Consider the following 239,721-nt stretch of genomic DNA (forward strand, 5'->3'; position numbering starts at 1 on the left):
CAGTTCAATAAGCAGCATGTAGAACCAAGCAGAAATAAAGGAAGCCTGCTTTAACATCTATGGCACTATCACAGAGGTCTAAAAAACCCCTTTTCTCTAGAAAGATCTTGGCAGTAAAAACATCAAAAGGAATCAGTAAAAAAAAAATCCCTTCTGTTAAAAAACTCTTATCAATTTGAGATGATCATAAAGGACAAAATTCACAGCAGAGTGCAAAAAGTTACCTAAAAGGATGAAAGCTTTTTCAGGATGATTCTGTAGAAAGCACAGTATGTACTCCATTCCCACTGCTGCTGTCTGATAGAACATAATACCATGCAAGTCTCAGACAGAAAGCAATACGAATATATAGTACAGCATGAAGAAGATAAACAGAAAGAACACCACAAAACCTGAGATCAGATCTCAACTTGTACAAATCAGCATTGTTCAATTTGTTTTAATCAGACAATAGTAATTTACAACAGCCCACAGTTCTTAGGTTTAACAGGAAAGTGTTCTTTCACATTACTATAAACAGTTTTCCTACTGAAAGAGTAAAGAGAACATTATTTCATTACCAGACAGCTGATATTTGGGATTAATGGTTATTTGTGACTTATGCCACCTTCTTTTGCATACAAAAAGAGATGGCAAAAAAGGTAAAAGTATCACTGAATTATTCTGCTTTCTCATGTTAATTATACTTTGTATTTCTCTATACAAATTCAGACAAACAGGTGCTATGGAACTGCTGTGTTTGATACTTTTTTCACTGTTATTAAACCAATCAGGAGTAAACTCACTGTAGTTCATGAGCTTACACCAAGGCTTAGAGGTATTACTACTCTACTCCACAGCATAATTTGTAACTTTTGCTACTGTAAATAATATTACTTGTTCAGCATACCATGTTACTTCTGTTCATTAAGAAATAGAACAATTCTCATATATTAGAAGAACATTACTTAACACCATAATAGACTGTTGTACAATAAACTCTAACCAAAATACATGTGTTTTTTATTGGTCTTCATTCTAGAATTCTGTCCACATAAACCCCCTTAAAGATGGAAATAGATTTTTGTCTGAGAAGCAAATTTCTTAAGGGTTTTTTCCCCCCAAAATAATGCTCTTGAAACATATAATAACCCCCCACTTATTTACAGCTACAATTTTAATTTCATAATAAGGAAATAGATTGTGAGTGTGTGCCGTAAAATGTATATAACTTTATCTCCACACTAGCACAGTCTGATTCCTGTAACTTCAAGTAGTAAGTCTATTATTGATTTAATATAATTTAAAATATTCAAAATAAATTATTAAGTAGGCCATCTGATTATACATAATCTTACAAGGAATACAGACAAGAAGATTACCCTATTCAGCTTTATCTAGTTTCAGAGTTTTGCTGTTGCTGAAGGCCTTAGTTTCTGTTCTACCCTTGCTTAGGGACAGCACTATAATTTAGAAAATGGTCAGGAAATATGAAATGAAGCTTATCGTACAAAGATCAGCCCAAACCATAGCATGCTTTCCCCTATCCTAGTGACAAGTTATCTTTGTCAGAATGGCACATTGTCACCTCTGATCTTTCATCTCCAACTTCCTTTCTACATTCCAAAGGATCAACAGACTTAGGGTAACCAAACTAGTTTCTTTTTATAAGGATTTGACTGCTGGAGTCACCTTCCAATGAGTGACTTTAAGGTCCAGAGGTTAACTGAAAATCTTAAGCATACTTGGAGATTGAAAGGCTATGTTTTAATGGCAGAGTTGTACTTAATTAAGCACAAGTAGATTTATTAGAAAGACTGTTCTTCTTGTCCATATTATCTTAGGATAAAAATAGAAAGAAAAGTTTAATTAGTTGAGGAAGAAATTTGAGCTAGGTCTCAAAGCAAACATTTGATCCATGAAACAGTAACCTAAGTAGTGGTTATTGTCACCTTTTGAATCCTTTATAAGACAGAGTGGCAACCCAGAGCCAACATTACTATTTTGCCTGGAATCTCCTCAGCTATTTTTCCTTTACCTAGCTGAGAAAACTATAAAGGTGAGCAGCTGTGCAGAGCTTAGAACACCATTGTTCTAAGATTCTTATTTTAATTGCTGGTATTATATACGGATGGATCTTACATAGATAAGTATCAGTTTTCTTTTTATTCTTCAGAGCTGTTGGGGGAGAAAACAGAAGCAAACCTTCCTGACTTTCTTTTTCCTACTGCATATACTGTTATTTGTATTGCCAGATGCTATGCCTTCCAGCTAAACTAGTTATTAGATTAACAATTACATTAACGAGTTTTAAAATGTGCTGTACTTAAATAGGATGCAGGTAAATGATAAAAAATTGATCATGGACTCACAATATCATTTACATAATCCATGTAATTAAAAAGTATTATTTCAGCACTGCTGTTTTTAAGGAGGTAATGTACTAGATCTTCTAATTTGTTTAGGAATAGCAGCGATGTTGGTTTGATCAATTAGATTCCTCTACCTTTAGAAGTCTTGTTATCCATATAGTATTCTTTGAAACACATTTGCATTTCACAAATCTGTTTGCAATATACTATTTTGCACAGGTTTAAAATGAGCCTTACAGACTATCTAAGCCCTTCTGATATTGCTGCTGCTCTGCGGGACTGCCAAGGTGAGAAAACAATTAAAACTCTAAGAATCTATAAACATGGCAAGTTTAATTCAGTCCCAAAGGAATACTGAACAAGTGCATACTGTAAACAGATTTCTGTAGTCTCTCTGTTTAGCTGTCACAGTATATTTGTTCATGATCAGTTTATATTGTCAGCTTGTAATTTATGCCCAGGTAATTTTATTTTTTTTTAATGTTTAGGAGGGTATGATGCAGTGTGGCAAAATTCATTCTCTGACAGCCTTTATCTATCGTTCATGTTTAGAACAATTAAAATGTAACAAAGCAGTATCCTCAGACCATTTAGGAACAGTGAATGCAATGGTCTGGGGTTAATTTATTTATTAATTTATTTTCAGCTCCAGATTCCTTTAGTCCCAAAAAATTCTTTCAGATCAGTGGGATGTCTAAAAAGAGTAGCAGCCAAATAAAGGAGATCTTCCGGATTCTCGACAATGATCAAAGTGGCTTTATTGAGGAAGATGAACTCAAGTAAGGATTTTGTTAACTATTTAGAGGCTATGCAAAATCAGCACTTTTTTCTTTCTGTAACTGTTCTGTAAATGAGAGCACAAGTTATGCTAAAAGTTGATAAAACCTTCAGCAGATTGTGAAAGGTGTATTTAAGTAGACAATCCTGAGAGAAAAACAAATTAATAACACCTCCATTTAATGCTCCGCATATAAAAAAATAATGCCCAGGGCTGGATTTTGTTAGTAGGCAGAATCAATTGTATCAGGGCTAGGTTTAAAAAGCAGAAAAGTTTATGGCTAAGATTTATCTTAAATTATTTATTTATAGATAGCTATCAGTTTTATTATACAGACAGCATAAAAGAATAATATTCTGTGAAAATCGTAATCAAAGTTGTTTTCTTCCTAGGTATTTCCTTCAGAGGTTTGAGTGTGGAGCCAGAGTGTTAACCACCTCAGAAACCAAGACCTTCTTGGCAGCTGCAGATCATGATGGGGATGGTAAAATTGGGGCTGAAGGTATTAACTTATTTATAGATAGAATAAGGCTTCTCAGGATGTGTTGTAATGATTCATGATTCTCTTTTATGTCAATGATACGTACATTAGTGCACCTCCAGCAATTTTTCTGAAACCCTTGCAGTAGCAACCTGTTTAAGGGCAGAATCAGTCCCCAATCTTACAGGTTCATCTCTGCAACTCTTTTGCATAAGCAAGTCAAAAAAAACCATCTAAGCTGCTCTAAGGAACTTTCCCATTGCCATTCATAGATTTCCAATTGTTTTGAAAGGGACTGCCCCTTATTTCTCCTCCCACTTGCTCTGATTTAAGGCAGCACTAGCATGACTTGTAATACACAAATGTAAAATCAAAGACAAAAGAACCAGCTCTGCACAGGAGAATCAACAGCATATACGTTGGGTCATTTACAGCAGTTATTTCCCAACAGAAATTCCACTAGTCAGTGAAATAATTCACAATATGCAAGAGCTAGCAGCATGTAGCTCGGTATCTGTTTTGCATAATAAGGAGAACAGAATGATCAAGTGTCACTACCCCGACAGAAGATCCCACAACAGGCTCTCCACATGGGGATGGATGCTATTTATCTTCAGTGGCAGGTTAAGGACCAGATAGGAAGAAGCAGCTGTTTTAGGAAGCAGCATATTGCACTCACCCTGTGGAAATACCGGTGTGATTTAATGGCTGCTCGGTGCAGAAACCTCCTGATCTCGTAATTCCATATTTCTGTGTCCCATTTTGAACAGGAAGCACACACTCAGACAAAAGCATTGCAGCCAATGGCAATTCACCCCATGAGAGAAGCAAGCTGCCTAGACAAGCATGAAAGGGGCTTAGGGAATAGCATGCAGGGAATGTGCTGGTGTGCAGATTCCCTAGCTCACTGCACTTAGGAAGACAGAACTCTTCTGTTTCTTTCTTCGAAAGGAATTAAATCCAGTTCCTTAGGAAATGTGCCAGAATAAACAGACATGATTTATGAAGCAATCTATATACTGACACAGTCATTCAGGGACGGGACTGATCAGATACTCTAACTCACAGAAGCCAAATATTTAAAAGCTCTTCCAAACAATGTCTTCTTGTACAACACAATACTTCACTATCATACACATAGAACTGCACAATGTTTATGGCTTCAGACTGAGCTCTAAATAAACACTTCTCAACTGCTGAAGCATTACCAACAGCTAATAAGACACATGGACTCATTTCTAATTCTTTTACTTCAGCTCCTAACTACTTCTTACTCAAATTCTGTATTAGCCATTCCATTATTTTTGCCTAAGATCATTATTATGCAGAAAAAAGGCTAAAACTACCCTGAATATTTTATTATTCCTCATAAATATCAGCAAACCACTGCCTTTCCATCTGTTGTTTAGAAGAGGAAGCCTAGGCAATCTCTCTTCCATACATGTTTCTTGCCCTATAGTCATCTATCAGGTAACTGTTTTCTGTTCACTCCTATTCTAAATGCCTTGACAAACCACTAATCTTTAACTCCTAATCCTTTCATTTTAATATTTCTTTTGTAAATATTCTCCTATCTTCCACAGAATTCCAGGAAATGGTGCAGTCTTAGAGGTTCAAAAGGACCAAACAATATAGAATTGAGATGAATCTGCATGAGACACTCCAAAACCTTGAAAATCAGGAGCCCCTTATTTATCTTGACAGTATCTGTTCATTGCCTTAGCAACATAACGAAACACTGACTGATTTTTTTCATTGTGTGGACCATTTACCATGTTCTAAACTCTACTTTAGCAGACAATTCCCTTAAAAATATCCAATAAAAATTAATTATATAATGTAGCTTGTGTCTGGTTTTCTGACTGCTACACTGAAACATGAATTTTTCAACTAAAAGTGTTAATCCTTCCATGATCTTGATCTTATCAGATCTTCATATATGGAACATCTTTTGAAATCAGTGGGAGTTCTGTTTACAATAGGCCTTCTGGATTAAGCTTGAAGTTCTCAAAACACTCAGGTCTTTGTCAAAGACTAGGAGCTCAGATACAGTTGTGAGGTAAGTGAGGATAAAACTTCTCACTAACTTCCAAGTGAAAAGCAGTCATATGTTTTTGCTTAATAAGTGGTATCTGCATGAGATTGTTGCATCTTCACACTGCTTATTTTACAGTAGCCAACTAAGAGAACACGAAAGTAAAAAACACATGCTTTCCTGCAGAAAGGATTAAAAGGGAAGTCTATGTGAACTTACGTTTCAGATAACTGTGAGGCTTTAAAAAGCAGAGGGGAAGCTAAAGATACTTTCTTGGTGGTATTTTCTAGTTTTCTCAATACAGAGGACTAAAAATGTGGAGGAAGAATTTGAGGAAATGCATGCCGAGAAAGCTCCGGTGTACTCTACCCAGTATTTCTGGGCTATGTCTGCCATATTAAAAATGTCCTTCACAAAGGCATCCATCTGTGGGGATGCTGAAGAAACGTCTTCTTATGAACAAACAATTCAGTCATTAGAAAAGAAATACGTTCAGATCCTCTGAAGGAATATTTATATATTCACTCGATTTCAACATTAACAAGTGCTATATATTGTAGTTCATACACACACAGCTTGTAGGAGTCAGTAGAACACAACAGAAGCCTGTTAAGCAAAGTGAATGGTTTTAGTTACCGCAGTTTCAATGGATTTCTTCCTTTGCTGCAAATGACTACATTCAAATTTAACTGCATTTTTTTCTTTTCAAAAGTCTCTGTAAATACTGGTAATTGTGCAGAAAAAAACCAACCAACCCAAAACCAGAGATGCACTGCTTATGAGATAACCAGCTATTTCTGGGGAAAAGATTAAAGAATCTGAATGCACTTGCAAGAAGGGCTATATTATCTTTCAGAGCAACAAAGACAGAGTCCACGTAGCTAATGCTCAGATATGCTAGGCCCTTTTCTCTCTCCCAACCTGTATTTTGCAAACCTAACAAAACAGTAATTGAAAAATTCCTGTTGGCTTCAAGCATGTTCATCACTGAAGCAAAAGCAGTTAAATAAATTAAAATTCTCCTTTACTCAGTGTGGAGAAAAGTTCATGGAGTGCCATCCTCCAAGACACTCTAGACAGCTGCAAAATCTATAATGATTCATCCCTGAGTACTCACCTCTACAACTTCTCTGCAGCCATCTACACTTCTGGGAGCCAAGTACTGGAAAGCCAGCCAAGGAACATCTACTGCTTTTAAAAATAACATATATATATAACATATATATATATATATATATATATAAATCCACAATTCTTAACAGTTGATGATTGAAAACAGAATTTTTGTCCCATTTCAAAATGTTTTCTAGTAGCTTAATTTGGCGTACAAGTTGTTTCTAGCTGGTATACTCAGTGCACATGAGAATTTAATATGGTCATCACATTTTTCCTTTTATTGTGCAAAAATAATACAAACTGACTGAATTTTAACAATATTTCTTAGAATTATGAAATATGCTCACGTGGCATAAATCACTAGAGTATCAGCAACTTAAACAGAGTTACTCAGATGTACACAAGCTGAGGATCAGACCCGTGGAGATTCTCAAAGCATAATATGAATGTCACAGGACATTCACAAAAAATGAAATGTGTTCTTGGCTAGTAACAACACTAGGCATTCCTGCTAAACACATTAAACAAATCAAAGCATTTAAATGTCTCAAGTTTTGCATGAAAGTCCGGTTTTATTGCTCTTCAGTAACTTTGCATCCTTAATCATAAACAGAGCTAGTGTAAAGTTGCTACCTTCTTTTATGAAATCTCTGATCCTGCAAAGCAAATACATCCATTACTAACCCATCTCTACTCACCACGATACACAGACAGTTGCTCATATTCCTTGACATCATACTAAGAAGAAATTCGGGGGAGATGAATGATACTCTTAACAGGACCCCTGCATCTAGCTGCAGTGTTGTATTTTCACATAGAGCTACAAAGGCCTGTTACAGTATTAACAAAGCGTGCAGGCCAGGGATACACAAGCATTGTACTTTTTGCTGGATCACAGCGCTATTTTGTAATTTATTTGCTAAACTAATCCCAAACTGCTGAGTCTACACATTTGTTAACACATTTAGACCACATACTGTCAATGGAACAGCTATTTGAGCTGTCAGCTGTATTTATTTAGAGCTGCCAGCTCTAACACCCAGAATGATTTATACTATACTTTTTTGTTAAGTCTGCCACTATAAGCTGACGGAAATGCTCAAAATAGTACCTAGAAATAGGCTCAACAAACCAAAATGTATGACCACACGATACCATTTCTTACTCCTATGTAATTTTTTTTAATAAATTGGAAAGCACTCATAAAGTTGTTAATCATTTGTCTCTTGAAGCAAGGGTTGTCCTGTTAAATTCCCAACGTACTTATGCAGCAGTTTAATTTTACGTAATCATGGGCTAGGAATCACATTTCAAACTCAGGGGTGATCTGATGCCACTTTGCAAATGTCAAGGTGTGGTGTTACTGCACATACAATTAAGAGGATGGGATGAAATTGGAACCACAAATGAAGTTTCTTCCTGCCCTGTACACTAGAAATGTAATAATTTAATTGAATCTGTTATCACATATTCTTTGTAGATTCTCATAAATACCTCCACAAAAAAAGGATGTCAAGCTACAGATGAAGTTGCATTGAGCAGAATTATATTTTAGCAATCACTACATATACATTAATTCCCTTCCTAGGGAAAATCTGACACAGGCACACCTTCCTTAGCAATCACCAATTACAGTTAAGTGTTTACTGTCCAACCATACATGCCACCACAATATATCCCTTGCACAGTATTTGTATTACAGCAGTAAATAGGCATCCTAGTCACAGAGCAGGATGTCCGTGTTCTGAACAAACACATACCTAAAGGTTTAACCCAACACAAACCAAATCCAGTCACTGCAGTTTTATAATTCCTTAGGTAAGAAATTAATTAATTTGACCATAAATACCACCAGTTTTAAGAATTTCTATGTTTTGCTTTAAGTGAGTAGTATAAAGAAATTAAACTTCCCCTCTGGCCTGCAGTCCTGATCACCCCCCACCCTCATAGTATAGCACAAGCAAGAAGAGGGACTTTGCCATTTTTATTTGATACATTCAATCCTCACCAGATGTTTCCAGAAATTGTTTCATCTGGGTTGCAGCCTTCAAAGGGACAGACTTTTAACTCTAAAGGGCCGATCTGTGCACACTGATGAATTTTAACTCAGCTGTTGCATAGGAAGCAAGAATTACTGTATTTGGATGCCTCATCCCGACACATTTGGCCTGATAGTTACTCAGCCTCTGCTCAGGAAAACTCCATGGAGCTAAGCACTGCAGGGGCTTGCCCCATCCTGCTTTCTTGTCCTGGCAAGAGGCAGGAGTCACCTTCCGCTGTGACCTCTCTGAAAACACCTACATTAAATTATAAATCAGATTCTCTCTGCAGTTTTGGAAATATTTCCTACAGCTGTTTGAGACCTGGCTGGCACTGACTAGAAATGCTCTGTCTGCTGCTGTGGTACAGCCTGCTGTGTTGCTTCTACCTGTGCAGTCCACACATGAGGAGCTGTGCAGCTCTTCAGAGGTTTGGGTTCAACACCATGCGTTCAGGCAGGAAAGATCACACCCAAATATGGTGACGAGCTCTGCACAAACATTCCACATTCACATGAATTCACATATTCAAACTCCAAACTGCCAGACAGGGTTTCAACATGGCTGCCCACATGGCTCACCAGACTTCACAGCCAGCCAGAACCTCCATTTTGTGCCCCACAAGCATTACCTCCCTCCAGTTTGTGCCTCCCCTCCCTCACAACAAGCAGCTCCCTCCAGTTTGTGCCTCCCCACCCTCACAGAAGGCCATCACCACCATTTTGTGCCTCCCCTCCCACACAGGAGGCAGCCTCCTACCACACAGAAGGCTGCCCTCCCCCATTTTGTGCTTCCTCTCCCTCCCAGGCTGCCATCTTCACCATTTTGTGCCTCCCCTCCCACACAGGAGGCTACTCCCTCCATTTTGTGCCTCTGCTCCCTCACAGGAGGCCATCCCCACTATTTTGTGCCTCACCTCCCTCAAAAGAAGCAGCCCTTGCCATTTGGTGCCTCCCCTCCCTCATAGGAGGCCGTTGCCACCTTTTTATTTCCCCCCCCCGTTACAGGCAGCTATGTCCACCATTTTGTACCTCACCTCCTTCCCAAAAGGTGGCTCCCTCAATTTTGTGTCTCTGCCTCACAAGAAGCAGCCCCTGCCATTTTGTGCCTCCCCTCACTCAGAAGAAGCAGCCCCCACCATTTTGTGACTCCTCTCCCTCACAGGAGGCTGCTCCCCCCATTTTGTGCCTCCTCTCCTCATAGGAGGCCATTTCTACCATTTTGTGCCTCCCTTCCCTTGCAGCCAAACATTCCACCATTTTAAGCTTTCCCTTCCTCACAAGAAGCAGTGCCTGCCATTTTGTGCCTCCCCTCCCACACAAGAATCAGTCTCCTCCATTTTGTGCCTCCCGTGCCTCATAGGAGGCCATTTCCGCCATTTTGTGCCTCCCCTCCCACACAAGAATCAGTCTCCTCCATTTTGTGCCTCCCATGCCTCATAGGAGGCCATTTCCACCATTTTGTGCCTCCCCTCCCTCAGAAGAAGCAGCCCCCACCATTTTGTGCCTCCCCTCCCTGACAAGAAGCAGCCCCCCCATTTTGTGCCTCCCCTCTCTCACAGGAGGCCACCGCTTCTCCCTCACAGGGGGCTGCCCTCTGCATTTTGTGCCTCCCCACCCTCATAGCAGCCCATCTCCAGCATTTTGTGTCTCCTCTCCCTCACAGGAAGCAGTCCCCACCATTTTGTGCCTCCCCTGCTTCATAGGTGGCCGTTGCCACCATTTTGTGCCTCCTCTTTCTCACAAGAAGCATCCTTCCCCATTTTGTGCCTCAGCTCCCTCATAGGAGGCCATCTCCACCATTTTGTGCCTCCCCTCCCTCAGAAGAGCCAGTCCCTGCCATTTTGTGCCTCCCCTGCCTTATAGGAGGCCATTTCCACCATTTTGTGCCTACTCCCTCTCACAAAAAGCAGCCCCCTCCATTCTGTGCCTGCCATCTCTCACAAGAAGGAGCCCCCTCCATTTTGTGCCTCCTCTCTTTCATGGGAGGCTGCTTCCGCCATTTTGTGCCTCCCTTCCTTCATAGGAGGCTATCGTCACCATTTTGTGCCTCAACTCCCTGACACGAAGCAGTCTTCTCCATGTTGTGCCTCACTTCCAACATAGCAGGTCATCTCCACTATATTGTGCCTTCTCTCCCTGATCGGAGGCTGCCCCCTCCATTTTGCGCCTCCCCTCTCTCACTGAAGGCAGTCCATCGGGCCAGGTACCCAGAGGGTTTGCAGCCATGGCATGGCCGCAGGGACTGACAGAGCTGCACACTGACTCAACCAGCCTAGGGGGAAATAGTAGTCGTCTCTCTCTTGCTTACACCATTCACTTTTCGAGTACAGATATAAAATATTAAATTACTGCAATCTTACTGCATCTTTATTCCACACAGTGCTCCTGCAGTACTGAATTGGCTCCTGAAGTAAGCCATCAACTGCTGAGGCTGGTGAGGACTATCCAGAATGACACTACTAGCACTGAAAGTAAATATACACTGAGTGATTATAGGAACCAAAGCAATAACAAAAGTGAAAAAATCCTCAAGAAATACTCTTTCAGCTTACCGGTACATTTTTCTAAATGACCTGCTGGAATGAGATGTTCAATTGTATTTTTTATACCTTACCTCGGTGTTTATTTAAGCAATTCTGTAATGTAGTTGAGTCAGATTCCTAAAGTTCATACTCCTATAGAGAAGCAAAGTGATACATTTTTTTTGCCACGTAGCTGTTTTTACTTACCATTTAGTTCACACTGTGTTTTGGCTAAAATGAGAACTGGAAAGTAACAGAGAAGCTTCTTATATATTTTATTAGTTAAATGAAACTGTCAGATGTGGCAGACAAAAAAGCCAAAAAATAATCAGAATAAACGTAATGTATCTGTTTATGCAGAAAGGATTACCTGCACTATGTGATGCTGGCTGACTCTTCCTTCAACACATTTAAACTCGTACATCTCCTCTTTCAAATCTCGGGGTTTACCTCTAAAAATAAAGCATTTCTACTGAATAGTGAATGCTGTACCACTTATCTAAAGGATGACGCACCAATGTTTAGTTAAAGTCGGGAGATGTCCAAGGACACTTACTGCCACATGATGGATGCACAGACTGCTAAGTCCTTGGGTTGGTTATCTTTAGAAGGGACGTTTGGTCTTAGATTCCTGTTGTACATGCAGCGTGGTGAAGATGGAGACTTTAAACATGACCACTAAGGAACAGAGTCTGCATAGAGACAACTCCTCAAGGACATTGTCCAGGCACAAGATATGTTAATGTTGTTAACTTGAAGATATACTGGGTCCTTGAACGGAATGTGCTAATTGTCCAGGTGTGAGATATGTTAATGAGTTCCCGGAAAGTTAATGAATAGACATGAGTGACTTGTATAAAGAGTGGGCTGAAAGGTTCTCTCGGTGTGCATGATTTTGGTGGAGCGATCCCCCATGCACCCAGCGCTGCCCAATAAAGATAACCTCCGCTCACTCGAATATTGGTAACTGATTCTTCAAGTCACTACGCTGTTCAGCTGCCAGGCAGCTCTGAACGAATCGGAAATGAAATTAACTGCGCTGTGTTTGCCCTGTAGAAAAGGGGCGTTTTGGCCATGGAACGATCGGGCCCTGCAGCACCCGGCGGTACGGCCAGCAGTCCCCTGCCGCCGCACTCCCTCTTGCTGAGGAAAGGCCAGGCCCGCCGCGGTCCCCCGCCTCCGGCGAGCTCCTGTCCTCAGCTGGTGCCGGCGCCAGCCCGGGCCGCCCCGCGCTCGGGCCGCCACCTGGCGCTCTTCGCCCCGCCCGCGGGAACGCTGCCCAGCGCCGGGCGCGCTTCCTGCCCCGCGCCGTGCTCTTCCGGGGCGGGGGGAAGGCGGAAGTGCTGCGGGGCCGGGGCCGGCGCAGGGCCCCGGGCTGCTCCCCGATGGTGTGTGGCGGCTGCCGGCCCCAGGCGCGCTCGCTCCAGGCTCGGTATGGCGGCGGCGGCGGGAGCCGGCCAGGAGAAGCAGCTCGCTCCGACCCTGCTCAGTTTCTTCATCTACAACCCCAAGCTGGGGCCCAAAGAGGGAGAGGTACCGAGGGGGGCGTTGCGTCCCGGGGCTGCGGGGAGCGGAGGGCACCCCCGGCCCGGCCTTGGTTGCTGCAGGGGGCTGCGGGGCGGCTGGCAGTGCTGTGCTGACCCTCTCCGTGGCCGGGCCCCCGCGGGATTAGCGCTTCCCCCTGCGGAGCATCCCCGGACAAAGGCGGCCTCCGGGCGCAGAGCCACCGAGGGCCTGTGTGCTGGCAGCCTCGGTGGGGCCGGGGACAGGGCCACCTGCATCCGCAGCCGGCTCTACTTCGGACGAAAAAGGAACAGTAACCGAGGGCGGTTTAACACTTGCATGTAAAATACTGTACGTGGGGAGTTGGTCTGTTAGTAACTATGTTTTACTGATGCAGTAAATATTTCTAAAAATAATTTTCTCCAGGTAGATAGAACGCAGCAGAAAGCTTAGTGTTTAACTTTGTTAAATTCAACTTATTGCTAGTATTTTCTTGCCGTTGTGATCTTTAATAAGTAAACTTAAGCTATAGTCTGTTTTTAGAGAGAAGCACCTTGTATGGTTCATGTGATAATCTTCGGTTTTAATCGGTTTTGAACAGGGCAGTGTACTTAAGTATGTGTTAATGACCAGGGTGATGAGACTGCACGTGTCCTCAAGTCTGTGGGCAACTCCAAACTGGGGAAGCTGCTGATACACTGGAAGGCAGGGCTGCTGTTCAGAGGGACCCTCAGCGAGCTGGGGAAACAGGCTAGCAGAAACCTCATGGAGCTCGATGAAGGCAAATGCAAAGTCCTGCGTGTGGGATGAAATGATCTCGTGCACCATGTTAGGGCAGGGGCTGACTGGTTAGAAAGCAGATTTGCAAAACAGGGCCAGGGAGTCCTAGTGAACAACAGGTCCTACATGAATCAGCAGTGTGCCCTTGTGGCAGTGAAAACATCGTACAGGCTGGGTTAGTGAGTGTGGTCACTAGTCAAGTCAAGTGATTGCTTCCCCTGTGCTCTGGGTTTGTGAGGCTGCTGGTGGGCACTGTGTTCTTCTGGGGCTGCCTGGAGTAGGAAAAATACCGACAAACTGAAGCAAACACAGTGGAGGGCCCCTGAGTCGGTCAGGGGGCCATGGTCAGTGATGTACTAGACAGCCTTAGAAATCTGGAGTTGTGCAGCCTGAAGAAGAGACGGTGCAGAAGAGGGTCTGATGGCTATCTTCACCTGCCTAAAGGGTGGTTATAGAGGATGGAGTCAGGCTCTTGAAATGAAAGGATGAGGTAATGGAAGAAGTTCCAGCAAGGGAAATTCTGATGACATAGAAGAAAAAATTCTTCGTAGTGAAATGGTCAAACAGCAGAGCAGGGCCTGGAAAGGTTGTGGAATCTCTGTCTTTGGAGATACTCAAAACTTGACTGGACAAGGCTGCGAGCAATCTGACCTACCTTTAAAGCTAGCCATGCTTTGATCTGGCTTTGAAGCTACGCTTGCTTTGAACTAGCTGTGAAGAGACTAGGGCCTATGATTTCAATAGCCTTCAATTTATAAAGCATTTCAACATATCTTGGGATGACTGACTGCTTAAGTGTGCTTAAATATGCCTTTTATCCATTATTACAGAAGCCCATTTAGGTACAAGATAAAATTCTGCCTAGGAAATTAAGGGATTAAAGTTAAAAACCAAACAAGCCATGAACTTGGTATTCTTTAACGTTAATTCTGTTAAATACATTCGCTTTGATTCTTTTTTCAAATTTTAGGAAGAAAAGAAGATTCTCTTCTATCACCCAAATGAAGTGGAAAAGAATGAAAAAATTAGAAATGTGGGACTGTGCGAAGCTATAGTACAATTCACAAGGTACGAAGTCTGATTGCAAGGTTCATTGTATTAGCACAAGCAATGTATTTTAAATTTCCCAATCATATGTTGTCTTTTTGTGCACGTGTATAAATATCTGTGTTTTCTTTCCAGGACCTTTAGTCCAACAAAACCTGCTAAATCCCTACATACGCAGAAGAATAGACAGTTTTTCCATGAACCTGAAGAAAACTTCTGGATGGTCATGGTACTTATGCATGTGATATGCATATTTCTAAAACATCATATCGCAATGTTCTCAATGCATTCTGCATTGTCTAATACCAGCCTGTTCCACTTCCTAGGTTGTACGGAATCCCATAATAGAAAAACACAAAGATGGAAAGCCAGTCTATGAATATCAGGAAGAAGAATTACTGGTAATGCTGAACTTTTTTCTTTTCTTTTCCTTTTTTTTTTTTTTTTTTTTTTTTTATGGGGTTATATTGCATTTCAAGAGTACCTCCAGAAATGTCTTGGTTTGTTTCTTGAACTGCTGCCAAATTGATTTTTTAATATATATATATATATCTCCATAGATACTGAAAAGTACTTTGCACTTTTTCCAAAGTTTAAAGAAGAAAGCAAGAAGCAGTTCAAGATCACCCAATAAACATCAATGAACTATACAGCTGTGAGACTTTTAGCTTGGAATAGGTGAATAGTTCTTAGGATCTGTCTGTTTAATAAAGTTCTTACAAGATTTTAAATCCATGTATTTTTATTAGGTTTAAGTGTATGTGTTACTACTTTCTTAAGACTGCTAGTAATCCTTACTAATAATCTGGAAAAACAAACAGCTCATAACTGTCATGGGATTTCTTGTCCAAACTGCAGCATCATTAGGTCAGTTTAATTGTATGCAGAAAGGGTATTTGGCTGGGTAGGATATTTTAAAAGCTGGTTGCTTATGCTGCCTCCTTTCATTACGGTGTGTACTACTTCTTTTCCTTGCTGTGTTCTAAGAAAAGGGCTGGTGTCATAGGCACTCTGTTTTGCCAGACAAACAATAAAAGTCTTTTTTCTTTTTTTTCTTTTTTTAATCTGGGTTAAGGTCCTAGCCCAATAAAAACCTGCTATGATGTCCCACCTCCTTTAGCCTTTGACCTGGATGAAAAGAAAACTTGTCAGAAATAAGTTCATTTTCACTGACCACTGGCCTTAGGGTAGGGCACTATTTGTAACTGCTCTCTTGTGCGTGAGTTGTTAAGATGCTTTTAATATTAAATGTAAGGGACAAAGGGACTCCCTTTACTGAAACAGTACTTTGTAAGTACAAAGAAATGTCTAGATGCTGACTGGAAATGTTCTTTTAACTTTTCAGAGATTGATTTCTCTAATTTGTGTTTGCTGGCTCTCTGATAAGATGTTATGTGTAGCTCAGCCAAAATATTTGAAATTCTGCCTCTGCTTATATTAATGTCCTCCTCTCTTTTCTGCAGGATAAGGTTTATAGTTCGGTCCTACAGCAGTGCTACAGCATGTACAAGGTAGAGTTAATACTAGAGGCTCCTCTTCTGGGCAGAGGAAGAGATGCTCGTGGTACCATTTGGATGTGCAAGCTCATCATTGCTTGTGATATTGCCTCATTACTATTGTCTGCTCTCTTCCTGAAGCTCTAATAATGTTGATGGAAGAGAAAAATAAAGCTTTTGCAGTTATCTGTGCTGGTTCATTAGCTTATTACACAAATAAAAGCCTTCTAATTTCTATGAAGTTCAAATTTCTTCTTTCAAGTGCAGTTACACCATGAAGCATTTGATTTTGTCATATATTATCTGTTGGAGAAACAATACTGGATAAAGGCCATCAATCTGGCTTATGAAAAACAAGAGTATAAGATACTTAAATGACACAGGTTAATAATTTCTCTACCATTAAATAATTTAGCTTCCTTTTCTAATTCTGCTTCTGCTGCCATATATACCTGGACCCTGCAAATCTGAGAGATGTTTTTTCAATAAAGAAGGGGTACATTTGGATCTACTTGGAGTCCAAATACTGAGAAACAGAAGCTTTATTGTATACTAGCTATATCCATGGCAGAGTTGTAAGAAAGTACTGTAAATGATTACTCAACTGACTGATTTTTTTTTTTTTTTAACTGTTAGCTTTTCAATGGCACATTCCTGAAAGCCATGGAAGATGGAGGTGTAAAAGTTCTAAAGGAGAGACTAGAGAAGTTCTTCCATCGGGTAAGACCTTATTTTTCAGGCACATAAAGTGTGATTCTGCATTGGAAATAAAATGCAAAAATCTTAAGTGGCTGCCATGTGACTAAAATATAGGCAGTGGAAAGGTGTAGTGGCAACACAAAAAATCGGATTACTCATTTCTTCAAATACTTCTTAATAAGGTGGTAGGTTCTTTAGGTGGAGTTGAACCACAAGCAGGGTTATGGCTTGATGGACCAGCTTAGCTGTTGGAGATTTTTTCTGATGGAATCACGTTTCTTCTCTGGAAATTCTGTGTTAACATTTGAATTGGTTAGTGCGCTAACAATCCATGCAGGCCTATTTGAGTAACTGTTGCAAGAATCATATAGGTTGGGAGGAATGTGGAGACGTCATCCAGTTCAGCCTCCTACTCAAAGTAGGGTAACACTGAATTCAAACTAGACTGCATAGGGCTTTGGCTGGTTGAGTCTTGAAAATACCCAGGGATGGAGATTCCACAACCTGCATGCACCAGCTTCAAGCCCCATAGTACTGTGAAGTAATGGAGAGTTGTAACTTTTAACTTCCCCCCCCCCCCCCCCCCCCCCCCCCCCCCGCCACCTCCACTGCCCATGTGGAATTAATCATGCCTGATAAGGTTTCAGGAAGTAACATCTTCGTTAAAAGTAGTATTCATAATTTGATTTCAGTCTTCAAAAGCTAATGTTTTAGTGAAAGTATGGAAAGCAAAACCTATTTCTGAGCAAGAAATCACTCAAATATTATTCAGATATTTCTTGCATAAAGGAACTGACTTTGTAGTTATGTCTGGCAGAATTTTGAGTTCCTACAGAAAAGTTTAATCAAGGTAGTTTTAAAAGATGGCAACCAAGTGTCTGTCTGCCCCCATTTTTCTCATCTGCGTGGAAGCAAACAGAAGACTGCTGTCAACGGTTAATTCACTTGGGGTAGAGATGTGAACACTGACATCTCTGATAATGATGGAGTGTAGACACTGTATACTGGTGTTTAAAATTTTGTTCTCAACAGTTCTTTAAAATAACACAATACTGTGACAGTGTAAACAGAAATACAGGCTTTGCTTGTGGGTTTGGGGGGTTTTTTGCTGGTCTTTTGTAAGACTTGTAGAGTCTAGAATAAACACTGGCATAAGCACTATGTTTGATTAGCTGCTGTATACTTCTATCTAGACTGAAAAATAGAGCATGGCAAAAACCAAAGTAATAGATTTTTATCTTTAAAACATTGTTTTTCTTTGAAGTTCCTATTGAAGATAAAACAGTATTCGCTATAGATCTATATAATTGAGAAATCCAAGGAAAAGTTGTTTTGCTGGGGAACTGGAAATGCTTAAAAAGTTTGGTCATGCAAGTTGTTCTGTTATCACCCTATTGAACAAATTTGCTATGTGTTGCTGGCAGGCTTGAACTGCACTGAAACTCTGAAAGGAAATGAGACTTTGATTATAAAACGTAACAGAGATCTGTCATAGTATTTGTATGTATTTTACTTCTTGAGGTTTTTTTGGTAATATGAAATGACTGTAGAGGGAGCCATTGGATAACTCGTCTTTCACCAAGCAGAGCATTTAATAGTGCATTTGATATCTCTTGGTAAAGGTTACAGTCTATCAAGAAAGCGAATAATATAAATTATCTTTTACTTTACACATTGAAAGCTAATGGATTTATCTGCTAATATTTCTAGTTTTGAAATTAGAATACTAGTAAGATAGGCTGTTCGTTCTTATACATTCAGAAGGTCTTGAGCTAGCCTTAAGAGCTGTTGTCACTACGATTAAAGAATAGCAGGCTGACACCTGGAATCACATTTACACACTCCTACATAGAATCATAGAACAGTTTGGGTTGGAAGGGACCTGTAAAAGCCATCTAGTCCAACCACCCTGCAATAAGCACAGACATCTTCAACTACATCAGGTTCTTCAAAGCCCCATCCCACCTGATCTTGAATGTTTCCAGGGATGGGGCATCTACCACCTCTTTGGACAACCTGTTCCACTGTTTCACCACCCTCACAGTAACAAAATCTCTTCCTTACATCTACTCTGAATCTACTTTCTTTTTGTGTAAAACCATTAGCCCCTGTCCTACTGTTGCAGGCCCTACTAAAAAAAAGTCTGTTCCCACATGAAGGAATATGACATAAAAGCAGAACTGGAAGGGGTTTGGTTTGGGTTTGGTTTTTTTGATCGTTAGTCTAGATAGCTGGGGATTAGACTCAAATTTGTCATTTCAATCTACACACTGGAAGTTTTTTGAATTCTAAAAAACCAACTGTCATTATTCTCTTAGTACTTGCAGACACTGCATTTACAGTCTTGTGATCTGCTGGATGTGTTTTGTGGAATCAGCTTCTTTCCACTGGATAAAATGACTTACTTGAAAATTCAGTCGTTTATTAACAGGATGGAAGAAAGCCTCAACATAGTCAAATATACTGCATTTCTCTACAATGATCAGCTTATCTGGTAGGTACTTCAATAATTCTTTTGCGTGTCTTCGGTTTCTCATCCTATAAATTAATGCCATAATAGCAAAGCTTCTGAATCAGTGAAACAGTTGCATGAAAATGAGAGAACTGAGAAATGCATTGGTCTTTGGCTTTAAAATCTCTAACCTGTACCAAATGATTACTTCCAAGTTGGCCTGGGGAGCAGCTAGTGCAAGTGTCTTTGTCATTTCTATTGCAAGAGCCTCTGCGCTTGTATGCAGGTTCCTCTGTAGGACTTCAGCAGAGAAGGCTTATCAAAGGATTGGGTTTTATATGGTTCTGAACCAGGAAGTTGCAATGCTTGTGAAGAGTTCTACTTAAAAACTGACTTGAGAATAGCAAACTTGATATTTTTTTGTTTCAATATTGTTAATATTTCTAGTTTACAGCTAATTTAGATGTCTTTTGTATTTAGCAAATAAACTAACATTTTATTAAAAATTAATGTTCTGGGATTGATTCTACTGAGACCCTGAAATGTTGCTACCCTAGTTCAGTATGTGCTTTGCCTGAGTTTTGGAAAACGTGATCTGAACTGCAGCACAAACCACTTACGTTTTGTTTTCTCCCTGATGTTCTAGGAGTGGACTGGAACAAGATGACATGAGAATTTTGTACAAATACCTCACGACATCTCTGTTTCCAAGGCACATGGAGCCTGAGGTATGGTGGGTGGTGGGTGTTACTTGGTTTTGTGTTTGCGGGGTGTTTTTCTTCTTTTCTTTCTGTTTGTCTGGTACTGCTAATGGGTGAAATACCAAAGAAGAGTCTCTCTCACTTCCACACTCCACCCCTTAAATGTTAGTTTAGGAATTCTGAGATGTATTGCTTTTGGGGCACTTTAGTAAACTCAGTAGTATTTGCACCTAACACTTATAATATGAATTGTGCTGATAATTTGAATATGAGAAGGTGATAGGGAGCTAGTTTACTGAATGTTGATACCTGATGACTGCTCAGTACTGCAAATGAATCACTTCAGCTTAATGGCTAAATGCTGCATGGAGTGCCAGAAGACTGCATGGAGTTAATTATTCTTCCCCCATCAAAAACCTCAATAGTTTTAAAATTAATAAATGCAAAATCAGAACGCCCTGTTCTATAAGCATCTCTTGCACTTTAGCTTTATATACTCTTTGTATAACATGAAGGAGATATCTTCATGAGTGGTAATTTCTGCAAATGGTTTGCTTTGTTTTGACAGTCCACAAAATGTAACAGAAGATACCTCTAAGCTGTTTTTTTCTTTTGTGTGTTCTTTTTTGCTTCAGTTAGCAGGAAGAGATTCTCCAATACGTGCTGAAATGCCAGGAAATCTACAACACTATGGAAGGTAGCTCTTGTTTACTGTCACCTTATTCCCTCAAGGACAGAATGTTTGGGAAGATACACATTCCACACACAGTTCATTCCAGAGGGTTGCACAGTAGTTGGTGCAATGTAAAACTTGACCTCTGGAAAAAAACAGAAAAGGCTTCATTAACATTACTGCATATTTTTCTTTCCCACTGTTCTTAATGCACTGCATGGAAAATTTTGGAGCTGCTCGTTATTTCTTTTTGGTTGGGCACTTCAGACAAAGGTTTAGATTTAATCTAGGGATATATCTATTTATTTTTCCTCTGTACTCATCATGTCAGAGTGGGGAATTCTGTACTTAAGACTGGGCAACATTATTTTGAATAATTGTGGGACTGGACATCTTTATCACAGTAATTCCTCTTGCCTGATTTATTGTATTCTTTTGGGATCAAGGCACTGGCACTCAGTCCCTGTTCTGCGCCCCCCCCAAGTTTAGGTGCTTCTAATACACCGCTGTTCTACATAAAACTAATTTTAATGTCCTGTCGGAAAGCAAAGGAAGAGTGTTTTCCCAACAGCAACAAAAAAAAGGGTTTATAAAGATAAGTCACAACTTGAATGTGGAAAGCGTTTTGGTGTTCCTTTGATAATCTGCACAATTTATTTCCTTAGCATTATTATGGCTTTCTGGTCCTGTTTCTGTAACTCTTTGGAGCATATATGCAAATAATACTTTGTAAACTGTAATAAGTGTTGAGATAAAATGTAAAGGGCTCTACGCCTATCTGAATAGCTGAAAACTCATTTATTTAAATATATTCATACATTCAAGTAATTGCTAGTTTAAATAGGAGAAACTAAAATACAAGAATTCATCGCAACTGACCTGTTGAATTATTTTCTAGGTTTCTTACTGGACCTTTAAATCTTAATGATCCAGAAGCAAAATGCCGTTTCCCCAAAATATTTGTTAATACTGATGACACTTACGAAGAGCTTCATTTAATTGTTTATAAGGTATTAAGATTTCCTCTGCAATTACTCCACAGAGGTAGGAATCTATATGCAATGAAGACGACAACGATGTGAAGTACTTATGCATTGTATAGAAGGAAGCATTGATATGACCAGGTTAAAGCAAAGAGACAGAAAACTCCTTGTCATGGTTCTGGCAACAAGCTTGAAAGCCTGAATCCTCTTTCTGTACCTTCCCCAAAACAGACAGTTGTTTTAGTAAAACAAAATACCAGCCTTCAGATACTTTAAGTAGTTTCATACCTGGATTTATGTAGCATTAATCAGTAAAACATAAAAACTAATGTTTTTCTAATTAAATGGATGTTTCTTGTAGACATATATCCTTGCATAAAATGCATTTTTAGCAAATTTTACCTTTCCCCTAGAATGTAAAAAATGTTAACTGGGCTGAATTTTAAAATCATAACTGTCCTGTGTTGTCAGGTCTGCAAAGAGGTTATCCTATTGAAGTGTTACCTTTACAGTAACTTGGGGTTTTTTGGTTTGTTTTTTTTAGTTTTGTTTTGTTTTGGTTTTTTTTTAATTTAACTGGTTTACCTGTGTGTGGCTTCAGTGAAGTATCTGTCATTTATTTGAGGTAGTTGAGGTAACCTGTTGTAAATGGTTTTTTTTGCTCTAACTTTTTTGTTCTAGGCCATGAGTGCAGCTGTCTGCTTTATGATTGATGGTAAGTACATCACTCACTTGGCAAGACAGTACAGAAAGCTATTATATGCAACTTGCTTTACTCTTGAACAATACTCAGTTAATTTGTTACTTGAGCCTCTTTGTGAGTGCTTCTATCAGTCTTGGCTTTTGTTCCAGTGGTGTAAGTAACTCAAATTACACAATAAAATTACTAAATATCACTTCCATTAGCCATGCACTTTCAAAATCATCCATAAGATTATAATTAAGAGTGAAAATTTCCCCAGGACTCTCACTGATGTTTAAAGAAAACTACTACAAAAACTGTACCTTCAACTGTGGGAAGAGAACCTCATCTCTCCCTTTTCTTTACCCACCACCTAGCTTCAATTCCACCTACGCTGGAGTTTTGCCGTAAACTGGACAGCATTGTTGGGCCTCAACTCACTGTGTTAGCATCAGACATATGTGAACAATACAACATCAACAAGAGAATATCAGGGTTTGTACCATGTTTCTGTTCCTGTTGCAGTCCCTCATTAGTTGGCTAAAAAATGGGTTTAATGAACTGCTTAAATAATGGTAACATGAGCCCAAATGTTGAAAGCATTAACAGTGTACTTTAAATGATGTTTGTCTACATTTCTGCATCTTAAGCTTATATAGTGCCTGTTGTTGCATATTGAGATTTCCCTGAAGTAACAACATATATGTTGTTAATTTAGGAATGAATGTTTATTAGTGGCTGAAACCTTTTTCCTCTCTGCATAATTGTTGCAGGAAAAATCACGTAAATATAGAAGATGAATCTCAGTGTATCAATCGAGATTCTGCCTCCTCATCCCCTAGCAGATTATTCAGACACAAGAAGTGAAACTCCTGAGTTTTGCTGCTTCATGTATGAAACTAGCTGACCCGTGGGGATGATGAGTTCTAAGATCACTGTGCTGGCAGAAGTATATACAAGATGGCAGAAATGCCAGCGTAAGTGGTAGTCTTCTCTCACTGTCCCCCATGCTGAAGCAGAGAAGCAGCAGTTAATCTTAACTTCAGTTTATACTTTCTACCTTTGCTCGAGGAAAACAATCTCATAATGTTCACAGACAGCCCTTGGGCTAGTAGAACATTTGAGTTTTTTAAAAAATTTAAAATTGTCACTATCTTTGGCCATGTCTTTTGTGCTGATTTCCTTTGACTTCTGCTTTCCTAGGCTGCTGGTTTGTGTAATGCTAAAAGAACTGTATTTTTCATATCAAGTGGACACTGACACCACTAAGCTCTGAGTATTACCTTAGACACAAGGACTTACAGGCTGGACAGACTGTATGTAACTCTTAATTCTGTTACAATTGGAAAAGGAAAATGAAGGTCTACGTACCAGAACAACTTCTGTTTAAGAGTTTGAAATGGGGACTTTAGTGAGTGGATTATTTGGTTATGATGCAAGCTTTACAGCCGAGTACTTCTTGCCAGAATTACTGCTCCTTGGAAGTGTTGCTGTGTATGCTAGGTAAAGAAAAAAGTCTCTTATTTTTGGTTTTGCAGGACAAAGTAACTGCTTGAGGGGTAAAAAAAAGTCAAATAAAAAGGGATGTTAATGCTTTGGAAAATCTACTTTGCTTAAAATTACAGCTGACTTTCCATAAAATTGTATTTATTTTTAGATAGATTTCTTAGGGAAGGAAGAATAGCATCGCGTATGGTGGAAAAAAAAAAGGAATTAAACCAAACATAGGTGTGTGACTGAACTTGTTTAGTGGTAGCATGCCAAATCAGCAAAATCGCAGGGTATAGAATAGGATGTGCTTGAAACTGAGCCAATCTACTAAATCATTAAACTTGGGGGTTTTTAATGCCATCTGGGTCTGGCTTTGGCAGCTTTAACTCTTTAAAAGTTTAATGCTATGTTGTCCTGAAAACATGATATGGTTTCTTGACACTAATGCATCTAGGTGACAAGAGAGCAAGGGTATCTAGTTGTTTGCTAAGGTGAGTGGTGTCATCACAGTATCTCTTTGATTCTAAATAATACATAGCCCGAAGTAGCAACCGCTATAGCTAGTCTGAATTTGCTGGTGACTGCTACCAAAACTGCAACTCTAAGTGACAGATTTTGTTAACTCAATAAAAGAGGAAATGGAGGAAGACTGCCAAGGCAAGAATTTGAAAATAGTCTCTTGCTTGGCCCACACAAATGATGGAGGGAGATCTAATCACCTGGATCAAGGAAGAGTTCTCTGAGTGTAACAAAGATGTGAGTGGAAGATTACTTATTGATCAAATTAAAAACCCTGCATCCATTCAAACCAGGCTGGACTGGCACAGGGAAGAGCAGCAAGGAAGTAAAATGGGGACAGAGAAAAAACAACTCAGAAAAATGCAAACAAACTAGCACTGTGAAGTGGGACAAGGCCTTTAGACTCCCCTGTGTCTATTTACTAGCAGCCTAAGCAGCAGAAGGGGAAAAACTGGTTGGTGTTGCAGGCTGGCATTTTGGGTGGTTTTGTTTTTTTAAAGTGTGGCGTGATCACACTTCATTTTAACATGAGTCTTAACCTACTTGGGTCTTTTCAATGTGAAGATAACTTCAGGATGTCTGAGTAAGTCTTGCACTGGCTAGTTACCTGTTCTGTGTGAAGCCTGTGCTTATAGAACATGACAGTATTCACAAGTACTTTTTTTTTTTTTTTTTTTTAAAAAAAAAACTTCCTAGGGCTGAGAAGGAGCCTCAGTTCAAGTTTATCTATTTCAATCACATGAACTTGGCAGAGAAAAGTACCATTCACATGAGGAAAACACCCAGTGTATCACTTGCATCTGTTCACCCTGACCTCATGAAGATTCTCGGTGACATCAACAGCGACTTCTCCAGGTAATGCTTAACTATTAAATAGTCTGTAACTCCTTGTATCAAGATTTTTTCAAATGAGAGAAGATTTCATGTCTTTTTGTTCATGGATGGCTATTCATAGCTCTGTGACATAAATGGTGCAACATGGATCATATTTGGTATTTTGTGTTGGTTTAGAAGTAGTCTGTCTTAAACAAAACTTCTGTTGTCCTTTAATAACAAAATAATTTAAAGAAGAGTGAGGGGGTCTATCCAAGAAAATATCTGTAATCTATTTGAAGCTTCAGAGTAGTCGTAACAAATCTGAAGGGGATGTAAAGCCTAGCGCTTTTCCACTTAAGTCTGTCTTATCTCTGGATAAGTAGTGCAAAGGACAGGGAAACCTGCTTCTGCCTGTATTATACCTCCTCTGAAAGAGCTGGCTGCTTTTAGGGATTAGACAACAGATGAAATGCCAACCTTGCAGTTACTGCATTACTGCTGATAAAGATGACTGACTTCTTGTCAAAGGGTATTGTGCTAGAAGTTGGGAGAGACCCTTATTAATTCAAATTAATAAAGAACATGAAAATGCTGAATTAATGTCATGTCTATAACTAATCGGCAACTAGCAATTTTCCCACTCTGCTTAAGGATGAGGCATTCATTTTTCTGTAAATGCAAAAAAGAATGTTTCAGTATATTCTGGAAGTACTGGTTGAGTGGCAGCTTTATATAATTTCTCTAGTCGTTGAGCATAGTTCAGTTCTAGGTTTAACAATGAGATATGTGAAAGCTTATCACCATACCCTCTCCAGCTTCCATTTTTTTGGTCACTGTGTAGCAAATTCTATGCAGTGTGTCCTTAACAGTATGGAGCATACGTGTTTTCTTTGGAGCACCGGAGTGTTTGGCTGATGGACAAGTTAATTACATCCCCAGATAAGTAAATCATTGTCGTAAGCAGCCATTTATGAAGCCTTCACCCTGGATTATGTCTAAGTTAGTATTGGTAGTCTCTTAGATACTGCACAACCACAAAAATTTATGACAGTAAACTGTCCCACTCATTACAATAAAGTTGTTGAAGATTAAACTTGTTGCCACATTTTTTACATTCTAAAATTTCTTTCAGAGTTGATGAAGATGAGGAAATTATTGTGAAGGCAATGAGTGATTACTGGGTAGTTGGGAAAAAATCTGACCAGCGAGAACTGTATGTTATTTTGAATCAAAAAAATGCAAATCTGATTGAAGTTAATGGTAAGTAAGGATTAGTTTTTATTACCTTTTAAATACAGTTACTACTAAAATGTATGTCCCTGAAGAAGTAATAAAACCCATCTTGCAAGAAGTCTACAGAGGGATTGATCTATGATAAACCAGGTAAGTTTGCATAAGGCTTTAAGTCTGCCTTCCACCAGCTGTGAAAGAACAGCATAAATATTCAGCAGACTTTCTTAATTATTAATCAGTCATTCTTCTTCTTCCTTCAAATAATACAGGAGAGCTCTGTGAGCTTAGTTTAGGAGTAATTAATGAAGTTATTTTATATACAGTTGAGAGATGAACATACTTACATCTGAATTAGGTTTTATTTGTCAATGATCCATAGGTAGATTACTTAGACATTGTCTGTCCTGTCAGTGATCCTCATTCCATTGTTAATTTGTTTTTAATGCTGTTTGAGAATTATTTACCATGACTAAGAGTGCAAATTAGCAATAAGATGCAAAAAGCTTTTAAATGAGTTTCTCTTAAAAGTCTGTCAAGAGTCTTATTTACAGCAATTTTAGGGCACCCTCTTTTAATAGGAGGAAACGTGCTCACTTGGACAAGGGGGGAAAATCAATACTTTTCCAAGACCAAAGCCTAGCAACCTAACTTTTGAAAAGACAAATGAGTTACATGACTTCTCATGATTTCTAATTGTCTTTCAGGATCAAACCTGCCATACAGAAATAGTAAATGAGTGTTTCTGTGCCTGATAAGTGTAGGAAGTGATGTACCTCAGGCAGCCCAAAGCAAAAGCCTTGCTGACTTGATTTACTGTAACAAACTAATCCCTCCTTGCCCTGAAAAGGGGTTTCAGTATACTTCCTTGTGTTGAAGCTAAAGCTTCTGCTGTTGGCAGTGTAGAAATTTGACAAGATGAATGGCCCAGCGACAGACTCGAACCATCGTTTACACTTTAACCACTTAAAATACAACTCATCTTTCAGTGTGAAACATCAGACTTGACTCAACTTTCTCTTAATGTTATGCTGTCCAGTAGTCTACATTAGAAACTCCTAGGGGGTTTTCTGTTTGAATTCTGTTATATTCTCCAATATGCGGGATTTTTCTTGCAGAGGTTCCTGTAAGGCATCATACTGAATTTCATTTATTTATTTATTTATTTACAGAAGAAGTAAAGAAACTTTGTGCAACACAGTTTAATAATATTTTCTTCTTGGATTGATCTGAAAGGGCTGATTTATTGAAGATGTCAATGTCAGACACTTGTTCAACATGAAGAGTTATTAGTCATATTATTGACTGGAATAATGACAATTAGTAAAGCAATACTTGCTTTGTAAGAATCAAAATTTCTACTAAAGTCTGTAAACTGATCATAAAATTTTTAGATTTTAAAAAGGTTTATGTGCAAACTAATTAAAAACCAGGCTGAATTCACCTGTACCATTCCATTCCGATATTGTTATGTGAATATTTTACTGGAAAATAAAACTAATTGTTACACTTTTAAGGGCATCTTTTTGTTTTCCTGTGTTCATTTCCATTTCTGTGTCACTTTCTGCAAATTTTTTACAATACCAAACTAGATTGGTTACAAGAGACACCTGGACAAAGCACTTTCTAGGTGACCTGTTCTTTGCAGCTCCTGCTTCAGCCTGATTTACATTCTTCGTCAAATTGTTACGTACTTGCTTATGCAGTATTTCAGTCAAATAAACTAGGTTTTAAGCAGAAACATTTAATTAGGACATACAATGATGATAAGATATCAGTTGTACCTAAAAATTCCCTTGGTATTGATACAAGTCAAATACTGACTTCTGGAATAGTTTTGTTTAAAGGGTTTACACTCATGACTAGATGCTTTTTCCCAAGACCTTTGGTGTAAGAGCAGAGTTTCCTTCTGGAACCAGCAAGTCTTGGATTTTTTCTTATTCAAAGAGTACTTACCTAGAGCTTCAGTAGTTCTCATCAGAAGATTTCTTTCTTCTTTTTCTTTTTGCCAGCAGGCACCTTCGTAACACCTGGGCGTGCTACAATGGGTGCCTCTTCCTTCAGAGGGAGTACTAACTGTGTGACAGGCTCCTCTAACTCCTTAAAATCCGCACTCTTGGAGTCAAATGTTTTTTCTGCTGCAGCTGCTGCTTGTCTTATTGCCTTTTCTGCTTTTCTTCCAGCAATAAGTCTGAGTGAACAAAGTTTAAATGTAATGTACAGCAAGAAAGGAGACACAATGGCTACGCAACTACAGCTATATTCACAGTATATACAATATAAACTGTCATATTGTAGAGAAGCAGAAAACCTGTCTAGTTACTACTTAAGTCTAATTTACAGCATGATTTTTTTTTAAAAAAAAAAAAGTCTTAACTGCCTTTACAGAGAGCAGGACTCAAGTGCCAGGAAATAATAGAGCGCAAAGAATTCTGTAACCTGAAAGCAGCCTGTATTTGTTATTCCCAACAGTAACAGAAGTCAGGAGTTACATTCTGTATATTACTTATTATACCTGGATGAGTTTGTTTTCCAGTTACAGTATGCTATACAACTTTATGAAAGCACACTTCTCATTTTCAATAATTTTGTTAGTAGGAGATAACAGTATTAAAGGTAAGACACAACACTTACTTTGCCAGTTCCTCATCCTTGATCTTTCTCAGCTCAGCTAATTCAGCATCCTGTGTCCGATTTTCTTTTATTTTTTCCCTTAGCACTTTTTCATGCTGGTAAGCAGGAAAGAACTTAGTTGTAAAAAAGATCTGCACCTGACACATCCACAGGCTAAATTCCTCATCTTGTTCAGGTTTGGCTTTTTTTGGTTCATCTGCAACAGGTAAATTAAACATCGGTTTAGCAGGGCACTTCTATTTCAAACATGGTTTGGACTACAATATTTCAGATATGATACTGCAAGGGGAAGGTCTGGCTTCTGCATGGTATGGAAGATGACAACTGTGTAAAACTTGTAACCGATGCATGGGAAAGGGGTGACCCTTTTGTGGGTCTTCAGAGTGACATATCGCTGGGAATGGCATCAAAAGAATATGAACTTCCCCTTAAATCATACAATAAATGTCTCCTGCCGTAATCTGATGACAGTTCAGTATCCATGACTCCTGTGCACAGATAAGCAGAGGAACAAACGTGACTACCTGAAAGAATCACATGCAAGTATCCAATTATCATGACTGTCAAAAAAATACTCTAGAGCCCATCTATCTGCTGGTTGTTTGACAAACAACATTTTTTTCAGATCTGTAAGTCAGCAGTCATCAGATTTCACTGAAAGAGCTGATGACTACACGAAGATCCTTGCCTAGCTGCGTTCTTGGATTTGGGTTCTCTACCTGGAGAAAACATTTAACAAGCACAAAAGACAACCCTGGTAAGATATCTCCATTCTGTCCTAATCAGCCAGAATGGAGATAGTATAAAAAAAACGTTACTAGCCTCAACATATGAAAATGCTTTTACCAATTTCTCTTCTGCATGAATGTTGGCCTGTCATAACATAAACACCTTATCCCAGCTAATGGTGCCACACCATTAATAGTAATTCTTTTATTACGTAAAAGAAGCAAGACATAGTAGTATCTTTTATTTATCCAAGATGTTAAAAAAAAAATAGGCAAGCTTGCAAATTGAACTTCTCAAGAGTAAATACAAATTACAGCTTGTAGGTGCCCTACAAATAAAATGTGGCATTTTAAAATTAGGGAACCTATTAAATTGGTACTTGAATGTCTCAAATTTCATTTTCTTTAAAACATTTTTTTAGAAAATTTTTTTACAAATCTTCCTCCAGAATTAATGTTCACTTACTGCCCTCTTGTGACAAGCTGAAATCTGCATATACAATTAAAAATCTTGCAGTTCAAGAGCTAGGAGGGATTTTGTTTGTTAGTCTTAAAACAACAGGACTGCTTTACCTGTCAATTCTGTTGCTGGACAGAAATCTTGTCCTCTTTCTGCATCCCAGTTGAACAATGATGGAACATCTTTGGTATCTCCTGGAGTTGTGTGAAATAAGAGGACAGTATAATTCTGTGCATTAAATATCAGGTTCGATCCTTCAGCACAAACAAATATAAACTGTCATCTGACCCTACAGCTAGACCTGTGGTTGAAATACTTCTGTACTGATGAAAAGTTCATTTATAATGAAGGTACAGCGCAGAATTCATTCTCCCGTTTCCATGCTCAAATGAGTGGGACAGAACAGGAAGAATTTAGTTTTTGAAAGGCTTTATGTTATTTTTAAGGAAAATGTGATAGCTTGTAACTAAAAAGCACAAGAGTTCAGAGATTCGAACATGCCCAGCTGTCTGTCCATAGCAGGTGTAGAATGCTAAATGTAAACCTTGTCATAACTGCCAAAGCGAATGCAGCTACCCTCTGTAATTGCATTACAGCCAGCTGTTTCAATCACTAATCAGCTACCATTTTAGTAATTTTTCAAGCTGTGAAAAGAGCAAAACTCTTCTAGCACCACTGCTTACAGATGCTTATGGTAACTACAGTACTCACCCAGTAGAAATCCTTGAAGAGGATGCCCTCTGTCTTCACAAGGTCTCAGTGGCTGGCAAGAAGTTTTAAATTCAGTTATTAAATGCCAGGACTTGTGTTCAAATTAACAAGTGAAATCACGTGTCTGAGTCATGCAAATTCCTATCTCCAAAGCATTCTGACAACCGAATGCATTCTGCCGTTATGCTTATTTCAAAACATTTAAATTGCAATAGTGTTTCACGCTTTCAAGTATGCAAATCGGTCATAACACTTTACCTTTGATAGCAGCCAGGGAACTGGCATTATCCTATTTCAGAGCTAGGGAAAGACATCAGCACAGAGAACAAAAGCTCCTGTTCTTAGACATGTCTTCTGTTCTTACGTGCTTCTCTACTACTATTATTCATCTGCTCCTGAGGAAACAATAATTAATTTCTATTCCTCACTATAGGAATATACTCCAGAATTACACTGAGTGAAAAGGAGAGAACAACACTCAAGAGTGCATTTGAGAATGATGCTTTAAAATCTTTCCAGCTGTCATCCCAAGCTCCTTCTGCAGCATGATGATGTCACTCCTTCCAGACAAGTGACAGTAAATCTCACAAAAACTCAGCTCAAACACAATTCTGTTTTTAAGCTGGTGTATTTTCTAAAAGTCAGGGAGTTTCCAAATTCTCTGTCTGATTTCCGCAATTCCAGTACAAAACAGTAATCCTTACTACCTTACCCTAAAATCATAGAGATCAAACAAAATATATTTGTTCTTGGAATATCAAAAATCTCATTATAGTCATACACTGGGTACAAAACTGTAAAGGCAGTGAAGGTGAAAAGTTTGCTGGAATAATTCTGAAAAGTGTTTTAGGAGTTACCTTCCCCAGTGCTTCTAAATCTCAACACACTTCTCAGACTCTCACTCTCCCCCTTGCAAATAAAGATAAAACTGTAGCTTTCTTTACCGCTTCAGTTCATTGGAAGACACCACCCAATATTCTATATAACAATAGCTGATTGTATGTGTGGGAGAAAATGCTTTTATTAGCAATGGAAACGCACCACTTCTAGGCTCATACACACATCCAGACATGGGAACACACTATATTTAATATTAGATGAAATTCTAGTCTCTTTCAAAGCCTAATTGGCTACTCTGTCACTCATGAATTGCAAACCCTTTGCTCCATCTTTTAGAGTGAGCTTTTTACATATCTCATGCTTCTTTATTTTGTCTTGTGATATGACACTTTCGCTTGAACACAACCATGAGCAAGCATAAAGCTCAGATGCCTCAGAAATGTCATCATTTTTTGTAAAATTATACTTCTGCTGTACATGCATTAATAAAAAACACAAGAAGAATTTTACATACGGTACATTTTAAAATAAGATTTTCTTTTGCTCTTGGAAAATCTGTTTTAACTGGACTGTTTCACTGTGCAACTGCATTAATCTTTGCAGTAATGCAAGGGAATGGGTTTCATATGATGTAATAACTGGCCAGAGAATGGAAAGTGGTGGTGTTCAGTGGCACTACCAGCTTACAAAGGCTGTGAAATTAGGTGTTTGTGAATACTCTTTGAATAAATAGAATACTTTAATCTTGTGCATAATTCCAAATAATTTCCAATTCATGCCTTCAACTATCCACGCGGTGTATTGCACTGCAGTGTCACAGGCAGCGTCTTACAACCTATAAAATCCTTATTCAAAAGTATAGCAAAAAGAAAAGAGCCTAACTTATCTATTGGGGAACAGCAAGTCTTACTACATACAACAACTGCAATGCCATTTTTACAGGGCAATAGACATTTGACTTAAAGCAGGAGAGGCGTATCTTCTACCAGTCAACCAATCTGTCAATTCTCTTTCAAACACCAGAAGGACTTAAAAGTACTTTATGGGTATTTGTAGTTATTTAGGATAACATGCAAATGTGTTAAAACTGTCTATATTGGTGTTACAATCTAAGGTAGCAACAAACAGAAAAAGCAGGAGGACCCAATCAAATGACTGTTTATGCAAAAAGAGGAAATTAGTTTTCCTGTGTTCAGGAAGCACAGTACATTTGCAGGGCCTGACTTCACCCTCATATAATAATATTTAACAGGTCTGCATCAACTTTACCTGGGACAGAGAATATTCTGGGTATGGAGACACATTTGTGGTTCCCTCTGACAGACTCTCAATTCTAAAGCTACTTCTTTTCTCATTATCACGAGCTACTTGCTCCTTAATCATGTTGCTGGTAACATACACTGATGCACAATCAAGAAGAGCTTCAACAAATTCAAGAAAAACCAACTAGAGTAAAACAAACACAGTGATTAATTAATATTTGCAAAATCCCTTCATTAACAGGCATATGTACCCAAGCAAGCGAAGAACTCGGAAGTGATTGTGAAGCCTTGCTGGCCTCATTTACCTAGTCAAACATCCCTTCTTCTGAAGAAAAACTGAAAACAGCCAAAGCTCAAAAAATTCAGCCAGTGAAATACTGTGTTATGCATTATACAAGTCATATTGAAATAAAACACTACATAGATTTTTGCTGTATCTGGAGCTACAGGAAATTTCTCTATTAAATAACACAACTATTGCCATTACCTAAAACACTTAATTGCACACAGCGCTTCCAGAAACCGAAAGAATGGGCATATAATTAATCTCAGTAAGACTTGCGCTGTGTGTTCAGTTTATCAAATACCGTTTAAAACAGTAAACTCAATTATGTCATTTAAAATAAGACCATTGCTGAGTAAGAGCTAATTCTTTAAAGGTGAAGGACCCTCAATAGCAGGCCAGCCATCAGGTAGCACAAGAGTCTTCTACAGTCACTACTCTATCTCACTGAGGAGGCAATGCTTCCTTCACACATCACTGATCAGGCTTCTTGGATCACCAGATTTTCAGGATCAGTGGGTTCACTTCTTAATTATTGACCCATCTTAACATTTCCAGTGCATGCCTTGGTAGCTGAATGTGCTGAGATTCATCCCTGCATAATCACTATATATATATATAAACTGCCCGACAGACATAGCTATTACTAGCAGCAGGCTCCTAAAATGGTATTTGACCCTCTGGGTTATGGCTCTCTTTGGCAGTTATCTGTATGGTCAGGTATGCTGACACTGTACTAAGAAGAATAAGATAATAACATAGAAGTACATGAGCTAAATTAGAAGATACAGGCAGAACAAAGGAAGACAAAAATAGGGGTTTTGTTTGTACCCTCTTTTTTTTTTAAATAAATTACTTAATTTTCCTGCTGTTCTAGGAGATAGGCAGCATTTGCAGCATTTTTGGAAAGTAATTGTAATTGTTCCTACAGCAACGAACTCTGGTTTTTTGCCCATACACACCTCTGGCTCCAGATTGGTACTGTTGCTATCGTGTAGAGAGGGACCGTCTTTGACAAGTATTTCCACAAGTTTTGAAGCAGTTAATTGTTTGCTGAGAAGTTTAAAATCCTGGGTAAAGAGTATATGTTACATGTTAACAGCACTTAAGGCATTCCCACATGGACCTAATCTAACTCCCTTTGAAGTCTGTGTCAGAATTTCTAGTGGTTTCAAACAATACTTCCACACACATAATTAACAACAGAGTGAAATTCTGGCCAGACTAAAGTCAATGGCGATTTTTCCTAGACTGCAAAAACACTAAGAACTTGTGAAAGCTCAGAAAAAAAAATATTTTTAAATTACAATTTTTCCATCTGATATTTTTTTTTCATTTAAAAAGGCTTGAATTTAAACAGTGACCCAAAACACAGGCATATCAAAGGAACTGTTCCTTGCCTTCAGATCTGTCCCTGAATTACTGAATTCTAGTAAAGAATCTGATGTTCATCTTGCATTATATTAATACATTATTAAAATAATAAATATTTTATAATATTTGTTATTTAATTACATAAACATCTATTAAAATACATGTTATTGATTATTTAAATTTTATTTCAATGTATTACTGTATTATTTCAAAAGCTGCCAGTCTTTTACTTCTACCAATAAGACATTTTGGAAGCCAGCAAAAATATTTATATTCCCTTAGAACCCATCTGTCTAAAATTTGGTTATTTGGAATGACCAACTACAGAATCAGAATTCAATCCTGCAAAAGTGCATTAATAATGTCTGTAGAACAACTGTCCCTTTAATGTTTGTTGGACAGTTTGTACAAATAACATTGCTCCTACTTTTTCAAGTGTGCAGAGTATTTTAATATGCTCATATAAACTGAACAAAAAGCATATCCAATCACACAAAATTAAAAAAATAAAATATCATTACATTCAACATCCAAAGGAAGTGCCTCATTTTCATTGTGGGTTCAAATGGAGGTTTGGTACTCGGTCTGCAAAAAGCTCTGTATATTTCCCAGCATTTGTCAATGTAGCTCAAGGCAAAAACTGTACATCGCTCTTCAGAAAATAAGGTACCTTTAAAAATTGATAGGGAAAAAATAACCATTACAATAAAACTGTGATGTATGTGGTACTAATTAATGAATTCTGTACAGCAGAGAAGAAATACCATTACTTACCCTGGATATGACAGGCAGCGGGAATAACATTCCTGGACATCATTTCTAAGAAACACTTATGCAGACAAGAACCTTTCTCTCTACAGTTGAAACAAAAATAACTCTTGTCTAGGAAGACTCAAACTGAGTATACTGAAATATATTTTGCTAAAAGATGTAACTTACCTGTGTTCTTCATGATAGATATGAAATGCTAGGCGAATAACGTAAGATAAAAATGTTCTGAACAGTAAACTCCCATGTGGGCAATGTATCTCCTCAAGTGGTGTTTTATCACCTAAAAATTTTGAAAAAAATAAACCTGTATTCTATCACATACATAATGCTTATAGGCATACTGATTCGTCAGCCTTTTTTATCCTCTCCATCTCTACCTATCACAGTTAAACAAGTCCTGGAAGAATCCACCTAGACACAGCATCACTTTCAAACAAGCAGGTCAAGGGAGAACCATCCACCTATCTTATTGTATCTTATCAAATTCTCTCCTACTAGATATACATCCACTTAGATACACAGCATATAAGAATGTAAGGGGAAGTAAAAATGGAGTTAAACCCTTTGCATACCAGGGATACTGCAGGTCTAAATGGAACTGATTGATTAGCTGGCTCTATGGAAGAAAAAAACCCACCAAAACATATTACATGCAAACCAAAGCTAAGAGCACTGGGAAGAAAAAAAAAAAAAAAAGAAAAGAAAAGTATTTGTTTCTTCTGCTTCTCTTTCTCAGACCTCTTTAGAACTACATGTAACAGTAATGGCAAGACCAGGGATGAATACAATTTTTGAACAGATGGCTCTTTAGAACGGTTTTTTTAGTGGTATTTTAATTTTGCGTTTTCTCGCCGAAGCACCTGAAGTGCCTGGAGCAGTGTTAATGCATCCATTGTTAACTCACAGGCACAGAGGTACTCTGTAGATAGGGGCCACCTATCTACCACGGTTGAGCTATGAGTAAATTTGCCACTCAAACTCTCTGCAGCTTACTATTCCTAGGTTCTAGACACCGATTGACAGAAATACAAACCACTCAATAGCCGATCCATTTCAGCAAGAGTTAGGGTGGAGTGATGGAACTGGCAGTCCTTCAGAAATCTCCAAAACTGAAGCTTAGTCATGAGGAAGGCGTTGTCAAGAGAATGATCGCAGCCTAAGCCACTGTAGAAGTTGTAAACTCTTCTCAGTTCTGTAATTTGCCTCAACACTGCAAATTCTACCTAAATAAAGCAGGGTATGTTTTCAGCATCATCTCACAGAGAGCAGAGAGCAGCATTGATCCTGTAATGGGGCATATAATGCTTTTCATCTTGTAACTTTGAAAAGCACATCCCTGGTTGTGTTCATGACAGCATTACTCAAATGTAGTTATAATAAATAAGTGTTTTTTGGCGATTGATAAAAGTAAATTAGTCTCTGTCAGAAGACAAACCTCACAATAGCTAAAGGTAGTTGCTGAATGCGCTTCCAAGTATGTTAACATTTCTAGTGGAAGCTCAGGAAGAGGCAATACTGTCTATTCATTCTTATCACTTTTCTGTTTTCATGGCCTTCAGGTTTTCAAATCATTCTTTAATAGAAAGAGTCACTTCATGGCAAATAAACCAGAAATACAGTAATATGAAACACACCGCAGGGGAAAGCTGAAAATACCAAACACTAGACTCTTACTTGTTTCAGCTCTTCATGTCTCTCTTCCCTTGGCAACAAGTCAAGCACTGAAGATATGTCCAACTCAATATCTGATCCCAGAATAGAAGTATTTTCTGAGCCATTGATGACTGTGATATTTTTTACCATGCAAATAAAATAAATCAGAACAAATTAAATGAAGTTAAAAAGACACATATATACACACACATGGAAAATAAAACATTTATTATTCCTTCTTATCTTCCCGACTTCAACCTGAGAATAACAGACTCCTTTACAGTGAGTAGAGATTTCATAGTAACAGCGTAACATCTGAAGAGTACTTTTGTCAAATTCAACCCCTAGCCAAAAGGAAATGCAGAAATTACACAAGTTATGAATCTTTCAGTAAACAGTGTTCCAAAAGCATTACAAGACATAGTGTGGATGAGTCAAAGTGTCAGGCACAGGAAACAAGAAGCATGGGAGCAAAACTCATTAATTATTAAGATAACTCCCATATTTATCAAAGTTCTTTGGAGAAATAGCTCTGGCTCTTGAGTAAGTATGAACAGCTTCACACTATAGTAAAAAGGAACAACAAAATGTGAACTGAGCAGAATTTCCTTTCTTAAGCTGCTTACCAGTGCCAAAATTACCTCCCGTGCAAATGGCATTCAGCTCTTTTGTATTCATTGCATCCACTCGAAAATTAGGATATTGTGCTATACGATCATCTATGAACTCTCCTTCATAAACATGACCATTCTTGAAGACAAACTTGCCCTATAAACAGATTAACGTGATTAATTTCAATATAAATAAAAATCAAAGATAATAAAAAACCACTAATGCTCTTAATCAAATTTCCTTTTAGGAATCTTGCTTAAAATGGAATATATGAGATAAAATAAAGCAAAACAAATTTTTCCTACCCGCTTTCATAAAATACTTTGTCATCTGTTAATTAAAGTACACTGCTTGGCTTAAAAACTGCCCATGTGGCTGTTTGATTTTGAAAAGTATTTTCAGGAAATAACATTTCCCCCCATATAGAAAGACTTGTTTACAATCCATACATGTGGCACTCCACTCACAGGTTTTTTTAAGTCTGTTAATATGAGAACATCTCTGTGCAAGGATAGCTTGATACCCATTAGCTCACAGTGTAAGAGTGAAATACTGACCAACCACTGCAAAAACCAAGATAAATCTATTGCACTTAAAATCTCTACAGTTCAACTTCTTTCTTTATATGCACAACACACATCTAATCACAAAGTCAAATCTGTGCCTCGGCAAGGTCCTTGGAAGGACTCCTGCTTCTTGCAGTGGACTCTGCCCTTCATGTTGGGACTCCATCCACAATGCAAATCAAATGTAGTTTTCTATACAGAAAACTAGAGATACACCATACAGAGCAGAGCAGTCTCCTCTGGTGTTGTCTGTAGTTTTGTCTCCCTACTTATCAATACTCACCTTGCCTTGCTTCTTATTACAAACCCATTCACCATCATACACTGCTCCACTGGCATATATGAACTTCCCACGTCCATGTCGTTCCCCATTTACAAAATCACCTATGTATTCATTCCTTAAAGGATACTGAGACGCTGGCATTCTCTTCAAAAACCATATGTGGGTGCCACATCCATGCTGAAAAAGATGTGTGATTAGAAAAAAACATCTCCAGAAGAGCTGCTGTTGCTATAGGTCAAGACTTTCAAAAAGGAGCACCACCTAGGCATCTTTAAGAGTCACGGTTGGCAAATGTCTCAAATAAAAGCACCTAGCTGCAGTACTTAAAACCACCCACAGAACTATATTCTACAAAGGTCTGAGGGAGAAGCACTCAAAAGAATACACCAAATCAATACCTACTTGAGCAAGCTCTACCAGCAGGACTCCTAAAGACATCCTGCCTGCCTGAATCCTTTTGACTGTAATGCTGAAGAGCGAGGCGAGGAACACCAGGCCAAACAGAAAATCATGATGTTCCAGAAGCTGGATTTCTCCATAATTTTATACAGAGTGAAAAGACAGTCACTCACATTCTTTTCCCAACAGAATAATAAATGGAAGGAACAGAAAATGCCAGAAATCTTCTCCTTCCTTCATAAAATTTGTACAAGAGGGAACAGTGTGGTCTAATATTTCACAGGTGACACAGAAGTAAATTGCAATGTATACTCACTGCCGAAGTCCTACCTCAAGCTTAGTCACAAACATGTAACTTTTTAAACTTTTTTTTTTATGGAAAAGGTTTATATTTTTCATTAGAGAATTATATTATGACTTTTTAAGACCAAGTCAAAAGCCTTTTAACAATTCGGATGTTGCTAACATGAGAATCAACTTAAAATAAACAGCGTATTTCCACTATCTCAACCGGCAAAAATCATACAAAGCTCCTTTGATATTGCACAAAACTGCCTACCTAGTTTTACTAGAGTAACAGACAAAATGCTGAATTAAAGAGGTTGATGGGGAAGAATTTAATACCTGTACGCCATACACCCACTGTCCCATATACTCTTGATTAGCTGTCAACCATCTCATTCTTCCTTTTCCATGACGTACATTTTTCTCCCACTGACCTTCATAGATATTTCCAGACTTATAGCTACAAGAAAACAATAAAAGTTAATGACTCATTCATACTGAATTCTAAGTGGATCCTACAAAAGCATTTTATTTTATATATTTATATATATATTTATATTTTACTAGCAACCTCATTGCCTCATTGCTAATAAATTTAGCATTTATTAATGCTGAATATATGCATTAATTTGAAAGGTGGCTCACACTGACATGGATACAGAGGTTTGATTGTACCCACTGTTTACCTATTTTTAACTTAAAGGTCACTGAGAAATTAAGAAATTAACCAGTTCTTTTTTTCTGAAGAGTCTTCACCACAGCTAACCAAAATATTCTTTCATATGAAGTTCCACAAATAAATCATTTATGCATGAAAGCAGCTCCATCTGTTCAAATTAAATTGAGTTTATTTGTTTTAAATGTCAATGTGTGATTTACCAAAGCTGATTTTGGATTTTGTCTTTAGACATTATTTTGTGGAATGATTGGTAGAAATATACTAATATTAAAAATGAAAGTTATAGAGAAGGTCTATTTCATTATTACAAAGCACTTTGTACAATTATTTATTCTACTGCAGAAAGTGCATGTGACCATGAAATAGCAGCATTTGTATCCATTTTACACAACAGGAGAAACTGAATGATAAAACATGAAATAAAAAATATGAAGAAGTGTTAACACGTTTACCATCTCATTCCCCATCCTTCTTTGATGTTATTTACCCAGTTGCCTGAATACCAAGAAGTATGTTCCTGATCATAATAAACAATACCCTGAAACAAACAGTAGAGTCAATTTAAATACCTCGATATTCATCTACATTAATAAAATATCACATAAATTATGACAAACATAATCACACTATTACTTATAGTCACTTTGAAACACTGTACTGAAAGCAACTGACATGATAAAGTTAAATAATAAAGAACCTCTTTGATGAATATTAGTGAAGACCTTAAAAAAGGCCAAGTTTTAAAAAAAAAACATCTTACATTGAAGTCTACATTTTTCAAACCACTTGGAAATGCTTTCAGAGTTAATCACAGTAGTCACTCTGAGGTACATCAATTTTCTAACTCATTCAGAATTCAACTTCCAACAGTAGGTCTACAGTTACTTGTTCTGTCTTTATCTGATGGCTTCCTCTCAGAACAAACTGGACAGACCACTGCATGGGTGACCATCCACAGCAACCTGTGTGATTTTAGTATCTCATTAGTGACACAGGAAAAAATAACCCATATGATTTGAATGGATTTTCCTCACATGCGGAGCATCAATCTTCAAATGTCAGGCCCAGAAAGAGCATCTCAATCTGGATGCATAAAACCAGACAAAAAAACCCACTACTTGCCTTTAAAAAGTTGGAATTACATTTCACTTACACGAGGTAAGTCAGTCTTAATTGTAATTATCATATTTGGTCAGCTAAAAACATTTGGGAGGTAGGATTGCTTTATCACTACTGGAACCTAATTGTTCTCTCATTATTATGTGGTTACTGATGCTGTTGTCAGTTTTGACTTTGTTATCATCTACTTGGAGCAGCATAAAGAACCAACCAAAATTGCTTTTCTAGGATACTGTTCATCCTTTCTACCACAAACAAATCCTACCCTAATTGTTTTAATTAGCATTCAGAACTTTGGGGAAGATCTTTAGGAAAAACAAATCTCTACATAGTATAAGACCATGCAACAGCACTTAACATTTTGCAAAACTACAAAAACGCTTGCTGTTTTAGAAGGCAGTCACCCAAGACCAGGGTCTCATTTGGTGTTCTTACCTTGCCATGTCTTTTGCCTTTACACCAATAGCCAATGTAAGAAACGGGACAAGTACCACTCCTGAAAAATCCAAATCCATGTCTAACTCCATTCTTGATAGATCCTTCATAAATGCTGCCATCATTCCATGTATAACGGCCACTAAACATCTGCACATTCTTAACAAATGTTCCCTAAAAGAAGTAAATTGCAACAATTCAGGTTTACTGTTCCGCAGCTATCTGGGACAAGTCAGGCTTGTGACTGACATCACTGCCATAGTTCTGCAGCTGCTATCTGTACTGTACCAATTACTGCAACTTATCAACTTTCCTTGAATTTGCACACCTAATTGGCTGTAATTGTGTTCAGTTGTAAATTAAATTGCACTTTACCTCGTACTTCACACCATCAGCCCACGTGTAAGTCCCTTGTCCATGCATAAGCCCTTCAGAAAACATGCCCTTCAAATGAAGAGAACAGCATTGTTTTTAAATTTATTCTTACCACAACTGAAGTCTATGGTGACTGTAAGATTTCAAAAGAACGACATATTAATTCCCCTCCGAATACTAGTTTCAAAAGAAGAGTTTTAATGCCAGAAACCAACAGAGCTTTCAGCGCTTACATATTCTGAGTGCTTAACCTCCACCTACATTGAAAGAAATAGCCTGCCTGTTCTAGAGAAAGAACTTGATCCACTACTTTTTTTTTTCTAATTTATACACTCACCTTGTATGTATTTCCCCCCTCAAAATATGCAAATCCTTCACCCTCATACAATCCATGGACTTTTTCACCTTCATAGCTACAAAGAAAACAAACTAAAGATGAAGATTTCAAGCCACTGCCAGTAGACCTAAATCACAACAGACATACAATAAATGACTTTTGATTTACCACAGTCTACATACACACTGGTTGCGTCTTGTGTACGGAAAGGAGCTATGACAAAATTTCCAATTCTTTGCTCCTTCCTTGTAACATTTTATGTAATTGTGTGTTGCTTCAGACCCGTATTTCTTTCAATTAAGAAAACAAATCACATTGGTACCATTTACTAGCTTACAACCAGGGAATCTGGTCAGTATGGGAAACATTACATTTAGTTCCCTTGAACTACCAAAGGATTTGCTTAACACTGCCATTCACCTGCTTCCTCAGTTTAGGATATTCTTACAAGGTATGAGCAGCTCAACACTAAGGGACTAGCTACATTTTTTTCATCAACAGTCTGTACACTTAAACAAAACTTCACCATAGGTGAATAAACTAAAAGAATGAGGCTTTTTGGCAGGCAGAACCAACACCACTAGAATGCAAGAAGGCAGAACTCCACATGTATCATTGTAAGGTATCATTGCTACTGGGTCTGAATAACCCAATTCACTGCCTCGAATCAAGAGTCAAATTCGTGTTTGTATGACAAATAAGAATTCTTGACTTCATTGATGTATTTGTAACAAGCATACCTTTTTACAACCACTTGAGTAAGAACAGCCTCCTCATAGTATTGAGGAACATCTTGGATCGGAGGTTCCTTTACCCCCTCTGACTCTTTATCTGCTATCACTGGAATTGCCTGCGTCTCTTCCACTCCTTTCACCACGGTTTGCAATTCTGTCGGCTTTGTTGCCCTACTCTCAGCTGCAGTATCTTGTGCAGGAATAGGAGGACGCACAGGTTTTTCTGCCTTCTTGCCATCTTTCTTCTTATCCTTTGCCATAACCACTGAATTGTCGCAACACCTATTTTCCGTCTGTGTGTCTACACGTCAAGATTTTCCCCCTATAATCCAATCAATTAAAAAAATGAAAGATCAAAACCCAGCTAACTACATGAAAAACTAGCAATCTTTCCTTAATTATTACACATGCATGGATTTTAAAGTTATTCCTGTAATAACAGTTCAAGGCAGTGGTTTTAGCTTGTGGTAGGCGGACCACACGGCTAATGGGAAGCAACACTTGTGACTCACCTCCCAGTACATATCAAACCACTGCTCATAGACCTATTTTTTCTACACGGAGGTCTCCAGCTTTACTAGTTTTTAGGTGTCTAGATTTAACCACGGGGAAATGCTGAAAAGCATTTTTCACAAGTGAGTTTGGCAGGTTTCTTCAGACTTAGGGCTTTACTGTTACTCAACTTGCTTTCAAAGTTATGAGTTGCAGACTGAACTACAACATAGAATAACCACTATAGCTTATAAAGGTAAAAACTACTTGAAGATTACAGGGCTGCTTGAACCGCTGCAATCACAATTCCCTCTCACTTCAGCCGGACCATCACCCTCTGTTACACAGAACCAAACCCCGTGCCGCAGTGGCGCGGGCCGGCAGCGAAGGGCTGTGGCAGCCGCCATGTTCTCACCACCGCTCGCTTCCAGCCCGCGCCTCCTTCCTCTCCGGCAATTAACAGATGAACCAAGGGCCCGAGCGGCACGGCGAGTGCAGCGCGGACGCTGGAAGCCCTCCCCGCCCGCAGCAGCCGCCCGCACCCTCGCTCCGCCGCCCCTCGCCTCACAGCCGCGGGCCCCGCGCCGCACATCCGCAGTGCGGCGCCGGCTGCCGTCACCCCGCCCGGGCACGCCCCACGCTGCCGCCAGGGGGAGCGGCCTCCCCGCGGCCCCTGAGGGGAGCCCGGCCCCAGCCCTTGAGGGAGGCCAGCCCCTGGCCTTGCTCCAGGGCCGGAGATTCATTCAGCGTTGCACGGAAGCGGACGGCTACTGCCTTATCTGGGTGCATTTTCATCCAGAGAAATGGTGGATGGAGAAGAGGGCGCAGCAGCTGCCACGCAGGTTCCACACAGCACCGTTTATCCATGGCGCTTGGCCCACTTGTGCTCCTTGGTGCGAGTTACAGATGAGGCGCATCCAGCCTCTGCCCCCGCCTGCTCTGGCAGCAGCACATGGAGGTGCCAAGGAAATGGCATCAATAAAAAGATTTCTTACATCAAATCTTGGTCCTACAGAAGTGGAAGAGTGCAATAGATTCCTGATTCAAAAAGACAGTTTTCTAATTATTTTGATTCCGAGATAGAATTTGGACTGACCTGTGGGCAGTGCCTCATGACACACCTTTTTTCCCCATTCATTCTTAGAAAAGGAATCCGGGTCCTTGAAAAATAAAAATTGTTTGGAATACAGATGGGAACAATGCTAATTAAAAGTAAATACACCAGATAAATTATTCTATTCAAGCCTTAAACCGATACCAATGCCATATTAACAGTTGAAGTGATTAGATAATAAACCCCAGTTTTAGTATAAAATATATATGTGGTAAAAGAAAGAAGTATTTTCACTTGTGCATCATTTATGTTTTCTTCAAAATTTTCATATACAGGATGTATAAAACCAGAAAGGTAATGTCTGTTTTATGGCGTCGCTAGAGACAAATTCACATTCCACTTATTTTTAAGAATCAGTGTATTTGCTGTAAGTGACATTCATCTACTCTTTATATATAAACATTTTGTATTTATTTTTTAAAAGGCTTGATTGCAAAAATAAGTAATACACACAGTAAACTGCAATAAAAGAAACGTTATTTACATACAAATTCAATCCAGCACGTTGATACTGTTGACTTGATAGGAGTAATGATGAAACCCTGCTGAACACCTTGAAGTGTTACTGTCTTCTTGAACACTGGCTAAAATTTTCTTTACTCAAAAGAGTCAGGATAAAAGCTCAAAATACTGCCAAGAATTAAAATCGAAAATGATAATAAACAAACTGACTTATTCTGGTGAAATCAAGTCTAAACTGACTATGTGTCTCATAGTAGGCCTTCCATGGGGGCAGTTCCAGGGATGCTCAATCTCACCCATATGGTTGATCAGTTTTCTCATTTCCTGCACATTCAGTGCAGTTCCAATCATCACCTGCAAGTCAAAGCAAAAAACCCAATTGTTTTCTTTCTGCTTATTGACAACTGACACAGATAAGAACAGTACTTCAGCTACTAAAGCATATAAATACTGTGCAAGGCATTAAAAGCAGAAAGACCTACAAGATGATCAGAAGACAAAATACAGCTAAGTATGATCGTAAGTGTACTACTTTGAAACAAAATATAAAACTACCAGAAAATTTTCCCAAGTTACACTACACAAAAACACAAGGAACAAAAGCAAGGATATTAGCTGTTGACACTCAACAGTAAATGAACTTTCCCTGCAACATATATAGAAATACAGCCACCTAAAATACAACAGAAAATCCGGTATTTATTTGAAAACAAACATCAAGTGCAGTACTTACAGACTTCCTGCAAGCTCGAGAAGCAAACATCTGTCTGACCCTGGAGGGCCTACACATGACTCCAGGGCAGTCACTCAACATGAAGATCAGCTCGTCTATGTCTTGTGGACCAAAAGTCCAGTTTTTGCTTGTTGGCAATGATATTAATTTAATTCTTTGTGTTACAGGAGCTGAAAGATTTGCAATAATTAATAAACAGAACACTACAGGAAATTACTTCTTGAGAGGAAAATTGAGAAACTACTTTGATACATTAATATGATGTGATCTGCATATATGCTAAGGTTTAAATTTAGTCTTTTAATGGATGTTACTAACCAGAGTGGTAACTATGACAAATGCCCTTTTAACATTAACAAAAAAAATTTGCTTGCAAACTTAAAAAGCAGATGGATCCAGTTTCTGACAAACCCTTCAATTTCAAAGACAAATGGTTTAATGAAGCTATTTTGAGGTTATGTGACTAAAAAATAATTAAGGATTTTTTGTTGGTAAGAGATTGATAATTAATAACATTTTAGACAAAAAAAAAGGAGATTCTGGAAGGAAGGATGTGGAAAAAACCTGTAGTGACTTCCCAAACACCAAAATGGTTAATACATGGCACTTGCATTACTCTTGCTGTATAAGGAAAAGAATAAGGAGCTTGTACTTCTGAGCAAACTGCATAACCGCAAAGACAACCAAAGAACATACTTTACCAATGTATCTATTAATTTAAAATTACTAGATTTATCATTTGCCTGCATGTAACCCTGCTGGGACCAGCAACTGTACTAATAAAAAACCAAAAGGATGTAACACATCCTGAAAATACACATCCAGTTATATAATCAAATAGTGAGTCCAAAGAGTATTCAGAAACTTCTCTAAAAAGCTGGTGAAATAAATACTCTACAATGTTCTGTTAAATAGCGCAGAGACCACAAACTCCCAAGTCTTAAAAACCAAACCAACCATATACTACAATGCATATTATTTCCAAGTTTCTAATAACTATCAACAGGGATTTTGGCATAATAGATGATATGAAACAGTTGAACTAATCGCAGCAATTCTGGCCGAAACTCACCATTTTCATTTATGACAAAATCAAACCCATTTTTTCTGAATATTTCCAGGTTTTCAATCAATACAGTTTCATTTACAGCTGTTAAATTGAGATTTTGAGGCCTGAAAGAGGAAAACACAGTATTGCATAGATACATAGTACAAACTACTTAAGATAGAGAGCTTTATATTAGTATCTCTAGATTGCTTCTGAACCCGCTTAAAACATCTAACTTAGCTTTGTTAAAAATCTCACTCCTGAGCAGATCACTTCCAAGTGTTACTCAGCAGAATGAACTTGGTTGGGCAGCACTCCTTGTTGCAATCACAGTGTCCTGCATCCTCACTATATGACCACGCTTACCAAACTGTGGGCTGCCATGTAAGCCCACTGTGAGATCTGTGTGACCACTGACTTGCTGCATACCTACAAGACTATCTGGAATTTATTTTTCACACCAAGATTGACTCTTTGAAACACAGAGCATAAAAACAACTTTTGTCTTAAATATTTTGAATGTGTGAAATACTACATATAGATATCCCTCTGAAACACTGAATTAAACTTAATTATTGTTAAAACACTGAAAATACTTACACTATCAGCTTCTGACCTTGAAGAACAGTGTGTTGCTGTAACATCTCAAAGTTGTATTTCTCATCAGTAGCATGCTGGTCAATTATGAAAAGGTCAGAATTCAACTTTGCTATTATAAACCCTAAATTGAACTGGCCAATGATTTCCATTTTTGCAAACATTTCTTTACTGCATATAGAAAATATAAACAGATTATGAGTTACACCTCATCAGTTACCATGTTAGACTGTAAAACTCGAAAAGATCTTTTTCTCCCCTGCAGAACACACTTTAAAGAAAAAAGAAAAAATAATCTCATTTAAGCAGAATATGAAAGTGAAGTACAGTTATCTGAAATCTACCATTGACTAATGAAGCCATTTCTGGCAGAACACAATCCATCACTACGACAGGATTCATTCGGGATTCTCCATTTTAAATACAGCCACTAGTCATAATAAAATTAGAAACGGGCAGTATGATGATAGTCCAAGTGAGTAACACTGGAGGCAGCATTATGGTTTTGAATTAAGGCAGCTGATGTATTTGCCTTCTTTTTGCAATTAGAAGTCTTTTGTAACACTTTTTTTTTTAAATCCAAAATCATAGACTTTTACTGTCCAGTGACCACCTGAATGTAACTTATTTTCACAGCCATGTCTCACCAAATTTCAAATTTGCACTAGAGAGAAATATAATTTATGCAGTCTTTTCGGAGTGTTTTCATCCATCATGACATTTGGTGTTTCTCTGACCGCACTGCAAATTACAAGTCTGAACTAAGCCAAATTATGGTGCCTGTGGTCTTTTTGGTGTCTTTTTCCACATTCTGTTTGTACTTAGTTCAAACAGCTGGTCCGTCAGGTAAAGTAACTTGTTAAATGGACATTATAATGGCGTATGTTAAATGAAAGATATGTTCAAAACTAACAGGTGGATGTAAGCCTCTGCCCACCCCCAAGACAGGTCTTACACTTTTCCTTAAGTACTTTTATTAATTGATGAACAGAATATGTTAAGAAGGTGAAAATACCTGATCTCTTTTCTCAATTCATCTTCTGCTACTTTATTTTCTCCAGGACTAATTTTTGCTTTAAATCTTCTGTAATTTTGTGTTTCTGTACTTTTCTGTTTTTGCCTTATTACCTTTTTTACCTTTTCTATTAAAACCTTCATAGAGAATTCAAGTGGCACAGTTTTCTTTTTAACTTCTACCAGTACATCAACAGTTGGCATATCGTTCATGGTATTCTTCGCTTCAGGACATTTACCTGCCTTGAAGTCACATGCTTCACTTTTAAAGCTTCTGCTTTTCAAACATCTTACTCTTGGGAAAGAGCTACTGGCTTCTTGAGATAACTGATTTTGATTAGTCCAGTCATTCACTTGATTTAACTTATGTTCAGCACCCAAGACCTGAACATCACATTCCAATGACTGCTCACTACATCCAACAGTTTTAAGACGTTCATTTTGAAGTTGTTCTTCCGAGCTACAGAATTCTTCTTCAGAAGAATTAATTACACTTTCAATATTGGTGCAACTCCCAGCTTCTGGTGTACTACATCTGGCATCTGACTCAGAAATGCTACAGAATCCAGAATCTGCATTATCTTCTGATTTTCTCAAGTATCTGCTGGGAATTGACATCTTTGAGTTCATCTCATGACAACTCTCAGGCTCCTTAGTCAAGGCAGACTTTTGAGTCTTTACAGTACTCAAAGTGGTATCAAGTGACATTTGTCTACGGGAGCTCTGCTGCTGTTTTACCTTTTTAGGGCTCCGAAAATTACCCTCTGTCATTTGATGGAGAGAGAATGACTCCCTTAATCTGGCAAGACTCATTATTCTTTTTCCTTCACCACTTGGATTTTCAGTCTCAGAGTCAGGCAGCATTTCTGCCTGAGGCTTTTCTCTCTCTTCAGGAAGTGTCTTCGTCAGGTTGCCTAATAAAACCAGAATAAAGAATATTTCAAGATTCTAAGTTAGCTGGAAACATGAATTAAGTTATGTGCTTTAGTAGAGGGAATGCAAAAGAGGTATAAAAATAGTAAACTCCTCAATGGAGCCCTTAAGCTTCAGACAATAACTGAGTATGGGGCTGAAATGCATTAATATCCAACAGACAGGCAGTTACATCTTTAATGAACTTAATAGTACTTGTATGAATGAATTTGTAATCTTTTTAAACTGGAACTGCAATAAGGCCAATCAGCACGCTTATTTATATTATCAGGAGTTTAACAACCGAATGACAATGAAGAGTCAACAGCTCTTACACTTTAATGGTCGCTACAAAAATCCATTGCTTAAGGAGCTGGCATAATAGACATTTGTTCTATATGTGACTTGTAGAGGACTTGAATGAGAGGACTTCACCCTCACAAATGTCAGGCTGACATGTATTTTACTAAAGATTAATTTAAAATAACAGTAAGAATCAGGCTTCAACTGATTCTATACATCAGTAAAAAAGAAAATTAGAAGGGGTCCTGTTGAAAGAAGTGAGGAAGATGTGGTGGTGTTAACAGTGAAAACAAATTTTGAAACATTATTAGTCACAAGAGTTAGCAACAATTTCTGTAGTTATCGTAAAGAATCAAATTTCAAAATCCAATAAACTCATATTCAAATCTTAGATTTTATTTATGAGACCTTAACCATTCTTTCTCAAGGACATTTAAATAAAGGAAACACAGATTTCTTCCAATATCTTGGGAGAAATCTTTTTCAAGCATTATCAATTAATTTAGTATTAATGTTTTCCCCATAAAGTTGACTGTAAATCATGTGCTGGCATGCATAATTCCCGTAACGATCACTTAACAGCTTAGGGTCCTTCTTTATTATTTGATGTCAACAACAATCTTTCAATTTAAGCTACTACATGAAAAAATCTGCCCTGAAAGGTCTATCAATTAACAGCCAGACATATTTTTCATTTCTTCTTTAGATTTTTGCAAACACATTTTTCCATTTTCAATTCTCTACCATATGTCATACACAAAACTTTCACATTTTGCGTCCTACCTGCAATGTCAAGAAGTGTCTGATTGACATTCAGTTTGTTAATATCACTACCAAACATCTCCATCAGAGACGTTTTTAAAATTGCTAATAAAAGCTTTTCCTCCTGAAGTAAAATTTGTCTTTTGTCTGGAGTTACATTGATGTCAACACACTCTAAAAAAACAGAAAGAAAAACAATCACATTATAAATTAAAAAAAAAAAAATTCCTCTCTTAGATCAGTTGTCTGCCCTTTTACCCTCCATTTTTACTTCACAGGATTAAAACCAAAGCCACAGTTAACATTCACAGTATGTCCCCAAAGGAAATTTTGAACTTTCTCAGCATTCCAGCAAACAAAACAGAAGCCAGTTCTGTACAGTAACATGATACAAGTTTTCCTGTATTTAAGCTAACCACAAGACTGCCTTTTTCTCATTACCCGAGATAAGAAATTACTTCTGAGTATACAAAAAGTGGAGGGGGAAAAAAGGTGGAACCACAGCTATACCATCTCTCGCCCTCACCAACTGTAGATCAAAAAATTGTCACAGTACAGGAAGTCATACAGATAAAAGTCACAATATTCTCTAAATAAATATAATTTATTCTTCAATGAAGTTATGGCCTTTACTGAAGTTACTGAAAATTATTCATAACTTACCAGAATCTACACAAATATTAAGGACAACAAATGGATACTGGTGTTTATTGTATAAGTGATAAACTTCATTCACAAGCTTGACAACCTGCAGAGATGGTGAAAAAACAATAGATATCTATACTATTATCTTCTATTTCCCACCAGAGCGTGTTATTTAACCCTCTCCAAAACAATTAATGAATTAAATCATACCTTGTATGATCCAGCTTTTGTTCACACAAATAGACACAATGAAGACAAAAACCTGAGACACAGGAACTTGCAGGATCAAGCCAAAAATACACATATCTGCTACTAATCCAGAGGTTTTCAGAGAACATCAAACAAGTCAGTGCTGGTGATGTTAGAAAAGCAAAAACCTCACCCTTGCTGGATCACATGGACGTTGGTTGATAAAGAAAAACTGTCTGTCTGTTGCACTCCTTCCAACACCATGATCACAGCGAGAAATGAAGCCTGTAATACTGTTGAATAATAATAACATAACAGTAAGGTAAAATGGAGGAGCAAAGCAAAATAAATGTTTCTGACTCTGAGCATATTCAATGGAAGAGTATTTTATAAGGGGCTAGAACACTATTAGTTTCAGTAAATATGTATACATATTTCCTCTCCCAATTCCTTATTCGACAAAGGCTAGACATTCAGCTCCTAAAAGGCATCAGACAACTGAGAAAGTTGCTCACTCTGATTTCAAAAGAAATGGCATTTGTAATTCTCCTGCTCTGAAAGCAGGAGAGGTGAGTTATGAACTGTCATTCGGCAGATATTGATACATCCATTTGCTGATCTCATGTACAGCGAGAACAAAAAGTACTCGCTAAGTAAAGGGTAATTTACTTACACAAACTGATTTACATTCATCTTGCACCATTTCACAGTAACACTAATGAAGAAATACAGTATATACATATAAAAACAACTGATACAATTTATCCATCCAGTTACTCAAGAAACTGACAAAAGTGACATTCAGCAGAAGACTACGGTGATATTTAACTAACTAGGACACAAGGAGTAGTCATTTTGATCTTCCCACTCATCTGACTAGCAAAATCTTAGTCCTGAATTAACTTTATGAATCAAGTCATGCTCTTTCCCAAACTGTACACTAATATCTACTATGCTATTCTTAGTTATTTTTAATACTGTTAACCACCAGACCATTTATTTTTTTTTTTTTCATTTTGGGTTATGGTAAGATTGCGCTGCCAACAGAGGTTTGTACTTTTCTGATTACCTGTAAAGATGTTGTGGCATGTCAGTGGTGTTGAGTCCATATTCTTCACAAACAGCGTCATTAGGAGGTAGCTGAACAAAAGGAATGAGGCTCTGCAACTAAAAAAAAAAAAGGAAGTGGAACATTAAAAATTAATAGATTTTTTTCTTCTATTTTATTATTTATTAGCCTTAAAATCTATTTGAGAAAATCGTGGGTTTTTTCAAGTGTGCTGAAAGGCAAATACTCAAAATATCCAAACCTACTAGAAGACAGTAGCACTGCTTACTGAGAAACAGAAACAACGCCTTAATGAATGGCTGTGCTCATCCTCAGATATCACTCCAGACCCTTAATTTAAAATATATGTAGACAGAACAACAACATGATTGACACAGTTTGGACTCTCCAGCTATATACGTTGACCTAATCAAGTTCTATGCAAAAACAAAAGGCAAAAAGAGTAACAGAAATTTCTTTTGAAAGAGCAACAAAACTATTAGAAAAGATATTATTTGAATCACAAGCTGCCTAAGTACAGATCTGTTTACCACAAATATTTTTCTAGTCATGCCACTATTATTTTTCTGTCATTAGAGAATTATGTACTGGTTTTACATTTAAGTATTTGATAATATCTAAGCAGGCTATAAGCTAAACATTCTATTCAGGTAACACTGAATTTTCAGCTATGCTTGTTGCTATGGGGCAAGACAGAGTTACATCTTTCATCTCTTCTTTCAACCACAGCATGAATGGGCTTTGAAATCTCTACATTCCCACTGCAAAGGGAGAAAGTGCTTATCAACAACCAGCAACTACTAACCACTCAATACTCCTTGTAAAATACAGTTGTAGGAAGGATGTTTTCATGCTTTTTTTCATCTTTACTTTCCTCCTAGAGGATAACAATTATTTTTATAACTATTACGTAGAAAGTGTCACAGTCTATACCTCTACAGGGGCTGACGCAATCCCATTTAAAGGTTAACCAGAACACTAATGAAACTTAAGCTTCATAGGAAGAGGCTGCAAAAGCTAGAAACACCTCAGTTTTCTGTTTCCCAATTAAGACTTTCGCATCACACCATTTTTAGGGTATTTTAAAATTGCTTCTTCTAGTGACTTACAGACCTTGGTGCCCATACTGTTTTTCAAAAGCACAAACGTTCAGACGCTTGCTGGCACAACAGCTCATAAAACTGGCTTCTAAATGATATTACGCAATAACCCTGTTTCTTAAATAATTTCTCTTCCATCAAAACATCTCTAAGCAGATTTAGAAACATCAAGGAAATCTGTGGAGGCTGCGCTGTTCCTCCTTTTTCAACCTGTAGGGCGTGCTAGAAGTCAACACATGCTCCATCCTACAGTTTAAAGGTTTTCTACAGCCCCTCTATTTATTAGGTATTAAAAATCTCTCTATAAAGCTCTATTATCTCCCTTTTCAGTAATAAAAGTAATACCTGTTTTTGCCCAAATACTGCTCCAATGTTTTCCTTCAAACTAGAACTTCCAGCAGTGGATACCACAGGGCTTTTTTTTCCTTGGCCAACTTGATTAGTGCAGTTAATCCGCACTCCTTTTGAAACAATACAGTATGCCTGCAATAGCTGGACCATTTTTGCATATTCCTATTAAAGAAAAAAGAAAGTTCACATTTATGTGAAATGTCTCTTTTTGAAACAAAAATGTATAAACAAAATATACAATATTTGCAGGTAACACAAAAAGTGGATTGGAGAGTGAATAATATTTTTAAGAATCTTTATAAACTCAATAAAATATGTACACACATATGAAAAATAGTGCTTTAGAAAAATAGTGCTTTAAAAACAAACAGCATGTTTACGCCATCGATATTTAGCCATAAAACAGCAGTCCCTAGTTTTAAAATACACAAAAGTGATCATGATATTGATTCTTTTCAAAAGTCTGAAAATTTGAGAACGTACTTCTAAAACCAATCACTACAAAACAGAAGAGGAAAGTACACAGGAAGACTGTTTTCTTATTTAATTAATATATATGACAGGCATGGAATAGTTTGACACAATTAATGTCTTCTACATAGAACCATATATCATCCATCTGTGAATAAATCCCAGGGTATGACACTCATTTGAATTAATAAGTTCTGATCTAACCTACCTTTTTAATGTTTCTTTGAAATTCCTTATGCCGCACTGGCAAAGTATAAAACAACTGCTGTATGTTAACTGTTGTTCCTTGTTGTCGTGGAAAAGGAGTTTTCTGAGTAATTTTACCATTGTGATCAAATACCAAACGAGTCCCAACCTTTGCTGACTTATGACAGGTAAAAATGGTGACATCACTAATGGAAAGAAAGAGGCAACAAAATTATTTACTGAGCACTGTATTTTCTTATCCATTCCTCATGACCTAATCAGTCATAGAAACTACACCAATACTATTCCTTTAATTACAACTAGTTCTTCACCACAAACAACTAAAAACATACCTGAGGAGTACTGTAACATTTTCATAGCTACGACGCAAACATTTTTAATTCATACCCCTTTCATTGTTCTCCCATAAAATGCAACGTTAAAGTCTGGTTTTGTTAGACACTCTGTTCCTTATACTAACACGTAACAGCAGGATATTCCTGATGCACAGAGCTGAGTACAAAAGCTGTGTTATTTCTAATGTATAGTTTGTCTGGGAGAAATTTAATTACAGTTTTTATGAGTTATAGCCTAGCAAACAGCACTTAGAAATTACAGTGCATAAGTGTCTGATCCTCAGATGTAAAGCAAGTATACAGTTCCATCCTGTAAAAATTTGGATACTTAAAAGCAACACTAAATTTTGTACATAAAAGGACCAATCAGGTGCTTAGAATCATAGAGTAATATTGGTTGGAAAGGGCTCAGGATGTATTGCAATCTACCACTCAAAACTAACCTAACATTAAGGAATTGGAAGTTTCCAAAGCCTCCTTTTATCAATAATGGTAAACCGAAAAGCTGACTTCAGTTATTTTTGTGCATACTAACTTTCTACTAATAAGAAGGTTAATATTAATACCTTAATGCACACAGTGAACTCAGCGCTTCACCTCGAAACCCAAATGTTTCAACATGTATTAGATCAGAAAAATCTTGCATCTTTGATGTATAATGTTTCAGAGCTGGAAAAAGATATTTAGAATATATATTTCACTTCAAAGTGACACTGGTCTATGCAAGAAGATTTTGCATACATATCAAGAAGCAAAAAAACCTTCTGTATTGTTCATTGCATTTTACATAATTATTAGAGACCAAATAAATAATTCAATGTTCCCTTTTCCTATAAGCAAGAACTCTTTAAAATCCTCAGATATACCTGTTACTCCATACTTACACCCAAAATTCATACAGCACAATGGGTATTTACATTCCAAGATGCCTCGGAGCAGTACACAGTACCTGCCCCTGCTACCGATACACCTTTCACAGATTTTGCCCTGCAAGAAGGCAGCTGCAGTGCTGTGCACAGCACATAGCAGAGACGCATAACCCTTTTCCGCCACAACCACCACTGACGAGGCCTCAACCTACATGATCAGTGCAGCCTAGTCACCAGGTAACAAACTGTTAGCAGCAGCAACCCTGAGCTTTCCCTGTCCTGGAACAGTAGCGGAGTGTGTTTCTGATGTACCAAATACATACCATGAACGCACAAAGTCACTAATAGCTTATAGTGAAAGTGATCCCTAGTCATTATATGAAAAAAAGAAAAAGCTTTCTGTTGCAATGGCTTGTTACATTTATCATATAGTATTGTTTCTGCTCCCATTTTGTGCAACTTGCAACTAGCAACTGGAAAATCTGAGAGCCAGGCAGTTCACTTTCAGCAAATATTCAAGGCTAAAATTCACCTCTCAAAAGCAGTCACTTTCACAAAGCTTTACTCCTTCAGTAATGACTGATGGCTCAACATGAATGAATCTAAATTAACATTTATAGGACTTTGTCTTCTATTTGCATTATTTGTTCCACTTAAATAAGCAATCAAATCAAAGTCTGCTTCTCACCTACAAGAACTATAACCATGATAGCATTACAGAAGTCCAGTCTAGTTTTGCCCAAGTCTTGCAGGTCATGTGTGCATTATGTAAAAGCTGAGTATCCATTAAACTTAGGACATTTGTTTAAGAAAAAAAAAGCAGCTTTCTCACTGAAAATATTCTTTCAAAATGTCCAAATATAAATTATGAAAAAGGTTCAACTTACTCAAGCCTTCAAAGTTCTCCTCTTCCACTCCACCTCCATTATCTGAAACCTCTATCAGTTCTGCTCCATGATCTTTAAGTTTTATATCTACAAAATTGAGTAACAAATATTTTATTCTGTATGCTTTATTCTTTTAATTCTGTATGCTCACATGCAGTATTCAGTAATAGCTTTGTACTTAGAAATAACTTTACCAGATAATGGTTTTTCCATGTCAAGTTTGAACAACAGCAGCAAAAAATCCCCGTAGCTGTCAAGTCAGGACAATCCAGTGCAACCAACCTGTGCTTGCAGACAGCTCAGATTCATTGCACTTCTGTCTGAACAGTTTTCCCACCTATGCCAGCTATCACCCTGGCACCTCTGGGAACCTCTGGAAACTGCAGCCCTGCCTTAACTGCTTTCGTGAGGCCACCGGCTAGTAAAGCCCAGTCACCACTCCTGTACAGGCCACACACCTTATTTAACATCAAAACTGGCTACAAATAAAATAACAAAGACAAAATCATATGCTTCTAAGTGCCCAGCTGGAGATTCAAAATGCTTTATCTGCCTGAAGTGTAGAACCACCACAAACATGCGTGGCCCAGATGGTATTTGCACAGATTTATTACTATGGGCTCTGTTTAGAGGAAGAACAAGTACTTCAGAAGTCTACGAAGCTTTACGAAGTTACGATGAGATGAGGTTACCGATGTTGGTGGCTCCAGCATCCAGGCTGTTTTCCACTAGCTCTTTCACGGCAGTGCCGAGACTCAGCACCACCTGCCCCGAACAGATCCGATGGACGGACTTGCGGTCGATGGGCTTGATGGCTCCGGCCGGCTGCAGGCTTGGAAGAGAGAAGTGGCGGGGGGAGACACGGCAGCGTGACGGGGTGTCAGAGCCTGGCCTCGCCCAGCCACCCCTCGCTTGGCCCCGGCACCCAGGGGCGAGGCGGGGCTCCAACACCGACCCCCACCCCGGGTGGCCGCATCCAGTGCAGAACTGCCGGGAAGGCCCACGGGCTGCCCCGAGCAAGTCGGGGGGCAGGGCGGGAAGCGAAAAGCCAGCCGGGCCCAGGAGGCCGCAGCGGCGCCGGTGGCCAGAGCACGGCCCACCGCGGGGGAGCGGGGCCCCGAGCCTCCCGTGGGGAGAGGCAGCCCGAGCAGGGGAGGGGAGGGGAGGGGAGGGAGCGCGGCGAGGGGCAGCCCGCACCCACCGCCGCTAGAGAGGCCGGGGCTCACCAGGGCGCAGCCGCATCCATCGGGACCCAGCGGGCCGCGCCGCGCTCCCCTCAGCATCACCTTCCCGCAGGCTCCGCCCCCGCGCGCTCATTGGCCGCTGGAAAAAACAGCCCGCCAGTCCTGAACAAATTAGCACCTCCCTTGACATCAATTGGCCAGTAAGGCTACCTAGTCAGCACCGACAGCTGCGCCTTTCGCCCTATCGCTTAACGAATCCGTGACTCACGCTGGCCAGTAGCAAGAAGACAAGGAGACGGTGCGGCATCCCCCAGCGCTGATTGGATCGCGGGTGAGTCAGTAAGCCGAGTGCTCCCCGTTTGGCCCAATGGGCGCCGCGGGCGGGCGGGACCGGCGGCGGGCCGGGCGCGGGTGCGCGGTCCGTGCGACAGGCGCCATGCCCATGTACCGGCTGAGGCCCTTCCACAGGGTGGGCGGGGAGGTGTTGGCGGAGCAGCTGCCCACCTGCATGTACCGCCTGCCCAGCCTGCACCGCCGCCCCTCACCCGCAGCCTCGCCGCCGCCGCAGGTAGGAGCCGTGGGGCGGCGGGAGGGCCGGGCCCGGGCGGGGGGAGGCCGGTACAGGCCGCGGTCCGCACTTCCAGCCTGGGCACTGCCGCAGCGCGCCGCCCGCTTCAATGAGCTTAGCTGCGCCGGGAGTTTCTCTGGATATATTTCAAGCCGTCGGTAATGCTCAGCGCGGTGTCAGGGGCTCTGCCGCCCTGGGCGCGGCGGGCTGAGCGGGGCCGAGCCAGCCCGGGGCCGGTGCGGGGCTCGCAGGCCTCGGCCCTGCCTGCTGCGGCGCGCTGCCGGCTGCGGGCTCTCGGCCCTGTGGCGCTTGGGACGGAGCCAGCCAGCCACACAGCCGCTGCTTTTCGGCTCCCTTACGTGTTTTCAATAAGAGAAAAACTCAGAATACTACGTTACATACATGGAGTTGACGCCAGCCTCTCTCCAGTGTCAGCAATGGAATTCTTCCAGGGTGCTCGTGGCCATTTTTAGCTTGATGCCTCCTATCTTCCCTGTGAGTGCTTGCCGTGCCAGGCTGCTGGGGGAGGCACTGGGTAGGAGCAGACTTGGGGCAGGACTTCACAGGAATGCTTACTGAGATGCCCTCCCATTGCAACAGCAAAGTATTAAGTACTGGTGTCCTCTGAGAGTGGTTTTTATTTCAGAGGTGTGTACTAGCCAAATAATGGTCACTTCAGAGGTGTTTTTCTGTCTTGTCTTTGCGACTGTTGTATAAGTGGGTATCAAGATTTCACTTGGTACCTTGCTCGTATCTCTTTAGCCATTAGGCTGAAAGAAGGAAGCTTGGTTGATAGCTTGGGTTTTGTTAATCCTTATTCAGGATGCTTAGAAATGGATTATCTCTGTAAAGATTTTTCTTTAACATTATTGTATGTTTGTAGACTTAAAACCTCCCACAGGATTTTCCTCTTTTAAAAGGGATAGCGTAAGGTAACTGAAATAACAGAAACATGCACTGGGATTAACATGTAGCAAAGTCTATGGTCCTTTTTTCTATATATTCTCTGAAACAAGAATGACTACCAAGAATGATTTCGTATGATACACCATCCATCTAAACCTGCAGGGTTTTTTTACTTTTATTAACTACCTGAATTGTCAAAAAGTTTACTTGTTCAGCAGCCTCAACATATACTTCTACCAGTCTGTTCTTCTGGGCCAAAGAGAATCGTGACAAGCTTTGTTTTTTCAGGTTTTAATTTAGCATTTCACTGCCAACTTTTAAGTTTCTGTGTTTGTGATCTGATTTTTACTACATTGCGGAGTTTTCTGTAGCTAGTAGTTCAAAAAAGATGTTAAGCAGGAAGATTCCAGAGATTTGATTAGATAACCCATTTCTCACGACATTTGTACAGACAAGAGAGGGAACTAGTAAGACATTAAGACCATGACACTCCACGGTGTTCTCATGATTTGAAAGTGTTTGAAGTCTTTCAGAACTTACTGTCAAGTGAGCCATAGGCTTTTTTGACACTGAGCTGAGCAAATGTTTATGTGACGTTGGTTTTTCCTCTCCTGTAGGAAGAAGTTGACCCATCACTTCAAGCACTTGAATCCCGCCAGGAAGAAATTCTAAAACGCTTGTATGAACTGAAGAGTGCTGTCGATGGTCTCTCAAAGATGATCCAAACCCCAGATGCTGATTTTGATGTAACTAATATCATTCAAACCGATGAAGGTTCCCCTTTGACAGCAAATGGAGCAGACTTAGATTTGATGCTTGGGAAGGTAAGTTTAGTTGAACATACACACTGAGAGATACTTTCTTTGCTCTCAGATTTTCAGGATTGGAAGGGTGGCATTAAAACCTGGGATACTCAGAACTCAGTATACAAGTCTTATAGCCGTAAAATAACCTACAACCACCATTTCATTGTGGGCATCCAGATTATAGATCCAGACATTGATTAAATACTAAATCCTACATATTCCTATTTGGATATAATTCCAAGCTAGAACGGTTAATTTTGAAATTATGACAGTTTTTCTCGTTTGTTACAAACTGGAAATTTTAACTGTGGCTTCAGATTGGACTAGTCTTTACCTCAGTCATGTTCTTGAATTATTTGTTGAGGAAGATGATTAAATGTTTAAGCAAGTTTTAAACGCCCAACCTTGATTTAATTCATTTATGTAAATATCATTAGAATTTCACCTACGCATGCAGGGGTATGTACGTTTTGGTGTCAAATGAAACCACCGCTACTTCAGAGTCTGATCTGGAACGTGTCTCACCTGCTGAATGTTTTCCTTTCTGTTCAGGATTATGGTGCCCTGAAAGATGTTGTAATCAACGCCAACCCTTCTCTACCTCCACTATCATTACTAGTACTGCACAGTCTGCTTTGTGAACGCTTTAAAATACTATCAGCAGTTCACACGCATTCATCTGTGAAAAGTGTGCCAGAAAACCTCATGAAATGCTTTGGAGAGCAGACTACGAAGCAGCCACGTCATGAGTATCAGTTGGGCTTTACTCTTATTTGGAAGGATGGTAAGAATGAAGTTAATTTGTAGACCAATATTTTACAGTAGGTGAAAAAAACACAACTTGGGCTATAAAACCTTGACAACAGATGCTTTGTTGTCTTTGTGCTGACACATAAAGGATACATACAGCAGAAAAAGCATTTCTGCTCTCTTTTTATAGCTGTCAGCAATGATGGGGAGAGAGGATGAAGAAGACTCTTTTTTGTGGTTCCTGCTATTAAAATACATGTGGCATTTACACAGTTGGTTGTACCCACAGGATTTTTTTTATAGAAGTGTTTTTCAGTTTCTACAAATAAGTTAGGTAGAAGTTAAGTGGGACATTTGAGTGAAGTTTATGAAAACCAGTATCCCAGGTTCCTGCCTTAGTCTAAGTAATTAGACTAAGAAAACTGAAAATTGTCTATCAGATTAATGATGTTAACAGTGTCGCTGGCATCACAAATAAAATATATCACAGAATTACCATTAGACTTAACTTCTCTACCATGTGGTATTCAGTTTTTTCTTTTCTTAATTTCAGTTCCAAAACCCCAGATGAAGTTTAGCGTTCAAACAATGTGCCCTATTGAAGGAGAAGGGAACATCGCTAGATTTCTCTTTTCCCTGTTTGGCCAGAAGTACAACGCAGTTACTTCAACTTTGATTGACAGCTGGGTCGATACCGCCATCTTCCAGCTAAAAGAAGGTAGCAGTAAGGAAAAAGGAGCAGTCTTGCGCTCTATGAATGCTGCTCTGGGCAAGACAGCGTGGCTGGTGGGAAATGAACTCACCGTAGCAGACATTGTTGCGTGGTGTGCGCTTCAGCAGACAGGTAGTGCAAATGCTGCCCCAGCCAATGTGCAAAAATGGATGAAGTCGTGTGAGAACTTGGCACCTTTTGGCTCTGTTATGAAGCTACTGAAGTAAGCCTGTACTCTTCATAATGGTGTAATTTTAACCTTACTCCACCTCCTGCCTGCTGTAGTGGTGTGAGTCATTTTGGAGATGTATTCAAGTACTACAGTTGGACAGAATTCTAAAGTCAATAAAAATGTTACAGCTACCTTTTGGGTGTGACATTCCTCTTCTGTAACTGATGCACAACATGCATATTTGCTTTATGATTATAAAGCATCTAAAATAGTCCTAGGTAAATACAAACTGCAGTTTCAGTTTTTCTGTATATTCTTTCCTGTAACCCAAATGGTAATTTACACAAGTTAAATTGTGCTGAGGCTAAGCGTAATGTGAATCCTTTCTGTTGACCGGCAACATCCAAACTAAGACAAAAAGATTAACACCTTTAAAGAATAGACAGGAGAATCAAAATGCATTGCAATATTTTTATGTAAAAAAAGAAACATTTTTATATAACTTATCATGCAATAGAGGTTAGTTCTTCCTGTACTTAAACAGGAGAACCGAGTTGCGTATGTTCATCTCTTTCTTCAGAAAGCAGTCGTATTGTCTCTCTCAGTTTCTCTATTTCTTCCTCTTGTTCTCTCACCTTCTGTTGTAGGTTAGAAATAACCTGATAATGACAGTCAGTTTACTTCATTTATAGACAAGCAAAGATAAAGCCTTATTAACCTATTTGAGTGGTTTGCAATCCACACACATTCTGCAGCGCCACAGCAATTCTGGGTATTTGATGCCAGAACTTAATCCATCAACAAAGAATTGTGGTGAGGAGAGGGAAAATGATAAAAAGATTCTGCAGAGCTGACTAAAAGCTTCAGAAGCTTTTCTGACCTATAAAAATACCTCCAGCTGTACGTAAATCAACTGTCCAGTCTTCTTAAAGTTACCTATACTTAATGACCATTTATCTCATTGCAAAGACACCAGAAACATTAATAGAGCATGTTGAATACTGTAATCGGGATTACAAAAAAAAGTCTCAATCACACAATCCTCTAAAGTTAAAAATAAAAAAATCCCATAATACAGGCAGGGAAACAAATGGAATTTTCCTTTTATATTTCTTTATCCTGTAAAGGTTGAAGTTACTGGCATAACTTACATGTTCTGTGGTATGAAACAGTTCGCTTTCACGAAGCTGAGCAGCAGTCGGTCTTTCTGTAGATCTCTGACTGGTGAGGAGTTTAATGTACTTGGCTTGAATAGGCCATTTTTTGTAGAAAGCGTGAGGAATTTGGCCATTCCTTAACTGTGTAAGAACTTCTGTTCTTTCCATTTCTGTTCCAAATGGTTGGAAGAGTTCTAGCAGGATAACACCCATGCTGTACATGTCTGACTGGTAACAGGGTGAAGAAAAAGTTCTGGGATAACTGCTATTTTTAATTACTTAATAGATTCCTTTTCCTTGCAAAAATCATGGTATGAAAGAGTTTCACAACACTGAAGGTGCATGATGATATGAGAAGTATATGACACCACTAAAGAAACACAAATTTAAATCTATATACATTCCTCAAGATGATCTTAGAAACAAGTAATTTTCACATTAGTAGCAAACTAGAAGACAAAGTTGAAATCCAAAAAGAGTAACAGCAGGAGGAATGTTTGTGTATTTACCAAATATTATGTATTTACCTACTGAAAGGCTTGTTTTATTCGTATTATCTATCATCATGTGTTAATAGAAAAAAAACAACTCCCTACCTTGACATCATAGTGAGAGCCCTGCAATTGTTCTGGTGAGGCGTAGAGGCAAGTTCCCACTCCTGAAGTATGTGTCAGTCCTTTAAAAAGGCAATTTCGAGGTACTCACCTTATGTTACATTGTTACCATTTCACTTAAGAATTTAAGGTTTTTATAGCATAGAAACTTAAAGACACTAAAACCTATTAGGCTTTTTTCTCTTACCTTTTATACTTTCTGTCTTAAACCACTGGTCTGCATCATCCCAAAGAAGGTCTTTGCAGGCTAATCCAAAGTCTCCTATTTTTACATGATGATCTGATCCATGTAGAAAGATATTTCTGGGCTACAAAACAAGACCGTATAAAACGTAAATACAAAACTGAAATTTCAGCTGTTTCAAAATCTATAAAATCCAGTGCTTCACAGGTATAATAATTACTTTAAACTTTCATCAGTAAGAGAAAAAAAAGTCATAGCTGATACTAAATCATGTGTTAGCTATTGCATTTGGGCAGAAAGACCACATAGTAAAGATCTTTAAAAAAATGAAGAAAAGCAAAACAGGAAAGAAAACGGTTTAGTGGAAAGATAGTTTTTTTTTCTTTTCTTTTCCCCCAACCAAAAGTGGGAAATTTCCAGAACAGTAATGTTAACAGGAATAGGCAAGAGCAGACAGGAAATTAGACCAACTGATGTAGCAGGAAGGAGGAATAAATTATCATCTTTGGGCTAGACATCATGTAAAACAAAATACACTTTTCTAAATGATAAGCACAGCTGCAACATGCTACTTGGTTCTGGGAAGCTGCTATGAAAACCCCCCAAATTACGAGAGACTTGACTAGAGAGCACTGACTGGAAAAACTGAAATAGTTGTATCCATATATTCTGGGTTTAGGACCACTAAGGAGGAGAAATGCTAGCATTGTGTCTCTAAAAAAAAAAAATAAATAAAAAGACACACTTGGGTTGTGGTTTAATCCCAGCCGGTAACCAGACAGCCACTCACTCACCCCCCAACCCCGCAGAGGGATGGGGAGGAGAATCAGGAAGGAATGTAAAACTTGAGGGTTGAGGTAAGAACAATTTAATATTTGAAATAAAATAAAAACATTAACAACCATTATAATGAAAAGGAGGAAGAAGGGGAGAGGAACAAAATCCAAAGGGAATGGAGAAAAGAAAACAAGTGATGCACAGCACAACTGCTTCACCACCTGCTGACCGATGCCCAGCCAACCCTTGAGCAGCCATCGGCAGGCCTCGGCCAACTCCCCCTGCTTTATATACGGAGCATGGTATGAGTATGTATGAGTATGGTATGAGTTCTGTGGTATGGAACACCCCTTTGGCTAGTTCGGGTCAGCTGTCCTGGCTGTGTCCCCTCCCAGTTTCCTGTGCCCCTCCAGGCCTCTTGCTGTGGGGCCTGAGAAACTGAATATTCCTTGACTTAGTATAAACGTTAGCTAGCAACAACTAAACCCATCGGTGTTGTAACATTGATCTCACAGCAAATCCAAAGCACATCAGTGCACCAACTACTAAGAAGAAAATCACCTCTATCCCAGCTGAAACCAGGACAACTTGCCAGATAAAAGAAAACAGAATATGAAATTACTGGTTTTACTTAGCCTGTATCACCAGGTTTCTGAGCTTAGGTACATTTGGATAAGAAGTGAAAGCACTATTGCTTAGTACAGGGTTTTATTTTCTACTAAACAACTACTAGCAAGAAAGCAAAGGCAACTTGAGCCTTTTTTCACATTCTTAAGCTTTTTCTGGTTTTATAGTATTCTTAATGCTACACTGAATAATGCCGTTACTTCAAAGCTATTCTGGAACCAAACGTCTTGTAACGTCCCAAAGAATGGCACTGTTCAAATGCCAGATTCCAAATCCTGAAATTCAAATGCCAGAAATTCCATTTCTGATTATGGATTTTCATTACAAAAATTAAAATTCCCTGGTCTAGAAGGAATATAACCAAAGGAGCCAGCAGGCCTGCCACTATGTTTTCCTGTGGGTAAAGGAAATAAAATCCAGGCCACAAACAGCTGTATGAAGCAATAATGGAAGATGACAGTAGCACTGTTGAAGCTTTACTAGCTGATCACACCCTACAACTCACAGCCCTGCTCGCCCTCCAGGTAACTATTTGATCAAGATTATAATTTGTGATTACAAATGCTTTTAGATTAAGAAATGTTACGCTTTTTTAAAAAAAAAGAGGGAAAGAGGGAAGGTCCCCACATAGGTAACTAATTTAACAAGACAGAAAAGAAAGGATAGGGATAAATGGTCAGCATTTCCCCATGAAGGGAACTATGCTGAACAACGTGTTTGTAAATGGTTAGAAAACGGAGGGTGAACAGAGAGATGAGAGAGTTTTCTGGCAGTATGGTGTTGTTCAGAGGAATCAGAATGAGGTCTGAACGCGAAGAACTCTGGAAGGATATTGCAGGAAGTATAATGACAAAAGGAATTCTGTAAAAGTAAACATGAAAATGTAAATGAAAACAATCCCAATTTTAAATATGTAACAACTGTCTGTAAATTGACTACTACAGCTTTAAGCATGGCAACAGGCTGCTCTGAAAATGCTCAATAGCAGTCCATAAACCAAACTGTACATTATTGGTGGGGAGAGGAAGGTAAAGAAGAAAACATTGTGACACCAGGTGAATTCATACACTGCCACCTTCACTACCACCTGCAGTTCTGAGTCTCCCATCTCAAAAAGCACATAAGAGAACTGAAAAATTTTGTATAAACAGGTGAAACGAGTGCGAAAACTTGGAATGGCTTCTGTTCAAGGAATCACTAAATACAAAACACAAGACAAACTGTCAAGTTTAAAACAGAAATTAAATCACACAGAGAATGGGAGAAGTGAGTGTGAAACACTATTCAGCATTTCTTCCAATAAATGAAATAGGCAATATCAAATTAAATCATTGGTGGTAACTCAAAACTAGGGCTATTCATTCACACTCACAGCACAGTTGAACTCTGTAGAGACACTGCTGTAGCATGGCTAATTAACACTCACACGAGTTTTAAAAAGAAAAATTCTAGAAATATCTATAAATAGCTATTTTAAGTTAGGTGCTACATATAGTTCAAGCAATCATATAAATTCGTTTCCCCAAATGACTGTACACCTGACCTAATACAACATATGGCAGAATCACATCTATTGATAATTTTGAATGTGAATTTTGTTTTACTCAATACAAAAAGAAACCATAACCAGAAGTACTATCTCTTGACTTGGACACACAACACTAATCATTGTTGAACGTACTTCCTAAGCTGCAAACAGCCCTGCAGAGGAGGACTTGGGGGTCCTGATGGATGAAAAATCGGGTATGAGCTGGCAACGTGTGCTTGCAGCCCAGAAAGCAAATCATGTTTTGGGCTGCATCAAAAGCAGCGTGGCCAGCAGGTTGAGAGAGGTGATGCTCCCCCTCTACCCTGCTCTTGTGGAGACCCCACCTGGAGTTCTGCATCCAGCCTTGGGGTCCTCAGCACAAGACACACATGGACCTGTTAGAGCAGGTCCAGAGGACGGTCACAAAAATAGTCTGAGGGCTGGAACACCTCTCCTGTGAAGCAAGGCTGAAAGAGTTGGGGTTGTTCAGCCTGGAAAAAAGAAGGCTCCAGGGAAACTATACTGTGTCTTTCAATATATAGTAGGGGCTTATAAAAAAAAAGAAACAACAAAAACCAAAAAACCTAAGACAGACACTTTTTACTAGGGCCAGTAGTGACAGAACAAGTGGCAAGAGTTTTAAATCAAAAGAAGGTACATTTAGACTGGATAGAACGATGACATTTTTTACTGTGAGGGTGGTGAGACGCTGGCCCAGGCTGCCCAGAGCAGCTGTGGGTGCCCCATCCCTGGCAGTGCTCAAGGCCAGGCTGGATGGGGCTGGGAGCACCCTGGGCTGGTGGGAGGTGTCCCTGCCCGTGGCAAGGAGGGTTGTAATGATTGTCTTTAAAGGCTCCTTCCAACCCAACCCATGCTATGATTTTACAATCGAGGGCCAAGCACTGCCAGACTCTGTATGTACAGATGAGATGGAACTTCTGCTTGCTTACACTTCTGTGAGCTTCACCAGCCTGAAGCTGAACTATGGCTCATTTCTCATGCTCTAAAACTAGGAAATAGAGGAACTGAAGGCATTAACACCATCCTATGCATTCCTGACAGGCACAAAAAAGCTGTGGTTAACAAATATTTAATGATCAAGCTTCTGTTACATCATGGCAACTCATAAAGTTTGTTCTGACAACTAAAGTTTTAGGACCTGTTACTATGTTACACCCTACCAGTCCAGAACTTTTAGTCTAAGTAATTTTATCTTAAAAAGTGACTTTATCTACAAAAAGAGATTAACTTAAAACAAGGTTTTATGCTACAGGAAAAACAAGAGGCTACACAGCACTTCAAATTCTCCTACGAAATTTGTCTAGTATTTACAGCAAACTGAAAAACTGCTGACCCTGAAACAGTTGGCATTTTTTTTAAATTAATCCAGAACAAAGATTTGTGTGCTTTCAACTAGTTCCAAGTTTCCACATGTGGAGTTTTAATAATTAAGATGATTTTTACACTGATTTCCTCATATAGCTACCATATTAGATGTAGAGAATCTCTGTAGAAAGTAGAGTAGGAAAATACACATCCAATTCCATGCTATTCAAGTCTTATCAGTTTAAGGGTGGGGCGCAGGCAGGAAGCAAAGAGATACCTACCTATGACTCACATCCAAGCCAGCCACTAAGTCAAAACTATTCTTATGATTAGAATAGAAAAAAAAAAACCACAGGAACATATAAAGGGCATCCTATTCTAATAATTCAAAGTGTTATTTTTGTAAGTCTTCTCTTCATTACTTTTAACAGAAAGTAAACAAAAAATTTCAATTCACTCAGTAACATCACCTATAATTAATTTAAGTCCCTTTGAGGAGATAGCAACCATTTTGAAATACAGCAATTATGTGCAACTGAAGGATTTATATTTTTTTTTATATCAAGTAACTATAACTTGAACGTATTTTGAAAAGCTAACTGGTATGCAGTTAGCAAACTGAGATGCAGTGAAGGAGCTTTGCTTGTTGATATAATTATCTAAAAGAAATTTTTTTAAGGTAATTAGGTAATTTAGGTCCTACCCTTGTTAAGGAAAGACCAAGACAAAACAAAACCAATCTTACCATCCCCATTTAGGACAAGAAAATGGCTTCACAAAGGAGAAAACATTTCCAGAGCTTAATCGTAATTCACTTCTAAGTCAATGTAATTGAGTACTATGCTTATAGTAAAGAAAGCATGATACTGGTATAGAGGAGACAATGTATTTTTTTGTATATAACATAGCTAAATTCTTAAGAGCCTAGGTCATCTCAAATTTAACTACGAAGTTGCTTCCATTCTCCCATAATGGAAATTATCTTTGTTTTCTACAACCTCAAGTAATAATTCCATGAACTTACTTTAATGTCTCGATGCATCACTCCCACGCTGTGAATATAGCATACTCCTTCTAATAACTCTTGAAAAATTTTCATTGTCCAGCTGACATCCACAAGATGATATGGACCTTAATAAAATTTTAAATCTAAATTATTTCAGCTAATTTTACTGAGTTATTTAAGTTTATGGTGATATATCTTGTTGAATTCTGTTTGTTTATGATGTGGAAGAAATTTTTAACAGAATGAGCACAGTTTAAAAATGGAATTTCCCATGCTTCTCCTAAGATAGTATTTTTGAAATAGCAAAGTTACTAATCTCAAAATCCCCAAAAGAAAAGTTCAGGGGACATGAACATATGTCTGCCTGAAAAGATTCCTCCAATCCCTATCAGATAGCTATTTGATTATGAATTTAGCAAACTCCTTACTTCCATATAAGTGCTGGATTCAAATGAAAAATACAGTTCCAGATAAAAGCTTACTAACTTATGTAATTACATGTTTTCTGTATTGATTTGCACCCTTCCTTTTTGGATCCTAATCCTTCTGCTGTTGTGCTACCCTCTGAAATTACCCCATTCTCCTCTGGCTGCAGCTGTCCTAAGTAAATTTACCATCTCTCTGTTTTTACCATTTCCCACATTATTATTTTATTGAACTGCATTGTCTTTCTCCTCTAATGACCCAGGTCTAACATGTCTGTTGCCACTTCAAACACCATTTACTCTGACTTGGATTTATGTTTCTTAATGTCTAACCTATGATTGAATTCACCTTTCCTCTCCTGTTGCCTGTGAAAATGTCTGTGAACGGTGTTTTGCAAGGTCAAATGCTCTAGTGATTCTCTCACTTCCTGATGAGGAATGTCATTATGAAATTAGCTTATGAAAGGTAAAAGCCAATGCTTACAGGAGAGATTAGTGGAAGTCAGCTGATAGTTAGCTGGTAAACCTGACTCCATGACTAAAGAGAACAACAGATTTATCTTCATAGTGATTAAAACTAAGATTAAACATTAATCATACAGTTTATGTCTTACAATCTGTTAAGCATATGCTTTTTTTATACCCCAGAGAAAGGACCGTGTCTGTAATGCTTTAAGAGCATTAGACTTGTTCTTCCCAATGTCAACAATTATTGAAGACAGTTTGGTATCAGGGCATGAGAACTCTGGCCACTGAAGTAAAATAAATGTTAAGATTCTTTAGAACAATGACAAATTAGGCTGCATAGAAGTTTTGATTCTTATAAACAAACTTAAAAGCTTTCAAGTATGTTGTAACCTGTCTGAAGCAAAAGACGTATTTATATTTTGCACAACTGATAAATTAGCCTGTGAAGAGCTCTATTTTGTAGCAGCAAGACTATTACCAAAGCAAAAGTTCAATTATTTAAACAGCTTACTGAGAAAAAGCAGATTCTCTCAATAAAAAAAACTCTGCTCCAAATAAGTAGTACTGGCCAGGCTCAGATCTCTTCAAGTAACAGCTATGCCTCAGGCGTACATTCCCTCTTTTTTGAAGAGCTGTCTGAAACTCACGAACTTAAAATACCTTTTCCCAACATTCATCACACAAATATTCAATACTAGCTGCCATCTGATTAAGTGAATAAAAAAATCTAATGAAGATGATCCATATTATAAGCTGCTCAAGTAAAACATAAAATCAGGCAAGTGGACTTCCAATTAGGAAAACATAAGTATTTGCTTAATAATGAATAAGTAAATTTTTAAGATAGTGATGAATCTTACTGGAATTCTCCTCTGTTCTCTCATCGCATCTTTTATTACGGTCAACAATCCAATCCCACAAGGATATTTCACACAGTTGCATTTGTATATGAAGCATCAAACGATACTCCACCTAACAGAAAAATAATGGTCCATGATTGCGCCACTATATTATAAACAGTATTTCCTCTAGTTATTTTATTTATAGTGAGTAAACCAAAAATTTTTTTATTAAATTAGAAAGAGTTAGATACCAAAATGACATTGAATACACTATTATTAACCTACTGCATTCAAAAAGCAGATACCACAATGCTATCTAGTTTTGTTGGGGGTTTTTTTGCTTGTTCTTCAAATTTTAACCATTGCTATATGATAAAAGCTAACAGAACAGCCAGCTACTTAACTTAATATTCAAATTAACATTTAAAAGCTTCTAGACATACTGAACAGAAGTTCATTCTGGCTTAAGAAAATAGTGTAAACTAATATAAAATAGCAAAAAAAAATCCACCTCTTGATATGGAATTTTATGATTTATTAACAGTAACATGTAATTTCATCCTCGGTTTCTGATAATGTACTAGTCCATTTGATAACCTGGACAACTCAAGCTAACACCTTTAAAATCTTGGATTTCTTGCAAGAAGGAACTCCAAATGATAGCAAAAGCTTGAAGCATTCCAGAGCTGGCTGTGTTATACAAAACATTTCAGTGGTACGAATACAAGCAAAGTTTTAGAAGCATAGGTAGAGTGGTGATTCCCTGCCCAAATCTGATTATCTCTTTTTCACATGTAATCCTACACTGTATAGGCACCACATTACATACCTAGACACTTTCATCAATAATATCTGAATTAGCCACCATTACTGAATGCTGAAGATTTTCCAGTTTGATTTATTTTTTTTTTTTTAATGCAAGAGTAGCAGTTTTTATTCATGTAGGTACTTTGAAAGGACCCAAGATGACTAACACATGGAAACTTTCTTGTATGCTGAGTTTTGCCAGCTCCTCTGGTCAGCTTCCTTGTAATGGTGTTACCCACTGAAGAAAAAATTGTCTGTATTTTTGGCTGTAATAGCAGTCATTTCATATTTTTTAATTTATCATTATAAATCATTCCTCTGCCTACCAAATGCTACTTTACAAACATCATTAAATTAGACAGCAGTTAAGTATACTTAAAGACAACTGTATTTACCTCAAAGTCTCCACAGAGTGCTACATCATTACTGGAGCATTCTTCAGTGTAGGACTTACTGCCAGTGCTAGCATCTTGATCCAGACTAGAATGAGATCCCCGTGATGAATGATTTTTTACATCGCTTGACCTACTGCTAACACTATTTACAGAGTCGTCTTGTAATCCTATGGATAATTCACATTTATTTGGTTTCATACACTGTTTACTATTGCTGTTTGTAGTATCATTCCTTACATCCATATTCTGCACTGATTCATTACCCAGACTTCTGAGACCAGTAATGTCACAGGACTTCTTTTCTTGTGAAGTAAGGTCAGCAAAGATAATTGAACTATCACTTCCCACACTCCGGATGTGACAGTGATCACTGAAAATAATCAAGTAAGGGAGAGAAATCAAAATATGTACAGTTTTATACCGTCTATTTGTGACACACTGTTCTGAAGACTTTTTCCTTTTTTTTTTTCCAATTGCAATCTGCATTGCAGAGTAAGAGTTCAGCTGCTTCCCCACGTAAAAATTTACATAACAGGCAGTGCAGGCTCCAGCCTTTTTAATACCTTCCCCCAGGAGGGATTTCTGACAGCTGACCCAGACAGCCCATAGATACAGACGGTCCTAGGACACAGCGTTACTGGACAGAACTATGATGTATCTCCATTCCTTTAAACTTAGGAAGTTACGCTGTCCTTCTCACAGGACACTCCATCTCTTTATTGAAAGGGCTAATCAACACTTCTGAGAAACAGAAGGCCCCATCACTCTAGTAAGACCCCACAGTGCTAATCAGTGTTGCTGACTGGCACAGAACATTTGAAGTAAACCTGAAGCCCAGTACTACATTCAGGCACTCAGAAACTGAGAGATCCAAAGAAGGTAGATGTATCCAGTAGTATTTTCCAGCTTACGCAACAAGAAGGGAATCAGTGACACGGATAATTAACTTTTTTGGGTTATAATTTGGAAGCAAAAAGCACAAAGCACTTGTTCAATATATGCCAAATTCTGCACTCATTCAACTTTAAAAAAAACCCTTTTGTTAAAGCCAAATAAATGTTATCATTGAGATTTATAATACTTACTTGCTACTCTCTTGCTCCAAAGATAATGGCTGCAACTCCATTATTGTTTTATCTATTGGAAGAGAAGATAAATATGGTATTTTACAAATCAAAGCATGCAAATATTTACCTTAAATTAACATTTAAGCTACAGCATCTTACTGAATTTAACTTCATTACCTGTAAATATCTTTTTCTCTATTTCTGCTGCTGCAAAAGGTGCTTGTTAGCCTACTAAGAAGCAACCCTATCATGCTTCTCATTTTTCTCTAAATGAAAAGAAATCACATGTTGTACGAGATCATGGAAAGGGTTGTACAGGGCTGTCTTAGATGTTCCTCTAGATTTCACCTTTAAGAAGTTAGCCTGTTCAGAATCAGGGCTTATAACGTATATGATAATGCACAGTTAAAGAAACTATTCCACAAGGCACAATCCTTTGTGTCACCCTGCTGCTGTTTTGAAGGTACTTTATAATTTGGAAATAATTTTCATTAAAATTGTGTATTTATGTGAAAAAAGCAGTTTTGTTTTTGCACACAGAAGCAAATACAAAACACCAATCTTGTAAGCCAAAGAAAACTGTTAAGTACCACAGGACCTACCTAAAGATCTAGTTACATTATCACCATTAAATACATGTGAGGTACTCCTAGCACTAAAAAGTTGCATCCTTCAAGATTCTCAGTATCATTGGTTAAAAAGTCTTGTTTGTTTTGCTAGACTGTCAACTTCCTATGCATTTTCTTTTGTGCTTATAGCTGACTGGGCATCGAGTCACTGACTTGGAAAGCAATAAAGTCATATAGAGCATAAGCAAACCTCCCACTAAGAGAGGATCAAAAGATTTAATTGCTAAAGTCATTCCGGAAAAGGACAAGAAAGGAAAGGGACCAATAAATTAGGGTTACAAAGGGACCAAAGGACAAACTGTGGGAAGAGCTGAGAACAGAGAAACTAAAGAGAAAAAAACAGGGGGCATGGGAAGGTGTAAAATGAACATAGAAGTAGATAAATTCTCAACAGTGACAGACAGTAGCTGATACACAAAAAACCAGATTGCTTTGTCACTGGAGAACTGTAACAGGCAATTCATCAATTTTAAACACTCTCCTATGCCAAATAAAATAATAAGGTTTGTGGGGGGGTTTCCCCATTAAAGTCTTTATTTCCAGGTTCTTTCAGTTCTTCTAAACTCTTTTCCAAATAGGAAGAGAAGCATAGTGGGTGACATTTCTAGTTTTGCTACAACTCTGGGATTTCAAAACACAGTAGCAAATTTGTGGGCTTTTTTCTCCTATTTATCACTTTTCCCCTAATATCTAAAGTGGCTCATTCCCCAGTAATCATTCTTCTTCTCCTTTTCAACTCACTCCTTTTTGCATTAAAAGATCTTCATTGCATTCCACTGAACTTCACACAACTTTAAAACCTTATATATTACCAGAAGTGAAGCTAATACTTCCATAGTTCCAAATTCATCATTAAGTTAACAGGTAAGTTACTAGGCAAGAGACTGAAGAGCACAGAGGGACACGAAGACCTGGTGGTCACCTGTAGCTTGCTTTTTTTTGGTTGTTTTAGGGAGGGGAAAATAGTTACTTTATCAGAGAAGTAATACTCTTCTGCAAATAACAGTACAGAGGTTATAAGCAGGATGCATGCAGGAATTCCAAATATGCTGTACTTTCCTTTTGGGCGTATGCTTTGAACTTGCTCCATCCAAGCAGTGTGGTAGCCTACAATATTAGGATGCTGCAGCCCAGCCAGCACTTTAACTTCTCGTAGCACCTAGAAAGACCAAAAAGAAACAGGATGACTGTCCTTTATACCGAGTGCTTAGAAAACCCAAAAGATATTGAAAATAACAGTTTCTGACAGAGAAAGAACAGATAAAATTATTACAGTAATAGAGAAAAAATTGGAAGCTTTAAAACAAATTAATATTTTCATAGTTGCAGAGAAGATCAAATTCAAGTTAAAAATATGTTTCTTTCAATGGGCTTAAATATTTCTCATTCACTTTTTTCTACTAGGTATTGATAGGGTCAAATCTTTAGAAACTTGGAATGCATAAAAAGCATTATTAACATTTTTGATGTTTTGGGAAACATTAACTGCATTACTAAATCAAATCAGAATCAGCTAGCAGAGACAGGGAGTTAAAACAGATGAAACACAGGAAAAAATACCTTCATGCAATCTCTTCTTGTAGCCTTCTTAATGCCAATTTTTTTAATAGCGTAGAACTGACCATCTAACTTGTTTCTGACCTGAAAATAATTACAATAGGATGAAATTAGATGTTAATGTGTTCAGATTAATGAATTATTAAATCCTTTAGAACTAACTATTTTCTAAAAATGAATTTCGGCACTCCATTCACATAACTCTCCCAGTATCACAGAATGAAACCGGGATTAGGCCGCAACTGCCTTCTTTCAGGACTACAAACATCTAATTCAGTCTCTGTGAAATACTTACCTTTACAGCCATCTTTTCATCAATAAAAAAAATGCTGCTAGGTCCTCATAAAGGACCAGGTTCTCAATAAATTTGTGAGACCACAACTGTCATCTGCACGCAGCACATACCACGTGGGGAAGCTTAGGCTGGCTATACGCTACAAATATTTAATACAAATCAACACTAGGTTGGACAGTTTCCATTCCCATTAAGGCTGCTTTTTTTCAAGCAATCACAACTGGAACATTGGGGCGTGCAGACTAATCAGTTCCTGTGGCTGTTTTAAGTCAATGTATCACGGTGTTTCACATGAGAAATAAGGAGTTTTCCTTTGCTTTAAAAGGGTCAAAAGACGCAAAGTAAAACATCTGATATATCTCGCCTTCACATGTGCTGGTTTGCACCTGTTCCATTGGGAAATGAGGATTTTTGGTTTTCTGTTAGAAAAATAAACAAAGCAACCAAAACAGTAACTCTAAATTTCAAAGACAAACTAGATATAAAACAATTAGTTATAAACAGAAGGTGAAGAATACCTTGTATACTTTACCATATCCTCCTTTTCCTAGCCTTGCAACCTCATCAAATTCATGCAAGTATCGTGAAGTCTGTGTTTCAAAGAGAACTTCTTTTTCCCTGATTAAAAAAAAAGGTTAGGCTGCATTAAACTAAATTACAACTTATAAGTAAGGTATTATATAGGCTACAGGTGTACACAATCTAGAAATAGTATTTATATTATGAAAATCTGAAGAAAATACTTTGACATTACCATGCGGTACCATTCACTGTTTCAGTGAATACTGAAAACCAGCAGACTGCAACAGCATGCACACATGCTTAAAATCCACACTTTGTGTGTTAACAGAACTACTAAGATGATTTCTCTAAGTTTACGTCTGATAAATCTTTTTTTCCTCAATGGTGGCACTAACCATAACAGTTGTACTGAAGAAGGAATTTTCACTAGATCGTTTCGACAGTTTGGAGAAATTTCTACTTTTTTTCTACATTTCAGACCCAAAATAAGAAATGCAGTATTAATTAAATTCAGAGTGGAACACAGAACTTTTAGGGAGGGAGTCAAGTTTAGTATTTCTAAATGCTTTGAATACATACCCAATTGCATGAGAATCTCCATTATCAAGTTCCTACAAAACAACAAAATCCAACATAAAAACAGGCCAAAACATGCCAAACAGAATAACAGGTCTACCACACCATCAGCACAGACAGCTTAATCAAAACACAAACTACAACTACATTCTTAGAAGAAAATGAGGTTACTGATAGTCATTCACGTTCTGCAAAGAGCTTCACCACACTGAAGTATTACTAGCTCACCGGTAATCTGCTAACATCCCTCTGCCAGAAAGATTACTGCCCTTTTAGAGTTCTGCTGGCAAACAGGATAAAATGAGACCTCTAAAATGCGCTTAAAGACAAAATTAACTAGCTTACTTCAAGCAGCAAGATAAGCAAACTGCTCTGAAGCCTGAAGCACATTACACAGTATACAAATTATGCCCTCCACTAATATAATCATGAGCGTGTTAACATAATCAGCTGAAACAGTTAAAAGCTGAAAATGAATGCCTGTCCATTGTCGAAAAAAGCCGCAGCAATACTTAAAACACCTTGCCTGTGTTTACGAAGATTTTCTTAAATCTTTCTTTTACTATATTAATAAGGAACAAAATATTGATGGCTTCAGAAGCTTCGGTTTGCACCTACAGAACCAGAACATGCCATCCCAAACAGCTAAGGCAGAATGGGAGTACCATTTCATATAATTATTAAAAAGACCCAATCCAATATTAAAAGAACCCCCAAACAAAAGCTTTTTTGGATGCAATGACGTGTTCAACTCCTTAATGCAGAGGCTGCCAAAGAAATTTAACAAAGCTTACCCCATTAAGTATTTGTCGACTAGCTGCTTTCATTAGTTCAGTAATGGCGCTATTATGCTGCAGTCTTACAGTACTAAATTCGTCACAGAAGGCAAAAGGGGAGAGCAACCCTGTTCTTGTGAAAGCCTGACGAAGTACTGTACAAAGGAACAGAGACAGGTCACGTTAAATAAACCCTGCCAATAAGACCATGTAAACAGCTGTTTTTAAATGAGAAACTTTATTGGAAAGATAGTGCATCTAAAAAACTGAACAGTCACTCTTACTCTAATGCCATTTCCCATAGACTTAGCAAAAAACCCTAATTAAATCCTAACTAGAGCTGCTCTGCGGAAATCCCTTTGCATAATACAGTTATTTGCTGTGCCCTTCATGGTCACAACTGCATCTCCTCCTCTTCCTTATCCCAGCGGATGAATTATACAGCCACCCATTCACTTACTTGTTACCCTTGGACTAATTTTGATCAGCAAAAAAAGAAATTCAAGGCATGTTCATAATTACGAGCAGGCATTAATAATAAGAAGTGGTAATGTCAAGATTTTTCTAATTCACATATAAACTCACCCATTAGTGCATGTACTCATAGTAAAGAATGAAGTCACTCCCTTCCACCACCCCCCACCCCCCCCACCCCCCCCCAAGCACCGCATCTTTCTCAACTGAAGTAAAAAAGGCTGTGGCAGCCAAAAACCTAACAAAACCTGAAGATTCTAGAAAAACGTACTTAAAAGTTTTAGGAATTCCAAGATCTTAAAACACACCTCCTTATAAGAGTTTTTTTTTTTTTAAATATGTTTCTTTGGTAGCAGTATTTAAAAAATCAACCTATTACTTTTGTCTTTTAAAGGAGGTACAAATTTATTCCAAGTGAACATGTAAGAAACCAGGAATTTTGCTATATGAGCCTTATGGACAGTGATTCATATCAGAAAAGTGGGAAAACCCCACCCCTGCCAACATGAATGTAGCAGCCAAAACTGCAAAAAGATATGATTACTGCCGTATGGTTTTCTTTTACTCATTAGTTTTATTCCCCTTGGGAAACTGATCTAAACTGTATCGGTGGAAGAACGTCTTTTTCCACAGAACCACACTGGGAAGCTGAGCAGCCACATGCTTTGGAAGATGCCCAAGTTGGAGTTTTTTTTCTTCCTCTCCCAAAAGGGGGAAATTTGGTTGGGTTTTTTTCGCTGCTATTTTCGGGTTCGATAGAGCTAATAGTAAGACCCAGGGCCAAATATCTACATCAGACATCAAGAACAAAAAAATGACAGTTGTCTGCGCTGTTGTTACTGGATGCTATAAATGCCTTCAATTTTAAGTAGAAGCAACATACTATGTTTTAGTCCCTGCAATCACGCATAGCAAGAGACAAAAACCTTGGAGATTGTTTCTCAAATGCATTAAGAATGTGCCTAAATGAACAAAACTCCTAAGGTAAGTCACATACCAAAAGGATTTCAAAAGAAACACCTCACACCTAAAAACGCAACCTCCCTGAATTATATCAAAAGACTTTACGGGAAAATATAGGACTTATCAAGGTATTCACTCTGATTTTCACAAACTATAATTTTGAAAGTTTTAGTCAAGACTATGCTACAGCAATTTTTTGATAAATATTTTTATTAAATTCCTCTTCTGTGTTTTTAGATCAGGTTTAACAGTTAGATAACATACCCTGCTACCCTTCTCATGATGCATGAGATTTAGCTGGAACACAACTGCTCTTTGCATCGACAACAAAATTTTGCTGCTGTTCTGAAAAATAAGGCAGGTCCTCATTCCCAGTTAGGTTAATTCAGGGTGTTCATTTTCTTCTCAGAACTACTCTTGTCCCAGTGGGATGGGACCTATAGCTCTGTATTGATATTACACTGTAAATCTGCGTGGAAGACTCTTGTATGCATTGCAGAAAGGCAGTTTAAGAGACAGGAAAGAACTATTCTTACTAACTTCGGAACAAACACTTCGAATGAATGGGGTTGTGTGTGTACATGTGGCAGAGATGCTCCAGCAGTGACACAAGCAGCAGCTGGTTTTGGATGGTGGAAGTAAAATTCACAAACTTTTGCGACCCGTTTGCAACTCGGAGCTCTGCCGGCACATCGGATTCTGGAAAAAAACGAATGGATTTAGGTCTCGGTATATGCCCGTTGACCAAAAATACCAACCACGTTACCAAGCCACACGGCTCCCACACCACCCTGGCTCACAAAAAGGCACCACGCGGAGCTGCCACTGAGCGAGAAGCTTAAGACGCTAATTAGGAACCAAATTAATTTTTGTAAGTGCATAGGGAAAGGAGCTGAGCAGAGAGGCCGAGGCGCTGCCCGGGGCAGGGGTAGCTGCCGCTGCGGCCCCGGGGCCTGCCCGCTCTTGCATCATCCCTCGCGGCTGCCGCCTCCTCAGGGCGGCGGGGAAGGGAGGGAGGGATGAAGGGAACCGCCGCCTTCCTGCTTCCCGCCCGCCGGCCGGGGGGAGCCGGGGCCCCGCCGACAGCCCGGGAAGGGGGGACGGGACTTCCCTGCGCCCCCGCCCCTCCCACCGAGGACAGGGCTGCCCCCGGGCCCCACTTACCGTCAAAGCGCGGCTCCGGGCTCTCCTCTGGAAACTCGATGGCGGGCGGCGGCGCGGCGGGGCCCCCGGCCCTCAGCGGGAGCCCGCCCCGCCACATGCCGGGCGCTGGGGTCCCGGCCTCGGGCGCCGCCGGCCGGGCCTGCCCGCCTCCCTGTGGGCGGCTCCGGGGGGGCCGGGCCAGAGCTTACGGGCGCTCTTTGAGCGCAGGGCGATAAAACATTAAGGGGAGGGAGTGAAATCGGGGAGGGGTGAACGCGGCCCGGAGGGCAGAAGCGGGCGGGAACGCTACGGCTGAGGCAGGGGCTCGTCCCCGGGCGTCGCGGCGGGCAGCTGAGGTGCCCCCCTGGACAGCGGGGCTGGCGGAGCGCCCTCAGCCCCGCGTGGAGCCGTGGCTCCCCGCACCGCCCGCCCAGCGCCCGGCGGGGCTCCCTCAGCCCCGCGGGGGACCCTCTCGCTGCCGCGCCCCCGGCCCCTCGCCCTGACCGGGGGTCGCCGAGCCCCCTCTAGCGGCTCCCGGCAGCGGCACAGGGGCGGTGCTGGTCCCCGTGTGACCCGGAGGAGCTCGCTTCTCCCCCCCGCCGCCGCCGCCGCCGCCTCCTTTCCTCCCCCCGCCCGCCTGCCCGGCCGGCGCCGGGCCCCGGATGCAAGAGGCCGGCGGAGGGACGTCATTGTTCCCCGACGGGCTGTAACAGTAGGCGGAGCGGGCCGGGCTGAGGCGGGGGCTGCGGCGAGGGGGACCCGGCAGCGCCGAGTCAAGCGGGGCCGAGCCAGGTAATGGAGCCGCGGGGGGAGAGCCGGGCCTGGCGGCGGCCTGGCAGACCCCGGTAGCGCGGCGTGCGCTTCCCTGCCTGGAAATCAATGGGCCGGGGGGAGGGGCCGGCCCGGGAAAGGGAAGGGAAAGCGACCGGCGGGAGCAGCCGGCTCAGCCCAGCCCAGCCCACCCCGCCGGGGCGCCGGCCGGGCACTCGGCCGCTGCCCTCCTGGCTGGCGGGCAGCCGGAGGGGGTGGGACCCCCGGGCGGGGCGGGGCGCCGTCCCCAGCACGCGGCGGAGGGACCCAGCCCCGGCGCCACCGCCACCCCCTGGGCCGGCGGGACCGGCCCCCTCCCGGCGCGGCGCGGGGCGGCGGTGCCCGGCGCGATGCCTCGGCTCCGCGCCCGCCTCCTCCGTTAGGCGCCGGGGTCCCGCCGGCGCCCGCCCGCCGCCTGCCTCTCCCTCCTCCTCCTGCCGGCGCGGGGGCTCGGCGTTGCTTTCCCACGTCCCGGTGCCGGCGGGGGGAGGGAGCGGCCGGGATGCCCTTGCCCCGGGTCCCGCGGCGTCGTTCCCCGATCGGCGAGGCGGCGGCTCCCCGCGGGGCCTGCCGCCTCGCGCTCGGAGGGTCGGGGTTCGATTCGTCTCCCCTTCCTGCCCCCCGCTCCGCCCCCCCCCGGCGCGTTGCCATGGGTACGGAGTCGCCGTTCGGCGATGCCAGTAGCGGTCCTGCCTCCGGGCCGGCAGCGGTGCGCGGGTCGGGGCTCCGAAAGATAACGCGGGTCAAGGCTCCGAAAGGTAACGCGGGGCGGGGAGGGCGAGCAGGGCGGGCGCTGAGGCGGCGCGGGCCTCCCCCAGCCGGGCCGGCGGCCGAGGGGCCGCCCGGTGAGGCGGAGGGAGGAGGACGAGGCCGGGCGAAGCGGAGCGGCGGCTCCCCCAGCGCCGCTTCCCGGCCCCCCTCGCCTGCCTGTCGGTTTGGGTTTGTGTCGTTGGGCTCCTGCCGCTCACCAGCGCGGACATGGGTGCAGGAGCGCTGTGCCCGGCCTTGGGGCGCAGCCCCCGGCCTCGGGTGCCGCAGCGTTGCCGGGACCCTGCGGAAAGGCCGGGCGGGGGGTGTCCGGGTCGGTGCTGTAGCGCCGGGACCGGGCGGCCGTTGGAGCTGGATTGTTTCGTTACAAAGGAGGGGGCCGTGGTGACCCAGGGCAGGCGGGGCGTTGGGAACCAGGCAGCGGGGGGCGAGCAGAGTGCGGCCAGGAGGTTCCCTGCCTTTCCCTCTCCAACTGGCTCCCAGTTAAAGGTAAAGTGAGGATTAATGCCGCCGTTCCTGCCTTGGTGGCTGGGTTATTTTTTTAATGAAAGTCAAACTGGCGCGGCGGGGCTGCGCTTGGGGTTTTCTCCATCTTTTTATCATTTTCCTTGCAGTAGTGTTGCCGTGTGGCAGTGTAGTTTGTAATCCAGAGGCGTAAACGTCCTGGTCTTCATATATATGCCATAGTAGTTTCTTATTACTCCTTATTTCCACCTAGCTTTTCTTTTTTTTTTTTTTTTTTCCCCTGTGTGTATTATTATTTTACAATCGCTGCTGAAAATGTTTGTTTTGTAATGAGATAAGCGTGTAATCGCTGCTCCCTGCCTAAACGCGTTTTTGTGAATGGGATCTTGTATGAAATCTTCCGGAGCTGTGATTTACTGCATGCAAAGCCGAGACCAAACATAAATATTTAGATCCGTGTCGTAACTGATGTGTTTTGTGATGAGGTAGCTGAAAAAAACTAAACGATGCTGCTACAGAACTCCACATGGGAGGAAAGTAACTGTTCTGTTTGCTTTACTTTTCCATATCATACCGGGAAAAGTCTCTTTTGGCCATTGACATGGGGAAATGAATGCTCCGTACACATGACAGTGTACATTTATACTCAGCAGTGGTATAGGAACAGCATCTCTATGTATGTTCAACAACGAGAGGGGGAAAAAATATCGGTGTGTGTAGTTCTTGTACTTCTTTGTCAAAGAGGTGTTACATCGGGATTAAGAATGATGTTGGCATATTTTGAAAAAGTGGTGGCTCTGAGTTATTCTTACTAGCGCTGGTATTTGTTGTTGTACAGTGCCTGATAACCTGGTAATGTATCAGTCAGTTGTCAAAAATAAATTTAAGAATACATAAGGCTTACCACATTGGTTTATATACCGCTCTGACTTTTTTGTGGCGACATTCATGTTTGCCTTTCACTGCAAGCTTGCTTCTGGTTTTTGTCTCGCAAATATGTTTTAAATATGTTGCTGAAACACTTTCCCTTTCAATCGGAGGTGCCACTGGCAATTTGAGGACTGGATTTTACCTGAAAATCACTGGGCCCAAGAACTGTCATCTTAGTCTTCCAAATAGACAAAGATGTTCATTTCCCAGTAAAAAGAAAGGGAATTTTCCACTTCTGTGTATTAACTTCTCAGAAATGGAAAATGTTTATAGAGTGCATTTTAACTTGAAAATTTAAAGGGAAGAAGATATAATTAAAGGCTTCACAGATAATTTGTCTTTTGTGGGACTGTAAGTTCTCTAATTTACTGTATTTTGTTTCATCTACCTTAAGTTTTATCAGTAGCAATCAAGTTGGGCCATAAAGCAGAAACTGCTTTATGCTTTGTTCTCAGTTATTCCAGTATAACAAAGCAGCCTATGCTTTAAGCCCTCAGTTAAGTTTATAGTTTCCCTAAACTTAAAAAGGCCCTATGTACTATATAAGGTAGTAGCAAAAATGTGCATATAGAAATTGGTAATTGATCATGCAATTATTCAGTGTCTTACTATGTACATGCAATTACAGGTATTTGAAGTGGTATCATCTTGACACCTAATCAGTATTTTAAAAAGGATTTAATATTAGTTACTGCCTTTGTCCTTGAGGGCTGAGGGCTTGTTTTAATTTCTTTTACATTCAGCATTCCCTTTTTAAGGCTTGCATTCACCTGTCATTTTGCCAGGGGAAAAATGTACAGCTTCACATAAGTAGAACTGAAAAAGATGCTTTTTGGTTCAACTTTTTGGTTGATAGTAAGAGTTGTAAACATGATAGATGCAAAATAACCACAAGTACTGCTACCAAAACTGTATCCAAACAAGTATTTCTTGGAGGGTCAGAGGAAACCTAGGCAGAAATAAATTTACAAGTGTTTTCTTGCTCTCCTTTCCCAGGATTTCTCAGAGCTATATCCCATCCTCTGTGTCTTAGTGGTGTGTGGTTCCCAGGAGTGGAAACAACTCCTCCTGGATCTCAACAGGCCAGCACTGCTCACAGCTCCTTTAAAAATAATAATAAAAAAAAGGTCTTCATAACTGTGATGGATTTAAATCCCATGAAAGTGTAAGCGGTGTCATCAGTCCCCAGCTCTGCAGAAGTTAAAAGTAACATTGGTACTGTTTTGATGGAAAATTCTGCTTTGTGCGTTTAGCTTTGGCTTGGTGTTGGGTTTGGGGTTTTTTGTTTGTTTGATTGGTTTCTTCAATTCTTATTAGTTATTTAGTTCTTCAAGTTATTTCTTTGAGACTAAGTGATAGGATTTATCCTGTTGTTTTCTTTTTGGAATGCTTTTTGACGTTCATATGTCAACCAGCACTTTCGCCTCTGTTACAGATGAACAATGACCATAGTTAACAAGCCAAAATCTTCAAAACCTAAAAAACCCTCATCAGGGCAATCTGATAAACCTAAGAAGCCCCGTATTAGAATCATGTCATCACGCACTGCAAATCTGGGCCGGGTACCACCTGGAGAAGATCCAAACAAAGTATCTGCGGACAAAGGACGTGGAGGTGCTATTTATTGTAGATCATCTCAAAAATCTAAGCATTTTGCCCAAAGAGATCTAGGTAAGTGTGTCTTTGGTCCTCCCCCCTTTTTCTTAAAACAGAAGTAGAAAATGCAGTTCTTATTTGTTACATTGCTATAAAATGGGACTATGACAAATAAAGACTTCAGTTTTGTGAATCCCCTAAGGCAACTGAAAGGACTGGTGTTGCAAAACTTAGTTTTATCTAGTTACAATCTATTTGTAACTTAGTTTTGGTCTAGTTACCATCAATTATGGGGAGCTTTTTATAATACACAGATTTACCTAGGTCTTCTCTGTTAGGCAGAGAAAGGTACATTTTACTATTGCACTTCATGGCTTCCATTATTTGCAAGTCTTTGAATGGTAACACTGCATAGGAAGAGATCTGGTATCTATAGGGTTACCTTCTGTTCTAGTTACTTGCTCATTTTTCTGTCTTGGTTCTTATTACTGTATAATTAGAAGTGTAAGTTTGTGGCTTAAGTTACAATAAGGAAAAGAACAATAATTGAATTAATAATCAGATTAAGGACTAGAGAGGGAAAGAAACCTGGCAACAGTTACTGAAGTCAGAGTGGTACTTTGTCATGCATTACAAGAATTAAAACAGATGAATAAACCATTGTCCAAAACAGTGTGTTGACAAGCAAATTCAAGTGGTGGTGCTAAAACTGTGCATCATATGTTTTTGTGTTTTGGAGTATAGCTGGTTGCTCTGGGTGCTTCTGCAGAATGCTGCTTTTTAAATAGCCTTTTTAAAACAAAAGCAATACATCTCTTTTAAAATACGATTTTCCTGCAGTTGTTAACGATGGAATTGCCCCGCCACAGAGGATTCTTTTTCCACCTGAGAAAATATGCATGGATTGGCAACAAAAACAAAGTGTTGGAGTTGGGCTGCTGAATCTCGGCAACACGTGTTTTCTTAATTCTACTCTACAGTGTTTGACTTACACGCCTCCTCTCGCCAATTACATGCTTTCTCTTGAACACACCCAGTCATGTGAGTACTTTCGAACATCATTATAAATCTGTTGGACAGCTCTAAAGAAGAAAGAACAACGGTGATTCTGGGAAGAAAACTCTTAGTTGTCCTATTTTATCTGTAGAAGGTGGCTTTGAACATGATCTTAAAGGTCATATCTAACCTAAATGAGCCTATGATTATATTAACAGGGGTCTCAGAAGAGCATATTAAGTGATTTGTTCATTTATTGCACTATGGTAAAACTTGAAACAAGAAATTATATATATATATATATATATATATATATATATATATATTGTTTTTAATGTGATCAATGAAGTGCATTGTAAAGTAATGCTTTTGATGAACATTTGGCATTTGGGTTTCCTGCTAGTAGAAAGGCGATAAAATTTAGGATGTTGGCATCGTAGAGTCTTAGTTGTCAGAGCCTGGATACAGTAATGCATTAATACTGTGATAAAGCATATGTTTGCTGTTGACCCATTAAAAAAATAACACCCTAGAAAGCACTACAAGCTTATCTCTTATGAACTCAAGTAGAAACTTGTGTGAGACTGTATTAAAATTTAGACTGATTATAGTCTAAATAAGTTTGTGGGTGTTAAATCCTTGAAATTGTGTTCTTTGAATTTCATTTTTATCAAATTTACTTGAATTTAATCCTAGGAGCCTCTTCTCATGTTCATATGTTTGCGTCTTTACAAAGGCACCTGTATGGTTTCTAGTCTGGTATATTAGTATTTATTCTTAGAAATGTAACTGTGTTTTCTTACCATATATAAAAATCATTTTGGTTAAGAATTCTGTTGAAAAAAGGAGGGCAGAAATACTAACACATACTTTAATCTTTCCTTTCTCCCAGAGGATTCTTAGCTCTGTCATGTAACTCACCTGACAGCAGTGTGCTGAAAATAACACATTTTCTCTTAGTGCTGTATCATCAATGTCAATATTGTTTCCTCATATAATCTGCAGTCGTGGAGTTCACATTCCTGTCAGCCTGCAAAAAAATAATGACATTGCAATAGTTACTTATACAGACTTTACTAACATTTTTGTCTTATACAGTTCTGAGTAATAAAATGTCACAAACCTGTTGGGGTTTTAACAGCTTGGGAGAAGGGAATGTAGGATGGAGAGTGGACATTGTACCTATAATTTAAAGATTTTTTTTTTCTTTGTTTTAGTTTGGTGGTGTTTTGTTGTGCTGTTTTTGTTTGGGTATTTTTTGTAGCAATGTGTATTTGACTAGACTGGAATGCTTTTTTCTGTTACTCTTCAGGTCATGAAGAAGGCTTCTGTATGATGTGCACGATGGAAACTCACATTAACCAGGTCCTGTGTTGCTCTAATAATGCCATCAAACCTACATCTGTTATTAATGGCCTTAAAAGTAAGTAATTTTAGATGGTTTTATCTTTTGATTTTTTAAAATAAAATTCAAAGAATTGTTTGATGCATATAAACTTATTTTGATACTTTAAAGAGAGATTTTAGAAATGTGAGTTTTCTTTAGTTTTATATGAGATAAGTATAACCACCTTCTCATTTATTAGGAATAGGAAAACATTTCCATTTTGGCAGTCAAGAGGATGCACATGAATTCTTGTGCTTCACTGTTGATGCTTTGCAGAAAGCTTGCTTGAATGGAAGCACCAAGTAAGCATAAACTAATTTTAAACGTTCTCTAGCCCCTCTTACTCCTTTATTTACTATCATAAATTAAAATCTGTCCTTTGTTTTCATGAAAAGAAAAACTGTTTGAAGAGTTAACTTTGTGCCTTAAATCTTCTGAGGTCTGATTTTTTTTTATTTTTATTTTTTTCCAGATTGGATAGATCTTCTCAAGCCACCACACTTATTTATCAAATATTTGGAGGATATCTTAGATCCCGAGGTACTTCCTAAAAATCTTAGTGTCCTTCAAACTGGTCTGTGTCTTTTTGTCTGTCTGTAGTAAAGGAGTTTGTAGTTTAAATGTGCAAATTTAAATTATTAATGCATATTACTTTAGTCAGTCTCCTTTGCATATTGTTAAGCATTTGTGTTTTCATTCCAGTAAAGTGCTTGAACTGCAAAGCAGTTTCAGATACGTACGAGCCATTCCTTGATATTACTTTGGATATAAAGGTAAGATGTTATGTGAATATGTGTTGAGATGTGTAAAGACTTTAGAGCTTTCTAAAAAAAAAAAGTCATGTTACTTAAAAACTTACACTGTTAAAACAAAAGAGTTTGGTGGTGGTTGGGAGTGGATAGGATTTGTACTTTGGTAGGAGCCATGTAAATGGTCTCAACGTTTGCTGTTGGATTTAAGCTGAAAAAACAGTAGTTATATGTACATAAACAATGATACTATCATACTTCTCAATTATTCTACTTTAGTATACATCTGTTGTTAGACTGTTGGGTTTGATTGTTCTCTTTATTGATGCTAAAGCATACCATACAGATGCCGTCTGTGGCACCACAAAATTTATTTCAAAGTAGTCATTTTCAAATGAGGTAAATGCTCAGTGTATTCTGTTGTTGCCTACTTCATAGTGTTTGCTGGTTCACAGTAGGTCACTTAAGTATGAATTAGCAAGGTTCTCTTGTAACCTACTAGTAAGTGTTTGAAATTTTGCATTTCCAGTGACTTAGTGCTCTACTTTCTTACTCATCCAGGCAGTTACATCTGTCACCAAAGCTCTAGAACAATTTGTGAAACCAGAACAACTGGACGGTGAAAATAGCTATAAATGTAGCAAGTAAGATTATTACTAATTACATCTTAATACAAGATACAGATTTAACATATTGCATGACTTAAAGCGTAAGGTTTTTTTTTTTACTTTGTTTAGAAATAACAAGACACAGCTCTCTGTTCTTTCATTTAGTTTTGTTTCTACAACTAATACTTTGAAATCATTCAAAGCTTGGGAAATAATATATTGGGTTCTAATTGAGTAATTTTTGTGTTTCTGTTTGAATATTTGGAAATATAAGAATTGTGGCTGTTAGCTCATATTAGACTCTTATTCCTAGTATTGTCTACACTGGGGCTTGTCAGCCTTCCTAAGTGTGAAGGTGCATGCTGAAGTATTTATACAGCCAGAAGTTAAAAGGGCATGTCTGATAAGTAGTGGTGAGCTGAAGCATGGAGCTATGGACAATTTGGTGTGGAAGGCAACATCGGCTTCCTGAAGGCCTTAGTTAGGTGTCAGTGAATGTGAACAGACTGCTGTTGTCTAAAATGAGCCACTCTAAATGTAACCTATGCTTCGTGAAAGCATATGGAGTGAAGATATCCTATATGCTGATCAATATGTAAAATGTTTCTACATATGTAACAGCATTGGATGTTTGCATAAGATATTTTGGCAAAACTAGTTGTTATTCAAACTCAGAAAAGCAGACTGCCAGGCTCAGTTCTGTAACATTTCTTGTTCAATCCTTCTAAATGATAAACTGCTCTTTGTTGTTGGAAAACCATAAGTTAATTAGTATATTTGAATGTAGATATTGAATAAAGAGCATCCAATAGGCTATTGCAACAGTTTGATCCCAGGTTCATTTTAGTTTGTGGATCCTAGCAAGCAACATGTAATGTAGGAAGAATTCTCATAGTTTACAGATTATGGCTGAGGAAGAGTAATGTGGCTGTGGTGAGCACTTCACATCTGAATCGTATGATCCTTCACTGATGTGGGTGTGATCAGTTTAGTCACACACAAAACCAGAAGTTTCAGTCCTTTAGTGAATTTAAAAATTAATCTTTCTAATGAAGATTACTGCCTCAAAACTTTGTATCTAATTACAAGTTTCATAGAATTTTATAGAACTTTTGTTTTCTTAGTCTGGGTGGGTCTCTTCTTTGTTCATAGGCATTCTCCATCAGTTTGGAATTCTCTTTCTTGTATTTTGACATCAGAATTTGAAAAAAATAATTCTGTTTGTTAACTGTCAACAGCATTTTCCTGGATGATGTAAGCTGGCATGTTTCAGTCATTGGCTGTGCTTAGTGGTTGAATTTCATTACTCTGTACCTCTGCCCTTTGAGTGCACAATGCAACAAACTTAGAATTAACAATTTTGTTTCAAAGGACATGAAGACTTATTACTGTCCAGTGCCTCCATCCTACAGAATGACTGTTTCCTTCCAGTAATTTTTTTTTACATTGATACTGATGCTTTGGGGAATTATTTGCAGTGTCTAGTTCTGAGGACTGAGACTGTCTTGTTCCACTTTTAATATTGGCATTCCTGCAGAAAGTTGAAAGAATGTGCCCAGGACAATGCTCGAAATAGCCACTTTGGTATAACAAGAGATGGTATCTTGCCTTACATTTCGGTGATGTGAGAGATTCCTAGTCCTCCTTCATTCTGAGTTATTGGGAAGCCTTGCTTTTTTGGCATAATAAAAATACATGTTCAGACACTTGTTTGGCTATTAAAATATAATGCTCTAAATCCTTTATTCTTTGTTCTGTAGAGCTGTCCTCTTATATCCTGCTATCTTCTCTCTATTAACAAACCTGAAATGCAGTGTATGGATTTATGAAAAGAAAAAATATTATGCAAGTAAATATCATTCAAATAGCATAAGCATGTGTGAGAGATGAAAACTTGTTTGACTTTGGGGAGGGCAAAAAGAATATGCTGTTAAAACATTTGTCTGTGCTTGTTTTTAAGGTGTAAAAAGATGGTTCCTGCATCAAAGAGATACACGATACATCGTTCTTCCAATGTTCTTACAATATCGCTGAAAAGATTTGCAAATTTCACAGGTGGAAAGATCAACAAGGTATATTTACAGCTGTAATGTAACTTCATCTTCTTGGAATGGGAGATTTCCCAAAGACGGTTACTCATTTAAAAGTTGTTAACGTTTGCAGCCAATAACTATAGAATAATAACTGTAGTCTAAGAAAAGTTGATATAATAACTATGGCGACTCCTTTCTTTTTTAAAAAAATGAAGTTCCTATGTGACTATAAGCATCTGCCTTACTCTTGAAGAGCCAATTCTGTAGAAGACAGTTCTCTGCAACTTAATTATTTAAGTGTTGTTTATAAGTATTTTAAAATTAATAAATTAAAAGAATCCTATAATATTAGTCTGCAGTCTTAGTAGTGTTTTTCTCCGGCTACTCGATGAAGTATATCAGGATAATTTTTTAATCTTCTTGGTCTGTGTTTAGGAGGTAAAATACCCTGAATATTTGGATCTTCGAGCATATATGTCCCAGTCGATTGGAGAACCACTCTTCTATGCTTTATATGCAGTTCTCGTACATAGTGGTTTCAACTGTAATGCAGGACACTATCTCTGCTTCATAAAGGTAGGCATCAGCTTGATTTCTAACAGAGTAAAATCTGTGCTGACAAAGAAATTAAAATGTTACTGGTAACCACTGGTTTTAGGGGAAAAGGTTGCATTGTATGTCTTGATTTGTTTTGTTCTGTAGTGTTCTATCTGTAATGTCATTTGGAAAACATACAATTCATCTGAAGATATCATTGTCTTTATTTGCAGGCCGGTAATGGACTTTGGTATCGAATGAACGATGCCTCAGTTGAGCTTTCTGATATCAAAACAGTCCTCAATCAGCAAGCTTATGTACTTTTTTATATCAGGTAATAACAAATACTGAATGTGTTCAGAATATATTTACTTTCCTGTTATTGATATTTTTCCTCTTTTCAAGTGTTTTTCTTTCTGTCCTGGAAGAAGATTACTATTTGTATAATTCAGTTCCGTCTAACCTGAAATTCCCCATGTCATTTATTATCTTTTGTTGCTTGGCCTTAAACTGCTGCACTTGTGTACGTTGCTACATATCTGCTCTCGGTAGCTGGCTGGCTAATTTAGAAAAGAGGAGAAATTAAGGCCATAGATGGTTTATTGCTCTGAAAAGGGTAGTCATTGTAGGCAGACAATTTGCAGTTTGTAGTCTGGGTAAAGTCATCTGTATATGTCTTCTGTGTCATATAAACTGTTCCTATAAAATTATAGGATGGGGCTCTATATAATCCAAGAATAGGCTGAAAGAAAAACTCTACTAACATCACTGCTCTTTTCCCAAGGCGCTATGATTTGACACTTGGAGAGCGTACTTTTTACTTACCAGCACCGTCTTATCCCCGTTCATTCCTTGGTCAGCGAGGGTCTAATAGTAAGCAGGCTGGATATATGGGACCACGACTTCCTCCTCATATGATTAAGGTAATTTGAAGGGGGCAGATAATGGCACCAAATTGATAGTGGGGTTTGGTGTGGGATTTTTTTGTTGCTACTCCATTACTTTATGCTTTCAACTCGGCTTTCTAAAGCACTAAAAGCTACGCTCTTGAGACAATTAAAGTAGTCTAGTAATGCTTAAAGAATAATAATATAAAAGTTAAGATACTCCCCACCCCGTCACTTGAGCAGAGACAGTGAAGACAAATTGTCTTGTACCTGAGTACCACAACAATTATTCCAGTGTTTTCAGGGAGTGTTTAAAGGGGAAAATAAATAATTTGGGAGTAGATTTAGTCAATGTTAAATTGTTTGGGTGGGTTTCAAAAGTAATGCTCATTTGATACTGATATGCAGTGAACCGAAAGCAGTAATTAAACACACTTGTTGGACTTAAGAAGAAACAACACCCCCCTTCCAATACAAACTTACGTGTTGAGGCTATATGTTGAAATACTCAGTAGGAGAATCTCATCTTTTAAAACTTTTAAAGGCTGTGTGTCTGCACATACCCATCTTACAATGTCATCTTTTTAAATACAGAATTCAAGTCGTTTAAATGGAAATGGACCCCTAAAAGAGGATACTGTTAATATCACCCTAAAGAGACCATCTTCAGCTCCACCAACAGCTTGTATTCAAAACTGGTCAATTAACAGGCCTTCAATTACAGAGCCATCAAAAAACCAGAAGATCACTATCAGTATTCATAACAAATTGCCTGTGTGTCAGAGTGTGTCACACTCTGACACTAGTACCAGTTCTTTGGAAAATGAGGATCTAAGCAAGCCTGTTCCTTCATCCACAATTACAAATTCTTCTGCAGCAGAGTCTACCTCAAATGCATCTACAATGTCAGTTGTCACTAACATGTCCAAACAGGAAGCTCCTAATGAAATTTTTGTTGAGCCAGCAATGAATGGAAATCCTAAACTCAGCTCTGAGAACGCAGTCCCTTACAGTGCAGAATCTTCAGGAAAGTCTGAGGAGCTGAAGGGCTTGTTTAAAAGGAATTGCAACATAGTATCTTCTAATGGAATTTTGACTGGAAAGATGGTCTGTGCGTTGCAGAATTCCCATTCTTCCTCTCAAAGCGCTGAAGAAGAAAGATCCCAGCGTGAGCTGCCAAAAAATGATTCACTAAATGGTGCTATTAGTTTAGATAATGAATCTAAAGCAAATGGACTGAAACTTGATGATTCCCTTTGCCAAGTCCAACCTGTTCAACCTTCTGAGATTTTCTTCTCTAACACAAATGGATTTTTCGAAACAGTGAGTTATGTTTTTTTCCATCTAGAATTTCTTGCCTATGGTGTATTATAACATCCCTAATTTGTGTGAAATACCGAAAAAACACACAGTGCAGTTTTCATTGTAATGCTTTATGCTGTTACGCCATAAGAATTTGCAGAGCTGAGCTGACATATGATTGTGTGTCAACTTAAAGAGTTCAGCTGAGATAATACTTCGTAAGTTTCAGAAATATATTTGGGGGTGTGAGTGGGTGACATGTAAAAGGGGGCTAACACCTATAACTTAGAACTGATCTTGATTCCTATCTAATGTAGCAATTCTGCAAACAAAAAAAAAGTAGAAAATTAGTTTTCTGCTAAAGATAGTATTTTTTTTCCTGCCTGTTACCTCCTGTGTTTTAATTGTAGATACCTGTAGCTTTGTCACCGATTCCTCAAGAAGTGATCTTAGAATCTATCGCATACAGCCAGCTGCACAGCTTATCAGAGCAAATAAGGTAAAATGAGTACACTGACTAATACAAGATTTCATACAAGTTTGTTTTACCTGTCTATTAATACTATTTAATAGGAAGATTTAAATCGGCACAAAGAATTCCACACTGTACCTCTAGTGTTGCAGACATGAGTATTGAGCATATATTACTCTGTTATTAAATACAGGCAGATGCCTCTTTGAAAATGTTCATTTCTTCATAAAATGTTTTTTGATGTATTTTTTTTTTTCAGTTGCCTGGGTTACTTTTTCTATTCCTCTTTCCCTCTTTTCCATTCTAGGATGTGTGAATGTAAATTCCCACCGTCTGCTCTCCCATTTTGGGGAGAGAGCGGAATCCACGTTTACTTTTTCCTAGCTAGGGGAAGAGCAAATATAGTGGGTTTGGCTATTGCTGTGTTTCAGAGCAGCAAGTAGAGGGAGACAGATATGTTGGGTGTGGGTTCTTTTTAATGCAATACTTGTAGAATCAAGAGAAGAAAAACACCTTTTCTGGGAGCTGATGAAAGTGTGAGAAATAGGTTTCTAAAGAGAATGTCTGTCAGAGTTTTCCAGTAGCCACCAATTCTTAAGGGGATTTTACTCTTAATATTCATCCTTTAAGTGGACTTTTTCAAGTGAAAGACATGTTTTTATTTTGTGCAGTGTCCCTGGACCTCAGAAACCTTCTGAGAATGATGCTCTTATGGAAAGTGTAGTGATGGAAGCACTGTTTGCCTATGAAGAATCCAGGAAGATTTCTTCCAATTTTAGCTGTGATGTTGAGAAACTTTTTACTCAATCAGATTCTGAAACCTTTTCTACCAAAGAAGAAGTTGCTGAAAGTATTATAACAAAAGTTGATAATGCGCATCCCAATATCAATGGTCAGCACAAGGTCAGGAAAAAATCTTTGGATGCTGAAGATGAATTCCTTGGGCAGTGTGAATCTGAAGACAGTAGAGACAAAGACAAACCAACAAGAGCAAAAGAACCTGAACTCATTTCAAAAGAAAATCCTTCATACATCAAAGAGTCTCCTGAGAGCGAAGAGAAATTAGGCCAAATGTCCTCTATAAAGTCTGACATCGAATGTAGTTCTCAAAAACCTGTTGCATCTCTGGATATTGCAGATAAATGCCAAGATACAAAGGACATTTCTAATAACTATGTAGAGGTACCACCTGTTAATGACTCTTCTATTACAAAGCTGGATAAAGTTTTGGAGAGTCAATTTTCTAGAGAAAATGAGGGACTGAGTAATAAAAACTGTGAAGATGATAAACATAGGAAAAAATATAAGAAAAAAATGCACGAGACTAAAAAAACTGACAAAGAGCACTACCGAAAGAAGAGACAGTACTCTGACACTGAAGAGAAGGAGAAGCAATCCAGAAGCAGATCAGACGATCGTTCCCACAAGAGGAGGTGCTCCCGCAGTGTGGAAACACATAAGCAAAATCGTCATAAGCAGGAGTATTGCAATGAAAGCAAGTACAGATCTTCCCATAATGAAAGAAGCAGTCCAAATAATGGCAAAAGCTCAGGAAAATATCCTCGTTATAGATCCCGAAGCAGAGAGAGAACAGAACAAGACAGGAATAGGTATTATCATTCCAAAGGAGAGAGAACTTGGAGCAGAGAAAGATATTATCAAGATGAACCACGGAGATGGGAAAAATGTCGATACTACGATTATTATTCCTCTCATGGAACAAGAGAGGGTAGAGAGAGGAAGTCCTCTCATTGTGATAAAGACTTTGACAAATCAAGTCAAGCTTACAACAGCAGGTCACACAAGGATTATCATTGCAAAAGCAGATGGGCTCACAACACACCTTCTAGGGAGGAAAACGCACATCACTTCAGCAGCCACAGGGCGAGCTTGCATCACTGTTCAGGCCCTCCGCAGCAACCTGAAAAATATTCTCGTGAAAGGCATGCATTTCCACCCGTGTCAGCTCATGCAAATTTTGAGGACTTTTCCCGGGAAAATGAGAAGGAAAAACCGAGAAATGGCAAAAGAAAATATACCGACACAGAAGGAAGCGGAAGCGAAATAGAAAAGAAATGCCGAAAGACAGATGACCAAAGAATGAAAAAATACAAGAAGGTCAAGAAGAAAAAGAAGTCCAAAGACAAACATCGAGACAAGGATTACAAGTAAGCAAGGATTCCAGCATAATCAGTTTTTCCTAATTCTTTTTTGGGTGTTTCTCATGTCTGTCTTTTAAAAATTGTTTCTAAATTACCGATATAGCATAATCTGGCTGGGATCATGTCATTAGGGTAGTCAAGTGACGATAAGAAAGATACTGCTGAATTGTGTTAGAACACTAGATCTGGGCCATGTAGTTAGAATCACATCTGCACACTGTTCTTGATTAGGTTACAATTTTTATTTTTTTAATGCCACATGTTCCACATGTAGCCTCTGTTAAAGATTTGTGTACAAACCAGGACCTATTGTCCTTCAATCTGAGGGCTTAAGTTTCCTGCATCTAAATTAAGTTAGATGTGCAGAAATTGCCACAAAATAGCTGACACTCTGCAAGTCGTCACCTGTGGTAAATTAAGTAATGTTTCATATATGCATCAAGTGCCATATCTGTTTTTCTGTTTTTAACTTGCATGTTTTCTTCAGACTTAATGATGTGGATGTCTCTATGCTCCACTTTGATAATGACAATCGCAAACATAAGAAGAAGAAGAAAAAGAAGAAACATGTGAGGAAACTGAAAGACTTGTTGGAGTGTTTAGATCATCGCTTCCAGAAGAAAACATGGGAGAAGGCAGAGTCCTGTCCTCCAGGCGACTATTTACGTGAGCAATACAGAAACCAGGGCAGTAAACAACTCTGCAAGGAAGGGAAGCTTTCTGCTGCAGGCGACTACAAGAACTACAATTCCGTCAAATCCAATGAGTATGTTAAAGGTAAGGGACCACAGGATGGTTGCAGGACTGCTTTTTATTTACATAGACAATGATATTTAAAACAATCTTTAAATGCTTGGGTAATGAAACCTCTGCTTTGATATGATGGTGTCTGAACAGTCTGCATTAATATATAAAAAAAGTTGATAGTCTTTTCCATTTTCAAATGACTGCTAGGAAAGAAAATCTGAAGTAAAACTGTGAAGGGGTTGGAGGGCAAATAATTGTAATTTGATCTGATGAAGTGACAAGTGGGGAGATGCAAGATGCTTTATTAAATTCAGTCCAACTTAACTAGGAAAAAAAACCTTGGGCAGCTGTATCTCAAAAAAGAATCTAGTAGTTAGACAGGAGGAGTAATATTGTAGTGAAACACCATCTTCCTAAAAAAGACTGCCAGAGTAGCTGACATAAATAAAATTCTACGGTCAGCTATTTCGTAACATAGAAACAGTGCCGATTGCTTATTCAGAGTAATATAAGTTGGTGATGATACTGAAATATTGTTGTTTCAGATGTAGTTCTGCCTTCCTCTAAGTGCAGTTGTTAACCCTCCCAAGGACACTTCAGTTTAACACTGGAGTTTGTTAAATTCCTGCTATTGTTTTATTTACTTGTGGGTGTTTTCCTGTTATCATAGGCTTAAAAACACAGAGAAGTGGGCTGATGAAACGGCTTTTTCCCAATTTTGAATATTAAAAAAGTCCATTTGATGCTTCTTATAAAAACAACTAAATATAGACTTGAGTGCCTGATGAATTTAGACTGAACTGTCTGTCATTAAACCTGACTTGGGCTCTCAGCAGATAATATGGTTTAAATTAAATAGCTTTAGAATTCTGCAGAGAAGATCGCACACTGCAACAAATTCAACATCTAAAATCGAATTTGACAACACTTTCCTTGAAAGTTTTCTGAACAGAAGTGTTTATAATAAAAATACAACCTTCTGAAATACTCATAATCTGACATAAAGCCAGTCTCAGTTACTCAGGTATTTTAATAAAGCACCAGTCCCTCCCTCCGCATCTATTTTACTCTTTACAGATAATCCCTGAAGATGACAGCTCACTATCCAAAAGGAAGTTTTGTTTTTAATTTTTCTACGTTTTATACCTACCCAGAATTGAAGAATTGGGTTAATAGTCAGTGACAATCCTGTTCATTAATAGCCCAATGTTGAAAATGTCATTCTGCCATAGAAAACAAAAGAATTTTATCTTGTTGCGTTATAGCTGAATGCATTTCACAATTTGGAAAAGTTTAATCTTGGAAGAGATTTTAATTTTTAAAAATTTCATGTGCGTTCCATATTGAGGTAGACTGCCACAGTCAGTAGATTCTTCCACCAAAAAGTCTGCTTAAGGCAAAGAGGAAGTTCACACATTCTTCTTGTAAAATTTCGTATGTTTTTTATCTCTCTAACACGGAAAATTTAAGGACAACTGAATTGAGGTCTTTCAAATACTATTGTTGTAAAAATAGACTTTTTTTTAATGATACTAATGTCAAAATAATCCTTATTGCACTAAAAGTGTCTCAGTTGTAGCTGATAAATCAGGAATCAAACAGAAGGAAGACATCTGCTCCAACACTGATTTGGCTTTCTTGAATTCTCTGGCCAGCAGATGGCAAACTCGTTTTTGGTTGTTTTTTTTTATTTAACCAGTCAAAAGTACTGTAAGAAAGTAAATGTCTGGCATCTCATTACGGAAGTCAGGAGCATTAAGATTACTGGGCCCTGTAGGTGAAAGGGGTGTTCATTGATAAATAGGACAGTACCCCACTTTGATATACTACTCGTGACACAAGCGGGCTAGGACAGCTGTGGAAAGCAATTTTCTTGTCTTGAGAATTTTAGTATTTCATCAAGTCTGTGGATGTTCGTTAGTGTCATCTTGTGGAAGGTTAGTGAGCCTTTTTTGGAAAAAATGGCTCTCGAGTAGGATTTTCTGAATGATGGAATCTAATCTCAAACAAAAGCTGCTTTGTCAGTGCATTTTTAGGGAGTACTGAACCTCTCAAACAAGCCAGAGGCAGACCAGGAACAACAGAGAAGGAACTGCTAGGTTGTGCCTTCTCACCAGGACTCACTTTACTTTGCATTCATTAATAATGATGAAAATGGTTAGTAGTGCTAACTTGTGATTTAAGAAAAATCCAGATAGGATGGGAGAAGGAGCTGGTTTAGAGCAGTTAATTTCCTATATTCCTACATGTTACAGCACGGCAGTGTGCACAATAGTCACCCTAATGGCTCAGAGGTGTGCTCCAGCAGCGGTCATTCAGTAGGTGGTCATTGCCCCCCCTAGAAGAAACCTAGCTGTGGCTTCCACTCTGCGCAAAGGCAGCACCAGAAGGCCTGTGGTGACCCAGGCAGAGCCCACAGACAGATGCAGCTGCCCAGGTTGGGGGCTGCAGGCACTGCCTGAGCCTGTTGCTGCTGCCAGGGGGTGGCAGGGGTAACACCTGCATGAGGCGCAACCAGTGGGTGATCTGCTCAGCCTGAGGACTGAGGCCGTGGAAGGGTTAAGGAGTATCAGGGAGCGTGAGAGGGGTATAGGCTGGTGGAGCTGCTCTCTGCCATCACAGAGCCAAATGCAGCGGGTGGGCACATCACAAGGAGCGGAGGGTCCCCTGCCTACTCGCCTCCAGGCAGATGGAGGGGTCCTAAGAGATGAGGAAGAATAGAAGCCGGGAATCGCCCCCTGGCCTGCCTTGAGGTACCCCCATACAACAGCTGTGCAGCTCTGGAGCCTCAGGGCCGGGAAAACGGCAGTGTAAAGAAACCCTGGCCAGGCTGGAGGAGTCATCTAGGGAAAGGCGGCCACCCCTGTGCATCATGGCCAGCTCTGCTAAGGAAAAAAAAAAAAAAAAAGTTGGTTGTCATGGTTGACTCCGCTCTGAGAGAAGTGGAGGGCCTGATGCGCCGAGCAGACCGAACCCGCAAGGGAGCCCTTGCCCTCTGCCTGTTGCTGCTGCTGGCTGCCAGGGGGGCAGTGCTGACCTCCAGACAAGAAGCCTGAGGGCAATCAAGAGACCTCAGGGCCTTGGGGCGACTGGCTGAGGGCTCAGGAGCACAAGTGGTGTGTTCTTCTATCCTGCTAGTTGCAGGGAACGATGCAATGTGTCATCAGAAGATGACACAGATCCATACCTGGCTCCAGGCCTAGTATCACCGGCTAAATTTTGGGGTTTTTTGACCATGGGTCAAAATGATGGCAGCAGGCCTGCTGGTGACAGCTGGGCTTCACCTGCCCCACAGGGGAAAAGGCTCCTAGGCCAGGAGCTAGCAGGGCTCAGCCAGAGGGCTTTAAACTAGATTTGAAGCAGGAAGGGAACAAACCAAAGCTGGTTAGAGATGAGCCTAGGGGAAGCATGGCAGGGCTGCAGGCGAGGTCAGCAGCACAGCTGAAGTGCATCTGTGCCAATGCCCAAAGGATGGGCAACCAACAGGAGGAGCTGGAAGCCATCACGCAGCAGGAAGCCTATGACATAGTCACCATCACAGAAGTGTGGTGGGATGGCTGGCACCGTGGGTGTGCAGCAGCGGATGGCCACAAACTCTCCAGAAGGGAGAGGTGAGGAAGGAGAGGCAGTGGGGTAGCTCTGTGTGTCAGGGAATGTTCCAGCTGCCCAGAGCTGGATGATGGGGACAGCAGGGTTGAGTGTTTAGGAGGAGGGCCAACAAGGCAGATATCCTGGTGGGAGCCTGTCACAGACCGCCCAGACAGGATGAAGAGGCAGATGAAACATTCTGCAAACAGCTGGGAGAAGTCTCAAGATCACTAGCCCTTGTTCTTGTGGGGCACTTCAGCCTACCAGCTATCCACTGAAGTACAACATGGCAGAGAGGACACAGTCCAGGAGGTTCCTGGACTGCGTGGAAAATAACTGACGCAGCTGGCCAGTGAGCCAATGAGGGAAGGTGCCTCCCTGGACCTGTTGTTCACAGAGGAGGACTGGTGGGTGATGTGATGGTCGGAGACATCTTACGCACAGTGATCACAAGATGATAGTTTTTGATCCTCTGAGGAGAGGGGGCAGCAGAGCTGCTACCTTGGACTTCTGGAGGGTCGACTTTGGCCTGTTTAGGAGCCTGGTCAGCAGTCCCTTGGGAGACAGTCCCCAAGGGCCAAGGGCTCCAGGAAGGCTGGGCATTCTTCAAGAAGGAAGCTTAAAGGCACGGGAGCAGGCTGTGCCCATGTGCTGAAAGACAAGCTGGTGGGAAGGAAGACTGGCCTGGCTGGACAGAGCTTTGGGTGGAACTCAGCGGGGGAAAAAGGAGAGTTTATGACCTTTGGAAGAAGGAGCAGGCAACTCTAGTGGACCATAAGGACATTGGGAAGCTATGCAGGGAACTGGGTGTTTTAGTCCGGAGAGGAGAAGGCTCGGGGGGAACCTTATTTCCCTCTACAGCTGCCTGACAGGGGCTGTAGGCAGGTGGGGGTAGGGCTCTTCTCCCAGGTAACAAGCAACCAGACAAGAGGAAACAGCCTCAAGTTGCACCAGGGGAGGTTTAGGTTGGGTGTTAGGAAAAATTTCTTGACTGAAAGTGGTCAAGCATTGGAACAGGCTGCCCAGGGTGGTATTTAAAAGAATGCATAGATGCTGTGCGTAGCGACAGGGTTTAGTTATGGACTTGGCAGTCCTGGGTTAATGGTTGGACTTGATAATGTCAATGATTCTATAGTTTTATGTGAAATTGTTTCCTTTTTGTCTTTCAGATGCAGAGCTTACTGATGTAAGCCTTCCATGCTTAAACTAAACCTACCATCAAAACCAACAACTTTTTCCCACTAAACCTGACATCACCAGTTTTTGACCATCAAACCTGACAAAGCCACCAAGCCCGACATCACCACCAATATCTGGCCACCAAGCCCGACATCACCAGTTTTTGACCATCAAACCTGACAAAGCCACCAAGCCCGACATCACCACCAATATCTGGCCACCAAGCCCGACATCACCAGTTTTTGACCATCAAACCTGACAAAGCCACCAAGCCCGACATCACCACCAATATCTGGCCACCAAGCCCGACATCACCAGTTTTTGACCATCAAACCTGACAAAGCCACCAAGCCCGACATCACCACCAATATCTGGCCACCAAGCCCGACATCACCAGTTTTTGACCATCAAACCTGACAAAGCCACCAAGCCCGACATCACCACCAATATCTGGCCACCAAGCCCGACATCACCAGTTTTTGACCATCAAACCTGACAAAGCCACCAAGCCCGACATCACCAGTTTTTGACCATCAAACCTGACAAAGCCACCAAGCCCGACATCACCAGTTTTTGACCATCAAACCTGACAAAGCCACCAAGCCCGACATCACCACCAATATCTGGCCACCAAGCCCGACATCACCACCAATATCTGGCCACCAAGCCCGACATCACCACCAATATCTGGCCACCAAGCCCGACATCACCACCAATATCTGGCCACCAAGCCCGACATCACCACCAATATCTGGCCACCAAGCCCGACATCACCACCAATATCTGGCCACCAAGCCCGACATCACCACCAATATCTGGCCACCAAGCCCGACATCACCACCAATATCTGGCCACCAAGCCCGACATCACCACCAATATCTGGCCACCAAGCCCGACATCACCACCAATATCTGGCCACCAAGCCCGACATCACCACCAATATCTGGCCACCAAGCCCGACATCACCACCAATATCTGGCCACCAAGCCCGACATCACCACCAATATCTGGCCACCAAGCCCGACATCACCACCAATATCTGGCCACCAAGCCCGACATCACCACCAATATCTGGCCACCAAGCCCGACATCACCACCAATATCTGGCCACCAAGCCCGACATCAACATCACCACCAATATCTGGCCACCAAGCCCGACATCAACATCACCACCAATATCTGGCCACCAAGCCCGACATCAACATCACCACCAATATCTGGCCACCAAGCCCGACATCAACATCACCACCAATATCTGGCCACCAAGCCCGACATCAACATCACCACCAATATCTGGCCACCAAGCCCGACATCAACATCACCACCAATATCTGGCCACCAAGCCCGACATCGACATCACCACCAATATCTGGCCACCAAGCCCGACATCGACATCACCACCAATATCTGGCCACCAAGCCCGACATCGACATCACCACCAATATCTGGCCACCAAAACTTAAAATCTATTATCAGAACAATTACCATCAAGACAAAATCCAGTCATAAGTGGTGCTTAACATTTCTGTACAGAATTTTACCATAAAAGAACTTTTTTTTAGTTTTTAACTTGAGACTTTCTTTTTTAAAGTATACTTCTAATCCAAAAGGGTGGAAACTTTTTACAACTGCTGAACATTGTAAATTACCACATAAATATCTCACTGATGTGAGATAATGCCCTGGAATAGACCATCTCAAATGCTGCTTAATTACAGACTCAGGTTGACTTTATGTTATTCATGTAATGTTACTCCAAGTTAGACATCTGGTGCAAGAGCGACCAGGAATTAAAAAAATTGCAACTGACAGTCTGTATATTTAATTTAAAGACTTATTTAAAATTTCACAAGCTCTCAAATAACTAGAGTTCTGAAAGAGCGTCATCTTTTTTCTGTGATGTCTGACACTAGAAACTAATTTACTTCACATGAGCTATATTCAAGATCTGAAGAAAATCTTCTGGTTTTCAGCATTGTGAAACAATGAATATGCAGTTCTGAATGTATCTCTCAAGAAGATTTGTATACTCTTCCATATGTTTTTATTACATTTTCTTAATATACTGTCACTTGTCTTAAGTCTCAGTTGTCTGTTTTGTCTCTCTAAAAAGTGTCTAGTTACAGACAAATTCATACTGTGATTTTTATTTTTATTATTAAATGCTATCAAACTGTGATGCACTTATTATTCACTGGTCCTGCATCAGGAGATGAGTGGGGAACCTGTATTAAATACAGTTCATCTGAATAATCTGTCTGGTTTATACAAGCTGTGTTGTTCAGAGATGTCTAAAGTTTGATCTTTGTTTTTTTAAAGATAAAAAGCACTTGCCCCACTGTAAATATATAGCATGTAAAATTTATATAGTATATAAATACAGCAAAGTTAAAATGGAGTTTTACTTGAGTTTTACTTGAGTTATTTAACATGCAGTATGTCATGTGAATTGACAGCTTTCAGAGCGTGTTTGATACTCGAGAAATCAGACCTTCCTTTCAGTGGTAGGTGAGAAGATGCTGTCGATGTGACCCAGAGAAAATAAGTAACTTGGGACATCAGCTGCCTAGACAAGAATGCAGAAGGCTTTCTCCTTTGACGTTAAAAGCTTCCAAAACCAGCCAACAGGTTGGAAAGCTCAGCAGTAGCTTTCTGCTGTGTGACACACAAAAAAAGGAGCAAGGTTAATGTCTTAACTAAATACTTAACAGTAATATTTTGGTACATGGAGAACACCATAAAGCCAAACCATAAGTGTACCCTGCATAATGTTCCTATGGCAACAGTTATGTGAAGTTACATAAAGTAACATGACAAAGAAACCACCTACCTTTCCTGTATCTGGCTTTTTTTTCCTCTTTTGTCCTCTGGCTCCAAGATTTGGTGTCTTGTCTTTTGTCTGATGACTAACTCCGGCATAAATGTATAAAAGGAGTTTAAACGTTGACTGCTGTACCTTGATGAAGAACGCCAGAAGCAGCAACTGCCTGAACGGGCTAATAAGCAGTAAATGGAGGGAGGGCAGTTAGTGACAGCTTCAGATTAGAGCTACGGAGAAGCAGATGGCAACTGCAGCAGAGTTAGTTCCAATTGGGGGAGGTCTAATTAATCTACTTGACGAGCAGAAATCCAGTCCTGCCCCTGCCCCCCTTACATCTGGCTGAAACTCATGGAAGGGAACTGATAAAACCTCTTTACTTTAGGGTGGCTCTCGAGGGAAATGAGCTCTTGATGGAATACTCACAGTTGCAGCGTACTTTACCAAAACAATCTGTTTTGCAGTTGAAGGTTTTTCTCTCTGAAAAATTAAACCTGGTAATTTCAGTTAGCGTGCCTAAAGCTAGGGAAAAGGGGCCTTTTACAAGAGCAGTTGTAAAATTGAACCTTGATCTCTTAAAAAAAATAAAATCAGCCATTGCCTCCCAGCCATTCTTGGTAAATGAGGAGCTATACGATACTATAGTTTCACACTTTATTTTTGAGAAAAATCTCCAGATTTAAGCAACGGGTCGTAATGATAAATGAAAACATTAATATTGCAGTGGATTTACATAGAACATCACATTTTTAACAAAGATTGATACAGAGTATTTGTCATGCAGATCACTTGTGTACACCAAGTAATACTTTTATCAATACATATCTGTACAGTATTTACATTTTATGTTTAAACTCTAGCTAGAAACATTTTCCAAGAAAATATAGAAATGAAACTGGTAAGCCACAAGTCTTAATTTGTAGCATTTGGCCTACAACAGACCTAGCTTTTCCAGCAAGCATATCTACATAGATACGTAATAAATCTTTAAAATATGCATTGTTTTTATATATGAAGCATTATAAATGCTGCTCAGTTTACAAAGGTTCAGTTTTGTACCAGTTTAAAACCGTTCAAAATGTGAAGTGACACAGAGCTTATTTTGTCAGAATATTGTAAAATTTAAGTCAGTCCAGCTGAGCTTAAGTCTTATATACAGTTCTCTCCCTAAACTGCACTGGCAACGTGGCTGATATGTTAGTGGCCATAGAGTGAAGCGCACGGCAGGAGCTGCAGTGGCTCTTGCTGGCCCCCGTAGTTGTGACAGGCAACGTTCAAAACAAAGGGAGCTGAAGAATGACGCGAGTTTCAGTGCAACAGGACAGGAGAAGGCTGGTGTCCCCAGAGGACTTTTTCTCAGCATGGCCAAACCATAACAGACGCCGCTTTAGGCCACCGAGCAGCTAGTCGTAGTAGCTACCCCTGGACTTGAAGCCCAATAAAAAAAAAAAAAAAAAAAAAAAGGGAAAGGTTGAGAGATTTTTTTCTTTACCCTCATAGATAGTACCTGATTTGGCCAAAATTTGCACAAGCCACTGTGTTTTACTGGCCTCGTGACCAGTGGAAATTTTGGGCCAGTTTCACTCCCTGTTAATACTGTTACAAAGAACATTTGAAATCAAATATTATCACACACAAGAATGCTATTCCATTAGCTTTGGTAAATTAAATACATATATTGAGCACCACAAATAGCCGTTTAAGATGTTGCATTTTAATGCTAAGAAATAATATATTTCCTGCTATAATATCCTCACTTACATGTTACTCTATATAATTATTTCTGCCGGATATAAGGACTTCAAACTAAATACAGCAAATGAACTCTCAAGGCATTTCCTTCATGCTTACAGGCAGACATCTTCACCTGGTTAAATAAATAGGTTTTCTTGAAGGGGATATTTCAGAAGATAAGAATGGATACGAAAGTGCTTCATGGCTTATTAACGCTTTTGTAATGTCACATTTCTCCAGAAATACTTTATTTGCTGCTTTTCACCCTTTACACTCGTTAGTACCACTGATTCTGGCTTATCACTATTTACATTACAAATCTACTTGTCCAAAGCTAGAACTGTTGTAATGCATTGCTTGAAAACAAAACTTGATGCTGCAAAACAGAAGACTCAATAACAAGTGACGGTAGCCGCTCTATAATCATGCTGCTCTGCAAATACAGGACATACAACTTAATTTCTATAAAGACTTTAAGTGTGTTCCATTAAACAAAGATGTCCCCACAATGATGCTTATTCAAGGTTTCTACCTCCTCTGAGTTTTTCTCCCTTGGAAGTACTCTGATTTACATCCATCCAAGCAGACTGTCATCTCACATGCTCAGGGGAAAATCTAAGGCGTAGAAAAGTTTACTTTCTTCTTCCCCTCTCGGCCTTTTTTGCAAACATGCAACAAAGCAAACCATACCCAGGCTGACACCCCACGCAAAATGTGGCAAATCAGTAAGACAGGAACAACGAAAACAGACTCTCCCTTACAGTTAAAAGGAGATTTGAAACAGGTCACCTTACGACTGTGGCTTTGTCAGTGCAGCGCGTCTCCCTATAATGTATCCAGAGATGCTTCTGCAACAACAAGAAGCAAAACTGCTTTGACAAAGTGTTGGGTCTCCAATGCATTCACTGGCACGGTAGGCACGGCTCAGGTTCAACAAGGTTGTGAAAAACTGAGTACTAACAGAAGCAGGAGGGTCCAAAAAACCATTTTCTGCCCCCATTGTGGCGTTGGGGGCTTCACCTTAAGAATGGTACGTGTGCTATCAACGGAAAAGCATTGTAGTACAATCTGCCATAGCAGCTTACACGTTACTGACAGACTTATCAGTAGGACCACAGAAAGTTCTCCCAGAAATTACAATTAAAACTAAACTAAACCAAAACCCAATGTGCTTGTGGGGGAGTTAAGTTGCACACGTTGGTTACCTAGTACAATTTTATTTTTTAAGTAACAATAAGGATGTCTATTCATTTTTTCAATCTCAACTGCTGAAGCACAGACCTGAAAAATCGCCTTTAAGAATGCAATAAAAATACTGAACTTCTCATTAGAAGTTCATTAGCAAGCCAAGGAATGAATCCTGCTTGCTTAACTATCTAGGGCTGTACCTTACAGAAAAGGTTTCACCTTCCTGGTTTTTCCCTTTAAAAACACTGCATGCATGTGAAATTATCTGGGGGTGTTTTCACGTGCAAAACCTGAACTCATGCAAGCCCTGTCATCTTACTCCTTTAGTCATAACTTAAGTGTTAAACTACAACACATCTAAAACATAAGAAGGATGTTACTATATAAAAAGCAGATTAAACCAGTCATTAAATCTTACTACTTATTGTGAGCATATGAGCAGACAGGAATGAGTTTTGGCCTACTGGCAAATGTCAGACCACGTCTGTCCTCAAACCTTTGCTGTTGGGACCTGCATATATTTCAGTGCATATCAACCAAACCCTTTGGCACAACTAGTTAACTACGCAGCTGCCAGTCTCTGCTGAGTTGCATTTCTAAAGAAGAAGAAAAGCTATTTCCATAAAGGTAGGAGAGTGAACCCTAAATGAAAGCTGCACTTGGCTGCTCACTTACTGCAAAACACACAAGACTCAAAAACCAGTATTGAGATTGTAGGCTTTATGATTACAGAAAAATTAAGTGCTAGATCACACTGCACTCCACTTTTGGTGCTACATTTTAGTGAGAGGTGAAAGTCTTACAATCACTCCTCCTTTTAGGAGAAATGTGCTCAAGGAACAGGTACAGGACATTTTACTATTGGCCTCAACTGCCTCCCACACAAGTAAACTGGAGTTGTAACTAACATAAGTGAAAACAAGGCTTCCATGTCTTGAGTTGAATTAAGTTCCAATATAATCGTCCTCTGGGATTTGAAGCTTGCTTCAAAGTATATGCCAATAGCTATTTACCCTGAAAGGTCTTGCCAAGTTCTTATATCATAGTAAAGTGTGTGTATGTATATATATGCGTATAATTTACAGTTATCGTCTTCATTTAGTATGTCCAATTTTTACATTATCACTCAACTGTATTCTCATTTATAGATTGACGCAGGTATCTAAGTTGCTGATCATATTCTATTTCTTATTTGCAATTCTTCGTTTCCTCGTTGCCAGCATATCGTAAAAGGGATCCCTGCTGATACTTGCTCTAGAAGGAAAAAAAAAAAGGAATCATAAGTTTGGTTAACATATATGTGTTTTTGAAAACTGAAACTTACTGTTCTCTGTTCCCTGTGGATGACTCCATGCTCTTAATAAGATAATGGATGGCTGACTTCTAAGCATCACAAATATTTCTTTAGAAAAAATGTTATTCAGCTGTAATCTATTGAGAGTTTGTATCTTCATATTGACCATTATTTATTTCTTTGGGGTCTGCTTTATAAACCTTCCAAGATAAAGTCAAGTTGCGAAGTTTAAAGCTGCACTGTGAACATGCTTAAGATACACGTCACTATGGTTAATTATTAGGTGAAGTAAGTATCTAATAAAATTAGGGTTAAAGACAATTCCCATGAGGCTTTAAATTTGCTTAAAAAAAAAAAAAGTCCATTTTCCTCATTTGAGTTAGTACAACTATTTCCTTAGAACCAGACAGTAACAGGAGACTTGTATCTTGACATGTCAATCCCATGTAGCTTGTCATTAATCCTGAAGGACATTGCCACATCAGAACTCTTCAAACAAATTCTCTTAATGGATTACTCAAAAAAAGCTTACGGTCCATTTCTGAATGACAAAATTTAAGACTTCAAACTCACTTGATAGATTTAATCCACTCTTCCTTTTCTTCCGGAGTGGGAGCAGATATTCTATACACTACATGGTTGCCTTCCACCACTCTACCATCAGCTTCAGTTTTACATGCTTTAATTACTTGACCTTTATGACTGGGGTTATAGAGCTCAAAGCAGTTCTGGAGGATAGAAATAAGGAAATAAATTAAAAAAAACACATCTGGCAAGTATCTTCATTTAACACTATATCTAAGTTCTATATGGTTTAGTTCATTAAAAAAACCAACTATGAAAGTATCTTACTGGTTTTCTAGGGTCTTCAACTTCTCTTATGCTAAGATTTTCTAACGGAATAATTCCTCTAGGTTCTTTGTCCTAAAAAATTAGGAAAATATCGCATCATTAGCAACTTAAAGATCTTAATTACAAATTAAGTTCACTCCAATATATACTTACTGTGGTGTATTCAAAGTAATACAGGCAATTATCAGTCAGAATAAACCATCTTCGTTTCCATGTTTTTACTCTTCCACCTACAATAAAAAGGTATAGCTGAATTAAATGTCTGTTGTTGCCAAAGCGTCAACAATGGATATGAAAGTAATTTAGTTTTGCTTAGTTTTCAAAATACAGCTTAATTAATTGTAAATGGATCAGGCACAGATGAGCTGAGGTTAGAGGAACACGCTGATGTAACTCTTGTATTAAGACCCAATTCCTGAGACAGCAGTAACTATGGTGTTGCTGACCAGCCACACAAACCGTTTGCTCTAACGCTGCCAGTACCTCCTCTCTTACAGGGGACGGATGTGACAGTTGAGCAGGCAGACCCGCTCTCTCTGTCCATGCCACCACAGTTGTTTACTGCATCAAAAATCCAGATACATGGAGCCCTCAGGAGCGCAGCCGGTGCTGCTGTGGCCAAGGGGGGCCGGTGCCAGGGCCATGGTGTCACCTGGCAGGTGGCTGACCACCACACGGCCACTCGCTCACTCTGGGACCCACCACCTAACTGGCTCCAAAACTAGTAACTGGGTTCCAGCCACAGGACCAACCCTCTCCACAACCTGTTTGTACAATCAAACGGTCCTATCAATAGTTAAGGGCATTTTATCTCCTTCCTTTCGCTCGACTCGTGAGCATACATGTGATATAAGAACCCATCTCTACTTCCAGATTTAACATCAAGTGCATTAAGATGCTTAAAAACATTATTAGCAAAACAAGTATCATGTGTCAAAAATGAGAAAATCCGATGCCAAAACGTAACAGGTTTAGTCCTTTTCATCATTTAGTATTTTAAAAACATGTTCTGTTTACGGGTTAACATAGCATTGAGTACACCTGACAGAAGAAATAGCTACTGCTCCAAAAAATGCCAATTATTCCTGCATTATCAGTTTAGACAACAGCAACCACAAAGCTCTTTCTGCCACCTGCTAGCGTCACACTGCAGGAAACAGTCCCTTTTAGAAAGGCACATTATTGTCTCAGCCTTTTCAGCTGGTTTTCTGCCATCACCTACTTCATAACATGTTTAGCATTCCACAGTTACATTATTTTTAAACCTCATTTCCAGGAAAGACAATTGTAGATAAAGCATTCACATGTTATTAATATACAGGCTTAGTTCCACCATAGTTATCTGACTTCAGGATTATGTCACCACCTGTGCATCATCCATTCAGCACTGATTTAATCTCATTAACCCAACATTTCAAAATAACTGATCTTGCTATCGAACACCCATGCATAAAAGAGTACCATTAATACACACAAGGCCCCCAGTTTAATCCAAGTCATATAGCTAAATCTAACACATGACCATAATTTGATCTTTTTGTTCTACTTGAGATAGCTGGAGTTTTGTTTTAATACAGAAATCCAAATCGTATTACATTAAAGAACAATTCAAGGAGTATCATGAAATTTCTCAATACCAGCCTACTACGTGTTTGCATTGCAGACCAAGTACAGCGCAGGTCGTATCTTCCTTCTTCTTGGTTTCATGACCTACACGATAACCCAGTGCTAACACACTGCACTGTTCAATGTACTCATGTTTCCACTATGCACACACATATCTTAAGAAAAATTTAATCTGCAAGCAGGTGCGGTGAAATAAGGCAAAATAGTGCAAGATGCAGAAGCCGTGACAGAATGAATGGTTGCGTGAACGGGAGACAAGTGAGGGAAGAACTGGTGGCATTTTAGTACAACCACTGTGACAGATCCTTAAATAAATCATTGCAGAAACATTCAAACGGGCACGTTAAGTCATTAGAAAAATTCCCATCACCTTGACTGAGAGCTGGGTCAGGTATCAGGAGGTATTTGGGCTAGGAATGGAAAGCCGACGAACTTTGGGTTGACTCACTTCCACGCCACCGAACAGGCAGCAGCTGGGCCAAGGCCACTTGGCAGACCTTGCTCCTGCCGTAACAGGATGTGTTTTCATACAACCCCAGCGTTCACTGCTGTGACTTAAAGTCACGCTCTGCTCTCTGAGGCTGACATCATTTAACAGCACAAAAACCTTTTTCAGGCTAACAGGTCACAAGCACCACCCAGCGCCAAATGCTGTGGCTTGCCCAGTTCTAGTAGAAAAACAATTTGGCAGCAGACGGGATGAATCAAACAGGCGAGTTGTTTACTTATCACAGATGCAGCTTAAACTGAGCAAAGGTGTTTCTCAAACTACAGTACCACGTCAAAACACAAGAAAGCAACAATCAGGTAATAATCGTATCTTCAAAAGAAGGTCTGCTTATAATTTAAGGCAGAAATGACGGACTTACAGCACACGCTGCCTAGAACAACACAAAGTTCCAAGTAGCAAATGACAGTCAAGTTTGCTGAAATTTTTCCTGAAACCACCTCCTCTCTTTGGAAAAGCCCGATTTCCTAAACCTGAAACCTTTTGTAATCCTGTTGCAGTTTTGATTAAGCTTTTGTCATGAAACATTTCTCAGCTCCAGGATAGTATAGATGTTGAAGCCAGAAGGAAGATTAAATATTTCCAGCACCGTCCCTCTTACTGCTCCCTTCTCCCTACAACAGCCAGTAGCTCATCAGGTTACAGGACGCAGGTGAGGCATGGGAACAGACCCTAAGTTCCTGCTCCATCAAGCTAGGAGTTAACTCTTCCAGAAAAAATAAGCAGCGAGGCAGGATTTTTTGGTGGGATAAAGAACTGTTCTCACATATAAGTTCCTGCCTCCCCACCCCATTACTTAGTTGCAGCTGTCAACAGCACAGAAACTAATAAGGCTTGAAAGGCAATCTAATCTGTACTCATCAAGTTTGCAAGGGTCACTATACAATATGCACTTCATATGCCTTTACAACGGGCTAAAACCCAAGAAGTCAGCTGATAAGGTTTTGCAGCCTGTAAACACTGCGTGCAAGATTAATGGGTAAGAATTTGTGATAACATTCTTTTCCTTGGCAGAGATTGCTAAACAAAGGGTTTAGTACCATACTTCATAACTTATTCCAGCTCCTGGCCTTTTAAAGATTAAAACTGGAAGGAATTAAGTTAGCAGAAGACGATCAAGACAATCAGAGTATGAAATCTGTGCACATTTACAGAAACGGAGAGATAGAAACGACGTACTTCTGAAAGATCTAGCCCAGTAGCTAAAATGCAGGCATCTCAAACAACAAAACTAAGCAGCATGGTATCTTGTAGGTGGAAATCTAGGGAAAGTACAAGAAAAGGCCACAACAAGGCAAAATGTACAGGAAGAAGAATAAAAACCCTCTTTGCCTATGTAATCCAACATGGGATTATGTTTTTTCAACTCTGGGCGAAGTACAAACTAGAGAACAAGGTAAAAGAAACCACTGATACTAAAAGGGGGAAAACAACTGGCAATGTCTTAGGAAAAATTAATTTCAAAATTCAAAAAGACCTTAAGACTAAAGGAAGCAATGTATCTAAGGTTAGAAAATTCTACCCAGATCTTCAGCATGTTTATATAAAGTTTTAGAGGGGCAAGAGAGGCACACATCCATCAACACCATTCTTTTCTTCTCAGTTCACGTAGATGCCACCTAGGCAGAATGGACTCAGAACTGTGCAGTTACACAGAGGATTGGATCAAAGTTTGGGTTTCTTTGAAGGAGCTTCCCTGGACCACAACATGAACCACTTCAACCCTGAAGTGCATCAGGTACCAGGAGAGCCAGGCAGGTACCGGGTTCCGACACCCCCTCAAGGACAGAGGTGCTGGGATAAGCGCTACTGGCAGGGCAGGTCCCGATGTGAAGCTTTGGACAATCTCCAACCTCTCAGTAACTGCCTGACTGGCAGAAAAAAAAATTACTGTGATCACGTGTCTGGCCTGAATCATTTCCTCTCCAGTTTGGTGGAATAATGTCACAGTTTCGCTCCGATGAGAAGAAAATATTGTGCAAAACAAGCTGTTTGCCAAAAGCAGCTGTTCTAGGCAAGGAAACGCTTCTCTGTGCAAAACGATCGTAACTTGGGCATTAGGACAGATTTCAAATTACCTTAAAAGTGGATGGCAGAAAATTTCACAGTATCAACACCGCTAATAATTATGACACAGAAAAATCTAAAAGCTCATAATGTCTCAAGCAGCTGCAAGCAAGGATTTATTAGCACTCAGCAGCTTTCAGTTTTTCACTTGTAGCATTCATTCTCCTTACATCATGCTTCGAACAATGTAGAACTGAAAAATAATTTAGTTTTACTAAGATAAAGGTGTCTATGTAAAGGTACCAGCTGAGTCTAGATAGATAAAACCAGAATTTCTGTCTGGCTGCCAGGTTTGGCACTCGGACTTAAACAGTCACCTCCAAACAATTCGGAGCAGCAAACTGTCCAAAAAGCATTTTGCACCCTCCCAGCTTTCTAAAATCCAACGCCAGGCTGGAGAGCTAGGGTGCTCTTTAGGACACACATATTTTACAATACGTGAAAGTTTCACGATATCCATCTCCTGCCCAAAGGATAATCAATATGGTGAGCTGGAATAGTAAAGAGAGGCACAAGTAAATAAATGGGAAGAGCTGATTATAAGAAATACCAAATACAAGATACTGTCTTGATATACTCAGGGTTTGCAAGTTGTCTTAGTCATACTTGTAGTTCTATATAAAGCTGTCTGTCAACTTTTCAGTATTACCACAACTGAGCACTTAAACTCTCATGCAGGAATAGCCTCCTTAGTATTTCAATAATACTGAAATTTTTAGTATCAGTATCTTCCAGAACTGAAAGAAATCCTACCCATTTCACAAGAACCGCTTCCCAACAGAAAACTTATTGTAAAAACGCAAACAACACGGATCAAGACAGCACCTTCAACACACAGTTTAGGCCTCCTGGCAAATAAGAAACTCCAAAGAGGAAAGAAGACACAACGAAAGAAAGAAAATAATGAATAAAAAAAAATAAAAACCCACCAGGTTTATTTCTGGTCAATGCATCTAAGCTAGCAAAATGTATTTGTACCAGTCCAGGTCTGCAGGAAAAGAAGTCTTTCATGGAAGCGCAGCTTCATGCATTTACGGGCCAATTCACTGGAGGCTTCTGGACATGTTTCATTTCTTTATTCAAATAACCCTCATGCCGTGGTAGTGTTACACACAGCCTTTTCCTGTTGGGTTTTCTGTGCACTGTCTCACCTACACAGTACGTAAGCTGGTGTTACTGACTGTGCGCCAGAGCCAGAGCTGGACTGAGCAGAAGTACCCGGTACCTCTCACCGACTCCCAGTCACCTTTCTTTCTTCAGTTTCTTTGTCCCTTTATATTTTATTAGATCTCTTATGTCTTTTATTGACAGCTTCTTCCACAAGGGATGCTGTCACCTCTCTACACACACACACTTGCTTGCACTCTCAGCTCTGCATATGAGAGCCCTGGCAACAGGACGAGAAACCCGCACAGCATGGGCTTATACCCAGCCTCATGTCCAGAAAGCGCATCTATCTACAGCACCTTGGAAGCTTTTTCAGTTAAGCCAGCTATCGCCTCACGCTACAGAATGAAGAGAAGCTGTAAAGTCATCTTTGAAATTGTGCCACCTGAGCCAAAACACGACAAAGAGCAAGAGCTTTGCTTTTTTGTGGTTAGAAAGTCAAAGAGCACTATAGCATCTGTAGCGCAGAGGTCAAAATAAGGTATTGGAGAGCAAGTGTATGAATTCCAAATGCTTCCTTTTCACCTCTATTTCCTTCCAGCACTAGCATGACCACCGATTTCCAGGTGCAATCAGCACAGCAGGCCCATGGCTCTAACAAGGCTTTTCTTTCATCGTACTCACCCCCACGTGCCCCCCCGCCGCACACATCCCTTTTCACACTTCAGTCACTGTTCTCCAGGTGCAGAGTTCTTTCTACTTTAAGAGGCAGTTATACACTGAAGTGGCCAACAACTGGCTCTATTAAAGCATATACTGGTGTTTTATAGAAAAGAGGATTATTTAATTGAAAAACAAATGTTAAAATAAAATGTCAGTCTCCTTTAAATAGGAAAAAAATTCCCTAAGCACAATTGAAAAAGTGAATCCCACCAACTGTAGAAGTCTGTAAATGAGGGCATCTTGCAGTGCCAGGAGACTGCAAATTACCTGAGGCTTCTACAGCCCTAAATCTGGGGCTCATTTAAAATTCTGTTGCATAAGCTAAATATATTATTTACAGAAGAAAACAAGCAGGAAAGAAGAGCTTTATAAATGCATAGCTCAAATGTAATCCATCTTTCAATAATCTAATATAACTGATATACAAGTAACAAAATCACTCTGGAATTCTATTACAAGAGCAAGACATGTTGTTTTCTCCCAGTAGAAATTATTCGTCCCTGGTTAAGTTCTTCAGTGAAGAAAAGTATGCTGAATAGTCATCTTTTTCTGCTTTACATGTAAACACTTTCTTCTTTTGCAGAACACACTTGCATGTGAGCTAGACACTGACATGCCACTCTGTTTCAGAGTACAGCTGATGATACTGTTAGTGACACTGAGTGAAAAAGCAAAATGCTCCAATAAATTTGATTTTAAAAAAAAAGAAAAAGAAAAAGGAAAAAAACAGGAGGAAGGAGGAAGAAAATAAAAGAATGAGCAACTGAAGAAGAGGGGACTGGAAAGCAATCAAGATACGTACCTCCTAATGCAGAATAAGCAGAGACAGCCAGTCACAGAACAGAAAGGTGATAGGTCATAGGCCATAAGGAAAACAAGAAGGCACATTTAAACCACTCATTAAAAATCATAGCCAAAACCAAACCAAGAGAAACTCACAAATAATATGGAAAAATAAAGACATACGAAAATAACTATTTGAAGAGAAATCCTTTTTTTTGTGCACAGAAAACTGTTGAAATATCACACAGTTTTCTGAAATGACCTTATGGAGACTTAGTTGTTATTTATCAGTCACAGCATGTGGTAAATACCATATGGTGTTTCCTTTTTGTCACCGAGTTTATATTTCTCATATATCAGAAATAAAACTCAAAAAGTTTGGACCAAGATTGCTAATTTGGATACATAAAACAAAAAGTAAGAACTTTCAGATGTAAAGGAGTTAACTTATTTGGCTCATACATTTTAAAATACATATTACAAAGTTAATCCTATTACCTTCACAAGAAAGCAGGTAAGACACAGAAGCAGCAAACATGCTAACAACGAACAAACACATAGCAGCGAAACTGCCCTTATAACTAACCTAATTTCAGCAGCCAACCTTCTCTATCTGGATTAAAAAATGTATGCGTTAGATCATTTCCATCATCCTCTGGAATTTTAAACGGCTCATTCTTAATACTTTCATATAAATTCTAGAAGAATAAAAAAAAAAAAGGAAAAAGACCTCATTAATAAATGCCTAACAGCAAATGCAACCAGGACATCGTACTGCTTCTCAGACTATTTGCATTAAAAAACATAGGAAATACTCTCCGTAAAATCCTGGACCACCCCCTTCTCAATCTTTGTTTACTCCTTTGATTACGATTGATTTTTAACTACTTCATCTATAAACAAGTGTTTCTTTTTACAGATTTTTATAAGCACTCCTAGCAAAGACATTTTTTTCTTTAACTTCAGCATTCAGTATTTCAAAGGTTTCACCTTCAGGTCTCATTTAGTACAAGTTTTGCCAAATGAATCTGGGTTTTCAGAAAACTATTCAGACCATCACACTGTCTCAGAGAAGTAAGTACTTTTACTGATATCTCGAGGGACAGCAGAAAGCTCCACAAGACACATGGAAAGACATGAGAAGCAATAATGAAACAATGATTTTTATTATTTTTTTCCATCTTTCTCTGACTTACCCAGAAATACTACTTTTTTTCATAAGAAACCAATTCCACAAGAATTTTGCCATCAGCAAACTACTGAGAGATATACAGAGTGTTTTCTCTGGAATCTCTTCTCCTCAAAAGACTGAATATAGGGAGAACTAGCTCAAAGCAGCTGTGAATATCAGAAAATGCTTCTTTCAGCTACTCAAATGTTACACATGCTAGCAAATGTTCTTACTTTCTCTTGACAAATTTGCCTGAGATCTGTTGTACATGCTTCTAAGTTTCCTATTAAAAACACAAAGCAACGCTGTGTCTTACCCAGTCTAACTTACCCGTAGTAATTCTTCTGGAAGGTCTCCACCTTCATTAATTCCACGATTCATAGAAATAAACCTCTCTACTGTTGGTTTATCTCTTACATTGTGGTTGTGCAGACTGGTATTTAACATAATGATCGCAAATGAAAGCACATAGCATGTATCTGAAATTAGATTTGAAAAATTATTTATCTTCCTATGTGTTGTAGCGCAAACCTGTAAAATTAATATATAGCTCATCATGACTGATAAAGAAACAGGTAGTCAAAAAATCCTGAACACTATACAAGAGAGAAAAGTCTCAAATTTTTTCTTAAGACTGTTGAAATAAGCCCAAAAAGAAAAAATATGTAACCATTCAAATTAAAAGCCAGTATGAGAAAAACAGTACAAGAGAATCCAGAAGATTTTCTTAACTCTTCGAAATCATTGCATCACCTTGAATTAACATTTTACTTGAAACCGTGAAGTGGTGGTGTTGGGCAAAACATTCTCTGCACACAGATTCTGCCTAGACCATATTGGTAGATCCTGTACTAGACTTGGTGAATCGAACTCCTACTCGAAGTACTTCCAAAGCTTTCTCAAAAGAGAAAGAACAGTGTCTTCAAAATAGTATCAGAACTGCATTTAAACAAACTGAAAATGACATGGACTCCATTTCTTGGCATATATGACATGGCTAGTATCACTGAGTAATACTAAAAGATGACAAAGGAGATCTTATCATGTCTCTTGCCATGGTTATGATTATAGCAAATTCTGGGAGAATTCAAGTACAAGATCCTGCGTAAGAAAAAGCAGGATTGAAACCTCTCCACTACATGGAAGAAAAATGTGTTTCCATCTTCAGTCAGCATTTTGTTTTCAGTAAGTATTTTCCTCTCTAGCTGCTGCAGACCTGCTTTACATCAGCCTTTTCCTAGCCTATCTGTTCCTTGAACCAAGTGATCAACTGTGTATATAATGAAACTGACCAACAATGCCATAACAGTAGGGCATTCTGTGCCCTGTCACAAAGTTTTGTTAGCTTTTATGACTTGAGTAATTCTAAACCAAGGCATTCAATGGAAAACTGACTTGCATTTCTAAGATTAAATTATTGCTGAGCAGACTGCTAAAGAGTAAGGATATGATCCTCACAACAAAAATGGATTACTTTCTAGATAATACACTGTAGCCACATACAGGTGGACTTGATACACAGATAACGAGGTGTAAAGTCCCTGCAACTGATAAACAAGATTACCCAACCTACACACCTCTTCTGCCTTTAAGCCCTTGAGAATCTTACTTTTCCAATTCCCAGCCAAAATCTTTGATGACATTTCTAAAGTGTGTTTTATACTTTAATTGCTTAGGTATGTATTAATGCTGATGTTTTTATAAATGGAAACACATTCTGACCATAAACTTGCTCCTGGAAACAAAGCGTAGGATTAGACAGTTGCATATTCTCAGTTCTCAGAAAATGTCTTATTTCACATACTATTTTATCCTGAACTTCCAAACTGGTGATCATCTCCTTGCATCAGATGTAGAAGAACACAGACGATCAAATAAATAGATAAATAAATAAAAATATACATACACTTAAGAATTCCTATTGTTTCCTGTGACTAACCTGTAGACTGGAAGACTCCTGGGTTACAAAGGCAATAGCGTGAAGCAAAAGCTTCCATCATACGATCAATTTTTTGAGCCTCTCCTGGGAGTCTGAAGCTCCACAGAAACTGCCTACAGAAGGGAAGGATAGTTGTTAAGACTCATTTCAATACTTATCTATTAAGCATATATTACTAATAATCAGAACAAAACAAACAAAAAAAAAAAAATCAGCAATGTCTATATAAAACGTCCTAGAAAGATGTTCTCAATCTCTCAACACACAAGTCAGGAGCTATTATAAAGCAACATGCACAGATGGCTAGCCCAGTAATTCAGCCAGCAACACTGCATGCTATCAGGCAAGATAATACGGCCGTTCATATTCTGAGACTCTTTCTTTTTTTCCAGACTAGTAAACAATTTTCTGTATGCATCCCATTTTTGTCATGAGAATGCTACGGGGAAACAATCAGCTCAACCCTCCCTGAGTTTCCTGGCTACTAAAAGCAAAAAACCCTCAGACAGACTTTACTTACAATGTGAAAAGACACATTACATGAAATATTTCTGGTAGGAGAGAGAAGCAAGGAATACAAACACACTTAACATCTTTATTTAAACTCCTTGAAAACATTTTAAAAGTAATAACAACAAGAAAACGCCCAGCGCTTAGAGAGGTGCTGCCTGTTTAGTGTAAGTCCACCCTACAAGAATCAGACCTAGTTCTTAAAGACTCATGGTACTATCTCAGGATTTTTGTGATATACACAGGAGATCTGTGCTGCTGTTTAGCACCATGAACTGGCACAGCTTCTCTTTCGTAACTTACTATTTCTACATATAGGTACACTGGAATGCATACAGGACAGAAGTCTTCACAAATTCACTTTTGGCACATTGTGACGCTAAAAAGCTCCAATGAATTTCATCATTTATTCTTTTCTTATTTAGCAAAAGAATTATCTGAATGAAAACAGTATCTAAACCAGCGAAGTTACATGCTCTGCCATGCAAAACAAGTTCTCGATAGTCCCTGTACACTGGGTGCCGATATAATAACCATTTATTCCTGTCTTCATCAGTTTTCACTTTTAGTACATTATATTAAAGTGTTGCAGGCCATCTTTAGTTTGTCAGCTCTATGTACTGTCTTTTACTCACCTCATGCAAGGTTCCAACCCAGATCACGAATTTTGTAAGCTACCAAAATACAAACATTTAATAGTAGCAACTGCTAAGGAAGAATAAAGTCAAACCTAATGTTAAATTGGGTAAGAGAGGAGTATGAAGCCTCCCAGACAAGCTTCAGTAGCCAGAGAAAAGGCTTCCTTAGCTCAAGCCTCAGGCAGCTCATGTTATCATCACCACATCACTCAATCATAGCAAAGCTGTTCTGACTCCGTATCACAAGGCACTGCACCAGAGACAAAGATCACACAGACATTTCAATTTATCTGGTGTCAGGAGGGAGTCACTTGTGGCAACAAAACTGGCAGAACTGTCTAAATCAACTTAATTTGCTAGATCTATTACAGATTTCCACCAAGATCAGAAGGGAGTTCACAAGGACACTATGCTAGCATCCCAGAGAAATCAAGTAAACTATTCACTTTGCATGGGAAAAAAGTACACTAAGATACCACACTTTCTTTCACATGACAAGTGGGAAACTCTGAGGGATGCAGAAAGAAATTACTTGGTCCAAAGTTTACATTTTTGCAATTGAGTATCATCACTGATTATGGCCAGTGGAATTCCAGCCCACCCCACCAACCCCACAAGGAACAAGCTGAGGTGGGAGGAAAGGAGAACCCTGGCAGCAAAGAAAACTGTTTATTTGTTTGGCTTAGGAGTTTGTTTGGGTTTTGCCTATCTCTATGCTAAGACATAAATCAGATCTTCAAATGTCCACATATGGCAGGCATACCAAAGAGTCATGGCTGTGTGTTGGCTGCTTCTATTTGTTTGAAATAACTGTAAGTTTTCACCTTCAAAGGCAGCACACACGCAAGCAGTTGGAAGGGTTAAAACAGAGCTGTCTCTGCTAACTTGCACAGTAATGCATATAATTATGCCGAGCCGTAGATCAGCTTTCCGACGAATAAATCAACACAGTGACTCATATGTACATGCAATTCGATAAAGGAAGCTCAGGTCAAAAAAAAAAAAAAAAATTTGCTCACCTTAAGGCTTGTACAAGATTGAGATCAGCGAACTCATGGAGTTCAACAAAAGCCTGAAGAACTTTAATATTAAATTCGTCTCTATGAAAGACAAAAATGGAAATAGACAATTACAGTTTTGAGCTTTAAGGACTTGTTAGTTATCCCTATTTGCTTCTGAGAATAAGCAAGGAAATAAATTATATACTGATCAAATCTAAGATATCAGAAACATTCATTTGAGAGGTATTTTAATATGTAAGACTAGTATTTTGCCCACTTTTGCTCGTAGGTTAGCAAGAACCAGTGCACTTGAACTGATTTTAGCACTGCTTATTTAAATGATCCAAAACCAGCCTGGCCTTCTTTGCTTTGCATTTATTATTACTGAACCTGCCTTGATATGGGATGATACCCGATAAATTTACCCAGTAAGAAGTCTTTTGCAGAAATTGTCATGAACTCTTAAAACAACAGTTGATACAAGATTCATTTCTTTAGCCATGTAACATGAAAAACAAACTACCCATTTCTTTCCTTTAAGAACAGAAAATATTAAAGTGGCATATTAATTTATGTACAAAGATGAGGAACAGAAATGCTTCAACTGATTGTACCTACGAAAAATAACAGCTTTTTCAAGGGTTTACTTAGTATGTATTATATTCTTACTCCATTCTCCAAAATTGTTACAATGAAAGTTTACTAAAATCAGAATACGTTTTGAACGGACTTCTTCTCACCTATCTTTTACATTGCTATGTAAATCAAAATTACGCTTTGTTTGATACAAAGGTGTTTAAATGCAGAAGTTACCATTTAAACATTAATGAACACAAAAATATTTGGATGCAGACAGAATTGAGCCTACACCATCCCCAAGTTCATATACCAGAAGCATAAAGGTATATATAATCCTCAGGGTGTGCTTTAAATACATCCCCAAGGCAGAATGTTGCGTATCAGCCTCCACCTGAAAATAGAAAGGTGCGCACCCACGAAGAACTGTCTGTTGCATTACTAACTGCATAGTCAGACTAACCTGTAACACTCACAAGTAAATACCTCAAAACAAAGTACTCATTCATTAGGATGTCCCCATGTTGTTTACAGAAGAACACATCAGCTCTCTCAAGCAAAACGGAGAGATTCTCATCAAACTGAGTAATGCCCAATGCAACTGCAGGACTACTTTATGCTACAGTGGTGTGGTGTAATAGTACAGTAAAAGAGAGCACTTCATGGGGGGTACTTTGCTACTCTAAGCCAAATATTGATTTTGCTTATATATACATAAAGCTGCAGTAATTCATAATTTTAACAGTTGGACTTGATGATCTTAAAGGTCTTTTCCAGCCTAAATGATTCTAAGATATATTAGATTTACACTCTAATTTTTGCTCTTCTAGGCTTTAATGCAGACTGGATTATTAGTGCTATCTGTGCCAGGTACAGTTTCAAAGACACAAGCCAAGTATCAGGAAAGGTCTAGGAAGCCACTTGAAAAATTAAGTGAAGACTTACCCACATATAAAGAAATCTTAAAACTTTCATAGGATGTAGCTCACCCCTTATTTTTTCTACATTTTTAGTATTCTCTTGTTCCACTTTACCATGCACTTTTTTCAGTTTGCTGAGTGCTGTAACACTATAAAAGTTAATAATTTATAATGCTGCTTTATGGCAGAATGTTACACAAATATTTCATTCTGTTGACTATCCTGGTCTCATCTTCAGCTATATTTAGCTAGAACGCAGACATAATTCATGATGGGCCCAGAGAGGGAGTGGCAAAGTGAAAGAGAATGTCCTCAGACTCCAAATGCCTTGATAAAAGATCGCACATAACAAAAACTCATCTGTAATATGCACTGCCATTTGCACAGCACAAATAACTTAACAGCTTATTTCTGAGGTAGTCACAAAAGCAAAACCTAGCAGCTTAAGACCCATCTCAATTGTCACATTTTATTTTATCCCAGGGTATTTATTTTACCTCAGGACCTAAAGGCCTAATATATTCCCTTCGGAGGAACATGAATAAAAATTATTAGGATTCTAGGAAATTAATGTTGCAGTTCGAAGGAGTATGATGAACAAACTCCCCATTTAAGACCTGACTACCTTGAAACTTCCATACACATTCCTGAAAATCAGACTATCATCTCTTCATCTCCACCTCCATTACTAATTGATGAAAGTGAAGAAAAAAAATACAGAAATACCGTTAGCTTTTGTATTAATATATTATACCCACCACAGAAATTAAGAAATATGCAAAAAAAATATTTAAAGTAGACTGACTAGGTACACTGAATAAAAGCTCGTTTTAAAGTACAAAAAAAAATTAATTTCTTTTTGACTTCAGCTGCTTGAAATGGATAGGCTGCTTCTGCCTTGTGGCAAAATAGGAGCGGTATGTTCATTTTTTTTCCACTTAAGATTTTATTATCCACTTGATAGATTTATACAAAATTTCCTGATCATATTTGCTATTTGGTATGACCACTACATTTGTCTATTTACAGTCTTGAAAAATTCAGAGGGTATGACTGAATTGTCTATTTATCTGTATACATACTCAGTATTAAAAAAGGTTGCCCTATGTTTTCAGATTAGACCATAGGGCTGCCCAGCAGCATCCCTGCCAGGAATACAAAAGAACAAGTAATAATGTTTTTAGTTTTAAATGTGAACTGATGAATAGTCACAGAAATATTAATGACTCCAGTGGGCCTGGACACGGGTAAGACCTTTCTCTGCACGAGCACAGGGGTTCTGAGAATAGGGCTAGAAAAACTGAAGTATTTCAGAAAATAATACCAAGATAGAACGCAGCTTTCAAAAATGAACACAGACTGCTTCACACAAACTTTGTTACAATTTTACAATTATGCATGTTAACATGTGATTTTATAATGCTGACTGCCCAAATATTCAAGAGAAACAACATAATGCTGATGTATAAAAAACCTGTTGAAATGTCTACATACACTGTACAGAAACTTCATAGTGAAGATTTATTTTCAAAATATATGTATTACAGTAAGAACTTTCATTAAAACTATTAAAGTCAGGAGGAAATTGCTGAGCACAAACTGAGCCGTTGATGCTGTAAACAGATTACGGCTGCCTCAAAAAGGACCTGCCAGAACATATCACTACAGGAGTATTATCCTAAATGAGTCAACTTTTAAACATCCATATCTGGCATCTGAAATGGAACATGTGCAAGCACGCAGATACACATACTCCAACCCACTCTTCACTTCTGTCTCTTTCTGCTGCCATTTTCAAAAATCAGCTCCTGGGTTGCACAGCAATGGAAGTAATTTGCATTTTGACCATGTTTTGCAGCAGCATGCATAAATACGCTTGTTGCATGTTTATTGCACTAGGATTGATAAGGATACAGTGTGGCTGCCCTTCGAGACCCTACTTAGTAATGGGAAGTCTACGGTCAGGGAGACTACAACAGTAAAACCTGCTTTTAACTATTGTCCTATTTTATTAAGGAATTTCTTTACTATCCAATTATTGGTGATTGTAAATCACTCCTTGTCTGGGCACAGTATCAAGACTTACCGGAACTGTTGCAATACAAGTCTTAGACATTCCAAAAGCTTATGGTATTAAATTCTGCGCTATAGTCAAATGTAAGAGTACTTTCTCAAAATAATAAGTATCAATGAATTAAATATCATTCCACAGTGTATCCATTTAAAAAGAACAACCACCTAAGAGAACAAAAAACCTGCCACAATATCGTAGTAGTTTTACGTCCTGCTGAAGCTTTTGAAGATGTCAAGATAGTAGAGCAGCTCTCCCATGCAGCCTGTGAAGGTAGTTACTAAAACCTATGAGTGTGCTCTGTAAACTCAAGAAAAAAGTTTCAATATTTTTATTTTACCTTTCACCGAGGTAATCTCCAATTACCGTTTTATTTAATCCTTCTCCTTTATAAAGGAACTGTGCGATGTCTTCCGCAGTGTTCTGCAGGAGGTCATTTTCTATCAGAAACTGTATTCCCTAGGAAGAGCAATTCCAGAGGAAAAGGAATGTTATGTTTTCTTTCACAAGCCTTTATGTAAATACTGCTCATAACTTTTGGTATTAATGTAATGACACAGACATATACATAGCACATTGAAAATTACATTAGTCTACAGATTATTTTTTTAATGAAATGGTAAACAACGTTTTTCAGTTAGATAAGCACTATTTAGTACTGGTTTAAAGATTCAAACAAGGGCATATTTTTAAGGCTAGAAGTACTAGGTGGCAGTTTGAATCCCTCAAAAATAGAAGCATCAAATATTAATTGAATAATGATTCCATGTTGCTCTTCAGAGTTAACGTGCAAGATGGCTTGTTCGCAATATTGCATAAGTGTCTGCAGGGACATAATCTGTAAAATCATGTAATGAAGAGGTACATAGGCATAACTTAATTACCACCGTGACACAAAATAAAGCATCTGTTAGAACCTACAAACTGCAACCCAATACATCAAGCCACTACTTGCAGTGGAAGTCATGGCTGAAGATACTGAAACTGGTTTAAAAGAATTGATGCTGACACCGGGATTTATCAGTGACTTCTGATTGTGCTGGAACTAAACTATTCACAAAGGACTTGAACTAGACTATTCACAAAGGACTGTTCACAGACCAGTCAAGCTTCTACCATGGAGCTTCTAACAAAGCCAGGAGGAGAGTCTTACCCTGTCCCTCAGTAGGTACTTGATCAAGCCCCTGGGCTCCTATGCCTCCATAAATTACTGGCCCTATAACTGGCACACTCTAGGGATGCCCAGAGAACTTTCTGCAAAGCGGTAAAGAGAGGAGACTGAGAGTTATATAAAGGTTACGCAAAGGATGGAAGGGATGTCATTCCAACGTTCAGCAGGCCATGAGGAGATGGCACCCTTTCTCCCCACCACACACCCCAACAAAGATGTTGCTGTTCCTGCTGATTTCATAAAACTGTTAACAGCATCCCAGAGAAAAGCAGAAATAGCAAGTGTAAGTAACCCTGGATTCCAAATACGTACAGAACAGCTTAATAAATTATTCCAAGCCTTTTCTACTAGAATATTTCATAATTTGAAAAATACTGGCAGTTTTTCAATTTCTGCAAATGCAATATATTTCTTTATTTCACTACAACTGGGAAACTTACATTACTTTTTGATATAGCATAGAAGGCTCTGCAGTAACATTCAAGAAAGTAATTATGCTTCTGTTTGGTTGATTCTGGTTTTTTTATAATAAAATTATTACCTGCCTGACAAAAAAAAAGTCAATTTTCTGACCTAATTTAACAAAGAAAATGAACTGTGATGTTATAAGGCTTGAAGCTCTTAAAAAGAATTCTGGAATGCAATACTCTCAAAATAATTTTATCCTCCTTTGAAAACTTCATTTCAGTAACAGACTGGTATTCTGACTCTGACATCTTAATATTTTGATAAGTCATTTCAGAACAGACATGATTTAGTTGCAAAGAATATATCCATTTTATCTGGAACCAGAAATAGCTCAGCATTCCTCAAAAACCATCCCTTCAAAGCTTATTTGATAACTAAGTATTTGTACAAAAAATTCATTTGACTATGAAGCATAATGTGTTTTTCCCTATACCAAGTTACTGAAAAAGCTCTCAGGCTCTGTCAACCAACAGAGAACTTTCCTTCCAACAAACATCAGAAATGGCGGTTGTGGATTCCGTTTTCCAACACTTGGACCCTGTTATTCACACTCAGTGTCAACAGACTGACCAGAGGAGTTTCTAAAAACTTGTACAAGTTACTGACAAAGATAACGGACTTGACTAGAAGCCTGGAAAACAAATTTCTGTGCACTGAAATAGATACTTTAACATACTACAAAAATCAATTTAATTTTCCTTTTTCTGGATTTTTTTTTCTTGGTAGTCTTTTTTTAATTATTCTTAAGAACCGAAAGAACCAGAAGCCAAATAGACAGGAAAAGGAATTTGTCTGGGACAACTCCAGTGACTGGAACAAATGGTAAAATAGGCCAGCCAAACCCTCGTCAACTCCTACGCTATCTTTTGTCTTGATGCAAATTTTCTTTCTATAGACTGACAGGAGAGGGAAGACAGCTGTACTAATTTGACCTCCCCACACAAGATTCACGGCTACAGAAATACTCAATATTCACTATAAATGCTGCATAATTATTTTAAGTCAGTGTAATGAAATCTGCTTTGAATTTCATCATTTTTACAGTAACATAATCCCAAATTTTGCAGTGGTTTAAACCCTGCCTTTGTCAGAGAATTAATTTTCTGGGGTCAACACAGACGCTGCTGAATTCCACTGCTGCGAATTTCCAGCACAGCTTTATGTCCTCTGCAGAGGGATTCCTGACGTGTTTTTACAAACTTCACCATTACAGCCCTTCCCACACTAGCTAACCAAATCCAAACAACAAGGTACGTGATACTACACCACGTAGCTTCGTTAAACACAGCTATTTTGAATGAGGGTTTTCTGGGCGGGGGCAGGGAGAATTGCTCTACATACACACTAGAACACATAAAGGTCTTCAAATGAAAGGGGTAAAAGAAAATTACCTCACTGTGTTCCTGCTAAAATGAAAACACTAGATCTCTGTTACTTAAAGAAGAAAACTTGGGGAATTCAGTGCATGCATTATTACCCCAGTTCTTTCACATTCCTAACTCCAGAGACCATCTTCCCTCCCATTTATGAATGCGAAACATCCCTTTTGCAATGACTCCAAGTTAATTCTCTCAACATTAGAGGGATCTATGTTTTAGCTGCCTGTAATTTAAAGTAGCAGCTGCAAACAACAAGATGATCTAGCTTTACTGCAGTCAGCTACTGCAGGCCACCACTGATTCACAGACATGACTAAGAAATTACTACTGTAAGTCTGTTTACCACATTTAAATTATGTTACAATAGCAATGCAGCCACAGCATCTATTCATAGAAACTATCTCACCCAGCAAGGACAGTAACAAATAATAGTTAATACTGGAATAAAGGCATCTGACATCATGCAGCGACTTTGCCCCCAACTTCTAGGACATGAAAGAGTTGGAGGACAACAGCAAACTACCAGGATATTTGGGGGTATTCTGCCATCAACAGAACAGCAGTTAGACAGTCAGCAAAATGGAAAAATAAAAATAAAAGACATGGTCAGCAGCTTAAAAAGGGTTCTATATATCAAAGTATTTGAGTGTTTCTGGTAAACTGAAAACAGCCTGAAAAACAATAGTCATCATTGTACTTGGAACATTACAGAAAAGCCACCAAAATGTAATTGAATTCAATGCAATTGGAAAGAAAACACGTAAAGAACTAACACAGGAAAAAAATATGCTAAACAGTTTCTAAAAAGACCTTAAAGAACACTCTTCACAAATTTAAAATGGACTCTCAATTACAAACAACAGAACGCAGTCAAACAAAGCAAGGAAGCTGTAAAATGAAAAGTAAAGGCAAAAGGTCAAATATATCAAAGCAACTCTTTTCAATATCTCAGGGGAGGTCTGTAAGAGAATGTGCAGGTCCATGAATTGTCCAGAAAATTAACAATTATTTAAGAAAAACAGAGGCACTCCAGAGATATGAACTACTACTTGGCTAAATGCACAGTAAACTTCTTGAAATTGGTACCAAGTTTCTACCTGCAGGTGTTAAGTACAGTCATATAAGTACACATATATATGTATACAAACATACAGATGTTCATACATGCCTTTTTCTCAAATAATTTAGATATGCAAATATAAAAGTCTGTATGAGAACAAATTAAAAAACATGTTAAAGATATTCTGGAAGAAATAAAAATAGGGCACTAAAAAGAAAAAAAGTACGGCCTCACTAATAACCAAACATCACAATGTTTTTAGAATGATATTTGAGATATCAACATAGAACACCTCTATCAAATAGAAGTAATCTTTCTGCAAGCCAGTTCAATCAATACCTGACCTATCCGATTGTTGATAAATAACCTCCATTATCCAAAAAGATTTGCTTAAGTGAAAAAAGTACACGACTGGCAAATAACTAATGACTGCTGCTAATTTAACCCTCTGCTCAGTGTGTTACAGGATGTACAAAGAAGGCCTGTGAACTTGCATTATCAGAGATACCTTCTTAAAACATGACTGTATTTGTCATAGATCACATTACAAGCAGGAACTTCATCCCCGACAAGTGGAAAATAAAAATTCTCTACCTTCTTAGGGTCCATGTTGAACTTCTTCCTTCCCATGGCTATTTGCTTATTTCTTTGTGTAGTTTTGCTACACATGGAGAAAAGGAAGAAACAATAAGCAGTTATCAGTTGCTCTTTCAACTGCTGGATGAGCTTCTCTCAATTTGTATTTTGGCTGCTTTGTATTTTCTATTACAAAAACAAGACATTCACTTTTTATAAGGGGGAGAATTCTGTTACTCTTTTTCAATTCCTTCAAGTGATTGCAGCTTCAGAGAACTCATTATCATACTGAGATAAATCATTATCAACTGGACAGTCTAAAATATTACATTCCATCCAACATACTCTCTATTCAAATAAATGACACACCTGAACAGGATCAAGTCAGGCTTTATAGACTTTGTAACAGACTGAATAAAGGCAATCCCATGTTTGTTTAGCCTTATAAAGCTATTTTTATTTGTTATTCCTGGAAGACCTGTTCCAAGGTCTTACTCAATCGTGACCATATGGTACTATTACTTACCTTTCTTCTACACTAGTCAGATTATCAATTTCTGTCATAACCTCAGCAATTTCAAATTTTAATCTCTGCCAAAAGAAGGAAAGACAATACGTTAACCTACATTAAAACACTTTTTGAAATCATCTATCATACATTAATATGATAAATTAGATTTTGGTTTTTAATATTTACTAGTCACCTGAAGAAAAGTGATGAGTCTTGCAGGTTCCTTAGATATTTAGCTTAAAGATTTTACCACAGCTGAATGACTTGAACACATGGATCTAACTCCCAGTGTGTGCTCACATCAGAGCACCAAGACCAAACTGCCATTACCAATTTCAGTGTAAGATTCCTTTACCCAGATTTCTCACTCTACTCCTATCCTGTAAATCTGCTGTTTCATGAGTTCCTGATTACACAAATCAGATGTGTACATGTGCACAAATTATGTTACATAAATACAGAAGTTACAATTTTTAAAAGTACAAAAATGATGCACAAATCCTATTTATTATCAGTACTATTTAGCTTAAGCCATTTATATACTTTTAAAACCATTACCTGGAATTCATACCTAGGTATGCAGTTTACTATAACTTAATCTACTGAAGCAGTCATCTAGGGATCTTTACAGATAAATCAGTTACCTCAATATCATCAATCAATTCTTTTTTCCTGCGACGAATATTTAAAAGCTCTTCTCTTTCTTCTATGGAGAGGTCATCAGGCACTAGAATAGAGGAAAATGTACAGACTTTTAGCATTTGCAAACATACCTCATCACAGAAAACTGAATAAACCTGATTAAGTAAATTTACTTGAAACATCAGGGCAGTATTTTTTTAGCTGGGATCATTTTCAGGAAAGGAAGAGGAGGGAACACCCAAAAAAACCCCCAAACCTAATTTATTGGAATTCTACTTTACAGAATCGTAAGTAACGTAATTGAATGACTTGGGACAGAACCTATCTTTAAAAAGAAAGCTAGACAATCTAAGGAAACTTGTTATCATATAGTATGTGGAAAAACTGGGATCTACAGCTTAATTGCCAAATTCAATTCCGATATCATTCCAATGATTTCAGTAACAGACCATGTTACTGAATTATGTAAATTAATTATGATTCAGAAGACATTATTATTTTTCAGGGGGAAAAGCCAAAGAATAGCTAAAGCTAAATGCAAGATGTGTATCCTGGTGCTGATTTCAGACATCATCATCATTTTAGCAGTACCCCTTCATTTGGTTGCTTTGTAGAGTAGAGATGCAGGTAGGTACAATGCTACTAACACCAGCTACTTTCCATCAGTAGGATATATGAATAAAGTCAGAATCAGTTATTTAACACTGTTTATCACAACCATCTGGTTTTGTATAACATCATTTAAGTGAGTCTGAAGTATTTAAGTCAACACTAGGTCTCTTCTTGGCTATGCTAAAACAAATATGTTAATAAAAATTAGTTGCTACTGAAGATGTAAACATGTTTCTATATACAGCTATGGCTGTCACTCACTCACTCCATAGTGTCTGCCTGACAACCAGCAAACACGAGAAGTTATTCGCACAAAATCTCTGCTTTTCTTGAGCAATTATATTTTCCCTAGCAAGAAACTACTTTGAACAGAGATTACTCTCACTCACTCGTACGGCACTAGACATCAACCACAACTATTCGCCTCCTTTGCAACGATCCTACAGCACCAGTTCTAATGCTACCCACTTTCTGAAAATAGCTCCTTAATCATAGAACAGCTTTTCCTTCTAGCTCAGTAAAAGGGAACAACAAAAATAATGATTAAGATATTCAGATGGTTCTGTCCCAACAGCAACACAGAACAGATGCAGTCATTTGGGATGGCAAAAGCGGTTTCCTCATGTCACATACACATGTTAACAGGCCACAGCAATACGATGGCAAGCAAAAGGTTCAGCCCGACAGGATGTTTCTTTAAAGACACATCTGAAACACAGCCTCTGTTCAAATCTTAACAATGAAATATATTGATTATTTTCAACGTCCAGTGGTTAAGCTCCTTTCCTTTCAGGATTCAAATCATATCATCAAATCCAAATGGCAACAGACCTTGTTAGACATGAAGTAATTATGGAAAATGAGCTCATTTAACTACTCCAGATACAAACATGATTAAATTACTTCCAGTTTAGGAAATGCAGTCTTCTGTTGAATGAATACCAGACTTCAGGACGTTCACCTACTTTTTGCCTTCGTCTCATCAGAAACCCACCCACTCCTAGAACTTCTTTGCATGCAAATACTGATAAGATTCTTTTCACATCAAACCTTATGAATACACATGCCTACACCAAATCTTAGTCTTATATGTACACTCTAAGATCTTAAACCATCAAAAACTCAAGAGATTGTATGACTACGCACACTATGTACATACACATACCGCAAATACTCCAATTAGTTAACTGAGGATTGACAATAAAAAAGACTGTTACCCAGCGTTTAATAAAAAGGCAAACTGTATGTAATCAATCACTCTCTTAACTAAGAAATAAACTCAAATATCCTTAAAGCATATTTGCAGTGTTACATCAGTAGATGAAATTAGATTAAAATTTTGCAGCAGCAGTATTACTAAGAGTTCTTAAATTTTTAACTTTTTGCCACTGCACACATTTTGTTAACTCTCACCTTCACTGGCAGTTGGAAATACTTCATCAGAACTCAAACAGAAAGTAATCTTTAAGTCTTAAATATTTAGAATTCATAGATGGTGCTTGATTTTTCTTCAAGTTGAGTTACAAAATCTCTGTATTAGCTGTTACCACAAACTCTTCCCAAAGCAGAATGGCAGTGAGTGGTACTGCAGTTTTATCTCCCTTACATTACTGTCCAGTGAAAGCTCCTTGGGACAGGTTTTGAATACCTACCAGAAGTGAAATTGCTATATGGAATCAACACTAATTGTGACAGTCTTCTATGGTCAAGCAACCCACCAAAGAAAAGAAATCAAACACCTCTATGTTTTTCCCACAGCACCCAAAGACTGTCTGCTGGGTTTTTCCTTTCCTCTGATGACAGCTGCAGCAGACAACAACCCTCACAGTACAATTAATGATGCTGTTAGAACAAAAAGGAAATAAACTAAATGGGAGTCAGACTGCCTTTTGCATTAGGAAATAACGCCAAGTATCTATCTGCCAGGTACAAGACAAGAAAAGCCTGCTAGGAAAGAAGATTCTGCACTTGGAGAGAACTTAGAAGACAGCACTTAAGAGAAAACTGCACATTAACACAACATCTTTAAATAACAGTATTGATATCAGAGGCAAAATATTCCAGTACCTTTTGATAAGAATAAAAGAACCAGTATACAACAGTCAGGGTTACAGTACTGCTTAGCTCCCAGAAACTATCAGTATAGTCAGTATTTTACTTCTACTCACACCACCAGTAGAGAGAAAGAATGATGGACTTGTCAGGATGACTCCTAAGTGCACTGTCTAATCATCACCACAAATTGGCATGTGTGTGATACACGAAGATGTTTGCCCTAGTCTCATCCTTCTATCGGTTGTGTATCATCACTGCCTCCCTTCTACAGCATTGCTGTTTACGCTGATATGAAAACTTACAAATGGGAACATGAACTCGCAAAAAAAAAAAAAAAAAAAAAATGGTTCTTAAGAGACTATATGTGGCGTTACAGCTTGCAAATTCAGAGGGTGATGGCGTCTGCTCCAGGAGGCTACACGACTATGTCTATTGTCCATGTTCTTTCAATTCTCTGTCTTGAAACAAATTTTAATAATATCTCTGTGTTTCAATGAAGGCTTCTGAAATACTAACATTGGAAGATGAGTCTACCTTACATGAAAGGAAGGAAAGAATGGAAGATATTCGACTGCAGCTAAAAACAAAACAACACACATCGCCCAAAAAAACCTCTGCTAACACTAAAGGGCATCCACCATTAGTTAAACCTTTTCCTTACAAGTAAGGAGAAGTACCGACTGACTCTGCATTTTTCATTTCAGTCATTCTTTGCTTTTCACGGGTCCCTAATGATTCAAGAACACCTCGAAAACATTAAAACCCCTACAATCCTATTTCTACATAGACAGTGTTTCCTCAGTGACAGACTCAAACGGCAATCAGTCCTTTTAACGAGCATGAGGTGCCTTATGCAACCTGCAACACCGAGAACAACAGTGAGAGCCTGAAGATAATTTTCCTTGGAAGCAAAGGGAGTTGTGGTGCCCAGGTATTCTTAGAAAACTGAATAAGCACATTGAGTATTTCCATCTTGAAAAGAAAAATATTCATTTTATTTATTTAAAAATTTTGAAAAACACCGTTGAGATTATCAAGGCTGATGTTAAGATTCACGGCAAGCAAACAGGAGATCGAAAATGGCTGATGAACAACAACAATGCATTAAAACATCTTTACAGCTGTAAGCGAATATTGCAGATGGTGAGTGACTATCTGCCCTGGCAAGACCCCATCCATAAGCCACCTTTTTGACCTCAGCAGCTAGAACACTTCTGCTTTTCCTAACATAATCCTCACACAGAAGACCTCATAGAGTGCATATTTGTTCATTAAGACAGATTTTATAGCTGCCCTGAGTCATTTCCAAGTCTTTTGTCTTTCACCAATCTAAACACAAAGTAGACAGGATGGGAGGAGTTAGCAGGAACATTTAAATACTAAAAAAGAACAAAAGCATTTCAGTATAGTGAACAAACTGCAGCTGCAGCATGCTGTCATGCTATCTTCTAATATTTAAATAAAGACAATGTTCTAAAACTTGCGTGAAAACTTTTTAGCTTACAGGGAGAGTGCTTCCTTTTTCTAAAACTTCAGTTTCAGCTACTACTAAACAGAATATACAATATACAGACTGATATTTTATTTAAATAGGAAGAAAGTTGTTGGAAGTACTTCAACAATTGAAGAGAAATACTCTTGGCCAACTATTAAGAGATGAAAACACACCATCATATATGTTGCTACTCCTGCTGCTACCAACAGAAAAAAATAAAATTAATATATTCCAACTTGGCCTTCAAAAAAATAAAATATATTCCAACTTCTCTTCAATTACTGTAACAGATCTAAACATACTTAAATGAATTTTGTGTGAACACACACTTGTTGGAATACACGTTTAATACAGGTTTGTTTACTCTAAATGTGTTAGGAAACAAATCCAAACAAAAACCAAACTGTAGCTTGTCATAGAAATCAGTATATCATCCTGAGCTTGTGATGTCACTTTGGTAAATAATTTCCCACTACTGATAACCCAAGTACAGTATCCAAACAGGAGCATTAGTCCATAACCGTGACATCTACCAACATAGAAGAGGCATTTTTGAGCACGCAGGCACCAAAAAAAGAAAAGCCTTTTCCAGATTGAGAAAGAACTGCAACAGATAGACTTGCAAATAAAAGTCCTACAGGTTAGTGAAAATTAGGAGCAAATTCTGTGACAGGAGACAAATCTAGTACTTTCCAAGTCCGTACCTCTGATACCTTCATCTTTTTCAGTAGCAAAAATTAAATCCTTTTCAGCTCTCCAATGGTACTGTATGAACCAAAACTCATGCGTTTGAATTTCTTTTACTTACTACCCTTTCCATCAGCAGCCACCAGCCAAGGTGTAGAGCGATTTCATTCCACCACTTCAACTGACTTCAGAGTTGAATCTCTCAAGAGGACACAGTAAAAACGACAGCCAGCAGAAAGCAAACATCTAGCAGTATCTAAGAATAGACAAAACACTAATCCTGTAACCCCACTTATGAAGCAACATAAATCCCTGACTCTCATTGCTCAACTAACTTGATTTCATAAAGACAAATATTTTCCTTCTTCCGTGTCTGCCCCAAATTGCTGGTCTCAAGTATTTCCATTCCAAGCAAAGAACAATTAGATGGAATTTAATTTTGCTGCAACTAAAGAATCTTGCAAGTGTAAAGATAATTTATACAACACAAGGCTTAAAACTAAACAAACCTATCGTCACCCATACACAGAATGGGTAGACATGTTTCTTCTGGCCTTTAAAATAACACACATTCATCTCTGAGAACAAATGTGATTGTCTCAGGACATCTGCCTCAAAGGACATTCTCAGGCTAGTTTCTCTTCCTTTCCCCCTACATGGTCCCTTTTTTAAAACTTAATTATAGGAACATTTTCCAGCTTTCAGATGAGATATATAAACAAAGCTGTGACCACTTGTGACTATTAAAAATTCCATAGAAGTTTTTGTAGGAGGACGTCCTCCTCAACAGATTTATTTCACAGTGCAAAAACAAACTATATCTGCATTAAATTCAATCAGTAAAACTAGCTGGATTTGATTGCTTCCTTCTTTCAACTACCTTACTGCATTAAGCTCTGCTATTCAGTCACTGCTGAATATGTTCTAGCATAGGAGCGATCACACTTCCATTAAGAGGGGAAATAATCCTGCACACAGTATCCTTTCACATACAAAAAATGACCAGTCAGTGGTACGAGGAATTTAGGACCGAGTCCATGGCTTGCAGAGTTATTTTGAGAGTTTTCAGTCACAAGGGACACTATGGCCAGAAAGCACGTTAGTGGCCAAACCCAGACGAGAACCTTAAACTCACTTCCATCATTCTCATTGTTTAGCTGCTGGAAATCACACCATCGCAAGATGTTCCTGCAGCATTTTTCACTCTAGGATAAGGAGATACCTTACAGGCAAGTTATAGTGAAGATACTGTCCTTCTGCACTTCTAATACAGGGGTGGGGGACACAACAACCCTAACAATATTAATCCTCTTACCCCATTAAAATGTTTTCAGGAATTTAGAGGTAACAGTTTCCCTCTGACATAACCCAGTAAATCTTCCAGGGTTTTAAGTTTGTGGTTTTTTTTTACTTCTGCTGCAAGGTAGATTTAATTATACCAGTGATTCAAGTGTGTGGGGGTTTTTTTGTTGTTGGTTGTTTTTTTTTTTAAAGAATAAAAGCATAAACAATTGGAACTATGAAATACATTTTTATTCTATACAGGAAAAGAGACAGCGGGGTAACTGCACTGCCAAGCGTGAAATCATCTCGTGAAAAACAAACAGTATTTATTATAATCCATAAGAATGACTTCAAATAATGCAAGATTTTGTGTTTGTCCTGGTCAGAAATAACCATATATAATTCAGTAAGTGCTAACATTGCTAGCCAAGCAGAAAGTATGCAGTTCCAAAACTGTGCCAAACCAGGGTCCACATAACGGTGATTTAAAGCAGGGGATCCAATCCACACATTTTACCTGCCTCCCAAAACACATTTAATTTCAGCTGTCACACATGGAAGAGTGCTGCCTCGCCATGGTACCTGCAAATAAATATGCTTCTGTCTATAAAGTACAGATCACAGTAAATGCATTTCTTGAACCTGACAGGAGCTCGCAGCGAACAACTGCAGCATATGTATATTTACAAACTGTCTATGTAGATAGATAACATGAGCAGCAACAGCTGTGTAGTGAAAGAAAAAAGTATGAAGGCCTTTCATAGTTCTTGCATGAGCTGCTAACTGTTAGTTGCCCTTCTTAATGGCACTGAAGCACAAATAGGTACTTCACAACTTTCACATCTTCACCTTGCCATGCAGATACACCCAAAGGAAGAACTGGAGAGACATCTACCTTGCTATTTAGCTCCTAATGATGCCACTGACACAGATACTTGCCCTTTCAAAGCAGTGTGTATTTAAGTTAATGAATATTTCTTTTTTACTGTTCATGCTGTTATTTTTATGAACAGGCAGTACTGAAGGCCACAATTACATTATATTTACCTCCCTTACATCTTCCATTCATCAATGTATCTTATTTCACCATTTTGATATATTTTCATTAGGAAACCAAGTGTTTTGCAACAACAAAGAACCACCTTCAAGCAAATAAAGAAGCATTACCTGGGGAGAAAGAAAAAACACACAGGGACCAGCTCTGAGCAAGATTTCACAGGTAGCAAGCTGGTACCGGCTCCTGTATGTTCCTGCATCACTTTGCCACTTGCTGCTCCCAGATACACGATCCTGCCCGCATCCTGTTTTTCCGGGTTTGTCTCTTCCCAGTTTAGTGGGCCAAATGGTTACACTGAGAGATCACAGAATTGCCCAAGCCAACACAAGAGGCCAGCAGAAACCCCCTGGCAGCTGGGACGTACAGAGGACAGCAACCCCCTTGACACCAGCCAGCCCTAAAACCAGCTTAGCTCAGACCCCAAAACCCCACCCTTGCTGTGTTCTCTAAATCCCAGAAGTAGTTCAACCTGATATTAAAAATAGATAACTGTGGATTTCCTTTTAGAAGTATTTTTCTTTTGAAGTTGCTCTACTCTTGCTTCAAGATCAGAAGATGCTTCTAGGCCAACTTTTCTTTCTAAAATATGTAAATACAGATTACTGAATATGAAAAGAAACCTGAGTTTAACTTAACATTCTCTTACTCAAATACGTTAATACTTGCATTAATAACAAAGTGTTAAAATATGCATGCCCACACATATTTAAGAAGTACAGAAAAATTTTATGCTAGCTAATGTGGACATTATAAAGGGAGATGTTGGCCACACCATAGCGGTACATGTTTCGGGGAGGGTTATGAACAGATTAGCACAGATACAGGAAGTACTATCCAATATAACACATGCCTTCATTAGCATCAGTTACCAATCACTATTCAAGACATCTGGTGAATCACCATTTTGATTACAGTGCTACAGCTATACACTGTCACTTATACTACCATCTTAACATTATAGTCCTCTTTCAACAGGGAAAACAGTAACATCAAAGTTATGAGAGACAAACGTACTACTTCACAGTGCCAAGCACCGTAAGTAAAGATGCACAGTCTTGCACTGTCTTGCTGGTTTAGGGACACTGGTGCATTTATATTGCCTTAAAATTTTCTTACTTCGCTTTCAGCCTTTTAACAAAATGACTGCATCTCATTTCTCTTCCCCACAGTGAATAATGGGGAGGGGTGATCTGAACCAGCTTTGTGTATAACACAAAGTAAAAGCTGTATAAATACAGATATTACCCTTCCGAAAATAGAGGCCTCGAGCCTTTTCTTTACACTGCATCAGATCAACAAAACATTGTCAAACAGAATCAAATTTCCCCCACCCCAATATGTATGCTGCAAGGCAGAGTTCAGATAAACAATTTTGGGACAACTCAGTAATAATTTTCTCCCTAAGGAGCACTTACATGTGCAAAACTGGAGAAACAAATAGGTAGGTTACGTAGTGCTACAGCTGAAATCAGATGAATTTTCTCTGGTTTGCATTTGAAAGCCTTTGCTTATAGTATATTATTACAGTAAGCATTAGAAAGGCTAAATTTTGTGTTATAGTAGAAGTCTGCAAATTCTGAATTTCTTGTTTGCTTTCATAGCAAGATCCAGGCCACAAGAAATTTTAGCACCTCAGAGAGAGAATGACCCAGCAACAATGCCAGGAGAAACTATGGGTAACAGCTGATAGCACATAATGTATCCACTTGCAATGCAAAACAACAACCACATTTTAAGTGGGAGTCTCAGGAAGGAAATCAGGGTTCCCCCTCGGCATTATCTAGGAGGTGAAAGGAAGAGATCACCATGCCAAGTAGGCACAACATAGCTGACACATTAAAAATATCATATATTTAACTGAAACCCTTCATTCACTACAGTGCAAAGAAAGGGCAGCAAAAGAAGAGTGGATTTTGCTTGCCTGCAGCAGGAAGAGAAAATTCTGAAATCAAAAAGCATAGATGCACTAGCTTTCCAAAAGTAAGATTTTTAAGCTATAGAATAGAAGCAGCACATACCTTTTAACTTGGGGCATCTATGATTTTGCCCAACAAAAGTGTAGCGTACTGCTACACAGAATTATACAAAGAACGGGATGGAAAGGGACTGGATGGTCCCATGATCAATTTCTACAACAGTGCAATTCACTTCTCATTGAGCCAACATACAAGCCATGCTGACAGTAATTAAAAAACACTTCAGTTTTAAAAAACTTCAAGATGACAACACTTCAGGTAAGCAAGCTTTAGCAGACTTCTCCTAAGTCTTCAGCAGACTGACATTATGCCATATAATATGAAGACATTATCTAGTTCAAATCCAGATCAGAAAATTCGCAAAGAAGCCACCTTTGTGAGTTATACTACATTCCCTTCTCATGTAAAATTGGAAATGGTTAGCACTGGACTATGTCCAGTCCATCCACCATCACTAAAGCTGCTCTTCTCTAAGGGAACAAAAGTGGTCCTGTATGTAATCTTCAGCTGACCAGCACAGAAGAGTGATCAGCACAGACTGCTGATGGAAAACAGGTCGAGCAAGTGGAAGCCCATACAGACTAGGAAGCTGGATCGCTCAAACTAGTGCCACCACTGACCAGAACTGGGCTCTTGTGTTCACTTCAAAGGGTTTGTAATGCTTCCTAGCAACTCTGCTGAATGTGAGGCAAAGTTTAAGCTGCTGACAGGAGAGCAAATCCCCCTCAGTTGACTCCTTTCCCTTGTCAACCAGGACAGGTTTCTCTCCCAACAATCCCAAGGAGTATGTGTAGATAAAAAGCAAAGCAGGGATACCTATCTCCCACCGGCACACAACTCCCAGGAGTCCCCATAAACAGCTGGACTAACCACAGATGTCCTGCTGCCAACCTAGACTGCTTTCAGCTCCAGGATCCAGGCATCTTGGACCAAGTGTAGGACAACTCCTTCTGAAAACAGAGATCATTTCATCATCTCTTGGGTAAGGAGGAAGCAAACAAGAACATACTGATCCCTTCAGCTTTTGAAATGTTAGAAGGGAAAATAAAAATTGTAGCAATGTGTTTCAGCTTTGCCCTTACAAAACCACTGTGTTTCCCACAGCATCCCCAGTTACTGAGAAGAGGAAATGGTTGGCTGGTCTGCACCTACATTTCTTCCTAGGATAGACCGTGGAAAAAAAGACTCAAAAAGCAAACACACCAGAGTAGTAGCAGACATTCCCGTCAGATCCATTTCAAGTAGCAGCACGGAAAATTGACAGGAATGTTGTTGAGCAGCTGCAGGGGGGTCCCAGAGCCCAGCCCCTCCAGCCGGCCGCCAGAATACCCTCAAATCCTGCTCAAGATTCAGGCACAGCTCATCAGACCTACTGTATGCCCAGCAAAACAGTTGGGGCTCAGACAGTCTCTGTGTCACAGATTTCCAGTAACATCTACTCTTGGCAATAAGGAAGCTGCTCACTGTACTTCACTCATTAGGGGAGAGCATTAGCCAGTTACTTAGGATTGCTGGCTTTTTATAAAGCACACAAATCAAATTTTCAGAAAAACCAAGGCAAAGTTCATCTTTCCCCTTCCCCCATCCCCGCCTGACACAGCTCTGGAGTTAGATTTCAGAAGCAGTATTTATTGCAGAAGCTTTCTATTTATTCATTTTCCAAGATCAGCTGCTCACTGAAGGAGGTGGAACGACCACCAGATTTGAAAGCAATCTTCATTCTCTGAAGGTTGTCTCCAAGAGGCAGCTACAAAGTGCCATACAGCAGTGCGCACCTATTAAATAACTGCTCAAGTAGCATTTACTTTCTCCCAAAACAACACAAATTCCAGGTTGCAGAACACTGTGCACAACGCCATGTTGTGAAAGCCTGATATTCCTGCAGTCTCCTCCAAAAAACCTAACCCTAATACCTACTATGGAAACCACTGAGCTGTACTTGGACGGAAATGTGCTATAGGTAATACAATATATTGCTTCTTAGGCTCAAACTGCTCCAGCTTCTTGCTACTGCATCAACAAGCCCACTGGCCACGTGCTGCCCTGTACAGCCTGAGAGGGCACTAAGAGAGGTCAGGAATTTATTCATTGATTTGTTAGTAAAGTAACAGTCAGGCTTAGTTTAAGACTATAAAGCATTTTCAGATCCTCAGAAAAGAGTGTATTTAGCCTTTGTGACTTGCTGGTTGTCATCACACCATGAAACAATTAGCTTGACAAGTCATTAATCCAGATATAAAAGAGCTTTTTATCTGGTCCACTGATAAGAAGTTTGCTGGATGGATCCACTTACCTTAAAGTCAAACCCCTGGTCTCCTATTTGCTTGGCAAAAGACCATCAGCAGTTTGTACCAAATCTGGCTCGCCATACTTCCAAAACAGAGAACATTCAGCATATGCTTGAATCCTTGTAAGTGCAGACAGAAGTTCTATGTTACAATAAGAAAGCTTTTTCATACTGCAAGCAGACCTTTTGGCATTCTGATCAAAAACTCATTTGAATAAATACATTCTTCCTATTTAAACTTTCCCTAACGGTTTCAGCCAGATCTGCTAAAATATTACATTGCCCTTTCTAAGCTGTTTTTGCTGCCCAATACTGGCAAGATCACTGCATTCCTTCCAGAGATCAGTGAAAAATAACCTAAACATATAATCTTTTGTACTTTATTTTCAAATAATTTAATCTTTTTTTCTCAGGCAAGTACTTAACAAGAAAAAAATAATACCCCTACAAATTCATGATCTAAGCAATTTAGTTTTATTACTCTCAATGTCTCTGACTTACAGCATATAAAATTAAGCTTTTCCCTGAAAACTAATAGAGATTTAAAAACTTCAAGCAAGTAACTGGCATTCAACTCTCAATTTCTTTTTAAATCCTTCAGCTCCTGCTGCTCCTATTAATAAACATTCTTTCTCAGATTTCCACTTCATCCTGCCATGCTCAAACAGGAAACATTTTTGTTGACCGGGAAACAATGGAGTGGGACAAAATGCTTTAGGTTCTGCCACCCCTCAATATGACACAAAAGGCAACAATAAAAGGTATCACTTCCTAAATGAGAAAAACCTACAGCAAATCATGACATTTTTACCTGCAGATACCAGCTCCAGTGTGGTTATATGTAGCCTCTGCTGAGCACATTTCCAAAGAGATGTCTTCTTCTGAACAGTGCTCTACCCGGCACAAGCTTTCACTATACTAACACAAACTTTGTGTAAAGCTGAAAAAAATCTGACTCATGTTAACATACTTGCAACCTTAGAGCAACCAGGAATACCAAGTTGTAACTTCTGTTAAGCAGTCTGTAGCAGCAGTGTCTGCAACTCTGCCAACACAGCTCGCTCAGTAAGTAGTGAGAAAACTTGTTAATGCAGTTTAGAGATTCTTCCATATTTCACAAATGTGGACAATACAGCAATGAGTACAAAACAGCTGGAGAATACCATTCACAGATAAACTCTTTATTGTTTTCTTCCTCAACCACTGAGAAAAGTGGTTGGTAAGAAAACTGGTGGCACTATTAAGCATAGATTTTTGTCACCAAAAAATTACCTAATCCTGACAGCATACATCTAGGCAGGAACAGCCTACGGTCTACTTTGCATTTATACGAAAATCAGTTCTAAAAGACCCTTCAATTACAGCATCTGTCCTACCACGTCTTCAATGTCTTAATCAACTGGACCTTAAAACTTTGCTATTTGGAGCTTGACCAGAACACCCGAGTGCCATACGCAACTGAAGCGGCAGATGTTCAGCCAGTATCCCTAAATGTCCAGAAGCTAGTTCTGAAAGACTACATTTTGATCCTTTAAAGAAAAAAGGTCAACAAAAATCACCATTAGACAAGTTTTTAATTAGACTGTTCAATTCCATTAGATCTGACTGGAAGTATTTTATCATGAAAGTTTACAACTGCTAAAACAAATAGAAGCACCTGTTTTTTCTTTTCCTTGAAATCTTCTACAGTTGTACTTTAAAAAATGTCTTCTCATACACCCAAGAACTCAGAGCATAATTAATTACTAACAACTATCAGTGGAAGTCTAGCTATCCTGCATTATCATCCTAGCTAGGAACTTATGAAAGTAAAATCTTATCATAAATTTTCCATTTTAAATGCCAGACTAGTCACTAATGAAATCTAAAAATATTTTCTACTGATTAAATGATGATACATGCTTTCATTAAATACTGCAGCATGCAGCTTTGTATGGCACATGTAATGTGCTCATACTAAAGAGATGACATAGTTTCCATTAAGAATTAGTAGCAATGGAAAATGACAGCTTATACAGACCCATAGCATATAATCACGACATTGTTCATTAATGCCTGCCACCACTGTTAAATCTGTTCTAGAAAGTCTCAAGAGGAAGCTAGATATAGTAGCAGAAGCTGATGAACTTCCAGCTGCAAGGGGGTGGGAGGGAAAGGAAGCAGACTGATTAGTTGAACAGATTTATTGTATGCATATATTCTATGTTAAAACCCTGTATCTACTATAACATAAATTTTTGGGGGGTCATTCGACTGTTCACAATTCAAATACAGGAAAATGCTATCAGGCTAACATGTGTTTGTTCAGCAGGAAAGCCTTTCTTCAAAATGTAAAACGAGGTAGTGAAAAGCCAAAACTTGGCTAGAATTGTCATATTATTTCTAAAATGCAAGAAGGAACTTTTGATGTTCTCCCATCGCATTAAAAAAAGTAATCTCCTAAGTCCATATGAGCTCTAGAGAAAAATACAATGCAGTAACAGTTGAAATGTGGCGTTCTCTCTCTCAAAGATGCAAGACATTATCATAGTTTCTTCAATTTAGCTGGCAGATTTTATTCTCAAGCCATGAATATTTTCTGAATTTTCCTTATAATATGTCATGAATACAGCCAAAGCATCTTAAAGCAAATCTGTAAACAGTTTCTTACTCTAGTTGCTGTATTTTAATGGTCTTTGACATTGGCAGAGTCTACACCTACCAATTTTGCAAAATACATTGTAAGTTGATCTGCATTTCAAGAAAGCAATTTAACTGAAAGAGATTCCTTTAGGCTGTTCACAATGCAAATAAAGATTATAACCCTTAAAAATTGGGAGAAAGAACTCTGACTACCATTCTTGCGAAACAAGGATAAACTGAAGCAGTACTGCTTATTTAATCACTGCAATGCCAAAAAAAAAAAAAAAAAAAAAGGAGGGAAAGCAAATTATTTGCCTGGTATTAGTTTATAACACTGCATTAAAAAAAAATAAAATATAGAATACAGCAGTTTGGGAGAGCAAACAATCTGACCAAAGCCCAAACACAGGTGCAAAATACACTTCACCCAATGCAGTAAAAGAGCAAAATAAGTGCCATCTTTACAAAACACATTGACAATGAATTAATTCATGCAAATAGTATCAACTGTTATTGTCACTCATCCACAGACCACAGCAGTCCTGCCACCAAAACAAAATCCTCATTCTTACCACTGGTATTGGTGACCACATACAAGAACTCCAAAAATTGTTACATTTTACATTGCTATACGGAGATCATAGATATTTTTGCATTTTGCAACTGATTTGTGTTAAAAGTGTTCTGCCTTCAAAGCAGTGTTCTGTCCACATTTCACTTCCACTCTGAAGTCACACATCAGCTCCTACTGCTCAGGAAGAAAAATAAATCGCTGTTGTTGTTATGTTCTAGCACTGTGGGGCAGAATGCCAGGCTGTCCGGCAGCCAACAGACCAACCACAAATCTTTTTTTTCTTCCCTCCAATAAAAGAATTAATATCAACAACCAATTAAGATGCATGGAAAGGAATGTACTAATACTGTCCAGGATTATGCTCGAGACAATAAGTTTGTGTTAAAATTCCTTTCACTGTCACCAGTAATGGAAATAACTTACAGTATTTCAAGCTAAGTCTTCTAGTCAATTAGGACTTACAATTTGTATACTATTGTTATTAAACTCACTAAATTAGACTAGCATAAATACAGAGCGATTGAGTAACAGCATTCAAAATTAAAGACTCAGAATAATAGTAAAAGAACTCCAGAATTCAGGTAGCCATTTGATGGGACTCCATTAGCGAGTTAGATTTGGAAGGAAGATTTGGAAAGGAAGCAGGTAACTGTAGGACAGCACATTTCTACACTGGCATCCTTAGACTCAAATAACTAACAGGATGACTGGCTGCAATTATAAAGAAACTTGAGAAATATAACCTTTTCAACAAGGAAAAAACCCAACAAACTGTGTTGAAAAAGAAAAGGATGCATTGTTTTGATCATCATCAAGTATTCTCACCATTCCATACACCTGATGTATTGCTACTTATTTTGTTTAATCTCAATCCAAGGCATTGTCTACAGATTTGGAAGCACCAAAGATACCAAAAGTAAACCAAACTCTACAGAAAAATATTAAAGACTTCTCCCCTCCTTACATACTTAGGCTCTGTAAAACAATGACCAGTGAAACACAATGTAAGTGAAATTAGTAAATACAGAACTTTTTTATATCCTCCACATTGTAGCATTACATATTGTACCAATACAGAGAAAGTAAAGAATTTTACTAAAACCTTGTACTATGAATAAGAAACTGGTATCTTCCTCCATAAGCAGTCTGAAAGAATGGCCACCTTCCCACTCCAATCAGCTAACTTCATTTCTGCTTAAAAAATAAACCGAGAACTCTCAGATGACTTAAAGTCTACAGCAAAATCTGAAGGCGTTCAAGTATTTCAGGATGGGATTTATGGCAGAGTTCTGAAATGGATACTCCTAGTTCCTGTTGCTTTTACTGGAATATTTTTTATAGAGAGTCACTTTTTTTCCCACCCTACCCTTTTCCTTTACTGAATTTCCACACAATAACTTAGATTTGACCATCACCGGACATCTGAACAACAATAAAAAAAGTTACAGCTGGATCCTGTATTAGTCCCAGCTGCACAGGATCTTTGGCTGCCTTCAGAAAACAAGAAAGCTAGTAAGAAAGCAGTAGGATAACTTCTTTTAGCAGCTTACTTTTGAATAAATTGATTTTCCATATGCTACTACAATGAACTATTTTACCATTCAATGCAAACTGAAGTTATTCTTCCTATTATTCACACCTTTTCTAAAAAAAAAATTTTAAAAATTCCTTCTTCAAAAACCTTTACTACAAAATGCCAGAAAATAATCATCTCCATATGGTCTTTCAAGTCTAACATACCACAATGGATATATCTGCCAAGTTCATCCACCCACCCACAGGCTCCACAAACTTTAGAGTATTATTTGTATATAATTTGGATTACCAATTTCACCCAACCTTTCCCCTTCATAACATGTTACTTTTTCAGGCTTACAACACAGGTAGAAGATATAAAAGGAAAAAAGTTTTCAGCAAAATAAGAACAATAATATAACATATACTCTTTTTACTTTGGGTATCAGTGAACTCACAGCGGAAGGACTTAACACTAGTTTTCTTCTTATGTTTGCTCTTACAAAATACCACCTGATCTTTTAAAACATTCATGGGATACTATGTCATTTATTGGTACAAGACCAAACATTGCAGTCTTTACAACTTACTTTGTGCAAAATGAGAACGAAGGGAGTTACATGTATTTTGATTTTTTAAAAAAATCACTAGGGGTGGGGAAGCTTCCTCTCAGATATTTAAAAAAAGAAAGTTACTATATTTAATGCAGAAAAATCCACTTCCTATAGCCAAAAAAATAATCGGCTCCATATGCTCCATTTATCTGTCCTTGCTAAAACATCTACAAGCAAACTGAAATGTCAGAAGCTGCCTAGAAAGGCTGACCTCACGTAATACATAGAAGACAGGCTTAAGACCCAGTCGGAGATTACCTACCGAATCAGCAACATCTACACAAAGAACAAACTAGTCACATACCTGAAACCTTTCAATCTCTCCCTTCTGTGACTGCAAACGTTTTCATAAACGTAACAGCCATTTCTCTAAACTTTGCCTGTAACTTCAGCACCAGTTTCAACTTCCACTTCAACAACAGTTTCTATACAAACTGCAATTTAGGAATAGCAGCACAAATTACAAGAGATGGTGAGAAAACAAGCAGAGATATTCTCCCTGTCCCCAGATGAATGCTGGATGCTGCTTAAAAGTGTTGCAAGCACATAATAAGATCATTTTAGTAACTAGAAGTGTGGTACAGTAGGTCAAAATTGACTTGAAGAAGAGCAAGTTAAATAATAAAGGTCTATAAAATAAAAAAGTTACTTTTGAGATTATAAACATATACATCCCTAACATGGACTACCCATTTAGGCGTTTACATGATGGAGATACCACATGCAAAATGAGTTTTCCCCGATTAGTATATACTGGGGCTGCAAAATATGAGACTAAACCAAGGATTACTTCAGCGTGACAGAGGCTCTTGAAGGTATATCCTGAAATATCGTTCAGTTTGGGTGGGTCCCAAGAAGAACTCTTTCAGTTAAACATAAAAAAACCCAGAAACTGAAAAAAAATAGAACCAAAATTAAGGAAAAAGTAAAGGGAGAACCACAAAACAATATACAGACACATATTCACCTAATGAATCATCAGCCTGCACGGTTTGTACACAGTAGCTCCTGTGTGGGCAATCAGAAACAGATGAGCACTCTGTGTGTACAAGAAAAGTGTCAAGTTCATTTGGTCTTCTCAAGAAGGACTTAGAATGGCCCTATGCAGGACCAAGCCCCATCCCGCATACGCTAGGAGTTTCATGGTTAGAGAATGCATTTAACTTGCAAGGTTCTTCCCAGCAAACAGAGTTTCTCCGTAACAAAGTCACCATCTCTTCTTACAGCCACTTGGTTTAACCTCAACTTCCTGGGAAAACTTTCCTTCACATCCCCTAACTAGCCACTGGTGAGATACTGAAACAAAAACACACAGCAGCTTTACGAATTCAAAAATCGCATTTGCAAGTGGTCAAAGTTGTACTCAGAGTACACACCCTGGTGGGAAAATTCCTCCTCCATGTATTAGAATGACGAGGCAGGAAGTTCATTAGTCCAAACTCAGATGAGCAAAGGAAGAAAGAGAAAAAAAAAAAAAAGGCAAAAAAAAAAAAGCAGTTAGAGTCTGACTATTGAATACAAGAAATACTGCTTCGAGCGACCACAATTCCTTATGTTATAATATCCAGTGCAATTACAAATGTGCCTTTTGACAATTCCCCTTCTCTTGTAGTAAGGCAACAGGATCTGGTTTATGTTGGAATTTGACCCTACAGACAACACTGCTTATGAGCTAAACAAGGATCTGAAGGAACGTGATATCTACAGTATGTGAAAGTGAAAACCTAACAGCAAATAAGACTCCTGAATACTTGGAATTAAACAAGAAAACAGCCTGAATGGTATTTTGCAATATGAATCAGGTAGTAAAAAAAAAAAACAAACACAAAAAAACCACCAAACAAAAAACCACCACACCACACCAAAAACCCAACACCAAACCACACATCTCCATGCTAGAAGTTACACTATTAATGAGGCAGTTGTGTAAAAACGCAAAGGTGACTCATGAAATGATTACATCTCACAGCTCCTCTTAGAGAAAACAGTAAGAGGCAGTCCCCTTACTTGCACACGCCAATTTTTTCAGCCTTTTTTTGTGTGTGCATGTATGTGAGAATGAGAGTGAGCACAAGATACTGGACGTTTCTTTTCCTACCCATCAACTCCTCCTGTCAAAGTACACCTAGCACAGCATTCAATTTCAATCTAATTTGACTGAGGAGTAGATACTCCTAGAAGCTGCGTGAGAACCAGTAGCTGGGTAGAACAGCCGCTAAAATTAATTCCCACAGTTACAGTTCAGCCTCTTCCATACCCTGACAGTCAGCAGACTTGTGTTTCATCATTTTCACACAGCTTTTTTTGTGTGTTTGTTAAGAAACTCAAGGCATTTCATCTAAAAATCAACAGTTCCTCCTTTTGTATGAAGGATGCACATCCGCAAAGAACAGCAGCAGCTCCTCAAAATTCAACTGAGCTCTTGGACATGACAGTGAAAGCCAGGCTTGAATCCAGATTAAACTTTCACAAATGAACTGATCTTCAATTCTTGTTGAAGAATTTTCTAATGGAATTCAGAAGAACTATTAATTAATATTCTTGCAGTAAAATCTATCCTTGTTGGTACCATTTCCACCGGGTGGCTAAAAAACAGTTTCAGCTTCACAGTTCTTCCATACACATGGCATAAGATAACTATTCCTTTCTATAATAAACAGAATATCTGAAAACAAGGCTAATTCGAAAAACCATGTCAAGAAGCCCAACCTGTTGAAAAATTAGATCAAATGTTTTCAGTACTCCACAAGCCTCCAGCATGCAAAATTTCCTGTTAATTCCATGAGATCCTATTGAATTTGTCCAGCACACTTTTCCTAGGAAATACTAGATAATGTTTGTGTTGGCCTTTTAACATGCCAACTTTTATTGGAAAACCTACCCACTTATACCATACCTACATAAAAGCAGATATAAGAACTTCAATGAAATTGTGGACGCAGCTATGCATCGCTTTATTTTCCTTAAATAAAACTTTTTGTTACCAAATAATGGGTTTAAAGAACCTCAGAAAGTAATGAAATAAATGTGACACAGATGTTCACAAAAAAAAAAAAAAGAACAAGAATGTTTTTACTTCGTAGCAACCAAATAGGTCAAACCATTTCCTTCTTCAGGCAAATCTCAGAGGACCACAAAACACATGGTTTTCTAGTAGATTTTGTGTGTCTATCCCACTAAGAGGAAATACTGCTGTCCAAAAAATTTGCAATACTTAGTTTTCCCATGAAACTGTTGGAATTAAAAGAAGGAAGTCATATGCAATTAAAAACAATTTGCTAGATGTTAAAGTTATACAAATGGCATAAATAAATACACTTCTACTACCTAAGTCACATACCTTTCCTATAAAACATACTGCCTTAAAAGAATCCACAGTGAAGAAGTCAAAACACCAGTGTTATGTCTGCTCACACGGTTTTCCCTTTGGTTCCGTAGATCTTAAAAGTAAAATATGTGTTCCTCACTTCCATGGAATTCCTGCCTTACAGTTCTAGAAGTTGAAAGGTTTTTCTAATAAACCAGCTGCTAAGTACTTATTTTTATCCTCTATGAATGAAGCACATGGTCAACTCCACTAAAATAAGTGTGATCCTTCCCTACATTTTTTTTAAGTACTCATGAACTACAGGGACTCAAAGGAAGCAGACATCATTAACTATTGCTTTACTTTAAAAAGGAGGAAAAAAAATCACATAGATTCACTCAATCATCACAAAACACTATCCTACATGCTGGCTAGACACATGCAGAAGTCTACAGAACATGTCACGTGTGATCCCATAACCAGATTAAATCTATTTGTGTGTTCAAACAGGAAAATTAATATTGCATAGGAAAACGTAATTTATTTCATAACTTTAAGGTTGCAAAAGTGTTCCAATATTTTTGCATTGTGCTTTCACTGCCATTTTTGTTACAACTTTTCTACAGACTATTTTTTAAGAAAGAATAAATTATAACATCTCACTATTTACTTGTCAATAACCACGCAGGGCACCAGTGTGCACATTCACTGACATCAAAAAAAGGAAGCGGGTGGAATCAGTATTAAGAGCTCTGTTTTAGACTAATCAAGCTTAAGATGACAATTACACAATCTTAAGATGTTAAACAAGCCATTTTAGCTGGAACAGATGGTACTGGATCCAGAGCACACAGTATATGCTGTGAGTCATCCGTTTAAATACGATAGCTCCTTTTTTATTTGCAAATTTGATTATCCAAACACAAGATGTAGAGAAGACAGCATTAAACCAAGTGCAGGGTCCTGTAAATATTCACAAAAATGTTGGAAGCAGAAAGATCACCTTCCAAATGAAAAAGCAATTAACAAAACAGGAGGGGAACAAGGAGAGAACAGTCAAAGAAGCCAAAAAGAGAGCAGTATTTCAAAAAGAAAACTATAGTAAACAGCACTAGAGGCAGCTGGCAGGATAAGAGGAGGAAGGCAATGTACTGTGTACAAGGGGTCAGAACAAGTGTGGAAAGGCCCTATGATGAACCTGGAGGATATACTCTTCAGACAGTGACTGCAAACAGCTCATCCAACTTTCAACGTGAAAACGAGATGGGGCACTAGTCCATTAAGTAAATGGGGCCAAAGATGTAAAAGGTGTAAAAAGCAACAGACTAAACGACGTTTGTGTTGGGAGGGAAAGGGAGGGAGTAAAAGATAGCAGCAGGTTAAGATGGAGCTACAGGAGAATTAAGAGTTTAAAGCCTTTAAAACCTTTCTGTTGTACTAGGAAATGAGACACTGGCAGCACAAAAAGAAGGCAAGCAGAAGAAACCAGAGAAAAGCCAAGACTTATTTCATTCATTTTCCCTTAAAAAAACTGTTAAAAATCCTATAAAGAAAGAAGAGAAGGCAATAAATATGATAGGATTGAGAAATTCAACGTGAACTGCAGAATGTATCTTGGAAAACAGTGTGCTGCCTCACTATCTGCAGTCCCTCAACTGGCAAAAGCTCTTACAACTCCTGTGATACTAGAAGATTGCAATATCCATTTAGTAAAAGTAGCACGTGGGGAGCCCACTTCCACATGGCTACTGCTATGATTTTCAGGCACTGTTCTGCAAAGTACGCTCCTTCCTGTAAGTAAATCCTACATCTTGCTTTCCTACATGAAACAATACACACCGATGCTACGCTACAGGCATACTGCTCCCCTAAATCCATGGCAGGCTTACATTGCTGAGCGCAAGTAACCAAATACCATTATATAACGATACATCAAGTTTAGCAACCAACAACCTCTGGAAACTTTATCAGCAAAAAAAAAAATCATGTGTTCTTGCAAGTCACAGCTAAAAATACTGAACATTAAGAAAAATGTTAATGCGTTAAGAAAAAAACTTAAACGTCCTACTGCAATTAACAAGCCCATTTTCTGATATCACCAGAAATAACTAATATTTACAACATAATTATTAATATTTTATGATAACATTTTTTATTAGTGATAACATTAAATTATTTTTGAGCTACAAATTAAGATACTACTGAACTGACAGGTGATCTGCACAAATATGAGATTAGTTTACCATGAAGAAATACTTCTTTAGCAAAAAGACACTCAGTGTGAAGCTCTGCGGGCTGGTAAAAGTCATATTTATGTCATTTAGTTTTTTGTGTTCTCTCTCTGTATCTGCTCTTTTTCTCTCCCTAGAATCAATTTGTGTGGTTAGTGAAGACTCAGGTGTGTTTTTATACTCCCGACATTTCACTAGCATGCTATTTAAACTTACAAGCCCTCCTCCAAAGAACTTTTGGGACAACTTTTCAAAACTACCAGTACAAGTTATCCACTTTGATGAGTAAGGAGTGAAACATATTTAACATTCTTCTGTGTTAAAATACATTTCTTATTTTATGAGTTTCTTTTATTACAAACAAAACACACAGATCTAGTCTTAAATGCAGACCAAATGTCTATAACCATGAGGAGGCCACATGGACTCTTCCATCTTTATTGTCAACCTTTGAAAGATATTACAATGTGAAAAAAACGGAAGAGATCAGGCTGCTTATGTCTAGAAGTGATATATATATATTTAATCAATTGTAAAACATTTTTTCTAAGAAAAATGGGGGGGGGGGGGCAGTGTATGTATGTGTTACACTTAACAGCTTTTACCTATAAATGGGTAACTGCTTTGCCCTGCAGAAGAACAGAAGTAATCTTGCTAAATCTGATTTGGCAGCAAACCCATTCTTCTGAGTCCTCTGCAAGACGATCTGGTCTCTCGGTCGGCTGTCTACATAACAGAATCAACGTGCTACCTGGCACCATTGCTTGCAAGTACAGCCAACAACTAACAAAGCTTGGCAACTGAACTGCTCTCTTCCCCAAAAAAAGATTCAAAATTCAGAAATAAAGCACAGAGTTTAGGGAACAGTAGGGAAACCTCAATACCATAATTAGTGCTATAATCTGGTCTATTTGTCAGGCAGAAGCAGGTTTTTAACCCTTTGGCATGTCTGTTTAGACCCCTTCATAGAGACACCTTAAAACAAACATACACGCAGAAGTTGGTAAGTACTCAGCACTTGCCAAGAGGAATGGCACGGAGTTCAATTTGGGGGACTACAAAGCTGCAGTATGACTAGACTCCAATTTAGAAAAACAAAGAGAAGTACTATTCTGCACCTCCAGCACAGACTGTTTATATGTTTTGACCTTATACATAAGATTGCTTACTGTTTAGCAGTAAGCAACTACACCACAAGCTGCCAACAGCACCATTCAACACGAGGAGCTCGGTTCACTGGTACCACCACCACCTAAACAACAGCCTGTATGAAAAGCCTCAGTCAAACCACAAAAGACGCGGGTTTTACCCAAGTGAGGAGAGGGAGGAGGAGAAATTTCCTGGATTAAGTGAACCACAGAGATATTTTAATCAGAACACAAAAGAAGACTGAGGCAAACACCAACTGACTCGGATCATATCGCATCAATAATCCATGCACAGAGCCTCTGCTGAAATCAATGGGAGGCTTGTGCCTAAGTGGGTTGTATAATATAAACCCATGCCCCTATTTAAGGGCTCCACATACAAAAGAGAAAGAGGTACTAAGAACAATTCCCATTGTTAACATTTCTCTTCCATCAAACGCTTCTAAAATAATAAATCCTAACTTTACACAGCTCTGTTTTCATTTGCAGTTTTTATTAGAGGTGGTAAAACAACTGACCCCATTTGACAAATAAGGGAACTGAAGCACAGGATGCAAATTAAACTGAAGAGCAGGGCAGCAGGCAGAACTGAACTGGGAATAGCAGTTTACCGTCTGAATCACAGTTTAATGTCCTAGATATTTAGATGCTTATCTAGTTCAAGTCTCTAATTAGGGTGATTCTGTGCAGTCCTCAATTTTGCATACTTCCTGAAGTACCTGTGCACAGCGATATGCTTATTTCTATGGGTTTCCCACTCCATAACGTCAGGTATTTGACATTGCAAACGTCCTGCAGAGCTTCAAAACACTAGACTGCCCTGGTTAGACTCCCTTGGTACCCCACAAGTCTCGCTACCCAGCGGCAATAAGGATTTTAAGATTGGCTGTGAAATCTACACTTTTCACATGCTTTCTATTGTTTAAATAAAATTACTTTCAATTCAACATACCAATTCATTAGCTGGAAATGACCTAACTAACTCTGGTGCTCCAAATGGCCAGCAGTCCACAAGAAAAGGCCAGACTGGCTATCTATTCAAGAAAAGTGCCATGCTCACAAGAAGCCAGTGTAAAATGTCAAATACACTGATGGCAAAAAAATTTCCAGTCTCATTAGTCTACAGTTGTTTTACAATGAAGCCAAGTAAGGCAGAACATTAACTATACCACAATTTGACCCCAAAAAAGCAATATATTTATTAACGTGATATGAAGTTATAAATAATTGTTTCACTTGCATGCTAGGTAAAAATCTGACTTCACCTATAGAGCCAGCCTTTAACTAAATATAGACTGTCCCCTTCCGAGGTCATGAGTTATTTTTCCTACCATGAAAATCCAACTTTGAAATGCTTAACACCTTACGAAAGATTGGTTCAGCAATATGTCCACTTTTTAGTTTACATCTTGCATGTGATTAAATACTATATTACACAGCAACAAGCATGTTCATTTCCCTTAACTCCAGATGCAATAATACTGTGAAAATAATGTATTTTGAGCTGAAGCAGGTCTCTGCTCTTAACAATTACAGTGCTCAACTGTTTTGAATAATAACTTTTCAGGTCTGGCTTGTTTTTTGTCTTCCATTTTCAGATTTATTGTTTTTAAGAGTTAGTCTATCACTAAAAAGTCTACCACTGACAAAATGCGCAGAAACGCCTCCTGAGAAATGGCCACATCCAGGCAACTGCTTGAAGAATTATTTTTCTGATTCATCACAGCACTTTTTTTTTTTTCAAGTTGTCACAACAAACACCACACCCACTTGATTTCCGAGTTCTGGGTAATTATATTTAGAATTAGCCAGCACCGTGCAACTATTAATCATAGAAGGTTTAGCCCTGACTTTACCTATTTAGAAATCAGCCAATGCATTCAAATGCAGCCTGTTTATAGCGTTTTATTTCAGATCTACCCTCATCGCTCCATTCCGTCCCACCGCCACCGCCACAGGCTGGCAGGGACACAGAATATAGGGCAGGCCATTCAATCCCTCTGCCCCAAGGCAGGCTCAGCTCCACCACAGCCACCATTATCGCTGATGAGACACAAGAACTGGTTATTTCAGGCAGGAGCAGCTTTACACACGCACTCGCAAAACACATGATAAATTAAAAGGAGGGGAGGGTGTCGCAAGCCCGCAGCGCCTCGAACCAGGATGGTGCGCCAGCCGGTCTCCCAAAGGGAAAAATTAAAAATAAAAGCTCCCCCAAGATGCGAGTCCCGATTTCCTAAAAGTAGAATCCGGCGACTGGCTTTCGAGACAGTTCCCCGCGTTCAAACTGGATGAACCACCCCGTGATTATCACCGAGCCTCCATTAAGACGACACACACGCAGAGCCCTGGAAGAGCCTAATTATTCTTTTCACTGCTCGCACACTGCGAGACACGTACTTTTTTTTCCTTGTTGTTGTTTCCCCCCCGTCCCCTCCGCCAGCGGGCGAGGGGCTGCCGGCAGGGAGCGCGGGGCTGCCGCGGGGGCACGGGGACCCCCTGCCCTGCCCCGCCGCCCGCTTTGTGCCCCAGCCCCGCCGCCCCCGCCGCGCCTGACCCCTGCCGGGCCCCGCCGCGGGGCACAGAGCCCCATTGTGGCCGCCGCCGCAAGGGCCAGCCCCCGCCGCCACGCTCCCTGCTCCCGGGGCGCTGCTGGGTGCTGCCTGCGCCGGCCGCTCCGCCCGGGCGGGACGGGGGCAGGACGCGGGCACGGCACCGGTGGGCAGCTCTCGCCGAGCGAAGGGCGCGGAGGCGGCAGCAAATATCACGGCCACGGCGGCGGCGGGCGACCCCCCCCGCTCCCGACAGCGGGGCGAAAGCTTCTCCTCACGGCCGCGGCGGCCAGGTGAGGGGCCGCGTCTCCCGCCCGCGCCACCCCCGCCACTCACCGCCGCCACCCCCGCCGCCCTCTTCGTCCATGTTGGGGCCGCAGGCAGGGCGCTCCGCAGCGGCGGCGGCTGCTGAGGGAGGCCCGGCGCTCGCTCCGCTCGCTCGGCGCCTGGCGGCCGCTTCTCCTTCTCTCCACTGCCGCGCTCCGCCGCCGCGCTGCTCTGCCCCGCCGCCGTCCGCCTAGCCCTGCCTCAGCTCCAGCGGCAGCCACCGCCTCGGCCCAGCCGCCCGCCCCTCTCATGTGACCCGCGGAGGGGCGGGGGGGGAAGGCAGGCCCGGCCGGCCCTGCGCCACCCCCGCCGCCGCCACAGGGTCGCCGGCCACCGGCGCGCTGCCTCCTCCCCTCCAGGGGCGGCAGCTCCCCGGCTGCTCCCTGCGGTGGAGTGGGAAGCTCCCCTCCCGCCTGCCTGCCTCGCCTTTTCGGTGCTCCCTCCCCGGCAGGCTCCGCATGGCGCGGCCTGGCACCGCGGAAGCCCCTAAATCGACTCCACCGAGGGCTGCCCGGGGCCGCTGGGGCGGGCAGGGGGCGCTGGCGGCGGCCGGGGGGCGGGAGAAGCCTGACCCGCGGCGCTGTCGCTGGGGTCCGGCGGGAGGGGCTGAGGGGCGCCGTGTCGGTTGGGGTTGTCTCCTGGGGGCTGCGGTAGCCCAAGATGTCTGCGGAACCGCTGACTTTTTTGGGGGGTCTAAATGCGGCGGGGAGGGGGAGGAGAGCGGGAGGCGGCGGGCGGGCCAGGGTCGAGCTCGCGTGAGGCTGCGTCCTGAAGGGGGACGAGGTGGGCTGCGGTCTCCGAAAAGGACCCCGAGATTTGCCATGTTGCTGCGTGTTCTCCGGTTCCTGTGTGCTCCTTGCTCTTGGGCGCTCCCCCTGCCACAGGGGTCGGGGGGAGCAGTGCGGACGGACGGGGTGCCGGGTTTGTCAGTGTCGGTAACAGAAACCATGTGCCTACTTGCTGCCCTAGGAGTCAGAGCAGCCGTGGGGGCTCTGAAGTCCTCGGTGAAGATCTTCAGCGAGGTACCACGGGAGCCAGCAGCCTCCACAGTCTGTGAAGGTAACCAGAAGTGTGCTGGTACAGACCCCTCACCCCTTCCCCTCACCCCTTCCCCTCACCCCTTCCCCTCACCCCTTCCCCTCACCCCTTCCCCTCACCTTCCTTCCTTCCCAGGCACCACCCCTCTTTTTTTTTTTTTTTTTAAAAAAACCTTTGGTGTCACAATTTTATTCAGAAGGGAAGCTGTGGGAGGAAAGGGTCAGCCAACAGGAAAATATCGGGGTTTTTCATTTTCCTCTGGCGGGCTGGCATGGGACGGAGCACCGTACAGCCCGCTTTGCTGAGAGCTGAGGTCTGGCTCTGACAGCTGCACTGGTGATAAAGCGTTTTACCTCACCTACAAATCATAAACATCACAAACCTTTAAAACACCCCTCTGTAATTCATATTTTAAATTAGACGTTGTCGTAAGTTTAGTAAGTTAGTGCATGGAAAGGATATGATTACATAAACCAGAAGCATTTTGGTAAGAGATTTATTTTGAAATCTGTGTCTATAAAGTGCAATTACAAGATGGTTTTAAAATAAGTCTGAATGCAGATGAACTGACAGTGGGCTTTGAATATTTTTGCACACTGAACAAACTGTTAATTTACATTAGAAGGGAATCTGGTTCATGAGAAAAGTTTAATTTTATAATTGATCACAGATTGCTTTCATGTCATCTGTGTTGCTTTTACACCTTTTTATAAAATATATTCCTTTCTTTTGCTGTTTTAGATTGTAAGTATAATTTTTTTCCTTCCTTCCTGTATTTCATTTCTTATACTTTTGCTAGACAGCCTGATCACTAATTCTAATAGCAGAGAAGAACAAGTTGTGGAGAACAGTCCTCCCCCCACCAATTCAGTACAAAATTCCTGTTGACTTCATGGAAGCAGAACTAGGTTTTAAAATTCTCCAAGTTAATAGCAAAGATAAAAATTACTTTGTGATGCAAGCAAGATTTGAAAAAAAGTGATCAGTTGGGATATTTTATATAAACTTCATGCTGAAATCAGATAGAACTTAATTATCAACCAGATACATTTTCAGTGTTTCACATTATTGGATATATAGCTTACTCTGTTGTAACTTTGAAATATATGTCATTCTGCATTCTCTGGAGAATCTGTTCATTCCAGTCCTGTTTTAGTAGGATGACTTAGTAATGATACATAGTACAAAAGAGTATTGAAATTTTAGTGTATTCTTCAAGGCTGCCTGTCTCTGAAGTGGTGACAGATACTCCTTAAAACATGAAATTTTCATACATACTGTGTGTATTGTAAATAGGCTTGCTTTTGCATGGACCTGATCCTACAAGTGTTCTAGGCATAAAACTGTTAATTCTGAGTACAAGGTGCTTACTGGACAAAGCTGTTAAATCTTCAGGTGAGATGTGTCATAGAAACTTTTAAGATCAAACCTTTTACCTTGTCTCATTTTCCTGTGTATAAAATGTCTTATGTCTGGCTATAAACCTAACTAGGTCAGGAAAAGACTTTTTTGAAAATGTACAAAATCAACTAAAGAATTACAGTCAGAGTTCTACATCATAGCTATAGTAGTTCTGCCATAGCAGAACTATTTTATAGTTCTTGGTAATTCAACAGTAACAATGCCACTATAATTTAATATCGGGTAGTTCCTTACCCACAAAAATGCCAGGTAGCAAGACAGGTTACAATATCGGCAAATTTTAGGATACACTCCAGTAAACTATTCTTACTGATGTGAATAATTCTCTCGCATCTGCTTTGTTTTCTGGAGCTTTGATCATTCTCTTGTTTGAAATATATATGAGTTTTGTTCTTCTCTCCGTATTAATAAGCATTTCAATCAACAGTTTTCTAAAAATTGCTTGATCTCTTTTTTCTTTCTTGCACTCCCTTCTGTAGTCGAAGCTCTATTTTTACCACAAGTGTGGTTTGCCAGTTTTAAATCCACAAGTCTAATCTTCTGTCTTGGAAGAACTTCATAGTCTGTCATTTGTGTAAATAGTAGTCTAATAGCTGGTCTGTTGAAATTATTTTTAGGGGAAGATTGGGTTCTCTCAAAAAACTGCTGTTGGCAGGGTTGGTTCCTTAATGATAAATCTGGTTATTTGCTGAATTTTCAGGTAATACACTTTTTTTTTTTCCCTCTTTGGATGGTTTAGTATCTGTTATCTGTTTTGATTCTGTTTCTACTAAGTAGTAATTTATCATGTCATTTTTCATTTTACAGGGTTAGGAGCACATCTGTTACAACATTTGTTCCTACACAGAGAGTCAGTGAAGACAACTGAATTCCTTACATCAATTTTTGCAGTCTTAAAAGCTCATAAAATAATAAGCCATTTCTATGCATTTCAGTTTGAACCAGATGCCAAGCAATAGTGAATGAAAATGAAAATTACCCTTAACACCTCCCTTTTTTATTTTTATTTTTTAACAATCAAAGAATTCAGGAGTAGGAAAGCCCACTGATTATCACATCCTTTCCTCAGCCAGAATGGATTCCCTTTTTTCTGGATTGCTCTTTATTGGAAGTTAATGGAAATTCTGAAAAAAACATCTTCATTATTCCTCTTCAGTTTTAGAAAGAAATAAGCTTAATCTTACTTTGGTAAGTTCTCTCTTTCAGTTATGTAAATGTTTAAGTGATGTAACCATTTTATGATGATAGATTTTGTAAATTTTTATTTCTAATCAAAAGCATGAACTATGATGATGTTCATTACGTGAACAGTAATTGGAAAATAGATAGTAACATTGTATTCAAAGGCAAGAAATAAAATTCTGAATTTTTCTCAAAGCAGAAAGAGGTAAACTGCCGTTGTGCCATCAGACTAGCTAGACCTCGGTATTAGACACAGAGATGGAATAATGCACCTTACTGTCGGAAAGAAGAAAGAATCTTTGAAATCTTATAAGGAGGTAGTCATCCAGCATGCAGGTGTTCCCATTTTATTTGTTCAGTCAAGACATCATTAATTTCCCAGTCTGGCGTATTGTGACTTCTGTTAGATTTAGTAAGAAGGATTTTATAGTTACCCTTAAGGAGTGCTGTTAATCTTAAATGCACTAACATCTGTATAGTCTTAAGAATACATTCTTAAATAATGCAGATATATCTTAAAGAATATAGCTATATCTCAAAGAATATAGATACATCTTAAAGAATACAGATGTTGTACAACATTTTGTAACTAGAACTATTTGGTTATTTTACTGTTTCCTCACATAGATGCTCACATTTTTAGAAAAATGGTGCAAGTATTACATTTCCTAAGACAGTATCTTGTTGATAGAATCAGTCACCAATACTCAAGCCATCTTATTAAAGAATGCTTTTGTTTCAAATCTGGATGATCAAACAATTTTTATTTTTTAAGAAGCATTGCCTAATAGTTTCCAGGCAGGAAGGTCTTAGTCCATCATGATGTGGTTTTTTTTCTACCCCCTCCCTTTTTTTTTTTATTTATCAGTACTTGAATAAGCTGGTATTCTTAAACCCCTAAGGCAAACTCCTTGACTTCCTCTGTCTGGCAGACGGGTTTTAGCCATGTATTGTTTCTTATGCTGTCACACATATCATATTTGTCTCAGCTGGAAAAACACATTTACAGAAAATCCTGTTTGCTGGTTGTCTTAATGGTTTCAAAAGTGCTTGCATCTTTCATTTAATAAAAAAAAAATTACATGCAAGTATTTTATATTGCTTTGGGGAACATAAAAGCTGAAGCTTAGCAAGTCAAACATCTTTTATGAATGGTGCTTTTTTGTATGGGTAGGAAGCTTGTTCCCTTAAAAATAGTAAAAAACCTCAAAATTAAAAGAGGCTTTTAAGCATTTTGCATGGTTTTTTTCTCCAGGTGAACTTTTAAATCATATCCTGAACTTTATTTGCAGCTTAGTTTTTTTTATTCCAGTTCTTGACATGTGTTGAGGTTGTGGAGTTTTTTTTAAGACTTCCAAATGAGCTTAATCAAATTAGCATCAAATATTACTGGTTTTGGAGGTCACTGCTTGTTTCCATTGTGTAATACTGATAGGGGCAGTGGCGAGTCATTGAGTAAAGAACACCAGAATGTCCCAGTGAGGAAAACCAAATGCATTAAAGATTGTGGAGGTCCACCAACTTTATACTGCTTATGATCTGAAATATGCTTTGCATTAGAACTTGTTCTACCTGTATCAATTATGCATAGTACTAGACACAAACAGGATGCTTTATAGCATGAAAGCTGTGCCTAAAATAACAGAAAAAGAGGACCTGCATTCAAAGGACATGGGCTGAGGCAGATTGTGAGTGGAATTTTGCATGAAGTTGGAGAGGGTTCTTCTATCTCAGGAAAGTGAAAGAACTTGATGTAAAGTAATTCTCAAAGGAGAGTGCACTGATTAAGACCAGACTCTGTTCCCGCCCTGAGAAGTAGCCACAGTCTGTGAATTCACCTTTGCTGGCTAACTCCAGCCTGAGATGGTTAAATGTGTTATCACATAGCACTCTCCAGTCTCAGCAAGGCCTGGGAATTTGAAATTCCTAATTCATCCTACACTGGGAGCTGTAGCTGGGCTGCAGACCGTACAAGAGTCCTGCTTTAGCATATAGCAGCAGTCGAAGGATTTATTGTAGCAGTGCTGATAACAGGGGAGGCCCCCACAGTTCCTTCCTCCTCACCCAGCGAAGCCTTAACTCCACAGCGTAACAGTGCTGGCATCCCATGGTCCATACGGCAGCCAGGTGACAAGCTGGACTCACTCATGACATACAGTGTTAGAAGGGTTAGACCAGGTGCTCGTGTCGATTCACCAGTGCGTGTCTGAAATGCAATTGCATATCTCCATGTGAGCTGGCTCAAATCTTGCTGCTGGCTAGTCAGCAGTGCACAAACCTGGGTTTAATAAATATGGAACCATAAATTTAGACAGGAGCAGGAACTGGCAAGTAATGATTGTGACTTTTAGTGCCCTCTCAGCTGTTCATGCAACCGTTTGTGAAGCCATGCTGTAAATGAGATCACTCAATCTAGATTTTAAAAATTCTGTCTATAATAATGTTAGACCAGAATTATTCCATTTATTAAGTTCACACTCTGGTCCCACAAACAGTCGCGTTGGCACAATTGCAGCATTGGTAGACTGTGACACACAGATGGTGTGGAAAGAGGGAAGGCAGGCTGCTGGATAGTTACTTTGTCAGTGGGGACAATATCCCTGTCTAATTCCAACCTTACTCTGAAACACAGACTCTCCATCAGTTTCACTTTCTTATCCCTCATGCTCAAGCCCTTCACAAACTGTGCCTATAGTCAGACTTTCGTGCCTGTTAATGTCTGATCTGTGCATTATTAGATCATCTAATGGTAATAAATTGATCAAGATCAAAGATGAGCATGTAATTGCATTCCTATCAAGATTAGCCAGCCATGATGCACAGTGTTTAGACCAAGCTTTATACTGGGCTTTATACAGGCAGCAGAAGACAGATGATACCAACTCTTAACATAAAGTCATTGGGAGTAAACAGCTCTCCATTCCTTGTTTCATGAGGGTTTTGTTTTTTAAATAACTTTGTACTGGTGGTTTGAACTTGTACAAAGAATTTTATGCCATGTCACCATCCAAAAACTACATTTGTTGTGTCATGAAATTGCAGTTGTATACTGGTGAGGGTATGCCTTCAGCTTCTCATGTGGGTTGTTTCTGGAGACATAGCTCCTGTCGAGTACAGTTGAAAAGGGGAGGTGACTCTTCATTAAAAGGTGACATATATTTTAAATTCTTGCTGTCTCTAACCAAGAAAGGTCCCTGTTTTTGAGAAAGAAAAAGGTCCCTTAAATAATTTCCCTGTCACGGCTATACGTACTGGTTTTATTCCTTCCATATCCTCATGGATGTAGGGATAATCCCATATGCTTCTATACGAAAACAAAAAGGATTTGGTATTTTCTTACCGTAATCGAAGTGTACTTTCAATTTAAAAAGCAGATCTTCACCTTAATTGTCTTTCTCCTGCTGTATTTCTCTTTATAGTCTTAAAGAAAGAAAAACTGTCTCTTAAGTACAAGAAGATGTTAAGCAAGGGAGACTCAAAGCTAAAACTTGGCAAGCACTAAAACAAAGAATTTTTCCAAGGAAATGGAAGAGACAGGTCAAATTAAATCCTTATGTAACTCCATTTACCTCAGTGCAGTTACATGAAGGATTAATTTGGTACCTAATACCTCTGAGGTCAGAAAAGGATTTCTGCGATCTCAATCATTGCAGTAGAAAATAATCATTCTTAAGAAACAAATTTGTAGTTTGTCTGATAGAACTGCCCTTACTATTTTTAGACTATTAATATAATTGTAAAAGAACAATAAGTCTGCAGAACAACAACAAATTAATCTTCATAAAAAGATTAGTACATGATGATTTGCAGCTTACATCCTTAGTAACTTTTTTGTGGGAAAGAGGAATTCATGACAGACTGCTAAAATGGGCAGTGACATCAGGGACAGCTTCTCTTTCTTCTAAGTTCCAAAAGCTTTTCTCCAGTTTGCTGCATTGCAACTTTAACTTTTTCCCTCTGATCTCATTCTTCTCCCCTGACCAACCCTAATTCAGTTCTGCTTTCCCTCTAGTTTTTTTGGGTTCGACTGTGTGTGCAAGGATCTCTGTGGCTTCTCCTTACTGCTATGTTTTCCAAATTTTTCTCCTCGGGCAGAAATATTCAACCTCTTGGGACAGATAAGGGAGAGATGTTTGGCCTCCACCATAATTTCTTTTTAATTTTAAATTTCAATATGCTTAAATTTGAGATGCCTTAAAATAATGCATTTTCACTGTGAGAACCCAGCCTCCATGTGTCAATCTGTAGTACTCAAATATAGCTGAATCCAGAGATTATTGCCATTTTAAAACCTTCTTATGAAACATTAACACCTGCCTCCCTACCTCACTCCAAAATTCAGGAAATACTTTTAATATCAGTATGTTAAAATGTTTTAATACTGTAATATAAGAGCATCCATATAGTATATTAGTGCAGTGAAATTGAAGTCAACAGTCTATGTCTTTTTGATTGTTACCAACATGCAACTATCAGTTTTAATACAGAGGAAAGGATCTGTGTATACATGCTTATAAAGATGTGAAAATACAAAGGCATTTATTGAAAATGGACAAAACCAGGAAGATGATAAAATAGCAGAAGGAAGTGGCCTCAGATATAAAAATTTTTTCTTTGTATAGCAGAATTTATCACTAAAAGCTAAGGTTGGCAAATTGCCATGCTTCAGATAAAACAAGCAATGTAATGTAAAAAAAAATATTTACTTAGTGTACAAAATACAATAGACGCATTTGGAAAACTAATGTCCTACAAAGTAAATCAATTAGATAATTTTTGTTTCCTTTTTTTATGTGTGTCTTTAAAAGCTTCGTTATATTTTCAATTTCCAGCAATCTCAGTTGTACAGATGCAAGCTCTCCTTTAAAGGTGTCTAGATCAGGTATGCCATTCAGCAGAATGTAGAAAATTTCCAAATATCCAAAATTAAATAAAGATGGTGAAGAAATATTTTGAAAGTGGAAGATTTGCTTTCAAATTAGCACCACTATTAAAGCATGTTTTATAGAAAAAATGATTCACATATTTAAAATAGCTACTGCACAATTTTAATCCGTAAAGCTACTCAAGTAAATGTGTACTGCTCAGCATTTTCACACTAGATAAAGAATTATTTTTTTTAACCTAGTATCTTCTCCATTTCCTTATATGTTTGTGGGGAAAAATCAAAAGCTTTAGGAAATAACAGTACATTTATACCTGAAAGACTTTCACATAAAAGTTTTTTAGATCTTCTGTTGACTGAGAACACTTCAAATGCATGAGAATCTAGGGTATTTAGTTCAGTTATTGTACCAGCTGAGAACAAGCGACTTCTTTTCTGCAAGGGTGTTTTCTCCTCTCTGGCCTGATAAGGCCTGCATTCTGGTATTCCAGCTATAAGAGAAGCTGTTTCACTAGAAGATGGAGAATAAGCACAGCTAAATCATCATGACTAACAAAATCATGCCCTTGCTCTTTATTCCCACCTGTAAGGCTTTTCCAGAACTTAGCATGTATGGAGGGCTGCAAACCTGAAAAACGAGATGGCAGATAACTTCAATTAAAACAAACAGATAATTTTTTCAACATCTTCATCACATTTGCAAGATAAATAGACTTATCTGAGTCCTATTTATATTCTTAAATAATGTCTCTCTCTCTCACAGTGAAAACCTTTTGAACTTGTTCACAAGAATCGTTAATCTCCCTCATAGATTAAATTATTCCATGAAGTATTTTTAGGCATTTCTTATATTTGAATCTTCGGTGCCCTGCTTGCTTCTGCAGAATTTCCAGATTCATTCTTTATGAAGAACAGTAGCCTGGCAGTTCTTTTTCTAGCTGCTGCTTTTTCCCGAAATGGTCTGGACTTTCTGCATAACTTGTACAAAGCTTTCCTTTCTATAAATGTTGTATTTCATTCTGTTCTAGTAAAGCTGAGATATACAGATATGAGTTAAAAAAAAGATAAATTATTCTTCAAATTCTTCAGCTAAAATAATGAAAAGCTCTCTTGAAACTATTAGAAAGGAGATAATATTGTTTCTATTAGTTTATGAAACTGCAAGTAATGACAGATAAATGCAGATAAGGCAGTCTTCTCAGAAATCTAAACTGCTAATCAATTAAAGATGTTCTTCCAGAATGCTGACCGTAGGCAATAGGAATGAGTAAGGCAGTATCTTTATCACACTGGGACTTTGGAAGATCCATATTAATTTTAGAATAATCCAACAGAAAAGAAAGGTATGCTTTTACCATGCTTCGTGTAGCTCTTGGGGATGCATTTCCATTCTTTGCTACTGGACATTTTATCATTTATGGAAAGTACTTAAGCAGAAATTTATTCTTGAGCTAAACAAACAAAGATATTCATGCATGTCTATGTTTATATGTAAATATTTTTGTATGGTTATATACATGCAGTCAGAAAACTACAATTTCATATTTTATGTTAATGAAATGGTATTTTATCTCTAGATCACAAGGTTAGAGGTATGCTGGGAGTATGATGAGCAAGAGATTCTCTGAATGCTGCTACAAAGCTGGTGTGGATATACTGCATCGGTTTCAGTCCAGTTTTGAACAGAGGCATGTCCACTCATGTTCAATAATTGGTTGAATAATGGGAACTCCTTTTTTATTTCCTTACAGAGCCCATTAGCAGAAGTTTAGATGCAGAATCCACCTGAGTTTGGAGTCTGCCTCATTAAAATAATTTTTCCTCCCCTTCTGCTAACAATCAGCAATTGTTTAACACTTCTGTAGTACTTCTTTGATAAAGCCACTGGTAATAACAGCAAATTTAAAAAATGTCATGTAAAATCTCCTTGAATTATTGAATTTACTGTTAGTTGGGGTGTCTTCTGTTGTAAGTGGAAATTACAAGGAGACACTCTGTTACTACTATGCTGATGTTTGTGTCAGTCACAACGCCCTTTAGAATAACTGGGAGAAACTGACTATGGATTCTTCCTTACTGTAATAAGAAATTACTACAACATAACAATGTTTGTCAGATCGATTTGAAAGAATTTGTTGTGATTTAAACTGAAAAGAAAAAGACCTCTGAAAATATTTTTTCATACCCATTTCTTGTAACAGCCTAATTTATTGTAAGGACTTTCTAATTAATGTAAATTGGTGTGACTTCATTAACTCACCGTTTTAAGAAGATAGCCCAGTATATTTTCTTGATCATTAGTAGTAGATAAAAATACTAAACTTTATTTCTTTAACTGCAGCACCTACATCAAGCAACTGAACTTAAACAAAGTAATGAAAGAGCCAGCAGATCACAGGTGAGCAAAGTGTAGTGGAGAAACAAAAAAATTAACATTTAATACTTCAGGGGAAAAAAACCCAAAACAAAGTAATACTTAACTTCACATAAGCTGTAATAACTTTGTTAACAATGACTTTGTGCAGTTCATATGAGAATATCTAAGATTAAAAAAGAAGTGACTAAAGCTATGTAAAAATTCTTAGCAAAATCTGTTATCAGTTTATAAAGTAGCAAATTATACCATTTTATAAACTGGAATTCCTAGGAGTTTTCTCTGTTTGAGAAGACCATCCAATATGCTCTAACTGTGGACATTGTGTATTTTATTTTTATAGCTCTCACTTGGTAAATGCTGACTCTTTGTTTCAAAATAATACACGTATATTTTAAGATTGGTTTTCTATGAGGAGTACAGTATTTGGAAAGTATGCAATGAATTTCAGAGCATTTCAGGAACATGGTATTGTCTCCATTTGAATTGCTAGGATAATTGGCTGTTGACAATATATTGGCTGTACTGTCAACAGGCCTGGACATTTAACCTGGCCTAAACTTAAGGATATTCCCCTTAAACACACAAGTCCAAACCTTGTAGTTTCATTCAGATAGGGAGATCTTCATGCTTACAGAGCTCTGATTAAGTTGACAAGGCTGGACATCAGTACTGATCTTGTGTGATTGGATTACAGGATTGAAGCTGTGATTTGTCCTACTAAAACCACTTTAAGTTACTTAAACAGATGAATCCTACTATCAGATTTCTTTTCTTATTACACTTTCTGAAATGGAAAAAAAAAACCACACGAAAACCTTGCTTCCTTTCTCCACATCTTTACGGGACTACTTCACCTTCTAGTTGTGCGTTACTGTAAGGTGTATACAGGCTGGAAGGACAACAGAAATAACTCTGGGGGAAAATAGTAAAATCGTCATTTTCCTTTTCCATAAAATGAATGTAAAATATCCGTGCTTTTTCATTTCCTCTGAGCCCATTCTCAGTCCTTATTTAACCCCACCCCCTCCGTGGGATTTGAACTATTTGACAGAGTTCCTGTTACAAATGAAAATCAGATCCTATCTATCTTGCCTGAAGTTGTGATTCACATCATCTCTTCCCATGTTTCCGGCAAAATGACCGGAAAATGTTCAAAGCACTTTTTTTTTCTTGGTTAGTCATTTGTTTTTTCTCCTTGAATTTATTCCCTGCCTCTTAGGTTTTCTATGTTAGGTTGAGAAGAGTCAGCTTGTTGATGTCATTATCTATCACAGCCAGAGTACCTGCTAGAAGGCAGAAGTGCAGTTCCCTCCCAGGCAGATCAGCTGCTGAATTTAACAGGCACATGTGAGTAAAAAGATTTACCTGAGGTATTTTCACGAATAAAAACATTATTTTATGGTAACTAAAGTAACAATTGCAATATAGAAAATTGAATCAAACCTTTGAATAATGCTGTTTCAATAGGGGCCTTCAGGAAAAACACTTCCTATGTGAGGAAAGAGAAACTGCTAAATCATCCATTCAGGAACAGCTACAATGCCTTATGACTACTTTATGAAAATATATTAAAATTAACTGTAAATTGAGCACGTAGTGAAGAAGGTTGATGAACTGACCATAACAAAACATCCAGCAATGAAAATCTCTACAGACTTCTTGCTTGCTGGCACTGGCAAGTAAGTAGTTTAGCTACACAGAAAGAAATCAGAAGATACACTTATCAACTGGAAAGGAATGATTGTAAACCAGAAAGAAAATGTGAGACAGAGCTCTGTAAATTATGTCTGACAGTGACAACACAGACCAGACAGCTTTTATTTTAACTAACAGATTGTTGGGAACACATACCATATAGCAAATCGAAGGACTTGAAACCTGCTGTAGTCTGTACAGATGTTCTCACTCAGAAAGCAGCTAGAGTGAACAGAAGATAAAAGAAGGCTGTCCAACTTTGCAAAAGGTTTGAATTTTTATTCTGTCTTGACGAGTAAATCTAGTTTTTGTGGTAGGCTGATTTTCAGCCTGATAGAAAATTCAGCATCTACAAACCTGACCTAAAATGACAGACACCACAAGGTGTACAGGCAAGCTCTTAGAAAGGTGCTATACAGTAACATAATTTTTTGTTGTGGGTTTGTTTTTTTTTAATCTTAAATGCTTTTATATCAAAGGAGGGGAGCAAAGACCAGAAATTGGAAACTTAATTATTCTAACTCGGGAGCAGGTCATACGTGCTTGCAGGCAGTGCACAATACTTGGAATGCAAGGCTAAAATCTGATGGGCAATTTAGGAATCTCTGCTGTAGACTGTTTTTATTATACGAAGCAAGACAGGATTACTGAGCTCAGAAGGGTTATTTGTGAATAACTTCCAGCTAAAGTGATTAAGGGCTCCAGCCTCTAGGCCCAAAAAAAGAGCATCAAAAACATCCTGCTTGTCAGTGGTGCTGGCTTTTTGTTCAACAAGCAAGAAGTGAGCATTTGACTTCTGTGTTCGTTTTGGTCCTCTGCCCTTGGGGATACTTTCAACAATACATAATACTTGAAAGAATTCCAAAATGTGTTTGGGTTTGGTTGTTGCTTTTTTTCCCCTCTCCTTTCTTTGAACTATGAGGTTAAAGATAACTAAAGAAGTATGTTGATATGTCTAGAAAATATTTGTTATAGTAGACATAGCACTTCTAAAGCTGAAAAGACTTAAAAGCACACTGCAGTTCTTGATAACAAGCCCCCTATCCAATATTTTCTTTTTTTAATGGAAGGTAAAGGACTCCATCCACTTCTTAAAAATCATCTCTTTAAGAAATGTGAGTATCTTCAGCAGAATCTGGTATTTGTATTTGGTTTGAGATTTTGGTGGGGTTTTTTCTTTCAATTTTAAGCTGCTATCATATCTGCCAGAATAGGGAAGAGCCAAGAAACATACTGAAGAGGTAAATGTTGTGATGGGTCTAAATTGCTAAAAGGTTCTTCTGGCAATCTCTTACTTGCGTACAGGAAATCTGGGCTCCTGTACAGAGAAGCTGCTTTTGCAGAGTTCTGTACTTAGGAGATGAACAAAGACGGACTACCACAAAGTAGCATAGTAGGCCAATAACTGGAATCTGACTTCAAAACACTTCAAAGCTTAACAGGAAGAGATTTGGATATGCACATGGTAGCATGTTTGTTCCTGAGTTTATTTGCAAAAGTTTTTGGAGTTCCTTGAAGTTCCCCATGTACTGCAGGTATCATGCCTATTTATATAAATAAATATATATAAAACTACAGGTAAACCAGCTGAAAGTAATGACAACATGAGTAATTAAGGCCAGATCACATCAGCGAGGTGGCTGGAACATCATGGGCAGCCAAAGACGTTAGAAACTGTTACTTCACTGTGTACTGCAAATTCCAGAAGCAATGAGGAATCTACAGTGAAGCAGAGAGCGCACTGATAGCCCTTTCTTAACTGTGGATGTCTAACCATCTGCTAGAACTTCACAGACCTTTAGATGATTACAGTCATTTTTCTCTGCCTCCTCCTTCCTTTTTTATGTTTAAATGCATGCTTTAAATGAAAATACGCTTTCTGCATTCATGATTAAGAAAAACACTACACGTTAATTTTGTACTCAAGGTATCAGCCATTTTTTCAGGGTTGTCAATAACATTTCAGAATAAATAGAGCACATAACAACATACTTCATCAAAAAGTATCACTTGTGGCACCAAGGAACCCTGAAATCAAACAAAACCAAAGTTAATTATGTCTTTTGAGTCTAGAATCAAAAAGTCATTGATACCAACTTTGTGAAGAGAGAGCTGAAAAGTGAGTGGTTTCTGTTAGTTTTTTTTAATTACTCTGCATTAAGCAGGTGATACATGTTTATTCCACTCCTTTAATGTGAATATTTTAATCAGCAAAAAGGTGTGACATATCTGTTAATACCAAGGTCATTTTAACCCTGAAAAGAAACATCCAGCAATGTTATCCTGACTTTGCAAGAGAGTCGCTATGGCCATTCTACATATTTAGCATAGTTTCAGTTAGAAGGGGAAAGCAAACCATGTTGCAAGATTAGAGCTAGTTATTTAGGAAATACCTTGGGACTAGATTGAATGTAACTGGCTTGTTAAGGTGTGTCACAAAAAGAAAAGCTTGCAAAGGATGCCAGTGAATGAATATTGGTGGCTTAATGTGATTAAGCTAGCCTAGACCTCAGATACCAAGTTTCCAAGGCCAAGCATAAAGCATTTAGCTCTTCTCACACAGGTTTTAAATTTGTTTGGTGTTCAGTAAAACACATCTCTCAAATTGCATCTCTGAAAGAGCGCTCGCTGTCTGACTGTGTTGTCAGAAACATGATCTCTTTAAGTACATCTGTACAATTTATACAGTGAAAAATTTGAATAGGCAGCACCAAAACTAGCTCTTTGGTTAAGCACAGACAGAAGATAATTTTTAGAAAGTTTTTTATTTCTTTTTTTTCAAATAGCTTGATAAAACCCATCAATTGGTACTCAAGAGTTCAATTGTAAACAGTTACAATACATTACCACTGCGTATTGATTTTGTACGTTAGCCTATTTGCAGTGAAAATCCGTAAGACAAGTCAAAGTCAGCGTATTTATGAACTGAAATGCACTGTACTAAGAAAAAACAATGCTTAAAAGACTGATGTTTAACTCCCTCCTGTGGTAAAGTGAGCAGCATCACAATCAACAGCTTCTGGAAGCTTAAATAGCACTCTATATTATTCAACAAGTCTGTATTGACCTCATTAGGACAATGGGTTTCAAGTTTACTACGGAAACTCATCTCACAAATTAAAAAGTGTTACAATAAATTTCTAAAATTCGTACTAAGTTGTAAACATCTTTCTCTGGAACAAACAACAATGGTTTGCACCAGCCTTCTCCATCTCCCACAATGCAATAATAATAATAATAAAAAAATCAGGGCCAAAGACCAAGGCCATAGACTACAGTTGTTCTGTGTGGATATTAGCACAGTTTACAGGATGCATTAAGTGTCAGCATTTAAAATTGGTGTTAGTCACCAGCAGGTAGCAGAACCCATTTTCAAGGAAGTTCATGGTACACTCAAAGTGATGGATCAGGCACTAAGCATTAAATATACCTACTTTTAAGAACAAAAGCTTAAATTACATCTAGGTACTTTTATATGTGATAACAGGTAAAATTGACTACAAACAGAAAATTAAAGAACAACAATACTTTTACAAGTTGGGGTTTTAACCATTTTGCTACAGGTTTATACAGATCTTCCACAAATAAGGAAGAAAAGAGATTTGCAAACATATATTGAGATCTTAAATACCTAAATAAACTGGCTCTTTTCAAAGCAGATTTTCTTTCTGGAAGTCCCTCTGGCTGTTTTCTAAAATGTTGTCGCTTCTAAATTTATTTCATCATTAACAATGAAATAGTCATCTACTTGGTCTGAATCTTGTATCACCAATTCCAAAAAGACTATAATAATTGAGATTTTGGAATGCAATATAGGATTAATTTCAAAATACACACCAACAGGATTTACTTAGTGCAGGGTGGTAAAGGATATCATTATTCTAGCACTTCTGTATTACTCTTGCTGTCCCACTGTCAGCAGATTGATAACCATGTCCTTGTATTTAAGTATACGTGAGCTGATCATAAATATTAGTGTTTTCATAGGCAAGAATTTGTTTATTTGAAAATTCTATCGAATGCAGATCTTCCTTGAAGGTTAGAGGCTTTGAAGGCTGAAATATTGAAAGGGGATTCATCACCAATATTTTTAAAAATCCTAGAAAGTTCCCCCCCAGTTTTTGACTATGCATCACAGAAACAAATGTCAGAACACATTTCATTCTATGCACTCTTGGGGGGGGGGGGGGGAAGTATTTCAAAATATCAAAATTACATCCATGTGAATTTTTCAAAGTTATACTAATAACTTAAAAACCTAAGGAGTATTGAAGCTGGGGTACATGTAAGTTTTGACCTCAGTGTTTGATAAGCCCCGAATTCTAGCTGCTATTCTCAGCTGACAGAGGTACTACAAATTGGAATTAAATACTGGGTTTTAATCAGAGCACCTGTTTTGAAGGGGAAAAGCAGAAATAATGTCACATTGACTACCTGTTGCTCTGTCAGATATACCGCTTGTCATACACCCTGATGGCAGACTATGGATGCTCACATCTCTACTTGGTTTTTGTCAATTTGTTATGCATAATTACAGGGGAGAGTTTCTGAAATGGAATACAGTATCAGCATATGCTTATGCTGAGAAATGATGGCGAAGAGAAGGAAAATACAGGTTAAGACCAGGCCATAAAACCAAAAGGAACAACTCTACAATAAGATGATATTATCAGGAGAGTATGTAAAAGCTTGCTTCTTCCAAAAATTAAGTGTGTATACCTATAAGGAGGGGCAATGGAGAAGAAAAGGAGAAAGAAAGCGAACTTTGGCAAAGTTTAAGAAAGTGCAGTCTTTACAGTTCTAAAAAACCAACACCAATAAAAAAAAACAACAAACAAAAACACCAAATCCCAAACAAAACAAAACGATAAAATAACAAGAAAAACCCCAACAGTCCAACACTGAAAAAGCAAAAGGCTAAAAAAAGTCTACATGTAAAACTGTCTCATGGTGCATGATGATGCAAACACACAGTTTCTAAGATTGCACTAGCTAATATCACAGAGAAGTACAACACCATCTCTACTGCATTTTGCATTGTAATGTCAGAAAGTAAATACGCATTTGCAAAAGCATTCCAACATTATACTGTGATAAAACACTTTCTATCTACATGCAGAGGTCTGCACACATACATTTAAAAGTATATTTTCTTTTTCAAAGCAGTACACCATATAGTAAATTTCCACTCAAGTGTACATTTAAGGGAAACTACTAGGCAATTCTCTAAATATTGAATATTTTCTTACTTAATTCCTTTTCTAATAGCAGAAATAGAACTCTTCGCTATGTAGCACAGGAAGGGTCTGGATACGGAGCAAGGAAATTTTAGAAAGCATGAGTGTGTTCAGTAGAACCCTGACATATTGCTTTGAGACACCTCTTTCCAACATCAACAGGAGGAGCAGAGAGGAACTGGAAATGCAAAGGCAACTCCTGGTTCAGTATAAAGGTCCCTTACTAAAAATGTTTTTCTTCCATGCTGTAATAATCATCCAAGACAGTCTCAGCCCTAACAGCACATTTGCTCAAAAAGGCTTTCCACACCTGATTTACTGAAGCCACGAAAATCCATACAAACTGGTTCTTAGCTGAGACACCTTCCATCTTCTGAGATGAGTTAATATCAAAGCATTTGTAGGAAGAGAACAGTAGCCTAAACCGTGTAGCATTTGATTTATACATAGTTTCAAAGGATTGCCCATCCTTCTGGTTCACTGTTCTCCCCCCAGACAGTAAAAGCCATTTGAGCATTGTCGCCACCAGTCAAACATTTCTATTAGTGCAAGAACAGCGCTTTCAATTTATGGCCTCCCCATGTTTAAAGTGCAGTATATTACATGAGATTTTAACATACCAAACTATCCTTTATTTGAATTTCAGAAGGAATGTTCAAGTTAGAAAGTTACCTTTTAGGTTTTAAGCAATAAAATCCAAGGCAAAGTACATTAAAATGGATTAAATCCACTCACTTAAGACATATTATTTATATTTTATGTTCAATTTACATATAATATACAAAAAAATCCATCATTTCGCTTAGCTGTATTGTATCTATTTAAAGTGATCCTGTAGTAAGTGATTAAAGGCCACTCAAGGCAAATTTTGCTTAAAACTGGACATACAGTGATACATAGCATGATTCAGCATTCCAAGATCCACTCCTGCACAGACTTGTCATCAATAGAGATAGCCCTTGGCACCCCACTGTACACACATTTAAATTCTAATTTACAGGTGGTTTCTCTCATGTTTTGTTGTTGTTTCCTGTCCCCCTCTTCTTTCCACCCTTTAAAATCACCATGAAGACTAGGGGTGTTAAAAACTGGATTAATTCTTTTATGCCTTTAGCTACTACTCTTGCCTATTAACCTGACAATATCGCCTACAAGTTTTTGTTGTATGTAACTGTAGTTCCCTAAATATGTGGTTACCAAATGATTTGCCAAGCAGAGAATCTTCCAGGTCAAACCATTTAGCTGAACAAAGTCTCAAGTAACAACTACAGATACAGCTGTGCCAATCTGTAAAGTTCAGGCATTCAGTTGTGGATGCAGGGTTGTGTTCATGTGCAACTTTAAAAAAGCAGCTCACCATACAGGAAAAGGGTATTTCTTTACCTGTACAGCTAGTTACAGAGATTAAGATGCAGTTGCACCATGTTTTCTTTAGCCATCAAGCCAGCTTAAATGGGCTGTAACCCCTCCCCACCTTCATTCCTCTACCCTCAGCTCTGCCAAGTGTTTTTTTGGGTCAAGCTGTATGCAGACAACAGCCTAACACCGTAACTCAAATAAGCCACAGACTTTTGCAGAAGTGTCTTTGTGGTGTTTTGGGGTTTCAGATCTACATCACTTCAGCAATCTTGATCCACAAACGCTTGTGTCAATACCACTGCAAGGCTGATAAACTGCAGCAGTGGAGATGGCAGTGAATAGTATGAATGGCTTAAGAGGAAACTGTTGTCAAAATAATTACTTACAACATGTAATCCATTATTATTTTGAGGTTTTTGATAATTTTGTGACAGGTAATCATCATCAAAATTCTAGAAGTTAAACAATTAATAAAAGTATACACCAGGGAAAAAGTTATTTTCTAAATTAAAGGAAATGGATTTTTATCTAACATCCAGAAGAAATAGCCAGCCAATGGGAATAAAAACATAACATACGATTTAACATAAAAAGCAGTATATCTTACTTCCAGCACTCAAATAAGATTAAGAAATTCCAACATTTCTCCCCATAAAACTGATAACCAGCATCTCATCTTCATAATCAAGGACTTCTCCATGCAAATGTGCTAACACCCAACTAAACATCATGTTAGAAACTCTACTGGCTTTCCAGGTGAATTCAGTTCAAACTGAATGCAACTTCACTTACTCTCTTTCCAAAATGAACCAAGCTAGCTAGCAAAAAGGATACTTGGTGCATGAATCACTGGCATGACTTTACTCTGCATTAAGTCCTAAATTTTAACTCAGAGTGAAGGGTGAGCTGAAAACACATCCTAACTTACCATATAAATACCTTCCTCTTTAGGTAAACCCCTAGAGCACATAAGCCCACCAGCTCCCATGTTGAGAATTTTGGACACCAAGTTCAAATTTTGACCTACTGCACAATGAGCTTCTCCATCTAAGTGCCGACATAAGCTTATTCCTGCAAATTCTTATTCACAGGCTCTATCGATTCCAACATTCTTGCTCCATTCTTTGCCAAACCCTGTTGTCAGAAGTCTGTCCCAAAGCCAAAGTCAACAGGCCCAGAAATTATTACTATGCTTCAGTGATAACAATAACTTTTTCAAGGGAAGAAAACATTCTTTTAGAAAATTGTTTATAGTGTCTGTTGTACCTCAATAAAGCTCATGAGATAACCTTTAAATCAGAGCAGTACCATCCCTGAAAAGAAACACTGCTGAACAGCTTTCCAGTTCAAAGTGTTTTAAGGTCTGATACATTAATTACTGTTGGATTCAGAGCAGGAGTTCAGTTCTCTAAGAAACAGTTTAATTGGAAATGGTTGTAAATAGTAGCCAAACTACTCCACTAATACAAACCCTAGAGAAAACAAAGGATCTGTGCTGAACTATCACATTGGGTTCTAGTCTAGTGTTAATGGCAGACCTGCAGAAGTCCCAGAGTTTTGAGATTACACAGTTCTCTCCACCCAGATGCAGATATTCTTTACAAAAAAAGTCCCTATTCTTCCAACAGCCAGTTTTACTAGCAATTACACAAGTATAATTTTTACTTTAGTTGTCTACTTCTCACTAAAACCTGAACTGCAACCTTGTCTCCATTATTTAACTTTCTATTAATGTTAAAAATAGTAATTATTAAAATCTTAGTACTTTTTTACCTTCACTACTGCATACCGGAGACCTGCTAGTGCAAAAGCTAGCACAGAAATTACTATCTGTATGATGTAAAAATGATTAGTCACATATTGTATATTTGAAAGCATTTGCTTGTATCCAAATGTTTGCTCTGAAGATACAAGGTTTAAGTAACAAAGAAAAAAACATGGTTTCTGGTTGTTTAAGAGTCCCATAGAGTATTCATTCCGTGAGGCAACTGGAATAGAATCGAGATCAGGAAGTCCACCAAACTCCAACTCTTTAAGAAATGCAAGCTGCAATTCATTCTCTTCACTACTGCTCATTTCTAATTCCAGAAACTGCAGTGTTTTATTATACTGCAAGCTTCCCAGCCAGAAGTGTGCAAAACATACAGAGTTGTCTCCTGGACAGCATGGGCTAAAGTCACCAGCAGAACTACAAGCTTTCTCCAGCCAGCCCATTACTGAAATACTATTGATGCAGTGAGAAACCCCATTAAGACTGTCTTTCCCAGGAGAAAAATGCAGATGAAATGAATCCTTCCAATGAGCAGCTGCACTTGAGTTCCCCCCTGCTGATTCACTCAAACTCAGAGGCATTTCCTTGCCAACAGAAGGCAGAGGTATAGTAGTAAAGAGAGAACAATTCCTGGTGTTAAAATAAAATAATTCTTGTAAACTGCTACTGTGATTTTGAGAATTGTTCAACATGGAATGCATGTGTGTCAGGTGAGCTGCTGCCTTGTGATGATTTGGGCCACTGTCATGTACTTGTTTCTGCTTTAAATCTTCTTTCTTCATACTCCTAGAGACAATGAGCATAGCTTTGCTGTTTCACGACAGGCTGTTTGAAGAAGAGTGCGATGGACTCTAGTTGCAGCATACAGTGCGAGCAGCACACCAAGTCACAAGTCAGTGGATCTCAATATGGACCTAAAGAGAAAGAATGCAGAAAGTTACTACACTGATATTTGAGTTTCTTGGTGCCCAGTATATACAGAAAAAAAATAACATAAAGAAAAAGAATAACCCAACTGCAGAAAGTACCAGTAATCCAAACAGATGAGTCTCCCTACAGGCTGCTTGAGCACATCCGAAGGGGTAGGAATACACCCAAATAGAAACTTTCTGCTGTAGTTTCAGTTTAGTCTGCTACAAACTCTCTTTTGCTAGCAGGCATCAAAGTGAGTCAGCAAACAGCAGCTAGGAGGATTTGCTGTGTAACAGTACCATTTCCCTTCACCAATAGAAATGCAGACTGCACCCGATTAGAGGCTTAACATTAAAGGGAGATATTTAAGTAATCTCCCTGTAAACTGAAGCCCATGCTGAAATCAGGCACGTAACACTGGAAATCAGCAATGTACCACGCACAGGTCCCCAAAGGAAACTGGTCAGACTGGCTGCACCAGCAGTTGGAGGGTATTGGCTATACTGCAGTCAAATGAGAAGATGATGTTTTTACAAGAGAGCTATTATGTAGCAACACAGATAACGAGCAAAGGCAAGGCGTTCCCAGCCACCAAGGTTACTCGGCTATGTGTACAACTTCTGGCTCAATTTCAAGCTTCAGAACTGTAGGACGAGTCCCAAAAATAAAACCGAGACACCACATTTTGACCTCTTCCTATTTCAACTTACCTTTCGCAAGTCACAAACTGCAACCAGACTTGTCTTTCAGCACTTGGCCACTAGCCAGATGCCCGAACTGCCACGGCAGCTATGTTTATGAGGAGAAAGAGTGTCAAATCTGTGGCCAGACCAGATGTTTGTTGTCGTGGCCCACAGCCTGCTGCTGCTGCCAGTTCAGTTAAAAGTACAGCTTTTGTTTCATCACAGCGCCTGTGAAACTTCACCCCTACCAAGGGTGAAAGTGCCTGCTGTCTTTAGGTCGGAGCTGTTTTAGGAGTTCCATGTTTTGTAGAAACGGGCTCATGACGGGAGAGATGCAAATTCAATTTGAACTGTCATTTTCATGCAATGACATTATTATATAAAACTACCACTACGTTCTCCCTGCTACAATTATTGTTGACTTTAGAAAAAAACCCAACCAACCACCAAACCGATGAAGGGAATAGTTTTCTTCACTCCTCGCAGGGTGTCGAGAACGGACTATCAAAGCGCACGTACTAGCAGTTTATGGTCCGCCTTTAAGGTCACCGCGGCTGGGTGACAGCAGCCCGCTGGAGGTGGCAAAGCGGCAAGGGGGCTCCGACATGCCCCCGGGTGACACCAGGGAGCGCGGCCCCTCCAGCCCCGGGAGGGGACGCGTCACCGCTGCTCAGGGGGCAGCGCCAGCCCAGCCCCCCCGCCCCGCACTAAGAGGCGGGACAAGGGCCCTGCCCCGACCCCCCCCCCGCCCCCAGCCCCGCGCCGCCCACCTGCAGCCGCACGTTGAGCATCATGGAGGCGACGATGTAGAGGTAGGGGAAGTTGATGCGGAGCTTCCAGGCCAGGTCGAAGAAGATGAGGAGGGTCCTGGTCAGCCCCTTGCAGAACACCCCGTAGGACCTGGCCGCGGCCGACTGGGAGAGCCTGGCAGCCAGGGCGGACAGAACCGCCGCCATATACCCCCGCCCCCGGCCCCGCCGGGCCCCGCCGCCGCCGCCCCCTCCCCGCGCCCGGCGGCAGCTGTCGCCAGCGGGGAGCTGCCCTCCGCCGGCCAGGCGCGGGCGGGGCCGCCACCCCTCGCCCTACGTCGGGGCGGCTCGCGCCGGGATGCCGCAGCGCGCTGACGCGCGGCACGAGCCCCGCCCGCCCCCGCCGCGCATGCACACAGGGGCGGCACCGGGGCCCGGCCGCTTCTCCTCACGGCCCGGCCCGCCCCAGGGCCTCCCGTCACGCCCCGGCCGCCTCTCCTCACGGCCCGACCCGCCCCAGGGCCCTCCCCTCGCGGCCCGGCCACCTTCCCTCGCGGCCCGGCCCGCCCCAGCGCCCCCCGTCACGGCCCGGCCGCCTCTCCTCACGGCCCGGCCCGCCCCAGGGCCCTCCCCTCGCGGCCCAGCCCGCCCCGCCCCAGCGCCCCCCGTCACGGCCCGGTCGCCTCCCCTCGCGGCCCGGCCCGCCCCAGGGCCTTCGCCTCACGGCCCAGCCCCCTCCGCAGGCGCGAAGTCATTCCGGGAGCGCTGGAGAGCCGCTGGGATCCTGAAATCCGCTTCTCGCTGCGCTGGCAGCGGGGGAGGAGGTGCCCGTGGGTCGAGACCAGGGCCGCGCTCCTCCGCCTCAGTGATATTCCCAGTGGGCCCGTCGATACTGGTACCGAGCTCCGCGTTTGAGCGGGGAGGCCGCAATGTTGTTTCCGCAGCTAGGTGGTAACTCTGCAAGCCCCCTGCCTCCACAAGGAGTCATTCCCTATGCTTTTCAAGCCAATACTGAAGTGACTTCGAATTTACAACGCAGTGTTCAAGTACAGGTGATACCTAACATTTCTTAAACGTTTTGCAAATGTTTCCCGGGATGCTCTGAGGTAAATTATCATGACACTTTCCTTGCAGGTAGGGGAAAATGCCCCAAAAGATGAATAGATGACCACTAGCATATATGAAGACTGCCCCATCTTTCTCCCCCTAATGGTTTCCATTCAATCGGCTTTTAATAACTCTAAAATGAAACAGAAAAATCAATATTTTGATCTAAACTCCTTGTAAAATGCTATTTTCTTGCCAGAAAATCAAGCTGGTGCACAGAGAAGGAATAATTCCAGAGCAAAAGTGGGCGCCTTCCTGGGTTTATCTGCAATCCCTCTGTCTGTAACCCATTAGTTGCATAATGGAGCAGAAACCCCCTGTGGGTGTCTGGAAATTGTAAATAGCCCAATTAAGGAAACTGCAGGCACTAGCTTGTGCTCTCGAGAATGTGACTATTTTAAGGATACAGGGTGTTTTGTGAGCTTGTGAGTGTTGGGGGTGAGGAGGTGCTACAGGCTCATCTAGCCCCAGAAGGGGCAGAACAGGGTTTTAAATGGCAGAACCCGTGAGTGGAGCTGTCCTTAACGCAGTTTTTAACCCCATCCAGCCTCTGAAAAGATTTGAAGGGATCCATTTGGATGTCAGGCCCTTAGATAGCTCCTTCTTAGTGCGAAAATCCCTGATCTACTTCCTTCAGACGCAGTTCTCCAACTTTGGACAGCTGCAGGTCATTAAGTAGATCTGACTGAATTTCAGGCTGTGGAGTTAAATGTCTCAGAGTTACAATTATCTTACTGACTTTTACAAAGCAAAACACCACTTTTTCCCATTAAAAAGATCTCAAGGAAAATGTATCTTAAAACCTGCTTTGTCAGGAATTTGTCCACCTTCCACAGGGCATCCTACCAGGTTCAGAGCTCTTCAGATCCCTCTTTAGCCACAGACTTCTGCCAGTTCTTTAATCAACGATCCTTTCTGTCACCAGGATTGATGTATGATTTTGTATCTTCTGTGTGCCTGGTTGTCTTGAGCCTAACTGTACTATTCCAAAGAGCAAACATTTCAAAGGACTTATCTGCACTGGTTTTGTTGTGGATAACTTGAAATAATACCCTTTCCCCACAATACTTTCCCCACAAATTCATTCAAAAAATATCCCTTAAGTTGTTATTACAGCAAGTTATTAAAAAAAAAAAAAAAAAAACAACACAGAAACTGGAAGTTATGTGTATTATCCCTAAAGTTCATGCACCAGCTTCCGATTCCATAGTGGTTTAACCTCTGTCACAGTTTTCTAAAGACGGGTATAGTGCTTCTGCAAGCAGGAAAATAACATACACAGCAGTTTTACCACTGTGTGGGGTGTGAGTGGTGTCCCCAGTCTCCCTTCTGTGTCAGCTTAGCAGGTCCAGTTTATGAAGACAGTGATGTATCTTTTTTCCTCCTCATCTGAAGTTTTTAATAATCCTGTTGGTAGTGGAGGCACAGGACTGAGATGTCACTGGAATTCCAAGGTAATTTGAATTCCCGATCGTCTCCATTCCCTTCTCTATTATGCATACTGAGACCATCTTCTCAACAGCTATGCACAAATGTGATTTAGCTGCCACAGGACATTTAGCTGCTTTTTAAAATTGGAATGCGATGTGATACACAAAGGTTAAATCAGGAAACTGATTAGATTTTATATTTATCAGTAGATATCTGCCAGATTCTTATTAGTTCTGGCTCATGTTGCACATCAAAATAGATATGACATGGTATCAATTTTAAAATCTTGATTAACCATAAATTACTCTTTACACTAAAATAGGCAATGTAATTAATAAATTAGGTCATAATAACAAGTTAGCATTGGTATTGATTTGGATCTATTTAATTAAATAGTGAGATTGATAAAACACTCTTTAGCTTTCCAACAAAGAAAGTAGCAGATAATGCAGTTGAATACCAATTGAAGAGATTCACCAGATTTTGTCACATCAAGATTTGGAAATTAGCTAATTATTTTGACAGTGAAACTAAACCTCAAATCCATCCCACACTTCCTCCTTTGATTTCAGCTCTGTCATGGTGGTAAAATCATTTTCAATTGAGCTATAACACTGATTAATGTGCAGAAGTTCAAAACTATTGACATGCAATTCATGGCTGATGGCTGCAGAGATCTTTTTCCATCACTTTAATGCTATCATCCCATTTTTGCTTTCTAACCCTGACTTGTCTTTCTCTGTTGCATCAGGCAAGCACATCCTTATCTTTTCAAGTCTTTTCAAGTTTTATTTCATTTTACCTGAAATTTCTTCTCAGATATTGAAATATTCCTCTATTCAAAGAAAAAATGTTGCTAGTCAACATTACTGACTTGTTACATTTTCAAAATGTTCTTGTAAGTATTCTCAACGTATATCCATTATATTTAAAAGTAATTCCTCATAGGTTGTGCAAAGATTCCTCTGTTCTCCTTCAGGGATCTTAAGTTACCGTATTTCCAAAAGAATGGAAAATGAGGCCCTTGACGTGCCTACCACATGGACCAACATGATCTCATTGCATTCCCCTGTTTAACTGTGCCTGTCTGCCCTCTGCTTAGGATAGACCGCTTTTGGGGAGGTAACTCTCTTCGCTCTGGAGCACAACACAGAGTAATCCTTATGCTTGTGATCAAGTCTCCAGGACTCTCTGTAAGAACAAATAACAACATAAACTACAAACACTCAGTATTTATATGAGACAGAGTTTAGCGTTATATATGCTTGCAGTTCTTTCCTTCTGTTGCCTTTTTATATCCATTCCTATGTATGCAAAAATTGCATAAAATGATTGATAAAATGATTGCAAAAGACCGAGATCATAACAGAAACTTGAGAAGGAGGAAAAGTAAAAAAATCCTAAACAATAAAACATTTTGTCCTCTTCAGCTCCTGTGATCTGTACTTTTTTGTTCAGTTAAAAACAACCCAGATGGTTCCTAACAAACCCCTTCTTGTGAGTGGGTTTTTTAGGACTGCAAGGAAACTTGTCATCAGCTGTGGCAGCCCATCTGCTGACGCCATGCTTTCCTTCCCCAGCAGTGATCTGCCTTGGCATTCTGGAATCCCAGGCGCCCCTCAGAGAGCTTGTTGTCCCTGGTGACAAAAGCATTCAGTTTACTCTTTTGGTTTGTGACAATGTCAAGCTTAGAGCCCCCTCTCTCTAAAATCTGTCCGAAAATTCAGTGTGCAACACACTGTGGATTCTCACAACACAGTGTTGGCAAGTTATAGATACATGGAAGGCTACCGATAGTAGGAACTCTTGCAGAAGCTGTTGTGTTATAACACTGTTGCACACAGCTGGCACTGAGGAGCATTGGTACTCCAACACAGGCAATATTAAAAAGGCACAAGACCGCATTGGAATGGGTATTTTTCGTCAGTTTAATAAAAGCAGGGTCTAACATTATATCAAAATACCTAGCTGCCAGAAGTAAGCAGAAATACCAGCCACCCAACTGCATCTCCTGGTAAAACAGAAAGGTCATTGACCTATGTCACCATTGACCTCGATTGTTTTGCAAACAGGACAATTCTGTAATTTCTATATTTAGGAAATGGAGGATAAATTAAACATTTTTGGGAAGTCTTCCTCTTCACAGAAATTGTTACATAGCAGCTTATCAGTATACAATAACTGAGAAAAAAAACTGTAAGTTTTTTCATACAATTTCTATATTCTACTTATGCTAAAATAAGCTAGTTTAAACTTATTTATTCCTCTTAAAAGTTCTTCAGAATTTCTACAAATGGTTCTAGTGAGGAATACGTTCCAGAATATATCATCACTTTTTGACAGTTGTCTTATTTCTGTAATAAATGCGCATTTCTGTTCCGAATGCTGACTGTGCTATATGAGGAACCACTGATTTTAATTTCTGGCTTTGATCTAATGTGGTTTTGAAGCTGTCTGGTTATCGCCTTGCTTTCCACTCCAAGAGCAGTTGTTAGCTGGGATGTGAGTCACAGCTGTGCAGCAGGACAGAGGGAAGCAGGCTTCTTGCCCATCCATCTGTCCTCACACAAACTGACCATAGAAGACTTGGTCGTTTTAGGTGCTAGCTCTCCTAAAGTCCATAAGCTGCTCTGCAAGCCTGGAGCAAAAGAAACAGGAAATCTTTCTAAGCAAATCCAGTGGCCAGGTCAAAGCTTGTAGCCTTCGGTCTTTATTCATGTGAAAAATGATTGGACAGCGGAAGGCAGTAAATACTGAAGTAATACTGAAGGGGCTTATGTAATAGTTAAACCTTTATCCTTTTCCTTAATATTTTAAGGCTCATTTCTGTGAAATGCTTGATATCAAGATAGGTAGAAGTTGAGGGGAACTTGCAGCTTACGCATTGTGTACTTCAGCAATGCCTCACCTCAAGGCATGATGTGATGCGGACAGTTATAAAAAGGCTTATTCCCATATTTCTGCTGAGGGAGTTACAGCGATAAAAAAATGAAGTGACACAGAGAAGTCTCAGGTCCTTGTTTATAAATATATAATGATGTCTCTATTCCAGAAAGCTTACAGCCACATACAGGGATTACTGTGCATAGTCCCACTGCTTTCAACAACGGTTCTCACTGTAGTAAGCACTGTCTGTTGCTGCTTGCTAAACCTGAGGGTTGACGTAAGTGAATGCAAAGCCTTATGTGGTTTTTATAACTGAAATTCTTGACAGAAGAGGTATTTATCAGAAGCTACCTAAAGAAAATACAGGAGTTGTTTCTGTTGTATATGTTACGAGTTAAATCATCTATGCTAATATCACATGAATGTGATGCATTTATTTTACACTGCTTCATTATTAATGTAGTGATTTATATACTAACATTTTATTGTTACGCTTCTTTAATTTGTTCTCTTTGATGCAGCAAATGCTGACATTTAAAAGTTGTGGTTCCTTTTTTATTGCTGGCTTTGGTTCCTCTAGAGCAGACTGAGTACTATATTTGAACAACGTACGTATCACATGCTAGTACAGGTTTTTTCCAACACTCAGGAAACTCATCATGCAAAAAATGTCTGCCTGGAATATCTAAAAATTGCAGACCACTGCTTGTGGATTATGTTATTTTCAAACATGAATTTTATGTCACAGTATCTCCCCAACTTCAGTGAAGGTGTTCTGAATTTCCTTCACAGTGATAGTGTCACTTTCCTAATTAAAACTGTGTGCTCCATTAGCTTGATGAAGACAACGTAACTAAAGAATTCAAAGATCATTAAGCAAAAAACTTCAGAATCTCAGGCAACTGTTAGGTGTGATTCTTTAAGTGCTAGTTACTACCCAAACAGCTTGAGTAAGTACTGCTATCCTGATTTTTTAAAAGCAGGAAGGCAGAGGGGCTCAGTGAGTGACAGGCCAGAAAGGCAGGTAACACCACAGGTGGAACTAGAGTCCAGGAAGGAATTTTGTGTGCCTAGTGCTGTGCATTAAGATTGCTTTCTACCATTTACTATACCCCTAATACTACATCATCAATCACCTGACTTTTACCACCATCTAAAATTAGTATAAAACCAAGCGTTAAGTGAAACTTTTTAAAGACAATTCTTTTAGCTATTTTAAGATGCAAAAGCATCTGAAAACACCATTTTTCTCCAGTAAGAGAAATCTCTCTTCAGTTGTTTTGGGTGAGGTCTTTTGCTTCTGATTTTATTACAAATACCTAAAGAGAGAAGAGTGCAGTATGTCAAAAACCTTATTCCACCCTCTGACACTTTGTGATATGCTTGTGCTTCATGCAAAATTGGCTCTTGCACTTCAGTCCAACCCCTAGTTTCAAGTAGCTGTGAATTAAGATTACAACTTTTTGTGCCTAGAATTTTTTATGCTATTGGTAAAGACAGGCTGTTACTTTTGTTCTAGATATTGTAGCATGCTGTTTCCTGAAGGTGACTGAACAGAACTGGTGTCAGCAGGAAGTGTCATCTAGAAGTCAGAGAACAGACCTGTGAATCACTCTTAGGTGTTCTGTTCATTTCTCTGACGTGTTTCCCTGTATCTACAATGTGTATACTGGTCCCTCACTACCGCTCTGTGCATTTGTTTGTGGCTTTATTAATGAACTAACATGTTAAAGAAGACAGTAACAGTTGGGATGAAAGATACTATAAAAGTGCAAATAATTATTGTCTCTGTAATGCTGATAGTCTGTGTCATAGTGAGTAGAACTTTCCAGTATTGCATCAGCGTGATTACCCTGCCACTCCCCATCCACAAAGGAGAATAATGCTCCTTCAGTGCCAGCACATACACAATGAACACATTCAGACAGTATCCAAAACAATTTAAAATAATGATTTCCTCTTAGTGTCTAAGAAAAAGACTTTCAACAGTTGTAATGGGTGAGAGAAAATAAGGTGATAGATTGTGGAGCAATATTAGGACTGATCTAAGCCTCAACTTTATGATTCATGATCTTATCGGAATTATGGAAAGATTTATAATTGGTTATTGTTACTGCCATTCATTATTTCTTTTTCACATCTCTGTGTAGTGCATTTGTAACTATTATATATAATACAACGGTGTTTGTTATTAACTTCTCATTCCCTTGCCCTGCCTTTCATACTGCTCTCTAGGTTTCTTTTCTTTTGTCAAACTAATGTTTCAGTATGTTCCCCGTGTCACACTCTCCTCTCTGTTCTCAGGGAAAAAAACATACCTGCTGTTAAGTGTTAAGCATTTGTAGCACCATTGAAGTTATTTGTTTCTGTTTAAAAACAAATACACTACATACTAGTTAAAAAAGATGCAAGAATAAGTATATGCTTATATAGTAAGATATAGTGTGTATATATATACATACACACTATATATATATATAGTGAACTATAGTAAAATTTAATAATAGAATAATTAACACATCATGTATTCTAAGGAGCATACACACAAGTAACAATTTGTCTTCCAGGGCAAATAAGGAAAGTTACTTTAAAAGAGATACCAACTAGGATTGCAAATACACAATTTTGAGCAATTCCTAAAGGCTCCTTTTTATCATATTTGAGGAAATAAAGATTTACAAATGTGTGGTGAAAAAATTTATAAATCTGTTACCATCATCATCTATCCAAACTGTAATATGGTTTATAATGAGTAACAGTAAATCTTTGTCTAGGTATTTTCTAATGTTGGTGATTATAAATTCAATTGGGTATAAAACTGTCAATTTTAAAAAAATTTCAAAGTATACACTTGAGTTTTAACTCAAGTATTTTTTTGACAATGCAAAACAATTAGTCCCAAAAGAATGGGATGGAGGAGCACTGAAACATTGCTTGTCTCATGACAGATCATAAAAGCAGTTTGTGCCAATGTATTTTCTCTGCTATAGCCTTCATCCCTGTTTTTGTATGCTGTTTTGTAATAGTATTGTAAATTTTGTTGTACCTCTTTTTCATGTAAAAAACTAATAATCCATTTGTTTTACGCTAGATTAAAAACAAAACAAAACAAAAAACAGTGGAGGAATAGGTAGGCGGTGGGAAAATAAGAAGCAGTTTTGCATGTGCCTTGAATCTCCCATGCGATGGGTCTCCCCAGGACTGCAACAAAAATTAGACAGTCTTCATGTCTGCTCTATTTCTGTGCAGTATCTCAAAGGCCCCAAAAGCAGTGGTGGCAGCCAAGAACAGCAGGAGCACTGCGCGATACTGCCCACACCTCTCTTCCGCAGCTCCTGGCTGCCGGTACGTAGAGAACAGTTGCCAGGTCATTGACAGCGGCAGTCTTGGCTTTAAGGATACTTAGCTGAAATGACAAGTCATTTCGGCTTCCATCTGTATGAGGGAACATGGATATTCAAGTGTTCCAAAAATAGCCTTTCAGTTCACAGCAATAGTTACAATGTTTTCCTCACTGATGCGAACCATCTGACAGTTATCTTTGCTCCACGAAAGAAAAATGGAAGTAAATATTGGGGAATGCTCTGTCCACTGATCAGGTTGCTGTGTGGTATCAAAATAATTTAGAAATGTTCTGAAATTACTAGGAGATCAAATCACTAGAAAACCACCTGTTATGGTACACTATATAAATTTCAGTGAATTCAGCATCACTTTGCAGAAGCAGCATGTGCACGGGTCCCTTCCTCATACTTTCTTTGAGGAAGGGGTGGCAGTGCAAAGGGAATAGCGGCTGTGTGCATCAGTCCAACCAGAAGCTTCTTTGCTAAGTAGAATTATGGCAAGAAGTAACTGTAGAAATTAAAAAGACTCCTGGGATGATCACACCTGCTCTGCTTGACTTTTACTTCAGTATTTCCTGAAAATAACTGGTTTGCTTGGGGAAAAAAGAAACCCAAGGCTCCGTGTAGCCTGACAGTCAGTGGGCTGTCCCATCTTGTGAAGAATGACTGTGCAGTGATCTGGTCTAAAACTTGTCAGCAGTTAATTAATGTCATAGCACGTCGGGAGCAGGGAGGGCAGAGTGAAGATCTGTCGATGAAGGGAAGCGTTTTGGCTGCACGCTGTGCTGGCACACTGGGTGAGATGGACGGTCCCATGGCTGCCTGGGGCAAATGAGCATCTACCCACAGCAGCACAGCAGGAACGCTGCGGGTCGTCTCCGGTGACTTGAGTTACGTCAGCTCAGTACATCCGTAGGGCAAACCTAATTTTGCATTAACGTGCTTCACGAGATGTGAAGAATTAGGTTGCGGGTCGATGCTATAGGGTTCTGCCGGAAGGTGTCAGAAGGCCGCTTTTTGTTTTGAGAGGGGTTTGTCGCGATGCGACAGGGTGGCTGCCGGGTCAGTACACCAGCAGCGAGCGATGCAGGCGGCTGGTGCGGGGTGATGCCCTGACTCGCACCCACGGCCGGGCGCCGGCGGAGACGGCAGCGCGGCCTCCCCGCTGAGGGGGCTGCTCCCCGCGGCCTGCAGCCGCCACCAGCCCTGCTCGCCGCACGGGGCTGCCTGCTGCCTCAGCAGCGCCAGCACATGACATCACGTTTCAGTACGGCTCTGACTGATTAAAGAAGAAAAAAAAAGGGGGAGGGGGTGTCACCCTGGGGGCCTCCCCGGTGCTGAGGCGGAGAAGCCGGAGGCAGGCCCCCACTGCCGGACTGGGTTAGTAGCACAAGCATGGCGGCCGCTGCTGCTCGGAGGTGAGCGGTGCCGAGCGCGCCCGAAGCCCTCCCGAAGCCCTCCCTGCGCGACGGAGAAACCCGAGCGCTGCCGAAGCGGTCCGAAGCCCGCTCGGCTCAGCGCGCCGTCTGGCCGAAGAGGCCCGAAGCGGCGGCACCGAAGCGGCTCCCCGTGAGGGCGGGGTGTCGGCGAGCAGGGCCGGAGGCGGGGCCGCGGGGGCCGAGCGCAGCCCGGCCGGATGTGAGTGGAGCGGCCGCTTCCTGTTTCCCCGCAGTCCTCCCTCTCCCCGCCTTGGGTGGTGGCCGCTGCCTCGTCCCCGCTGCCAGGCACAGGGCGGAGGCGGCCGCGACCCGGTGCGGAGACCGCCGCCGGCTCCCTTCTTGCGCGGCCCTCCCCGCCCCGCTCAGCAGCAGCACCCGCCGCCGCGGCGCAGCCCCGATGCAGGCCATCAAGTGTGTGGTGGTGGGCGACGGGTAAGTCTGAGGGGACCCCTCGGTCGGGCCCTCGCCATGAGGAGCTCCGCCGGCTCCCGGGGGCTGGAGGGGGGGCCCGTGGGGCCGGGAGCGGCGCGGGACGCCCGGGCCCCGCCGCAAGTTGCGGGCGCCCCCGCGGCGGGGCTCGGGCGCGGCCGTGCGGCCCCTGAGGGGCGCGGGGGCTGGCCGGGGTCGGCGGTGAGGCGGGGGTGGGGGCGAGTGGGTGGCGGCCGCGGCTTCCTGCCGGTGGCGGGGGAGGGGAGGGAAGCGTGGGGCACGGCGGGGAGCGCTGCGAGCAAATGGTGGCCGCCGCGGGAGCGGGCGGCGGGGCTGCCGCTGGGGTGTCCCGGGGCGGCGGGGCCCCCGGTGCTGGCTTCCCCCCGAGCCCCGGGTGGCGTCTGGGGATGGCGCCCCGGGGGTGGGCGCTGTGGTGGGGGCCGGGTGACTCGTTGGCGCTGAGGGGAGCGGCTGCCGCGGGCGGGGGGTGTGCGGGGCCTGGGCGGCGGGGCGCCCCCTCCCCCCCCGCACCCGTCCCGCGCAGCGCTGGGCGCGCCGGAGCGGGCCGGGTGTGCGGGGGAAAAAACTTACCGCGCTTTAACGATAGGAGAAATTTCATATGGATTTGAAATACCGTTTGTGAAAGTAACACGCTGCTGTTTGTAGCTTGATTTTTGGCATCCGATTCTTGCAGTAAAACTAAGCGAAATGCGCTGAACTCTAAGCGGCTCAGAAACGCTTGTGAGCAGGGGCTGCTTTCTGAGTGTGTGCGGCTGGTCTTGGGGGCTCCTGCCTAAAGGGGGCTAATAAAGCACTTGGAATACGAATAATCAGCGGTTTACTTGCTGCAAAGAACTGTTAGACCTAGAGCGTTCTAATATGGTGTTGCTAATATGTGAAACAACTCGAGGATGCTTTGTAGGGTAGAGGTAACTTAAGTTTAGCTGTTGGATTTCAACGTGAGGAATGCTGGAATTGTGGCGAGGAAAGAGTTTGTGTGTTTGCTACTTTTGAATATCCTCCATGATGCTATTCCCCCCAAGTCAGAGGCGTTCTTTCTCTTACTGGATGCTAGAGCTCAGGGGAGCATCATAGGCCAGCTGGAAAACAAGACTTGTCTTACACAGTTTGAGAGTTGTTTTTTTTTCCCCCCCTTAGGAGAAACAAAAATGCCAGTGTAGGCTGAGCATAATTGGTATCACAGCAAACTCCTGTAGATGACAGAGGAGTGAAGTGTAGCTAAATGGTCTTGCCACTGCCTGTAATTTCACGTGGTGGCTTAATCTTCAAATTATTTGTGCGTGGTGTTTTTTTTTTGTGGTTTGATTTTTAAAATGTACCTTTCCTAAAAAGTATGGTTGAAAGATAAATTTACTCTGTGTGACCGATTTGTTTTGACTTGCTGTGTAAGATTTTGAGCAATATGAACATGAAGTGGTATCTTGACAAATGAAGACTTTTCATAGTAAAGTAATTCTTTGATTCCAGATAGGATAACTATGGCTATATTGATTTTTAAAACCAACAAATTTGCTTTTTGACTTTTTTTTTTTTAATTCAACTGAACTGTGTTTGTGGCAATGCTGTAAATAAATGCAATGCATCATGTTTTGGGTGGGGGAAAAAAGTTCGGTCTACTTCCTCCACTAGATTTGAGAACTCAGCACAGACAAACTGTATAATATTCAGTAATGCATTCAACGAAAGAGTTCTTTACATCATTTGCTTTGTAAACCATCCCAGTTCCTAACATGTTTATTGCTGTTTGTCTTGGAAATGAAAGCAGTGTAATTCTACCTGAGTTTTGTACATATGTGTGAACAAAATACAGTGGTTCAATTTGTTTTCCTTCTTCCTTAGTTAGAAGCAAGTATCTCTTAAGGCTCCATTCAGGTACAGTTGCTCATTTTTGGTAGCTTTGTATCATTCTCCATTCAGTGTTTTTAAAACATACTTAACTATGTTTCTCTGCGCCGCTGCTTCAAAAGTTCAACCATTACAGGTATTCTAGGAAATGTGTAGTGTTTGGCTTAGATAAGGCTAAAGCCTTAGTGTTTCTGTAAAACAATGCAAGTTAAAGATTTGCTCACGTAATATAAAACTTGGGTATTGTTTTATGTACCCTGCACAAAGATCTGCTAGGAACAAAATAAAGCTGTAGAAGTACCTGTGTGATTATTATTCTCTTAATTTGTCAATGTGTAGGCTTTCTCATAGGTAACTCATGTTTGTTCTTACAGCTTTGGTTAGTATCTGTTTAGGCAATTAATTTGACTAGGAAAACATGGCATGTGTGTTAGTTGGCTATCATACCCTTTTTTCTTCACTGTGAAGGTGGTGTTGGGGAAAAATGGCAACTGTTGCTTTGACTTCTTGATGATACAGAGCAGTAGGAATGTGCAGGAGAAATGAAGAGTACTCCACTTGAGTAACTGCAGGAATTGCTGTTGATTGACAGTTGAGAAAAAGCATTGGTGTAAGTTATTTTTAGCAGCTTTTGTTTTCACTCTGAAAAGGCAGCTGTTAAGTGGTGTGAGGTCTCCAGTGATGTCGGGGAAGTTCTGCGTTTTGGAGAAACGGTTACTAGATGTGACTAGAAATGGTCACACTTTGCACTCTTGTAGGCATTTTTTAATTATAGAAATACTGTAAGAACAAGAGCAGTAAACTAAGAGTCCCTGTCGGGAATTCTGCTTAACTTGAGGCCTTACCTGCTAAAGCCATACTGTATTTGATTTGATAGCTTGTTGAGATAGCTTTGATTTGATAGATTTGTTGAGAAGCCGGGGGGTAGGGTAATCGGCTCCTTGTTGAATGTAGTGCAGTGTTTGTGTAAGATGCTGAACTCATCATGTCCCTCCAGTGCAATCTGTAGAGAGTACAGTGACTTGAAATTTAGTAACTTCTGTTACCAAACTTGTGAAGTAAAAAAAAAAAAAAAAAAGGCAGCATTGTAGGTACTGAACAGCATATTTAGGAGAGGGTGTGTCACAGCGAGTAAAACAACTTATCTGGCAGAGCTGTATGTAACTAAACCTACTCTAGCAAGAATACTGAACTTTTTGATCTGAGGGTGCTACTAGAAGAATCTCGGCTACCGTTTAATATTTGAGTGAAGACCTGGGCTGTTGTGCGTGGTGTCTGCTAAGGGAGGTAGTTCGTGTGGATCAGAGAAAGAAAAATGACATAAAGCTTTTTATGAAGGCTGCTGCCTGTTTGCAGGTATCGGTGTTTCCAGAATTAAACCAGTCAGTACTTTAGCTGGCCTCCACTACCATGGCTGCAAATGGGAACTAAATTCTCCCAAGCAGTTTTTAGTGGCAGGAGGTTCTCAATGATCTGTGCAGCTCTGGTGCGTTTATGGTGGAAGAAATGCTGGTGCAGGTCCTCCAATGGCATTTTCATTGCGTCTTGTGGCTCCCGGCAGCTCTAATGCAGTGGGGAAACTTCATAAAGCTTGTTAGTGTAAATAAGGCCAGGAAAGAGATGACGTGTTTTACTTTCAAGAATTAATACATATGCAGTGTTATAAATACATCAATTCCTGGATGGTACCTGCAAGCAGTAAGAGACTCGGTACCGTCTTTTGTAAGCCTTTTGCTTATTGTTAAGTGGTTAAAACTGGATTTCTGTAGGCCATATTTTAAATTACAGTCAAATGTTACTAGTTTCATTTATGTAATAGTGGGTGGACAGAGCTATGATTAAGTAGTTGCTAGAAATCTTGTTATGACTAATCTCGGTTTGGTGTTATTTTAGTTTCTTAGTCTTGGCCTTTACATACAGAGATTTATATTTTGCCAAACAGTTGGAACTCTCTTTAGGGGAGTTGCTTTAATACAGAAGTTGAAAGTAGCAAAAAGTTGATAAAATACTTAGAGGATGTACTTTATTTATAATGGTAGGCATTGGTGTTTATTTTTAAGGCCGGTGACCATAATGATCTGATTTGTAGGGCGGTGAGCCAAAAGGCAAGGGAAGCAGGAAACCTAGATGGAGCAAGTCTGAAACAGGGTTGTTGAACGTGTTTTTTCTTGTTTAAATTACTCTGGCCGATTGGTGCTGCAGAAACACACTACAGGCACTTCCAGGCTTGGAATGAAATCTCTCGCCACCTCCTTCCTGCGCTGTTCTGATTAGCCAGAGCAGACTCACCAGTTTCAGTGCAAGGTGAGCAAAGGAGCCTGGGTGCAGAGAAAAGTTCTTGATCCACTGCTGAAAACGGTTGAGTTCAACATTAATTTGTTAGCAGCTTAGATTACCTGTAATGAACTTACTGGAAAATGAAGCGTCAGACCAACAGGTTCTAGAAGTGTGAGAACACATAACCTCTGTGCCTAAAGAAATTTCCTAAAGAAGCTGATGGCTTTTGCCCCTCTTGGGATTTTGAAGGTTTTCACATTGTCCTTTGTAAGCTGGACCAGAGTAACCTGCTTTATAGCGTCGTGAGTGCAGTTCAGCAATATATTCAAACGATCTAACTGATAGCTCAGGGAGCTAAAATAGCAAGTTGTCCTTATGGGGGAGGTGGAGTGAGTAGCTTCCCTTAACTCCTAGTTCCAGCTTGTTACAGATTCAGTGAGTGCTAGTGCAAGAGATAAGATGGCATCTTCTCTTTTGACAGCTGTTTAAATTAGTTAGCTGCATTCTCTGCTCCCTGATTCTTTCCCACAGAAGTTTTTGAAGGGCAAATCCCTCCCCTGCTTTTGAACACAAGTGTGTCTTAAGGCTGTTACTACAGGAGAACCTTCAGAGATTGTGCTTCTCAAGAACAGAATTAAATGCCCCCTCTTGTTGTGTCTTGGTAAAAGAGAGTGCATGCTGAAAGGAAAAAAAAAATAATCCAAACCCAATGCCTCAGACTGTGCAAGGAGCTGACATCTAGTTTCCTTAGAAGCAGCTGTGAAAAGTAATGTGGAAAACTGCCTGGTATGATCAGAGTGAGCTGCAGCAGATGCGATGTTATGCTAGGTGTCAGATGAGAAACATAAAATTACAATTAAAAAATGGGCTTGTAAGATAAAATCCTAGGTAATTTTGCACACTGAAGCAACTTTTCCATAGCTCAGGCATTTAAGCTGATGTTGTCAGATGCTGCTATCAAGTAATTTCTTGGGCTAAGGCAGTATGGAACTGCTTGAAGTTTAATGGAGACACTTGTTACAGATTGAGCTACAACGTACGGGCTAACTTGTGGTTGTGACAAAGCTCAAATTTACTTAACCTGGCTTAAACTGTGAGTCACTAGGCAAGGGTGGTTGGTTGATATTGAGTGTGAAATCATTTTAAATAATGTTTTAAAGACGCCCTTTGGGAAGGGACAGTTCATGTGCTTCCAAATAAAGAGAAGAAATGCAGTGACTTAAGTGGATGTTACATAGTAAAATTCAGATAGGAATGCCTCAAAATGCTTGAAGCTGGAGAGGTAGCAACCCCTTCACTAAAGCTTATTGCCGAGTTACTTTTTTTTTTTTCTTCTGCAGAAGCTAAAGGTTAATAGGGTATTTTTAGTAATAGCATTTAGTTCTCGGGGTTTTTTTGTTTGTTTTGGTTTTATATTAACTGTAGTTCTAGACTAAAACTGTAATGAGTTCCTTCAGCTTGTGAAAGATTTTGTTCAGGGGGCTTGTGAGTCAAGCCTAACACTAATGGCAAGATTATACGTGTGAGTACAGTAAGGTTTCACAGTTACTGCTGACTTGCTTTGAGCAAATCCTTGTATGATAAAACATCTGCAAGACAATGCATTTTTCCTTGTATGGGAGTTTGTCTGGATCAGGAGTGATCAGGGAAGACTGTAAGGCTAGCTGGGCACTATTGCTTTTGAGGAACTAGTTGCACACTCACCCCTGGAATCTCTCACACTGTTAAAGGATTATGCGCTTCAAGTGAGAAGCCAGCCTGGGAACCAGTCTGCAGTGTTAGAAACACACTTTGTAGGGTCTATTTTAAAAAAGAAATGTCCGCTCTTGTGTCTTCCAACCCTTTGACTGAAACTAACACAAATTCAGTGGTGTCATTCATCTAATGTTTGACTTGAGATATAAGATGCGGGGAGGGAAGGAGCTGGCTGCCAGAGTTTTGACGGAAACCTGGAACAGAACCTTGTCCTGCCCCCATTTGAGGCTGTTCAGAGTTGGATTGGTGGGGAAAGGTTTTGTGTTCCAGCTTCTCCAATATTGGAATGTAATTTATAGATAAATCAGTTAATGAAATGGTTGAATAGTTGATGAATGCATGTGGCGGGTAATTTTGCAATAGCAATAAATATTGTGAGGATTATACTTATTTTTTTATTTGCTCCTCAAATACTCAAAAGTAACAGTGTGTTGGGAAATAGTATTTTCAAGCTTTTTCAAACTTTACTTATGTGAAAGTACACCATTTCCTGGAAAAGATAGCAGTTTTGGTATTGTGTAAAAGGTATCTGGAAATAATTTTCAGGGTCATCTTTAAATTCAGGGAGCTGGAGTAAGGCAGTGTTGAGTACTAATACCTGCAAGTCATCTGACTGAATAGTCTCATTAATACTTGTGGGTTCTTTTTGTCTAAAGATTAACAAAATTCGGTAATTTACTAGTTTTAAAAATGGTTGTTTATATTAGGTGTGTTTGTATTGCCAGCAGTTTTAAGGCTACAGTCTCTTAGCTGTTTTCTTGCACAATAGTGACTACTGACAGTCAGTTGTTCGTTGGGTGGCTGGATGTAATCGGTCTTCTTCCCTAAAAGCAATATTATTTCTCATTGTTCAAGGTGAATGTGTTTTACATGTAAACTTTCTCTTCTTTACAGTGCTGTAGGTAAAACATGCCTACTCATCAGTTACACAACCAATGCGTTTCCTGGAGAATATATACCCACTGTGTAAGTATTTATAAAATCCCAAGAACTCATTTTTGTCAACTTCTCCGTGGTTACTGCCGTTCCATATTCCTTATTTGAATTGGCTGCCAGCACCCCCCAGATTCATCTTCAATGTTTAACTGAGTGTCTGTGTGTGTGTAAGGAGAAGCACTTCGGGCTTTTACTGCTCAGCACAGTCATAGCAGTGCTTGTTCATGCTCCATCAGCTTTGCGCCTCTGCTCTCTAGGCCTACTGGGGACTCTGAGTTTGTTGGGGACTAATATTTACTAACATTTTATCAGATGCTGTTCTCTTTAAAATTCTGTGTTATTTTTGTCTTCAGTATCATTCATAATAAGCAGTCCCAAGGCTGAACAGCTTGGAAAACATCGTATCATCAGAAATGGTTGCTTATATGACTAGAGATTTTTTGTTTTATTTGTTCCTTCTACTTTTTTGTGCTACCGCCCATCCTGTGCTAAGCCAGCCACAGCTCTGTAGCTCCTTAGACAAGATTGTGGGGACTCATTTATTTTGGTGCTTCCCACTTTCCTGCATGTAAGGACTTGTCAGTATCAGTATTAGTGTAGTTCTCTTTTTGAGTGCCTGGTGTGGTGAGGGTTCTGTACGTGAGCAGCTGCTTTGCCCTGTTAGGATATGTCTATGCTTATCTGGCTATCTTGCTGTTTGTTAAGTATTGGTGAGTTTTTCAGATAACACAATACATTCTAATGGGATCTACAGATGACTCGCATTACCTTTCCAAGGCCTTGTCGTAATTACTCCCGTTTCCTTATTTTGGTCTTAAATTCAGATTTTTGCATTATAGTATGCTTGTGTTCCCAGTGAACTTCATTCATTTAGCCTTAACAAGTCATTAAAACCTCTGTGCCTGCAGTAGCAGTGAGATAAAAATTACACCTGTACTGGCCACTGGTAATTAACTTTGGTATTTCATTGGAGGGGGTTTTGATTAGCAGCATTAGTAAGCCGGTTTTTTTATTACCTGCTGTTGTCATTGAGAATTCCTTGGTTGTTGCTCATGTATCTTCTATTTTAAGTCTTACAAAACGAGGCAGATTAACTTGTTGAATGTCCCACTAAGACTGGAAAGTGTTTGCAAAGTGCATCACTTGCTTCCCCACAGTTACTGAGATTAGCACTTCCTTTGGAAGAGCGGTGAAAAAGATGACTTCGGCACAGGCTGGACCAAGTCTGCTGTGCTTATTTTTTCCTTCCATTACCCGAACCAGGCTCAGTATTTAAAGAACAACTTTACTGCTTCTGGGGAGCAGAAAGATGCAATAAAAATGTTTCCGTTTGTAGTGTTCCCAATTAGAACTCTGTAGGAAAAAGTCCTTGGGTGCCCTGTTTTACTGCAAGTCTGATGCAGCTAACTTTTTTTTTTTATTTATTTTATTATTTAGCTTTGACAACTACTCTGCTAATGTAATGGTTGATGGAAAACCGGTCAACCTGGGTTTGTGGGATACAGCTGGTCAAGAGGACTATGACAGACTACGTCCGCTCTCCTATCCGCAAACAGTAAGAACTACAGTGTGAAACTAGAAAGAATCTGTACAGCTTTGTCTAACGTAAAGTTTTTCTTTTGAACGCAAGGCCAATGTTGTCACATCTGGAGTTGGATTTCTTAGTGACTCACTGCAAGCTACCTTCCTTCATCCTGTGTGCTGTAGCTGTAGTGTTAAATTTTTGATGTGTGTACAGTTGTACAAATGCTAAAATTTGCATGCTTGCATATTTGCGTGCACTGATACTTGTTGGCTTTTGTGTAGTTGCAGCCTCTGAAGCAGCTAGAATGCTTGTTGTTAAATGTAACACCCCCCCAAACAAAACCAAAACCCCTTGGTGAATAGTCCCATCAGCTAGTCCATTGATGTTAAGGTCTGCCTGCCAAAAGCAGGGTTTGTTTTTGTTTTTAGGCATAATGTTTGGCTGCAACCTGACACTGTCACTGCTAAGCACTTGATATTGTTTAGTCTCTGTGAAGATGTTGCAAATATGAAAGAGGCAGTAGTGAATGAAGATATTGGTATTGACAGAGGCTGCTCGGAGCTTTCAAATGTACTTAAGCCCGTGGTTATTTTATTATTTACTGTAGTCTGTGCTGTAACATCAGTACAAATGTGCTTCTGTCTTCTGTGCTTGCAACTGGTTAAGTCCTGTCTGTGCGCTGCATCTTTCCTTGTGTAAGGAAAATGCTGAAGTAATCCGCTCTTTTCTTCCCAGTTTGACTTTGCTACAGTTAATCTTTGTAGACGCTGGTTCTCTAGTCTCCAGAGCCGTTGCTTATATATCTGGTGGGGCTGTGCTTTAAGTAAAGGCGGGTTTTTTTTGCATTAATTACTGTTGTTGTTAATGGTCAAATATATGTTCAATGCTGATAATGTAAAATGCAGAATTGTGCCAGTTACTGCAGAGCATAACTGCTTTCTTGAATAATACGTATCTCATTTAAGGAGCTCTGGTGCTTTTTTAGTGAACTGTCTTAATTCACAATTTTCCTTAATTCGCTGCTCACTAACTCTTACAGTTAGGCTTTCCCATCAGTTACGATACCCAAGATAGATATGAACTCGTCAGTTATAGGCATCTCTGCTAGAAATGCGAAATATGTCTTTCCTAGGAAGAGAGACGATGGAAGGCTGTTTTTCTCCAATACTTAAACATTTATAGGATACTTAGAACTTAAGCTTTACTTAACATCATAAAAATATTTTTTAAAAAGTGTCTCAGGGTATAAAAAGATATGCATGTGTGTGTCTTAAGCCTGCTAAAATAACTGTGGCTTTCTGATAGACTGCAAAAGAGTTCTATGTCAATCTAAGCATATTTTTTTGGAAAAAAATCGCTTCTGTACAAGCATGTGTAACTGTTAAGTAAAGGTTTGAAGTATTTCCAGTTATTTGGATTGTTTTATACAGCAGAGGATGAAACAGGGTGGTAAGTCTTTAACTTCTAATGGAGCAGTCTTCAGATTCTAGATTGCGCAACATGCAAGACCTGTCATCACTTACAGGACAAAAACCCCATGAAACGAACAAAGCATAGAGGAGGAGGGTGGAGCTGATGATGAAGCCCGAGTTTTTAGGATCTGCGTTTGGCCTCCCTCTTCCTTCACTGTGCTGTTTGAAACTCGCCCCTCACATGTTCTTGGGGCCCTCTGTTTCTTGTGCACTTGAAGGACCTTCTGGGCAGGGTGAAAGCAGGTGTTGCTGGTGACTTGGCCAGTAGGTGTACCTTGGTTGGTCACCCAGCAGTTTGGCAGCTGGTAACTTCACAGGAAGGACTTTGCCTTAGTGGAGGAGTTAATTTGTATCTTTCTTCCCCCTCCTTAAAATATACAGGAATTTAATACCTTCTCCTGAATGTATTTGAAATCTACCAGTGTCTCAAAGTATTTGGGGAAGGAAGCAGTTGGGAGAAAGGGTGGTTAACTGTGTGTGTTCAGGAGACCAAAGCAAAAAGAAAATTCAGTTAGGAGGATGCTTCCCCTGGAGGTTTGCTCTTGCAAGTTCCCTCTGCCAGTGCGGGCAGGCATCGATGGGTTTCTGGGGAAGCCTGGTGGTCTGGTCTGGGTGCAGGTGGTTGGTTGTGCCGAGTAACAGGGCAGCGTCTCTCTTAAGAAGAAAAGCCACGTTACAAGTACTTGTGAGCACAAATTGCTGCCTGAGAACCTTTTCCCTTAAATCCATTTTAGGAGTAACTTTATCTCCTACTGTTACTAGGTTGGAGGAACCAATGGTAAGAATATATCTTCCAGTCTGACAGATCAACCCATTGCCGTATGTAAAACTTTAAATAAACTTCAGTTCCAAGTTCTGTCATCTTGTCTTGCCTATGATAGTGATAAATTGGCCCCTATTTTTTAAACAACTACTTTTCTTGGAACTATCGAGTTGCAAGTCTGAGAACTCTGTTACCAAATCTCTTTGTGAGTTGTCAAGACTAAACCATTTCTTACAAATAAATACCTTTTCCTCCTATTTATTGAGATTGGTAGTGTGAATGACACCTGAAATCTACGAATAATTCCGCGTGGTTACACTGGATTTTTTGATCTCTGGAGCCAGTGAAGGAGAGAGTCTGCATAATGTGCAGACCAACCTTCAGTCACCACAAACCTGCAGAATTGGAAAACAGAAGTAGTGGCCATAGTATCACCTTATTTGATGTTGTTTCTTTCTTCTTCTGGGACGCTGCTACGGAAACTTGTTGGGGTGATGCATGAACAACTGGGTTGCAAGTGCTTAGCAGTGCAGATGTCAGATGCTGACCTAACAAAATGCCTTGAAATGCAGCACAATCAACTAACATTCTGAAACGTCTGATTCTTTAACACATTGGGTACCGACATAAGTACGGATGCAGAGGTATGTTGGGGGAAGCTGGGCTTGTTCAAGAGATGCTTATTGAGCTCAGGGTCATACGGTAAGACGATAAGTCTCCATGAGCTTAGGCAATTAATTTCGTAGTTATTCTGCGTGCTTGTAGAGTGCAGTGTGTCATGTATGAAGGTTGAAGTGTACACTGTACAGCAGTTAGTGTAAACACGTGCTCTAAGCTATATTTACTCTTAACGATCTTTTGCCTCCAGTTGAAAAGGGAGATGTGCAAGATCCCTAAAAATGCCCGCTTTTCTCTCTTCTTTCTCATTATTTAGAAGGGGAAGGAGGGAGCTTTGAGGTTTTTAATACCCTTCTCACTCCTAATCTAGTTATAGAGAAATTCTGAAATCTTTTTCTACTGATATTCAGAAGAAGTGACAGTTCTACAAGATTATTCTGATTTGGGCATGGAAGTAATAATTGTAGACATTATCATAGTTTTTTTTTTAATTCTATACTGTATACTTTGCCTCTGCAAGTCAAGACTAGAGTAGTATGTTAATAGTCTATTCGTATTTTTAAAAAGCAGTGCCAGTGGTTAACATGTTTGCAACATCCTGTGCTGATGAGTTACACTTAAAGGCTTAAATCACTCTAGGGTCTGCAGAGAGCATCCAGCCCTGGGTTAGGAGTCAGTCTGGTGGCTCCTCATTGCTCCCTGTGTTTTGTCAGGGATCTGAAGTATTTTGTGGGTTTTTTTCTGAATGTTGGTGAGGGAGAAGTGACACTTAGGGGGGGAAAAAGTTTTTGGAATGCAACAGTGTAAGCATCTTGGTGGCTGGCCACTGCAATAGCTGGTTATGAACTTGACTACGATCTGTCTGTTGGCGTCGTCCCCCCTTTGTGTCTGCTTGTAGCTGCCTGGGAATGGATTTCCCACTGGGAAAGCCCCTCTGTCGTGTGCAGCTGTATCGCTGACCTTGCCTGTGGCAAGTGTGATACAGGTGCTGGGGTTATTGGCCTTTTCATGCCATTTTTGTAAGGGTTGCTCTGCTGGGCTGACTTCTACCACCTTGTTTTGTAGGATGTCTTCTTGATCTGCTTTTCCCTTGTGAGTCCCGCTTCCTTTGAAAATGTCCGTGCTAAGGTAAGTACGAGCTGCTATCGTGTTATTTCTATAAGCATTCGACATAATGTTTGCTTTACAACAGTGGCTGGAAAATATTAGGTGGTTTTAAAAAAATTCTTTTTTTGGCAGGCTATGTGAAATTTAGTTTGAAAAGACAGAAATCTATTTACCTAACTGATAATCAGCTGTGGAAGTTCAGGGCATGTGAAACACTCCCAAGTATGAATTGGATTGATGAATCCTTGATGCATTGATGGGATAACAGTAATTCAGGAGTGTTCAGCCAACAAGGTGCTAAAATTGCAACCAGGACCTTTCCTTTCAACGCACTTTAAAAAAAATATTAAAAAGCAAACGCATGTAAGAATCAGGTTGATACACTTGTTTCTTGCATCAGCCAGCATTCTACCACATATGCTGCTGCTGTTGCAGTCTTTCATGTCCTTAGACAACTCATCTGTACGGCACGGTGGAGACTTCACAATTAGGAGTGGTCTCCAAGGGCTAGGGAAGTGCAGGGCGGGGGGTTCTCTGATGTGTGGAGAAAATACAGCCCTTAATAGGGTGGATTTTCACAGTCAAAATACCTGTTGGCTTTACTAAAACTCGCTGCAGTTGTATGCCTTTTCCTACTACTGCCTTACGAGGTCTTACATTCCCTTTACTCTTTGACTACCATGAAGGACCCCGAGCCTTTCTGTCCAGAGCCTTCACGGAAACCTGCCCCCCCCCCCTCTGTTTTTTTGCAGTGGTATCCTGAGGTGCGGCACCATTGTCCCAACACCCCCATCATCTTAGTGGGTACCAAACTCGATCTCCGGGATGATAAGGACACTATTGAAAAACTGAAGGAGAAGAAGCTGACTCCTATCACCTACCCACAGGGCCTTGCCATGGCAAAAGAGATCGGTATGATGGTGATGGCGCATTATTGTTGACTTAATCCAGATTTTGCTTGTGGAAGATGCTGTACCCTTAATTAACATAAAGGCCTGGCTTTTGTTGCGGAGTTAGCTAGAAGTGGTACTGCTCTAACTGGAAAACTGCTTTGTAAACTGCCTTTTGCTTTCCACAGGTGCAGTGAAATACCTAGAATGCTCAGCACTTACGCAGCGAGGCCTCAAGACAGTGTTTGATGAAGCTATCCGAGCAGTTCTGTGCCCCCCTCCTGTAAAGAAGAGGAAGAGAAAATGTCTGCTGCTGTAAACGTTACCCTCCCCCACCCCACTCCAAACCCTGTGCTTTGCTCGGAACAATGGAGCATTCACACTCAATGCCAAGTTTTTCTGTTATAAATTAGTTCTCTTCCATAAATTCTAGAACCAATCAACAATTTCAGTTTCATTTGTTTAAAAGTGTGGAAGTCACCTTGCATTCTTCTAAAAGCAAACTCCGGAAAAGTCAAACCTATGTAAAGCCTTATTTTTAAAATCCTGTTCTTGCTCAATTAAGTGTTGCCAAACTATCTGCTGAACTAAGTTGCATTGTTGTGCTACGAACACTAAGCACTAAACTTTTTTAAAGATTCTTCTTGAAGATGACTCTAATTTCTGGTAGGAAATGCAAAAACACTTTCTAGTTTTTCACAGTAAGTAACAGTACTGGGTAATTAGCAAAACACTGCACTCTAATGTGTTTTCTTATTAAATGTTTTCTCAACCTAGTCATTGCCTAGCGTTGTGTATCAAACCTGGATCTCTGACAATGACTGACACTCTTGAGTCACAGTGTAAAATGCTTTATCGTTGGTAAGGGCTTGGTTGCAATCTAGTTCTTGCTGCTGTGATTTTAAAAATAAATAAATAACTATTCTTACTGAAGTGTATCTAGTCCTTTTGACAGCATTGTATTGTGGTGGATTAATGAAATAGTGGGTTGGAGCCGATGCTAGTGCCAGACAGTATTTCCACACTGTACAGATGACTTACACTACACTGCCAGGGTAGTTACATGGAATTAGTTGATTTTTTTAGTGCAGGTTGAAGTTGGTGACTGTTTTCCCAGAGGTGGAGTAGTGGAAGAGAGGTTGGTGTCCATAGGTAAATTCCTTTGAATTTCAATTAGGGCATTCATTTATGTACAACTCTGAACCAGCCACTCCCACAACTGTTGTGTGGTAAATGCTTTTCTTGTAGAATCTCTTCTTACTGAGCAATATAACTTGTATTTTAAAACCTTTCTGGTGATAGAAATTTGCTTTTTTTTTTTTTTGTGTAGAGTAGAACATTCAAGCATATCCTCATTTTCCTGTTACTTCTGACCCAGTAAGTAAGTTATATGCTTTCTGAGGTGCTTTTAGTCTTATTAACTAGGTGTAAAAATCATGTGAAGCAGCTTTACACATTTTAGTAATTTTTATATTTTAAACCTCTACAAACCATGAATCTTCTCAAACATTATTTGCAAGATATCCCCACCACTGTAACGTGACTAATGCAGACGAGTGTTCTTTATGTCACTACATGTCCGTGTGCAGCATAGATTGAATAATGGTAACTTGGGTCTGTGAGGTTCTGTAAATTAGTGCTAATGTTCTGTACATTTTAAACTGGCAGGAATATGATGTTGAACTACACCCTTCAACCACTAAAGCAAAATTTAAAAGTTGCGAAATTGTGACGTTTTTACATTGATCTTTTGCTAATGCAATTAGCAGTATGTTTTGCATGTATGACTTAATAAATCCTTGAATCACATGTGTGGTGACGTCTGAGTTTCTCAGCAAGCATTCTCATTCCTGTACTGCTATGAGTGCATGTTCTCCAGGAGCAGGCAGCAGTAGGGTGTGCTTGTCTCCTCAGGGCTGTGTGTGCTTAACCACAAGCTCCTGCAGTGCTGCCCTGACGGTAAGAACAAGAATTAAATACAGTACGCAGCCACATTTTTTCAGAGGCCCTGCACTATTTGAGTTGTTACTAGCTGCTGCTGAGAGCCAGGGGAGAAAACCCCCACCTGTTTCACTATTGTATGCAAACAAAAGTGCTTTTCTTCTAAACCTGTTACTTTAAGGGTTTGTAAAATGATGGCTCTGGTGCAGTACAGCTTGTGCTTAAATGCCTCAGATTTTAGCTGTTTAAATCTGATAGCCATGCTCTGTGTTTGTTAGCTGCCCTGTCTCCAGGGCAGTAGCAGGCAATCCTCCTGCTCTCTCCTCTCCCTAGAGGCTGGTCCTGGTCCACAGGTGGTGGCAGGGGACAGCACAGCACCACTGGTGCCTACCTGGGGTGCTGCCAGGCCCTTCGCTGCTGGTGTGGACTTACCTTGCTGCACTGCATCTAGCTCTGAACAGCTATAAAATAGTAAGCAGCATACCTGAATGTAAGAAGACAAATTTTTAGAGTGCATTTTATTTTGTCTCCCCATTAAGTATCACAGCAAGAACACCCACTCACATCACATCATATTAATAAGAAATGCTGCTGAGCCTTAAAACAAAAAGAGTTAAGATAGTTGTACACTAGAAATGAGAAATTCATTTTTAAAATCCGTACAACTGGTGGTACATTTTTGGCAGAATTAGGTGGGCACTCTCAACAGTTGGAGCTAGAGCTAGTGACTAATATATATGAACAATACAATTTTTTTTTCCTTCTCATTACAAGTAGTTACGAGATTAGTTTAAAATCAATAAAAATAATCATGTGGATCAACAAATACAAAAGACGGGTAGATTAAAGAATATTGCACATGTATATCCGAGCAGCATTTCACAACACCATCCCTGCCACGCCCCTATCTGTAAGAAAAACAGTGCAATCAATCAGAACTGCCTGATTAAAAACCAGCGTGGGTGGCCTGCCTGCTGCCACCAGCTCGCTCACTTACCCACCTCCAGCCACTGCACGGGTGCCGCCTCACATGCTGCAGCAGTGTGGTCACAGCACTCCTGTCCCGCAGCACCTGCCAGGCTTTGCAAAGGTGGGTCACAGGGTGCAGAGACAACGGTGTGAAGTGAATTCAAAGCAGAACCAGCACTTAAAATGTCAGGTCGGACAGAGCTCTGCTCTAACGCACAGGCCAAGCTGTCCTCACACATACACCTGCGCTGGGCAAGTATTCAGTCGAGGCCGCAGCCTGTGCGCCAGTGTACGCAGGCGTGGCTGGAGCCTGTCACACTGCTCCGTTCTGTAAAAGCTCAACTTTCAGCATAAATGGAGAATCTGTGCTTTAACCAGCACAATGTCACTCGAGGTTGCTGCAGAGGCAAGGGCATCACCACCCTTGTTTATTTTATGCAATGTGAGAAAAGTACTGAAATCCACTTAGGAATGGAAGTGGAATGTGTCCTGAATACTTGAAACCTGCAATAAAAACCCCCCACACCTCATCTTCGAGCTCGGGTTATACCACATCGGTGTTACATTCTCGTGCCTGACAAGAAATGCACGATCCATGTTCCTGAGTCAAACTGTTCAGCGCTTTGAGCACAACATCTGGCATGTGGTCTGTTATCATCTTGGGACTTATTAAAATGCTGCTGAAGACAGTTTCATTTGACCATCTTGCTGTATATTTAGTATCTGAAGAGCACAACCTAAAAAAACCAAACCACACCACAAAAAACAATGGCTGAGATTGTCAGAACTGGTGCTTGATGCCAAGCCTGGAACAGAGAACCTGAAGACTTCTGACCTTGCTCAGGAACCAGAATGTTCTCACAGGATGAGGCGGGCTCCCAAGGAGCTACACCTCTGACCCGCAGCAAACAGCTGGAAGCGCTGTGATTAAATGTGCCTGCAGGCAGAACTACGCCAAATATGCTGCACCTTAACAGTGAAAGCAGCTATCGAATGCTGCTGCTCAAAGACTGCTACCAGGACGTGAGAGTGCAAGACCTGCTGCCTCATGTAGGAGCTGCAGCATGCCAAAGCCAGACTGAACAGTCTTGCTATTTAAAATCATCACCTGAGCGGGCAGAAAAAGGCACACAGGCACAGAGGAACAGGGCTTGAAGTGAAACAGAAAGCAGCAGGGAGACACAGAATAAAAACTGAAAGGCTGGCTAATGCGTAATAACCAAAGACGGGTATTGGAGACGCAGCTGAGACACAGAGCTGGAAACACCACATACTTTGCAAGTGAGAAGCAGCTTTTAAGTCGACTTCAGGAAACCAGGCCAGTGGTGTTTGCTATTCTACTTACCTCCTTGAGCTGGATTCTTCTACAATATGGATAATCTTTCCAGGAAGATACAGACGAGGATATTGAGGGGGTGAATTTAAATGCGATTCATCCTCAAGGGCATTGTATGAAGGTGACCGATGAACCATTAAACTCTCCTCAGCTAGAAGCGGCTGGGTGAGGGCATCTTGGCTTCTGCCATCCAGCTCAGTTGGGAAGTTATCTGGATCTCCTCCAAATACTTCGTACCAACATCCATGCAGCAAAATCTGGTACTGAATCCAGAAAGAAACACAGTCAAACTGAGGTTTGGCATCTCTTCAAGTAACTTTAGCTGTGTGCTTGCACACACACCACCTGAAACTACTATTGTAAGATTAAAAATGACTGTATGCACGCACTCCCCTAACTTCTTTGATAAAATCCCTACTGAGTTTTCCCCACAGTAATGTCTACTTCACCAATACCTAACCCAAGCCACTAGTAACACTACGAAAAACATCACAATCTTTACCAGTTGAATTACTCTGTGGATTCTGCTCTGAAGGTAAGTTTTCTTGCACCTGTAACTTCGAACTGTCTGTTATCTTATTCTGCATTTATGACGTCACCCAGGCCCTCTATGTGACTCCTTATGCTGGGACTACGTGGAAATCTTGCGGGTACGGCAGATTCAACTTTAGATGTTCAGAAATGGCAGTTTTGAATGTATAAGCCACTCCTCTCTACCACTAGTATCACCTTGCCTGACACCACACTGTTCCAGCACTTTCTGAAGTGTTTCTCACTAATGGTATAAAAGAGGTAAGCAATTAACAGCGTAACAAGAGAAATACTTGTTTTCCAAATGAATTCTTAAGGTAAAATTTAAGTGAAACTGCCAATTTGTTTACTTACTGGTACTAAATGGTTATTAAAGTAATCTTACCGATATTTCACAATTTTGGCTGTTTTGTTGTTTCTGCCTCCCCACTTTTGTATTTTAATAGCTTCCTTTATCAGCAAAATAGCAAACAGATAATTTCAGGTCTTGAATGTTGTGCACAGGTATCTTCCAGGTCTTGTTGAATCTTAATTTCCAACAAGACAGCTTGACAGGATAAGAGACTAACACAAATGTTGCCAAATTAAAAACACATGCTTTTGTTCCAAAACACAATTTTAATCCAATCACTAAGATCAAAAATACACACACCAATTGTCAATTGTCACTTTGTTAAAGTTGGGGCCTAACTCAGGTAACAATTCCACTGACTTTTAACCAGGAATTGCATCTAGTTACCTTGGGTCTGCTGCAGTTTGCCACAATTCTCACTATTCTCCTCTTTAAATCCTCCATGTTGGGCATACTTAACCTGTTTAAACACACACAGAACAAAGTAAAGCAAAGCCTCCTATTCTCTGCAATCTAACACATCCCCAGAAGGACAATCATTTCCAAAATATTTCCATCTCACCTTGCAACAAGGTCCTTTCCAACAATGACTGAAACAATGAAGCACTTAGTATAATCTGCAAGTGATTTGCTTAAAAAAAAAAAAAAAGGCACTTTAGATACACTAAAGAGATATGCACACTTCAGTCTTATGATGATCATTACGTTCAATAAAAATCCAAGTACATGGCAGCAGCTGCAGCACTCGCAGTCAGTTCTTCTGCAGGCTTTCAGACCTACCTGCTATAGAGTAACTTCAACACTGACTGTAAGGGTTTGTGCACATGTTAAACAGGCCAAGGTAGACTAGTCAGGTGAGCATTCTATTTCTGAAACATTTAAACTCTAATTATACTATCTGACAGAATTCCCTAGATATATTTCATTCTGTAACATTCCCCCAAGAACTTGGCTGTAACTAAAGGACCAAATCTAATTCCAGTGGAGAATGTATAAACAAACTCTTATACAGCCAAGCCCAGAGTTACCATCTAACGTTATTTGCCAACTACCTTGACAATTTTTGCACCTGAGACACAGAACCAAGTAACAGCTCTCTTACCTTAACAGTCCTCCTGGAGGAGAAAAGGCGTAACATCTTAATGTTGGGAAAGAGTTCCTGAGCATGATCGCCAATATAGAAGCTGTTCCACCTCCCAAACTGTGACCAACTATCACAAGCTTGTATTCCTATACGCAGAAAGAGAAGACTGAGACACGGACACAGAAAAAGCTTTGTGTAATTCTTCTGGCAAACAACATTATTTGGAAGGTAACTTACCGGAGCAATTGTGAAAGCCTGGTTTAAAATTCCATCATTTATTAGCTTTCGATAGATGTAATTTGCAGCTTGAGTTATTCCCTAACAAAACAGCACTTAAAGTTAGAAGGGTATATCTAATCTGAAGCGTGACACATATATACTTCAAATTCAACACCACCACAGAACAACCCCCTTTTTGCAAAGCCGGTCTTCTCTTTCAACATGCTCCTGACAGAGATCTAGTTATAACCAAGTGATCTTGTATGTAATGGTTAAAAAGTTTTTGGAATATTTAATAAGGACATGAAGTCTTGACAAGAGGATTACAAATTCTGCCCTGTGGTTCCAGAGGCAGTATTTGATGCAACAACCAAGCCACTGAAATAATTTGTGCAATCTGTCTCACAAGGAGAATACTCTTCTGTTTAACTACAGGATCCCTTTATAAAATATATAAACCCTATATAGGGTATATAGAAACTCTGTAAAGGTGTTTATAGTTTTCTTACTGCTGAGATGATCTATCAACAGCTGCAAACCCACACCTTATGCACAAAACCATTCTCCAGGACATCCTCCAGTGTCAAGTCTTCACAATCTGCTGACAGATCAGTGAGAATGTCCTATAAACAAGACAGCTTTTGTCAGACCTCTCTGCAGAGCTTCATGGCTCACCTCTGCTACTCGGGGACATCAAGGAGCTGACTTCCAAGGGTGTAAGCAACAAAACACAACCCGTCATAAACCACCACCCCCAGGCAAACACAGAACAATCACAATTCTGATCTCAGCTATTATTTCCAAGCTGCAAACACACACATTACCAACACACCTCCACTCACAGCGAAAAGGAATTACCACCACCTGCCTTCCATACCCTCTTCCAGTGGCACAGGGAATATTACCCATCCAAGGACAGGAGGGCTTACAACTTAAGCCTGGAAAACTCATCCCTGCGAGTGAGGTATTTTTAACATGCGCCAGCATAACACAATTTCCTCTAGATTCCAGAAGTTCACTCATTTCTGTAAAGCTTATTATTTATAGCAGATTGATGATACCTCAAAAGACAAGGTTCCTCTCACTGCAACCACAATAGCTTCCTTTTTGTGATCCAAAGCAACAAAAAATGGAATCTCATAGATCTGGAGAGGAAAAATGTAATCAGTAAAGCCACCAAGTTTTTATAAGAGCAAGCATTTGTTCTCACCTTCTGAAAGCTCTCTTATTGAGCTCTTTATTACATTATGGAAAGAAGGTGAATTATTTCCTTATCAAGTCATTATAAGTGCCTTTTTTGCAATACTGAGACAGATTTATGTCAATGGTTTTGTGGCTGTTCCTTTACCAAAAAAAAAAAAAAATCAGAAATCAGAACTGACTGTTTCAGGGCCAGTTTTCACTTGGCTTTGCATCTTGCACTTTATAAATGCTGAAAGCAAACTAGAAGCTTCACCCCTTGCTTTCACTGAATCAATCACTAAGTTTTTTTTCTGAATGCCTGTCCAGATTATTTACCTTGTTATGAAAACTGATATGAATGAAGTCTCTGTACTGCAGTCCTGTTATTTTTAGGATGGATCCAAAGTGAAAGTTATGACGATCACTGCCAGTTATATCAGGATCTGTTGGTCTATTTCCGCAACTAACAAACACAGGAGAGAAAAAACCTTCATGCTCCAGTTTTTTAGGTTTCCTTTCAAGGAATCAAACTCAGTTACACTTGCAGAAGGATTAAGGACTTCTGCCAGGAATCAAAAGCTTTTTTTTTTTCAATAGTACCAATAGTCTAGTACAAGGTATTACCTCTAACCACACCCCTGGTTGTTTTGCTGGAGCAGCATGCCATGCATTCTCAGTTCAAGGACTGGCAAATACACCATTGCTACAGGACTATCAGCAGAGCAAACAATGCAGTAAGAAAAGAATTCTTACAACTACAGGCCAATGACAGAAAATACAAACACGCAAAAAAGGAAATTCGAAACAAATTCTGCAGAGCGGGCTTATCTCATGTTTTATCCATTTTATCATGTGGTATTTTTTTTCCAAGTAATTTATATTTCAGTAGGTTACATCAGTATTTCATGTTACTAATTAAGAAAATCAGGGCTACAGTCAAAAATGTCAGTGCTCACTTAAATACACAGTAATCCTACATGGCATTATGTGTACTTCAGCACCGACTATAAATGGTTTTTTGTGTTAAGGAGGCAAAGGGAGTAAAATAGAAGCTGGAGAGACAGGTAACTCTTGCTAATTCCTTTAAGAGGGAAAACTGCTGATAAACTTTTATTTCTACACATACATACATATGTGCCCAGAAGGCAAATCTAAAAAGCCTCATTTTAAAATGTTTGGTTTAACTCCAATTCTTCCTTTGTCATTCTGCTAAATAATTTTAGTTATCTCAATCGCATTTTTTTCAAAGAAAAACAGCTAATCTGTTTCTGAGGGTGGAAAGAGGCTGGAATTTTGCTTCTACTGAGTTTGTTCAAAATAACTCTTAATAGTCAAGCCCATGTACTCCAAGAGTGATACAATTTAATGCAACAAAAATATTGCTATTGAAAATATTTTATTTCTGCTGATGCTAGTTAAATAAAAGGAAGCTATGTGTTTTTAAGCTCCTGATCAAACCTACCAGTCACCATTGAGCTTACAGAGTGCAGTAAATGGGTTGGTGTATATGTAGTAGGGCCAGCCATAAGCAGCTGCAGCAAACAGCATATAGTGAGCAGCATTCTCCAGTTCAATATCCAAATCATCTGTCTGAAAGGACACGGGGAAAGAAAAGGAAGGAGAGAGAGAGGAAAATAGGTGTGTTAGGCTGCCCCAGAATAAAACCTGAACACAGACTAGTAAAAATCAAGGCATAATGAAATATGCACTATCTGAAAGGAAAACCTCAAAGTCTAAGAGGAACTAAAAATAGCCGCTCATTCCAGGAAAAGTCTGTGTTTATTTGTATAGCTACAAGCTCAAGTATCTTGAAAAGCTCTCATTAAATCAGTTTCTTCCAATACTTACACACTGATAAGCTCAGCACTGAAAACAACATTCACTCCAAATACATTACTTGAGAATGTCAAAGCAAGGACTAAACACTCTAGCAGATCCCTCTGGTGAAGGCTTTTAAAGCATGACCCTGTCATACTGGCTGGATTCAAAAGGATATTGACAGAAATGCATCGGTTGAAGTAGAATTACATACATCTATGAAGCACAGACCAAAAGAAGGTAAAACAATTTATAAGGCATTTTACCACAGAAGACTAGCAAAAACCAATTAGCAAACTGTAATCCATGATCTGCAAGCATTTAAAAGATGCTATTTTTACTTCTTACCTTGTCTGGGTATTTGCAGCAGACATAATTTAAACAGACCACAATACTAAAAGACTAGCTTTTCAGTTCTATGCTAATAGTACTAAGTATTAATTTTCTCTCTGTTCCTTTTCTCTCCCAGCTCTTCAATAATACTCAAATGTCCTAAACAGTTCCTTTTTTTGCACTTAATTCCCCATGCGTATGTAAGTTCTACTTATGCAAAAGCAGAGAAATGTTTTGACTGCAAACTCACCAAGACGTTTTCACTGCATTTATTAATAATTTAAATTGTGAATCTTTATAGTAGTGTTTAATTTTGTTAAAAAAAAACCCAAAACCAGAAAACCACCGCACAAAGAAGTGCATTTTAATTTGATTTGGCACCATCTCCCAGAGTAACAGCATCAGAGGCTGCAACAACCCTTTCTTACCACAAGAGATGATGGAGAATGACAGAGGACTTCTTCAGGCTCTTTTGGGCAACTTTCCATTTTATCTTGCTCTTGGTGGAGCAGAGTCAAGCCAGCTGCTATATCACTTGGCACCAGATCAGTGTCCTGTACAAAGAAATGAAAGAGCACTTAAAACCATCCCACACCTCAACACGACAAAACTATCTCATAAGAAAACACACATGGAATTTTTTTTTTTTTTCAGTTTATATAAATACATTTTACTCTGAGACAAGTGCATTGGAGAAACAGGTCACAGCAGCATCTAACCTCCCATCCCTTCTGTAGATATTTAATGTTTTCTTCAGTAAGACCAATGACGATTCCACATATGAACTTTACACTTAACACCTGACAGAGGACCTGCTCAGCCATATAGCAAATAATGATCCAGACATTGTTGATCACTGTTCTGCAACACTGTGTTAAAAACTTTCTAAGTCCTCTATACTGAGAACAACCAAGAAGGATTTTGCACAGGAGAAGGCTGAAGTGTTTTATTCAGCCATCTGGGGCAGCTCTCTCAGCTTAAAGACTTATTACCTTTACCCTATAAACCACTGAGGAGGCTGTAGCTATACATCACCCAGTACTGCTCAATAAACAAGAATACTAGTCTTGATATCATGAACAGTTTTCAAAGGCCACACTGAACTACGAGTAACCCAAGCAGTAGGTGACATGAACTTGAGCTAAATCAGCACTATGTAAACTCTGATTTGGCAAATGTTCTCCGTTTCCAAAAAGCAACTTCCTGCATGTGCAAACTCTGGTCTGGCACATGCTCAGAAGTGCTCGGAATGGGAAGACTGCCTTAACGTACCGTGGGGCTCATTTCTTCAACAGTCAGACAGCAGTGCAATTCTTTGCTATGGGTATGACTCATCATCATTATCATCAGTGGGAAAAAAAGCCTGGATCTTCACATACTGAGGAAAAGAAACCCACCCCTGTTCTCCTGACTAGATACCTAAGGAGAAAGAACACTGTTTTCTCACAGCCCTTCATGCTTGTGAAGGGAAAGAAACCTTTGTTAAAGGAAGGGAAGAATCAGTGTTGTATACCTTGTATGAGAATCACCTTATTTTTGAAATCTGCATATTCAAAACCTGATTTCAACACACAAGGTAGCAGGAACCTCTGGCTGAACAAAGGTGCACATGCGTTGCAACGTCTGCAAATTCAGAGTCAGTTCAAAGAGAACACAAAAAAGGCTTTCTATCTTACTGAAAAGTAGGCGCGGAAAAGCTCTGCGATACTGGTAAAAGCCACTCGATGGTCATCGTCTTGCACAATGCAGCAGCACAGTAACCTGATCCTTTTTTCCCAGACCCTGGTGGCAGTGTTCTTCACATTATACAGCAACTGCCCTGACTGACTGCTTTCCAGGTTCCGATTTACACCATTGGTGAGGTAAAAAGTCTTCTTCCCCCCAAGTGGATCAAAGACAATTAGAACTCCAATGATGGTAAAGACGATGATAACCCAGCTGCAAAACAGAAGGAAGTGGGATAAAAAGACTGTAAACCCAGATACTTCTCACAAGTATGCAAGAAAACACAACTATAGATCTTGACAGACAGAAAACAAAGTTAGGTATGAAATACTGTATGAACACCATCTGTTACCGTGTTCAGGGTGCATGTTTTGTTATTGGGCTTTCAGCCCACTAGGCACAAGAACAAGGCTGTCAGCTCACTCCATACAGGGCACCAACCTCAAAAGTCACAGCCCTGTGCTTTGGAAACAGCAACACAGAGGTGTGAAGGCTCCATTTCTCACTACCAGTTAAGTGAACTAGTTACTAACCTCTTCACATTTATCCAGTTTTCTAACTTTCCATCTATCCATCTTACCCTTTGTGATCTTCACCTCCTTTCCTTCACTCTAACGTGCTCTCTCAAGGCAAGTAGCTCAAGCCTGTTTAGGAAAGGATATCAACTCATTCTAGCTGTCTAGATCTAAAATTTCTTCTCTTTTCACAATGAAAACCCTTATATGAAAACCCACAATAATTTATAAGAAATACTGAAGTCTCCAACTGCTGGAAAAGCCTTCAATAAAGACATACAAAAAACATACAAGCAGCACTTTCCATTTCACTCACAATATCAAGCTTAGATTCCAGGGCGGAGGCACCTTTACCTTGCAATAACTGTCCCAATGATGACATTTATCACAGTCTTCTCACACTGCACGCTGCTGTCTGACACCCATACAGCTCCTACGACAGCCCAGATGAACTCAGGCAAATAGAGAAGTAGGCGAGTATAAAGTAGCTTGGGAAGTGATTTTCTTGGGCCTGGATTAGAAATTGTTCCTGAAATTGCAGGGAGAATTTAAAACAGGAACTGTTTGTGAATGCATTTTAAGTACTTGAGATCCTACCCAGATATACGAGCTTTCTGAGCTTTAAAGAAAGTAGAAAATTTAACTGAAACTATGAAATATTTTCACAGTAATGGAAAGCCATCACTGAAGCTGAGAAAAGAAAAACAACAATGGGTTTATAGTCATGATTCTTAGAATCTACTCTACTAATACCCAAAATTGCTGTCTAGTCAGAGACAGTTCTGCAGTAAACCTGAGGCAGTACTGCTGTGCTCAGCATAAGCCAGAGCGGCATACCAGAGTGTTGGCTCACCTACAGCTCCTTATAACTTTTGGTGCCTGCTTTTATTATTATTCTATTTTACTTTTAGTTTGCTGAATATTTCATTTTTAGATGCTACTTTGCTGGGCTGCAATGAAGTTCTGTTTACTGAGTCACTAAATAATAAGTTAATTCACATTTTTATTCAGGAGAACAAAAATAGGACCATTACCAGGACAAATAATAGACTATTTTCTGTATTGTTAGCTTAGTAACAACTTCAATCCTTTTAGCACTCTTAGGCAAGAAAAAAGGGAGTGATTTTTCATCAGCTCAGCTCCTTAAACCAGTTTGTTGAGTGCAGGGTGATGAGATGGTGGAGTGCACGTGTTCACGTGTAGGCAGGATAATTTGTAAAGGCTTAAACCACTGCAGAACAAAAACAACTTTGGAAACTATTCTCCAATTGTAAAGCTGCGGTTCACATCCAGTGACAAAGCTGTTTTAAAAAGCCCTGGCTTATTCCCGTTTCCAGGTTGTAACCTGTACTGCAGCAGCATGGTTGCTAACACAGCTGTAACCAGATGGAAGTGGTTCCTAAAACCAACTTTTTTCCCTTTCCCAGCACCAGAAACCAGTGTGTGAGTTCTCCAGTCAGGCTCACCACTGGCATCACTAACGCCGATGTCAGTACAGTGCAAAGGATGTGCAAGAACCATTGCTCCCAAACCCACACACTATAACCACAGTCCAAGACACCTCACCATCAATTTTCTCGGTAATTCACCCTCAGAATTCTTCCATTTCTTAGTTATAATGGCCTTATAGCTGTATTTCTATAGTAAACAAAGGTCTTTTCTCCCTGCTATCTACAGTTACATCTCTCACCTCCTCAACTTGATACAAATAGCATAACTTGGCTAATTTTCCTTTCACTCCTCTGGAAACTGTAGGAAATCCAGTGGTTATAGAGTCAAGGCCAGGATTATCATCCACATCTCTGCTCTATCATAGTTTCTCTTCACGCACTCTTTCCACTTAAATGATTTAAATACTCTTTTATTTACAGTGTGTTGTGAGGACCAATATATTAGAAATTGTGGGGTCTCATCTATTACTCCAGAGACCACACATATTATTTCAAATCAATCCTCCTAGCATTACTTTGATAACGAAGCGCCTATCCAGGGCAAAAGCCTTCCTAGCATTTTTTAACCCAAAATGAAACGTTTATACGAATAACTCGAAGTTGCTTTGGGGTCCATCCTTCTGTTCAATTCACTTCAAACTGTAGGTCCTGTTCTATTTAACAGTACTTACTGCACTGGTTTCACTATGACATTGACATGGAACCCTTTCCTATTTGTATTTTTTCTAAGCAACCCACTGCAGCATATGAACTTCCACATGACATGACCAAATCTTCCTTTGCGAGGCAAAGCTAACATTGATACTTCAGGTGAAGAATCAATTTTGGAGAAATTCCCCTAAATTCCTGTCAGAGAGGTTGAGCAGCGTTCTGTTTGAGGTCACGTATTAATGGTGAACGCAGATGAAGTTTTCAAGATGCTCTGATGGTAATGAACATATCACCATTAGCTGCACTATGCTACTGTGTCCGTTTATTATATTAGATTCCTGACTAACGGAGATAATACTATTAAAGCCAATGTATTAATGCTGGTAGGTGGTTTCTTAAGTTTGACTACCATTAAAGCACTTGATTTTTTTTGCATTTCTTTTAATGTCAACTCCAGATTTTAAAAAGTATATATTACAATCATACTACAGTAATATAAAATATTACTATTAACTATTTACCTTGCATACTGACGTATACAAGAGCAGATAACGCACATATTATAGAAGCCAGGAGAATGAGGAGGACAAGCAAGTAGCTGTGGAGTAATCCTCCCCCAGGACAGTTGAACTGCCCCTTATGAACCGCGTAAAGCACAAGAATTCCAATCCACCTACAGGAAAGTGAGATGATAAGTCGTCACAGTTGGAAGGGGAAAGTGCATCCTGCAAAGCGATCGCCTGAGGAACAGTTTCCACCCGAGCACAGGGGCGAACAGAAAGGGAGCCGTTACACAAGGACCCCACGAACACTCGGCAGTCACCACAGCAAAGCCGCCCGCAGACCGAGCAAGAGGCTCCCCGCGCGCTGCTACTCATCCCCCCAGCTCCAAAGGCTGATCCAGACAAAGGAATTATCCCATTAACTCCTGAGGGAAGGAAGCCGCATTAGCGCCGAGCTGCGAACAGATACAACCAGGCGCCGAGGGCTCCGTGCCGGCGGCGGCCAAGGCACCGGGAGCGCTCGGCCGCAGGAGCCCAGGGGCTCCCCCAGCCCCGCCGCGCCCGCCCCGGCCCCGCCGCGCCTCAGGCGAGGGGGCGCCGCCACCGCCAGTCACCCGCCGGCGGGCCCCGGCCGCGCGCGCGAGCGGCCCCTGAGGGGAGGCGGCCCCGTCCCCGCCTCACCACACCAGCCGGACGAAGAGCTCGAAGGCCCCCGGGAGCACGAAGTCGTCGCTGCCGATGGCCCAGCGCCGGCCGAACACCACCAGCCCCGGCATCCTGCGGGGCCGCGCCGCGCCGTCGGCGCCGGCCCGTCACGGCCAGCCCAGGACCCTGCGCCCGCCCCTCGCCCCCCGGCCGCGCCGCCCAGCCCGGGGGCCGGCGCTACGTCACGGGAACGCGGCGTCACGGTGGCGTCACGGCGGCGTGTGTCGTTCCCCCCCCGCCCCGCCCCGCCCCGCCCGCGTTGGTCCGGGCCGCGCCGCGCACGCGCCCTGGGCGGCCCCGGCCCTTCCCGCCGCCCGCGCGTGCGGGGCTGGCCGAGGCGGGGCGCTGCACCCGGGCGCCTGCGCGGCGGCCCCTCGGCGCGCGCGGCCCGCGGGGCCGGGGGGGGGGCGGGGCGGCCCGTGGCGCGGCAGCCGCAGGCGCCCGGTGCTGCAGCGGGGGCGGGGCCGGCACCGGGCCGTTGGGAGCACCGGCTGTGCCCGGCCCCGCCAGCCCAGCAGAACCGCTGAGCGCCTGCGGCCAAGGCGGGGCCGAGCACCGACGCGTCCCAGCCCCGCTGCCTTCTCCCCCCGGCCCCTCCGCTCCTGCCCCCTCCCGAGCACGGGCCGGGACGACACGGCCAAGAGAGACGCTGCCACTGAATCCAAGGACAAAGCGAACACCGGGGAAGCAAATTACCACCCCAGGCACCGGGGCTCCCACCTCTGCTCACAAGCCCTGCGGCTACCGCCAGCACCGGGCGGCTCTTTCGTGTCACTGCGGGGACAGGCCGCGGAGGGACGCTCGGCGCAGCACCTGAGCATTACAGCGCGCTAGCTTTGCGCAAGCAAAAAGCAGTATTCGCATTTGGGGCTAGGAATAGTATCTGCCCCTAGTTAGTGACGGTTACCGATGGTAGACTAAGTTAGAGAAGGTAAATTATTTCTTGAAGATAGAAATAGATACAAGCACCAAACCCTCAACTGCACTGGGCTGGAGCCGAGCTTACAGAACAAGCAACTCAGTCACCATCACTGTTCAGCGGTAACCATCCTTCACCGCCTTAACAAGTTTATATTTCATACCAAGTGACAGCATGAATGACATCAAGCGACTCGTCCTTACCACAACTTATCACCTGGTCCCAGCCTAATAGAAACCTTCTAACTCAGGAATGAAAAACAAACCCGAAACATTTTCACCATTTCATAAAGTGTTTATTGAGGATGGTAACACAGGATAAATCATGCAACAGCTCAGTAAAAAAAGGGGAATCATTTAAAGGATAAAGAATGGTAACTGGTGCTGCTGATTTTGAAAAGTTTGTAAAAAAACAAAACAACCTAATTGTCCAAAAGTGACATCAAAAACCACTTGAAGCCAAACATGGAAGTTGCTTATAACACATTTGTTAAAAAGAAAATGTAGTTATTGTTTAAAAGTGATCACCTACGGATTACCGTAATCAACTTACAAGTCTCCCATTTCTGTAGCTGTAATGGTGTAGCAGGGCAGCACATCCAAGATATTTAAACTTCTTTTCCTGAATAAAGACTACAGTCCCAAGCATTTGCTACTAAGCAACACAACCGCATCTCTTGCCCTTCACGACCCGCACTGCCAAGTGCTTTCGTTATTGGGATTACCCTCCCAAATATCATGGCAAAACAGAAAAGGGCCCATCCCTGTGGCCCCGAGGGATTTCCTCACCGTCCTCTTGCCACCAGCCTGTTTTAGAAGGGGAACAGCTACAAGGTGTGACTGTTCCCCTTCTGGCACCAACATATATTTTAAATAAGGAACTCCATGTCAGCAGATGGCACAAAGACTGGGCACCAGCACATCACATCAAACATCGGTGGTTTCAGATTTAGAGTTGAAATATATTCACCTTTTGGAAAAAAAAATAAATATAGTGGAATGAAAATTGAATCAAAAGGGAAAGAACAGATGACTACCATCCATCAAGGATGCACATACCTGTGCACTGGAAAAAAAAAACCAAACAGAAAAAAAAAAATAATCAGTCATTTCAAAGAAATCCTTGAAAATTAAAAAAAAGTTTGCACTTGTTCCTGGTCATAAACAATCTCACAAAAAATCTCACTTTTGGAACTATTCCAATTGAAACCATACACTGAATTTATTAATACAGTATAAGTTTCTTCATGTAAAAAATCTTTATACATAGTAATAAAAAAGATAAAGGCAAGATGCATCAAACAGAAATCTGCTGGTTGTTTTTCCTCCGTTCTTACAGAGCCGCTGATGACTACCTGCACTATAAAGAGCTGTGTTTCTGACTTTCTGTCTCAAGCATCTTCGCCTTTGCTTGTGATAAGGATTGTTCTGTCCAAGCATCCAAAAGGACAGATGCTGGTGATGTTTTTTGGCACTTATGCTGGCAAACTGAGCTTCTTTCCCTTGAGTACTGTAAGGAAAAGCAGGAAAGGAAATGGTTAGCAAAGCAGAGATGTGATCTAGGAGAAACACATGCTGTTAAAACTTCAAAGGGACCAAAACCTACCACATAAAATCACTCTGTCACGAAATGGGCTTGCCTCTCTCTTTTCAATACATACTGGTAAAACTATGATGAACGAACAACTATTCTGATCCTGCCCTACTGTGGCACCCTGCAATTCTCACTTTTCATCCCCATAGGACGTACTAGGCTATGACAGTGCTTTCTTAAGACTTATGACTAAAATAACACAGCCCCATCCATATAGCTTTGTAGTTACATGATGGAAGGTGGAATGCGAACGAGGGCAAAATCACTATGCACCCAGCAGAAATGACTGCTTCTACACTTAGCATAAACAGATCAAAAATCATCTGGACTCTTAAAAGTATTTAAAACACTGAGAAAGGTATCTGTAAGCATGGAATCTGCACAAAATGGTGTACGTTGTCAGAAGCATAAGGATCACTGTTATCAATGGAAGACAACAGTAACATGTATTTAGCCATACTTACTGTAAATTTGTCCACTAATTTAATCAGACCATTTACATGTTTATATTCTATCTATACTCAAAAGCAATCCTCAGAAACGCCACACTAGCAGAAAGCATACTTGAAAAATCAAGATTTCAGCAATAATTTGCACACAATTAACAGCCTAGTAATACTGATATAGCAGATCCCTCAGAACCTGTTAATTGCTACATTCTGCAGCCTGAAGCTGGAAGTTACTGCACTACTTACCTTTTGTAACATACAAATAGAAGAAGTCACAGTAAAGAACGGTCTGGACCACACCAGCAACAACAGCTATGAGGTCAAAAAATCCCTCAAAATAGTAGCGCCAAATCCAGTTGACTAAGTACAAGGCACGGTACAGACCCAAGAAGAACAGATAGTGAGTAGTGATGGTCTCTGCTTCACCAGTTTTGCTGATCATAAAAAGCTGAGGGAGAATAGCAACCGATTCAAGATAGATGGAGAAGGTCCACAGTATCTGAAAGGAAAAAAACAACCACAGGTATATTCAACTGTCTTAGATAACAGAAACACAGAATAAATTTGATTTGACTTGACTTTTCACTCTCTAACAAAGTTATGAATACGTACAGTATTTGGCAAACTATCCTTGGTACAGGAAAAACTAAGTGAAAGCTTCATAATCAACCATGGGATGGTACAAGGGAACAACTCTCTTAGTAGACAACAAACACCCCAAACCACCTGTCTAGCGAGCTGGCAAGCATAGGTTTACTCGTGAGGAAGCTTATCAGTGCACCCATCGGTTGACATTCTTGCAACTTTTTTAATCTATTGGTTTTTAAAGAATGAGTTAGTACAGAACAAAATTTAAAATTATGTCTCAAAGTGTTGCAATAAAAATTCCTTTAATAAATATAAAAATACAACTCAGTCCACTTAAAGTAAGCATCTACAGTTAATTCTCTATTTCGTGGGAAAAAAATCACCCGTTTAAAATGTAATTATAGGGAGTTCAAAGTATTTTTTTTCTGATAGGAACACAGCTGCATTTCACATACAATGCAATTCTTTCTAATACTCTAGACCATTTATGATTCTACAAAATTTTAAAATTATTGTAATTTCTTTTGTTTTCACCAGGTGGCACCAACTATTCAAACTGCATTCTGGGGCATTTCTTTAACAACAAAAGGAATGATACTTTTGAATTAATACAACCATCAGAGTGTACTGAGAAAATGATAAGTCTTCTGCTTTAAAATAACTGATGTTGATAGTAATGCCTGTCTCCTGAAGTACCTTGCATTTTCACAGAAATCTACACTGTGGAGATGCACTGAGGAAACAGGATTAGCTTGAACCTGCTAAACACAGGCATCTTTCAAGCACTCCTCAGCCTAAAAACTCTCATTTCCATGTGCCAAATGTTTTGGAAAAAAAATAACCTCCTGCCCACAATCAACTCACCTCCAGAGGAGAGAAGTCATGATTGACAAGAAATGAGAGTCCACCAACAGGAACTATCAGAAACTCCACTCTGAATGTATCATGGTTTCCATCATAGGTAGCCTTAAATTTCATGTAGATCAGATACACAGTGGCGTACGAGCAAGCAATGTAGATAAGCTGAAGAGTAAGGAAATAAAAACAAAACAACCCACAGAGGTTGCAGGATTAGATCAAACTCAATGAACAAAGATATTCCCAGGCACTAAAAGGAGTAAGTGCTGCTTTTTTTTGTTGTTTGTATTGTTTGTTTACATGCTTTTGCAGTTCCAGGCTATGTCGTGGTATTTAACTTTTCTCAGCAGAGTAATAATTCAAAACCAATGACTCTGGGCTCTACTGGTTTTGTTGCTTTAAAAGCATCACCTTGCACCTGGCTGAAGTGACTGCCCAAAGCTCCTTTAAGGACACTTCCCTGAGCAGAGAGAACTAAGGAGCTGACTGGAGAAGCAATACCCCTTCTGCTATTGCAGGGGAAGCACTGGCCCAAAATTTATGTTAAAAATGTGCATGTGCATACATGCAATAATGATGGGAGTGGTCTTTTTACATTCAAAAAGCCTGCGACTGGTATGGCTCATGTGGTGGCAGTTAAAAACCTATTCAATAAACCCCATCCAGACTCAGTCATTTAACATACCACAAATTAGCTGATTTGATTTAGACCTTTAAACACCTCTAAAATCTGAAGAGTGGCAAGTGGACAGTGTTCTTCACCAACCAACAGGCCATAAAACCTGTGAAACTAACAGACTGCTAGAAGCACTGAACCAGAACTTGGTTTTGGTTTCAGCTGATGTCTAACCTTACCATTTTTACTTGTTATGGTACAGTTGACTTCATCGCTCTTCCCTGTGGACTAGGCAAATAGCCTTATTTTTACAGATGAGAAAACGGAATCACAGAGAACATATGCCTTTCTAAAGGTCAATCTGCCATCATCAGGACAGAGCTCATTGTCCTGGAGACAACATAGTACAGCAGACTAGACATTAGCTTCTGCCTCAGTTTCATCACAAAGATTAAATATTCCAAACCATTTATCACATTAAATATAGATTCTTCACAACTGAAAACTAAGATTTAAAAAAACCACTGTTTGCAGATGATACCTATCACTAAAAAAGCACTGTTCACAGATACAAAACACTACAAATACTGTAATAAGGAGCTCAGAATCCAAAACAGTCTCTACTACACTAGCACCCCAGCTGACTGGAGATAAAGAACCACAGGACACGATATCAGATATATGGAATTCCTATTACAAGTGTAAACTGATCAGAATTGGTATGGTCATAGGAGATACCAAGAAAGTGTGAATGAACCCCAACTCCTTATTAAAGATTTATTTGTGAGAACTATAGCATGTTCTGGGACACAAAAAATTTTCATTTTTAAAAATACGAAAATAAAAGAACAGTAGAAAAATGACTGCAGAGTGCACCAGCAGAAATGCATCCAATATCCAGATACAGGTACCATAAAAAAGAAACTGTAAGCTACAGAATGCAATAAATCATAAAAATTAGTCTGCAGGTCATTAAGGCAGGCAGATAGTGCCAATTTGTGTACTGCTGCATACATTCCTGGAACTCAGAAGAAACTAATTTTCCTAAATATCTGATGATCACTGACAGAAAAATACAGCAAGATGTCAACTGTAGTTTAATTAATATTTCTCTAAAAATACTGAAGAAAATCCTAACTCTACAGAAATGAAAATTTTTTGCTGCAAATTACAGCATCTTCCTCAGATTAGGAAGTTCATCTAATTATGCTCTGGGTTAGTTTATTTGTATAGTAGTTCCTGTTCTCTACAAGTGTGTAATGTTGTATGTTCCTCAATATATGCAGACAGGACAAGAAGCTGCGTTGGGACACTCAAGCAGCTTTGTCTTGGTACTACAATAATGGGCTGAAAAGCCAATAACATCTAACAGCCTCTCCAGGCAGTAACCTTTGAAATTGTAACAGAGGTTTCCATTCTGCAAGTTAATACTGGATTTGAGCAGAAGATGACCCTTTCATTTCTGGCAAGACTCAAGTTTACTATGAAGTTGAGTATCACAAGTGTCATGTTAATTCCTTTTTTGGGTAGGAGGGATGCAGCAAAAAGACATGGTCATGACCCTGAATCACAATCAATACACATAAATTACAAGAAAACCCTAGCTGCTCCTTTAGCGCACACAACAGTGGCTTTTAATATTCTCAGAAATCACATGGGGGGGAAAAGCTTGTGTTTCAAGAATATTTTACTTAATCCACAGTTATTCATGTAGACTGTCAATATTAAAACTTAAGCATACATGTTTGACTTGTTAGAAGACAACAGCATGACTGAGTTTAAAATCTAAAATTCTATTTTACAGTATCATTCCCCTAATTCTTCAGTGCATTTTGCATTGCTGACTGTCTAGTCTTTTCTCCTGGCAAAGTTATACTATCCTCTAAACTAAAGTTGAAGACCATCAAGAAAATTGAAGAATAAAGGAACTGGATTAAAGAAGTGTCTGTTCTGGTGCCACAGACATGCTGCACTCTCCCAGCCTACCGCTTTATTTTCTTGTACTCAGCACCAGAAATTGCAGGAATAAAGAAACAACAAAACCAAATCTGAGCTCGTTAACATTCAGCAGGTAAGCAAACATGGTATATAACCTAATGGAAGCTACATTCCTAAAAGTATACTCCTGTCAACTTTTTATCAGCCTCTGCCCAGAGTCTAGCTGCAATTCTGGCAATGCATTTTGAATACTAATTTACCTTGTAGTGGATAAAAAGAGATTTACTTAAGCTCTAATGTCTCAATTGAGAAATACAATTTATTTGAACCATTCTCCCCAAAGCTTTTATTTTCAATAACCAAAATGGCGGTTGTTCTAAATGTCACAGTCCCCAAACAGTTTTTAAAAATTGCATGTAGAGTGTAGAAAAAAGTAGGATTTTGAGTCCATCTTCCACATTCTTTATCCGAAGCCCGTCTAGAACTTGTTTTGTAATAACTGTGCAGTGGGCCATTTAAACAAGCTTTTAATAATGAAATTATGCACTCTGCATGCAACATTACTAGCTTTTCTAACTCTTCAGTATACTCTACCTTCATAGATGTGTTATACAATGAAATGAATGAAGTGAAGAGGTCCAGATAACGGGTAGTGAAGACCAGTGCAAACAGAAGCTGGCTTTTCCCAGAAATACCTAAAGTGATAAAGGAAATAATTAATTATTCAAAAAGTGATGATGTGCTTTAAAATACTTGATGCCAAGGATGAGAAAGGATATATATCCTTTATTTCTAAGCAAGCTGATTACAAAATTGGGACAAAATCCAGGCTTCCAAGATGTCCAAACAGAACTGTAAGTTCATATAGCTCAGTAATGTGAATTTAAGTTACCTTGTACTAGAGGAGGTGCTAGCACTACACAAGATTTAGAAGTTCATCACAGCAGATAGCTTACAGGTGGTATTTTTGGAGATTACACTATCTGTTCTGCGTTATCATTGGGCACCATGCAGCCAGGCTGCATTAGCTTTCAATTCTCAGCGTGCTGTCACATGCCTCAGTGCATTCTTTAGATGCTGAATAGCTGGAAAGGTCCAAGGGCAACAGATACTACAGACCCAGTGATAATCAGAAAGTATGCAAGCACCAATAACATGACTTTAAAGGAATACATTGATTTTAAAACATAAGGCAATTAAATTCAGAAACTTAATTGACCACGTGGGGAAAAAAAATTACTATCAGTCAAAACCAGATGTTGCTATGTATAACAAAACAAAAAAAAGCGAGAAGTGAGCTAACATGACAGACATCTACACTGCACCTTCAAAGTAACTTTCAATTTCAGACCAAAGCCCCAAACTCAAAATATTTGCTTGCACTTAACTTCAGCCACTACAGGAGAGTTAGAAGCATAAAAGCTTTGCGCTATCAGCCACTAAAAGCTTCTGAAAATTGAGGTGAAGCATCATTCTGACGTAGCGGTGAGTCACAACAGAAAGACAAAACAACCTAGCCTGCGCCTCTATCTTGTTATTCCAATTATTCTTGTTTTCAGTCATCCAGAGTGAAAATATTTGAACCTGTTCAGCTAAGCATGCAAATACTGTTCAAAAAACATGAGGGGAAAAATACTCTCTAGGAGATGGTTAAGATGCAAGGCTTAAGATGCTTGTCCCTTTATACAGAGATATTTCTGATAAAGGTTTTTATTAACAGTGCCATAAAGCAATTGGAAGAAAGGCTATACTGAACTCCTTTTTCACTCTGGCCTCAGAAACGCTGAAGAAGCTGCCCCTGATGAAGGGACTTCGTGTTTATACATGAAGTACAGGAATGGCTGAAACAGTAACAATGAAAAGAAGGTTTTGTTTGCAGCTTTCATATGTGAATGTCTACAAGGTGGGCCTCCTGTACTACCTGCAGAACAACCCAACTGCCCACAAGCAACAATAGAACAGGAAACAGCAATGCTTCAAAACCTACAGTTATGCAGACTGTAAAACTATAAAACAAAAACTGTATTACAAACCCAAACCAAAACAACAACAAAAAACCACCAAAAACCTCCCAAACCCCACAAACAAACTACTTCCCAAAGTTTAGAAAAAGAATACACGACATTTCTTGAAGTAGAGCTACGTTGCAAAGACAGCGGAAGCAGCACTCTCACTCAGTTGCATCCCAGGTGTGGTCACTGACATTACAACGCTTGACAGGGCCCTACTCTTGTACCAATAAAACCTCCCAGCAAGCCAACGCTGTCCTAAGGTCAAAACCTACAGGACAAAGAAATCCACCTGTACAGATACAGTACAGCGTCACACTACAGTTATAATTATGTTACATTATTTAGCAGGCTATTTTCTTTTAGTAAATAGCTGTGAAGAGCAAAAAAGCATATAAGATCCATTAATTATTGATAATGGCTATAAATTTGGACCTGGATGTACTGTCACATAAACACATGTAATATGCTTGACAAATTGCCCAAAGCCATTGCCAGCCTCACATCATCCCCCAAGCCAAAAGCTGTAATTTTTATTAAGGCTTTCAGTACTTCTCACTGAACTTCCAATCTTTGTAATAGTCAAATGTTCCTGAAACACATCCTAAAGCCAAGTTTAAACTAATTTTGAAGTTAAGTAGGCTAGACCAGGCAAGGTTCAAAGTTTAAATCAAAGATCTATGGAGAGACAGGCAAAATGGGAGCAAGTAGTATCCGTAACCCTAGCAAAAATGGGGCGAGGAAACGGGTAAACACTGCTGTACGAATGTGATGCATTTGAAAACTTTAGGAAATATATCAACATACCTGCCACAGCGCTGACCCTGGCTCATGGTTTGGCAACTGCAATATACTAAGACTACATGGCTGTTATTCTCATCCTTCTCCCTTTCCTTTTACTCCCACAAACATTACTAAGTTCTTGAGCTAAACAAACGCGTTTTTATTTCTTCCTCCCAAGCTCTGGGCTCAAGTTTTGAAGAGTCAAACATCTCAATTTTGTTTCATCCTCACGTGTGAAAAAACTCCTTCAACTTCTGCACACTAGCCTGGCTAAAAGCAGTAGCATGAAACTTTAATTCAGAAGCTCAGCTCATTTTCAGTCAGGGAAGACAGCAGAGCTGAAATTGCAGTACTTTCTCATCAACCTCATTTTGCTATTGTGAGTTAGGTCAAGAGCAATGGGCAGAAGCAGAGGCATGCAATCAGCCTGGCTGTGGAGTGTGTACACTACTTACTAACTATGAACTGTGTATCACAACCATAAAATCTACAAATGGAAATTCTTCTAAGGAAAGACTTCATCATGGAAACATCACAGGCTTTTGAAGTATTTAATAAAAAAAAAAGGTTTTGTTTCGTATGAGGTCCCCATCAGCTACAACTTCTTCGGTTCTGCTAATAAAATACTAACATTAAGAATCCTGTACTTTCAATTAAAAAATCCCCAACCTAACTCTAAACACAAATTTGTCCACTGAGAAAGGCAAAATTTTCCTTCAAAGAAAAAATTCTGAACATACATAAACTGGCATTTTTTTGAGAAAATACAAATTGGTGGCAGCCTATGGCCAAGTACTGCCTGAAGTCTTCCAACACAGCATATGATCTGGTCCGTAGTAGACATGAGACACAGCTACATTACCTAGCAAAAGTATTATACATTTATTACCTACACTACTTTTTTTTAAGAGTATTCAGCACATAATTTGACACCCTTGCAACTGCAGGTCACCTTTAACACTTGACAAATGACACTGAGAAAAGCAAATCAATTTTCAGGCAGTAATTCGCAGTGCAAACAATCTAATTTGACTTGGAATGGATTAGAAAATACAGTCTGAACATGACAGTATTTGAAAGCACAGGATTCTTCAAGTCTCATGAATTTCTTAATTATGACATCAAGTCAATAATGGAGTTACCTGCTACATTCTCCACAGCTCCTAGTAATTATTTTTGAGCTGTTATTTGGAGTGGCAAACATTTTTCCAAATTCTAAATTTGGAAACTCAAATAACCAGTCACGCAAAAAACTGTTTTCCTGCCAGCTCTGAAATCATAGCTTGATTTGCTTTCCCCTTTGTTCTCTTTTCAACGTATTGACTAAATTAGGAAAAAAAATTAAAATTCTTTGTCAAACAATGAAAATACTGACTGCTCAATAATGCAGATTATCCTAGCCTCACCTATTTTCCGCAATTAGAGGAGCCACTTCTTAGGAAAGAAAACGGGTAACGATGTGTCTTCAGAAAACAGTAGGTTGCAGCAGAGGTACACAGGCTGTCTGTCTCCCTCTCGTTTCCAGCTGCTTTTACAGGCCTCTGAGCTCCTCTTGGAACAAAGGCCTCAGACACACACAGATGCAACCAGAAGAGAGGAGTCTGCACCATGTGGTTTGCCAGCTCTTCATGGATCACAGCCCACAGTTTAGCAATCAGTTAGAAGCCTTTATTTATTTTCTAAGCTGCTGGTGCTGCTTCAAAAGTGCACAGTTAAAGAAGCAGCTGCATTTTGCATTGCCTGCATTTTCCTAGTCACCAATAACCCATCAGGTACAAGTTTATTTAATTTATAAACTGCTCTAATAACCGTGCAATGTAAAGGAATCACAGAAAGCCCTCTAATAAGAGGCATTTAGCAGCTGGGGGTTATTGTTGCATTCAACTTTATCAACTTGTTTTATGCAAAAATACATATTTACAAAATTTGTATTAGTAGAAACCACAACTGACAACAACAAACCACTACAAGGAACAGGATGGAGCCCCAAAAATACAGTCCGATGCTCCTCTGAGGTGCTCTTCTTGTTCTAGACAAGACTTGTTAGGCCTCAGACACTGATCTCCTACAAGTAACATGGATCTGGATTTACTCCTAAGGATTCAGAACTGGAAGACACAAAGACAACAATCCCAGACAAACGCATCCCCATTTCATTTTTTTTTCTCAGGAAAATGAACAAAGCAAATGTTTTCTGCTGAAAGAGCCCATGCATGTATATGTTCAGGGATGCTGATTAATCTAGTGAAGGGAATAGTTGAGGACCCTGCGTAATACAGGCCCATTTACTTTTCTGTGTTGGAGAAAGCAGTATCAAAGAAAATGATTGGTATGAGTCTACATTCTTGTAAGTAAATCCACAGTAACAAGAGATCCTAAATCACAACTGACTTAAGGAAAACAACATCAGATTGCTTTAAGCGGAAAGATGGGACTAGGTTATATTGTATTATACTGTGTAAATAACCTCCTGTCCAAAGGTCACTTAAGAATCTCCTGGTTAAAACCCTATTTGAATTTTAGCCTTGCACTAGAATTTCTCCTCTTTCATCTTCAGACAGCCAGAGATACAGTTTTTAGATCATTAAATCTCTTGTCATCTTGACTGCATTTCTCAAGTAAGGTGGAAGACACAACCCTACAGAAGAGTTGGAGAAGGCCAGGCCCTCTGCTGCCAGATCCAGACAGAATTCCTGCTCCACTACCGCCTGAGACAGGAAAAGTTCATTAGGAAGGAGCTGTTGCGCTCCATGACCTCAGAAACAATAGTTCTGCGCTACCACTGCATTTGGACCGTAGAGTCAGTTGCTTGAACTCTTTTGTAAAGTTAAGCACAGTTTTTACTTTAGGTGTGTTTAAAACCAAAGCTATTAATTTACTATTTTTTCTTCTTTTGCACAATCAAGCGAGTAGCAAACAGTGAGTTGATATGAAAACATACAGAACCTGTACTTCCTCTTACCTGTAGCATAAATCTCTTTCCCCATTCTCAGTCCTTTCAGGTTGCAGCTTAAACTAATTCTTCATGCTCTTAACTGAAGACTTTACAGATACATCTGTTCCACAGTAACTTGGTATTTGAACGATATTTTGACAAACGGCAAAGCAATTTCAAGAATAATCACTCTTACTAACGAAGGAGAAGATCGCTGGAGAGAAGGCAAAGTCAAGCTCACAGTCAAACCCCAGTCCAGAGCAGAAGCGACATTTCCAGGACCAGCAGCCTGCTCCACATAAGCCGCAGCGCTCCGAAATGCCCATTTTGAATTACAACAACTCCTAGCTTTCTGAAAGGAACGAGCTATGCCGCAGCTATACCAACTGCCTGCAATTCCCTCCAACCACCACCAAACCGTACAGTAGAAGCCAAAAAGCAAACCACATCACAGGGACCTCGAGCAAGCAGGTACAGAGCAGGGGAGGCAGCGGCGGCGTTCCTCAGCCGGGCTGGCCGCGGGAGAGGGGCTTCTCCCCAGCGCCCAGACCGCGGGGCAGACGGCACCCAGCCCCCCCCCCGCCACACCTCTGCCACGTCAGGGCAGGCCAGGATCCCGGCTGAACGCCCGTTCACAGCCGCCTGCAGGCTCTCCCCTACGGCTTCCTACTGCAGCTGGGAGTGCGAACAAGAAAACACCCCACGAGCTTTAAAACCGGCACGAAGCACAGTGATTAGCGCGGTGACTGCCGCGGCGGGAGCGGGAAACAGAAGGGAAGGAGGGGGCGTCGGGGTCAGCCGGCAACGCAGACCGGTGCGCGAAGGGGAGCGGGGAGAGCCAGGGAAACTTCAGGATCTGCAAAGTGCAAGTCAGCTATTCCCGGCGCTGCACCAGAGCGGCTTTCAGGCAGCAGAGCGGCGCTGAGCTGCCCAGTAAACACACAATCGGAAGGCTGTGCGCTGTCAGGGAAGGCGAGGGAGTGAGCTCCGTCTCCTCTGCCAGCGCCGGGCGCAGGGAGGCAGGCAGGGAGGGAGGGAGGCAAGGAGGCTGACCGCCCCGCGGGGGACGCGTCCCCCACCCTCCCCGAACCTGCCTCCCCATTCATTCGCCCGCCGCCGGGCCGTTACATAAGGAAGGAGCGACCCTCCTGGGGACAGCCGAAGTGGCGGTGTTCGGCGACTCAAGTACAAACAGCAACTGCTAAAGCTTTAACGGAATCGCAGCGCCCGCGGGTGCGCACACACACCACCACCCCCGGCGGCGGGGATGCGGCTTCCCCCTCCTCGAGCTGCCCCCCCGCCCCCCCCCCCCCAGCCTGGGTTTGGAGAGGGGTGAGTTAGATGCGAGGCCGGTCAGGCCGAGGGCTGAGCCCGCTCCCCCCGCGCTGAAGGGAGCGATCGTTGCTTTTCACCTGCCCGAGCAAGCTCTGCCCTCCCGCCCTGGCGGCCGCCGCAGGTGGAGGCCAATCCCCCCTCCCCCGACTCTCCCCCTTTACTACAGCCGCCCCCGGGCAAGCGGGGCAGGCGAGACACCCCCCGCGGTGACCCCCCTCCCCCGGCTGCGCTGAGCCCCCCTCGGGGAGCGGTGGCGAGAGGACGGCAGAGGCGATCGCACCACACACACACCCATTCCCGCCACCCCACCCCCCCCGCCACGGCGAGCAGGCGGCGATCGCGCCCAACCCCCTGCCAGGCTCCCCTCAGGCACCGCGGCCCGGAGCTGCCCGGCCGGTCCCGCCGCCCTCGCCCGCCCAGCGGCCTTCCGCACGCACCCGCGCAGGAGCGGCTCTTCCAGATCTTGAGCAGCAGGATGATGATGGCCGCCAGGTGGGACAAGTCCCCGGTAAGGCGGAAGATGTTCATGGCGGCGGCAGAGGCGGCAGCGCAGCCCGGAGCCGGGGAGCGAAGATGGCGTAAGCTCAGCGGGCACCGAGCGACGTGGCCCGGGGACGTGGCCAGACAGCCACCGCGCCCGGTGCACCCTGGGAAACGGGAGGGAGCGGCCCCGCCCCGCCGCCGCCGCCGGGGCCGCCCCGCGCCGCCTCCTGACTGAGGTGGCGGGGCCGCGGGCCTTCGGGCGGGTGCCGGGCCGGGGGCGGCCCACGGGCTCTCTCAGCCCTCCCGCCCCCGGCACCGAGGGCACCGGCCCGCCCGGGCCCAACGCTGACGGGGCCTGGTTCCCCGCCGCGCCCGGGGCAGAGAAGCGCGGGCTTCGCGCCCCGCGCCGAGTAGGCCCCGGCCCCCGTCTCGCCGTTAACTCTTCACAAGCCCTTTTGGATGAATAAATTCGAGGCCTTTGTTAACCGGCTGGAAGCGGAGAACAGCTGGGGCGGCGCGGGCGGGTCCCGGCAGCGGGCCCCGGCCGGTAGTGGAGCCGTCGGACGTTCGCCTACCGGAGCAGTTGGTATTTAGTAGCTGTTGGCGTGTTTTGTGAAAACGAGCAGCTAACTGATCGGTGCCCAGTAGCCCCAGAGCAGGCAAACCTCCCGGCAGACCAGGAATCGCCTCTTGCAGCGGCGAGGCGTTCCCGGTAGCCTTCCTCCCCCGCCGCGCCCAGCCCTGCCTGGAGCCCCCGCCGCGAGGGACGGCTTTCCCGCCCCGGCCGGGCCCCGGGCCCCAGCCCCCAGCGCTCTGCAGTCGACAGCCAGCGAAATAAAGCGCGGTGGAAATAGCCCCACAGGAATATGATTTCCAAGGACTGCGGAAAATAGGTAACGGGTTATCCCAGCTCAACAGCGGTGCTTCGCTTTTTTATAGCAAGTTACTTCTTAAAAATCTCATGGTTCGCATCATTTCACACCCTGTTTGAGGAAATAGCACGAGGACGTTACTGTTTCAGAACGATGTACACAACTGTCTGCAGAGAATTTCCCGCAGCAGAAGGTTATGTATTGCTTGAAAACTGATGAAAAAGAACCTAACCAATCTTTTCATTTTCTTGTTTAAATTGTAGCATAAACTTTAAAATCTTTAAAGGGCTTACACATTTCCTGAAAGAAAACTGATTAGTACCTCCTATCAAGTTTATCTTTTTTTTAATAAGTACCCACAGTGTGACAGAAACAAATTTACTTATTTTCAGAGATTAAGAATCAAAGCCTGTCCGCTTAAATCACTGTTTACAAATACAGCAATACAACTCCTTGACCCACTCCACAGGACCTCTTATCTTACAGTGCCCCAAGAGAAGAGGTTATATGTTAACATTTGAAAAGTTCAATAGATTTGAACTCTAATAGACTAATTATTTTGAAAAGCTATTGAATAACTTTAGTCATCAAATAACACTTGATGTAATTACCAGCAAGTTGCTTACTTGAGGATGCATGTTAGGAACCCCAATCCAGTAATTTGAGAATTTGTACTGAAGACGACAAGAGCTCCCCACGTCATGGTATAGACTGCAGCAGTGGAGGAGAAAGTGCAACTACATTAAGTACGACTTCTGCGGTTGCAGTGCTGTGGCACTTCTGTCACTATACACAAGTGTAACAGTAAGGTCTGAACACAGAAGGTATGTTTTAAAGAGCACTGGCTGAACTAGCCGGATCAGCTGTTTGACACAGGCTTGATTGAAATACGTACATTTAGTATGTTAGATGTAAACACTTCTAAAAGGATGAATATTGGAACAAAAGTAGCTAATAAAAACATGGACAGATGCATATCTGGAATCTGTTTCAATAGATACATTAAAGGCAGAGAGCTGACATCCCTTCTCTCTCAACCCCTCTCTCAGTTCATGCAGGATACGTTCAGACCTTGTTTGTGATCTAAGTTGTTTTTTGACATCTGATTAAATATTGAAACACGTCAGGCCCCAGTTAAAGATAACCTAGGGCAGCTTCAGCTTGTGCATCAAACCAACACATGATTTTAAATGTAGCAATGGCTATTCTTTGATAAATTAATACAGTTCCTTTCTATACAACAGTTTAAAATTATTGGGGAAAGGGAGTACTAGAAAATATTATCCTGCTGTATTTGTGACAAGATTACTATTTTCCACTATTTTCATATTTGTCCTCTAGGAATTTACTCCTGGCCTGTCTGTCTTTTCTCCTTGTTCCCCAAAGAGAAGATCACAAGATATTAAGTGAGATGCTGTTAAATATTTTAAAGGCTAATTAATACCAGTTAAAACACTAGAAAATAAATGTTGCATTGTTGCCGGCAAAGCAAGAAATCCAGCAGTCCCAGTTCCTCCATTTAATGCTCCAATGTATAGTCACTTGGACTGTAAGCTGCGAACATGCCTTGTGTTCCTGCATCATGAGGGCAAGAATATCCTCTCGTTAATCCGGATTGGGAAAGCAGACCCATGCTGAACAGGAAGGGGCAGGAAGAGACAGATGGACATGAGGCTGCTTCCTATTTGTTGCAGAAAAAATGTAATACGTTTTTAGATACCTATTTCTGGGTACAATTAAAGAACCAGATGTGAATTTTGATAAAAATATCCTATGGTACAAAACTGCTACAGGTCCCGATACCAGATAAGGTCAGGTGGGGTGTATGAGCTAGTCTCATAATTTCTCTGTTCAGGGACCAAGTAGATACGATATGCAAAGATAGTCTGAAAATGGATCAGACACTTTACTAAAATATGAAGTTCTTGATACCTGGATGGTATACAGATTTATTTTGTTCTCTGAAAGGTTTGTCATTTATCTGCACTTTTAAAAGCATGCTGTATAACAGTGCACAAAATACTGTTTCTAAGGTGCAGTTTCAGATGTTCTGGGATACCAATAAAAGAAATTTAACTTACACTGCAGTTTGTGTTTATTCTTTGCAGACCTGTCTTTTCTATCCAGTTTCCTTCCTGTTTTTTCCCTGGAAAGGGAAGTCGGATCCCTCACCTCAACAGCAGTGGAGCAAGCATCATATGACACAGGACAGAACATTCTACTCATCAGAACTGTAAAGAAGTAAAACAAGGTTTTTAGTCCTCCTTAGGCCCATGTATCTACAGATCTTACTTTAAAAAAAAACCAACCAAAACCCAACCAACCAAAACCTCATACTTGCCAAAAACATTTTCACTGAGATAAAGAGACCACACTGCTTAAAGCTGTGTACCAGCCTAGAATATCAGCTTTTTTTTTTTTTTTTTTTTTTTTTTTTTGGGGGGGGGAAGGGGAAGAAGAGGAAGAGATTATTTGAAATTTAATTTCTGCTTTCTAAGGAAGACTGCCTATCACAAGCAAACAAGGTACCAGAGCTTAACAAGTTACCGTTCCTCAACTGATATGCCATAATTGACTCTGTGCAGACTCAGAAGTAGCATGTAGTATCTATAACTGCAACACAGTAAGAGCCAGAATACCAGCAAGTGCGCTATGGCCAGCACTATGGGATTACCTGACAAGTGACACATTTCAGGCGACTGTTCTATTCCTTGCTTATTTGTGAGTGTCACTGGAGTTAGTCAGACCTCCTCCACAACCCCAGGTACGTTTGACTGGCACACCTGGGAGGCACATCTCACATCTGCTTCAACATGGGCAGACAGCGGGACCCTAACAAGGTCCCAGTCTAATATGATGGGGCTGCAATCCGTTATGGGAAATTAAATTGGGTGGTGATGACTGTAAGATAGGTGCAGCAGTCAAGTGGTAAGTTAAATCCACCATAACACAGTACGTAATTGCCTCTGGAATATTCCAGCAGATTATACAGAAGCATAAAGGGCTGCTTAAAATTAAGGAAGGATGCTTTTTTTTTAAAAAAAAAAAAGTATCTGTAGAGCCTCACACTGATAGGAGTTGGTTAGCTCTGATGTGACAGATTAAGATCACTGGGAGTCATACATTGCATGTACAAAACCTGCTTTAACAGGGACTGTTTTCAGACACTGTGGATGGGTAGTTGTTTTCTTTTCTTCAGGGATTTCAAGATACCATAAACATGGCATTTCCTGAGCACCAGGTGGTAGGCATATTTTCTCTGTTGGTGATCCAGACAGAACTAGCAGCCCCTTTCTCTTTTCTAAACATGATTCTGAATATAAAGGTGTCAGGCACTGAAAGAATAAGCCAACCAAGTATTTCTTCCTGTCTGTTAACCCCTTAAGAATCCTACATCCAATCAAATACCTCCTCATGCATAGTGCTGGACAGGGGCAGCTGTCACATGGTTCACAACACTCAGAAGAGCTAGGCCTACACCAGTTATGTCAGGCTGTTAACAGTCGGATGTGTATCTTGCAGCATGTACGGCAGTGCCTAGCAACCATCTGGGTAGTGACAAGTGGAGAGAAGAGCTGCAATTCTCACAGTATGCAGATAAGAAAATGATTGTCATGATATATATTCAGCAGCAGATTTATGCATTAATCTGATTTTTTTTTCATTTTCAAATATAAATGTTAGAACTAAAAGGATATAGGAAAAATTAAGCTTGGTTTAGACATGTGTTACCGACACCTACAACAAACAGCAACATTTCTTTTAAGGATCAAAGAAATCTTTACACAACATCTCTCTCTAGTATATCCTTCTCCAAAATCCTGATGGTGTGAAAGGAGAGGGACTGCAGGACATTTTTCCCATGAATGCATTCCAGTGAAAGTGATCAATGTGCACTATGTAATATACATATGCACAGGGGACAGATCCATATGACTAGCAGTATCCTATGCATGGATGCCTGCATCAAGGGGTTTTGTGGTTTGCTTCACAGGAGTAAAAAGGGAAGGGTACAGGTTTCAGCTTCCTGTTAGCAATGGAAGTGTGCTAGATCATGAATGGATAGCAGGTTACATATGTGGATTACATACCATGCATACTAGTGCTCTCCATCTCCTTCTCTCCTTTCCATCTATTCTTCCCACAGAAATTCAGTTTCAACATTTTTGAGGGAGGTATCTCATGAATCAGTTTTTGTAGAATAGGTTTTTCCATCAGTGACCTTTACAAGAGGTACATCGGCAAAAATAAAATTGCTTTTCTACAATACTCACCATCCAAGATGCTTACACCATCTTATGAACAGAGTAGGATTTGTAATCTCACCATGAAGTACAACATTAAGTGCATGCTCCACATTTACCCTTCCTACACTACTCTCGTAAGAAACAGATATGTCTTTGACCAAATGTACATGCAATGCCGAAGTTATTAACATAATTATTAATTTAATAAAATAAATAAATAATCAAGGAGTTCAGCTATTTAAAAGCACTTGTGCTTGAAAAATTACAGCACAGATGGCACAATACAAAGAGCTCACTCCTGCTCCAATTAAAAGCTAAACTCTGACTCAGATAATTGCAGACGGAATCACTCCCAGGTACATTGACAGTAGAAGATCATTTTCAGCTCATATAGATTTTTTTGAAGTGCTTGGTATACCAAGTCACGTATCTGACTTAAACAGCTGAACTGGAAATGCTGACTGTCTTCTTGACTATGAAAATACTCTCCTGCATCTTCACTGAAGTGCACACAGATTTCAAGTCGGGCAGTTTCTAGAAATCAAACATCCTTTTAGTACTCTCACATCAAAATGAGGCAGAACTTTTTAATGTGAAAAAACAGATAAATCTTTATAACGTATTTGATCCATTGAAGCATTTTTCGGTTTTAGTGGGCCTTTGCATGTATTTGCTGGGATTGATAAAACTTTTTTTTTCCTTTTAAATAAATGTCGCAATCTACTGTTTACAGGCAGAAAAGGAAATGCAGCAGAAAAAGCTGGAATCTTTTAGAATTAGAGAATGAGGTGCAAGGCAGTTCACAGCCATAGTAGTTCTTTGCTCATAAAATGCAAAACTAAAGCACATACTGTTATCTGTAACATCATGTCACGCTTGCCAGGGTTAGTTATAGGCAAAGGCAATTCCGAGAGCAGCAGATTGCTAAAGGGGGACAGGGAGCAGAAGGGGGTGAAAACCAGCCATGCTCTCACTGCCTACT

The 239,721-nt window shown here is 40.0% G+C and overlaps 13 protein-coding genes across 44 annotated transcripts; 6 read left to right on the plus strand and 7 right to left on the minus strand.

Annotated features, from left to right (window-relative positions):
- The first annotated feature begins 1,922 nt into the window (after positions 1 to 1,922).
- On the plus strand, positions 1,923 to 12,387 carry LOC308062577 (parvalbumin, thymic CPV3). The gene is made up of 5 exons (XM_080384263.1): positions 1,923 to 2,038; positions 2,571 to 2,638; positions 2,998 to 3,130; positions 3,522 to 3,631; positions 5,194 to 12,387. Exons 2-5 carry the CDS (start codon positions 2,578 to 2,580, stop codon positions 5,217 to 5,219), a joined length of 330 nt encoding a protein of 109 aa, XP_080240389.1. The 5' UTR covers positions 1,923 to 2,038; positions 2,571 to 2,577; the 3' UTR covers positions 5,220 to 12,387.
- Positions 12,388 to 12,628: 241 nt separating this feature from the next.
- On the plus strand, positions 12,629 to 27,912 carry LOC308062572 (vacuolar fusion protein CCZ1 homolog). Its single transcript, XM_080384255.1, has 15 exons — positions 12,629 to 12,857; positions 14,578 to 14,675; positions 14,790 to 14,883; positions 14,981 to 15,055; positions 16,118 to 16,165; positions 16,787 to 16,870; positions 19,168 to 19,343; positions 19,948 to 20,029; positions 20,638 to 20,699; positions 21,574 to 21,685; positions 22,340 to 22,373; positions 22,718 to 22,835; positions 25,047 to 25,205; positions 26,299 to 26,426; positions 27,569 to 27,912. The coding sequence occupies exons 1-15, from the start codon at positions 12,759 to 12,761 to the stop codon at positions 27,622 to 27,624; spliced, it is 1,425 nt and encodes a 474-aa protein (XP_080240381.1). The 5' UTR covers positions 12,629 to 12,758; the 3' UTR covers positions 27,625 to 27,912.
- Positions 20,683 to 44,682, minus strand: LOC308062570 (radial spoke head 10 homolog B-like). Of its 4 annotated transcripts, none has more exons than XM_080384249.1 (21): positions 43,844 to 44,682; positions 42,943 to 43,258; positions 42,203 to 42,278; positions 41,866 to 41,934; positions 41,491 to 41,664; positions 40,389 to 40,474; positions 39,597 to 39,717; positions 38,574 to 38,750; positions 37,739 to 37,880; positions 37,134 to 37,243; positions 36,493 to 36,682; positions 35,628 to 35,739; positions 35,463 to 35,542; positions 35,210 to 35,358; positions 34,277 to 34,384; positions 33,039 to 33,215; positions 30,930 to 30,981; positions 30,332 to 30,412; positions 29,031 to 29,226; positions 28,353 to 28,587; positions 20,683 to 20,820 (listed from the first exon to the last, which is right to left on the minus strand). In XM_080384249.1, the coding sequence occupies exons 2-20, from the start codon at positions 43,194 to 43,196 to the stop codon at positions 28,374 to 28,376; spliced, it is 2,568 nt and encodes an 855-aa protein (XP_080240375.1). In that variant the 5' UTR covers positions 43,197 to 43,258; positions 43,844 to 44,682; the 3' UTR covers positions 20,683 to 20,820; positions 28,353 to 28,373. The 4 variants fall into 4 exon arrangements, with proteins under 4 accessions (XP_080240375.1, XP_080240376.1, XP_080240373.1 ...); XM_080384250.1 differs by lacking the exon at positions 20,683 to 20,820 and adding an exon at positions 28,009 to 28,119; XM_080384247.1 differs by lacking the exon at positions 20,683 to 20,820 and having other exon boundaries at positions 28,121 to 28,587.
- A 248-nt stretch (positions 44,683 to 44,930) lies between these two features.
- Positions 44,931 to 57,985, minus strand: PMS2 (PMS1 homolog 2, mismatch repair system component). Of its 2 annotated transcripts, none has more exons than XM_080384246.1 (15): positions 57,723 to 57,985; positions 57,189 to 57,328; positions 56,497 to 56,583; positions 55,307 to 55,409; positions 54,407 to 54,590; positions 53,722 to 53,889; positions 52,277 to 52,374; positions 51,401 to 51,500; positions 51,037 to 51,121; positions 50,395 to 50,547; positions 49,135 to 49,310; positions 47,386 to 47,459; positions 46,810 to 46,910; positions 45,738 to 45,907; positions 44,931 to 45,358 (listed from the first exon to the last, which is right to left on the minus strand). In XM_080384246.1, the coding sequence occupies exons 1-15, from the start codon at positions 57,740 to 57,742 to the stop codon at positions 45,215 to 45,217; spliced, it is 1,803 nt and encodes a 600-aa protein (XP_080240372.1). In that variant the 5' UTR covers positions 57,743 to 57,985; the 3' UTR covers positions 44,931 to 45,214. The 2 variants fall into 2 exon arrangements, with proteins under 2 accessions (XP_080240372.1, XP_080240371.1); XM_080384245.1 differs by having other exon boundaries at positions 47,386 to 47,553; positions 48,398 to 49,310.
- An 80-nt stretch (positions 57,986 to 58,065) lies between these two features.
- Positions 58,066 to 61,786, plus strand: AIMP2 (aminoacyl tRNA synthetase complex interacting multifunctional protein 2). Its single transcript, XM_080384256.1, has 4 exons — positions 58,066 to 58,248; positions 59,772 to 59,978; positions 60,513 to 60,744; positions 61,264 to 61,786. The coding sequence occupies exons 1-4, from the start codon at positions 58,117 to 58,119 to the stop codon at positions 61,647 to 61,649; spliced, it is 957 nt and encodes a 318-aa protein (XP_080240382.1). The 5' UTR covers positions 58,066 to 58,116; the 3' UTR covers positions 61,650 to 61,786.
- Positions 61,787 to 62,051: 265 nt separating this feature from the next.
- On the minus strand, positions 62,052 to 79,909 carry EIF2AK1 (eukaryotic translation initiation factor 2 alpha kinase 1). Of its 4 annotated transcripts, none has more exons than XM_080384253.1 (15): positions 79,774 to 79,909; positions 79,150 to 79,308; positions 77,191 to 77,327; positions 76,400 to 76,431; positions 75,817 to 75,916; positions 75,007 to 75,087; positions 74,506 to 74,605; positions 72,836 to 72,887; positions 71,751 to 71,835; positions 70,567 to 70,678; positions 68,832 to 68,938; positions 63,553 to 63,673; positions 63,348 to 63,427; positions 62,746 to 62,979; positions 62,052 to 62,253 (listed from the first exon to the last, which is right to left on the minus strand). In XM_080384253.1, exons 1-15 carry the CDS (start codon positions 79,868 to 79,870, stop codon positions 62,131 to 62,133), a joined length of 1,620 nt encoding a protein of 539 aa, XP_080240379.1. In that variant the 5' UTR covers positions 79,871 to 79,909; the 3' UTR covers positions 62,052 to 62,130. The 4 variants fall into 4 exon arrangements, with proteins under 4 accessions (XP_080240379.1, XP_080240377.1, XP_080240380.1 ...); XM_080384251.1 differs by having other exon boundaries at positions 71,751 to 72,120; XM_080384254.1 differs by lacking the exons at positions 68,832 to 68,938; positions 70,567 to 70,678.
- A 495-nt stretch (positions 79,910 to 80,404) lies between these two features.
- USP42 (ubiquitin specific peptidase 42) lies at positions 80,405 to 101,073 on the plus strand. Its single transcript, XM_080384238.1, has 17 exons — positions 80,405 to 80,544; positions 84,161 to 84,396; positions 85,162 to 85,362; positions 86,630 to 86,740; positions 86,904 to 87,006; positions 87,177 to 87,244; positions 87,407 to 87,477; positions 88,015 to 88,097; positions 90,022 to 90,133; positions 90,530 to 90,670; positions 90,865 to 90,965; positions 91,416 to 91,554; positions 92,113 to 92,841; positions 93,231 to 93,319; positions 93,964 to 95,460; positions 95,942 to 96,231; positions 100,959 to 101,073. The coding sequence occupies exons 2-17, from the start codon at positions 84,168 to 84,170 to the stop codon at positions 100,997 to 100,999; spliced, it is 4,005 nt and encodes a 1,334-aa protein (XP_080240364.1). The 5' UTR covers positions 80,405 to 80,544; positions 84,161 to 84,167; the 3' UTR covers positions 101,000 to 101,073.
- A 3,353-nt stretch (positions 101,074 to 104,426) lies between these two features.
- Positions 104,427 to 156,875, minus strand: CYTH3 (cytohesin 3). 3 transcript variants are annotated; one of them, XM_080387027.1, is made up of 13 exons: positions 156,654 to 156,875; positions 130,304 to 130,386; positions 129,675 to 129,739; positions 129,167 to 129,233; positions 124,835 to 124,953; positions 120,946 to 121,026; positions 118,779 to 118,891; positions 117,170 to 117,318; positions 116,255 to 116,366; positions 109,008 to 109,084; positions 108,855 to 108,926; positions 108,576 to 108,730; positions 104,427 to 107,962 (listed from the first exon to the last, which is right to left on the minus strand). In XM_080387027.1, exons 1-13 carry the CDS (start codon positions 156,682 to 156,684, stop codon positions 107,890 to 107,892), a joined length of 1,197 nt encoding a protein of 398 aa, XP_080243153.1. In that variant the 5' UTR covers positions 156,685 to 156,875; the 3' UTR covers positions 104,427 to 107,889. The 3 variants fall into 3 exon arrangements, with proteins under 3 accessions (XP_080243153.1, XP_080243154.1, XP_080243152.1); XM_080387028.1 differs by lacking the exon at positions 156,654 to 156,875 and adding an exon at positions 141,761 to 156,609; XM_080387026.1 differs by lacking the exon at positions 156,654 to 156,875 and having other exon boundaries at positions 130,304 to 134,502.
- Positions 156,876 to 157,026: 151 nt separating this feature from the next.
- LOC308063720 (uncharacterized protein) lies at positions 157,027 to 178,276 on the plus strand. Of its 20 annotated transcripts, none has more exons than XM_080387031.1 (6): positions 157,027 to 157,703; positions 159,722 to 159,804; positions 166,749 to 166,859; positions 167,513 to 167,569; positions 169,382 to 169,511; positions 170,314 to 178,276. In XM_080387031.1, the coding sequence occupies exons 1-3, from the start codon at positions 157,103 to 157,105 to the stop codon at positions 166,797 to 166,799; spliced, it is 735 nt and encodes a 244-aa protein (XP_080243157.1). In that variant the 5' UTR covers positions 157,027 to 157,102; the 3' UTR covers positions 166,800 to 166,859; positions 167,513 to 167,569; positions 169,382 to 169,511; positions 170,314 to 178,276. The 20 variants fall into 20 exon arrangements, 1 of the variants encoding a protein (XP_080243157.1); XR_013928050.1 differs by having other exon boundaries at positions 157,565 to 157,703; positions 157,879 to 160,698; XR_013928045.1 differs by having other exon boundaries at positions 157,565 to 157,703; positions 157,879 to 166,859.
- SMIM10L3 (small integral membrane protein 10 like 3) lies at positions 177,688 to 180,562 on the minus strand. Its single transcript, XM_080387034.1, has 2 exons — positions 179,976 to 180,562; positions 177,688 to 178,524 (listed from the first exon to the last, which is right to left on the minus strand). Exons 1-2 carry the CDS (start codon positions 180,159 to 180,161, stop codon positions 178,504 to 178,506), a joined length of 207 nt encoding a protein of 68 aa, XP_080243160.1. The 5' UTR covers positions 180,162 to 180,562; the 3' UTR covers positions 177,688 to 178,503.
- A 9,804-nt stretch (positions 180,563 to 190,366) lies between these two features.
- On the plus strand, positions 190,367 to 205,608 carry RAC1 (Rac family small GTPase 1). Of its 2 annotated transcripts, XM_080387032.1 has the most exons (7): positions 190,367 to 190,593; positions 197,383 to 197,454; positions 198,862 to 198,979; positions 201,184 to 201,240; positions 202,868 to 202,930; positions 203,662 to 203,821; positions 203,988 to 205,608. In XM_080387032.1, exons 1-7 carry the CDS (start codon positions 190,559 to 190,561, stop codon positions 204,116 to 204,118), a joined length of 636 nt encoding a protein of 211 aa, XP_080243158.1. In that variant the 5' UTR covers positions 190,367 to 190,558; the 3' UTR covers positions 204,119 to 205,608. The 2 variants fall into 2 exon arrangements, with proteins under 2 accessions (XP_080243158.1, XP_080243159.1); XM_080387033.1 differs by lacking the exon at positions 201,184 to 201,240 and having other exon boundaries at positions 190,374 to 190,593.
- On the minus strand, positions 205,105 to 219,303 carry DAGLB (diacylglycerol lipase beta). Of its 3 annotated transcripts, none has more exons than XM_080387023.1 (15): positions 219,091 to 219,302; positions 218,428 to 218,579; positions 216,159 to 216,333; positions 215,241 to 215,502; positions 213,993 to 214,118; positions 212,876 to 213,003; positions 211,750 to 211,876; positions 211,293 to 211,376; positions 210,777 to 210,854; positions 210,250 to 210,330; positions 210,031 to 210,158; positions 209,491 to 209,559; positions 209,316 to 209,388; positions 208,055 to 208,308; positions 205,105 to 207,446 (listed from the first exon to the last, which is right to left on the minus strand). In XM_080387023.1, the coding sequence occupies exons 1-15, from the start codon at positions 219,183 to 219,185 to the stop codon at positions 207,254 to 207,256; spliced, it is 2,025 nt and encodes a 674-aa protein (XP_080243149.1). In that variant the 5' UTR covers positions 219,186 to 219,302; the 3' UTR covers positions 205,105 to 207,253. The 3 variants fall into 3 exon arrangements, with proteins under 3 accessions (XP_080243149.1, XP_080243151.1, XP_080243150.1); XM_080387025.1 differs by having other exon boundaries at positions 218,428 to 218,834; positions 219,091 to 219,229; XM_080387024.1 differs by lacking the exon at positions 210,250 to 210,330 and having other exon boundaries at positions 219,091 to 219,303.
- Positions 219,304 to 220,304: 1,001 nt separating this feature from the next.
- KDELR2 (KDEL endoplasmic reticulum protein retention receptor 2) lies at positions 220,305 to 233,790 on the minus strand. Its single transcript, XM_080387063.1, has 5 exons — positions 233,575 to 233,790; positions 226,670 to 226,770; positions 223,528 to 223,686; positions 222,322 to 222,574; positions 220,305 to 221,542 (listed from the first exon to the last, which is right to left on the minus strand). Exons 1-5 carry the CDS (start codon positions 233,663 to 233,665, stop codon positions 221,508 to 221,510), a joined length of 639 nt encoding a protein of 212 aa, XP_080243189.1. The 5' UTR covers positions 233,666 to 233,790; the 3' UTR covers positions 220,305 to 221,507.
- Between the last annotated feature and the right edge of the window lie 5,931 nt (positions 233,791 to 239,721).

The sequence above is a fragment of the Falco punctatus genome (assembly GCF_963210335.1).
Source record: "Falco punctatus genome assembly, chromosome: 4".
Taxonomy (NCBI): domain Eukaryota; kingdom Metazoa; phylum Chordata; class Aves; order Falconiformes; family Falconidae; genus Falco; species Falco punctatus.

What these genes read in the sequence shown, in the direction of transcription:
- CYTH3 (XM_080387026.1), bottom strand. Translation starts at nt 130,483, where the DNA reads ATGTTTCAAGTAAATTTACTTAATCAGGTTTATTCAGTTTTCTGTGAT. An exon ending in AATTGATTGATGATATTGAG is followed by an intron (nt 129,740 to 130,303) that starts GTAACTGATTTA and finishes TTCTTTTGGCAG; the next exon opens with AGATTAAAATTTGAAATTGC. An exon ending in ATTACTTTGAATACACCACA is followed by an intron (nt 108,927 to 109,007) that starts GTAAGTATATAT and finishes CTAATTTTTTAG; the next exon opens with GACAAAGAACCTAGAGGAAT.
- USP42 (XM_080384238.1), top strand. Translation starts at nt 84,168, where the DNA reads ATGACCATAGTTAACAAGCCAAAATCTTCAAAACCTAAAAAACCCTCA. An exon ending in TGCTTGAATGGAAGCACCAA is followed by an intron (nt 87,007 to 87,176) that starts GTAAGCATAAAC and finishes ATTTTTTTCCAG; the next exon opens with ATTGGATAGATCTTCTCAAG. An exon ending in ATATTACTTTGGATATAAAG is followed by an intron (nt 87,478 to 88,014) that starts GTAAGATGTTAT and finishes TTACTCATCCAG; the next exon opens with GCAGTTACATCTGTCACCAA.
- LOC308062577 (XM_080384263.1), top strand. Translation starts at nt 2,578, where the DNA reads ATGAGCCTTACAGACTATCTAAGCCCTTCTGATATTGCTGCTGCTCTG. An exon ending in TGCTCTGCGGGACTGCCAAG is followed by an intron (nt 2,639 to 2,997) that starts GTGAGAAAACAA and finishes ATTTATTTTCAG; the next exon opens with CTCCAGATTCCTTTAGTCCC. An exon ending in ATTGAGGAAGATGAACTCAA is followed by an intron (nt 3,131 to 3,521) that starts GTAAGGATTTTG and finishes TTTTCTTCCTAG; the next exon opens with GTATTTCCTTCAGAGGTTTG.
- LOC308062570 (XM_080384249.1), bottom strand. Translation starts at nt 43,196, where the DNA reads ATGGCAAAGGATAAGAAGAAAGATGGCAAGAAGGCAGAAAAACCTGTG. An exon ending in AGTGGGTGTATGGCGTACAG is followed by an intron (nt 38,751 to 39,596) that starts GTATTAAATTCT and finishes CATCTTTTTCAG; the next exon opens with CATGGATGTGGCACCCACAT. An exon ending in TCCAGCAACAGAATTGACAG is followed by an intron (nt 29,227 to 30,331) that starts GTAAAGCAGTCC and finishes TACCTGTTGCAG; the next exon opens with ATGAACCAAAAAAAGCCAAA.
- LOC308062572 (XM_080384255.1), top strand. Translation starts at nt 12,759, where the DNA reads ATGGCGGCGGCGGCGGGAGCCGGCCAGGAGAAGCAGCTCGCTCCGACC. An exon ending in ATCAGGAAGAAGAATTACTG is followed by an intron (nt 15,056 to 16,117) that starts GTAATGCTGAAC and finishes TCTTTTCTGCAG; the next exon opens with GATAAGGTTTATAGTTCGGT. An exon ending in TAGAGAAGTTCTTCCATCGG is followed by an intron (nt 16,871 to 19,167) that starts GTAAGACCTTAT and finishes TTATTCTCTTAG; the next exon opens with TACTTGCAGACACTGCATTT.
- AIMP2 (XM_080384256.1), top strand. Translation starts at nt 58,117, where the DNA reads ATGCCCATGTACCGGCTGAGGCCCTTCCACAGGGTGGGCGGGGAGGTG. An exon ending in TAGATTTGATGCTTGGGAAG is followed by an intron (nt 59,979 to 60,512) that starts GTAAGTTTAGTT and finishes CTTTCTGTTCAG; the next exon opens with GATTATGGTGCCCTGAAAGA. An exon ending in TACTCTTATTTGGAAGGATG is followed by an intron (nt 60,745 to 61,263) that starts GTAAGAATGAAG and finishes TCTTAATTTCAG; the next exon opens with TTCCAAAACCCCAGATGAAG.
- RAC1 (XM_080387032.1), top strand. Translation starts at nt 190,559, where the DNA reads ATGCAGGCCATCAAGTGTGTGGTGGTGGGCGACGG. An exon ending in GGAGAATATATACCCACTGT is followed by an intron (nt 197,455 to 198,861) that starts GTAAGTATTTAT and finishes TTTATTATTTAG; the next exon opens with CTTTGACAACTACTCTGCTA. An exon ending in TGACAGATCAACCCATTGCC is followed by an intron (nt 201,241 to 202,867) that starts GTATGTAAAACT and finishes CTTGTTTTGTAG; the next exon opens with GATGTCTTCTTGATCTGCTT.
- PMS2 (XM_080384245.1), bottom strand. Translation starts at nt 57,742, where the DNA reads ATGGATGCGGCTGCGCCCTG. An exon ending in TTTTGTCATAAATGAAAATG is followed by an intron (nt 45,908 to 46,809) that starts GTGAGTTTCGGC and finishes CAAATCTTTCAG; the next exon opens with CTCCTGTAACACAAAGAATT. An exon ending in CTCGAGCTTGCAGGAAGTCT is followed by an intron (nt 45,359 to 45,737) that starts GTAAGTACTGCA and finishes TTTGACTTGCAG; the next exon opens with GTGATGATTGGAACTGCACT.
- KDELR2 (XM_080387063.1), bottom strand. Translation starts at nt 233,665, where the DNA reads ATGAACATCTTCCGCCTTACCGGGGACTTGTCCCACCTGGCGGCCATC. An exon ending in GAAGAGCCGCTCCTGCGCGG is followed by an intron (nt 226,771 to 233,574) that starts GTGCGTGCGGAA and finishes TTATCACTTTAG; the next exon opens with GTATTTCTGGGAAAAGCCAG. An exon ending in TGTATAACACATCTATGAAG is followed by an intron (nt 223,687 to 226,669) that starts GTAGAGTATACT and finishes CTTACTCTTCAG; the next exon opens with CTTATCTACATTGCTTGCTC.
- DAGLB (XM_080387023.1), bottom strand. Translation starts at nt 219,185, where the DNA reads ATGCCGGGGCTGGTGGTGTTCGGCCGGCGCTGGGCCATCGGCAGCGAC. An exon ending in CTCTTCGTCCGGCTGGTGTG is followed by an intron (nt 218,580 to 219,090) that starts GTGAGGCGGGGA and finishes ACTTTCCTGTAG; the next exon opens with GTGGATTGGAATTCTTGTGC. An exon ending in TGTATACGTCAGTATGCAAG is followed by an intron (nt 216,334 to 218,427) that starts GTAAATAGTTAA and finishes CTGCAATTTCAG; the next exon opens with GAACAATTTCTAATCCAGGC.
- SMIM10L3 (XM_080387034.1), bottom strand. Translation starts at nt 180,161, where the DNA reads ATGGCGGCGGTTCTGTCCGCCCTGGCTGCCAGGCTCTCCCAGTCGGCC. An exon ending in TGCTCAACGTGCGGCTGCAG is followed by an intron (nt 178,525 to 179,975) that starts GTGGGCGGCGCG and finishes CTTTCTCTTTAG; the next exon opens with GTCCATATTGAGATCCACTG.
- LOC308063720 (XM_080387031.1), top strand. Translation starts at nt 157,103, where the DNA reads ATGGCGCGGCCTGGCACCGCGGAAGCCCCTAAATCGACTCCACCGAGG. An exon ending in AGCCTCCACAGTCTGTGAAG is followed by an intron (nt 157,704 to 159,721) that starts GTAACCAGAAGT and finishes AATTATTTTTAG; the next exon opens with GGGAAGATTGGGTTCTCTCA. An exon ending in GTTATTTGCTGAATTTTCAG is followed by an intron (nt 159,805 to 166,748) that starts GTAATACACTTT and finishes TTTTATCTCTAG; the next exon opens with ATCACAAGGTTAGAGGTATG.
- EIF2AK1 (XM_080384251.1), bottom strand. Translation starts at nt 79,870, where the DNA reads ATGTGGCGGGGCGGGCTCCCGCTGAGGGCCGGGGGCCCCGCCGCGCCG. An exon ending in TTCGAAGTGTTTGTTCCGAA is followed by an intron (nt 77,328 to 79,149) that starts GTTAGTAAGAAT and finishes TCCTTTGTACAG; the next exon opens with TACTTCGTCAGGCTTTCACA. An exon ending in TAAGACAGAAAGTATAAAAG is followed by an intron (nt 63,428 to 63,552) that starts GTAAGAGAAAAA and finishes GCCTTTTTAAAG; the next exon opens with GACTGACACATACTTCAGGA.